The sequence below is a fragment of the Malaclemys terrapin genome, chromosome 11, assembly GCF_027887155.1.
Source record: "Malaclemys terrapin pileata isolate rMalTer1 chromosome 11, rMalTer1.hap1, whole genome shotgun sequence".
NCBI lineage: Eukaryota > Metazoa > Chordata > Testudines > Emydidae > Malaclemys > Malaclemys terrapin.
This window is the reverse complement of record NC_071515.1, coordinates 39,266,697-39,476,459: the sequence shown is the minus strand read 5'-3', so window position 1 is coordinate 39,476,459 and position 209,763 is coordinate 39,266,697. Positions and strand designations below refer to the sequence as shown.

General features: G+C 41.9%; 1 protein-coding gene across 2 annotated transcripts; it reads right to left on the bottom strand.

The window, feature by feature from the left end:
* Positions 1-1,571: 1,571 nt before the first annotated feature.
* Positions 1,572-190,263, bottom strand: OLA1 (Obg like ATPase 1). Of its 2 annotated transcripts, XM_054044103.1 has the most exons (11): positions 190,064-190,154; positions 189,189-189,292; positions 185,023-185,166; positions 154,510-154,637; positions 80,103-80,278; positions 67,639-67,719; positions 67,260-67,357; positions 9,393-9,533; positions 8,603-8,699; positions 6,369-6,491; positions 1,572-2,096 (listed from the first exon to the last, which is right to left on the bottom strand). In XM_054044103.1, the coding sequence occupies exons 2-11, from the start codon at positions 189,290-189,292 to the stop codon at positions 1,995-1,997; spliced, it is 1,194 nt and encodes a 397-aa protein (XP_053900078.1). In that variant the 5' UTR covers positions 190,064-190,154; the 3' UTR covers positions 1,572-1,994. The 2 variants fall into 2 exon arrangements, with proteins under 2 accessions (XP_053900078.1, XP_053900077.1); XM_054044102.1 differs by lacking the exon at positions 189,189-189,292 and having other exon boundaries at positions 190,064-190,263.
* Positions 190,264-209,763: the final 19,500 nt, after the last annotated feature.

Sequence of the window (209,763 nt, the reverse complement as noted above, 5' to 3'; positions counted from 1 at the left end):
TGGACTCCACTGCTCCCATAGAAACTTTACAGACAAGACTGGACCCTAATTTATTCTGCAGGCCTCAGGCTGGATTTCAGTTTGTACTATGGCAGGAAAGAGTTCATGAGTGGGCTACAAACTGGGGACTGACGTCTCTATACCAAAGTAAGACAGTGGCTCTCCTGGGACACTGGCTAGACCTCTCATCTCCTCACATCTTCTCAACTTTTTATTGTGGCTAAATCCCAGCATGACCCCTTACCCTCCCATGTCATTACCTTGTCTGACTTCCAAGAGAATCAGATTGGTTTAGTTTCATTCCGCTTCACAGATTGTACTTCCAGTGCAGAATTGTGGTCCTAATTTCTTTCAATTATATGGAAATCATCAAAATTATGGTAGTGAGAACAGTGCACTTAGGATGCCAATATAATTTCTGGGATTAATAAAAGTCCTAGGCTCCTGCAGCCTGCTTCAAAATAACCATTCTCACCTCTCTCCCTCAATGACAAAAATAAAGCTTTTTAAAAACAAAAGGTCAGCTGCATTCCTGTCCCCCCAGTGCCAATTGCAGTTTAGGGAGTGATGCCAATTGTTTTACAATAAGCCACCTTGTGTCACTGACTTTGATCTTTCTCCCACTCCTCCTGAGAACCTAATGTGGCTCAGGCAGCATTACAGGAGGAACCCAGTACTGTAGCATTACCAGTTCTCCCAATATCTTAAACAGGGAGGCTTGCCTGGATCAGTTGCTTTTCAAAGTTTTTAATAAAATAAATTGGTCGCAGGAAGGCTGGAGCTTTGCCATATCTATGAACCTTGGGAATTATCATTCTCTTCCCTAACACTGCCCACTGGAGCCCCTGCTGTGTCTAAAACCGAACTGAGTTAGGGTGCATTTTAGAAAACAAACAAGGTATCTTAAATTAATTGAATGCATTGTCAGAGCAATTCTAAGTGTTGAAGTGAGTTAATATTTTTGGTTGTATCCCCATTTTAACTCATTCGTCCACAATATCCAGAGAACTCTGCTCTTGTTCATGGTTAAAGGGGTAAGCAAGTAGCTGCTGCCCATGTCAGTGGAACTGTCTGACTGACAGAACAGCGTGACCTCTTTCTTCAAGACTATTACATACTCCTCCATTGCCCTAAAACCTTGAACAGAGGACATCTTACATCGGGCACCACTGGACCAGCCTCTGCAATTTAACAATTTCAAAGCAGGAATTAAATACTCTTTTCAGAATGATTTTAACAAAAAAGCTTCAGCCTCAAAGATATGATTTTCCTACATATATTTTGCTCTCTCTGGTCAAAATCACTTATGCTATATCTTTTTATTATCCTTACTATCATCTTTCAATGAATGTCCATCTACAAATTCATTAACTTGAGACAAATCATTGGCATCCTAATCTTCTGAGTCCCATGAAAGACTCACTTTTAAGATACAATTGCAGCTGCCCCACGCTGCCGGTTACTGTATCATACACATGTCTTTAAATTCTGTAATCAGCATCCACCAGGTGCCGTATCGCATTCAGCACACCACAGTCAGTCAATACAGACATCCCCAAACACACCAAGGCTGGTTTTGTCAAATGTTTTATTGAGTGTAGACATCTGGAGTACTGTAAAACATGCATTATCTGTAGATTCAAAAAGGAGCAAGCCACATTGTCCTCACTGTCAAACGTGTCAGGCTTGGCATACATGATGGAGATTAATGAAGTATCATGAGAGTAATATGGTTCCTGAAAAGCTTCTACAATTTGGAGTAGGGTCTTAATCATTTGAAATGCAAAGCTGTTCACATTTAGTGAACTTGTATGTTCACTGGGGGTGCCATATTTTAATTCAAAACAAACGAGTAATTTCATTGGGAAGGGGGGAGATTTTTCCCCTAGGTATATACTGTATGCTTTCTGTTTTTAGATATTCTGTCTAAATAAAAATTCATATGCTTTTTGAAGTAGCACAGTTTATTGTGAACAATGAGCAACATTTAATATTCATTTCTTCTTGGATTGCTGAGGTGTATTAAATTTAAAGAAGATAATATCGCCATCCTCAACTATGTAATTTCTGCCTTGTCGTCTGTATTTCCCAGCACTCTGTAAATGGAAAAGACAGGAGAAAAACAGGTTATTACTTTAAAATTAAGTTTTTACTAAAAAAACCCAGATTTAAAAACATTATTTTTGTTTAAAATAAAAACAGTACCATTATCTCAAATTCAGAGTTTGATTCTTGTAATGACTTCTTGATTTGGGCAGAACTGGATTTTACATACATAGATAACCATAATTTCCTCTCCATTAAACAGATAGCACATAAATATGATTAGACCGGTATCGTGAAGCTTTATTACATGATGTTAATGGTACATTTCTGATGTGTCTGTAAACACCAGCGACTCATTACAACAAAATGGATAAAACACCATTTTCTTTTAGTTCTTAGGCTTTTTATTCCCACCTCCAAAATGTCCTCAAGTGTAAATACTAATGATAGCAATCTAAGACTTTACTGCTAGAAAGACAATCAAAAATGATTTGTATCCTAACTACACAGCTCTCATACTGGTCTTGTTGACCACTTCCAGGTGGTCTGCTGAGCTGCCGCTATCAATGAAGAAGCACGCACAGTCAAAACAAAGATCATCCCACCATGTCAGAAAGTTATAATTGGGCGTGCAATACTCTTCAAGCAGAGCTTCCTTCTATGCTTCTGCACAGGACGAGAAGGGCTGAGAAACACAAAATAAAGTCTCAGTCTTTTTGTTAGGTATTTGTTTGGAGTAAATTTAACTAATCAAATTTATCGGTGACACAAAAGTTAGGACAGCAAGTCCACAAAAGGACAGAAGTGACCTGCAAGATGGGCTGCTGAGTTTAGAACAGGGCTGAACAAGCAGGCTGGAGGCAATTACAGGATATTTGGAACTTAAATGTGAAGTCCTACACTTTGGGAGAAAAAACAGAGCAGATACAAAATAGGTGTGGATGCTACTACACATTGGTACCTCCCTGCACTGAAGTGTGTGATAATTTTCTTTTCTCTTTGATGCTGACCTAAGTTGGTTTGTTTTTATTAAGGCAAGTACCGTAAGGGCTACAGGGATGGTGTGGGATCAACACTGTAAGGAGGGCTACATGAACATTTACTTTTAAGAAGTGATCTACAACATGGAAAAGTTGAGACCCACTCCTGTAGCTCAATACTCTTCCTGTTTTGAAGAGTTCTCCTGCAAGGGAAACTGCTTCCATGCATGACTTTGCTGTGCCAATTTTCTCAATGACCTACCATAGTGGTGGCATGCTAAGATACTACTGTAGAAAAGCTGTTAACTAATTACCTTAATTACAGCAGAACAGGTCAGATTAATGGTACATAATTACTTTAGGTACTTTTCTGCCACAAAACCCTCCTTTGCAAACCACCACATTTCCCACGTTGGTGTGTAGGAATCTAGAAGCTCAATGATCTTGTAGCTGTCATTCCCAATTTAAATGGGAGGACCAGTGACTTTCACCTCTGGTAAATCTCTCAGATGCAAGAGCCTATACAACAAAGACTTAATGCTACAGTAATTGACCCTATCCCATATGACATGTCTATTAATACCGAAATAAGACCTTAAAAATGTTGACTTCTTTTTCTGGAAATTTTCTTAGAATATACAAGGTTTGCTCTCAAGTAATATTAGTAGTTCTTCCCTTTGAAGATACTAATAATGCTCTAAGTCAAGAGTAATTAGACTAATTGGTAGCATAAACACTAATAAAACAGTCTGCTGCAAAGAATCATCAGGAAGTGTAAGCTGCATGCACATGTATGTAGACTTTTTACAGATAAAAACACATACTTTTCAACTGGAGAAAGGAGAGATGCATTATTCACAAATATTTACAGAATAACCTAGTTTACACAAAGCAGCACCAGTTCAGGTTTTCTAGGACACCGCTACATTCTGCCATAAAGTTGTCTAGTCTTCTTTCATTAAATACATTTTGACAGACTAATATACACTTATGTATTTCTGTTACCAGTTTACAATTAACAGTGACAGTGTTCCTTTAAATTCTCTAGAGACCATTTAATCCATTTCCATTGCTATCAGAAACACTGGTTGAAAAAATCAATACCCATTTGTGAATCTTGAGTATGTATTAAACAAGACACGTCTAACCAGTTCATTTGCACTTGAAAGCAGCCATCTGTAGAAGCCAGCTTTGCCTAAGCAGATATGATTGCTAATAATGTGATATCCCTGTAGACTACAAAGCCCACACAGAGCTATTCAGTATATAGTTCACAGCATTGGCATTAAATTAGTTATGCTGTACTGGTGTTACACACACACAAAATCAAACTTAAAAATCGATCAACTTGATAACATACAAAACAAGCAACTCCAAATACCAATGTTATTTTAACTGAATCCAAAAGCTCCCAAATTTAATTTTGAAATTTAAGAGCAATATAAAGTTAATTAATATGGTCTACAGCTTGAGACAGCGTTTTTCAATTTATATTTAAGAAGCCTATGTAATATCATAAATTTTTCTAAAAGCAAGGATTTCCTTTTACTAGGCTTTTAAAAAGTTTGTATAAGCAAATGTAAATATTTGTGCTCTATAAACATATTAAAATTTGTTCATAACAAAATCTATTTAATTATGATTTACAGTTGGAGCACAGAAAAAGTTGTAATTTCTGGATTCTTACATTGGGAGAAAACATCTAAATCAAAACTTACCAGAAAAATACTTACTGAAGATCACAATATCTAATAAGGTGACGTAGCTCTTATGCAGGATACTCATATGTGTATTTCAGCAATTACTGTTGGTATAATTTGAGTCCCAGCTACGTAAACAAGTTTTCTGACTAAGGAATATTTGATTTATTTACACTGTGGTTTAGTTGTACAACTATAAACTCTACTTCCCTTTTCACAAGATAGTTCACATGCTACAATGAACTAATTATACTGGGATTTCCCCTCCCCCCCCCACTTCCTGGGGTTCAAACAGACCTATAAAAGCCCTGCTGCTCAGTATCATCTTCCTTAGTGATACTACTGAGAATAAAAGGAATCTGAAATCAGTTTTGCATAGCTTTCAAACTATCAAATTGCAAAAAACGAGGCAGAGCCTTTTAAATTCTTTAACTCATTATAGTAGGAGCCTTCAAATATTGTGGTGGGTTAAACCTAACTAACCTTTTTAAAATGCAACACTCACCAAGTCTATGTGAAATAAAGAGAAATTCTACTTCCTTATAATAAAAACAAAAACTGCTAAGACTGAAATAGCATTACAAAGAAATACAGCTCTTCTTACTACATTTATTTGCCATGTATAATTTTACTCCATGTTTAATAACTGCAAATCAGATTTAATTTATCAGAAGTAATAAGGGCACAACTTTGGGCACCCAATCAGTCTCTGCCCTCTAGTGTTGAGAACGCAGATAAAATGCCTCATTTTCATGAACGTGTACAGCACAAGAAAAAAAATTATAAAGCGTCAGTACAAGAAAAAAGTTTTTCATTTAATTAGCTTATAACCTATTCTGTAAGTAATAGCCAGGAAACTATCTATTGTACAGAATTGTCTACATACAATTAATGTGGTCACTATAAAATCTTGATGTTACTGCATCACAGTATTTACTTTATGCATGGTATCTGCAGTTCGTCCTATACTTACGAGGAAGCCTGCACATTTTGTCATAAAATTAACTGCTGAACACGGCAAATGTTAAAATTTTAATCGTGCCTACTATAGTCTATGATAGGATACTACTAACAACAAAATTATTATATTTCAGTAATAAAATATTTCCTTAAACATTTGCATTAGAAATTTGATACATAGTTGTAATGTAATGCCTTCACTGCTGACTTTACAACAAACTTACTTCTTATTAATAGAAATAGATAGTGGGGGTGAAGGGGGCAGGAATGGGGAGGTTAAAGTAATCTGAAAGCTAGCCATCCCATTAAAAATATCCAAATTTCTAAAGAGTCAAAATATTTTTAAATGTTACAAAAATATCACCATGGTCTAAAATATTAAGATTAGATGGTTAATATTATAAACCTATGTGAAACTTTATTACAACTCTTGCTTGTAATGTTGACATTTGGTCTGTAAGCTGTCATATTTCAGTTACTAAAATTGTCACATCTCTGTTAGTTAAACTAGTGTATTTTAATTCTTTTCCAAGTATAAAACGACAGTACATCTGTGGTCTATTATTAGAGGTAACTGTCAGATTCACTTACCACCAGAGATTTCTTCCCAATGAAAGAAGAGTCTTGAAATGGGAAAATGGTGTGTATGGGGGAGGGGCACTGGAAAAGATGGGGAGCTCACCTTGACAGCTGTTTCCGAACCTTCTTCTTTAAAGTCTTCATATTTCATTACTTCAGCCATAATGAATCCCTTTTCAAAATCTGTGTGAATCTTTCCTGCTGCCTGAGGAGCCTTCGTCCCTTTCTGTCAAAGGAAAGACCAGAAGAAAATTAATTGCATTTAAGAAGATTGATTGCAGGAGAGAGGTTTCTCCTTTCTCATATGCTTTCAGGCTCTACTGAAACTTTGTTTCCTATCAGTTAATACGTTAGGCATACAACTGGAGAATTCTCAATATTGGGACATATAGATAGATGCCCTTAGCACAGATAAACCAACTGATATTAAAGAAGAGCAGCTTTGTTTTTTCCTAATGGGTATCAACAGCAGTATTGATTTTATAAGCTGTGGTTGTGTTTTGTTGTGAGATTCACTTTGATCTCCAGTTCTTTCCAGAGAAAATGAGGAAAATAAAGATTTTTAAGTAACTTTTAAAGCTGAATTATCAAAGACTTCAGTTGAGTCCAAATAAATGTTCACCATCTTTCAGATAGACTACTTCATCTATCCAATAAGTATATCTGGAACCATAAATACATTTTAAAAATCTCAATCCTGAATAATATATTACATCTCATTCAACAATTATTTTAATAAAGTGATAATACAGAACAAATATGTTTTTATAAATTGCCATCCAATGATATTCTAATCATAAATACAATAATGAAAATATATAACTACATATATTCATGCAACCTTCATAAAAAAGAATTTAAATTTATGTAGAAGAATGCATGCTACCTGTCTTGAATTACAAGGGCACACATTCTGTGCACACACAACCATGGAAAGAAATTTGAGAAATAATGGTGACCTAAAAGCTGCTTAATAAAGCATGTTAAAGTGCTAAGGAGTCTGACACTGTAAAGCACAGTTTTTACAATAAAAGATGTATTGGGTTAATATGGCTACTCACTGATGCTTACCTGACTAAATATCTTTGCACATTAAATCAAGGATACTTGCAATCAGTCTTAAGATAAACCAGCTTTCAAATTTTCTAGCAAAGGGCAAACATCTTTCCTACTGGAAATGCTAGAGTTTTGGAAGGTTGTTTTTCAAACAATGGCAAATAATGCAGACTAGCAATACATCCATGATTTAATGTTATTTTGTGAACCTATATAATGAACCTTGGCTAGGAGTCATCACTTCAAGGGGGATGGAGTGGAGAAAAGTTACAATTAAATTCCCATGAAAAACATATTTAACATCTAAGTTGAAATGCCTAAATATCTATAGTAATATTAAATCAAAATAAAAATGTAACAGAATAAATTACAGTGGTTATTGAAAACAGAAATTATTTTCTTTGAAATGAAATCAAAGCAGCACTGAAATTCATTACATAGCACTAAAATAAATGGAAGCAGCAGATTAAAACTCAATGACATTCACTACCTCTGAAAGTTGATATTTTTATAATCTGTAAAATGAAATTTGTAAGTATATGCATTTCAAAATATTTTTCAGTACTAATCTCTATATTATAATGTATTTACATTCAAAAGCAAACCATTACAGCTCCGCTCTTATTGTCCTCAGGGAATAAATTAGTCTATCTCTATGGTTGTAATCAGTCTACATGGATATTTAAACACATATAATATACTTTTTAGACATATGTAACTGGACAGAACATATAAAACTATCAAAATAAACTACTTCTAAATATTCAAATCAGTAAAAGACCTTAATTATTACACTGATTTTAGGTTTTTGAGCCCAATTGTGTATCCATGAGGAATATAATGATGTTATATTGCTTTTATTACTGAAAATGTAATCCGAGCAAAGCAAAGGAGGAAAGAACCACCCGCAACCCAAACAAACTTAGCGAATACAAAATGAAAAGCAACATCAATTTCACTGCAGACAAACCCAGTCACACAGATTAAGCAAGCACAATACTGGTACGTCTTATCTCTGACCACAGGAGGAGGGTAGACAGATTCTACAGGATGAAGAAATTCAGACTATGTAATAGGCAGAATCAATTGTTACCTGCCTCAATCAATGCAGCTCCACTTTCACTGTTCAGCAGCTCACAAATAATTAAAGTTATCCTGGACAAAAACCTCATCTGTAATGACTAGCTAACCGCCACCATGACAAACTTCAAAGTCAGTGATATCAATCTGAATTCAATAGTGTGGAACTGGATGTAGCTGATGAATAAGTATGAATCTTACCCTGATGGTCCATGCACGCACTTCATCTGGGCCTGCAGTGAAAAAGTATTCTAGTTGGAGTGCTGCATACCCAGCCTTAATGATCTTTGGTAAAGCACTGAAATAAAATCAAACCAATTCATTCAATATAAAGGCAAGAAACAGCTAAATGCCTCAAGTAATCAATTTACAAGGAAAAGCACACATTTGGAAGACACTGGATCTTTTTTCTTATTACTTTTAAACATGTTGGTAAGCCGAATAGTTTTTTTTTTTTTTTTAATAAACTCCCTATAGGAGAATTACTTTTTACTACACCAACACAGACAGTATTTTGGTTTGTTTATTCTGCAAAATGCAGAATGACAGGAGAAATTTAAATCATCCTATCACACAGTACTTTTGGTCTCATGCAAATTATTTCCAGGACCTTAGCTAATGAAAGAACAATTGTCTGACTGAAATTCAATATTCAAACAATTTATTACAGTTATTCAGAAAAATTATGGCAAATTTTTCTCACCATCCTAATTCCCCATAGATGACGAAAGAGTTTTGGTGATCATTCCTTCTCAAAAATATACATAAATACCTATGTTATAATTAAAACACTGTAGAGAGATGACAGATGACAGTTAAAAACTTAATTTAAAATAAATCTTTTCACTCTGTCTCATGGTAAAGAAAGGAGAAGATTCCCTCTTTATAATGGTAATTACTCTGTCATTTATTATTCTATCAGCACAAGCAATTAAATTACTGCAAGGAAATAGTTGATAATAAAGTGTAGGGAAAATGAATGCTAATTAACCTTTGTGTCATGTTCTCTTCCAGATACTTCTGTTTCTCCTCAGCACTCATTTCTTGCAACTTGAGTTCCAAGGCCCCACTAAAAGGAATGACCAAGGCACCTGGGTCATGCTTGTCCACCCACTTTATAATTTTTATCAACCTGTAGACAAAAAAGGGCACAACATTATCTTGTAGTGCATGCATGACTGTACCACATTCATTATTATCAAGTAGCACATACATATTCATAAGAATTGCACGGTTTTATGATGCCATCTTTTTGTGTATTGCTTTCCAAGGTCAAGGCATTAACAGGCAGCAATTGCTTCAGGTGTACTACATTAATATTTTACTATCATCTGATTTTACTTCAGAATATATTGTATAAGAAATAAGAATAGATTTTAGAAAATAACTAAATCTTTGGCTGACATTAAACATGTGTAAGTAAAGCTGCCTGTTTCAGTCAAACTTTGAGGTTCCATGGACATATTTTTTCTTAGACTTCCAAAAGTGATACTTCTTTCATTTGATAAGGTAAAAATAGGATCTTCAGTTTTTCCTTCATCTATCTCCTTTTATGAGCATGTCCTAGAGGCTACAGCAGCTGACATCGGCAGGTGGAAAGAACACAAGGCTCTATAGGCTTCTATATAGCAAGCAGCACCCCGGTTCTGTTGGCTATTGATTGTGGAGTGTATAATAGCTAATGAATACAAGATCACATGTTTCTTTTAGTTCCTCCCACCTTCCATTACTTCTACAGGATAAAGCCTCTGAATAGTAGTACTAGTTTTATTTTTTGAATGAAGAGTCAAAAAAATGTGCTACTATTTCTCTTCATTAACAATAACTCTAGCAATACTAGTAATACTTTGCTGTTTATAACCCGCACCTAATCCAATTTTCAGATAAGCAGAACTGCCAGATTACAACTACATAGATTTGCAGAACTAGTTTATTAAGGGTTTACCATCCTATCACAAAACAGTTATGTTTTTGTAAAAACTAGTGTGTAGGTTCATAAATTACTAGTATATTTAAATAAGTACAAGATCATTAAAATAATTTAACAAACTAAAAGTGTAAGCATATCTGTGATTACAAATACTATATATTAGGAGATTCAATGAAGACATTCACAAATTACTTGAAAAGGATTGTGTGTTTGTAATGTTATTTACATGGCAATATTTTAGACTAGGCTGTTATTTTTTCCATTAACTCCTGACATGCTCAGAAAGTCAACTTAACAGGTATGGTGTCTAGGAAATATTCTTGAGATCCAAGGTACAGAATTCAATAGAGTGCTATGGATGGCTCATACCGAAAGTACCCACATAACGTATGGTTTTTATGCTTGCTGAGTTCTTATTCTTAGTCCCACTAATCTCCCAGATTTAGACTAAGGTTTTAACAGCTATTATGGTAAAGCGCTTTGAAAGTGTGGCCTGCAATCCTTTAAATAATCAATGCAAATGTCACCTCAGAAAAAAAATGAACTAAACCACAAGTTCATCAACACACATTTGTCAGAGAAAATAGCAGGGGATCAGAGCTATTATGAGATTAAGTGTATGGCCCACTGAGTAGGGTTTTAGATGGGACAAAGAATATAAAAGTTCACTCAACAGTTTTCACACGTTTGTTATATAAGGCTGCTCTTCTATCATTTACTTATGTAAATACCCCACCAGTAGTTTTCAATGCTCATTATACAAATCTTTTTTCCTTCAGTTATCGAGTGAAAATAGTCTAGTAGTAAAGACTGATATTGGGACAGTGTTGCCTTCCTAAGTATCTAATCCAAAAATAACACCAACTAGTTCACATTTCTGAAACCTCATGGAACATTTAACCCCTGAACAGCAGCATTTCTCCAACTGACATTTTATGTAACACAAATTATTAAACTATGCGTATATCAAAAGTCACAATTTACCATTACTGGCCTTTTACTCAAAAGAATACCTAGAAATGCTGCTATTCACAGCTGTACTTCAAAGGGTGTACATTTATTTTGTTTAAAAAGTAAACACTTAATATTCTGGCTTTTATACTAATTAGATAATGTACTATGTGACCAAGTGAAAGAAAAGCATGAACCATACAAACAAAAGAAAGTGAAATCTGTGTAAAAATAATGTCTAAAATCAGATACAAATTTTGTTTGGTAAATAATGGTCATCATAACTCAAACTAAGAACTGTTGTGGAACAACAAGATAAGAAATAATTACTTTGGATAAAACACCAATTCAGAATAATAATAGTCCTACACTGTCATTTTAACAGCTTTTCTATTGAGTCCTTAGAGGGATTATTTGCATTCCTCAGGTATTCTATTGTACAATTCAGATGAATAAAGACTTACAAATCATTTCTCTACCGCCAGTGAGAGACTTTGATCCAGTGAATACACCATTGTACCTTAACTATAATTGGCAAAAATCCTGACAGTGTAGAGCATCACAAGCTTAATAACAAAGGGGAATATCTCAAAGTGTTGACAGATGATCTTCATAATGCAGAAGCCGAGCTGGTACGTTTTAGCAATAAATGAGCACTGAGGTCTAAAGGTCTCTGAAGTGACTGACATCAGACCTGCCACAGCCTCACGAAAAGAATAAGGTAACTGCATCACACTCTATATAGACAGTTAGCTTCTCTGTCTGTGTGTTTCACTTTTGTGACTTTCAATGTCACAGGAAATACTTAAAAAACACTGAGGTATTTCCCTAACACGGACCAAAACAGACTACCAAAATAAAGAGTACCATAAGCATAAAGCCTGGTGGAAAAAAACTCTGAACTCTTTTCAAACCATATATTGGTGACTGATAACTTAATGAATGCAAGAATCAAAATGTTAAATTTGGTTTCCTATGCTAAGTACCAAAGTTGCCAAAAAAGAACAAAATTCCTTTTAAAAACTGTTGTGGTAATAACAATTAATGCCAACTTCTACATTTCTTTGAGTGCATTATTATTACAGGAACATGCTGGAAATGTCTATAAAAAGATGAGACAATATTACACTTATTTGGAATTGTGCTAAGGTAAGCAAATCCTAGAGAATTCTTCCAACCGTTAATGTTATACTTGACAGAAAGGAAGAACAATGTTCTTCATAGTTTGTTTAGTTTACAGAAACACTATCAACTTAAGAATTGCAGTTGTCTGATTTTTTAAAAGAAAATACAATAACACCTGAAATAACTATAAGTGAAAGAGAAAACTTATTTCCTCCAACTTTGCTTACTTTGTGCATTTGCCAGCACTTAGTTAAACTAATTATGCAGTTTCCCCTGTAGAGTCAGTCTGTTTCTCTGTGGATCTCCCACAAGTAACTGGGGAGGTAAAAATATTTTAAAATAGGAAAATATAATGGTAAAACCACCACTGGTAGAAGAAAGATTCAGGGGTAGGTGTAGTGCCTAAAACTAATTTTAAGTCATTTTAAAAAAATGTATTTTCAAGTTGACAGTGTCCCTTTAAACACAATAACTGAAAACTATGTAATACTGAATACAGTATTTAACTATTCCACATATTTTTCATATGTGCCAAATGCTATATTATATACAAAATGAATCTCTCAAAGGTATCAACTTTGCAGGAATGCGAAAGTGGCATACTTTAAAAACCAGTGACAATTGTCTATACTACTAGAAATAATGAGAGGAGTAAGGAGGAGCTGAAACTGTGGAAAGACCTAGTATGTAGAACCTAGTGTAACTAAATACTTTCTGCTCTCCTTTGTAATTTATTACCAGAGTAATAGTTTATATGGTAACAATATCATGGGACAAAACCAAATTAAAATATTTTCTCCTAAAAAAAATGGAAAAAAAAAAGGAATTTTTTGGTACTACTTGTAAATTGCACTTCTTTTAAGTGTGCCAAAAACTGGAAGCTAGGCTGCTCCTTTGCTTAATCAGTGTCTCAGGTCCACAAATCAAATGACAGAAGATTTGGGGGCTTTTTTTTGCCTCAGATAGCAACTCATCTTCACTAATTTGTTGATAACTTCCTAAGCAGGACCCAAACTCTGAACCATAGTCTCCAGCAAACAGACTGACAGACAGTTCAACCAATCCACCTTCAAGTTAAAAGTTTCTGCCTGGTAATTGATCATGCCCCTGAACCAGAAAATAAGGCTAGTCTCATTGTTCTGAGATTGAAAAAGTTGAGGTTGCCTTCATTTCTGGTCTGGACCATGCCCTTTGGGCGTTTCTGGATAGGAGAATTTCACTAGTACCTGTCCATTAAGGCTTTTGAAAGGGCATGATAGTCAATAATTTTCTGGTAGTTCTAGCTAACAGAGAGATTTGACTGTCTGCCATATTGAGAATACATGGACACCTGAAACTAATCTGACTAGTGGTTCCATTGAGTCAAGAGCGCTCTTAATAGAGGACAAGGATGTGTCTTGGTCCAGGACAGCAGTTCTGCAAAAATGCTCATGATTCCCAGTATCTGAAATGTGTGACAGTTGATGGGGTCTGTATCTCCCTGAACGTCTCTGCAATATGAACTATTCCACTGTCTCCCTCATATTGGTGTCAAAGATGATGCTCAGATGAATATGGACTGAAATAAACTTTCTTGTCTTAGTTGATAAATGGTTAAAGGAAACAAAATAAGAAGAACAGACATTCCTGACAAGCTAAATGATTTCTCTGCATCAGTCTTTACTACAGAGGATGTTGGGGAGATACCTACACTGAATCTGCTTTTTTGGTCATTAAGAAGAGTTATTCTCAGATATTGCTAAAGGTGCTGGAGCAAATACATAACTTAAAAAGCAACACGCCATCAGGCCCATATGGTATACATCCATGAGTTCTGAAGGAGCTTAAGTGGTGGTGCTTATGGGGCTGAGCTGCGAACAAAATATGCAATCCGTCATTAAAACTAGACACTGTTCCAGATGATTGGAAATGTTGACTGTATATTTAAAAAAAAAAAGCTCTAGGCATGATCTGGGGAATCAGGCTGAGTTGACGGGGGAGCGGCAACAGTCAACTCACTGCGGTGAAGAAACCACGGTAAGTTGATCTAAGTACATCGACTTCAGCTACATTATTCACGTAGCTGAAGTTGCGTAACTTAGCTCGATTCTCCCCCAGTGTAGACCAGGGCTTAGCCTACATACAAAGTCCTGATTGTCCCAAATAAATGGGAAAGAGAAAAGAGAGAGATCCTGTTCTGTGCTGGCCTCTTGGAAGACCAGCTTTTAAAATTACATAAAAAGTGAACTGGACACGAATAGATGTTTAAACAGACGTTTTTATCAGAAACAAAACATTTAGAAAAACTAATTTTCAAAAATTTCCTAATACGGGGCACTTTTTGGTCTTGTCTTACTTTACATCCAACTGACTATTCAGACCATCCGTAATGGTCTTACCACTTTCTGAATTCTAAATCAGTTTTATTCAAGACAGTGCTTCTTTGTTAATGAATGACAAGGGGCATTATCTGAAAAGGGCTACCCTTTTCTTTTCTACTGCCCCACCTCTATTTTCCCTTCCACTTGTCTTTCTCCCTAGATATTTCGTCTCTTCTCTTCCTTCCTCTATCTAATGTTCTCTCTGTGTTATCCTCTCAATCCACCTATTGCTACTCTTCCTCTCTTCTTTTGCCCCTTCCTTTGCACGTCTAAAATTAGACCTTAGATCTACTCTCAGCATATTACAATAGGAAAGGCAACTCCTAACAATAAAAGATGCAGCATTGTCTAGTGGATTGGACAATGGACTGGGAGTAAGGAGACCTGGGCAGTCCCAGCTCTGCTACTGGCCTGATGTGTCATCTTGATGAAATTGTTTCACCTATGTGTTTCACTGTTTCCCCGCTTTCCCTTTGTCTATCTTGTCCATTTAAACTATAAGTTCTTCAGGGCAGTGACTGTCTCTTACTCTATATTTGTATAGTGGTTAAGCACTGGAATAAATTGCTTAGGGAGGTTGTGGAATCTCCATCACTGGGGATTTTAAAGAGTAGATTGGACAAACACCTGTCAGGATGGTCTAGATAATACTTAGTCCTGCCTTGAGTGCAGGGGACTGGACTAGATGACCTCTCGAGGTCCCTTCCAGGTCTATGATTCTATAGTTCTCCGGCATCTGATTAGGATCGACACACATACGCAACCTCACAGAATTAGATCTCTTCCAAGTCAGAAGAAAAATATTGGGGCACATGAAAATTAAGTTGCAATTTCAACTAGAAAGTCAGATGGAAGGACCATACATTGCCAAAACAGAAGAACTTTACTGATAAGACATCCAAGATGATAGAAGATTTTTAGTGGTATATGGCTTTCTGCTTCTGTGGTATGGTCATCTGCCTGGGGAAATTTTAGGGAGGGTATACTGGCTACTTGTATGATAAAAGAATCACGTAAACCCTAAAATACATGGAGATTTTACTAAAGATCCAACCCTTCCAAGTTTCTACTAACTGCAACTTTATATTGGGAATATTTATTTTATATTTCATACTAACCAATGGTATAGATTTGACTTATCAAGCCACGTTAAACTTGCTTAGCTGTTGCAATAGGTAAGAAGTCTGAAAGAAATGCTATAAGACTGCAGGAGGCTAACTGAAAAATTGATGACAGAGATAATGATTGATGGATATCACACTTTTCTAACTTAAAATACTGAAGACTGTAAAACAAAGAAATCAAACTGGTCGACCTGAAAAACAAGCTTAGACCAAGAAACATCAGAATGGTAGGGCTACCATAAAAGCATAGAGAGACTGAAGAATCCAGGATGTTTTTTCCCCCACAATAGTTTGTGAAGCTGCTGATAATGAAGGATTTTGAATTTGCTCTACAATGTCTCTCTCTCTAGCCCCTGAAAGGTCCATCAAGGTAACAATGTGATTTGTGACCAGTACCAAATTTAAAGGATCCAGAATAAACAAGTTAAATTTAGTTTAAAAGGGCCTGATTTTGATCTGATTTTTAGGAGTTCACAAATCTTTTTATCCAGATTATAGTTCTGTTTACAGCAAAAATATCTGTTACTCAAACAATAATGAAGACTGCAGTCTTTTCATTGCAGGTCAAATACATGCTCCCAGGCAGAAGGCCAGCAGTCTCATGCACCCTCTTTTAGGTGCCTCTGCAATTCTGAACATAAAACTTTACCTATACTAAGAAAATTCCACATTGCTGTCAATGGGTATCAGCAATGGGCACAACTGAACTATTGCTGAACACAGTTTAACTGCAAGTGTAATCCAGAGCAAATCATGTTCAACATGTTTCAGAAATCATGGTTAAAAACAGATTGGAGCAGATGTGTTGAGGATGGGAAAATATTTTACTGTACATTTATTTTTATTTGCTATTAGTTGGTATAGCTTTAAATGGGTGAACTTTGCATGAGTTCAAAAAAGATGATTTAATATTATATACCATTCTGTTAAGGACATTTTCTGAAAATAACATGACAAAAATATAGGCATAAAAGATGAAACATTAACAAAAAACTTTATATAATTTAAATTAATACAATACAAAAGGCAAGATCTTTGAGGCATACTCAATAGGACAGTAGTATGGATCCATATTCAATGTTCAGGAATACATTATGGTATTAAAATTTTTTAAATAATTATTTTTAGACAATCTTTGGAGGACATGGGGCTTTTCTAGTGCCATTTTGAAAATTTTGCTTCTTAGATTCTGGTAAAAAGGAGGCCTTGTATTAAAAAAAGAAGTTGGTTTATAAAATCAGTTACCGAAAAATGTCTCGAACTAAACAATCGTAACAAGGAACTGAAGATACATATACAGAGAGAATACTTGACAAGAATACAGTAACTCCTTATTTAACGTTGTTTCAATGTTATGTCCCTGTTCAATTAGGGAACATGCTCATTTAAAGTTGTTCAATGCTCCCTTATAACGTCGTTTGGCCAACTGCTTGTAAGATTCTGTGAAAGAGCAGCGATTTTACAAGGGAGCACTGCACAAGTTCCGCTTCTCCGTCTCCTCCCCCTCCCTCCCAGGGCTTCCCCGCTCCTGCCCCTCCCCTCCCAGAAAGTCCTAAGCACAAAGTGCTGGGAGGGAGGGGCAGGAACGGGGAAGTGCTGTATCTCTGCTCCTGCCCCTCCCTCCCAGAAAGTCCTAAGCGCCGCCAAACACCTGTTTAGCAGCACTTAGGATTTTGGAGGGGGAGGGATGTGGTGTGCTCCGGAGAGGAGGTGGAGTGGGAAGAGGTGGGCCTGGAGTGGAGCGGGGACAGGAAGAGGCGGGCCTCGAGCATTCCTGGCAAAATCCGAGCCTGTTCTCCGGGGAAGCTGTCGCTGCTGCCGCAAACGTGCTTCTTAGCGTCCTTGCCTGCAGTGGGCTGTGCCTGTGTGGGGTAAGCCAGGGGCACTTCCCAACCACAGTACAGTACTGTACAGTATACAGTATAATGCCTTTTGTCTGCCCCCAAAAAATTTCCTTGGAACCTAACCCCCTGCATTTACATTAAATCTTATGGGACAATTGGATTTGTTTAACATTGTTTCACTTAAAGTTGCATTTTTCAGGAACGTAACTACAACATTAAGTGAGGAGTTACTGTATTTAATTTCTTTACTGTGGAAATATCATATGAAATACTTTGTTGTATGCAGTATTGTTGTACCCATATCAGTCCCAGGATATTAGAGAGACAAGGTGGGTGAGATAATATCTTTTATTGGACCAGCTTCTATTGGTCAGAGACAAGCTTTTGAGCTTAATCAGAGCTCTTCTTTAGGAGGAGGAGGAGAGCTCTTAGTAAGCTCGAAAGCTTCTCTCTCTCTCTCTCACCAACTGAAGTTGGTCCAATAGAAGATACTATCTCACTATCTTGTCTCTCCAGCATGAAATATGACATAGAACTTCACCTTATGTTCACATCATGGGATCCAATTCCCCTCACCCTGTGCCCATTACCCATATACAAACCAATCTAGAAATAATGCCATGTTGCCTAATGCAAGATCTGGTCTACATAAAACTCCCATGTAATGAAATAAATATACACTGACAACACTAGAAACAAGACAATAGACTTAAAGAGCAATTGGGTATATATTGCCATTAGTGCTAATTAAAAACCTGCAATGAGTAACACAAATTCAGACTCTAATATGTGCTGTGTTTTATCTTAAGAGCAGTAGATTAATTTAATAAGAACATAAGAATGGCCATACTGGGTCAGACAAATGGTTCATCTAGCCCAGTATCCTGTCTTCCGACAGTGGCCAATGTTAGATGCTTCAAAAGGAATGAACAAAACAAGCCAATTATCAAGTGATCCGTCCCCTATTGTCCACTCCCAGCATCTTGCAGTCAGAGACTAAGGGTATGTGTCTTCACTACCGTCCAGATCGGCGGGCAGCGATCGATCCAGCGGGGATTGATTTATCGCGTCTAGTCTAGACGTGATAAATCGACCCCCGAGCACTCTCCCGTCGACTCCTGTACTCCAGCTTGGCGAGAGGCGCAGGCAGAGTCGACAGGGGAGCGGCAGCAGTCGACTCACTGCAGTGAAGGCACCATGGTAAGTTGATCTAAGTACGTCGACTTCAGCTACGTTATTCTCCCTCCCCCCAGTGTAGACCAGGCCTTAGGGATACCCAGAACAGCCTCCCTGACAATCATAGCTAATAACCACTGATGAACCTATCCTCCATGAACGTACCTAATTCTTTTTTTTTAACTGAGTTATACTTTTGGCCTTCACGACATGCCCTGGCAACAAGTAACACAAGTTGACTGGGGGGTCGTGTGAAGAAGTACTTTCTTTTGTTTGTTTTAAACCTGCTGCCTATTAATTATATTGGGTGACTCCCTGGTTCTCGTGTTAGGTGAAGGGAGTAAATAACACTTCCTTATTCACTTTCTCCACACCACTCATGATTTTATGGACCTCTATCATATCCTCCTTTAGTTGTGTCTCTTCCAATCTGACCAATCCCAGTCTCTAATCTCTCATCATATGGAAGCTGTGCACTACCCTTAATCATTTGTTGCCCTTCTCTGTACCTTTTCCATTTCTAATATATCTTTGTTGAGATGGGGCAACCAGAACTTCATGCAGTATTCAAGGTGTGGATATACCATGGATTTATATAGTGACATTACGCTATTTACTGTTTATCATTATCCCTTTCCTAATGGTTATTAACATTGTTAACTTTTTGGATGGTTGTGGCACAATGAGCAGATGTTTTCAAAGAACTACCTACCAATGACTTCAAGTTCTCTTTCTTGGATGGTAACAGCTAATTTAGCCTCCATCATTTTGTATTTATAGTTGGGATTATGTTTTCCAATGTGCATTACTCTGCATTTATCAGCATTGAACTTCATCTGCCATTTTGTTGCCCAGTCACCCAGTTTTGTGAAATCCAAACAAATGGGTCATATTTTCCATACTGGATTGGAGTAGAGACTCTATCCTGCTTGCACAGAATAGGGGTAGATGCTCTTGGAACAGCCTCTCCCTGGCCGTATTATCTTAAGTGTGGAGCTCCTCAACATCATGGAATACTGCATAAATCTTCCCCACTGCCATTGATGTCAGTCCTGCCAACTTTAACTAATTAACCTTAACTAATTAAAGATTATGAACAGACACTCTAAAATCTTAAGCTTGGATTGAAAATCATGATTTTTTAAAAAATAATAAAATGTGGGGGGGTCATATATACCTTCTGGTATTTAAGCTTGTTTTTCACCTGGGTCACATTTTCAAGCTTTTGTCCAAAGAAAGGTAGAAGAAAAGAAAGCTGAATAAAGTCAGATGATCCCAGAAGCTGGCGTTTTAAGAAAAATATCAAATATCATGCGACTTATGATAAAATCGTAGGAGTTGGCAACACTAAGTAATCTGATTCTTAGACAGAAAAACCCTACTTAGTTTAAAAAACAAAACAAAACACACCTTGGAAGTTTCATGTTAAATACTTGATCTCTGAATAACTGATACATGAGCCCACATGTACCAAAACTAGCTAGCTGCTTAAAATCGAGGTTACAACATTAATAACTCACTGCACTACCAAAATATTGTACAACTTTATGAAATGTAGCAACATGTATTGTTATGAGAGCTTTACAGAATTCACCTAAAGTGAATTAGGGATGTATGTAGCCTGAATAGTTAGCCACATCTCCGAGTTCCCTTGTTTTTTTGTAGTGTAAATAAGACTCTTATTAGCACAGTATCTTGTGACTTAATTAACAAAGGTATTAACATTTATGCAAGTCAGTAGAAAATAGGCCAACCCATCATATAATACACATTTAAATATTTTATAAGTGTGTACTACACCTTATGTAATAATAAACATATGCCTTATATGAAATAGACTTCATTAGTTTGCAAAGGAGACATGAAAATTTATCAGTCTAAGCACAAAAATCTACTTATCCACCTTTACCAGGATGAGGATAAAAAAATATTTGTCCCAGGGGAATAGTGAGTAGGATTTTTGCAAGAATGTGATATAGAAAGGTATTTAGACTATTATTTGAAAGTACATTGTTTGCTTCAGGGATAGTAATGCTTCTGCTAAATTTTAAAGAACTTTTTATGGCTAAAAATAGTGACGACATAACCTTTATTACTGTCAAAATTTAATACACACATGTACATAGTATTTTAAAATCCATTTTATAAATCAATTAAAATCCATTTTATAAATACAAAACTAAAGCTTGGCTTACCATAAAACGGGTTCCCAAAGTCAGTTCGCGGCTTATTCAGGGTAAGCCCCTGGCAGACCACAAGATGCTTTGTTTACTTGAGCGGCTGCAGGTACCGCCACTCGCAGCTCCCAGTGGCCGCGGTTCACCGTTCCCGGCCAACGGGAGTTGTGGGAAGCGGCATGGGCCGGGGCCACCACTTCCCGCAGCTCCCATTGGCTGGGAATGGTGAACCGCGGCCACTGGGAGCTGCGAGTGGCCATACCTGCAGCTGCTCAGGTAAACAAAGCATCTCGCGGTCTGCCAGGGGCTTACCCTGAATAAGTCGCGAACCAAGTTTGGGAACCCCGGCCATAAAACCATCTATTTTTATCTAATTGATGGCTGTATTATTAAACATTCTCTTTAACATTATATTAATGGCAAAGAATATTTGATTGAAAACAAATGCAATCTTTAGGCTGTGTTTCTTTTGATGTCTGTTTTACCATTTAACTTAAGATGCAGCCAAATGTAAAAAGACATGAATCTAAAATCATTCTAAAATGTAAGCTCCTTCAATAAGCTGCATGACATGGCCCTGAAACCATTTTTTATAGAAAATCAAGAATGTAAGCCTGAAAACACTAATTCACGTTCAACAACTCTCCTAATAAAGGAAAGGCTCCACATGTGGAAGCATGACAGTTGTCAACATAACTGAAAATGTTCATGAATAAAAAAACCCATCTGTACAAAGAGCTAATTATAATATTGCTATCAATTGCTAGCTTGCACTTACAAATTTTCCAGATCCTATAAACGCATTGTTTTTGACATTTCTCTGTAGATAAACATCACATCATTTCATTTTCTAAAAGCAGCTCAAATCTGACTATTATACGATATAGTTAATGGATATCAATTGCTTTAAAGTTCCAGTGGAACAGAAAGAGTCTACTACATGACGTATTTTCATATCGTATTAAAAACTAAGTTAAAAGAACATTATTTAGGTTGCCAAATCAAGCACTCAAAAGTTGGGAAGTGCCAAATTTATAGCTGCCTGTGCAAACTTAATTCTCCCCTCTTGCGCATCCATCCTGTGCACTTAATATGGCAGAGGTCTTGTTGAAAAAACTGTACTTGATCATGAAATCAAAAGATTATCAGAATGCATACTCACATGGTGGCAGAAAAGTTAGTTGTGCACAGTTTAACGTCCTTCCAGATGTTTGGCTACCATTAAAAATACTGCCAATTTGTTGAAAAACTATACTGCACAAGGAACATGTGAATCTCAAAGGCTCACAACAGCCAAATCAAAACCAATTTTCAACAGAACGCTCAAAGGCATGTCTCAGGGAAGACTATTTCCATGCCAAATTTAAACTCTCTCCCTCCTGCCCACCCCTGGATTTTAGCTTTGGAGCTGTTAAAAAAAAAGATTTCAATAATATTTTGTAATTAATGAGAAAAGTATTACTATTTTTACTCTCTCCACTCAAAAACAGCAAAATGTTTGTTCTGCTCAAACTTTAAAAAAAAAAGTCATCCTTAACCAGAGACCCAGGCTTGAAAAATGTCAGCCCAATAGGCTAAAACTTTAGAAAGATATACGTAGCTAAAAAAGAGATTATAATGGGAACAAAGCAACAGTTCTAATTCAGTAACTCCTCACTTAACGTTGTAGTCATGTTCCTGAAAAATGCAACTTTAAGTGAAACGATGTTAAACGGATTCAATTTTCCCATAAGATTTAATGTAAATGCAGGGCTTAGGTTCCAAGAAAATTTTTTTGGGGCAGACAAAAGGCATTATATACTTACAGTTCTGTGCTGTGGTGGGGAGGTGCCCCTGGCTTACCCCACACAGGCACAGCCCGCTGCAGACAATGAGGCAGGCAAAGACGCTAGGAAGCACCTTGCGGAGCACAGCTTCCCCCCAGAAGAACAGGTGCTGACTTTGCTGGGGGATGCTCCAGGCCTGCCTCTTCCCGTCCCCACTCCACTCCAGGCCTGCCTCTTCCCACCCCCACTCCACCTCCTCCCTGGAGCATGCCACATCCCCGCTCCTCCCCCTTCTTCCCAGTGCTTTCCTGCCGTCAAACAGCTGTTTGGCAGCACTTAGGACTTCCTGGGAGGAATGGGGAGGAGCGAAGACATGGTGCTTCCCCGCTCCTCCCCCTCCCACCAGTGGCAGATTTAGAGTTATTGGGGCCCTGTGCTCAGCTTTATTTCCCCCCCCCCCCCCCCCCCAGGGGGAGCATTCTCTCTTATCCCTCCCACCCCCATTTTTCATTCTTTTTTTCTCCATTCCTCTCCTGGGGCTCAGGGCTGGAGGTGCAGGGTCTGGGAGGGAGTTAGGGTGTGGGAGGGCTCTCAGGGTTGGGGTGCAGGAGGAGGCTCAGGGCTGGGGCAGGCAGGAGGTGCAGAGCACTTATCTGGGGCAGCTCCTGTTTGGTGCAGGGGGGGTGCAGGTGGCTCTGTGCAGCGCGGCACCGCCCCCATAGCCGTGATTCTGGGAGCCTCCCCCAGCAGGCAGGGCCACCCGGAACGCAGGGGCTTTAGGGGCTGCAGGGCCCTGGGCTAAGGGGGCGCCAGGGCCTGGGCCTGCAGCTGTAAAGCCCCTTTCGGAATGCGGCCCTGAGAGCACGGGCCGGAGGACTCAGGAGGAGCAGCAGGGGCAGCCAGCGGCCAGAGAGAAGCGGCGCTTTCCCCTTCAAACGGGGATGGATGGAGCCTGGTATATGCTAATGCTTCCACGGTTGCTACCACTGGTGGAGTTGCATCAGTGTTAAACAGCAGCATGAAAGATTCTAGCATAGACACAGCCTGTGGGTTGGGCAAGTCATTTACTTTTTCTGCTTCAGGATCCCTGACTGTATTGATGGAGCACTTTTCATCATTAAATATTAAAAAGCAGGTTCACAAAGTATACAAATGCACTATTTGTGTCAGATAACTACATATAAGTGTCCTAATTAATGAGAATGAATTAAATTACTTATGCTCTGACTTGATGTATGGGAATCTAGATGAAAAACATTTCTCTGACATCTTTACAAGAGCCTAGAAGAACAAAAAATGTAAATGGGTTTGTGACCTCTTCTGCTAAAGACTGCTTTGTTAGCAACAGAGCACAGCAAGAATGGAAGTCGATGTATGACAATATATTCATAAGTATCAGAGGGGTAGCCGTGTTAGTCTGAATCTGTAAAAAGCAACAGAGGGTCCTGTGGCACCTTTAAGACTAACAGAAGTATTGGAGCATAAGCTTTCGTGGGTGAATGCCCACTTCATCAGACGCAAGACATGCGTCTGATGAAGTGGGCATTCACTCATGAAAGCTTATGCTCCAATACTTCTGTTAGTCTTAAAGGTGCCACAGGACCCTCTGTTGCAATATATTCATAAGGGAAATGCAAATTTTATACTGGTTAGGGACTCTACTGAGCTGAGATAGCCTTTGGCAGGGCCAGGGAATCCTACTTACCAAGAGAACATAGTTTGATTAGTTCTGACAAAGATTGTTCACCACCTGTCATATTATAATGCTGGTTCAAATTTGATTTTATCAGTCGTTCAAAACAAGAGTGAATTTACATTAGCAGCATGATAGGCAGCAGTTACAGATTATCTGTAACCCACACTGCTGTGGAATTCTGCTAACTACCATGGTTACCAGAAACTCTCTTGCCAAAAATCCAGCATTTGTAGATTGCTGAACTTCAAATGAAACCACTGGAAATGTAAAACATATTTGTGTACCTCATAATAACAATCTAAAAATCGTGCCTCTTTTGATAAAAGAAAGTTTGATATCTTGTACAACATTGAATTGGAAGCTTGCAGCTGAAAGCAGATAATGAATTATATATTATTCATATATAAAAATATTTGCTGTGAAAGTTGGTTCCCTGATGTATACCTAACACAAAACCACAAAAGAAAGAAAGGACTACCACATCAGTTATACACCACCAACCATAAAACCTTGACTCTGCCAATGTAATGATGGCATCCTATGACCATCCTCTTTTTCACCGTTTCAGCTTGAGCAGCTTTGTTAGTGTGAGGTAGAGACCTGTTCCTCCATTTCTACTGATTGTGGGAGATACCACTGAGCTGCACAAGCCTGTACAATGAAGTGAGTTAGGCTTTACATTTTCGAATGCTCACCTGTAATTTTTATGAAACATTAGAATACCTCCTACTAATATTTCTCTTGGTGCCATTTATATTATCCTTCTCAACTTCATCAGGGATCTGTATGTTCTTTGATTAGGAGTTATTCAGAATCAGCATATTACCAAGCTATCTTATGACCAAGTTTAGGGATTAGATGAATTAAAACAGACCCTTTTACACATATACGTCAAGATGCTGATTCATATTTTTGTCATGTTAATACTTGACTACATCTTACTTCACCTTGCCTTGACAAATAAAGCTCTCAATGTGCCCAGTTTTTATTTGGTTTAAGTTGTCATAGTTCCAAATGAAGTTAATGGAGCTATGAAAATTTACATCAGCCAATGATCTACCCCATGTGTTATGCCTACTGTAAAAGACATTGGTTCAATGATGACAGAGTTAAGGCTGTAGTGGGTGGAGGCAAAGGTAAGGTGCATATATGTGAGTGGAGGAGTAGAAGGTACGAATTACTAGGTGGTTTAATTTTTCATTTCCTTGCTTTTATCCCAGGCATATTATGTGTATAGCAATATTAATATTTCTTTCCAGTTGTATCTATCTTCTAGGTGCTCTCCCCATAGTTAAGAAGGAGTTTTTGACATTCTGGACCAACACAGCCCACAATCTAAGGACACACAGGCAGACAAGTAGACAGAAATTAGAGGAAGATGGGAAACATGCTTTTTTCTTACTTTTTACTTAAAATACATGTCAACAAGATTGACTATAGGCAGCACGACAGAAGCGGGGATGGATGAGAGAGGGGACAGAATGGAAGAGGCTTGTGGGAGGAGTCCATGCCTTCCTCCCTTAAGTCTGCTCTGCGCCTCTCTCTACAGCCATAGAACTTCCCCACATTAGTCTCTAGCATTAGCTCAGTGCCCTCCCCTGCCTTCCTTGTCCTGTGTTTGTGGTGGCCATATAGGATGACCATCTGTGTGGTGGTACATGCAGGAAAGCAGCACTCAAGTTTATATTTTAAAAGTTTTCTTCACAACTATGGCTAAAAATATAGCAATTAAAAGCTTAGGCATTCACACAAAAGTTATATTAATTTCAAGTTAGAATCTGAGTTAGTTAAACTGGTGCTTCAGACAACAGAATGTAGCTCTGGATTGTATAAAGTTCTCAATCTTATCCAGGGACAAAGATGGTATTAATATGCCTCATGTACAGAACAGCAGACTACAGAAAGTTGTGGGGAAAGCGCAAGGAGGTTATGCTTGAGGGAGGTCAATACAAGCATTCTCTAAGTTGAAAGAATACTTTCTGTGGGATGAGAGAATATATGTGGAATTTGATTTTTGAGTATTTATAAATACTAACTATCTATATTCAGGCTGTTGATTTATACATACAACTTGCAGGAACGGTAAATTGTTTGAAACAAAAAGATAGAAAAAGACCCACTTTCACGTTCATTATAATATACAGTCTGAAATGAAAGGAGAGAAAACGGTTACTCACCTTTGTAACTGTTGTTCTTCGAGATGTGTTGCTCATATCCATTCCAATTAGGTGCACACGCGCCGCGTGCACAATCGGAGAAATTTTCTACCCTAGCAACACCCAGTGGGTCGGCTGTGGAGCCCCCTGGAGTGGCACCTTCATGACGCTGGATATATAATCCGCAGCCGACCCAGCGCCCCCTCAGTTCCTTCTTGCTGGCTACTCTGACAGAGGGGAAGGGGGGCGGGTTTGGAATGGATGAGAGCAACACATCTCGAAGAACAACAGTTACAAAGGTGAGTAACTGTTTTTTCTTCTTCGAGTGCTTGGTCATATCGATTCCAATTAGGTGACTACCAAGCCTTACCTAGGCGGTGGGGTCGGAGAGAGACATCGCTATGTGTAAAACCGCTGATCCGAATGCAGCGTCATCTCTGGACTGCTGTACTAGCACATAGTGAGCGGCGAAGGTGTGTGCCAATGACCAAACCGCTGCTCTACAAATATCCTGGATCGGGACATGAGCCAGGAAGGCAGTCGAGGAGGCTTGGGCCCTCGTGGAGTGGGCGGTGAGGCGCGGCATCGGGACACCGGCCAGGTCGTAGCAGGCACGAATGCAGGACGTAATCCAAGACGAGAGATGTTGTGAGGAGACCGGTAAGCCTTTCATCCGGTCGGCCACTGCAACGAAGAGTTGTGTCAACTTCCTAAACGGCTTTGTACGCTCAATATAGAAAGCCAGGGCTCTGCGTACGTCCAAGGAGTGCATACGCTGGTCTTGACGGGTAGAGCGCAGCTTAGGATGGAAGACCGGGAGAAATATATCCTGGTTCACATGAAAAGGTGAAACTACCTTGGGAAGAAAGGCAGGGTGGGGGAGAAGCTGCACCTTGTCTTTATGGAAAACTGTATATGGAGGCTCAGACGTAAGGGCCCTGATTTCAGAAACACGCCGTGCTGAAGTGATGGCTACAAGGAAGACTGTCTTCCAAGATAGGTACATGAGTGAGCAGGTAGCCAATGGCTCGAACGGGGGCCCTGGGAGCTTGGAGAGAACCAGGTTGAGATCCCACGCCGGAACAGGTTGGCGTTGCTGTGGGTACAGTCGCTCTAAGCCCTTAAGGAATCTAACGACCATTGGGTTAGAGAAGACCGAGGAAGCGGGTCCTCCTGGGTGGAACGCCGATATAGCGGCCAGGTGAACCCTGACTGAAGATATCGCCAAGCCCTGCTGTTTCAGGAATAGAAGATATTCGAGCCCAAAGGGGATAGACGCCTGCAAGGGGGGCGTGGCTCGCTGCCCGCACCAACAGGAGAAATGCTTCCATTTGGCTAAGTAGGTGGTCGGTGTAAAGGGCTTTCTACTTCCCAGCAGAATCTGTTGCACAGGATGCGAGCATTGCAGCTCTGTCCGATTCAGCCATGGAACATCCACGCCGTGAGGTGGAGCGACTGCAGGTTGGGGTGACAGAGTTGGCCGTGGTCCTGAGAGATCAGATCTGGGCACAGGGGAAGAATGATCAGTGTTTGAACCGATAGCACTGGTACACCATGCTTCTGGAGCTGTCTTGGCCAAGCTGGAGCGACTAGAATCACACGTGCCTGGTCTCTGCGTAGCTTGAGCAGTACCCTGTGGACCAGTGGGAATGGAAAAGTGTAGAACAGCTGGTCCTTCCACGTTAGAAGGAAAGTGTCCGACAGGGAGCCCGGAGATCGTCCTTGTAGGGAGCAGAACGTGTGGCACTTCCTGTTGGCTTGAGATGTGAACAGGTCCACCTGGGGAAATCCCCACCTCTGGAAGACGGAATAGATGATGTCTGGACGAATCGACCACTCGTGCATCTGGAAGGACCTGCTGAGACAGTCCGCTAGCGTGTTCTGGACTCCAGGGAGGAACGATGCAGTGAGATGTATCGAGTGGACAATGCAGAACTCCCACAGGCGGATAGCCTCTAGGTATAGGAGAGACGATCGGGTTCCTCCTTGCTTGTTGATATAGAACATGGCCGTGGTGTTGTCGGTGAGGACTGACACGCAACGGCCATGTAGGAGACCGAGAAATGCCTGACTGGCTAGGTGCACCGCCATCAGCTCTCGAACACTGATGTGCAGAGCTAGCTGGGATGCGGTCATCAAGCCCTGGATATGGTGTTCCCCGAGGTGAGTGCCCCAACCTAGAGATGAAGCGTCAGTGACCAGGTGCAGGGAGGGTTGTGGGGCGTGAAACGGCACTCCTGCGCAAACCGCCTTGTGATCCAACCACCAGGTGAGAGAGGTCAAGACCAAGTTTGGAACCGTGACCAGCATGTTCAAGTTGTCCCGATAAGGACGGTACACCGATGATACCCAGGCCTGAAGTGGGCGAAGCCGAAGTCTGGCATGCCTGGTTACGTAAGTACAAGAGGCCATGTGACCCAACAGGCCAAGGCACCTCCTTATTGTGGTAATCGGGAAGGCCTGGAGCCCTCGAATGATGCTTGTGATGGTGTGAAACCGATTGTCTGGTAGAAGAGCTCGGGCGAGTCTGGAGTTTAAGACTGCCCTGATAAACTCTATTCTCTGGGTTGGCTCCAGAGTGGACTTCTCCTTGTTGAGTAGGATGCTTAACTCGTGGAATGGTTGTAGTATTATCTGGACGTAGGCTTGAACTTGCTCCCTGGTGCGGCCGCACTGTCTAGATACAGGAACACCTGTATCCTTTGCCGACGAAGGTATGCTGCAACGACAGCCATACATTTTGTGAACACACTCGGAGCGGCAGACAAGCCGAAGGGAAGGACGGCAAATTGGTAGTGCACCTTGTTTACTACAAATCGAAGGAAGCACCTGTGTGGGGGGTAGATTGCTTTGTGAAAATATGCGTCCTTCATGTCGAGGGCAGCGAACCAGTCTCCAGGATCCAGGGAAGGGATGATGGTCCCCAAGGAGACCATGCGGAACTTCAACTTTACTATGAATTTGTTGAGTCCGCGTAAGTCTAAAATAGGTTGCAGACCCCCTTTTGACTTGGGGATCAGGAAGTAGCGGGAATAAACCCCCCTGCCCCTTAACTCTGGTGGCACCTCCTCTATGGCTCCCATAGAGAGGAGGCCAAAAAGCTCCTGTACAAGGAGATGCTCGTGAGAAGGGTCCCTGAAGAGGGATGGGGGGGACGAAGAAAACTGTAGAGCATATCCCCTCTCCACCGTGCGAAGGACCCAACGGTCTGATGTTATGAGGGACCAAGCACGGTGGAAACGGGAGAGGCGATCCCGAAAGGAAGGAGATGGATCCTGGGTAGTGGCTGGGGCGCCGTCCTCAAGCGCACCTTCAAAAGTTTTGTCTAGGACCTGAAGGTGGCCTAGGCGGGCCCTGGTTCTGACCGGGTTGAGGGGTGGTCGACCTTCACCTACCACCTCGTTCCCGCCTTCTGGCCAAGTCCTGTCTCGGACGAGGCAGGGGAGGGTAGAACCTTTGAGGCTGGGGCCTAAAGGGTCTGCGCTGGGGCCCTGGGACATGCACCCCCAGGGAGCGCATGATGGTTCTCAAGTCCTTGAGGCTCTGTAATCGAGAGTCCGTTTCCTCCGAGAACAACCCCTGATCCTCGAAAGGTAAATCCTGCAGGGTCTGCTGCAGTTCTGGCGGCAAGCCCGAAACCTGGAGCCAGGAGACGCGTCGCATGGCGATGCCCGATGCTAGCGTCCTGGCGGCCGAGTCCGCTATGTCCAAGGAGGCTTGTAAGGAGGTCCTAGCCACCTTCTTATCCTCCTCCACTAAGGCCCCGAACTCCTCCCTTGAGTCTTGGGGAACCAACTCTGAATTTACCCATGGAGTTCCATGAGTTGTAACTGTAGCGGCTCAAGAGCGCCTGTTGGTTCGCGGCTCTGAGCTGCAGACCCCCCGCCGAGTACACCTTATGCCCGAACAAATCGAAGCGCTTAGCGTCCTTCAATTTGGGCGCTGCCGCCTGCTGGCCATGACGCTCTCTTGCGTTCACCGAAGACACAACCAGTGAGCACAGTGGAGGATGGGTATTAAGTACTCAGTCCTTGGAGGGGATGAAGTACTTCCTCTCTACCCCTCTGGCTGTGGGTGGAATGGAGGCAGGGGTTTGCCATATGGTAGTGGCATTAGCCTGAATCGTCCGAATCAGTGGTAATGCCACCCGGGATGGGGCACCAGCCGACAGGATGCTCACCACTGGGTCCTGCACCTCTACTATCTCCTCCGCCTAGAGGACCATATTACGCGCCACCCTACGTAACAGGTCCTGGTGGGCACGAAGATCTATTGGGGCGGGCCCGAGGCTGTTGTGCCCGCCACCGCCTCATCCGGGGAAGATGAGGAGGATGCCTCCGGGGGCAAGGGGTCTAAAGGGGGGTCCTGTTCTAAGGGTCCCTGAAGTGGAGGATCCCCTGCCCCGGAGTCCATGGCCTGAGGTGGTGTAGGCACGGGAGCCTCCATGCCCCGGGGGGGGGGGGAGGGGGCTTGGGGTTTGGGAGGGGCGGGAGATGGTGGCCTCTGGGACTCTGGGTTCAGAGCATGCCGAGCGAGAGGCTGATGGTGGAGCCCCTTGTGCCTGGTGATTTGCCCAGGGGGTCCAGAAAGACCAATGCGTAGGGTCCTGCGCAGGGTCCTCTGTCCCCTCCTGCCAGTGACCCAAGTCAGCAGCAGCATGACCCTGAGGAGGGTATGCTGATCGTGAAGCCCCGTCGGAGTGAGACGCTGATCTCGAAGGTGAAGGCGGTGCCGAACGCAGCTGAATGGGCTCAGTGTGATACGGTGCCGATCGGTGCCCGTGCGTAGACGTGCGGTGCCAGTGAGCGGTACCGTGATCGGGATCGGTACTGCTGGCCATGTCGGTGCCGAGACCCGGATCTGGACCGAGATGAGGATGACTGCCTGTAGACGTGGTACCGGGAGCGGCCCCTCGAACTGGAGCGGCGCTCGTACCGATGCCGAGAACTATGTCGTGACTCTGATCGGTACCGATGATCCTGACAGTGCCGAGATGTAGATCGGTGCCGTGAAGAGGACGTAGGCCGCAAGTACGACCGGTGCCGGGATGAAAGTCGGCGCCGGGACTTGCAACAGTTACGAAAGGTTAGTAACTTTTTTCTTCGAGTGTTGCACATGTGCATTTCACTCTGGGTGACTCCCACGCAGTTAGGCGGAGGAATCAGAGGTCATGTACACACAGACTGTAGTACAGCTCAACCAAATTTGGTATCATCTTGTGAGTATTGGGTGATGGTGTAGTGAAAGGAGAAAGTGTGCACAGATAACCAGGCTGCCGCTTTACAAATGTTCAGGATAGGGATCTGTGCTAGGAATGTCGCTGAGGATGCTTGCAATTTTGTGGAGAGAGCAGTCAGCTTATCTGGTAATGAAATGCCTGCAAAATCATAATAAGTGTGAATACAAGAAGTAGTCAAAGATGAAATTCTCTTTTAGAAGACCCTTCATTCTGTCTGTTATAGCCACAACAGTTGGGTGGAACGCCAAAATGGTTTAGTCCTATCTATGTAGAGTGCCAGTGCTTGTCTGACGACCAATGTGTGATGCTCGTCCCTATTTGCATTTGGTCTTGGGTACAATACGCACGCAAATAAACTGATTTTTGTGAAAATATGAAATTACATAAAGAGAAAGCTCAGATAAGAGCATACATACACTATCTTTAAAGAAGACTGTGTACAGTGGATTGAATGTGAGGATGTGCAGCTCAGGGACCCTTTTGGCAGAAGTGATAACAATTAGAAAAAAGCATGTTGCTAAAGGCTCAAATGGAGGTCCCGTAAGCTTAGACAAAACCAAGTTAAAGTCCCAAGGGCGAACAGGCTCCCTTAACTGAATGTACACTTTTTCTAGGACTTCTGGAACATCTAATTGTCATGTCATTAGGAAAAATAAATAAATAAAAAAGAACAGGTACCATTGCAAGGGTGCAAAGAAGATATTGTTGCCAGGTGAACCTGAACAGAAGGAATTGCTAAGCCTTGCTGTTTCAGGTGAAGCAGATTGTCCAGCAAATACTGAACTGACGAATGCATCGACAAGACTAAGATTTGACCATCCCAGACACAGACCCACTTCCATTTTGACAGGTAGCTAGCTCTGGTAGAGTGCTTTCTGCTTCTTAATAAGACCTGGAAAACTTACCCCAGGCAAGCCTACTCTGAGATTTAACCATGGAGCTTCCAGTCCGTCAAATGAAGTAACTGCAGGATTGGGCGGAGCTGAGTGGTCCTGAGAGATCAAATCCAAATGTAATGGGAATGAGACTGGAGTTGCATCTGAGAGGTTCAGTAGAGTGGAGAACCAGTGTTGGGTGGGACCACACTGGGGTTATTAATATTACCCAGGAGTGATCCCGCTTGTTCTTTAGCAGCACTCTGTGTAGGAGTGAGACTGGAGAAAAAGCATAATATTTACTGTCCAAGGTTGTAGGAAGGGATCTGTGATGGAGCCTGGACTGTGGTCTTGCGAAGAGCAGAAGTGGTGACATTTTCTGTTGTACTTGTTTAAAAATAGGCTTATTTAGGGAGTGCCCCACTGTTGGAAAATGCATTTGGCTCCATACAGGTGAAGAGACCACTCATGTTGGCTGGAAAAAAACCCTACTTGTTCTGCACGCCTGGAAGGTAAGAGGCCTTGGGGTTAACTGAATAGGCTATGCAAAATTCCCACAGGTGAATTGCTTTCTGACACAGGAAGAATGAGCAAGCTCCTCCCTGCCTGTTGAGGTAAAACATTGCTGTGATGTGGTCTGTAAGAACAAACAGGTTTCTCTCCCAGATGTGAGACTGGAAAGCTTGACAGGCAAGCTGAATCACCCTGAGCTCTCTAAGGTTGATACTAAGAGCGAGCTCTGTTGAGGACCAAAGACCCTGAGTTCGAAGGGGCCCCAGGTGAGCTCCCTACCCCAGAGCCAACATGTCTGAGATCAGAGTAACTGATGGCTGAGGGCGAAGGAAGGGAACACCCACAGAAAACAGAGAATCCAACCACCAATTCAGCAAAATTGGCAATCATGAAGGTACCAAGAGCACAGTATCCCGATGAAGACTGCTTGGTGAGTACACTGAGACCAGCCACATCTGTAGGGATCTGAGGTACATTCTTGTGTGTTGTAGTACATATGTGCATTGGGCCATGTGCCCTAGGAGCCTCATACAGCTTCAGGCTGTTGCGATTGGATGATGGAGGTCTGTCAAGAGAGATCAAATAGACTGAAATCTTGACTCTGGGCATAATGCTCTGGCCTGGGTAGAGTCCAACACTGCCCCTATAAACTATCTTCTGTACCAGGCAAAAGATAAACTCATCTGCATTGATCAGTAGGCCTAATGCCCTGAAGACGAACTGAATGAGTTGAATGCTGTATATAACCAGAGCTTTGGACCGGGCATTGACTACCCAGTCGTCCAGGTAAAGGGTAGACCTACACTCCTAGTCTCCTGAGGAATGCTGCTACCACAACCATACATTTTGTGAACAACGAAGGAGCTGCAGATGGCCCGAATGGAAGCCTGAATGTGAACTGGTAATGCAAATGCTTCACTATGAATGTGAGGAACTTTCTGTGCTCTTGGTATCTCAATACATGAAAGTAGGTCTCTCCTAAACTGAAGGCGGCATACCAGTCTCCAAAGAGAGAATAATGGATGCCAGGGTGACCATGCCAAACTTTATTTTTTTTTTTTTTTGAGATAGCTGTTGAGCTGACACACATCTAAAATAGGTCTGAGACCTCCTTTGGCTTTTGGGATTAGGAAATAATGGGAGTATAAAAATTAATCGTGATTAATCCCACTATTAAACAATAATAGAATACCATTTATTTAAATATTTTTGGATGTTTTCTACATTTTCAAATATATTGAATTCAATTACAACACAAAATACAAAGTGTACAGTGCTCACTTTATATTTATTTTTGATTACAAATATTTCCACTGTAAAAAAACAACAGTATTTTTCAATTCACCTAATATAAGTACACCTCTACCCCGATATGACGCTGTCCTCGGGAGCGAAAAAATCTTACCGTGTTATAGGTGAAACCGTGTTATAATCAAACTTGCTTTGATCCGCCGGAGTGCGCAGCCCCGCTCCTCCAGAGCACTGCTTTACCGCGTTATATCGGGATAGAGGTGTACTGTAGTGCAATCTCTTTATCATGAAAGTTGAATTTACAAATGCAGAATTAGGTACTACTCCACCTATATGCACAGACTTAAGGCAACCCTAACAATTCTTGGTGTGCCTTATAGTCATCTGGGGGAGTCAACAAGCCCTCTCCTGAGACAGCCTCATCAGGAGAGGAAGCCAGCTCTTGCTGTGGATGGTCTTCCTCCACTTCTTGATCTGCAGGGTCCTGTTGAGCTGGCTCTTGATGTCTGGTACTGGGCTCGATACCCAGAATTAGAAACAGGTCAATCCATAAGCACAGGTTTTCTCCTGTCCTCTGCCACGCCAACTTAAATAGCGTTTCATGTGTTAATGCTAAAGCAACTGAAGTTTGTTTCAGACTTTCCTCTTGTATCTTTTCTCCTATTTCTTTTAAGTATATGAATTAACTGGCCCAAGTGAACAACAGTAATGCACAGCACTACTATGTAGGAAGTGGGGTTTAAGTCTCATATTTTTGTCTTTTGCTTGCATGGCCAGAAAACTGGGCAGTGGACAGAGCAGAATTAAAAGGATCTTAAGAGCTGTATCTAACCATCCTTAACTGGAGAGAGGGTTGATATGGGGCCCAAATATGGTGGCAGTAATAAATTAGGCCTCGGTCCAGTGACTTAAGTGGGACTATTCACATCCTTAAAGTTAGGCATGTACTTAAGGACCTTGCTAACTGGGGCCTTAAGGAATAAAATAGCCAAGTCCCATCCCCTGGAAAAACCATGAATAAACTAATTAGTTTAGCAAGAAACTACTCTACTATGAGTTTTTCCTCCCTGTATTTCAAAAACACACACACACACACACACACACACACACACACACACTCACAAGTCAACAAAATGCTGAAGTTTAAAAATGTCATGCACATGTGCAGTATATTTTCTTATTTAATTTTAACCAGGATTTTTACCATGAAGACCATAGGATAATTATGTAATAGTCTGAAATGGCCCAGGAACAAAATACAAACTAAAAAACTCCAACAATCCACTGTATGATTATTTAATTACTCAAGATACCAAAATGGCTCTAGAAAGACATTCCTGCTTATCAGGTACATACATACTGTAATCAGTTTAAAAACCATTCCATATAATGCAGTGAAGTCTACAAAATCAAAGAGATCATAAAAATACATCTGTTTTTCTTGTTCCTTCATTCATTACATTCAACCTGCTTAGAAGAACTTAATTTTAATGTGTTTTATTCAGTTGTAGTTAAACTGAAAGCAGACAGAAAAATTAAAGGTACAGTTGAAACTTTGCCCTTCAGTGTGTCTCCTTATCAGTATACTAGATCTTCAATATTTCATATCCTAGCAACACCTGTGTGGAACTGCAGGGAGAGGAGACAACTTAAGGTAATGTCTGGACCTTATCTGAACATTCCTGCCTTTATTAGTTTGTTGCAGAATGTTATTGTGACACAGGGAATAGGTTTTTGGATTATATAGCACTTAAACAGGCTTTTTATATTTTATTAATCTGTAAACATGCAGTGTTTCTAAATGTTTAATTAAAACAAGTTTAAACTCTGTATTAGTGAAAATTTTACTAGTTACAAAATACTGTGGAGTAAGCCTTTAGGTAAACTATTTATAAAATTTTTACTAAATTTTATTTGTCATTTTCATAAAGCATTAAATTACAAATGCTTTTCATCCATTTGAAAGTAAGTCAAATTCAGTACTATAGAAACTGAAGGTACAGTTCAATATAATGATTCATAGTTTCTCTAATAGAAAGATTCAGCAGTTTTCAATCAAGACCTTTATTCCTTCTCTGAATAAATGATGCCTGAAATTTTTATTCTTGTTCTAATGGAATTTCAATGGCCTTCACTGCAAATCTACTGGAAATTTTTGCATATTAAGTGGAAAAAATTAAATGATGTTAACCACATTTTAATGTGATTAAGGCTGACAGGGTCATTATTTCTGCTAATCACTCAGTTTAAAAAGCTCAAACAAAACTTTGTAACAGACAAGGTTTTTTTTAAAAAATTTTCAGTATATTTGCTGTTGTTGAGAATTCCAAACTACTACAGAATATAAACCACTATATTCCATGAAAAAACAAAAACAACAAAATAAAGAGCTATTAACCATTTTCTGCAACTTGCAGGTGGATTTTATTATACTTAACCTGGTGATACATGAACAAAAATGTAAAACCAAGTCTTATATTATGTATGCTTCTTTGCTCTCCCTCACCAAAGAAACAAGGACAAGAGAGTATATTTGGAATTTTCAGTTTTGTTAGCAAAATGTTTAAATAAAAGTAAGTGGAAAAAACCTTCCTGCTTCAGATCTATATTAGGAAACCAAAATCAGAAACAAATTCTATGTGATTATGCTTCAAACCATTTCTTCAGTGTGCAATTGTGCTATATTGATCATTGTAATATGAGATTATGGTTTTTACCAATTATGTCCACACAAGATGTAGAAAAAGCCATAAGAAAGGTAGAAATGGGGGACTAGTACATGAGAGTGATCGGGTTTTAAGTGGAAAATAGTATGCAGCTGTATGGCATTCAGTGTCTTGTAATTTTCTCTAGTGGTCAATCAATGGCAACGCACAAAATCAAAGCTGCTGTTGGCAGATGTCACTGGTCTGGTTTGATCGCCACAGCCTTGCAGCCAATCCCCACTCTCTCTCAGGCTCTCTAGCTGAATAAACTGACTCTTGATAGAGCAGCCTGACAAGCTGCAAAGGCATACAGGAGCCTAGTAGAAGGGAGTGGATTTAATCAGCAGAATAGTTGTCTGTCTTGTTAGCATCAATTTTCTGATAGAATCAATATTTTCTATAAAGCATTCCATTATTATAATTAAATGCTTGTCACCTGCTTAAACAACAAATGCTATTCAACAATTACTTCTATAGATATTTACTCTTGCAATGTATATGCCTCGAAGCAAGAAAAACACAGCTCGCTGGGGCCACTTATCTTTCTGCTCCCCCATCCTCCCACCGTAAGAACCAAATATACTAATTTATAGAAAGATTTTAGGTTACAAGCTCACCTTACTACACAAGAAGATGTGGTTACACCTAAATTAGTTTAGAAAAGGATTAAAATCTATATTTCTATCTGCAGTAATGGACAAACTTCCAGCTTATGGGTAAAAATGAAAAAGGTAAATAAATATCACTGAAACGATCATCTTTTAAATAGTAAAGGAAACCATTAACTTTTTATCTAAGCTACCGGTGCAGGAACTTTATCCAAGGACTATTTCTTTTCCCTCTGGTGAATTACTCAATTGCATATAAATAGATTTGTGTTATTCCTGATCACAATAAAGAATGCTAACACATGCATAGTATCTGGCCATAAATAAGACCTTTCAAATATAATTTACTGCTACATTTTTGAGAATTCGTTTCAAGCACAAATAATGCCTAACAAAACTGCTTTTAGTACAGTACTTCAGTCTGAATACTTTCTACAAGAAAAGGTGCACAAACTAAATTAAACCATCTAGAATCAATAAATTAACTATTTCAATATTAATGTCACATTATAATCCTTGATGTTCTTAACAACAGACATTGTTAGCATTGTTGGCCTTTCTTGTTCTAGTGTGATGCCATGCACTAGTGCAACAGCTAATAACCTAACAGAATTCTTGTGCTCTTCTAAAAAGGGTCCCTGCTGAATGTCCTAATGCATCTTATTGTGAATCTTCAGCAAATAAAACTTCATGTATGAGCTCATGATGTGCTTTGCTGCTGGAAAGTCACAGACTCTGTGGGAAGCTTTTTATCTTCCCAGCAGTCAGTTCTCTGAGAACATCAGTGCAGCTACTGTAGTTACCTGTAGATTACTTGTATTTTCTCACATCTGTGTCCAGCAATCTAAACCATGATGATAAAGGGTCATTAGGTTTTGAGTGAGGAAGGGGATGGACTAGACAATTTGCTCTGATAAGCTCCTTGTTGTGAGCTCCAGTTTAGAATGTGAAATGCTGGGTATGTGCACTCTAAACTGGAACAAAAAGATTATTTACCCAGAACACCAATTAAAAATCATGCTGATAATATATTTTAAATTACTCTATATACATCATATCTTAGTTTTGCAATTAATAATATTAAGGTAAAATAATTCTACCACAGTAAAAAGGACATCAAGGGTCTATTAGACACAAGAGAATTCAGGTACAATTACTAAGATAACTGCTGTTTGGAGCACAGCAAAGCAATTTTCCACAGTGGGACTTACAGTTCAATTTACCAGTTGGGCAAATATTTTGTGCTCTGTAGTGGTCTACAGAGTTAACAGTTATAGGTAACATTTGAGCGGTGTTATACTTGGAAAAAAGTTTCTTCAATCCAAATAGATAAATCTAAAACACCTATTTCCAAGCCTGCACATTTTCAAAGTAAACACATTTCTAAGTATTAAGTCTCAGCTTTTCATTAACATTAAATGCAAATTGTATGGAAAAGCCAATAGGTCTCTTTTTCATTGGAAGTTCTTCTGTACAGTTTTTTGGGTGACATTACCAAAACATGTCTGCCACAAAACAAGGCTAGTCTTCAATTACATCAGATGATTCAGCATGCTATTTTTCTCATAGGATATTTAACTGGATAATAAAATAATTCAAACTAATTACTTCATTTAAGACTTCTTGGTAACAATGGCAGGACCACAGACCTACAAATGGATGAAAGTTGGTGACCGTAATCCTTGCTATAGCAAAGCCAGGTTATGTCATGGATACAATAAACACTGATAGTGCTACACTGACAAGCTCAAGGGTAGGGCTACAGCAATTTTTATAAATATTTATAGTACAGCAGTACCTACAGGCCCCAATTAGGATCAAGCCATTACATGATATACAAGCACGTACAAATGTAAGACATGGCCTGTACTCCAAAGAGCCTGTGGGAAACCTTTTTCCATTGGTCGGGTCAGTGGGCTAAGTGCATCAAAAGAAATTCAGAGAATCATGGCTCAAAGAATACAACTACATATACTCCCCTCTCAAGATTAAAAATAAAAATAAAGACATGAGTGTTCAAACATTAAGTCATCAATCTAGGTAGCTCAAACGGATGTTTTTTCCATTGCAATTTTAGAAATAATAAATCTTGCTTTTAGGTTTTCATGGGATCTTGATGGAGAGAAATAAAAATCTGATTTTTTTATAATAGGTCCATTTACAAACTAGGTTGATATTAATACTGCACACTTGTAAGGGGTTTTCCCATAAAATATGAGTTAAAGATAATGTGAGCATTTGAAAGAGCTTCTAATATTATCCATGTTTCTTCTGCGTACATGCATCTGCTAGTTTCCTCTACTGCAACAGCACCAGACGTGTTAATGTTACCGTTAGGTATCCGTTAGTTAAAAGCCATGTACAAATAAAATGCAACATTTAGGCAACTAACATTAACAGTCTGAAATATCTGAGAAAATGAATCCATAATAATTATTCATACACCAGCAACTGTAAACCTAAATCATTTCAAAAGACCTGAATATGTCAAGAACTTTGACAATTATGACTGGAGCCAGGAAACTGTAGCACTGCAGAATTTCTTATGAATTTCTCCAGTTACTTTTTATAAATGCTGTCTTAGATGACAGCTTAATGTGTACCACATGCAATATTTATTCTTCTTCAGTGTCAGACTGTCTAGCCATCCAAGGGAATACAAAGAATGTCACTTATTAGGATAAAAGCACAAGGAAGGTAATCAAGGACATATGTAACATCAGCCAATCATGCCCTATTTCAACATCCTATTCCATTCATAACAGTTCAACAATTATTTGCTTACTGATAACTTGCTTTCAGGCTGTTTGTGTTCCCCATAATGGTGGTTTGCATTTATTTTGCTCTTTTGAATTGGACACTTGCTGTGCCATGCATGTTTGTCAAAACTTTATATCTTCTGTCAGAAATAGCTTAGCATATCAAATCATTTCTATTTGTCGGAAACCACTAATAGAACAATCTAGTTACCCCCTATGTCAAAAGGGCATTGAAATAACTAGAAATCAGAAACATAAAAGCTACCATATAACTATATTAAATACACTGCTGCAAAACAGGAAACTAAAATCATGCCTCTAATACAACATTTTCAGCACTTACATACTATTGTGATGGCAGCCCTAAAAATACTTAATAAAGTAGACAGATTTTGATTGGGGTAAAATAATGAAAAATGATTCAGAAAGGTATTGTAATACATATTATTTTTACCTTGTTTAGCTTGAATAAATATATTCCCTTTCAGTGTCTTATATGGTTTACTCTAGTACTTTAAATTTTATTTATTTATTTATTTAACAGAGCAGAAATATGGACTGTCTGTAGACACTTGATCAACTGATTTTGATGGGTGAGAGTTGTGGAAAATCAGTAATTCAAAAAGACAAATAGAAACAGGCTGATAGAGGGAGCCAAAGACAAACATTTACCACCCAGAAAAGATATTTTATATAAAAAATGGAACACTAATGGAAGCTGAACAACAGTCCATTAACCTTTGTGTGTCCTGGGATGTTAATATTTTACTAAATAAAAATGGGTATGATCCTATGGACATACACAGAGAGCCATTGATATTGAACACAAGCTAAAGGAATACAGTCATGTGGTTTAGCCCCCAAAAGTAGGGTTTTTAAAAAAAAACAACAACAACCCAACAGTTAGAAATATTTTTTAAAATGAAAACAGTTTGTTTGGGTTTAAATGTACCCTTTTTTAACCCCAAAATTGCAACACTTTGCCAGTGGATGAGAACCAGAATGGGAAACTGACTACAAACAAAAGAAGTGCAACTGATTAATCCCTTTTCATTGTCCAAGATGAGTGACAGGCAAAAGATAAACAATGAATAAACATGTGTATACTTGGAAAAGGACATCTAAATAAATACCTGTTTGGGTTGAAGAAAATATTGTCAAAGCACAAAAAAAACCAAACATTAGCGTGTAACTGTTGAAAAATAAACTAGATATTTAAACTGCCATTTTTAATAATCTAAGATGTTAATATCGGTAAGAAGATACACACAATTCGTAATCTGACACCAGATGTTTATAAGGGCACAGCTTTAAGAGTGCCTTCTCCAATTTAGATGGTAGGAAATATCTCCTCTATTCATTAAAAAAAAAAAAAATCTGTACCAATATAAAATTTACACCAGTGGCTCCAAAGTTTTAAGTGTTTGGGAATTGATGTTTACATGGAAATAGTTTGAAATTATTTAAATTGTGCATTATAAACAAAATCAAACGAGAGCCTTATGTTCCTTTATAAACAAAGGTAAATTATCCTAGTTGGAAAAAACAGTTAAAAGAAAGCATTGATATCTTCTCTGTACAAGAAAACGTAACTGTAAAGATCTGTAAAATAAAAAGTGGAATTTAATAGAATTGTATCAAATGCACAAGCTTCGAAAACTACGGGCAATGAAAGATGTAGTTGTCAACAGGAAAACTAAGAATTTACTTCAGTGCAAAGATAAACCTGAGAATTTTGTGCCAAGGTCACAGCAGTTTACTTTCCCATTTGAAAAAAGGAGTTTCCCTGCCTTTAAATTACTTTTATATTCATAAAGATAAAACATTCTGGATTGACTGATGTTTCCTTTTGGTTCTGATGTGTAGCAAACAGAACAATAATCCTGAAGCTTTTCTCCGTAAGAGTGGAGATGCTGTAATAGGAAACCTTCCAGCTGAGTAGTCCCCAGACCACCATAAAATTTTCAAATATCAACTGTAATGAGTAAAAGTACTGTACATAAAAACTATTTAACTTTAAACAACAGAACTCAATGGGATTAACAGAACAGTTGAATATTTGGTAGCAAGAAATGCATCAAGATGTGTTCAAAACGATCTTCTTTAATTAGCAGAAATTTACATGTACAGAAATTCAGTTTTCTGCTAATCAGGAATGCCAATGTGGAGTCAGTGGTTATAAAGGAAAAATTACTCGCTAATCTGAACCATCTAGACCACTGACATCACAGCAATAGTGCTAGCAGTGCTGGTACAAGACTCTGGAAGCAATGCACACGTCTCGTCATGTCACACTGGTTAACAATACCAGAGCTTCTTCAGGTAAGGGAAACTACCAAACCAGGATTGGTCTTTCTAATTAATTACAGTAGAACCTCAGAGTTAGGAACACCCAAAGTTACAAACTGACCAGTCAACCACACACACCTCATTTAGAACTGGAAGTACACAATCAGACAGCAGCAGAGACACATACAAAAGCTGTGTTAAACAAACTACTAAAAATAAAGAACAGGAGTACTTGTGGCACCTTAGAGACTAACAAATTTATTAGAGCATAAGCTTTCGTGGACTACAGCCCAGCTGCTACTCTGAAACCTAAAAATAAAGGGAAAGTTATAAAAAAAGATTTGACAAGTAAGGAAACTGTTTCTGTGCTTGTTTCATTTAAATTAAGATGGCTAAAAGCGGCTTTTTTTCTTCTGCATAGTAAAGTTTCAAAGCTGTATTAAGTCAATGTTCAGCTGTAAACTTTTGAAAGAACAACCATAATGTTTTGTTCAGAGTTACGAACATTTCAGAGTTACAATCAACCTCCATTCCGGAGGTGTTATTAACTCTGAGGTTCTACTGTAGCAAAGAGTTGTATTGATTACTGATGTGTCTACCCTGGGACACAAAAATCTCTCTGAGTGACTTGGTGTCTCAAAGTGCATTAACTACATACTGATAACAGGAGTATAGGTGCAGCTCTGAATGTTTTAAGGAGATTAAGAAAACTGGACTCCCACAGGGTGATCCCGATTAAAACACAGGCCCTTTTTTTGCCTTTTGGAATCATTTTCTCTTTCATTTACACACACAAATTTCATACACCAAAAATTGCACAACTGTTAAGGTTGCTGCACACATAACATACATGACAAAACTAAAAAACCAAGAAAATGAACAATATGTGACATTTACTCTTCTAAAGACATGCAACTTGTCACCACCACAAATACTACATTACCAAAAGCCAGACAGCATAACCCTAGCTCTGCCCCCACAAAGATCCTAGCCAACTACATACTTCACCTAACTACACCCTCCCCAAACCATTAATTATGGATGTTTGGTATTGTAAAGAGGAAATGAAGCTCTAGAGCAGGATGAATAAATGTAAAAAATATTCAATGGATGAATGAATTCACTTTACAAATCTGTAATCATGTTCACGTTCCATGGCATTTCAGTGATGCAGTTTACTGACACAAGTGTGTAGAAAGCAAATTTTAACAAAGCATTCTTGCTATAAATGACTAAGGGCAGCCTGGCTGTAGTCCAGTGGGCAACAGTGGAAGGTAGTGGCCATCTTTTTTAAGAACAGCCTGCACTTTCACCTGTAGGCTGCCAAGAAGTGGTACCCATCTTATTTGAGGTGATAGCTACTTTGAAAAAGGGAAATCCCTCTGAAGAATATTCTTTTCACCAGCCTCTGCTGACAAAAGTTTTGTTATGAAGAAACCAGGTAAATAACGTTTTAGTAAAACACGTTTAAAATTTGAAAAAGTGGCCTATACCCAAGAGTGAGTATTAAGTTCAGTGGGGCACTATGGAGTTTTTGTTTTCAAACAGTCCAAACTTTAAGTTTTTTTTTTAAAATAGGTATCAAAATGAGACTCAAGGAGACTAGTTTATTAATGGGTATATTTTTATTAATCTTAATTCAGATTTAACAGATTAACTTGAATATCATCAGAACATTCAAACTTTATTCACAGATTATGTGGCATAGATTTGGGAAGTTTCACTTCATTCTTTATAAGAAAGACTGAATACTTGAGTTAAGATAACTCAGCACAACCTAAATTAGGGAGTTGTGACCGGCACCTCAGTAATTACAGGAGCACAGGTAACACTGTCTATAGTTAAGGCTGCCCAACACCCAACATGTTCCATTTTATAACCCTGTTTTCAGTTGTTTTTAACCTGTGCAGAGATTAAACAAATTGGGGTGTAATTTTCAATACTGGTTGTCTTCCCCGGGTGAATTTTTTCAGCAACGGAGCTCCTCTCTCCTGTGGCACCAGGATTGATAGAAGGGTGGCTGCCTCTCCTGTGTGCTCAGTCTTCCCTTTATGACACTCAAGCAGTATGGAGGAGGAGGGAGCAACCTGACTCAAATTCAGAGGGTGAAAATCGGGACAGGGAGAAAGAGTGGAAGAGTTGCAAGGCTGGGGTATGAGAGATAAGGAGCGTAGGGGGAAAAGCATGTCATGGTCAGGAGCAGAGGGGGTAGAAGATGGGGGTGGGGGGAAGACTAGCAAGAGCTGGGAGATGGCAGGTGGTGAGGTGGATAAGAGCAGAAGGAGACAGGGAGAGGCTGGGGAGACAGAATGGTCTGTAAACCCTAGACCACACTCCCCTAAAGAACCTGGAATTGACCCCATTATTTCTGAATGTCTACATTCCTTTGCTGTCTTACAAAAAGCTGTGAAACCCACTGGCAAAGTATTAGTATCACCTTGGTCTAGTGACATGTCCACACAGAAAATAAAATACCTTACCATTCCCACGGCCGTTATACAACATAGATCGTGCACTGCAACCTTAACTCTGACCCCTTAGCCTAATTAGGTAAAGAAAGGGTTAAGCCTATTAGTTGTGGAAGTTTGATGCAGTAGTGCATGGGGGGTGGTTATGGTAATGAATGGATAGCATTAAACATGGGGTGGGGGACATAGTTAAGGTTGTGGTATGTGGTCCGTGGTGTATGGTAACAATAGGATGTGTGTGGATGAAAGAGTAGAGGATATTATTTGTGTCTTAACCTTGCTTTTGTGAGTCATTTACAATTATGTTTGCAGCAATCCTAACTACTTCACAACCATGTTTTTTGTATATTAATTTCCCAGGTATTTTTTAATGATTTAATGTTGGCACTCAGGATGGGTGGACAGCCCAGTGGGGTGAATGTAAGTGCAGCTGCTAACCAGATACTATGAGCTGCAGCACTTACATGGCTTATGTGCCAGTAGCTGCACATAAAAGACTTTTTTGCACATGAACAGCACAGAGTTTATGAGAATGCACATCAGTGGTTCCATTCACAACACAGAATATCTCTCCAAGCATAAACTTTTGCCTGTGACAAACAACTGCCAAAAATTACATGAAATACAATTAAAGCCATAACGTTGCACCAGATATACTAAAGATATACCTATCAAATTTTGTGTAGATAAACAATAGCTGCTAGCTGAATAGACAAATGTGTTCAAAGTCCTGAGGCCCAGAATTGGTCTCGGCCCCCTCTTTTTTTTTTGGGACCAGGAAGTACCAGAAATAGAATTCTTTTATGACAAACTCTGGTGGGACAGGTTCAATACTCCCAGTCTTAGGAGGGACTGTACCTCCTGCCTCAAAAGACTCATGAGAAGGGTCCCTGAAGAGTGATGGGGAGGATGAGTAGGGGAGTGAAAAGGTGATGAAGTGGATGGAGTAACCTCTAGAAATCACCTCCAGATCCACTTGTCTAAGGTGATGAGCTCCCAGGAAGGTAGGTAATGGAAGAGACTATTTCCATGAGGGTGAAGGGGGGACGAGGGAAGATACAGTGAAGGATCTCGAGTGAAAGGGTTTGTGACCCTCAACTAATGGGTCAAAATGGTCATTTCGAGCATGTCACTGACTAGGTGGCCACTGTAGAGGACGGTCCGTTCTTAGTAAACCTGGGCTTCTTCCTGGGGGGGGCTAAGTCTTTCCCATGGGATGATAGTGGACTGGGTGAGACCATTGAGCCATCTGCAATATACTGTACTTTCTCTTTGCCAGATGTGTATAGATACCCAGAGATTGTAGTGTTGCCTGAAAGTTTTTAGGAGAATGAAGAGACCCATCCATGCCATCACTGAACAAATTGAGCCCAATACTGTAGCAGAGCCAGAACACACTGGGAATGCCATTCTGGCACTTATAGAGGAACAAAAATGCATCTTCCACACATCAGGACCTCACCTGCACCATAGGTGTGAGGTCACTCCACCAGGGGCAAGGTACCGGTATTTTAAAAAAAAATTAGGACTGTACTGCTGCTGGGGCCCCCTGACGGGAAGGTCCTCAACAATGTTCTGTGCTCAGTGCATGACAACTGCTGTAGCCATAGAATGTGCAGCTGTGTTGGTGGCATCCAGTGAGGCCTGGAGAAATATACTGGTGATTGTGCTGACTTCTGTTAGGAGGGTTTGCAACTGTTCCCTCTGATCCTGTGGCAGGTTTTCAATAAAAGAGGAAATCTTGGAACAGTTTGTAAAATTGTATTTTGCAATGAGGGCTTGGTAATTAGGTACTCTGAACTGCAACAAGGCAAAGGAGTAGCTCTTGTGGCCTAGAAGATCCAGTCTTTTTTGCTTTCTGTTGGATGGTGTTGAACAAAAAAAACCAAACAGTTACTAACCTTGTATAAATGTTGTTCTTTGAGATGTGTTGCTCATGTTGATTCCATGCTAGGTGTGCGCACACCCCCGTGCAAAATTTCCTGAGATTTTTCCTTTAGTTGTATCCGTAAGTTGGTACCATAACTGGGTTCCCATGCTCGGTGGGAAAGCATTGCGATCTGCCTCTCTGACGCCACCAAACACGATCAGTGTGATGAGGGTTCTGGTACAGGTGACAATGCTCAGGGTTCCAATATTGCCACTGCATAGGCCAGGCCAGTGGCCAAGCTGAGGCTGCGGAGCCAGCTCCGAAGTCTAGTGCGTAGGCCGGTACCTGGTGCCTCCTCTGCTCCACCTCTGAGTCCAATGAAGACTTTTCACCCTGAGACCAAGGCAAGACCATGCCTGGTTCCACTACCAAGTTGTGCCAGGGGGCTGGAGACCAATGCCAGACCGGTGACTGTTCTGGGGCAATGCAGGGCTTCTTCCTGGAGGGTGCCGCTACTGCTGTTGCCGAATTGTCCGATCTGAGCCCCCATCCCATGCTGGGATAGGACCATAGAGAGTGCGTGGCACTGGGAGGGACAATAAGTCCTTCACTGTCTTGGAGGCCTCCTGTGTCGAAGGGCCTGCAGGGACGAGGGACCGCGACCACTCCTAGGAGTCGGCGGTGGATCCCAAATAGGGCTTGGTGCCCTTGGTGGGGACGCTGGAGCCGACCGCAGCTCTGAGGAGAATGAGTGGCCCAGCATGGGTCTCAACACATCACCTGTTCTCCTTGACTCTCTTTTCAGCACTGGCAAGAGCCCTTTCCACACTCTGTTCCTTGTGCCGCCTCGTTGGTGCCAGAGATGGTGAGTGGTGCCGGATGGCGCACTTTGCACCGAGGGTGAAGTGACAAATCTGAGGAACTGTCCCAGATTGAGGTGTCATTAGAGGTGGATTTGGAACAAATTGATAAACTAAACAGTAATAAGTCACCAGGACCAGAAGGTATTCAACCAAGAGTTCTGAACGAACTCAAATGTGAAATTGCAAAACTACTAACTGTGGTATATAACCAATCATTTAAATCAGCTTCTGTACCAGATTACTGGAGGACAGCTAATGTGACACCAATTTTTTTTTTAAAGAGGCTCTAGAGGCAATCCCAGCAATTACAGGCCAGTAAGCCTAACTTCAGTAGTGGGCAAACTCGCTGAAACAATAGTAAAGAACAGAATTATCAGACACACAGATGGACACGATATGTTGGGGAAGAGCCAACATGGTATTTGTAAAGGGAAATCATGCCTCACCAAACTAGCAGAATTCTTTGAGGGGGTCAACAAGTATGTGGACAAGGGTGATCCAGTGGGTAGTGTACTTTCAGAAAGCCTTTGACAAAGTCCCTCACCAAGGGCTCTTAAGCAAAGTAAGCAGTCATGGAATAAGAGTGAAGGTCCTCTCATGGATCAGTTACTGGTTAAAAGATAGGAAACAAAGGGTAAGAATAAATGGTCAGTTTTCAAAATGGAGAAAGGTAAATAGTGGTGTCCTCCAGGGGTCTGTACTGGGACCAGTACTGTTCAATATATTCATAAATGATGTGGAAAAGGGGGGCAAACACTGAAGTGGCAAAATTTGCCAATGATACAAAACTACTCAAGATTGTTAAGTCCAAAGCAGACTGTGAAGAGTTACAAAAGGATCTCACAAAACTGGGCAACAAAATGGCAGATGAAATTCAATGTTGATAAATGCAAAGTAATGCACATTGGAAAACATAATCCCAACTATACATACAAAATAATGGGTTCTAAATTAGCTGTAACTGTTCAAGAAAGAGTCATTGTGGATAGTTCTCTGAAAACATCCACTCAATGTACAGAGGCAGTTAAAAAAAAAAAAAAAAAGCTAACAATGTTGGGAATCATTAGGAAAGGGATAGATAATAAGACCGAAAATATCATATTGCTCTATATAAATCCATGCTACATCCAGCAATGTTCCCTCTACTTTTTTCCATCCACGTGCAGAATAAATTTTGGTATGTGCACTGAGGTATATGCGGATGTATGCCACCGGTAGAAACAAAAAACCTAGATATACTATATATTTTTAAAAAGTTACCATAGGGATAGTTACTTCAGCCAGGACAGGTTAGGCATTTTAGAACTCACTACTCAAAGAATGAAATTTAAGTGTAAGAGAAAAATAAAAATTATGAAATGCATAGACCAATCAAAAAAATAAACAACACACTTTGAAAGTATAAAATTACAGAGAATATATGTGCATTGCAGGAAGTACCAAGAAGTAACAACAACAATAATACAAGTATGTGTTGGGAGATGAGTGTGTGAGAGAGCGTGCATGAGTGAGTGAGAACAGACACAGTATGTGTGCTGGGCGTTGGGGAAGTCTCAGAGACCCTGCGCTGTCTCTTTAAGGCACGCACTCACTCAGTGGGAAGGGAAGGCTGGTTCAGACCTCAGTCTGCAGTAGCTCTCTCCCGCTCAGAGTCCTGAGCCAGGCTGTCCCCTCTCCCCTTCTCTGTGAAGATGGGGTTCAGGGGTGGGGGAAGGGGGACACCCTGACATCAGCATCCCCCTTCCGCCCCGCTCTGCACAGCCAGCAAGAGGGTCCCAGGAGCAGCTGCAGAAACAACATGGCTCCAAGCCGGGGGGGGGGGGGGGGCAGGGGCGGGGGGAGAGAAGAGGGGGCACACTGCGGATGTGTGCGGCTCTGCTAATCAAGTGCGGGCACTTGAATCAATCCTGGGCGGCCACCCAACTGCACAGCTTAGAGGGAACATAGACGCCCACATCTTGAATACCGTGTGCAGATATGGTCACCCCATCTCAAAAAAGATATATTGGAATTGTAGAAGGTTCAGAAAAGGGCAACAAAAATGATTAAGGGTATGGAACGGCTTCCACATGAGGAGAGATTAATAAGACTGGGGCTTTTCAGCTTGGAAAAGAGGTGGAATATGATTGAGGTCTATAAAATCATGACTGGTATGGAGAAAGTAAATAAGGAAGTGTTATTTACTCCTTCTCATAACACAAGAACTAGGAATCACCAAATGAAATTAATAGGCAACAGATTTAAAACAAACAAAAGGAAGTTTTTTTTCACAGAATGCACAGCCATCCTGTGGAACTCCTTGCCAGAGGATGTTGTGAAGACCAAGACTATAACAGGGTTCAAAAAAGAACTAGATAAGTTCATGGAGAATAAGTCAATCAATGGCTATTAGCCAGGATGGCCAGGGATGGTGTCCTAGCCTCTGCTTGCCGAAAGCTGGGAATGGGCAACGGGGGATGGATCACTTGATGATTATCTGTTCTGTTCATTCCCTCTGAAGCACCTGACAATGCCCGATCCCACAAGACAGGATACTGGGTTAGATGGACCTTTGGTTTGACCCAGTATGGCCATTCTTATGGTTAAGTACTTCGCACTGATTTGGAGCAAGATGGCTCTGAAGATGGTCTAAGAACCGCCATTAGTAGAGCCCTAAGGCAAAAGCCTCTATCTTTCTGAGTCCTTGGCCTGAAGCCCCTACAGATCTTGCACATGATATGAGTGTCCCATAGGCACCTCAGGCAAGCTGAAAGCAGGTTGCTCATCGGTCTGGGTTTGCCACAGGTGGAGGAAGACTTGAAACCCAGAGACCCCTGGGGCATGCCCAGTCCCAAGGACGAAGTCCCACACACCACTGGGACAACTATCTACACTGTAACACTAAGTACTTTTACTAGCTAACAAGAGAAAACCATATACAATTGAGGAAGTCCAAAACACTAGAATAAGAAAGCCTTGCAAGAGCAAGAGACCATTTCAGCAACCGTCACAGGCGATAAGAAGGAACTGAGAGGGCATGGAACCGGCGGCGACCCTTATACCAGCACAAGAGCATGGGGCTCCAGGGGGCACTAGGGCCAGACCTTCAGATACCACTAAGGGAAAAATCTCCAGCAACTGTGCACATGGGCATGCCCATGCCTATCATGGAATCAACAGGAGCAAGCACTCGAAGAAGAACTGCTGTTGTCTGTCCTGTTCTCTAACAGCCTCTACAACGAGAGATGGATGCACGGCGGGAGAAAAAAAATACGCTGGGTGGAACGTAGTATTTTTTGTCATTCTGCTTAGGCGTCGCTGGTACAGTAGCTGGAGTTTGCCATACAGTACATGGTGGGGCCAACAAACTATCATGGATAGGCAAAGTGATTTTAAACTTTATTCTTACATCTCAGGGTAACAGGGAACTTTGGGATTCCTGTATCTCCTCTAATTCATAGATTCCAAGGCCACAAGGGACCATTTTGACCATGTAATCTGACTTTCTGTATAACATACGCTATAGAACTCCCTCAAAATAATTCCTAAAGCATATCTTTAGAAAAACATCCATTCTTGAATTAAAAATTGGCAGTGATGGAGAATCCTCCACAACCCTTGGTAAACTGTTGTAATGGTTAATTACTCTGTTAAAAATGTATGGCTTCTTTCCAGTCTTAATTTGTCTAGCTTCAACTTCCAGCCATTGGATTGTGTTATACCGTTTTCTAGACTGCAAAGCCCATTATTAAGTATTTGTTCCCCATATAGGTACTTACACACTAATCTTCTCTTTAAGCTATATAGATTCATCTCCTTGAGTCTATCGCTATAAGGCATGTTTTTTAACCATTTAACCTTTCTCATGGCTCTTTTCTGAACCCTCTCCAATTTATCATCAGCCTTCTTAAATTGTCAGCACTGGAACAGGGAACAATTTTCCAGCAGCAGTCACACCAGTGCCAATTACAGAGGTAAAATAACCTCTCTACTCTTACTCTAAATTGCTCTGTTTAGGTATCCCAGGATCACATTAGTTCTTTTGGCCACAGCATCACATTGGAAGCTCATGTTCAGATTATCCACCATGAGCCCAAAATCTTTTTCAAAGTCATTGTTTCACAGGATAGAATCCCCCATTCCATAAATAAGTATGGCATACATTCTTTGTCGCTAGATGCAGACATTTACATTTAACCTACTAAAACACAGTTTGCTTGCAGCTTATTTATCAAGCAATCCAGATCACTCTGAATCAGTAACCAGTCCTCTTCATTATTTACCACTTGCTCAATTTTTGTAAACTTTTGCAAACTTTATCAATGATGATTTTAGGTTTTCTTCCAGGTCATTGATAAAAATATTACATAGCGTAGGGGGCAAGAACCGATCCCTGCAGGACCTCTTGGAAACACACCCTCTTGATAGCTCCCCATTTCCAATTATATTTTGAGACTTATCAGTTAGCCAGTTTTTAATTCATTTAATTTGTGCCATGTTAATTTTGTATCACTCTAATTTTCTTAATCAAAATGTCATGTTGTACCAAGTCAAATCCCTTACAGGAATCTATGTCAACACTACTACTTTATCAACCAAACTTGTAATCTCATCAAAAAAGATATCAAGTTAGTTTGACAGGATCTATTTTCCATAAACCCATGTTAATTGGCATTAATTATATTACATTCAAATCTTTATCAATCAAATCCTGTAACAGCCACTCCATTATCTTGCCCAGAATTGATGTCAGGCTGACATACCTATAAATACCCAGGTCATCCCACTTACCCTTTTTAAAAACTGGCATAACATTAGTTTTCTTCCAGTCTTCTGGAACTTCACCAGTGCTCCGAGACTTGTTGAAAACCAACATGAATGTTTCACAGCGAGCCCCTCAGCCAGCTCTTTTAAAACTCTTGGTTACAAATTATCTGGACCTACTGATTTTAAAATGTCTAACTTCCTTCAGAGATACTAGTGGAACATCATATGATGAGACTACATCTGTTTTTTCCCCACATACAGAATATTTATTGAACACTTCTGCCTTTTCTGCATTATTATTGATAATTTTCCCATTTCCATTTAGTAATAGGCCAATCTTATTGTCAGAATTCTTTTTTGCAGAGTCTCTGATATATGTTTCATAAAGGCCTTGAAATCGACAGAATAAAATGGTTCTGAGATACTATGTCCAGGCAAGAAGGAAGGTGTATGGGAGGCTGGCTGGACATCTGAAGTAAGTGTGACATCAAAAACTGTCTTGGCCAATATGGAGCTATCAAAACCTTAAGAGCATCAAAGGAAAAATGTGTCAGTCAGGAAGCAGGGGCTCATGCCTCCCCTGGAACATAAGGTCTTGCATTTGATATTCTCTGTCACCGCTAATAAGTCTTTGGTCGGGGTTCCCCAATGCCTGAATATTGGGTCTCAGATGGATTCCCACAGCGACTACTTATGGTTGGTCACCACGTGTTCCTGCTGACTCCAGGGACGAGACAAGCTGGAGTTGGGAGGGGGTCACCCTGTGTTGCTGGTACCATTCCCAAAGTTTGATGGCTTCCAGACACATTGGGGACAACTGGGCTCGGCCTTTTTTGCTGATACACTACTTCACCAACGTATTGTCCATCAGAATCTGCACCAAGTTCTCTGGAGAACAGGAAGAAATGCTATACAATCCAACCTGATGACTGAGCTCTAGGGCATTAAAAAAGTGTAACTTTAGGTCATTAGGGGACCATGAGCCTTGCATCCAAAGATGGTTCAGGAAGGCACCCGAACGTGTACCTAATGCACATGTAATGAGTTTCATTGCTGGGAAGGGGATGCGGTCACTCCTTTCCTTGCATTTAGGAGATCTAGCCACCAAGTGAGTTCTTACAGAACTTGGGTCAGAACTGTTACTAGTCTGTTCATATGGTGTTTAGCTGGGGAGTACAAGTCTGTTGTAACCAGTGCTATAGTGGCTGCAGGTGGCAGGTGAAGTCTGGCAAGTGGTGTCATGTACGCACACATGGTCGTGTGTCACAGCAGAATTAGGCACCTGCGAACAGATTTAGTCTTATATCATGTGTGTGACTTAAGAGACTTTAATCAGTCCTCCAGAACAGAGGGTTCTGTTGACTGATAAAATTCATAGGAGCCCTACTGGAGCCAATCTGGAATGGTAAACAACAATTTCTCCTAGTTCATCAAGACGTTAACTGAAAAAAAAACATGGAATGAAGAGGTTACTTAGCTTACAATAACCTGAGTTCAAGATGTTTTGTCCCGTAGGTGCTCCACCATAGAATGTACATGCATCTGTATACTCTTGACTGGAGAATGCAAAGCAATGTCTGCAGGCCCACACCTGCACAGAGCAGCTGCTCATACCTCCAAACAAGAACCAATAAGATACATGGACCCAACACACCCACAGGGACAAAACATCTTGAAAAACTCAAGTTACTATTGCGTAAATAACCTCTCCACCATTAAGTGTATGTTCCTATGGATGCTCCACCATATGAGACTCCGAAGCAGTAACATAATGAGGAGGTGGGTGCCTAGAAGGCAAATTCAGGACAGTTTGGAGGACCATCTCGCCAAAGGTAGTATTTATGGACGCAGGTAAGATGGTGTAATACTTGGCAAAAGTATGGATGGAAGACCAAGTTGCAGTCCTACAAATTTTGATACAAATATGTTCTTGAATACTGCTATAGATATGGACTGAGCCTGAGTGGAAATAGCAGTAACTCTGCAAAGAGGCTGCATGCCTGCAGATTCATAGCACCCCAAAACCCACTTTGACAGTCACTGTGTGGAAATAAGTTATCCCTTCATCCTCTTCAAATGACACAAATAACCAACAAGAGGTCCAGAATGTCTTAGCTCTGCCAAGGTAGAAGGCAAGGACCCTTCAGATATTCAGTGTGCATACACTGGTTTCCTCTGTTGAAGCATGAGATTTTAGATAGACCACTGCGAGGCAAATATCCTGATTAATATGGTATTCCAAAGAAACCTTAGGGAGAAAGTGAGGATGAGGATGCAACATGGCCTTGTCTTTATAAAAAGGTGGTATACGGTGGGTAAGCGATCAGGGCACCAAACTCTCCCATTTATTTAGATGAAGTGATGGCTACGAGGAATCAAGGCAGAAAGTTTGACCATGGTTCAATCCATCAAGGAATGGAGGAGATGCTGCAGTGGGTGTTACTGGAGGCCACAACCCCAGAGATACATACATTAAAGCTTGTGGGAAGCAGCTGTGGAGAACAAAATGCCAACTGATATTCAGACTATGCCACAGTAACGATAAGGAATTGGTGCCAATGGAGCCATGAAAGTACATGGTGCTACTGCAGATGAAGCCCCTGCTATCAGTCCCAGATAGCATAGTTATAGATAATCAGGCAAAAAAGGCATAATAGGTCTTTTGCCTCAAAGAATGCATGAGGATTGGCACTACCTATATCAGAGGTAAGTGCTCATCATAAAGAACAAGTGCTAAAGGACCCAATGGTGTAGACATCATCTTCCACCTCTCCTCCATCTACTCCACACACTCTTAAAAAATGAGTCAGGTAAATTTGTGATGTCTCCCAAAACTCTCTCCTGAAAATCTTTGAGCTAGCTTTATATTTTTAAGATGATCGTGATGGACCAAAATAAGTTTTCCTCCTCTCCAAAGGGTAAGGGAAGGAGGAGTATTTGAAGGCCTACCCTCCAAAAATGAAGGCCTGCTCTACTTGTTAACATTTTTTGGCCCTCTTTGAGGTATTTACTGAATCAGCTGCTGCTCACTGAGGCAGCTAACAAGCTGTTGATTTTGCCAACTATCGGCACAGCAGCTGCATCCCACTCTCTGCTTGGAGCCCATAAGATGAAGATGAAGGCACAATGGCTCCGCCTCAGACAGTACTGGTGAATACTGATGTTTATGACCAGACCTTGACTTGGTACTCGAGCACATTTTAAGAGGGTGCCCCCCTTTTTTGGGACCAACTATGAGACCTAGACAGTCAGCTGTCTCCATTGATCTGTGCCTTACACGCCTCATGTTTGCACCAAGGATACAATGGGGTGTGGACTGTGAACATCAGGAAGGATCTCACGCAGAGGGGAAGGAGGCTGGGTAGTGAACTACAGACAGGGACAACACATCAAAGAACTCACCTTATTGTAACTAGAGTTCTTTCCTTTCTTCGAGTGCTGGTCGCTATGTATATTCCACTGTGGGTGACTGACAAGCAGTACTCAGAGAGGAGACAGACAAGTGCGAGGATGCAGGCTATATGGATGTAGGACTGCTGCTCTAAAGGATGCATCAGCTGTGGAGGCTTGAACTAAGGCATAAAGCTTTGTGAAGGTATGAACAGAACTTCACACAGCTGCTCTGCAAATGTCAAGTAGGAGCACTCCTCGACAAAATGCTACTGAAGCCACTTGTGCTCTAGTGGAATAAATCTTCACTTCTTGTGTGGGATGGAGATGTGCCAACTAACAGTAGAACGCAGCCAGCAATCCACTTAGAGTCAGAGAATAAAAGCATTCATTCTCCTAGAGCCATAATCTAGGTGACTTTCTAATAGATATTGTTCTTTCCAAGTAAAAGCCTAAAGCACGTCTTATGTCGAGGTAATGAAGTCTCTTTCACTGGTGACATGAAGCTTTGGGAAAAGACAGTAAATGTATTGTCTGGTTTATGTTAAAATCCCAAATCAACTTTACAGTGATTTCAGAGAGAAGTCTGAGCAAGACTCTGTCCTTGTGGAATACTGTATACGGTGAATGGGCCATAGAAGCTCCAAGTTCGCCAACCCTGTGGGTGAAGTGATGGCAACACATAAGTGACAAATGAGACATTGAGCATGTAAGCCATCAGTTTGAATGGTAGCTTAGTTAACATCAAAGAGTAGTAAGTTAAGATCCCATTGTGGAGGTGGTTTGGTTACTGGTGGGAGGGTTCTAATCCAGGGGTTGGCAACCTTTCAGAGGTGGTGTGCTGAGTCTTCATTTATTCACTCTAATTTAAGGTTTTGCGTGCCAGTAATACATTTGAACGTTTTTAGAAGGTCTCTTTCTAGAAGTCTATAATATATAACCAAACTATTGTTGTATGTAAAGTAAATAAGGTTTTTAAAATGTTTAGGAAGCTTCACTTAAAATTAAATTAAAATGCAGAGCCCCCCCATCCAGTGGCCAGGGCAGTGTGAGTGCCACTGAAAATCAGCTCATGTGCCACCTTCGACACCTGTGCCATAGGTTGCCTACCCCAGTTCTAATCAAACCCTTCAGAAACCAGATCATCACTGGGTGAGTGAAGACACAGTGGTCATCAATGGCTGGGTGGTATGCACCGATCACCACCAGGTAAACATATAGGGAACTAATAGAGACCCACAGCCTTAAGATTGAGCAATAATCCAGAACAGAGTGAATGTTAGCTACGTCTTGGGAGAGATGGTGTTGCTGGGCCCAGAATCATTTCTACTTGGATAAATACTACTTTTTGGTGGAATCTCTTCTGCTATTAAGAATTTCTTCAACTGCTTCCGAGCATAATGGTTCCAGGTCTGATGCCCATCCAAATACCGTAGCATAAAATGAAGAAATTCTGGATTAGGATGTTGACATTGTCTTGGGTCAAGAATTCCAGGAAGGTTTGGATGGTGATGGGTGGATGGGTTGACATTTTCAGAAGAACAGGAAACCAGAACTACTTGGGTCTCTGGGGGCGATGAGAATGACTAGTGTTCTATCCTGTCAGATCGTTCAGAGGGCTCGAGGTAACAGTGGGATGGGAAGAAAGGCATTTCTTGAGTGACCTATCCACAAAAGCAATAGGACATTGCCTTTAGATCTGTGTCCTTGAGCACCAGTGGAGCAGAATGTGTTGCATTTCCTGTTCTTGTGGGATTCAAAAAGGTCCCATGTAGGGGTTCCCCACTGAGCGAAGCTCTGGTTAGTATGGTATTGTGTAGTTCCCATTAATGGTCAGTGGTGAAATGCCTGTGAGGTCATCCCCCAGTGAATTGTGAACACCTGGGAGGTATACTGCTGACAGAGTAACGATGTCGGATGCATCATTCCATAAGTTGACTACTTCAACACAAAGGGGATAGATTTCACTCCTCTCTGTTCCTGATATAGAGCATAGTCGTTATGTTGTCTGAAATTAGGAGGATATATTGGAATATGAGTGGGAAGAACACTTTATGGCTTCCCAGGCTGCTCTCTTTAGGAGATTTATATATGCATTCTAGTCTCAAGGCATCCAGATGCCTTGCACTGTGGGTTCATCCATGTGGGCTTCCCAGCCCAGAAGCAAGGCATCTCTAACTAGGGTTTTCTCAGGTGTGGGAGGGAGGAAGGGAACTCCCACATGTACATTCCCGGGGTCTTTCCACCACATCAGTGAGGCCTTAACCTTGAAGGGAGGGGAGATAGCCACCATAATGTTCATGTTGTGTTAGCAAAGCATACACACTGTTCAAGCCAACCCTGAAGGCAATAGAGGTGGAGCCTTGCAAACGTCACATAAGGACAACATCATGTGACCCAAAAATACGAGGTATACCTGTATTGATCTATGAGGACAGTATTACCTGATTGATTAGGTTGCTCGTGAATTGGAAACTGTCCACACTGAGGTAAGCTCTTGCCCTGACTGAGTCTAGAGTCGCGCCTATGAATTCCATAGCTTACATCAGATTCGGGTTAGACTGTTCTGTTTACACACACATTCCCAGGGATGTTTGGAGATGGAGCAGCAATGATGTTGATGTCAGAACTTCTAGTCAGCACCTGTGTGACAGCCTGTAACCTTATGTTCACCACTTTTACAAGACTATGATGAATTTTGTACAAAGTATGCCTTGTGAGGTTTGAAAACTTTATCTACTGAACATTATTGTCCTGGTAAAAATGTGTAGCAACATTTTACGTAAAGTTATAAGATTTTACTGTATGACATTCCTGAGACGTGCTCCAAGTTTACAAAAGTAGCCCAAACCAGTTCCTCATAGACAAAAGGCTAACAAGCACCTCAGCCAGGTGTCAACATAATCAAGTGGACTATTATCAGGTTGAGCAGCCATTCTCTGGCAGGAAGAAGGGTTTGAGCAAGAAATGTACATCTTGGCAGACAGACTTGCTGTTGCCTGAATCCGAGCTGGAGAGGATTCTCAAAGAACAGAAATGCTGTAAGAAGGAAGAACAGAGGACACAAATCCACTCATCTCTAGTCATGGCATCAACAACGTTTGAAAGACAAAGGAAGCATTAGTGAAAAGAGAGAGAGAGAGAGAGAGAGAGAGAGAGAGATCCTGACTGAAAGAGTTCAACCAGTAAAAGCATGTGGTGGAAAAAACCTTTGCTTTGAATTCATTTAACTTACTAAGTTAGGTATCAGTTTGTGTTTCACTTTTTATTTCTTTGTAACCAATTCTGACTTTTAGGCCCCCATTACTTGTAATAACTTAACATTTATCTTTCTGTAGTTAATAAACTTGTTTTATTATTTTATCTCAACCAGTGTGTGTCTGGATTGAAGTATCTGGAACCTCTATTTGAGATAACATGGTTTGTACATACCATTTTCTATTAATGAAATGACTATCTTCTATGAACTGCACAGAAGGAAAGAGGTAGGCAACACGACGCACATTTCTAGGGACAAATCTGGGACTGGAAATTTGCAGGTGTCACTCTGGAATATAATTCAGGAGTGGATGGCTGGAAGCACTCATGATTCAGCTGGGAGCAATTTTGCATCCTAGAGACTCCATGCAAATATACCAGGAGTGGTGGTTCTCACAGCTAAGCAGTGTAAAAGGCACCCCAATTGGAGAGCTGGGGGGACACATCTGTCCAACAGTCCAGCTTGTATCCTGGGGAATGTCACAACCTGCCTGTCAGGAGCCAGTCTACTAGGTATGAGAAGACAGCCATTATGACAGGCCTCTGCTGCTACCACTGTGAATGCCTTTGTAAATACTCTGAGTGCTGAACAGAAACATCCTGTATTATTAGTGGTTGGGACCTGCCAGGAACTTGAGAAACCTTCTGTGAAAAGGCTGGACATCCACATGGAATTATGCATCTTTCATGTTGAGAGCTGTGCACACACGGTCTCTGTCCAGTGTAACCAAATGGATTTTCCGTTTGTGAATAAATACATTGATACACAAGAGGTCAAGAATGAGTTTCCATCCTCCTTTTTCTTGGGAATCAGGAAATATTTTGCATAAAATTATTTCCCCTAACATTGTGGTGGTACTCATTCTACTGCACCCAGAAGAAGAGATTCTATTTCTTGCAGGATTCCTGGAAGGAATTTTCCTCCAGGGTAGATTGGCTGAGCCTCTGGAGGTTTTTCGCCTTCCTCCGCAGCATGGGGCAGGGATCACTAGCAGGAGGGTCTCAGCCGATTGAAGTCACTAAAACACAGGATTGGGGACTTCAACGGCAGAGTCCAGGGAAGGGTCTTGCGGCCTGCATCATGCAGGGGGTCAGACCAGATGATCATAATGGTCCCTTCTGACCTTAAAGTCTATGAGTCTATGAGATCTCCTTGTGCAAGCAGTCCCTGAAAAGGGACAGGGAAGGGGGTTTTGAAGGGAGTGAGGAGATTAACTTGACAGTATAGCTGGAATGGATGATATCCAGCACCCAACTGGCCACTGTTGTCACCCTTCAATTGTGAGAAAATTGTGTCAGGCAGCCACCAAAATAGGTGGAGGTGGCATCAATTGTAATTTGCGGCTCCTCTGGAACAATGAACATCTCTACACCTTTTGGGGGATATGGAATTTTGTCTAGTTGTACCACTGAAGCAACTGTGGGGAGGTTCTTAGTTATCAGTGATTCGTGGCAGGGTTGAGGCAGTACCAACAATGCATGGGGGTTCCCACCAATTGTCCTTATCCAGAACTAATGGTTCCCAATGCTTTGGGCCTCTTGTTTACTGTGGCTCGGCACTAAAGTCAGTGCCACCGACAACATGGAGGCTGGTACCAAGGTAGTCTTAGTATTATGCACCTTCTGGTCAACCATGAGGCTTAGGGGACTGAGTCCTTGAGACATGGTCATAACAACATGCTCAACTCTGATGGAGCAGGGAAGGATTCTTCCTCTTAGAGGTGGACAGAGAGGGAGATCTGCAGTTATGCTTACGAGTGTCTCCTGCCGTCATGGGAAGGTCAAGAAGGGACCTTCTCCATGCTTCTGTGCTTCTCCATTCCTGAGCCAGACAATATGGTGCTAAGAGGCATTCTCCTGGATATCTCTGGACAATGCACAGATACAAGTTTAACGTGGCCTTCTTGTGTGTATACATTTGATTACTAGGTCAAATCGACTTGCTCTCAGGATGAATCAGGGCTGTGTAATAAAGGAGACAGTGTGGAACCCCTGCCTCAATTTCTGGAGCAGCTGGAAGATATGTAGCAAATGAGACATGGGATTTAAGGAAGGACAGTCCCATAGTTAAGACAGGTGAATGCTGCCCTGGAAAACTGGATTTTATCCCTGCTTCTGTCACAGATTTCCTAGATGATGCTAGGCTAGTCACCTAAACCACATTTTTCAAAGGTTGTCACTAAGGGTATGTCTACACTAGAAACTTAAGACGACCTATATTAGGTTGACTTACAGCCACGGAAGTAATTACTGCAGTTCTGCACGTCCTCACCAGGAGCACTTCCCCGACCTAAGAGGGGCACTGTGGGGAGCTGAGAGTCCGGTCTCTCAGTTCCGCTGGTAGCTCCCTGCAGGGACCCCGGCTGCCCCACAGGCTCCCAGTGGGCTGTGCCCTCCCTGCAGCTCCCCGTTCCCCGCTGGGAGCGGGAGAAGCCACCTGGGGTTTCTCACTTCCTCATTCCCCACCTGTTCATGGCTGCAGCTATGAAACTGACAAGACAGCCAATGTTCTCTGTTGGGAGCGGGGTCCAGCCCTCTGGGCTTCTCACCCCAGCTCCCAGCCGGGAGCGGGGTCCAGCCATCCAGCTCTCCAGGAAAGCTGGGGTGGGGAGAGGGGGGGGAGCTGGGCTCTAGCTGCCTAGCTTTCTTGGCAATTTCACGGCTCCTGACAAGACAGCCAACAACCGATGTAAGTAATGCAGCGTCTACATAGACACTGTGTCGCCCTAACTACACTGACAGAAGCCCTATGCCTCTCATGAAGATGGAATTATTACGTCAGAGTAGTAGGGCACTTACATTGGCAAGAGCAAGGCTGTAGGGTGCAGACACTGACATAATTAGCTCAACATAAACTGCCTTATAGTGACCTAACTGTGTAGTGTAGACAAGGCCTAACTACGGACTCATTTTCTGGGTGCCCAAGTTGAGACTCTTGAGTCTCATTTATAGAAGTGCTGAGCACTCACAACTGCAACTGAAGTCAATGAGAGTTGTGCTTTTAAAATATGAAGTGATATGCAAAGCTAAGCACTTTGCAAAATCAGGCCGTTGACGTCTCAAATTGGGCACTCAAAATTAGCAGATACTTTCAACCTCAATCTCTCTGTGTCTCAGTCCTCCATTTTTAAAATGAGGGTAATATCACCCCCCCATATATATATACCAATCCTCTCATAGGGACATTGTGAAGATAAATTAACGGACATATGTGAAGCACTCATATACTGTAGTAATAAGCACTCTAGACAAGCCCATTATAAAATTAATAATTCTGACTTCAGAACAGGGTTTAAATGGGAACTAGACTGAGATTCACCAATTCCTAAATAACCATCAGATAGTAACAACTTTCTTTTCCTACTGACCTAGGCTGAATTTGAACAGTTGACCTATAGGTTAAAGACCATTCCCTATTTGCTGAATCACCCACTCTCTGCCTCACATTTCTCTCCTGGTACTTTGTAATTATTTGTCTCTATTTTTGAGTCATAACATTTGAGACAATATGGAATAATGAAATAGACTAAACTATTGAAATTATATGGCCTGATATGGAGAAGGCCAGACTAGATCATCATAATGGTCCCTTTCTGCCCTTAAAAATGTATTAATATGAATATTACATAAATTTACATAATATAGTATATACATAATTTTTATTATTGGTTTGTGTGTGTATATATCTATATATATATATATATATATACACACACACACACACACACACACACACACACGCTATATGAAAACAGTAATTTGTTATTTCACTAATTAACTTCTCACAAGCTAGGATTAATCAAATAAGACAATGACAAGACTCCTTGCAATTATCCAACAAAAAGTTTTGATGGTGGCAGGAATGGTGTGAGGGGCTTGAAAGCTGACTTGCATGGTATGAAATATTATGACAACGCAGGAAAATTTGGTATAATGTAACAGAGCGCTTATGACAAGTATTCTTAAGTCTTTTCTATTTTTATGGCCTGGGAATTTCAAAGGGGCCTAAGGGAGTTAGGCACCTATTCCCCATTGACTTTCAATGTCTGTTCAACAGCTAGTTCTCATAGATCACGGAAATTCCTAGCAGTGAATTTTTGAAATATAGTTCTGAAATTATGATCCTGCATATATATTTGGGCACTCTAGAAGTTTTTGAAATCTGAGTTATATCACAAAAGATTAGCACTCAGAAATCAATTTTGAGGAATTCTTGCAAACTGTTTATCCCAAATATAAAGTGTTACCTGAAGTAGGAAAATAAATATTAGAAAGTACTCTCAATTTACAGTCTTCAATGCTTTAAAACATCATTAAAGGATTAGTACAAGAAAATTTTACTTGGCAGAAAATGAAGTTCAGGTCCAAAGTTCAATTTTTACAATTTTGATATATATATACACACTTTATCAATGTTAAGTTGGGGGAAAAAAAACATTTTAACATATCAAAACCAACAGATATATTGAAGCAAAGTAAATTCTCATATTACACTGAAAAAAGTATCTCGTAAATGGATAATATGTTCTGACCCTCTTGAAGCACCAAATATGCCAAGACTGAAATTTACACCCTTAATTAAGTGAAGGTTTGACAATTCTAATGTCCTGTGTTTGCTTGTAGGCATTTTTAACTGAAAATTAATATGCTGTATGTAGTGTTCTTTGATCTGAGTAAAACTAGATGTTTAGAAAGTGTTAAGTTTATAGGTCCCCATAAAATTATTAGGAATTTTAAAAGGTTTTGGATTACTTTAATTATTCATTTAAAGAATAGCAATATGTAATAAAAATGGTTTCAGTGGATTCCTCTATACAACTTCATCCTAACGGTCATCTGATCATAATACAAGTTCAACTAACACAGCTGTCATAGCAGTTTCTCTTCAAGGGCTAGGTCTTAATCATAAATCAACTGAATGACTAATTCAACACTGTTAAAACCAGCAAGTAGCTGCTTGGAGCAATTCCAGTTTTTACATCTTTCAAAAGGTCAATACACCTACTCACACAGACAACAGTCTTATCTTTCACAGTGTTTTCTTCTTCTCTAAGATTGAAAAATAACATTACCACTTACATTTAAATGTGTTTTAAATTAGCAATTAAAATGCTCTTTAATTTTGAAAGGGTGACCCACTAAAACAAAGACAATTTTAGTTTTCACTTGTATCCACAATCAAAATCCTCTCCCTCCTCTTTGCTAATGCTTTAAATACTTTTCTAGTTGTTGAAAAAACTACGAAAATATTACTGATTTCCTACATTAACCTTAACTCTGTTATATTACAAATTACATTAAAAAAACTTTTTTTTTTGCTAGTTGAGCAACTTATCCAAATGTAGCTCAGATTAAGAACATGAACACATACACACACAAAAATCACAAATTAAAAGGCATCTCACAATAAAATATATACTAATCATTTGCATCTGTTTGCACTGCCATAAATGACAAAAGCCTACCGTTAGCATCCTACACAGTAAAAATTTATTCTGTACTTTAATACAAAAGCTATGTTGCACAAACTGTGGATTTAAAGCTATAAGAATGCTTCAGTGAAGGAAAATGGCAATCTTTCTGGCTCCAGTAGATGCCATTCCCTATCACACAATGTTTCCCACTCATAAATACATGACAAATACTTCCTCAATCATTTTTTACGAGCAGGGATGCACAGGGGGTAGTCAATGGCTAGCTTGAGGGAAAATAGGAACAGCAGGCGGCAGAAACTGTACTGAAAATGGCTATGTGGTAAATTCTCTTCTGGAACATCACTCAGCTACCCAGGCTTTGATCTTTCAGCTACAATTACACTAACATTCATGAGAGCTGGAATTTTTTTTTTTTAAACTTAAATCATTAGTTGTGCATAAAAATGGTTAAATCATTTCATTATTTGACTTCCCAATTCAAACGTCTAGATTTTTACAAATTAAAAATTGTAATTTATACAAAGGTTTTCTTTCAATTGGCTATAACCATATCTCCACCACAACTGGTCTCACAAAAAACAGGGGATGTCTGGCAACAGCTAAATCACAGACTGGCATCTCACAAGGAGTCTGTTTACTATTAGGGTCTGGGAAATGGTATTTACTGTACAATTAGAGCCACTGAACTCTACCTGTAATCATCCAAATACAGGTGTGAAAATCCCTTTTGGAAACTGACTCACCCAGTTTCAAATAAACATTGTACTGTCATAGTGAGCCTCAAAAGCTTCAAACATTTGCACTTAAATTAGGACAGTTAAGATTTACTGCACTGTCAGGTGATACATTTTTAAAAATTCTATTCCTGACCGAATATGGAGAAATTTAGGACTAGCTATCACAGTTTCTACTAAGTTTCAATTTTAAATCTGTATTTTCAAAAATATAAACTTTCAGAAAGGTTAAATTCAGTTCCTTATCATAAATACAAGTGTCTTATAGTAGTATCAACAAGACAGTTTTAGTTGCAGTAATTTCAGAAAATTTATTCTAATGATTTATTGGAGTTAACCATCTGACATTAATTATTGTTTTGGCTTCCAGTCTATGAATGTTTATTTTTCAGTTTAAAGCCTTCTCGCTCTTTGATATCATATGGAAATGAGAATTTTTAATGGAAAATTGAAACCATGTGCATCTAAGTACTTAATGAAGTACAGGGAGAAACAGGAGGTGTATTTTAGGAGGATTCAGATATTTTGCTTTAGATACTTTTCATTTGTTTGGATGACTTAAAGCATCTCTCTGTTCAGAAACATACATTTATATCCCAAAACTTTAAAGATCTCACAATTAAAGTGTTTTAAAGATTTGTAAACTATATAATTTGTTGTGAATTTTAGAACAAGTATGTTGTCATTAATTCTTCCTTATAGTGTAATATTTAATCAGTCTCTCCTCTCCAATCCAATTGTCTATCTCAACTGCTATTTTTTATGACAAGCTAACACACTGTGCTTTTCAACAATGGAAACCCAAAGTATTTTCACCATGTTGGAACTGGATCTTCATCCAGTTCACTATGTGTCTGATATAGAGCCTTACTGTAAACATTATCCACCCAAGTCATCTTGACATCAACAAGAATATTTGTTTGAGTAAAAACCGTGCATGAAGGTAAAAATACTACTTACATGAAGTATCTGAGAGTAGGCCTAAATAGTACAAGGCAATTGTAAAATGTCTTCCTTTGTGTGTTACACACAACTGTTAACAATGCCAAGCACTGTTGGCACTCAAACGTAAATGGAAGTGTATTGTTGAAATGTTCAATATTAAATTAATGCCACAGTACAAAAAATTCTGTCACATTACAAATTAAATAGTTTTATTCTTTCAGCACATAACAAATGAAAAGCAATTATATGAATAATCAGTGTTAAATAATGTTTAAAAAGCCAGTTTTATTGGAAAGTAATGGTTTCTAACCAGATTGAGTCCGTTTCTGAAATGGATTTATTTTCTTCACAGTTAAGTTTATGTAAAAACTGAAGGAGGGGAAAGGATTTGCTTCTGTTTTGTAAATTCATTAGGGGCATTTTTATCACCACTGCACTCAGACAGAATGTTTACGGAGATAGAATAAGTATAAAAGATATCAATTTATATTAACTAAAACAACAAGAATAATCCTTATGTCCTTTTAAAGAATAGTTAAGTATGTGCCATTGAGAAATATGAAAGACAAGTGTGAATTCTATATATTAAAACTAAGCAAACTCACCATTTGTTTTTACATCGAAGGTAATCTTTTTCCGAGAGGTTAATCAAGTAAATCATTGGTTTTGAAGTCAAAAACAAGTATTTGTTCAACACATCAATCTAAAAATGAGAATATAAAGATAGAATCTTAAAAACAGAATGAAGTTAGTGTAATACAACATTTTCAAACTCAGTTTCTTTTTTATTAATTGTATTTCTGAAAGGGCAAATAACTGCTTCAAGTAATCTATCCAGTATACTTTGATAAACAAAATCTACTGATAAATTGAACTTTCAATTCAATACCTTATAAATCTCATGGATTCTTTTCTATTTAAATATTTTTACCAAGTGAAAACAGGTAGAAATATTAAGAGTCTATGCATGGGATAATAGCCTACCTCTTTGTCATTCCAATCATGATAGAAGCGCACAGGTTTCTTTTCATCTATTACCCAGGTTTTGATTTTACACATTATGTCCTATGCAGGATTAAGAAGAAACAAAGTAATTAAAGTAGATGAAGAACAAACTCAGCTGGATACCAGACAATTATTTTCTATATGCAAAAAGTACCAAAATACACAATACATACTCAAATTAAAAATTAGGTAACATCCCTTAAAAAGACAAGAAAATGAATTCAAATTATATCTCAAAAGCTAAAACAATATATTACCATTTTAAACAAGTCACTAAAAAGCAATGGTGAATGTTAATATAACACACCTATACTTAGAAAGTTAAATACACAGTATTTTAGTAGCAGCCCTCCCCAAATTAATAGAGATCATAAAACAGATGTAAAAATCCAAGGGCATTTTAGATTGCTTTTCAAACTCAGTAAGATGTAACATTTCAGCATCCAGTGGGTGAGACCACATACAATATAAACACACTATTTAGAAAGGGGAATGGGTGGAGGAGGAAAAAACAGAGTGAATATATTTTTTTAAATTGTTAGCAAAAGAAATTGAGCCTACTATTGATGATCCACCCTTCAAGAAATTAATTCAAATATCCCAAACCTTATTTATTCTGCATTAATTTTTTTGCCAACACCTTCTCCCTCCCCTAAAAAATGAAACCTGCCAAAGCCTCCATTACACAATGGCAAGAGCCTTGCACTGGTGACCTCCAACCAGCTGCATTCACTTTCAGAACATCTCTCTCTGCAGGAAATCTAAAGGCCTTTTAGTTAGCAAGCTAGTGTGCATTCAGAAGGAGTAACTACAGGAAGAGCCCAATGTGCTTTGTTTCTCTGGCCTTTCTTCACAGAAAGATTAATCATCTGTGAAATGGAAACGGCAAACAGCAAGTGACACAAACTGAACCCTTCAAGCCTTTCCTCATCAGTTTTGTGGTTCTGAATCTGAAAGCTGCGTGTGGCAAGGTTCTCCTTACAGGCAGGTGTTAATAAAAGGCTCTTGGGTCTGAAAGGTCAAACTTGGCTCTTCTAGGAGTAGTGCATTTTAGAGTCATCTATTTTTTGTTGTAGATAATTTATGGTCATGCTTTAAACAATGCATTTATTAAAAGTTATAACTGGTGTGATATACAATTAGATATTTACATACAAAATTCTATTCCCAAAATTTTTCTTCAGTGCACAAAATATTTACAGTTACTGATACGTATGTAGGTTAAACAGATTTATAAAATAGCTATAAATAGCTCTGCTATTTAGTATAACTTCTTTTCCCAGTTTTGCAGTTGCTTTAGGGAAAAACAAGGAAAAGACTCTTCTAAATGCTTAGATCCTGATTTGAAACCCTCCAGGAATAGGACTCCCCACAGATTTTAACAAGGAAGGGGCAAGCAGAAAACTTTTAATGAAATCTAACATGTTCTGACTAAGAATAATCACTTTTACTCTCCTATAACTGAATTTCACTCATAAATGTTTAAAAGTGGCTAATGTAACACCATTTCCTACAAGGAGAAGATCAAAGTGCTATATTACAAATGCATTATGATTAAAAAAGCACTGTGCCTTGCTATTAACTGTTCTTTAAACCCTAAAAGGCTTCCCATAGATCTCACTTGGCACTGCATATACAACCTTTGACAAGTAATGTAGACCATTTTTATTCATTGCCTAAAATTGTAGGCAATTATGTGTGTCACACTGGCCACCTGCAAATTCTGAATGCCTGCTCCAGTTGTCAGAGCAAAAAACTAATGTCGGAGGGGATTAATCTAGGGGGAGAGAGTCCTCTTTAATGGCTCCAGCAGGTGAAATGGCCCAGCTGGTTACTATGATGAGTGGCCAGAACAGCTTATGTAGAGACATGCAACAAGATTATACAAAAGAAGAAAACAGTAGTACCATCTTATCTTATCCTAAGTGTTTTTCATTTTTTTAATTAATCAACAAAAATAGATAAGGAAAGATTCTACTTTATGTAAACTGTAAGGCTAAAATGCTATTTCTCAGCTTTTGCTTCATCAAAAATCATTAGCTCCTCAACCAATCCTGTTAACTAGTGAAGGAACCTTTTGCTTGCATAATTTTTCTGATTTTAAAAATATTTTGGATATACTTATAAACCCCATCACAAAGGCTTTTGACATTACAATTTTCCCCAGTAGCAACATATTACACCAAAATTGAGATAAAGAATTGAAAGGAATTAAATTCTAATTGGAGTTATCTGGAGGTAGTATTTTCCGTACAGCCATACTCAAGTCTTTTGGGACCAATTAGCTAAGTTTTTGAACTTGCCTGCACATGAGTGAGGGTGTGTATATCAAAATTTGTATACTCAGTTTATTTCTGACCTAGCCCCTGATTATCCCAGCAAAAGACACAAAGGTCAAGGGCAGGTAAGTGGATTAGAACCTCCAGATAACTTTAAACACAGGTGAAGCAAGTAGCTTTGCCCTCTCTGAAAGATAAGCATATTCTACAGATCCCTCTCAAATCTACAAAAAAGTAAGAGAGAAAACATACAGAAGGAAGTCACTATATCACTTTTAAAAAAAAACTTGGCTGCCTAAATTACATGTCTAAATCCATTTTGATTTTTGTGAGATTTTTCAGAGGGGCTCAGATTATGTGCCGAACTTTAAACTCTCTTAACGTAAGTTAAAGACTGACAATTCTCAATAAGAGTTCCCTACAGTATATATAGTTATGTAAATTGGAAGCCTATTTATTTTACACACAAATTAATGGAGCAACAGAAAACAATATAAAAATAAATAAAACAAACATGACATTCTTCTATGTCTGATCTCAGAAAAATTTACAGAAGAAGAAAAAAGGATAAAGTATCTCTGTCATACCAGGCAAATTTATATTTGAAATTATACTGAGTGTAAAGTAAAGCAGGTAGTCCGCAAATTTAGGAAAGGCCTAGCTAAATTAAATTAAGGTTCACTAGCATGCATGCCAGAGCTCAGGTTAAATTATATATAATCCTTGAATGAGAAGTGTGGCAAGGTTGTGTGGTGAGATATGAACAAAGACAACTATTTTCACATATTTCTCGCTCACCTGCTGACCCAGTGTTCTAGGGTCAAATAATAATAATAATTTTTTTAAAAGCTAGCTAGAGCTTTTCAGGTTATATTTAATCTTTTACATAATTTGTTGTTTAGTTTAGTTTAATTAATTGCCTTTATTTAGGCCTAAAAATTTTAATCTAGCAATTATCTTAGTTGGTTAAAATATTAACATTCATTTACAAATATTTAATCATCCTCCTAGTTAACTTAGCACTATTCTAAACTGAAATACAGACAGATGACCTAGTTTGTTTGATCAGGTCTGGTCTATCCAGTTCCTACTTTGATGTACTCTTTCACTGGAGGAATGACCTCTTTCTCCCTGCTCAATGATACGTGTATAGTTATTTCTTATTTGGGACAATGATGCAACAGTGGGTACCACAATAAAACAAACACACACACTTACTGCCCACAATAGTTAAATTTACAGGAAATACAAATATTATGAAAAAGTCAAATATCACATGATTTTTTAAAAATGGCACTTTATCTTTGACAATAGATATTTTTAGCATCTCTTTGGAAATATATATAGCCTGCCATATCTGAAGTGCCAAAAACTGTACATTAATTTATCTTCATGTCCTCCAGGATTGAGCTTTGGAGTTCCTTGCCTTGCCTAAGAACGCAAAGATTTTTAACCATGAGTTGAATGCTGTACCCAATAAATCTCAGCAGTTTATAATATTGTGAATTAATATACCCACACCTACTAGTTCACAGAATGTCTTGATAAACTTAATCAGATCCATCAGGTGAGGGGAAAAAAAGCATGTGTGAATGTGCATACATTGCTAAATCCTTTGGGTGGCTGAAAGTAGTAATCTCTCTCAGTGCCAAATACTTTGTACAGCATCAAGGACTAAACCCTAGCTTGAAAAATTCACTTGTCTACTTGGCACCGGAGAATGGGAAGCTTTCCTTTGGAAATTGAAAGGGCATGTAATTAATTTCTGCAGAATTTATGCTATCGTGGGGGTTGGGGGAAGGGAATAAGTTTGCAGTTGTGAAGATTACAGGTCACATTTGAAAGTCTCAGTGAAGCAATGTCTTCCTGACTCCATAGACAGACAGCTCTAGTGACTTTGATGCTACTGTATCACAAAAAATAATGTACACTTCAGTGCAAATATGGTATATTTGAGTAATGCTACATTTTACACAACTGTTTGGAGGGCCCATATTTGCACTCCTCTCTCTCTAGGCTTGGAATTCTGATACAGGTCAGTAACAGCCCATCCTAGTGAGCAGGGTGTGGTCTCATCAAGGTTTCAGCTCCTTGCAAATCTTTTGCAATGAGGATATCAGATTCTTACAAAGGCTTTAAAACCTCAATGTATAAACATCATCCTGCTACTCAGATTTCCCAAGCAGCAGCAAAATGAAATTGATGACACTTGCTCAATTTCATTGCTGCTGTTCAGAATTATGTGTACAGCAGTGAAACTGACAAGAATCATGTCAGCTTCTCTCTGCTTCTACTCGGGAAACTACAAGGAGTAGCTGAAGCCTTAGAATTGTTGCTCTTGGACCCCATATTTCATATTGGATTCTGGATGGCAGGTGTCTTGATAAGTGGATAAAAATAGTAGTATACATGAATTTCTGTAAGACATCTGATTTGGTGCCACTTGACATTTTGAAACAGTCATCAAGCAGGTGTGTTTCTAATGGGATCTGAAAGAGACTGATTCTTGGCCCCAAATGCTATTTAGCATTTTCATCAATGACCTGGAAGAAAACAGAATCATTACTGATAAACTTCGCAGATAACACAAAGACTGGAGAACGGTAAATAATGAAGAGGACTTAGGACCTAGGAACAAAAAATGTAGGTCATATTTACAAGATGAGGGACACTATCTTGGGAAGCAGTGACTGATTAAAACTTGAGGTCACTGTGAATAATTAGCTGAACATGAGCTCTACTAAAAAGGACGAATGCAGTCCTTGTATGTGTAAACAGGGGAATATCAAATCAGAGTGGGGAGGTTAAATTACCATTTGGCATTGACGTGACCTCTACTGGAATACTGAGTCCAGTTCTTGTGTCCACAGTTCAAGAAAGATGTTTTCCCTCCTACCCTAACAAACTGAACTGGAGCAAAGAATTATCTGTTCTAAGACTTACTCAGAGCTACAGCAGTTGTAACAATACCGAGAATGTTTGTGAAACATCACAGGAATTTGTGTGTGCAGATATGAAGCATTTTACAAACATCCCAGGTGACAACTTGTGTTAACAACCCTAAAATGCTCTACTATAGATCAGCCTTGCGAATCCTGGGGGTTTTCAGTTACAGGAATCAGGAGCTATGCTTGTGGATTTTCAAAACAAAAAAGGCAAATAAATTATATGAATGGGGAAAGCTGTATTTCAAGGATGAATACTTGTAGTAGTTTCATGTTCCTTGAACTTTAGATAGCCAAACTTCACTTAAAAGAAACACTGCATTTCTCTTCTGAACAAATCTACTTCTCACTCTTACAGAAATTCCTTGCAAAATCTTAAAAATCCACTGGATATTAGGTCAGATATCATCATCATAAAACAAGTTTACATTGAAAAGACTGGTTTTGTCACAGGCGTTCAGGCACTAACTTCTCTATGGGCACTGGTAATATCAAAAAGTCACAATATGTAATGTGCCCTCGACTCTAACACCACGACATCTGTCAAGAATATTTTTGATGCATTCAAAACACTCCTTATAAAGAATTTTAATTTCCTCTAAATACCCCATTAAGCATGGTAAACAGTCCACTAAAGACTTTAGGCGTAATCACATATATCAACAATAGAAATATTTTCTTGAAGCCTAGTAACTTATTGCTTAAGTTACTCATTACAACAGAAAAGCTACTGGCAAGAGCTTTGTTAATAAAGTATGTACAAGACTTTCCCTTTCTCTCTCTCTTCCCCCCTGTGTTGAGTGGGAGGAACTGAGCTCATAAATGAGTAAAAAGCACTTTATAAAAATTATGACGCAACATTTTATATATTCACAGCTAGGATGGAGACAAGGTTGAAGCTTTTGACAATTCTCAACTGGCTACTTAAGTCACAGACAGGACAAGATCTAATTATCAATAACAACCATGAAGAATACTTGTCCTTAAAGATCAGCAACATCCTATTTATCAGAGTATAGAGGCATGTGTGTATTCTTCCTTCTATTCTGATCCAGTTGATCTGGTAAAGAGATAAAGACAAGTACCTATTCATTATTTTGTGCTACCATTTATAAATCACCTCCCACATAATAAGGATAGTATATTTTAATCATATGAAAGCAACTAGGGCTTTTAGATAGGTACCTTATAACAACTAAAATAAATAAATCAAAGAGTGGACAAAAAGGTGTCTGTTAAAGCCCCTGGAAACATTATAAACATTAGAATTGGTAGCGGATAGTCCAAATTTGCTGACATCCACACATTTACCCTCTAACCACATTTAACATGTCCATTACTTATTCACAGTCCACTAGGCAAAAACATCAGGACAGATTTCTTCTAATCTAGATATGCACTACATTGTTATTATGCTACTAAATGTAAAGGATCTTCAATGTTTTTTTTTTAAACATTCCAATTAATTTTATTTATTTTAGAAGTTGCATTTTGTTTGAAGTATTCATTTATTTTAAAGAAAGATGGCTCGGGAGATTGGTTTCAACTCTAAATTTATGCAAACTAAACTGGTGATCGCGTTCTCATATACATCACAAAGCTACTACCACTAGAAATTTATTTTCCACTTTTATTGGCAGTCTCAACAGAAACACCAAGGATTAAATGAATATAGACACTGGTCCTTTAAGGTGAGATTGGCACAATAGTGTGGATGAATTTTGCAATACAGTAACTCCTCACTTAAAGTCGTCCCAGTTAACGTTGTTTTGTTGTTACATTGCTGATCAATTAGGGAACATGCTCATTTAAAGTTGTGCAATGCTCCCTTCTAACATCCTTTGGCAGCCGCTTGCTTTGTCCACTGCTTGCAGGAAGAGCAGCCCGTTGCAGCTAGCTAGTGGGGGCTTGGAACCAGGGTTGCCTGGCAGCCCCCACATCAGCTCCCCGCTCCCCTAAGTTCCCTTTGCTGCAGTCGCCCAGCAGGCTAGCAATTGCAGCTATCCCTCCCCCGACTAGGGTGACCAGATGAGAGGAAGAAAATATCAGGACACGGGGGCGGGGGAGGGAGTTGGGGGGGGGGGGGGGGAAGCCGAGTGCTGCCAGCGGAGCAAAAAAAAAAAGAAAGAAAAAAATGCTGGCGGAGCCAAATATCGGGACTAATTGCGCCCAATTGAGTTCCGGGACAAACACCTAAAAATCGGGACGTCTGGTCACCCTACCCCCCACTGCCATGTGCTACTCCTGCCCTCTGCCTGGGATCTGCTCCCCGAGCCTCCTGGTTACTGTGCGGGGGGAGAGGGGGATGGCTAATGTGAGGGTGTCCCCCTCTCCCCTGCTCCTACACCCCGCTTACCCCTTCTTCATATAGAGCAGGTGGAGAGAGACAGAGAGAGCCTGGGGCAGCAGCTGCTGTCTCAACTTCCTGATCCACTTAAAAAGACAATGCACTTAAGAGTGGGTCAGCTTACTTAAAGGGGCAGTGTGCATTTCTCTCTCTCTCACACACACAAGTTGTGTGTCTGTCTCTGTCTGCTATGCTCCCTCCCTCCATGCCTGCTGCCTTGTAGAGTGAGAGGCTACATTAACAACGTGTTAACCCTTGAGGGCTCAGCCAAGTGCTAGTTCATCATTTTAGCAGCAAGGCATTCCCTGGGAAATATCCCACCCTCTTCCACCCTCTAACTTCACCACCTCAGCCAAGCTTCACAATCAACATAGCTGTGAACAGTATTAAGTTGTTTGTTTAAAACTTATACTGTGTGTATATTTTTGTAATATATAGTTTTTTGTCTGGTGAAAAAGAATTCCCTGGAACCTAACCCCCCCCCCCACCATTTACATTAAGTCTTATGGGGAAATTGGATTCGCTTAACATCATTTCGCTTAAAGTTGCATTTTTAAGGAACATAACTACAACGTTAAGTGAGGAGTTACTGTACTGCAAACTGTGATGTATCTGTTCTATGAATAAACAGGAACTTTCTGTATCCAGGGCTGACAATCCAATACATTCATACCCTTTATGTTTAAAAAAGCTAAGTCTTAAAACTGAAGTAAAGGAACTTGATGCACTTAGTAAATAGTTTAATTCTAGGTTCTCTCCTCACAGTAAAGATGATAGACTATGGGCTTGTCTACATGTTGCTGGCAAGACTCCAGCAAACTCAGAGAATTGGTAGGTAAGATCCCATCGGAAGCAAGCCTAAGAGGGGGGAAGAATAATTCAAAAGAGCTGGCAGTTTTTTAAAGAGGCATTATTAAGGTCACAAGAGCAAACTATCCCAATACATAGGAAAGATAAGAAGTATGGTAAGAGACCACTCTGGCTTAACCAGGAGATCTTCAATGACTTGAAACTCAAACAAAACCCAAAAAAACAAAGAAAAAAAAGTGTCATACACAAAGTGGAAACTAGATCAAATTATGAAGGATGAATATAAAAACCAACACAAGCATACATGGACAAAATTAGACAGGCCAAGGCACAAAATGAGATTATACTAGCAAGAGACAAAGGGTAACAAGAAAACTCTCTACAAATACATTAGAAGCAAGAGAAAGACCAAGGATTAAGTAGGCCCATTGCTCAATGAGGAGGAAAAGACAATAACAGAAAACATGGCAATGGCTGAAGTGATAAATGCCTTTTTTGTTTACGTTCTCCATTACAAAGGTTAGCAGTGATTGGAGGACTAACATAGTGAACATCAGTATAAATGTAAGTGTGCTGTTACGATGGATACTCCTGGGGGAATTCTGAGCCAAAAATTAAAAATTCTGCTTATTTTATTTGTCAAAATAACACTACATAATCACGCCAGTTTCAATTACCTGGTAATTTATTTCAAAATACCTGTCAGCAACTATGTCTGTAACAATACATACACAAAAAAAATTCTCCCAGAACGCCCCGTTTCTCTGCCTCCTCCCCCCTCAGAGCCCAGCGGGAGGGCTGACACCCGCACCCATTGGTCTCCAGAGCCCAACTGCCAGGTGCCCCCCAGCCCATACACCCACACCCCCTACTCCCTAGAGCCCAGCTGGAGAGACACCCCCACATCCCCCACCAAGACACTCGCATTCACCCCCTCCCCACCAGAGTCCAGCCCAGAATCCCGCACCCCCTGCCTCCCAGAGCCCAGGGATCCACGGGGAGAAACAGCCTAATGCTGGGTCCCAGGTTTGTATGGTGTTTCTTGCACACCACTTCCTTCCTTCAGCGTGTGCTGAGAACAGCAGTGGCCAGGAACCCTAATGAAATACATCCTAGATACTTAAGGAACTGGCTACCGAGAGCCAACCCTTTAACAGTTATCTTTGAGAACTCATGGAGGCCGGAAGAGATCCCACATGATGCAGGTTGGGTTGGAATTCCAATCAAAATGTCATCCAGGAAGGGACACAGGTGAATGCCCTGAGACACGAGTCTAGCTGTTATCATCCACATCTTCACCAGCACTGTGGTGAAGACACCGGGGGGCGGGAGAACAAAGAGGCTGAATGAAAGTTTTTGGTGCAAATAGTGAGCTGTGCAAATTTTAGCAGCCTGAGGTGGTACAGTCACATGGGACTATAAAGATATGCATCTGCTAGATCCAGAGTGAAAGATAGTTCCCTTGGGACAGGGATGCTACCACTAAAGCTAGGGTCTCCATCCAAAATTTCACTTATTTCATCCATTTGTTGAAATGCTTGAGGTCCAGGATGGCTCTGACCCCATTGGTACATTTTTAGACAATGAACAAAAGGGAGTAAAAATCTAAGAAACTTTCTTCTGAGGGAACTCTTTCTATTGCTCCTATGTCCAGTAGAAGCGAGATTTAATTTAACACCAGCTCACACGACAGGGTTGCTCAAGATGCGGGACTGGCTGGAGAAGGTACAGGATGGAGCTCTTAGTTCAAGGGAGTATCTGCAACTTACTCTCTCTCTTGCCCATCTCTCTGTCTGATCAATATGGACCATTCTTCTGAGAAACTGGAAATTCTGCCTTCCAGATTCCCAACTGGGAGAAGGCACATTTGTTCACTGTCATAGCAGGCTCGTACAGTCAATGGAACCACCTCTGGATTTTCCACCCATTCCCCAGTTATGGGGCTTACCCAGATATATCTGTTATCTTTCCTCTAGTATTTTTGTGAGAAAATTGGACAAAAGGAACATTTCTGTCTGGTGCTGGGTTTATAGTCCCTCCTTAGAGCACTGAGTGAGGAGGGAAGAGGAAGGACTATTTTGGTTTGGTAGAATTTTCTGCAAATATTTAGTCTAGTTTTTCCCAAAAGAGGAGAGAATCTGTGAATTTAGATGAGCATCGTATTTGTTTGGAGTGAGTACTGACCTCTTCCAGGGGTGAAGCTACATGTGGTCCCTGGCTTGCTCAGCAGGATACCATGGCCCTGGCCAAAAAAAAAAATCTCATTGCATGCACTGAAGCATTTGCCAACAAAGGTTGTTGCTAAGGAAATTTTCTTAAGTGTAGATTGGAAGTCAGATGTTCATGGCCTTAAGGTCATCCAGCCAGGACACTGTGGTTCTTGTCTTGCGATGCAGGTATTTGCCTTGTCCTATTTCAAACATTTCATGGGGAACACTGTTGCATTTTTTACATGCCCTGCTCAGAACATGAACGGTAGCCTTCTTGGCCTGCTTTGCAACAGTGCCAACCAGCTGTGGCTAGAGCATGGTCTTTTGTGGTTTGCTTTATGCAACACCTCGAGGTGTCTGGAAAGGTCTCCCTCAGTGTCCCCCCACTTGGGGTCCCATTCCTCCTATCCCGGGGACGAAGTCCCATTGCCGGAATTCCCTGTTTGAGCTGGCAAGAAAGGGAATTGAGTATGAGCCCTGCAGCTCTCCCCAAGATTGGCTGGCTGGAGTCCTCCTCATCCCTGCTCTGCAACTCCATATCAGGTTTTCTATGCTGGAGTCTCAGCTTCTTGGGGCACGGAGAAGGGAACCCAACATACCTATTCTACTCAAAGCCCTGTACCTTAGCAGTGCAAGGGTCAGCTAACTGAGAAAAGGCAGGGCACAATTCACCCTCCAAAAAGCCTGTAAAAGCTGCCTCACAAATACAACACTTTCTGTATTTGTGAGGATCTACCTTGGTGTCTGAACAACAGCTCTGCCATGTTTGGGGAGTGGCTTGGGGGAGGGGAGCAGGGAGGCACTATAGTACCAACTCCAGGTGGCTGTGACCACTGCACTGCTCAATACAGATCCAGGCGAGAGGGAGGAAGAATAAAGAAAGGCTGCTTACTACTGCCCCCAAAAATGAATAAAATAGGCTATTACAGAAAAGTCAGGAGCAAAACAAACTACCACTTGACTTCAGTCATGGTAGCACAAAATCTGGCAGCAGGCCAGAGAAAGGGGCATGGCTAGCACAGGCTGCGCTGCAGCTGGAAACTGCAGGCAAGAGTGAAATAGTCCATTATCAGAATTGTGGGAGTTGCTGGGCTACAAAAAAGGGGCTTCTCCTTCCCTAGCATAGGATGGACATGATGTGGGACCCTCACAATGCTTTGCACATGTTCATGTTAGCATGCTCATCAAGAATGCTCCAACTATGGGCCCTCTCTCAGTGAGCTCAAGAGGAGCCAAGCAAACAAATGATCCTAGACACCACTCACTGGGAATAGCACAGCATCAGAATTTGTACACTGGTTTTGGGAGCAAATCCCAATTTCAAACTCTGGAGGACTTTTTAGGCCTTTGGTGCTTAGCTGAAGATCACGTGCTGAGCTCTGCAATGATCAAGTCTGACAAGGTTATAGCGATCTCTATTACTGATTTATAAATGGGAATATCATCCTACTTATAGGTGACAGGATATCTGGATGCAAGTTGAGATTTTGTAGGGTCATGCACACAGAGGCAGGAGCTGGGATATCCATCTAGGCAGGTATGAGCTTTCACAATACACTAAGGTCAGTATCATCTCCCATTTTGAGCAAGACTGGACTGAGTTATGTCAAAGTACTTTAAATGGTGTGCATCTAGCTCCCTCAGTGTAACCCTAGGTTATCAACAGAAAATGAAGCTCATTTTAATGATTTTAACCCAACAGACCTTGCAGCAGTGATAATTTTAAAATAAATACAGAAATAATGGTCTATGTATAATTTTACATTATACTGATTTTAAAAAGTGTGAACACAAATGAAAACATACTGGTACAAGAAATAATTATACATTTAATAGCACACTTTTTACTTACATATTCAGGTTTTAATTTCTTGTCCCCTCCTCTCACAGCTACTTTTTCTAATTTGTCTATAATTGGAATGATCATTTCCTCATCCTTAAGTCTAAGTTCTTCATGTATTATTTCAATGTCACGAACAGGATCTACACTTCCTTCAACATGAGTGATATCATCATTCTCAAACGATCCTAGAATAAAAGAACACTTAAAGTAAGTATTAAACCTAAATAGACAAAGCACAACATTAACAGCAGTGTAATAATCAGACATAGAAAGTCAGAGATGAAAAAAATAGACCATTCCTCTTCCAGTGCAGAACAGTTGCCTACAATATTCTACACAATATTTAATATGTTCACTATAGTACTTCAAGTGCTTCGCAATTAATTCTTAACAAATGTTGTTACCCCATTATTTCAAGCTTTACAGGGACATGTACAGAACAGTAGTCATACCAGCTCCAATTCAGAAAAGCACTTAAGCACTTAAGTTTATACACATGCTCAAGTGCTTTCCTGAATGAGGATGGATTTAAGCATTTTCCTGAAAGTTGGGGCCATTTTACTTAAAAATGTCTTGGCTATCAGCAGCAAAACATGGTAGTCCAATTCAAAACACCTTTGTATTAATTAAAATATTTAATAGTGGTTTGAAGAATGAAAGAGACTATCTAAAGAGTCATCCTAACACCATCATTAGCCACAAGTTTTGTACATAAAATATACATAGGAAGTTCTAGTCAAAGAATTTTGAAGTTCTGAACCACATTGTCTAGGGTTTCCAAGGGAAACAGAATTTAGAAAAAGGCCTGAAATCATCTGGCAGACCTCTTCCCTGCTTCAATCTACTTTATCACTGTGGTTCTGACGGTGATTAGATAATGAACCACTCAGACACACAATTTACACAGCAGCTAATTTCATCGCCCTGATTTGAGGGTATGGTTTTTCGGAGGCCATCAAAGAAGCGGATGAAGGTGCATTTGTCATATATGAGTGACAACCATTCACAGCATCTGAACAAAATGGTGCTGGCCCTTATTAGAAACACATCTATTATCACATATTTAAAGTGCAGCTGAAGCCATAATTTCAAATTGCCAACTGGAAACATAAGGGTAAAAAAAACATATTACTGAAGCATGTGTACTGACTTTATGCCCTTTTGAAGACATAATGTGGCAACATAATTCAACTGGGATTTACTCTTAAATTATCAGATAAGGAATAGCATCACAAAACCTGTACAAAACCTAAGAAAGGTTTTAAATGGGACCGGGGGGGCGGGAGGGAGTCTGAAGTATTCATGGATCAATTTCATCCTAATGACCCACTATACAGATTCCTTAGCACAAGAACATACTTAGAAATTAACAAAGAGACTGAAAAACAAAACTAATATACTTCTGAATATTACTGAATTCATGGAACGTAGCTCACCAAATGTGACTATCTTGTGAAGGAATAAATGAATGGACTTCACTCTTATTGCACCAAATTTAGGGCAAGATATTTTCTACTCTAAATTAAAGACAATACTTCACAATTGCTAGATTGTATAAAAAACTAACATTCTATCACATTTCAACCATTTTCACTTTTAAATTAATTACTGAAAAGAGTGGTTTTATAATAAAAAGACTACATTTAAACATTTACAAAAAAGTCATAGTAAACATGGTAAGAATGTCTAAGCTATTTCGGTACAACAGCAGGTGTGTAGCTTACAGATGGAATAAATGATTTTGACATTGTGTATCTTCATTTTCACATTGTAGAAAATGCTAACAGCAGCTTGCGAACCCTTTCTTCTCAAATTCTCTAAAGCATATCAATTAGCTCCCTAAAACTAAAAGACTTCCAACCAAAAATCACTTAGAACATACACCAAGCTTAGCGATATAACATCTGGATATGAACAGAAATGTCATTAACAAGGAATAACTTGCCTTGTAATAACTTCTGTTCTTCAAGATGTGTTATCCCTATGTGTATATGCTTCAAGTTGTGCACGTGCGCCATATGCCCAGGACCAGAGAATTTTCTTTAGCAGTGTCCGTGTGGTTCCATATATGCACCCCCAGCTCTCCTCATGCTCTGCATCAAGAGAATAAAGGGGACTGCTGGACTACTGCCGTTTTAGTCCCTTCTCTATCTCAAGTTCCCAATAGTGGAAAGCAGGCAGCAAGGACAGAGAGCTGCAGTGCACTACATATAGGGACAACAAATCTTGAAAAACTCAAGCTACTACTAGATGAGTACCTCTCTTTCGAGTGACTGTCTCTATGTGTCTTTGATGTGGTAGGTGCCTGGAGTCCAGTAATACAACAGATTCCAAAACTGCCCTGCCTATAGAGGCATCAGAAGCAGCTGCTTGCACCAGTGCATAGTGTTTTAGCAAGAGTGAACAGAATTCAAAGTTGCTAATCTGCACATGTCAGTAACAGGAACATCTCTAAAGAAGGTATCAAAGCTGCACGAATTCTAGTCCAGTGAGCTCTAATGCTGCCCTCAAGGGTGATGTTCATCTCATAGCATTTTGACAGCCTCTGGGATGAGACAGCCTCTTCTTTTTGAAGGTCTTTGAATGAAATGAAGTGTTTCTAGGGGATTTTCAGACAGGTAGAAGCCAAGAACCCTACACACATTCAGTGACTGCCATACCATCTCTTCACTGCCTGAGTAGGGTTTAGGGTAAAAACACAGGCAGATGGATATTTTGGTTAATGTGAAAGTACACCACCACCTGAGACACAAAATTAGGATGCGGCCTATTAGAAACCTTATCCTTTGGGGAGAAGGGGGGGGGGGGGGGGAAGAGGCAGGTGGTGAGGGACTGTTATCAGCCATGAGTCTCCCTAGTTCCCAACTCTTCTATCCAGAAATGCTACTTTAATAGAAAGATGTAGAGGAAAGCAGGACACCAGGGACTCAAAAGGAGACTTAGTGAGAGTTTATCAAGTTTCAAGTCCCAGGGTAGTACCAGTTTCACCACCAGAGGGGAGATGCAAATCAATCCCTTCATGAACTGGACAGGAAAATACAGAGTTGGTGTATACTGGTGCTGATGGCCGCAGGTGTACTCTGATGGAGCTAACAGATAATCCCGAGTATTTTAATGACAAGTAGTAATTCACATGTCTGGGATTTTAGCCTGTAAAGAGTAAATTCCTCATTGGTTACACAAAACTGAAATCTTCTCTACATCATTACTCCTAGGGAATTCTGCGCTAAAAAATTAAAAATTCTGTACACAGTATTTTAAAATTCTGCAAAATTCTGCATATTTTATATGTCAAAATAACACTACATAATCATGCCAGTTTCAATTATTTTGGTAATTTATTTCGAAATCCCTGTCCACAAGTGTGTCTGTAACAATACAGACAACAAAAAAGATTAAGGAGGATTTTTTATTTGACAAATAGATTCCCGACTAGGCATATTAATACAGAACTGAGTAATAATTCACTTAAATTACAATACAGAAATATATTTTCCACACCTTGCAGAACCAGTACAAAGGCTTGGGAGAACTAGGGGTAACAGAGGAGCTGAGGGAGAGGGAAGTAATTGCCAGGAAGGAGCCTGGGAGTGAACCTGGAGGGCTGTTGTGTGTGGTTGGGAGAAGTATGGAATAAGATTTTTGGGGGGGAGGAATTGTTAGGGAGTTGGGAAACCTCCCCCATGCAAACATTGGCTGACCCCTAGCCTCTCCCATTCAGTCAGGCACAACTGCCCCTATCCCCACATGGCCCTCCACTCCCTATTCCCCCATCCCCAAGTGGCACTGCACCCCCATTCCCATTCAGCTCCTGCCCCAGTCTGTCCCCCCCACTAGTCCTTCTGAATCCCAGTCTATGTGACCCCCCCCAGCAGCCCCATGTACCCCACTGTCTGTCCTCCCTCCCTCATATCCCATGCCTCCTAATCTGGCCCCGTGAGTAGGGCGCTGTGAAGAACACAGCCGGCTGATGGCTGCTACTGTCGGTGAGCTAGCTGCTCTCTGTTCTGGCACCACAGCAGCCCCTGGAAGGTGAAAGGTGTAATTGCAGTGCCTCTCCAGGTGAATGTATTTTCTGCGGAGAAAAAAAAAAAAAAACTGTGGGAGACATGAACTCTGTATGTGCGCAGTGGCACAGAATTCTCCCAGGAGTAACGTTTATAGAACATTTTCTGGTGAAGTCCTTCCTACTGCTGCTCTCAGCATTGCCTGGACATCAGACAAACAGGCCCTCTCTAACACTGAAATGCATCCAAATACCATGCCCTCAGGTGAAGCATGGCTGAGTACCAGAACAGTCAGGCCCAACCCAGTGCTACAAGAATGACTTGTGCCTTGACTGGTCTGGTTTTCCTCAACACAAGGAAAGAGGAGAAATCGGGAGAAATGCATACTGCAAGAGTCCCAACCATTGTATGAGAAATGCCTCTCCCTGAAAGTCTGGGCCACAACCCCATCTGGAGCACAATTTCTGGCACTTGCTGTTCACATGGTACATGAAGAGATCTCTGGATGGGAGATCCCATGCCACCCAGAGAATCGGGTCATGGAAAAGTGTCTGCTCAGAAAATCTGCCAGTGCAGTGTTGAGAATCCCTGGCAGTTGGAGTAATCAGCATTGGAATGCACCAGTTCCAGAGGGCAATAGCCTCCAAACAGAGCTGTGAAGCGCATCCTCTGCCATACTTGTTGAGATAAAAGACCACAATCATAATGTCCCATAACACCTGGATTGACTGACTGCAGATGTGTGGGAAGAATTGTTTGCAGTCTAATCTGACTGCTCTCAGCTCCAACAAATTGATGTGAAGGGTAGAGCTATGAGGGGACCATACCTCTGGACAACCTGGCCCTCCATGTATGCACCTCAACCTAAGAGGGATGCATCTGTGGTCAAAGATGTGGTTAGAAGAATGGAGATGGAATGGTACCCAAACACATACTTTATTTCTGTCCTCCCAGCAAAAAGGAGTTAAGATTCTTTGGGGAAGCATGACTTGCAGGTAAACGCTGCGCTTACCTGGCACATAGATGATGCTTGTAGACATCTGAGGTGAAGTCTCACTAACGGGGTCACATAAGTGTATACAGCCATATGGCCCAACAATGCCAGGCAAGATCTGGACGATCCGGGGCTCAAACAGATTCCCTAAATGAGCCCAATGATGGAGAGGACTAGCAGTCCTTTAGTAAGTAGAGCCCTGTGTGGATACAAAATTTATATCTGCATCCGCAGATATAAATCTGTATCCACGGAGCTGCAGGGTTCTACTGGGAATCGCAGTGGCAAAAGCAGCAGCCTGTCAGGCCGCTGCTCTCTGGAGCCAGTGCCCCATGCCGGCAGCTTCTCCAGTGTGATTGTACCAGTCCAGCCCCACCCAATGGGGTGGGCACCAGGCATACCAGCAGGTTTGCCAGGTTGTGCTAGTGTGTGTGCAAGCAGCTTGCAAGCTCCTGGACAGGAGAGACAGACCGCTGAGTGGAAGGGACTCCTGTCCAGGCATGTAAGCCACTTGCACACATTAGTGCGACCAGGGACAGCTGCTGGTGAGTCTGGTGCCTGCCCCAGAGGGTGGGGCTGGGGGCAATATGCTGGCTCCTGGGAGCAGCAGCTGGACATGCTTCTGCTTTTACCACTGCTGTTCCTACTAGAGTCCTGCAGCTCTGCGGATACCAATTTATATTCATGGATATACATTTTGTATCTGCACAGGGCTCTACCAGTAAGCAAGCCCTGGCTGTAACAGCAGCCAACCTTGCCCCAGTGAATTCTATGGATTGCGAGGGTTTCAGGGTGGACTTTTCCAGGTTTCACCTTGATGCCCAAATTCTTGAATAGATGAGAAGTAACCAGTATGTTTCTACATGTTTCCTGGTAAGTTGGTCCCTTCAGCAACCAGTTGGTTAAATAAGGGGAAAATATCGTCCCTTGCCGACAAAAGCGAGCTGCTACCACTGACAATACCTTGGTAAACACTCTAAGTGCCATCAAGAGCTCAAAAGGGATGAAATTCTGTATTGCTAGTGCTGTTGACTGGCCACAAATCTCAGGAATACACGATTGAATGTCTATATTAAAGTAGGTATCTTTGAGATCAAGGGTCATGAACTAATAGTATGGATCTAGTAATGGGATAGAGGACAACAGGGTCACCATTCTGAACTTTAGATGAATTTGTTCGGTTCCCTGAGGTCCAGAATGGGCCTCCATCCCCTATCTTCTTGGGGACGACAAGGACCCTCAAATAGATTGCTTTCCCCTTACTGTTGGAGATATTAGTTCTATCATCCATTGAGAGATGGATCCCAAACGAGGATGGGGAAGAGGAATGGGGGTTGTGTAGGGAAGAGAACTGGATCGTGTACCTCAAGGAAATCTAGTATGCATCTGTCAATTACGATTTCTGTCCAGGCAGACAGGTAGTGAGAAAGTCAGGCTTCAAAGGGAAGAGAAAAACCAGAAAGGTTGTGCAGATCCAGAAGGACAGTTGGTGAGCAGCTCTTGAGGGTCGCATCAAAACGCTGGTCTCAAGTATGGTGATGGTTGAGAGGTGGAAGATGGTTGACCTTGGACACCCTTCCTTTGCTTCTTCTGATGTTTACGCAGTGGTTCATACTGCCACTGGTGATAAAAGGTAGGTGTGGCTGTCATCTACACTGTGGCTCACTGGGTTCTCTTTTGATTGCAGGTGTGTAAATACCCAGTGATACAACATGAAGGGACTTCTTCATGGAGTGGAAACCTCATTCCTCATGGCTCTGAATAAAGCATTGCACTCAAATGTATCCTGTCCATTTTTTACCTGAGCCTGGCCCCCTGCCCCCCCTCCCTTCCCCCCCCGGCCTGGCCGGAAACTGGAGCTCAGCCCATGGTAAGAGTGGCCCGGGCACCTGTAGGGAGACACGGACCCTCCACCAGCTTGGGATGGGAGGGCCCAAAAGCAACCCCCCAGCCCATGTCCCTGTTCCTCGGGCTCCCTGCCCAGAGCTGATGAAGGATCTGCCGCTACCTGGGCAGCTCTTACCATGGCCCAGCTGTGGCTCTTCAGCCCTGCCCCCATGCCAGGCTGGAAGCCAGAGCCGAGTCTGGGTAAAAGCCATGTGGGCAGCTGTGGGGAGCCACAGACCCTCCGCCTGTCCTGGGCAGAAGGTCCGGGGGGCAGGGACAGTGGAAGGTTCTGGCTTCCGGCTTGGCTGGGGACTGGGCCTTGGGAAAGAGAAGCTAGATAAGTTTATGGAGGGAATGGGATAACGTGATTTTAGTCAAATCAACAGCGTGCCATCGCTGGTAAATAGTATCAATGGCCAATGAGGGTCTGGCTGGAGAATCTTGCCTACATGCTCGGGGTTCTACTGATCGCCATATTTGGGGTCGGGAAGGAATTTTCCTCCAGGGTAGATTGGCAAAGGCCCTGGAGGTTTTTCGCCTTCCTCCGCAGCATGGGGCGGGGGTCGCTAGCTGGAGGATTCTCTGCAACTTGAAGTCTTTAAATCACAGAATTTGGGGACTTCAACAACAGAATCAAGGGAAAGGGGTTGGGTCAGCTTTTGTGGCCTGCATCATGCGGGAGGTCAGACTAGATGATCATAATGGTCCCTTCTGACCTTAAAGTCTATGAGTCTATGTATGGTCCTCCACTCTCGTTTGAACCTCCTTCTGATTTCTGAGGAGGAGAGCCACAATGAGCATCCCATCAGTGGCCATGAATCTTGCCACTGTGTCCGTTTCTCGAGCAGTCTCAAGCACCCGTCTCATTACCAGTTTTCCTTCATCAATCAGAGCCCAGAACTGATCTCTAGCATCCTGAAGCATCTTACTGACAAAGCCAGCTTGTGGTAGACAGTAAAATCATATTTGGCCATCAGAGTTTGGCAGTTTTGAGAGTAGGAACTGCAGAGATGCCTTGGAATGCACTTTCCTGACAAAGGGGTAAAGTCTGTTCGCTTCCTTCTCATGAGGCCTAGATCAGGGTTGTCTTTGTTGGCTATACTTGGTGGCCACAGATACCACTGAGTTTGGAGGCAGGTGAAAAAATATGTTGTCTGACCCTTTTGCAAATACAAAATACCTCTTCGCAGCCCACTTGGATACTGGTGGGATTGTAGTTGGTGTTTGCCAGAGAGCCCTGGCAGGTTTGAGGATGGCCTCATTACCAGGAAGCAACACTCTACTCAAACCCAAGCTATGCAAAATGTCCAGCAGTTTTTGTGGTGCTTTCTGGCACTCTTCCAGGGGAATGCCAAGTGATTCTGCCATTCTTACGCAAGTCCTGAAAAGCTTTAGGATCATCAGGGAATTGTGGGACAACTGGAATCACTGCCTTGCTCAATGAAGAAGAGGACAATTTCACAGGCAAAGACTCCTGCTCAGTTGCTCTTCATCATCATTTTTTCTGGACTTGTGTTTCCTGAAAAGGCTGAGAAAGCCCCTCTTCTATCCTGGGAACACTAGGTCTGCTTGGGTCTCTTGTACCACAAGATGAGTGTGCTGGGTATTAAGCCCACACATCGTCTGGGACTCAACACTGCCACAATGGGATCTCATAATTCCTTTGTACAGGATTCCAGAGAGTGTAGGGGTGATATTCTCTCATACTGGAGTGGTAAGAAACCCTGGAGTGTCCTGTTTGGGCTCTATCCCCTTGAGGGATTTCTGAGGGCAGAGTTTAGAACTGGGTGTCTGCTGTAGTCCTCTTCCAATTCAGAGGATGAGTCCTAGTATCAGAGAAGAAAGTGGTGACCTGCCTCTCTTAGTTGATGGTACTGGAGACAGTCTGGCTCAACCCCTACCTGTGGGCAGGGATGGAGATAGGTACCATAGCAATATCAGTATCAGCAGAAGTCCCAGTGCTGGGCCCTGAGCTCTGGAGAGGAGAGGTGACTCTGGTTCTGGTAACAGTGGAACATCCAGTCAAGTAGTGACCTGGAGTAAGTGGAGTTGTTTCTGTAACTTGGGTCACTGACGTAAAGGGTGCCAGATCTGGCAGCACTGATGAGTGTTTTGGTGCCAACGGAGAAGGCCTAGTACTAGAGGATGATGCAGTTTTCCATTTTGAAGTCCTTCCTGGGATTAAATGATTCTGCTCTGGAACATGAGTCTCCTGATGACTTGGTTTGGGATGAGAACTTCTAAAAAGACTTAAGAGGACTTGGACAGGGAACCTTCCTTCTTGTCCTTATGTCCCCTCTTTCCCTGTTTTCTCTGGCTCTGTTCTCCAGAGTCTCTTGGAGCCAGAGGGGGAAAATGGAGGTTTTAGAGCCGCCAGGACCAAAGAAGAGTCATTCCTACCTTCTTCAGGTTGACACACTTAGAGACTTTTCCCACCTTCATGGCTTCCTCCATGAGGAACTTACAGAGCCAAAAGAGCCTGGACTGATTAATCACATTCAGGAACAAAATGCAGACACTGCACCTGGAAGGACATACTCTTGCCCCAGGCAGTATAGACAAGTGTTGTAGTCCCCGATAAGACAGGTTCATGGCTAAGGCTGTGAGTTTGTCGTGGTGCTCACGGATTCCGCGACTTTCTGGGACCTCTGTGACTTCTGCAGCGGCTGGTGCAATTGGCTTGGGGGCCACCTGAGCAGCTCAGACAGCCCAAGGGCCAGCTGCCCCTGCCACTGTTGGGGCAGTCTCCGGCCACTACGCCCCCTTCCCCCAGCAGCAGCAGAAGTTTGGGTGTGAGAGGGGTCTCAGGGCTGGGGCGCAGGAGGGGGGTGACGGCTCTGGGTGTCACTTACCTTGGGGGGCTCCACAGAAGCGGCGACTTGTCCCTCCCTCAGCTCTTTGGCGGAGGCGCAGCCAGACAGTTCCGCGCACTGCCTTTGCCCCCAGGCACCACCCCTGCGGCCCCCTTTGTCTGTGGTTCCTGGACAATTGGAGCTGCAAAGCCGGTACTTGGGGGGGGGGGGAGGGAAGAGCGCGCAGAGCTACCTGGCCGCACCTCTGCCTAGGAACTGAGGGAAGGACATGTCACCGCATGGAGCCAGCTAGGGAGCCTGCCAACCCCACCAACCACCCTCCACGCCAGAGGGGGTCCAGAGGTGCCTCCCCCAGAGCACCCATGGGGGGGAAGAGGGGGCGGGGGACAGCCCGGGGGTAGCCAAGATTTAGTCGGGGTATATAGTACAAATCATGGGGCGGGGTGGTGGCAACAGATTCCTGCCCCAGAGGGTTGCCCAAGATAAGAATCCAGACTGTGTTAGACTAACTGTACTAAGAACTAAGCAACTATAACCACTTTTTAAAACTACTAACACCAATGAATTGAAGTCAGAATGAACACTGAAGCTCTAACCTAGACCACGAGCAGTAGGAGGAACCAAGATGGTTGCAATCCAGCAGACCCTTTTATTCTGTAGGTCTGGAGCATGAGGAGAGCAGAGAGGCACACGCGGACCACACAGACACTGCTAAAGAAAATTATTTGGTCCTGGGTGCATGCACAACCAGAAGTGCACTACACATACGGACAATCATGCAAAGAAATAGGTTTCTGTAGATCAATGATGACATTATAAAAATGAGTTGGACAGAGAACATTTTTCTTCACCTAAGCAAAGAAAGTGGATAATTGTTTTTAAAATATCATTTCTTTCTTAGAAAAATTACTTTGAATGTGCAAAAAGTGATGGACCTTTTCACAACTTTGGTTTTTGTTAGGTTTTTCGCTTAATAAGAACTAGCATCATTCTAGGGTAACTGGAAAAACAATTCTGAAAAAAGAATTTCAGAAGCTTTGACCAGTCTAGTCTTCCCTGAAAACAATTAATACTGAGTTTGTTTTTGAACCTTTCATCTAAATGAATTAGAAATAATATAGTAATTAGAGTAGCATCTCAACTTGATGAGGATGTCAATGAAAAACACAGCACATTGTTGTTAATATAGACAGTCAGATTTGGGATTTCTGATCCTGAGAAAAAGAAAAGCTATTCCAAGGACCAGATGTTGTAGGTGAATAGGCCAATAAGTACAGAACACATTTAATGTGGTACATACAAAACTAGTGCTGTGCTGCCAAATTCTAAAGGGGCTCTCATTTAAACTCTATCTCAATAGACAACACACAATATTCCCTGGATAAAACACTCTTCTGACCTTCACAAAAATAAATGCCTCCATCAATTCCATATTCTTTCCATTCCTTCCCTTCAAAAACCACATCAATTCTATATTCTTCAAAACCCACATCTCTCACACATAAGAAAAAGTGAATTCCATGCCATTCCATACTCCCGCATCTCCCCAAAATCTCTGAATTTCACTCTTCGCCCATTCAATCCTTCTAACCCAACCTTGTCCCAGTACTCCTTCCAGGCTCACCATGCTTCCCCATCCCCAGTATTTCATGAACGTTTCTTCAGTTTTCACCTCCATGCCAGTTCTTCCTCACAGCTGCAGCAATAGCTGTTCTATAGTTTCCACTGGCAGCTCTGGTGACAAATGAGCTGTCTTGGAGCCTCTGAAGTGCCCTTCTGACAGACTGAGGACTCCCATTCAAAGCAGCCGAAGATTGTCCCTGCCTCTCTCATTGCCTTAGGGGACAAAGTTGTGGGTGGTGAAGAACATACATGATGTGCACCTTATGGGCTCCAAGCAGAGAGTGGGATGCAGCTGCTATGCAGATAGTTGGCAAAACCAACAGCTTGTTAGCTGCCTCAGTGAGCAACAGCTGATTCAGTAAATATCTCAAGTAGAGCATGCCTTCATTTCTGGACAGTAGGCCTTCAAATACTCCTCCTTCCCTTACCCTTTGGAGAGGAGGAAAACTAATTTTGGTCCATCACTATCATCTCAAAAGCATAACGCTAGCTCAAAGATTTTCAGGAGAGAGTTTTGGGAGATATCACAAACTTACCTGACTCATTTTACATTTTTTAAGAGTGTCTGGAGTAGATGGAGGAGAGGTGGAAAGGGACACAGGGAACGGAGGAAGGAGAAATCCTTCTGAGCCTCCTTCTACAGAAGTGAAAACCAGTTACTTGTTCCTTTAAACCTTTGTATTTGGTTTAAAACAGTTTACTTTTTCAAGATTAGTTTCAGAAGGAAAGAGGCTATAAACTTTATTTAAATGAAAAAAAAGACTATTCATCATGGAACCAAAAGACTACTTTGTTAAAGGACTCGTACAAATCCTCTCCAGCTAATTAGCAAAATAAACCGAAGTGAGGGAGAAAAACTGCAAGGAATACAGTGTTTACTTTAAATGAACTGGCCAAGAAATATTTCTGGAACCATTGTGGAAAAATCCCTATAGTCATTAATCCAGTTTATTACTGCAATAAGGCAGGTAAACAAAATATTTCATTGTTAAGAAAAAATACAAACAGTAGGAAATATTTCCTACTCAGATGCCATCTAAAACTATACAAAAATTATATTATTGTCACAACGACGAGTGTGTATATTGCACGGCAAACAATACGATCCACATTTTAATAATCTCTCTGTTAGAACTCATTAAAGAACTAAAGCTTATTTTCCTTCAGAGAGGATTCTCGGATCCTCATCTGAAATATTAAAAATTACCAGGGTGTCTAGACAAATTGAACCAAAAAACTATTCCCACTGAGATGAACTAAAGGGCACAATCTAAAAATAAGAAAATTAAAAATAATTGTAACTGTAAGATTGCCATACACAAAGGCCCAGATTCACTGAACTGGCTGAGTGCTTGTCACAAATTGAGGGAGTGAGGTGGCATGACATTAAGCCACCTTTGTGACTCCCTGTTCCAGAGGCTGGAAAGCATCAGCTCTTGTTACCAACACGAAACAGATCAGCCTCAGGGCTGCAAATGGGTCCCAGGTGCTAGTCCAATAGGCAGGCGGATGAAGGGGTGGGGAGTACAGGGCCAGAAGTGGGACAATAAAGGAGCCACTACTATTCCCCTTGCCTTTTCCCACCTGGGTACTCTCCTGTGAAGGGGAATCCTTAAGCAGCTGGTAAAGACAGCTTCAAGTCTGCTCTGCACTGATAAAACTGGTGCAAACCAGACTTAACATTCTGGTAAATCTGGCCTACAGTACTAAATACTTAATAAATGACCAAGTGATGCCAATGAAGCAAAAAGTGTTAGTGACCATAGGCAACTAGACTACTATTATTTTTAATTAAAAAAGAGGGGAAATATCTCTGAAAGCGAGACTGCGAGAAACCATACTGGAGCAGACTTCTTAAAATAACTATTTCCTATCCAATCATTTAAAATGTTCTTGTAAAAGGAAAACACTAGTTCGTAAGGAAGTTTCGTACCAAAAAAACCCCAAACGCATTAACAGAACATTAAGCAGCATTCAGAAATTATAACAAAGTTAAAGTTGGATGCTCGAGTATGCAGTATTCTCTACAGAGCCAGCATACCATACACAGCACAAAGTAATAGTAAAAGTGTGCTGTCATTTGATGGAATTTAAATTTTAATTACAAACTTCAGTACTACAATACCCTTGTTTCATTAATATATCTTACTGTAATCACAATATTATACTTAATACAATTCAGCTATTATTTATATTGTGTTAGTGTCTAAGAGCCCCAGTCATGGACCAGGACCCCACTATGCTAGGCACTAAACACACACAGAGGTCCTTGCCCCAAAAGAGCTTACAATTTAAGTGTAAGACAGGTGGATATACACAGACAGGTGGGGGAGCTCATGGAAACATTGAGAATTTTTGTCTGCATGACAGGCGATGGTATCAACACACCAGCAGCTTTGGTTGTTGTAAGCTTGTTGTTGTTAATAGCAGGGCTGAAGAGGAAGAGGGGTGTTTTCTGATCAACAAAACAAAACAAACAGGTAATCAACCAGAGCCCACCTACAGAGCTATCTTTGTGCCAGCCTTTTTCCTGAAGAGAATTCATCATCACCTTTGCAATGACTTTGTATAAAAGAAGCAGGCTGGAAACCAGACTATTTGGTGCCAAATATGGGTTTCTTCAAAACTGGACATACTATTACATTCTTGAGATTGCCTACTCTAAAGCTATCACAAGGTCAATTATTCTTCACTAGCCTTCACCAACTGCATCTGTTTTACAGGTGGCAAACTGGACATCCTTCAGCCATTGTCACAAACTTTAGTCACTGTAGATGGTAGATAAATCAGTCTCTTTGTGCAAAGATCAACTGGCTCTATTCCGGAATTATGACATGTATTTAATCCAAAAGCTAATAGACATAGCAAAAAAGTATGAAAACAAAAATGTTATTGATATTCTTTTCATAATTTTTTTCCACAAAGTTTCTAGGAAAAATTTGATTAAAAATAATAAAAAAAAAAAAATCGGAAAATCTGGACCTACCATATAAACAAGTATTCAGTTGAAACTGAGCACAAGGTGTATGATCCTGGAACTTTTGGCAAGAACTATTTCCTTAAAATGTTCTCTTTGGGTAGAGGTCTGCAGCGCCTTTAATAAAACAAAATGACAGCACCGCTGTTCTCCCTACTCTCCAATTCTTCTAGCTCTTTGGGGATGGGAGACTTCCTTATGAGTGGAGATCCTTACAAATGGGTAACACCCAATGAAGAGCATTGGAAGAATCAATCTGACATCTGTGATTTGTCCCCACTGCTTTGCAAAGTGGTGGATTCTGAATCCTAGAGAAAGCAAGTTTAATGGAAAAGTTAAAAAAAAAAAAAAAAAAAAAAAAAAAAAGATCTTTAGTAGTGGCTCACTATGTACTGTTGAGTCCATGAAAACTCAACCCACCACAAAGGTGAAAACTTTATGTACACGGTCGTAGAGAGGCTAATCTGGGAGGGAGCTAACCCAATCATCCTGGTTTTCTCTGTCTAATTTATAATGATTAATTATGGAATTGGTATGGGCCACTCACATTGTTTCTCCATACAAACATTAAATATATTTTTACTGAAATAAGAAATTAACAAGGATTCCTCAAAAAAGGGGGGAGGTAGGGGCTTTAGGATGGTATTCACTTCCTTTTTCACTAGTTGTATTATATGTGTCTTAGCCATGTTCTTAATATGGAGACTCCCACTCCCCCAAACCGCCCTTTCAAACAGTTCTTCTGGAAAACTCTAGAGGGACTCAATCAGGCTAGGAGGATATATCTTTGTCTTCTGCTAATGTAAGAGAAAGAGGGGATAGAAATGGGAGGCAGGAATCTTAGGCTTGCTGGAAACAAGTCTGGTGACAAATCCCCACAATCACTTAGTAGTTTGTAGATAAGGCTATCAAAGCAGAAAGTCAAAGGATCTTCAGGGGTAGGACATGAGTAAAACACATTGAGTTTTATGGAACCATCTGACTGAGTCACAAAATTATCACAGGGCAATTTTTTTTTTTTAAACATCATCTTAATAAAATTAAGTGAACAGTACAGAGTTTAAGCATAGAAGTTTCTGGTTATCAGGGAATAACATACAGATTATCGAGGGTGCAAAGTTTGGTTTAAGATCGGGTGCCATAAGGAATACGTAATCTGCAATATCCCTGATTGGGGATAAAAGTTGATGCGTCGAAGTACAGACATTGAGATATGAGGGTATGAAGTTCATAAAGTGTCTATGTTCAGGTGTGGAGTATAATAAGTGGATATGATGATGAGGATGGATTGACCCTCGTTTGGTGAGATTTAATGTTCAGGGAGTTTATGGTTCCAGTTCATATGATCCAACGGAGAAAGTCTCTTGGTCCCTACTTAACTAACCTGAAGCTGATGGAAAGGGAGGGGTCTGGAAATTAATCACTGTTAAATCCAGTTTCTTCTCCTGTTGCCAGTGGGCTTAAATCTCAAGGTTCTATTTCAAGGACAGATTTGTCTTGGGCTCTCTGCATTTCTTAAACTATGCAGACTAGCAGGGAAGGAGTCTTGATCCTTCATATGCAGCCAAAAGCAGTGCAGAAGAAGGAACCCTTCCATGCACCTGCAAGTCCTTAGGGAAATCCACCTTACAAATGTCAGAGGGGTAGCTGTGTTAGTCTGGATCTGTAAAAAGCAACAGAGAGTTCTGTGGCACCTTTAAGACTAACAGATGTATTGGAGCATAAGCTTTCGTGGGTGAATGCCCACTTCGTCGGATGCATGCACCCACAAAAGCTTATGCTCCAATACATCTGTTAGTCTTAAAGGTGCCACAGGACTCTCTGTTGCACCTTACAAAGGTACTCATTTTTCAAGAGTTGAAATATAATTCTGGGAGGAAGTAAATCTTTAAAAATCTGTACTGTAAAGTCAGTGTGTGATGTCTGGTTCTGTTGCTTTGCTCTTCAAGTGAGGCTGGAGAAACTGGGGCAACAAAAGACAGGGAAATGGCCTGTCTGCTCAGAAGGACACAAAACTGAACATTTTCACTAGCTGCTGACCTGCCAGTTAAAAAAAAAGAAGGAGGAGCTACCCATTTGCCAACTACTGATAGCAATGAGGGCACAGGAACCTCAACATTTTATTAATGTAAATTTCTTATCTACGCAGACACAAATGTGTAAAGTAACAGAAGATAAATATGCACATAATATGGTAGTAAAAGGAGACATCTGTTAAATAGCACCCGAATGCACACATTTTTCTTCCACTTCTTTCAAGAATCTGCTTCAAAATTCCTTGAGACAAAATTTACCTCTAAACCTCCAGAGATTTTTGCAATGCTTATGTTATACCTGTCAAGATCTGATGACGGTATGTTATGTATTCATCTGAACAGAACCACTACACTTCGTTACAGGCTATCATCAACCAATTCATTCTCTTGCTAAAATCAAGTCATCCAATTACTCCTTGACTAATCAAGGCTGTTTTGGCTTTTTCTTTTTTCAAAAGGTACTCAACAGCATAAACAGTTCACTTACAAGAAATGGAAAGGGGCTAATCAGCAGAATTATTGTTTTGCTGCTACAATTTGCAGTATTTAAATGTAGTTGCTGATTGGACTGAAAGTTTTATGATATAGCATATGAAACTAGTTTGATACAAATCTGAAGCTGCCTATAGCATAAGCTTTATTGTCTCTACCACAGACCACTTTGCACAGATAGATGTAAAAATAAAAATATATTTGCAATTATTCATTTTTTCAATATTTTGATTCTGAATGCAATTAGGTACAATTAATAAGTCTTCAAGATTAATTCACAGGAATTTTTTACACTATCTGCTGCTTCACGTTTTTCTTGTTATTATCCTTGTTTTTAATTAAAAAAGGTGAATACGTTACTATTTGACATGAGGTTAAATTTACAATAAAGTTAATACAATGTAAAATATTTTAGTATCCGTATTTACTAACAGGAAAAGTATTTAAAGAAGTGCATAGACTATACAATGAGTAATGAAAAAGATTATTCCTACTGATCAGAATCTGAAATGGATCACACATTATCTTTATAAATTTAGGGTTTCTATCAGTATTTTTCTTAGGGAAAAAGTTAACCCACTTAAGCTTGTAAAGAAATGGTAAGAGAAAGTTTGATACTTCTGACTCTTAAGACCACCAGTAAGGAAATGTAGTTGATACTTGCTCCTCTCCAGCAAATATTCAACAAATGTTATTAAAACAGTTCCCATTTAGAGTTGTGTGTGTGTAAAAACATGCGCACCCGATGTACATTGATATGGACCCTGAAGTAACAGTCATATAATGTTTGCCTCTCCATTCACCAAATAAAACAGTGCTGTGACTTGTCACATTTTTTTTAAAAGTAAAAATTGGATGTTCCAGTGAGCAACAGAAAGAAATGCACAAAACAAAACTTCTGATTCATATATCAATTAAAAATATGTATAAAGGCCACCTATCCAGACTGAAGATCTTGCATGCCATTATCTTGAGAATTAAAGGGATCTGTAATGGAAACTGACACCCTTAACTATTGTGGTGATATTACACTAAGCATTAGAAAAAGTGTTAAACTTTGAAGATGAACTTTACTACATCGACTTTATATACAAAATATACTTTATGGGCAAAAACCCCACGCTACTGGATAAACATACCATAAAATGTCTTAAAATGTTGCATATATGTTAAAAAATACCTACAAATGCAAGGGGCAGATATACTAAACCTTCTTTAAGAGGAAGTTAGTTTATAATAAACATCCATCAATTGTAACTCGAGATCTAATATTCTTTAAGGAAGAATATTTTTCAGTTAAAGAAGGCATACCTAATCTCAAACATAAGTAAAATCAAGTAAAAAAAAGTCAATAAAACACCCTGATAGACTTGGCTTCTGGAGAAAATTTTTCAGATGTCTTTTGCGGCTTTGTTTAATGCGATGGTCCTTTAAGTTTTGTCTTCATAAGACCCTAACTAGTTGTAATCATTTGCAGTTTAATTGTGGACATTTATCTGCTTTTCTTATGCATAGAACATAGCTATTAAAGCTGAATGGTGATGGTGTGAAGTATAGGTTAAATTGGGTGAAATTAAAGCAAATTACTCTGGGATGTGGAACTCTGAAAATAGAAACTGCCAATGATTTGCAACCCTCTTGATGATCAGCTTCACAGAACCCTAAATGACAAGAAAACTTACATATTTTAAAGTTAACTAGATTTTTTTTTAAATAATATGTATAAATTTATTTTAAATGCAAGCACTCAGTGACTCTGGCAATAATTATTTTGTTTTACTCAGACTGTAGTAACGTAAGAGAAGATTTTAATTCCCATTCAAAACACTTGTTTTTATTAAGTTTAGCCTTGATTTTAAATAACTAAAAAGAAGTTCAGAATCTGAACTGGATTGTTAATTACTCTGCACCTAATATACTTTGTTCAAGCAATCCGATACACATACACCCAGGGAGCCTGTGGAAAGTAGATGCTTATCTCTTATGAGGCAAGTCATGAACTGGATATCTAGTAGCCCTGCAGCAGCAGTTAGGGTAAAGAGAAACTAGTTCTAACACCAAAGAGGAAATTGCATACTTCCACACAAAATCAATCTTTTGACAACTGTTTTATAGAAGGGACAAAATCTATTTGTATATTAACTAATGTACAGGGAGAGTACATGCATGATAAAAACAAGATAGCAGCAGCAGTACCTGATTCATAAGTAGTAATAAAATAATATAGCATCTAGTTCCTGAATGTATGAGCCAATCCATATAAAAACACCTTTTCATTTACATAAAAGGAACTTTTATCCAACACTCTTAATGCACTTCACAAAGATGAGTGATTATAACCTCCATTTTATATATGGAGAAACTGAGGCAGTGATGTTCATTTAAGGTCATATGGGAATTCAGTGGAAGAGAACACAATTCTGCTCCTAATAAATCTATTTTAGCAGAGGGAAAGACTTAACCAAGAAAGCAGTCCCAGGAAACAAAGAACATACCTACAAATACTGCTTCAGGGGATGGACACTTGTATCTATATGACAAGCATCGGTGATTGATTCCTGTTGCAACATATTTCTAGAATGCGCTATCGTTCTACCTTGCTACACCCACAATTGGAATTAGTCATCACTCCACTGGCAGAATCTTCTACCTGCTGAGACTGTTTATCATATTGCTCTTGCCAGTTATAGGTAATTATCTGAAGATAGACTAAATGAATCTTAGAGCCCTCTGTGCCTCCAAACCCACAGGCCCATTAGCATCTCCATTAAACAATCAACAGGAGTTGTATCACTGCACTGTCCACCAAATCTTGTTCGGGAGGGACTTCTGGTCACTCTCTTTTCTAGAGATATTTATGTTAAGATGTGACACTGACCTTATCAAGTGCCACAGAATAGTGGTGATGAGGAGGGGTGACCCAGCACAATATATCATGAGTATTGCCCATTCTGTAATAATGTTACTTTTCTGAGACGGCAAAAATCCCACAACCACCACTTCAGAGAAATGTACAATTCCCTAGGAAAGCAAACCATGTCCGCAAAAAGAACAGGAGTACTTGTGGCACCTTAAAGACTAACAAATTTATTAGAGCACAAGCTTTCGTGGACTACAGCCCACTTCTTCGGATGCATACAACCATGTCCAAATTCTTTGAAAACACAGACCACTCCCCTGGAGCAACAAGAAAACTCTAGAAAGTAACCAGGCCCATGGCACAATTTCCAAGCAGGAAAAAAAAAAAAAAAAATCAGAAGACCAAGGAGCTCTAGTCTCAGAGGTAAGTATTCTTGTCCATCTCTTGATTTATTTTGCTTACTTCTTCTACAGACAGAAAGACCTTCCTTTTGTCACTACAGAAATGCATCTCAGGTGATTCATCTCCTGACTGAGTTAAGGAGTTATTGTGTTTGATCACTCAATAGCCCTAGGTCCTGGAATAAATTTCAGGCAGCTCTTACTGCTGTTATTGATGATGAAAGAGATGAATTTCATATTAGCCACACATTCCAATAGTGAATTACTGATATCCTTTTTTCCTGATGGCGACTATTAACACCAACCTAATTTTGGTTAACTTCCTTCGGTATGTGGCAAGATTAAAGAGCGCAATGTAATACTGAAAACACTGGGATTCTGGTACAAACCTTAGGTATTTATGAATGACAGTTTGCAGAAGGAAGCATTTTGATGATCCATCAGTGTATATCACAACCTGTTTTAGAGACAGATCATGAATTTTGATCTGTTCTTGTTTGCAAACTGATTCCATGTTTTTAAAACCATTAACGGTCAAGTCCTCTCCTGACTTACTCTGGGCAATAAAATAAATTAGATACAATTCTCACGCTCTCTCTGATTTCAAGACTATCAGTGCTATCCGCAGGAAAAAACTATTTGGACTTTTGAGCCTTGTATCTATGTCACAAGAGCAAGAAGTTATAATTTTCCTAGATATGAGGGAAAGCTGTGTATGCAGTATCCCCTCTGACACCTTAGAGACTAACAAATTTATTTGAGCATAAGTTTTCGTGGGCTACAGCCCACTTCATCGGATGCATAGAATGGAACATATAGTAAGAAGATATATAGACACATACAGAGAACATGAAAAGGTGGGAGTTGCCCTACCAACTCTAAGAGGCTTTTTTTTTTTTTTTTTTTTTGGCAGATACAGACTAACACGGCTGCTACTCTGAAACCTATCCCCTCTGAATTATTGCTAGCCTCTATCTTCCCATCTTAATTTTCACACAGGGATAGATGTCTCCTCTCTGGGAGGACGTAGAAAGGCTAGTATTGACAATCTGAAGAATGCTTCCTTAGGAAATTTGCTAGTAGCAGAAAGAAAAAGATTTGAGATTCTTCCCCTTAAACCCCAGAAAGAAGGGGAAATAGGGGGACGGGGGAAGAGGCGGGACCTATGGTGTTCATTCCATTCTGATAATTAATGCTTTGTTATTGTTAGAAACAGAGGCATTATTTTCAGTCCTTCCCAAAAGTCCTTTGGTATCGGATGTATTGTTTTTAGTTATGTATATGAAGCCTAGATACTACAGCAAAGGGCACATAAATATGTACCAGATAGGCCATAATTTGCAATCTTATATGCCTGAAATGAGGCATTTCTTAATTAGGAACGTAAATAAGCAGCATGATTTTCAGATGCGTTGAGCATCTTCTGCAGTAATTGACTGAATGTTTACTGACTGCTTGTTTTATAGCCTTCTCTGTTCAAAAGCAGTATACTGTCACCCATTATTATTATTTGTATTGTGATAGCCTCAACACTGCAGAAACACAACAAAAAGATGGTCTCTGACCCAAAGAGTTTATAAACTAATTTCAAGACAAATAAGAGGGCACAAAATTAGGCATTTCCCATAGGACCTCTACCATATAGGGCTCTAGAAATGACCACATCTGGGAAGGAACAGGAAGGCAGATCTAGTCTATGGATCTCTTGTATAAAGAGCTGCTGAGGTTAATCCCTCTAACCAGACTGTCTACCGTGCTATGAATCAGCTGAAGTGTCCAAGTGATTTCCAAAGAAAGGTCCAATCTGGAAGTGACAAAGACAGACAACAGTGACAAGTCCCAGATCCAAGAGCAATCATCACAGGAATTCCATGAAACACAGATATAAGAAGTATTGTGCCAGTGAAGATGTCTGAGATATGAAACTGTGTCATCTACATACTAGTGACAAAGAAATCCAAATAAATTAATTATCCCCAGCAGTCCCATGATAAGCAGCTGTTGTGATTCACATTCATTTGTTTAAAAACAAAAACTATGAAGACGTCAAACTGTACAACTTTGGGTTCTTATTACTTTCACCTTTGTTGTCCTCCTCCTCCTTCATCCCTTTATTTTCTACATCCTCCTGTTGTCTGTCCCTATTTAGGCTGCAAGCTCTCTTATTTCAATTTTAGACTGCCAAGCACAATGGGGAAAGATCCTGATTGGGACCTCTGTTGATACTGTAATAAAAATAAGTACTAATAAAAATTACATGTTTAATAAGACAGGGACTACAGAATTCTCTAGAATACTAAAAGTGAAACTCCTCAGATTGGATAAATAATTGTCCAACACCCACCCACCTGGATTTCTGTGAGGAAAGAATAAAATCATTGGCTAACAATCCTTGTCCATCCACTCCCTACATTGGGCCAGCATCAAGTCAAAAAAAATTTGTGGTCAATAGTATTGAAGGCTGCTGACTGATCTGAAAGGAAGCATGTACAACTGACCATCTATTGCTGGATCATCAATTAGTGACAACAGTGCAGTCTGCGTATTACAACTAGGGCAGAAAATATTTAAAGATATTTGACAAAACTCCTTGTTTGCTGAAGCATATAATGTAAACAATATGCATAAGCCAACAAAAGAGAAAATTAACTGCAATCTTGAATGACTGAACTGAGGCCGCCCTCATTGCAAAATTTAAGAAATTTGAAAAGTTTTCAGCTTCCAAAAGGTTATTTTAATTTTTTAAATTTTAAAATATTTTGAGAAATATCTTTGTTCTGTTAATGGTAGCATACTATATATATAACCACTTGTAAATCTCAACAGGATTAATAAATAGTTAATTACTGTAACCAAAATGTTGCAGAGTAGCCTTTGCCAAATATCCCCTCAAATGGCCTGATGATAATTTGTAAGGTATATTTTACATAGAGTAATTGACATTAAATTACATTACTTGCTGATATCTTATGGAAGTCTGAACAAGAATACATAGAAGAGTTCTGCTTCTTTTTTATTACTGAATACATTTATAAAGAAGAGAGATGAGAGTTAAGTAATTGTTTGCTCCTGCTATTTATTCATCACATATAATTACCACCACTCAATTAACTGTGATGTCATTTCTTAGACCCTCAGATGAGGAACAAACACCAGAAACAGGTGAAATCTTGAGCCGTAAGAATTCTGTTTTCAGGCAATATCCTTAGTAATCAAAATAAAGGGTAAGAACTCCATAAAATGAGAGTTATCTTTACAGAGAGTTTTTTTGGTCTTTTCTATTAGACATCTACATGTATTTATGTAACTATGAACCAATGCAAATCAGTGCTTACATGATATTTTGAATGTTAGCCCCTTCCCTTATAAAAAAAACAGGTTATTCTTTCAAGATTGGTTGACTGCCTAGTACACAGGCAGTAATTACTCCTCCAGCATATTCTTCGAATGAGGTAAAATCTCGATCTCAATTGTGCTGATTTTTAAATAGTATTTAATTTGAAGAATAACTATGTTCTGAAATGATGTTCAGTTGCATTCTGTAACTATCTGGCACCATCTAGTAGTCACAAGTGTCCTCTTTGCCTGATCCTATTAATAGCACCTTGGTCAGCAATAATATTATATACTCCACTATCATATTCAAGAGTTTTTACATAAACTACATTATGTGGTTCTTAAACAGTCATACATCTGAACATTTTCTGAAAACGTAGGGGTAGCTGCTCACTACACCCAGCAATACCTATTTGTGCAGGGAACAATGCATTTTACTCTCCTTGAAAGAGCACACATTGGTCACACTGGTCAATTACATAAATAATTTCAAAGTAAATTATTAAGCACTTTTGGGGAAATTCCTGGCAGTAGTTTATAAAATATATTAATTATGTACATCTGTGTAAACAATTTCAGTACTCTATTTCATTTTCTCCCAAACACATAATATACTGTAAGTTATCAAAGAAAAAACATCCTTTGATTTTACTTGAGTCCTGGATGTCCAGGACATTTGTCAGAACTGCGTAAGCACAGCTTCTGATAGGCGCAAAAATCCTCTGAGGGCCAAAATAAGTAAAATATATTGAGGCTACTTGCAGTGTTCCTGAGCGCTGATGCAATAGGAATCTTCAACTTCGAACAGTGCTAGTCCTTTAAGCTTCACAAACAAACATGAATACACAACAATCCCCATCCTCCTACTCTTTGCAAAAATAAAAAAGTTAAAAGAATATAATACTTTTGCAGTACCTAACCACAGCTTTTTAAACTAAAATGATTTTTCTCCTTTTACTTTAGATGTCAAATCCATCATGGAGCAAAATTTTGTTTTTAAAAGACTTCCTCAACGAATCAGTTCATTTCTCTACATTTAGTTCACTGTATTTTTACAAGCACCAGACTGAGCAAACTATGATTGAGAGAAGCCATTTTATGCACATTGCTGTTGTCCCACATCATTCAGAACAAACCTTTTTAGATCGTTAACTACCACAGGAGTGCTGATTACACAGGCACCAGCAATTTCCTAACCAATGACCACCTGAACAATGATGTGTTCAGCTTCTCAGACCCTGAAGCCTTTCAAAGGTGAATCATTTCACAGTTTGGAACTAGATCTCCATAGCAACTTCCCTTTGAGGGTTTTAGAATCACCATCCAGTAATTCTATGATCATCAAGCTCAACCATTCCCAATGGTTCTTTTCACAGCAGATGGAAAAGGAAGCCTTGAAATTTTACAGTCTATTTCAAGCAATTCATCTGGCAGCCTATTAGAATTCAAAATATTTCGACCTTCAATCACAAAGCATGTTATCTGAAGCTGTGGTGATCTCAAGTCAAGACAAGCAGACGTTTTAGTCTAATCATCCATGATGAGAAGAGACTGACAAAAACTCTTAATTCAACCACCATCAAAATGCTTATTTTAACTGCATGAAAGTCTTTCAACAGGCAATGAAAACACACCACATGTACCATTTTTTATCACAACCATCCATTCAAGGGAAATATGAATTCTGAATATTGACATGGATCTTTGCACTCCCACTTTGCTTTTCAACAAATATCTGCTTCTTAAAAATCAGTATAAATCCAGTTTTGCTCTGTTATTCTCTGCAACGGCTCGAGAAACTATGGAAGTAAATTGCAATTAACTTCTTCATAAGTCAGTTTTGTAACACTAAATAAGTGAAACTGGATCGATCAGTCATTTTTCAGGCATGTTCTAATAAATTCAATCAGCAAGAACATAACTGCCAGTTAAATTATAAACTATAGCACTGGCTAAGATCTTGAAGAAAATCTCTATTTGAATGATTCTATGGATTTTGTTGCTGTTAATGATGTAACCTATTTCCCTAACAGTTTGGGAGTTACAGTAAGATTTTTCTTCTCTTAAATGTTGCAGTCAACCATTGAAATAATTATGAAGACTATCATGTGCAGAAAAGCTTTAACTTGAAAGTCTTTTAGTCTAATATCCCAGTTCGATTAATTCTACATACACATTTAACTGCAAGCTTGATTCAACTTTCTTATTTACAGTAGGCAGTTTAAGTATTTGGCAAAATTCATATTTTAAGGCTTTTTCAAGCTAACATAACAAATGTTTGTTTTTTTCCTAAATACCTGTTAATACTAAGAGAACTTAATACTTAATTCTTATTGCTTCCAACCCAGAATATACAGAAGCAAAATGCATTTACTGAAAAACCTTTAACTGAAACTTATCAGCACTCAGATGATTTTAAAGTTCAGAAGACAAGACATTTACAATAGTTATAAACTCATCTCTAGTAATTAACAAGATCAACAGTAACACAAGTAAAATGTTTAGTCACTTGAAAATGCCCAGAGGCCTTCATACTAGGGTGACCAGACAGCAAGTGTGAAAAATCGGGATAGGGGGTGGAGGGTAATAGGAGCCTAGATAAGAAAAAGACCCAAAATTGGGACATCTGGTCACCCTACTTCATACTAAAACCATGATCAACTGCAGTAAGTTTGATCACTTCATGAAAAAAACCTCAGTCCCAAAACAAAATACTAATTGGCAAATTAAGGTAATTTTACCAAATGTAAGGTATTTTTTATACTTACACTAGCAAGAAATATTTTAAGTTAATATTTTACTTTTTTGGAAGATAGTATTTTCATAGAGAAAAAGTGTTTGTTCAGCGCTTGTAATATGCAGTTCTCAAATCAACTGCATCTATTACCCCCAATTTAGGCCCTACAACAGAACAGCATTTGAAATACCAATTTTTTATTAGGCCAATGAAAACAAACCTAAAATGGCTTTTTCTTTTTAGAATCTATATTGAATATATTTCTGTTGAGCTTTATCATTTTCCTTTGTTAAAGTGTTTATAAAACATGTTAAAGAGAAGTTTAAAAACAAATCTAAAGACCTTGAATAACCACTGATTCAATGATTTATTCAATGGTATTACACTGATAGCTAATAATTATAATGACCATATTTTAACATCTGTTTTTAAAACTTTCCTGTAAAAGAAAGAACGATCAAGGTCTTCAGGGAAAAAGCTTTCATAATACAGAAATGTTTGTCTCCATATATTTTCCATGTCTTTCAAAGTCAGTTCATGATCAGAGCTACACAGCTTCTTATATTAAACTTGTCTGAGATCTAAGGAGAAAAAGTATGTAAATATGACCACAAAATTTAACTAGGGATCAAGCTAGCAAATGAAAAAGTTATGCATCAACTGAAAATGTAAGCTGTTTGTTTATGGCCACATCTGATTGCTAAAATGAAACCACTAGAATCTCAGAAAAAGACATCAAGGAAAATCTCTTGGGTAGTTAAAGTACCATCTCCTGCAAAGACCAGAGTTGAAAACAATTATATGAAAATAATATTAAAACTGCTAGTGGTTTCCAATGTTAGTTACCTCAACAGCCAGTATAAAGTCTTTAAAATATTCTCATAAAAGGAGCCAAAGAAATTATAGATAGTATTTCACATTATAAAAAAAATGTTTGGTTCACAATATGATTCCAATTTTTTCATTTCAATGTGAAGGATATTCAAATCCATGTATTAACCGCTGTTTTATCTCACGCACATGAAACTTATCTTGAATTTTTAATAATTAAAAGGCCAGGCAGCTACACAAACATTAACCACAACTTTCTGTTCAGCATTGCTGGTCAAATATTTAATACAAGATATAAAACAATGAATAATAGATTAAAAATCCTTGAGACATGTCTCAATTATATTGTATGATGCAGAATTGAACTGTCAAATGTAAATGTAAAGTTTACACTTAAAATTATTTGAAAGTCACAATTTTCATTAGCTATTATGTGGTTATATGTAAATATGGTTAAAAATATGTGCTCAGTATTTTATTTTATTAGTATTGGTTATAAATGGAAACTTTAAAATTCAGTCTAATTCTTAGTGTTCACGCATCACATCAGATTTCTTCCTTAATTTAACCATTTTGTTTCTTGAGCTTCCTTCTACCATATCCCCAAAAGCCTGATCCTAAACAGTGAGCGAATACATAACTACTCTGTTTAACAATCTAGAATAACCTTAAGTTTATTTCATAACATATAATCAAGCAACATACAGTAATTAAAGCACACTGAAAACAGCAGTTACTAGCTAATTAACATTACAGAAACACTTTTCTTAATGATGCAAAAGACAAAGATGTTATAAAGTATAGTATATATTTTGTTTTAAACTCCCCTTGTTTAGAGTCCTAGAAACTTGGCTTGAGAATTTTAAATTACATTATTGTAGAAGTCAAAATAATGTTGTAAAAATTTTACACACAAAAATAAGCATTTTAGGGGATTATCCTCGTCTAATTATTTTTGCAGAAGATGTGGGCAACAACCAACATAAAAACACCAACAAACTGGAGGTGTTCTTCGGCTTCACATCTGAAGTCAGGCTCAGTCTTTGCAGAGTCTTTACTTAAGCGTAGTAGCTCCAACACCTCTGCAGTTACTATGCTGTATCATCACAGCACTTGACCTCTGACTGGGATAGCAAGCAGAGGACAGCTCCAATAGCAGCCGTGCTGATCTACAGATCAGTTAGCAGTGAGAAGTAAGCCCACCAGCACCTTTTTCATTAAAGTGATACTTCAATGAGGCACTAAGCCTACAACACTGGCCTGCAGTTTTAGATCACCAACACATTGTCTTTATCAGACAAGATTTTTTTTTAATTAAACCCCCATTTTTAAAAAGACCAAACATACATTGCAAATGAATTAACTTCCATGCTATTATTACACAATGTGTCCTGTGTCTTATATTTATCATTATTTATATTCTAGTAGCCCCCTCGCAGGAAGACAGTCCCCACCTCAAAAAGAAGTCTCGCTTTATGTTGTTAGTTTCATCTGGAAGCAACTTCTGTTTCTTTTTACCACTTGAATCCTGCCATCATCCATTACATATATGTTTATTTTGATTTTAAGTTAACCCTCTTCTCCACTTATCAGTCATTATTTCCCATTAAAATAAATGTACTAATAACTGAATCTCCACTGTAGAAATGTGTACAAAAACAGACTTTTTCTGCAGTCTGTTATTTTATGAAAGAGAGAGACAACACAACAGCCCTCTTTGTATAAATGTCACTATGCACATTCACACATACTAACATGCAGCAAAAGTCTAGAGCAGGGCAACAGGAATTATTTCTTGCTCTCAAATGCTCAGAATTCATGTTCATATTTACTACGAAGAGCGAACAAGAAACATCTTAAGGAAAACAAAAGGTTCATGGAGGAGAAAACCTAACAGTGGCATGTTCTTGTCCTTCTCATTACAGTAGAACCTCAGACTTAACACAACAGACTTACAAACGGATCACCTCATTTGAAAAATGCACAATCAGGCAGCAGCAGCAACGATCAAAACACAAATACAGTACAGTACTATGTTAAACATAAACTACTAAAAAAAGGAAAAGCATTTTTCTTCTGCTTAGTAAAGTTTCAAAGCTGTATTAAGTCAATGTTCAGTTGGTACTTTATTTTTAAAAGGACTGGATGTGTACAAGCACTATAACTTAAAAAGTCAGTATTTTCAAGAAGGACCCAGAAAAGATTCTCCTCCTTCATCCTCATTCTTTCAAATTTCTTTTGCCATCAGGCCCCCATTTCAGTCACTGGTTCCCATTAGTGGCATTCTTTGATTGAATTTCAGTTTGTTTTTTTCCACATAATCAGTCAATCCATCCATTTGCCATGGTTTGTCCTTCCTCCCTGGAAAAATGGAGGTTCTGTCCCCCCCTCAAAATCCAATCATTCTCGGAGTATGCCAGAGAGCACATGCTTGCTTCTCTCTCTACTGGCAGATTTTGGCAATTACTGGGTGAAATTCTGGCTTCACTGAAGTCTACGTAATATTTTCACTGACTTCAATGGAACCAGAATTTCATCCAACTAGTTTCAACAAACCTCCTGGCAATTTTCACTAAAAGCTTTCACATACTGTACCCATACTATTGTAAAGACGCAATAGTTTAATAAAAAACATGTTCCACTATTTAACAATTTGCCATCTTAGCCAATTTCATAAACAGAGAAAACAGAATCCATTGTGCTTTCCAACATATTTTCAAAACAGAAAGTATAGTATGTTGTTGAAAGAGGTCAAGTTTTGGGGATGCTCAAAACCTGTGCAACTTGGAAGAATTTACCCATATGTGTCTAATACTATCCTTCAAAAAGTAGATTCAATAGAAGGTATTTTGGCAGCACAGAATAAACCTGTAAAAGTGACGTTCTGTTTCTTTTTAAGTTTATTTTTCCACACCAATTTGGCTCACCTCAAATGCCACTGTTTATAGTTCAAATCTTTCCATTTTGTTAACACTCACTTCCTGTCCACAGCACCATAATTACCTATTACATACAGAAGTGTTCTATCCTAAATGACCGTGAAACAAAAGGATCATAGACGTTTAAAGACAGAAACAATTCTGTTCACCTCAGTTTATCTCCCTGCCATTTTGCAGGAAAGTTCCACTGTTCAGCAGTTAGAATAAAAGTACATTTTGATCAACAAGAGACCACCCTTAAATAAAGAGATAAATAAATACCAATAATTTTTGAAAGATTTGCTGTCATGGAATTATTTCCTGCAGACGGAAATGGTATTATTCTGAAAGGGGAAGTTCTGACACACATAATGTTGCTAATTCCCATTCAGTCATGCAAATTAATGGTACATATTTTCCTTTTTGAAAACCTATATGCAATAAAGCTAAAAAAATTGCAGGGTGAAGAAAAGATGGATTACCTTTGACTAGATTGTAGCGCCTAGTGAAAAAAATCAGAACTCTGATCACAAGATCATTTTGTTTTGTGGTTTGCTGATTACGAACATTCAAAAAATGTTTTTCATGTCATTAAAATAATCTGTTCCCTACAATGTGCTTTTAGTTACCAGTTTCCAACTTTCAACACAATATTGCTGATATTATTACAATATCCCCCACCAGCAGTAGCTTACAGTGCCATCTTGTATTCCCACAAAGTATCCTGTCTCAATTCTGCTGAGAGATCCAACTTCCATCTGGATTCCACCCCCACTGTAACAAACATTTACAAAGCCAGCTTCTTTACTAGAAATATAAAGACTTAATTTTAAGTTGTACCTGTGCTGCTGATTTAATAATTCAATCCAGCAATCATTCAAATATTCTTCTTCTGCATGCACCCAAAAAAATTATAAATGCCTTTTCTTGCTAACATATTGGCTTCTTCATTTGTGTGTTACTGGGTGATTGTTTTTGTTCTATGTTTGCATATACTAAAAGAGCCAGTCCACATAATTATGCTGTTCCAAAGCAGAAGAAACTTTTTAAAGCAAAAATTTAAAACTCAACCTCACTACCATTGAGGAAGCTTTCCGGATGATTTGGGGCTTAGTCCATCAATTTAGGCCAAATTTAAAAATTTTCTTTTTAAAAACAGTTTGTGTACAGCCACTACTGGTTGCAAATATAACCATCTAGATCTGAACTGATGCTGTGCAGTCTTCCTGAGTTGCCGACAGACTACTGTTTCTCATGATTACCTAAGAAGTAGCAGAATGAAATTAAGAAAAGAATGGTAAATTACAAAACCCTGTTAAGAAGCACGTCAGCATTACTCTGCTAATGCAAGCAAAAGCTGCAAGCAGCAACACAAGCATGCACCAACAATATTCACAGAGGAACAGCCAAAAAATCCAAGTGTAGGACAAAAGGGATAAAATAGAGACAACTTAACCCTGACTCTCCTTATCCAGCAGCTAGGTTTCAGAAAGAACCCTCTCTTCCAACAGCAAGAGGACTTTCCTGTTGTCTGGTACTTACAAGCCTGAGCAAAATGTGAAAAATGGATCCCTACACCAGCGTACATTGACAGCTTCATCGTAGGAATGTCAACACCCTCCCACCTCATAGAACAGGGCCTCTGGTTAGCAGTACTGTCTCCATGGATCTCACTTGTCCCCTTACTAGACACGTTTATTAGCCAGTAACTCATGCATTTACTCCTTCAGCTAGACAGTGTCTGGAAAATTTATCAAGCCTTTCCATTTGGATAGCTATGCTGATTAGTGACATCAGAAAGCAAATGTTGTGCCTCATTAGGGGTGACAGATTCTGCCTAAAGTGGCGAAGGGCGGGGCCCCACCCTTCCTCTTTCATAGACTCATAGACTTTAAGGTCAGAAGGGACCATTATGATCATCTAGTCTGACCTCCCGCATGATGCAGGCCACAAAAGCTGACCCAACCCCTTTCCCTTGACTCTGTTGTTGAAGTCCCCAAATTCTGTGATTTAAAGACTTCAAGTCGCAGAGAATCCTCCAGCTAGCGACCCCCGCCCCATGCTGCGGAGGAAGGCGAAAAACCTCCAGGGCCTTTGCCAATCTACCCTGGAGGAAAATTCCTTCCCGACCCCAAATATGGCGATCAGTAGAACCCCGAGCATGTAGGCAAGATTCTCCAGCCAGACCCTCATTGGCCATTGATACTATTTACCAGCGATGGCACGCTGTTGATTTGACTAAAATCACGTTATCCCATTCCCTCCATAAACTTACCTAGCTTCTCTTTCCCGAGGCCCAGTCCCCAGCCAAGCCGGAAGCCAGAACCTTCCACTGTCCCTGCCCCCCGGACCTTCTGCCCAGGACAGGCGGAGGGTCTGTGGCTCCCCACAGCTGCCCACATGGCTCTTACCCAGACTCGGCTCTGGCTTCCGGCCTGGCATGGGGGCAGGGCTGAAGAGCCACAGCTGGGCCATGGTAAGAGCTGCCCAGGTAGCGGCAGATCCTTCATCAGCTCTGGGCAGGGAGCCCGAGGAACAGGGACATGGGCTGGGGGCTGCTTTTGGGCCCTCCCATCCCAAGCTGGTGGAGGGTCCGTGTCTCCCTACAGGTGCCCGGCCACTCTTACCATGGGCCGAGCTCCAGTTTCCGGCCAGGCCGGGGGGGGGGGGGGGGGGGGGGGGGGCGGGGGAGGCAGGGGGCCAGGCTCAGGTGAAAAATTGACAGGACAGGCCCTTCCACTTTCAAAAGGGGGAGGGCCATGCCCCCCCCCCCCCCCATTCAGCACCCTGTGCCTCATGATTCATAACACTTGGCAACTTGCTCAAATAATGCAGTCATAATACATTAGTACCTACCATAACATCACACTAAACATAAAGCAGGGAAGAGAATATGAATGCCTAAAGCTTTTTTGGACAAGATGGGTGATGTAATATCTTTTATTAGCCCAACTTCTGGTAAAAGAGACAAACTTTGAAGCTACACAGATATCTTCAGTTCTTCGATAAAGGTTACATTGGCATTTTAAAAAAAGTAATCTTATTTGTATGTTCTCTTCTACTAATCACTGAAACCCTGTTGATTTTCAGCAACCATGACACTGTGTGAGGGTTGACTGGCCTATTCAGCTTGAGGGGGTACCTCTACCTTGGTGAAATGTACTCTTACTGTACTTTAGATTTTTAACAATAGCTAAAAGCAAATCTAACAGTGATACTTCAAAAGATTTCTATTAAAAAAACCCACACAATTTACTTTCAGGGAGCAATTCCATTCTATTACCACTCAAAGTCATTTATTGCTAAAAAATAAGTGAAAAAACTTTTCATTTTAAATAATATCAATATATTAATGCTGTTTACTTGATTAAACAACATGGGAGAAATTAGCCATCAGAAATTTGAGTTTGATTTATTCTTTATTTCCAGATACATACAAGTTTACCTATGTAGATAATCCATTATCCTATTACTTGAAATTATGCACTGTAAATAATGCATAATTATTATGAAAAGCGACAAAGAGTCCTGTGGCTCCTTACAGACTAACAGACGTTTTAGAGCATAAGCTTTTGCATCTGATGAAGTGAGTATTCACCCATGAAAGCTTATGCTCCAAAACGTCTGTTAGTCTGTAAGGGGTCACAGGACTCTATTGCTTTTTACAGATCCGGGCTAACATGGCTACCCCTCTGATAATTATTATGAAGGCATTCTTCAAATACAGTCAAAAAGACTTTCTTTAAACACGATTAAGTTTAGGGCTAGACTCAGCCACCTTTATTTCTGCTGAGTAGTATCTGACTGCAAATAATTTCACTGAAATAGTTAATACCGGATGAGTAAAAATGGCAGAATCAGGCTCTTAAGAACGTAAAAGTACATAAAATTAGATTCTAAGTATTTTCTGGATATCTGTTTTTATACATATTTCAGAACAAAAAAAACTGTTAAAATGTAGTTAAGGTTGAAAGTATGCTTTGACAATTTGCAGGTAAAAGTTACAGGGATGTTGCATTATCCCAAAATCAAGAGTTATAAAAACAACTGTCTTTTAAAGATATATCAGTTTAATCTACTCTTAGAACACAAACACTAAAATATACTAATAATCATATCATGCATACATAACACTACAGGAGAGGTAAGATTGTTTGGGTGCCATAAGTGTGCATTTTCATATTTGAACATCTTTGGATTTCTTTTAAGTGTATCTTTAACTTTGAATTTCCTGGGTTTATACCTTTTGTGAAATAACTGCAACATCCCTTAAACTATTTTTTACCTGTAAATTACTCTCAATCGTAACTCCATGTTGCCTTTGAATTTCCTTGGAGTGGTTTTTCTCCCCCCATCCCCATTAAAAATGTCTCACATGAACACTCAACAAGAAACCCCAAGAGAAAGATACTATATATGTTTAATGATTTTAAGATGTGCAATATCAACCTTGATTTTTTAATTTTAATAGTAGATTCATTGGTACACCAAAGCACCACAAAGTGGTCATATCACACTGTCCGATTAAGCTAGGTTTACATCTGCTTTAGTTCACTAGTGCAGCATAATGCAGATTAAATTCACTGGTGCATCTGGCCCTTAATTTGCAATCTGCTTATTTGTCTAGAGGGATAGGTTAGTGAGACCAGCGCTGAGAAAGGACGTGAACAGCACTCTATATGCGTTTCAATGTCTCTGCACTTCAAGTGGTCCTGACTGTTTCTCCAGCATTAGGAGCAGACACAGCAGAGCCAAGAGCCTTTAAAACACAGATCTCCAAGGTAGTATGCAGCCACAGAACCTTTAAAGCTGGGCCAACCAATTTACCAATGAAAGTTTGACGTGTCTCCAGTTCCCTTATACCACGGACTCATCAGAATCAATATAATTGTTGCATGCAAGTTAGTTGTTGAAATTTAGGGCCTGTCTTCACTTACGGGGGGATCGACACGCAGCAATCAATCCACCGGGGGTCGATGAAGACCTGCTAAATTGACCACTGATCGCTCTCCCATTGGCTCTGGTAATCCACCGGAACGAGAAGCATAAGGTAAGTTGGCAGAAGAGTTTCTCCCATCAACCCAGCACGGTGTAGACACCGCAATAAATCGACCTAAGATACGTCAACTCCAGCTACGTGAGTTGCGTAACTTAGGTCGACTTAGCCCCGTAGCGTAGACATGCCCTTACCTGAGCTATTGAGTTGGCTTTGTCTGTATCCTATGTTGCCATAACAATCTGATACAATTAGTAATAATCTGCCTTAATTACAACCTAATTTCTTCAAATACAGCCTATGCTTAAACAACAAGGAATCCTTGTGGCACCTTAGAGACTAACAAATGTATTTGGGCATAAGCTTTTGTGGGCTAGAGGCCACTTCATCAGATGCATGAAGTGAAAAATACAGGAGCAGGTATAAATACATGAAAGGATGGGGGCTGCTTTACCAAGTGTGAGTTGAGTCTAATGAGATAAATCAATTAACAGCAGGATACCAAGGGAGGAAAAATAACTTTTGAAGTGGTAAGAGTGGTAAGAAGTGGCCCATTACAGACAGTTGACAAGAAGGTGTGAGTAACAGTAGGGAGAAATTAGTAATGGGGAAATTAAGTTTAGGTTTTCTAATGACCCAACCACGCCCAGTCTTTATTCAGGCCTAATCTGATGGTATCCAATTTGCAAATTAATTTCAGTACTGCAGTTTCACATTGGAGTCTGTTTTTGAAGGGTTTTTTTGTTGAACAATTGCCACTTTTAGATCTATTATTGAGTGATCAGAGAGAGACTGAAGTGTTCTCCTACTGGTTTTTGAATGTTATGATTTCTGATGTCAGATTTGTGTCCATTTATTCTTTTGCATAGAGACTGTCCGGTTTGGCCAATGTACATGGCAGAGGGGCATTACTGGTACATAATGGCATATATCACATTGGTAGATGTGCAGGTGAACGAGCCCCGGATGCTGTGGCTGATGTGGTTAGTTCCTATGACGGTGTCCCTTGAACAGATATGTGAACAGAGTTGGCACGGGGTTTGTAGCAGGGTTTGGTTCCTGGGTCGGTGTTTTTGTTGTGTGGTGTGTAGTTGCTGGTATTTGTTTCAGTTGGGGGGCTGTCTGTAGGCAAAGACTGGCCTGTCTCCCAAGGTCTGAGAGAGTGAGGGATCGTCCTTCAGGATAGGTTGTAGATTCTTGATGATGTGCTGGAGAGGTTTTAGTTGGGGACTCTAGGTGACAGCTAGTGGTGTTCTGTTACTTTCTTTGTTGGGCCTGTCTTGTAGGAGGTGACTTCTCAGTACCCTTCTGGCTCTGTCAATCTGTTTCTTCACTTCACCAGGTGGGTACTGCAGTTTTAAGAACGCTTGATAGAGATTCTGTAGGTGTTTGTCTCTGTCTGAGGGATCGGAGCAAATGAGGTTGTATCTTAGAGCTTGGCTGTAGACAATGGATCGTGTGATGTGGTCTGGATGAAAGCTGGAGGCCTGTAGGTAAGTATAGCGGTCAGTAGGTTTCTGGTATAGCGTAGTGTTTATGTGATCATCGCTTATTAGCACTGTAGTGTCTAGGAAGTGGACCTCTTGTGTTGACTGGTCCAGGCTGAGGTTGATGGTAGGGTGGAAATCATTGAAATCTTGGTGGAATTCCTCAAGGGCCTCCTTCCCATGGGTCCAGATGATGATGTCATCAACGTAGCGCAAGTAGAGTAGGGGTGTAAGGGTTCGAGAGCTGAGGAAGCTTTGTTCTAAGTCAGCCATAAAAATGTTGGCATACTGAGGGGCCATGCAGGTACCCATAGCAGTCCCACTGACTTGAAGGTATAAATTGTCCCCAAATCTGAAATAGTTGTGGGTGAGGACAAAGTGACAAAGTTCAGGTTTGCCGTGATGGTATCGGGGATGCTATTCCTGATGGCTTGTAGTCCATCTTTGTGTGGAATGTTGGCGTAGAGGGATTCTACATCCATAATGGCTAGGATGGTGTTTTCTGGAAGATCACCAAAGGATTGTAGTTTCCTCAGGAAGTCAGTGGTGTCTCGAAGATAGCTGGGAGTGCTGGTAGCGTAGGGCCTGAGGAGAGAGCCTACATAGCCAAATAATCCTGCTGTCAGGGTGCCAATGCCTGAGATGATGGGGCATCCAGGATTCCCAGGTTTATGGATTTTGGGTAGCAGGTAGAATACCCCTGGTCGGGGCTCTAGGGGTGTGTCAGTGTAGATTTGTTCCTGTGCTTCTTTAGGGAGTTTCTTGAGCAGATGATGTTTCTTTTGGTAATTCTCAGTGGGGTCAGAGGGTAATGGCCTGTATAATGGGGTGTCAGAAACCTCTTGTTCATACTCCGACCTATTCATGACGACTACAGCACCACCTTTGTCAGCCTTTTTTATTATGATGTCAGAGTTGTTTCTGAGAATGTGGATGGCATTGTGTTCTGCATGGCTGAGGTTATGGGGCAAGTGATGCTGCTTTTCCACAATTTCAGCTCCTGCATGTCGACAGAAGCACTCTATGTAGAAGTGCAGTCTGTTGTTTCGACCTTCAGGAGGAGTCCACGCAGAATCCTCCTTTTGTAGTGTTGGTAGGAAGCTTTCTGTGTGTTAGTGTGCTGTTCACACTAGTGTGTTAGTGTGCTGGGGGGGGAGGGATAGCTCAGTGGTTTGAGCATTGGCCTGCTAAACCCAGGGTTGTGAGTTCAATCCTTGAGGGGGCCATTCAGGGATCTGGGGCAAAAATCTATCAGGGACGGTACTTGGTCCTGCTGTGAAGGCAGGGGACTGGACTCGATGACCTTTCAAGGTCCCTTCCAGCTCTATGAGATAAACCTATCTCCATATAATCAGTGGTGTGTTGGAAATATTCCTTGAGTCAGAGACATTGAAAATAGGATTCTAGGTTGCCACAAAACTGTATCATGTTTGTGGGGGCAGTGGGGCCCTTGTGGCATGTATGAGTTTAGATAGTTTAGTGTCCTTTTTCCTCTGTAGAAAGGAAAAGTGTGTGTTGTGAATGGTTTGTCTAGTTTTTGTAAAATCCAGACACGAGGGAGTTTGTGTGGAAGGTTGTTTTTTTAAGAGAGTTTCTAGTTTTGAGAGTTAATTCTTAATCTTCTCTTGTTTGCTGTATAGGATGTTGATCAGGTGGTTCCACAATTTCTTTGAGAGTGTATGGCACAATCTCTCACTATAGTGTGTGGTATGTTGATTGTAATGGATTTTTTACCTTCAGTCCTTTTGGTATTATGTCCATTTGTTTGCATTTGGAAAGGAAGATGTCTGTCGGTATCCGCACGAGTTTTTTCATGAAGTTGATGGATTTCCACTTCATACAGCTAAATTCAGTGCCTTGCATGGTGACACGGCTACCACTCTGAAGCCTATGCTTAAGATTTCAACTAATTTTAACTGTATGGGAAATTTGAGGAGTCTGTTAGCCCATTACTAAGATCATATGGGACAAAAAAAAAAAAAAGCCTTGACAGACACCACATTTCTTAAGCAGTTTAATTAATTTAACTCAAACAAAACAATGGGTTTTCTTGTAAATACTCTGAAAATTCAAAGAGTGAATTCTGTAATTTTGGGGAGGATACCTTATTATTCATACATATCTTTGAAATTCATTATCTCTGCCTTAACATAAGCAAAACTGAAATCAATCTAACTACAGAATCATATAGATATCACATATGTACACAAATATTCACTGGCATTATCTATTAATTTTAAATGCAAAGACCTGTACACAATGGGATTAGAAAAAATGCAGAGATAAGGTAAGATCTTTGAGACAGTGATAGTCATTTACTATATGTTTGTACATCCCCTACCACAACAGTGCCCTGACCTGTTTGGTCTCCAGGTGCTACCACAATATAACAGTTTAACAACAGTGGAGTATATAACTATGCATAGTTCATGTCATAATGTGTTCATATGGAACTGTCTCCTGAGGTCTGGATCTCTTCAATGTAAGATTTTCTCCTCTTGCGAGCCAATTATGTGCCTTTAATTCGCTATTTTTAAAAATGTAGGAACTTTTTAACAAGCATCCAATAGTAGAAAAAAAAACCCACCATCCTCACACACGCACCCTCTTCTCAAGACTACTCAAGGCAAAAGGGATTTGTCACATTAAACAGTAGTCAATAGGTGCACACAATCAGTAAACAAATTCAGCTTTGGGGGAGAGGGGGGAGAACTACATCACCATTTAGTGGTTGCAATTTAGATTATTCTAGCGTGTAATACTTTAATTGTATAAAACAAAGCTGATGTCACAAACACAAAAGAACTTCTTGCAAAGCAAGCACCACAAGTAATTTTTATGCTGCCACTGATGGCTGACAAGTGATGAGCACTTAGTTGAATTTACACACTTATGCATCTAAGGCAACAGGTGGCTTGTAAAAAGAACACACTGAAAAGAGCTTTTTAACTCTTCATGATCAACATTTTTATAATATGCTTTGTCAGAAGGACCAGCTTCAGTCTTTTTACAGCTAAAAAACCTCAACATAACTAAAAAGATACACAATACAGTAAAGTAAATTCACTTGTATTGCAGTAGGCACCTAAAGGCCCCAATCATGATCAAGGCCTCACCAAGGAGTTGTACAAACATGTAGGAAGGCACAATTACCCCAGAATACTGAAATACAATAGATTAAGACAATTTAGACTACAGTATCACATGTTCTGTACAACTGAACTTCAGTTCCATAATTCAACCTATAATGTTAGATCATTTCTGTTGATTTTTCTTTTTTCTGAAGTTATTTTAAATATGACAACTGAATATTACAGTATATTATGGAGGAAATACTTAACTACAAGTGAAACTTGTTTCACTGTTTGATACAAAGATGTCAAAGATATGACCGTCATGTAGAAAAAATACTGCAATCCAAAAAACAGTCTTGTTAGTTTAAACATAACACATTGTAAGATAACAGAATTTGTCAAAGGACAACATTGCACAGGACTCAAAATAATGCTTTTCTGAATTTCCGTTTAATTGCAGAATATTCCAGGACAAAAACTGAAGTTAAAATAGAGTTAAGATTGGCTGTATGTATCTGTAATTCAGGTTATAAAATTACAGGGGTGTTAAAATTATCACAAAACCTAGCATTATAAATGCATGAAATTCAGAATTGAAGTTAAATTTAAAAGAAATCTAACCATATAAAAGGTACAGAAATGCACAGTTTGGGTGCCATAACAACCTTAACTCTGCCCTTTAATGACACCATGATAATATTATAATTAAGGTATTTTACTGTTTGTGGTATTAGATTACACTGTTTAAAGATATTAGATTTTTTTTCCCCTTTCATCTCCACCTCACTGCGTCATTTCTAATGATTTGAAGCTATAGAATATCAACTTCAATTTTTTTTTTTAATTTAACTTTTATGGCCATATTCGCTGGTATGTTCTAACTCAATGATACTCAGATTGAGGCTCAGGAGCCGCACGTGGCTCTTTAATGTGCCTCCTGCAGCTCTTTGCAGCACATGATATTAAAACATTGTGTGATTTAATTAAGAACTAATCTAAGTTATTAACCAATCAGGATGCTTTTACTATGTTATTAAGCAACTACAGAATACTTGGTCGGTCATTTTGCTGTGAGAATAATACAGAGTAAAGGAAAAAACAGTTACCCACTTTTCTGTAACTTGTTTGAGATGTGTGGCTCATGTCCATTCCATTCTAGGTGTGCGCATGCCCACATGTGTGGTTATCAGAGATTTTTCCCTTTGTGGTATCCATAGGGCTGGCTCGTGGCACCCCCTTGAGTGCTGCACCCATGCGCTAGTGTATCAGGAACCGCTAGCCCTACGCCCTCTCAGTTCCTTATTGACGACAACTCAGAGGGGCAAGAGGGCAGGTAATGGAGTGGACATGAGTAACACATCTCGAAGAACAACAGTTACGAAAAGGTGGGTAACCATTTTTCCTTCGTGCCTGCTTGTCGATTCCATTCTAAGTGACTGACAAGCAGTATCAACGGAGGTGGGCTTGCAGTTCAGTCTTGCAGCTTGCAGCACTGCTCTGCCAAAGCCAGCGTCATCTATAATACATTACACCAGTATTGTCCGTCAGGACCTGCACCACCTTGCCTTTCAGGTGGGGCAAGAAAGCCCGGCAGGCCAGGCGAACTGTCCTGAGCTCCCTGACATTGATATGGAGGGCGAGATTGTCCCGCAGCCAGCGGCCCTGGGTGCTCAGAACCCAGGTGGGCTCCTCAGCCCAGATCCAAAGTGTCGAAGACCAGGGTCAGTGATGGGGACGGAGTCGCGAAGGGAACTCCCTGCAGCACCAACTTGGGGTCCAACCACCAATGCAGTGACGATAGGACATGGTTCAGCACCCTGACCATCCGGTGCCTGTTGGGGATATAAACCAAGGCCAGCCACGCTTGCAGAGGCCATAGATGGAGCCGAGCATGAGTGACCAAATACATGCCTGCGGCCACGTGGCCCATCAGACATAGGCAGGTATAGGCTGTAGTGAGTGGGTGGTTCTTTAAATGGGAGATCAAGTCCGACATAGCCTTAAAACACGCTTCAGGGAGGAAGGCTCTGGCTCACGTGAAGTCGAGGACTGCCCTGATGAATTCTATGCATAGGACTGGCGTTAATGTAGACTTTTAAATGTTTATTAACAGGCCCAGATTGTAGTAGGTGGAATGGACCAGATCGAGGCTCCTCTATACCTGCTCCCAAGACTTACCAGTTGTCAAGATATGGGAAAATCTGGACCCCTGAACGTCCCAGGTAAGCCACCACACATTTCATGAACCCCCTTAGGGCCGAAGACAGGCCAAAGGGCAGCACTGTGAAAGGGCGCCTGCCCACTATGAAACAGAGGAAACGTCTGTGACCCGAGAATAGGGAAATAAGTGTTCCATAAGTCGAAAGCAGCGTACCAGTCTCCCGGATTCAGGGAGGTGGTGATGAAGGCCAGAGAAACCATGCGAAACATCAACTTCTTGACAGACTTGTGAGGCGATGCAGGTCCAGGATGGGTCTGAGGCCTCCTTTTGCTGTTGGAATTAGGAAGTACCAGGAATAGAACCCCTTTCCTTTCATGTCCTGAGGGAACTCCTCTACCGCCCTCAGGTGCAGAAGTTGCTCGACCTCGTGAACGAGTAGTTCCTCGTGAGAAGGGTCTCCGAAGAGGGAGAGAGGCAGCTGGAAATTGCAGGGTATAACCCCGATATACTATGTCCAGTACCCAGCGGTCCATGGTGACCCGCGACCAGCCTGAATGGGAGGGGTGAATGCAGTTGAGGAAAAGGAACAGCAGATTCAGGGAACTGGCTGGGGCACTGCTCTCGAGCACCATCAAAACGAGCGCTTCTGGCCTCTGGCCTGCTCTGCTGGACCAAGCTGCGCAGGTGAGCAGGAGGTAGAAGGGCGGAATGACTAAACCCAGTGCCTCTGTCCCTTCTCCAAGCAGACCCTGGACGAGACTGCCATTGCTTACGCGCCATGTGCATGCCCAGCGAGTGAAGGGTGGCTATGGTGTCTTTCAGCTCATGCAGCCTCGAATCCGTTTGGTTGGAGAACAGACCGTTCCCATCGAATGCAAGGTCTTTGATGGAGGTCTGCATCTCCTGGGAGAGTCCAGCGGTTTGAATCCAGGAGCTGCACCTCATCACCACCATGGACACTATCACCCTGGCTGCCGAGTCCACCGCATCCCACATCATTTGCAAGGAGCTGCCATGGTGACTTCCTGCACCATAGTATCAAACTCCTGGGCCAAATCCTGCGGGAGGGACTCAAACTTACAACTTTTACTTATGGAACTCCCTCTGTAACGGTCCAAGAGGGCCTGATGATTAGCTACTGTAACTGGCAGTGGAATAAATCTTTCTCCCAAACAAGTCCAATCATTTGGCCTCTCTATTTTTTGGGGTCGAGCTGGAATGTCCCTGTTTCTCTTTCTCATTGGCCGCTGAGCCCGCCAGCGAGCTGGAGGGAGGGTTGATATACAAATATTCAAAACTTTTGGCTGGTACAAAGTATTTCTTTTTAGCCTATTTTGAGGTGGGAGGGATGGAGGAAGGGGTTTGCCAGATGGACTTGGCAAATTTTGAGGACCCCATCATGCATCGGTACTGTGACACGAGTCAAGGTAGAGGCTGAATGGACACTTAATAGTGTGTCCGTTGGCACCGCCATCTCCTCTACTTCCAGGCCACCCGACGAAGTAGGGCCTGGTGGTCCTTAAAGTCATCCGGTGGACTGGCCCTGGAGGGGCCTGCAACTGCCTCGTCTGGGGACGAAGCTGAGAACTGTATCGCAGGTGTGGGGGCCCTGATCCTCCTCCTTCACAGGGAAGAGCAGTTTAGGAGAGGGCACAACCCCCTCAGCCTCCGGGCGTGCCTCCCACACCGAACCCGGTGCCGGCGGTGTCGGCAGCTATTGTTCCGAAGCAGCGGCTGACGAGGGGAACGACTGGGACTCCCCATGCGTTCCAGTAAGGCCACTGCATGGGCCACTAACCTGGCTGCCACTGCACTGATGCTGTCACTATGGTCTTGGTCGCCCAGTCGCACTGTTGGGGTCTAGATGAGAGGCTAACCTGTCCTTCAGTACCAGAGGAACTGCATCCGGAGATCATGGAGGGGCCGTGGATGCTTGGGTCTGCTTAGAGACTACAGATAACGGTGACCGGTGCCCAGTACGAGCAACTGGTACCTGTGGCGTGCAGACCGGTGTCAGTGCCGGGGGACCAGAGGCGGGACGGAGAACACTCCCACTGCATGGGTGACTTGAATTGGCATCAAGACGGTGGGAAGGCAATCGGTACAGATAGTAAGGGTACCCGTGCCTATCTCTTGGTAATCCATGTCAACACAACGGGGACCGCTATCGCCATGCGCGTGACCAATGGCGAGCACCAAACAATCTCAGCGGTGGCTCTGGTGACCAGCAGCGTGGAGGTGAAGAGCAGGTCATTGTCTCAGGGATCGGCGACACTCCACTGCTCCAAGGAGCTTTATCGGCTGGTTTGCCCTCTTGGGGAGCCTTTGCTGAAACCTGCAGATCCCTGCTGCGTCTGTGGCCTTTGCTCCCTCGATGCCAGAGGAGCACGTGAGGGCATCGGTGCCAGCAGGGGAGTTGGTACGATACCACTCACAGGAGTCAGAGGAGGACCTTTCACAGGGCTAATGGCCCCAACGGGAGAAGGTCAACTGCGTGGCTCCAGGGTAGACCGACGGCCCGAGGCTGCCACGTGGCTCTTTTTCCCAGCGCTGGGGGGACATGTTTCTTGGCCTTCTTTTTCAATACCGGTGACGGAAAACGGTGCTGAGCAGACCTCAGTGCTGGGGGTGCACTTCGCACTGATGCCGAGATGCTCAGCAAATCATGCAAGATGGCTCGGAGGCAGGATGGAAGTCAGGAGAGCCCAAAGTTTAATGTCCCACTCTTTCTGCATGCAAGGCCAAAAGTTTTTGCAGATACGGCACTTGTCTTTTCTGTGTGCATCCCCCAAGCACTTGTCTCAAGTGCCGTGGGGGTCACTAACAGGCATAGGCCTGTTACAGTCTGCATAGGGCTTGAACCCTGGACATTGGGGCATGCCCCGCCAGGGGCAAAGTCCCCGCTGGGACTCTAACTACTAACAACTAAACACTTAACAAGTAATTAATACTAACTATTGAAGAATCAACTATATACAAGGATTTAAGGTACAAAGTCCAAAGGGCAGCTAGCCCTTGCTAAGCAAGGAAAGGCGCTCTGACTAGCCACCACAGGCGGTGAGAATGAACTGAGAGGGCATAGGGCCCCAGCAGTGCCTGATATACCAGCGATGGGCACCGTACTCCAGAGGGTGCCAGGGTCGGCCCTACAGACACCACAAAGGCAAAAATCTCCGACAACTGTGCATGTAGACGCACACACACCTAGAATGGAATAAACATGAGTAAGTACTCGAAGAACAATGAATTCATACTACTGTGGCTCTTTTGGGTAATGCTGATTGCTAATTTGGCTCCTGAACCACTGAGGTCTGAGTATCATTGTTATAACTGCTTTATGTCACACTGGCGCATAAGCTACTAGAGAACACTGGCCATAGGTGCCTAAAGCAGCCAGAGTATATGCAACCAGAATCCCTCTACCTCCTGTCCTTCTAGTTTCCCCTCCTCTTGCACTTACACTGCCCTGTACACTCCCACCATCCTATTCCCCACATTCCCCTATATGCATGCATACATGCACACACATTTTCCCCTCACTCTCCTGTCCCACACTCCCACCCACACTCCTAGTTCCCCCTCCTACTCCCTCTGTTAAAGTTGGTTGCAAAAGATAATTTTTTTAAAGAAATGTTTAGGATTAATGGTAATTAGTGTTAATAATTTTCATAACTGAAAGGCTGGTGCCTAAAAATCTTCAGAAACACTTATGAAGCGTTACCCTCTATCAAAATGGCCACCACCTTTCATTGTTTGAGGATGAAGAAAGCAACCATCTTTGATAAGAGCAGCCTACAGCTTCAATTCTATTGAACAACAAAGATAGACAAGAGTACTTCTTAAAATAGCCACCTAGTTGAACAAATTATGATATCAGTGCCACTGACAATGGGAAAGGGCCACTATTTAGAGAAAGGGCAGTTATACATGGAATCTCTAGCCTAACAGAACATTCATAAGCGCTTGAAAAAAAACCTTTTAATTATGAAGGAAAATGAAAAAAAACACATTAATTCCCCCCCCCAAATTTAGCCTATTCAACAAAAAAAACAAAAACAAAACAAAAAAAGTGAATTTTAACCATAATGACAGTTTGAGGTATATATATATTAATTTGTTACTAAGATTACGGGGATAAAGAACTATGACACAGGGTGCTAAAATTCCAAAGAATCCATTTTTAATCATTTGAATTCAAACAAATTTGTGAATTGCCAGGAAATTCATTTGGTACTCTAAAAGTAAGTGCTGAAAATTTGAGTTGAATCCATGATTTAAGTGCAAATCCAAGGCACTTCCATAATGTACTTTGGGGAAGGGGAAGAGAGGGAGACAATAAGAGCACCTGAAAGGTTACTTACTAGTAAGTTCTGTTTACTGAAAGCCAGTTCTGTGCATTGACACTTGTGGGTTGGGACCCCCTACATCAACTCCACGGAACCTCTACCAAAGCCATGTCTATCAGAACTGCGCTTGCACTTATTGACATCAGCAGTCCACACTGGAACGTGCGTAAAGAAGAGCAGCCCCAATCACCTCAGTTCCTTTTCCTGAACCACAGAATCTCATTATTCAGAGAAAACTGAGGTACAGTGGAAAGAGGGTGAGAAGTACCAATGCATAAAAAAAAAAAAAGGTGACTCTCAAAGAACAACAGCTACCAGTAAGTAGCCTTTCTTCTTTGAAGGACTCCGTGCATTCCCACCTGGGGAAAAAGCATCACCACCTACAATGGACGACGGTCCAAGAAGCTCTTTTATAAAACAACTGAAACACTGCTTCCCCAATTCTTGCATCTGAGCAGGAGGCTAGGTCTAATGCACAGCGCTTCGTAAACAGTGTGAAGTGAATTGCATGTGACTGCTCTACATCTCTCTCCTAGAAGCATTTGTCTTAAAATGCTACCAAGGCAGCAGCAGGTCATGTGGAATGGGACTTAATTTCTGCTGGGAAGGGAACCTTACCCTTAGGTCTGGTCTATACTACCCGCCTCAATCGGCGGGTAGAAATCGACCTCTCGGGGATCGATTTATCGCGTCCCGTCGGGACGCGACAATCGATCCCCAAATCGGCGCTCTAACTCCACCAGCGGAGGTGGTAGTAAGCGCCGCCGACAAAAAGCGGCAGAAGTCGATTTTGCCGCCGTCCTCACAACGGGATAAGTCGGCTGCGATACGTCGAATTCAGCTACGCTATTCATGTAGCTGAATTTGCGTATCTTAAATCGACTCCCCGCTGTAGTGTAGATGTACCCTTAGACTAGCAAATGTGCATGCATGAGGCGATCCTCTAGACAGCCTCCAAACAGAAATAGTTCTTTGCATCTCTTCTCATCTAATGTTATTTTAATAATGTTAGATTTATGGAAAATTTTAATCTTTCTAAGTAGAAAGAGAAAGCTCTCCTCACACCACGTCTGTGAAGGTGGGCTTCAAAGTGGGAGCAAGTTTTTGGGAAGAAGACTGAGAAAGACATTGACTGGTTGAAATGGAAGTCCATCATCACTTCAGGATGAAATTTTGGTCAAGGATAAAGGGTCACCTTATCATTGTGTATAATGATATAAGTTGTGTCTGCCATCAAAGCCAGCAATTCTCTAATCTTTCTAGCTGAGGTAACAGCTTTAAGGAATTCGGTCTTATACGAGATAGTCCAGCCTAACAAGCTCAACTGGAGTCTCCATGAGCTTCATTAATGCTAACAATATGCATTTCAATATGGCTAAATGTAAAGTTATACATTGGAGAACAAAATTTAGGCCATGCTTACAGGATGGGGAACTTTATCCTGAGAAGCAGTGACTCCAAAGACGCCCTGATGGATAATCAGCTGAACAGGAGTTCTCAGTTCAACACTGGGACTATAAGGGCTCACTCATGCAATCCTTAGATACGTCAATAGGGAAATCTTGAACAAGAGTAGGAGACATAGTTACCACTGCATCTAACAATGGTCTGACAGCTGCTGGAATACGTCGAGTTCTGGTGCCCACAATTCAAGAAGGATGTTGATAAACTGGCGAAGGTTCATAGAAGAGCCACAACAATGATTAAAGAATTTAAAAGGATTCCTAATGAGATATGAGAAAAATCAATCTAACAACTTAACAAAGAGAAGGTTAAGGGAGGTGCCATAATCACGCTAGTCTATAAGAAACTACCTGGGGATCAAATATTTGATAATGGGCTCTTAAACATAGCAAAAGATATAACAAGAACTGATGGCTAGAAGTTGAAGCTAGACAAATTCAGACAGCAAATATGATGTAATCCTGTCAATCAGTGGAACAATTTACTACGGTTTTGGTAAATTCTCTATCACTGGCAATTTTTAATCAAGACTGTATGCTTTTCTGAAAAGATATACTCTAGTTCAAACTGGAATTATTTCAGAGAAGTTCCATAGTCTGTATTATGCCAGAGATCAAACTAGATATGGGGTTCTAAAACTGGGGGTCGTGAGCTGACAGCCCTGAGCTCCCACCATGAGCAGGGCTGATAGCCTCCAGCCCAGCTCCACTCCCAATCCTGCTCAGCCTCCTAAATAAATAAAATAAAATAAAATACAATACAATAAAATAAAATAAAAAAAAAAGGTGCCAAAATAGAAGTTCGCCCAGGGCATTTTCCCAAAAGCCAGCCTGAGAATGCGATAACATTAGAAGACTTGGTTGTTCAGCAGCTGAAGAGATGCATTATATGCAGACCAATCAGAACACTCAGATTGGCCAAAGAAAAATGTATAATTTAACAGTCAGACACACAGGCAGAGACAGCACTAGGGAGCTTGCTGGGGCTATATCCACCACAAACTTTGCCTTAGTTCCCCCCCATAGCCACCCTCCAAAGGCAAAGGTCAAATGTTAAACAGAAGTAAGGGTGGCACTCTCTGGCCGCCCAGCGCTGAAGGCAGCACCTGCTGCCAGCAGCGCAGAAGTAAGGGTGACAAGGGGCACTAGTAAGTCTGATATGAGAAATGATATTGACAAAGTTTCTTTGCACCTCTGCCCCAGCATTTAAACAGTAACTATTTTAAAAATAGCTTTTCTGTTTATAATAATAATTCAATAAAAATATGTTTTAGACTTAATTTAAAAGCAGAGGGGGAAAAAGGTAAATTCATTTTAAACAATAGGGTTATAAATTTAGCATTTAAAATAGTGGTAAATGTAAAAAAATTGTTTTGATTTATAAGGAGGGGGTAACACTCCAAGGGCTTGCTGTGTGAAAGGGGTCGCCAATACAAAAAGTTTGAGAACCACTGGACTAGATGATCAGAGTAGTCCCTTCTGGCCTTAGAATCTACAAAAAGTCCAAATCCCACAGTCAGAAGAATTCTGACATGGTCTTTCAGAAATCAGGTAACTATGGTATAGGAAAACACACTGGATTCATTAATGGATTACTGGCATGCTGCAATTGCAGCTAAATGAACTTTTAGGGATGAAATGCACAAGCCTTTAAAGTATAGCGTATGACCTAGGACTACAGGTACAGGGATGGGCCCTGGAATAGGCCATCTATCCCACAAGCTTCCACTTCTACCTATAAGATTTTCTAGTTTCAGGTGTCATGGACTACAAGACAACCTCTTTTACTCTTGCAGAGAAAAGTTAGGGCCTCTTAGAAGTCTAACAACCAAGCCACCAGGTACGTTGAGAGTCAATTTGGGTGGAGCATCTTGACTACTGCCTGGAACAAAAGGTCCAATAATAGAAGCAAATGGTACAATGTGGCTTTGTGAGTTGCAATGGGTCAACAGTGATGTCTGCTTCTCACTGGTGCTATCAGAAAAATCTTGGCCCTGCCTATTTTAATCTGTGTATGACTCTAGGTAACACTGCTCTACAGCCAAAATGCTTCTGAAATAAATGTAGTCAAACTTTACTAATTCTGGGTCACTGAGGACGAAAATGATGCTTAAAATTGTTGATTGGCTCTAGTTTTCAAGATATGCTATTGGGTCAGTATATACAACCCTTTACTTGGGAATGGTGGAGGATAAGTGAGTTATAAAGGGAAGGGATCTCAATTTAAACCAGAAATGACTAAAATACATCTTTGACTGGATCTATGAATAAATCTATGGCTGGGTTTGGACAGTACTTGCTTTTTAGGCAAAACAAAGAATGATGCAATCTGAAGCTGGTATTGCGTCATACACGATATGAATTTCATCATGTTATTCCTAGAAGTCATGGATGATGCAATCATAACTAAGCTTACAAATTACCCTATATCAGCTCTAGAAATCATACAGTGTCATGCTCTCTTATTTGTCAGTGTTTGATTTTGCAAAGGGACACATTTCTGTTTAGCCAAAGTGAGCAGAGATGCCTCGTACTTGTGTGAACAGTGCAGATAACTTCTGCTATGTTTGTGGTGAAGTGACTTTTGCATCACAAAAGCGCAGTATAACCACTATGGTTAAGAAAGCCTATCACCTTTATTTTGGCTGCAAAATTGGAGATCAGGACAAGAGGTAGGCCCCACACATATGCTGCAACACTTGTGCAACAAATCTTCGCCAGTGGTTGAACAGGAAATCTATGCCTTTTGCAGTGCCAATGATTTGGAGAGATCCAACAGATCATACCAGCAATTGTTACTTCTGCATGGTGCCTCCAGTTGCGAAAGGTGTGTTAAAGAAGAAAAAGTGGACTGTGCATTATCCAAACATTCCATCAGCTATACGCCCAGTACCCCACTGAGAAGGACTGCCGGTTCCTGATGCACCAGAATCATTCTCACTTGAGTCAGACGAGGAAGAGGAAGAGAATGAAACTGCTGGTCTGAACCATCAATGTCACAGGACCCACATTTTCTCCCATCGTCCTCCTCTGAACCACACCTCATAAACACAAGGTGAACTGAACGACCTTGTCAGGGATTTGGAACTACCCAAGAGTAAGGCAGAGCTGTTGGGCTCCAGATTACAGCAGTGGAATCTCCTGGCAGGTGATGTTAGGGTTTCCATGTTCCGTGACCGTCAAAAGGAACTTGTCCCATTCTTCTTCATGGAAGGTGATCTTGTAGCCTGCAACAACATCGATGGTGTGATGGCAGCCCTCAACATTGTTCACTATCCAGATGAGTGTAGACTGTTCATTGATTCATCGAATACGAGTCTTAAAGCTGTTTTACTGCATAATGGCAATGGTTGCCATCAATTCCAGTTGGTCATGCAGTCCATATGAAGGAAACATATGACAACATGAAACAACTTTCGAGGTGCATAAACTATGACCAACATCAGTGGCAGCTTTGTGGCGATCTGAAGGTTGTTGCTCTCTTGCTTGGTCTGCAGACTGGATACACAAAGTACTGCTGTTTTCTCTGCGAATCGGATAGTCGTGCAAGAGATTCCCACTACATCAAGAAAGATTGGCCACTCCGACAGTCATTGGAGCCTGGGAGGAAAAGTGTTCAGCATCCACCACTTGTTGAATCAAGGAAGATTTTGTTACCACCCTTACACATCAAGCTGGGTCTGATGAAGAACTTTGTCAAGGCCATTGACAAAACACAAGCAGCTTTCAAGTCCCTCCGTGGAAAATTTCCAAGGTTAAGTGAAGCTAAGATAAAGGAAGGTGTCTTTGCTGGTCCTCAGATTCGTGAACTTCTTCGAGATGATGCATTTGACCATGCACTGCGTGGCAAGGAAAAGACGGCATGGAAAGCCTTCCAGTTAGTGGCAATAAATTTTCTCGGAAACAACAAGGCAGACAACTACAGGTTGTTGGTGGAAAACCTCCTCAAGGCATACAAAAGCCTTGGTTGCAACATGTCACTAAAGATACATTTTTTGCACTCTCATCTAGATTTTTTTCCAACGAACTGTGGAGCAGTGAGCGACGAGCACAGCGAGCGATTTCACCAGGACATTGCAACAATGGAGAAACGCTATCAGGGCAAATGGAGCCCATCAATGCTTGCAGACTATTGCTGGGCAGTGACAAGAGATGCTCCATTTAATGAATACAAGAGACAAGCCAAGAAGCGCCGAGTAGACACTGAATAGGACTAAACTATGTACATAATAGTTTTTTGCCTTTTGTTTCATAATAAATTTTATTTATAACACCCTTCTGCTGATTTTTAAAGTGTTACATAAACAGGACAGGTGAAATATTATCATGTAAAGCAACCATAAACACATGAAAAGACCTAGGTTTACAATTTATGATTAAAACTCTATCTACACAATATACATAGACATAAAATGTAAAAACTTAAATATCTTAGAAACAGTAGCCACTCAGTTGTTTTAATTGTCATATTTGAATTCAGCACATCAAAATACATAATAAATAGCACATTTTATCTCTGAAGCAGACGACTTCTCAAAAATTGTAGACCAGTGTAACAGTGGTATTGGTGGGAATGCCTACAGAAATATCTTTCTCCAATGCAAAAGGAAGGCACCACATCCAAAACTTCATAGCTTCCTGACACACCATGTGGAATGAGACATGACTAAGGCTAAGATTATGTCATGGAGGTCGCGGAAGTCAAGGAATACGTGACTTCCAATGACCTCCATGATATTGGGGGGCCCCGTAGCAGCCCAGCCTCCACAAGCGGCAGGGGACCCTCCCACAGCTGCGGGAAAAGGATCCCATGTAACTGATTGGCTGCCACCATCAGCGGTGAACCCTGAGCTGCCCAGCCACCGCTTCTGGCAGGGGTCCCCCGTGCAGCGGCTCAGCCACTGCAAGCAGCCGCAGCTCCCAGCGTCCGGTGGCAGCAGAGGGACCCCAGAACTGCTCAGCAGCCGTGGGCAGAAGGCCTCCTCCCCCCCCAGAGGGACCCCAGAGCTGCTCAGGGGCTGCAGGCTTCCCAGCCGCTGCTGCTGGCAGGGCCCCCCACAGTTGTTTAGCCGCTGGGAGCAGCTTCCCCCTCCGCCCCCTCCTCTCCCCCCCCCCCCCAGGTCAGCCCTGCTGGCAGCTGAGGGACCCTGGAGCTGCTCAGCGGCCATGGGCAGGGGGAGCCCCCCACAGCTCCCAGCCTACAGCAGCAGAACTGCTCAGTGCTAATGTCTACCTGTTTCAGCATTGAATCCATCATTTACTAAATAGGTGAAATCTTGAATTCCATCCTCAGTTCTGTACCACCCTTATCCAATCATCCAAAACAAGCTCAAATGACAGTCCTTCAAAATTAGTGACTCAGTGGACAGTGGCTGCTACTCCTCTACATTGCCAGTTCCCTTTTGGTGCTCTGTTACTTCAACTCCTTTGGTGCAGGCCTCACATTCCATTAATGAGGACGTGTGAACCCCCTTGCTCTCTCTGCCATGAATCAGGGTACCACTTCTATCAGAGCTTAGCTTTCATGCAGAAAAGTAGGAAGAGGAAGCATAGCTCAGAACTCTGGCGCCCTTGAAACCCCAGCACCATCTCAGAAGGTCTCAAACTTTCAGACTTCTGTAGCACCCCATAACCTACAGATTTCACCAGTCCACACTGTATAAAAACAATCAGCTTTACTCAGACAGAGTAACCATCCTTCAAAATTTTGGCTTCCCCATTGCAAGTTTCATTGGAGAAATATTCCCCCGAAACACCAACAGATTATACATACAGGGATTTTCAGGAATTCCTTCCAGCTGCTTTTGATCCTCCACAAGACCAGACCAATCAATCCTCCTTCACCCTTGCTGCTCCAAGGGATACTCCATTGTCAGTTCTTTTGGAACCGAGGAATGCCCATCAGGGTCCTTAAAATTACTGCTGTAGGCCTTGCTGCAAGAAATGCTGAATGCTAATTGACTTCAATCACTGGGCCTATAGTCTCTGGCATTGGTCTTAACTCTGTTATTGGGCATTTCTAGCTTCATTACAAGGTCCTCATGGCCTCTTCTTGGCACTGTTTATGGAACATCTGGTGCTGCCCTTTCCATCACAGAGATTAGGGAACTGAGGGTGGGTGAAGACCATCCTGCTCACCCAGATGTTGGGGGTACCAGGAATAAGTCAGGGCTTAGGTAAGACAATATGCACGCAGGCCTTTTAGTGTTAACACATTTCTCTCTGATTGCTACATTCATACATTGAATAAATACTGCCATATCTTGGAGAAGTTACTTGGTGTCACTACATTTTCCTATTGATCACAGCTCCTGAAAAAGTATAGCCAGGGCCAAACCCAGTTGGACCTGTTGAGGAAACTAGTTGGTAAACAGGGGTGAGGTAATTAGAGACCCAGTTTAGAGGGGAAGGAAAATGTAGGCTCTGGCTCTTTTTCTGAACAGGGGTGTCTACAGATGGTCCACTGACTGAGGGGTCGAAAGTTACCCTAAACCATGACAACAGTCATGCACTTTCCACAGACAACCAGAAGGGGAGTGAGACTTCCTTCAACCAACTGTCAAGTATATTTATTTTTAAAAGCTATAAAGTATGCAACTTTCCTTTTCAATTATTAAAAAAGTCCTTGTTTCAGGACAGATGTAAACACAAATATCAATAAAAATATTCCTTCTAACTCCAATGATGGACTTACAAGTATGGGAAGGTGGCAGAATAATAATGGATTGTCAGTGGAACTGCACTAAGAGAAAACTTCTCCAGTTACAAATGTTTTTACTGCAAATAAAGAAATGTCATTTTGATCTTCAATTACAGAAACCATTTTCAGATTGAAGTTATGCACTGGAAATGGAGGGGGAAAAAAAAAACCCTCTTGCTCCAGCTTATATTGATACTAGCTATATATTGGGGGAAACTACCTCAACATGGAATGTGAACCAACATAGTGCTCTCTGAGTCTGCAGACTCACTAATCTGGTAGACTTCAGCAACAGGTGCCAAGTGATACTAACAAATCTTTGGTCAGTTACAGTGCTTGTTTCCTTGCCCCCCCCCCCCCCTTCCCGGGGGGGGGGGGTAGCAGTGACATGTGTCAATTTCACTTTTTAAGAAAGTTCTTCATACTTTTTCCAGCCATATGGCAACCAGGGTTTCAAATTTATCAGACACCAACTTATAACAAGTTGCTAAGGAAAAAGCTGAAGTATTTCCCTCAAGCTTCCAATAAAATCCAAGCAAAACACAAAAAATTTCTATGTTAAAAAAAAATTAACCAAGAAAAGTGGTCAATGTGTGAAAATAAAAAAATAAAGTGGGCAGACACTAAAGATAGAGAGAGATCTGCCTCTCATTCATGAAAATGAATGTTAATATTTGGAACCTTCCCATCTGAGTGAGGGTTTTGTGGGAGAAATGTGTATTTCTATTTTGTACAACCTCAAGTTAGTTACTTTTGCCATATCCATTTAAAAATGTTTAATCCACCAAGCCAGTGTCTCTGCTCATGGCAGACCCATTTAGACAGTTCCCCTAAGGACTCTCAATACTGCCTCCAGGTGGTATATGAGGTGGCAAGAAAATGCTTCAAATTTGTGTCAGTGTTGCCTATATAACCACCATTCACTGTCTCATGAATGAAACAAACAAAACTATAACAAAAAATAGCTGCACATAAGTCAGATGCTGGTGATTCAAAAGAATAACCTGCCTGATCTTTATTCTCAAGGGAAAATGTTACTTGTCAAGAACTTTGTGACTCACAGTACAGTATATTAGAAATTTCTCTATATAGTCTGTAGAACTGAAAGAGAGATTGCCCCTGTAGCTCAGTAGGCAGCTCTCTTGTTTCTGGCCTACAAGGTCATAGTTTTAAGTTCCTACTGAGGAAACTTAAGTTCCATCTATAAATAGTATGGCACTAGATGCTGTTACACTGCCAAAGGTGCTGTCCCTTAGATATAATTTTTTTTGTTTTATCGGTCCTGTAAATAAATAAATAAACAAACAAGATGCTACTCACAGTCTATTAAACTAAAGTAGAATGAGTTTGCTGGCTTCCTAAATCTGTAGTGGGTCCTGGCTTGGTTACTATGGTAAGACATCAACAATTTGACACAAATAGTGGGTTACAATGAAGGCCAGAGATAAGAAAAATAAGACTGAAACCCTTCTTTCTGCAACCGCAAGTAATTAATGGGGGTTGACTCAATGCCCACCTGAAAGCTGGGATCGGAGAGCTGCCTCCATAAAGATAATTTTTTGGCCAAGCTCTCTGTCCTTACGGGATCTTGGCTGGAATGCAGGGAACACATTCATTGGCTATGGTCCTCACCGAGGCAACGGATGCACTGGGAGTGCTTGTCCGCAACCAAGATCACCTTACTGCAAGTGCAGCACTTCTTGAAGCCGGGAGAACTGAGGCTTACTCTTGTCCAGGAGTTGACAAAGAACAAGTTGTTTTTTTTTGTTGTTGTTGGGTTTTTTTGGTTTGTTTTTTGTTTGTTTGTTTTAAGGCAATGGTAAAATAAACAGTAGAACGAGTTAAAGACCCAAAAGAGGCTTCAAAGGAAGCTAAAAAATAGCAATTGTAAAAGAGTTAACGACATGTGAATGGACAACTAAAGTGCCATCTCTAGCCGGGGTAGTTGAGAAGGAACTGAGGACTGTTAACCCATGTGCAATGAGGCTAGCCTCATGGCGCAGCATGAGGAAACACACCGCATGTGCGGGCCAAATGGACAGTGCTACCGAAGTTCTCCAATCAGCAGCGCAGGGACACAGACACACCTACAGTGGATCACCCATAGGGACACCACGCAAAGAAGAATCAATTTTTCCTTTAAATTTGTTACTTGGAACTACATAATCTGAAACTTTCAAAAATTCTTAGCTTCTTATTGACTACAATTATTTATGTTCATCACCAGCACTTTGGCCAATTTTGTATTAACCATCCATACTAGAGTGGTTTATGCTATATTTTGTTTTTCTTTCATTCAACTATTTCTTGAAAAAGTAGGTTATATCATCTGAAACAATTTGTCTGCAGCACCAGCCTTCATCACAGTACTTCTTTCCATACCACTATATAGAAGAATAGGCATGAGTAAAGGGATAATAATGGTTGTCACACAATGGGATATCTGGTCTTGCCCCTAATCTACTCCCAATTTCACTTATGTTCACCATCTACTCTGCTGCATGCTGTGCAAATGCTTATCCCAATCCTGCATGCTTATTTCTCAAGTGGCTTATTTGAACAGTTATCTCTATTAATATTTCTTCTCTCTACCAGAACCTTTTCTACACAAAAAACAGACTGCTGTGCTGCTGTCCTCTGGATTTAGCTAGAAAAATCCAATGGCGCTAGTACTGGCTGATGCTAGTACATGATACTCTTGAATGTGTGTGTGTCACTCCACATTCTTCCATCATAGCTAGCACTTCTTGCACGTTATTCTCTCAAGGACTCAGGATCATTGCCTTCTGTGATCCTTACTTTTACCAAGCATTCTGTACTTTACTTTGATCTGAACTGACTTCCTTGTCCTAGAAACACAGGTGGAATCCTAAACCTTATTCTTTAGGTTCCAAATACAGGTTTCCTTTCCTGGCTGCTTTAACCTATTAGTAAGAGAATGGGAAATCTATATGCACAATTTTTTATTAATGCAAGTTGTTACCCTTGCTGCACCTCTCTATGCACCATTGCTCATCTTGCTACATAAGAGATTTTTAACCAAAAAAAAAAAAAAAGTAAACAAAATTTAGTAAAATTCCAGTTATCTTTTAGAAACCTGCTTGATACTCCATACACCTCTATTCAAGGTATATTGATGCTAAGGTGCAGAGACCCATCATGGATGGGACTCAGAAGATATGAGTTCTGTTAATGATCTTCAACAGACTTCCTGTGTGATGCTGAGCAAGTCATTTAAATCTTTATGCCCCAAAACTCCATCTGGGAAGTGGGGATAATACCACCACTCTGCCTCACAAGGATGTTGGGACGATAAAACCTTACAGTCTGTGAAGTGCTCAGAAGGGACTGCAGATCACGTTTAAAGGGACAAAAGTACAGCTTCCTTCCAGATACACTAACAAAGATCCCTGTGATGGCCTACTATCAATTAAAGTTACATCTGTCTTCTATTCTCAACAATAACCATATGCTCTATCCCTCTATAGCCCATAATGAAATTAGGAATTATAATTCAAATGTGGTTGACCGCCCACCCAACCTTTTGTCCTGCAACCAAATTCCACACTCTCCTCCCCAGCATCTCATTCCTCTGCCCACATACATGCATGCTGATTCAGTGCACACAAACTTCTAAATACAAACCCCTGCTTCATTCGAGGTCCTGCCCTCATTTAACAACCAACCTCCCTCCAGAAAACTCAAAACTATCTTGCTGCTTGCAGACACCAACTTCAGCAGATGTTCAAGAAGTTGTGTTTTCTTAGGATAAAGCTCTCCAGTTTGCTCACATTTACATAAGCAGAAGTCCTAGATGCAGAAGCAACTGATTCTTCTTTTGTGAAATTATTTTCTTCATTTGCACAATCTCACTTTAGCCCACATACAACTCCTCCAGCCATCACCCATCTTTAAGTGAAAAATAAACAATTTTTGGTAATAAAATAAAAAATCATAATGGACAATTTATCTATCTCTGACCATTTATTTCATTTCAGTATTGTTCTTGCAATCCATATTCAAGCTGTTTCTGCTATATAAGGGAATATTGATAGGTAATATTCAAAGAGATCATATGGTGAACCAGGATGAAACTAAAAAGCAACAGAGGGTTCTGTGGCACCTTTGAGACTAACAGAAGTACTGGGAGCATAAGCTTTCGTGGGTCAGAACCTCACTTCTTCACATGCAAGTAATGGAAATCTCCAGAGGCAGGTATATATCAGTGTGGAGATAACGAGGTTAATTCAATCAGGGAGGGTGAGGTGCTCTGCTAGCAGTTGAGGTGTGAACACCAAGGGAGGAGAAACTGTTTCTGTAGTTGGATAGCCATTCACAGTCTTTGTTTAATCCTGATCTGATGGTGTCAAATTTGCAGATGAACTGAAGCTCAGCAGTTTCTCTTTGGAGTCTGGTCCTGAAGTTTTTTTGCTGTAAGATGGCTACCTTAACATCTGCTATTGTGTGGCCAGGGAGGTTGAAGTGTTCTCCTACAGGTTTTTGTATATTGCCATTCCTGATATCTGACTTGTGTCCATTTATCCTCTTGCGTAGTGACTGTCCAGTTTGGCCAATGTACATAGCAGAGGGGCATTGCTGGCATATGATGGCATATATAACATTGGTGGACGTGCAGGTGAATGAGCCGGTGATGTTGTAGTTGATCTGGTTAGGTCCAGTGATGGTGTTGCTGGTGTAGATATGTGGGCAGAGTTGGCATCGAGGTTTGTTGCATGGGTTGGTTCCTGAGTTAGAGTTGTTATGGTGCGATGCGTGGTTGCTGGTGAGAATATGCTTAAGGTTGGCAGGTTGTCTGTGGGCGAGGACTGGGTTGTAGATCACTGATGATGCGTTGGAGAGGTTTAAGCTGAGGACTGTAGGTGATGGCCAGTGGAGTTCTGTTGGTTTCTCTTCTGGGCCTGTCTTGTAGCAGGAGGCTTCTGGGTACACGTCTGGCTCTGTTGATTTGTTTCTTTATTTCCTTGTGTGGGTATCGTAGTTTTGAGAATGCTTGGTGAAGATCTTGTAGGTGTTGGTCTCTGTCTGAGGGGTTGGAGCAGATGCGATTGTACCTCAGTGCTTGGCTGTAGACGATGGATCGTGTGGTGTGACCGGGGTGGAAGCTGGAGACATGAAGGTAGGCGTAGCGGTCGGTGGGTTTTCGGTATAGGGTGGTGTTAATGTGGCCATCGCTTATTTGTACGGTGGTGTCCAAATCCTGGTCCAAAAGACACTAACTCTGCTATTGCAGGGGTGGACATACTTTATGGCCTGAGGGCCACATCTTGGTATGCAAACTGTATGGAGGACTGGCTGGGGCAGGGGATTGGGGTGCACGGGGGTAGGAGGGCTCCGGCTGGGGGTGCAGACTCTGGGGTGGGACTGGGGATGAAAGGTTTGGGGTGCAGGAGGGTGCTCCAGGCTGGGATCAAAGGGTTTGGAGGGCGATCAGGGCAGGGGGTTGAGGGGAAGGGGCGCAGGGGGGCCCTCAGGGGTCCAGGATCCCGGCGGCACTTACCTGAAGTGGCTCCTGGAAACAGCAGCCCATCCTCCGTCCAGAGGTGGGGCCACACTGCTCTGCAGGCTGCCCCGTCCGCAGGCACCACCCCTGCAACTCCCATTGGCCACTTCCAACCAATGGGAGCTGCAGAGCCGGCACTTGGGGCAGGGGCAGCATGCGGAGCCCCCTGGCTCCTCCTACTTCTGTGAGCTGCACGGAGTGGAGCAAGGCAAGCCCCCGATCCCGCTCCTCGACTGGAGCGGGGAAAGCTCCTAACGCTGCTCTCCAGCAGGAGCTAGAGGGCCGGATTAAAAGGTCCCACGGGCCGGATGTGGCCCACGTAGTTTGCCCAATAGTAGTTCGCTATTGAGATGGAGCTCAACTGCACTTTGGTGCTGTACAGGAGCTTCTACTGCCACATCCAGATGACTGGAGAACCACCAATAATATGACCATGTCAGGGCAACCGAAATATTTCTCTCATATATCTTGGTCAAGGCACTAAATGAATCCGTGAAAATTCACACACAGAGAAGGTCTTGATCTCATTTGAGTAAGAACGCATCTGTCATACAACTTATAAAGAGAAGAATGAAGGGGGATTTGATAGCTGCTTTCAACTACCTGAAAGGGGTTTCCAAAGAGGATGGCTCTAGGCTGTTCTCAGTGGTGGCAGACCACCAAAGAAAGAGCAATGGTCTCAAGTTGCAGTGGGGGAGGTTTAGGTTGGATATTAGGAAAAACTTTTTCACCAGGAGGGTGGTGAAGCACTGGAATGGGTTACCTAAGGAGGTGGTGGAATCTCCTTCCCGAGAGGTTTTTATGGTCAGGCTTGACAAAGCCCTGGTTGGGATGATTTAGTTGGGGATTGGTCCTGCTTTGAGCAGGGGGTTGGACTAGATAACCTTCTAAGGGCCCTTCCAACCCTGATATTCTATGATTTTATGTCTCTGCTTGTGCTGGCATAATAATGGAAATTCTTCATTTTGTATTTTGTACCTAATAGTCTCATTTCTGGAATAGAAGGTTTATCAGACCCCTGACATAGTACCCAGAAAGCTCCTTTCTTTGAGGCTTCAGAAAATGCATTGCGGCAATATTGTCTGTTTGCACTTGGGCCAGCTGTAGTTCTTCCCCAGAAAGCAAGTTTCTATGAACTTGAAGATCTGCTTGAGGCTTCAGCACAAGATTGCAAGATTCTCTCCCCAAACTTGTTTTTCATTGCAGTGGATGCTCATTCATGACTAGCTACCATTATTCTAGTACAGACTGAGTGTCCCAAATCCCACATACTTCATTACGCAAAAATATGCGCTCTTAATTGAAGCAAATTTATCAGCAACAGAAGCACTTGCAACCACTTGGAAAGGCTATCCACATTTGGGGCCAGTGCAGAATTTTGTAGTGCCTTCAGTACAGCGGCACTGATTTGCACCAGCTGCACATATGACCTTTGGTTTGTAATGTGCCCTGAACCAGCAATGAAGAGGTTTCATTCATAATCTGGCATAGGGGAATCACATAAATATGCAAACAGCCACCAGACCCAGCATCTTCAGTGTTTGTATAACAACCTGAAAGTCTCAAGTAATTATATCTTTTTGCACCTGAATGTACAGAAGCCTATCTAGAATAAGATATGTTCTTGCATGACTCTAGAACTGCTCATAAGAAAGTAAACTTTGGTGTTGGAATCAATGCTGACTTCTTCTTGTTTACTCTGAGGCCCAGTTACCAGAAGAGAGAGCAACCTGCTTTCAGAAAGGAGATTTCCTTGAGGCACCTGAACTTTTAATGATAATCATCCAAGCATACCAAGAATACCCAATATCTCAAGTGTGCCACCATTTCTGCCGTAGTTTTGGGAAAACTAAGGGACCTGCTGAAAACCTACAGAATAAGAGTTGGCTTGGAAAATATTTTTCTCCTACCAAAATATATTTAATAAAAAAAAAGATGTATGTCCTGTGACATGACTGGACAGATGTGGAAATAAGCATCCCTCAGGCCTGAACAAATTCTGTGAACATAAAGAAGGAATGATCACTGCAAACAGCTCCACAAGAAACAAACCTCATAAATTAATTTATTTAAATATCTCAATCCAATATGGGATGCAGTTTTCTTTTGAGGAATAAAATATTTTCCCACAACGAGAAACAATGACTTTTGTTGGTAACTCAAAACAGCAATAATCCTTCAGTACATTCACATGAAAAGGAATACAGAAGGAATGGAGCAGGAAGTCAGCATACAGAGGACTTTGAAAGAACGTTTTCTATTATTTTCAAAACTCATTTGCCCAAGGTAATTCTATGCAGCTAAGAAAAGGAGAAAAGATTGCCCAAGGAGAAAAGTGAATAATTCTTCCATCAAACCTGGCTCCAGGCTCTCTGGGAACACAAACATGCTGTCTTGAGACTATGGGAAGAAGCCACAGAAACTTGGCCAGAAAACTGTTTTTGTTTTGAGTTAAAACAATTGTTGCTGCTTCTCTTGATGTCTAAATGAACCTTTCTCATAGGGTTAGAGATGTGAAAGAATGAAACTAACGTAAGAATAGTTTAAAAAGAAAAAATAGCTTCACAATCTGGGACTTCAAAATTCTGTAGGACTGGAAAAAGTGCATGTAAATGCTGTAATCTGGCAGAAATAATGCAGATTGGGGCTGGGTCACGGTTCACAGGCTTCTGTGGGCATCAAGAATTCCACCAACGGATGCTTCTCTGACAACTATCAACAAGGTAACCCAACACTCAGCTATGCGAAACAGAGTATTCTCTGTAGAAAACCCACTTGCCATTATAAAAGCTGTTAGTGATTACATTTAAAACAAAACTGTAGTGCTTCAGCTGTTCCAGAAGAAACCTGTAATGTGACATGGAGACACTCCCTTGAGTTCAACATATGCACTCTGTTGATATTTTAAAAGACTTGATTGGATTGAGTTATTAGGTTTAAAATTATTCTGCATGATCTGACTTTTTTAAAAAATAAGGGTCATGGGTATTTTTTACAGTAATGGTTTCCCCACGTTCAATCTGCACTCCCCTAAATAAATGGAATGAGACTGCATCGTGTAAATAAATGGAGATTCTGTCTTGGCTAAAAATGACTAATGTATCAACTAACAATTATGCATTTTTGTTGAGATTAAAAACTGACTATTAATTGAATTTTTCAAAGTATAGTTTGCCTGTGTTTTCACATTCAGACTCTGTTTTGTGTAACTTGCAGATCTTTGCCCACACACATACACAAGTGCTTTTTTTTGGTTAACATATCTAAAGAGTTCACACAATTTCAGGTATTGTGTGTCTAGAGTCCTCTTTTAATCCTTAAATACTTATATTCACATTTTCATACTAAGTGGTGAGAACAAAGATTTTGTATTCTCGTAACACTGCAGTAAAAAAGTGCTGTGGGACAGATTCCTTCAGCAATAATTAAAACTAATTTTTATTCTTCCTTATATTTACTGAATTAGATTTTAAAAAGGGAGCTTAAATTTATGTTTATAAGATACACTACTAGAACCATTTACTTTCAAGCCACGGTTTTAATTCTTCCCCTACTGCAAGTCAAATGGTTGGCATGCTTGTGTTCTAAATGATAGGTTCAGGTAATTAAAAATTCACTTTTCTATAAAAACTGATAAGTTTTCATCTAGCCACTGTGATGGTTCAGATGTATTAACACTATTAACTGAAACAAGTTTAAAAAAATATGCCCTTTTGGAAACATTGTATATTTTGTTGAGATGACCAAAGATATATTTGAGTACAAACACTGTGAGTACCTAGTACTGAAACCAATTTCACATATATGACATGTATGTAAAATATTCTTGCCAATTAACCCCAAATTTGTTGCAACAAAATTATAGGAAAAAGAATAGGAAAAATGCAGTCTCTCTCTCTCCAGCTACTAGTACCACATCACTTTTTCCCTACAGCATTATGGGAAAAGTACCAAAAAAAAATAATATGTAGCTTATATTAGGAAAAAAACTTGATGTCTCATATCCAAACTAATTTGCATTACTATAGTCTAATTTTTCAAATTAGAAATAAATATACCCCTAGATATTACTTGAGAAGTTCTTCATGTCTACAGAGCAATCAGCACACCTTAAAGTCTAACAGACTTCAATTCTGGTTAAAAAAGAATCATATAACCCAGCTTCATTCATTTTTGTTGCTAGAAGGGCTAGAAAAAGTGAGATGATATCATCTAAAAGGCACCAGCACTACCTTATTTTCTCCCTGGGAGTGAACAAGACATAAAGCAACAATCATTTCATAACTGCTGCAATACCTCAGAATATCTTGCCAACAAACAAAAGTGCATTAAGGATACCTGTAAAACAAGATTTCAAAAATCTTGAGCATGATTACAACTATAGTTGACTACATGGTTTAAAAAAAGATTGTATAAAGCAGTGAGGCAATATACTTACCTTGAAGAAAAGTAGTTTCACATATGTATTTTGTTTGCTAATGATAACAAATGCATCTCAAGCAATATTCAAGCAGTTTATGAATATTTACACATCAGTTCACATATCAGTAAGGCCTCCAGATTCTGAGCCAGGACCTCAGCTGAAGTAAGTCAGCTTCAATGAACCTACACCAATTTACCCAAGTGAGGATCTGGCCCTCTACCTTCATGTGATATGTTCCATCATTAAAAGACCAGTTACTTACCGTAAATTAACTGGTTCTTCAAGATGTTGTAGTCAGTGTGGATTCCACTGCAGAGGCACATGTGCCTCTGGCGTGTGAGCTCAGAATCTTTTAAATACACCTCTACCCCGATAGAACGCGACCCGATATAACACGAATTTGGATATAACGCGGTAAAGCAGCGGGAAGCCTGGGCCCTTTAAAGGGCCACCCGAGCGCCGCTGCTTTACCATGTTACATCCGAATTTGTGTGGCGCCCCGGGCCCTTTAAATCACCGCCCGAGCCCGGCTGCCAGAGCCCCGGGTGGTGATTTAAAGGGCCAGAGTCTCTGGCCGCTGCAGGGAGCCCCAGGCCCTTTAAATCACTGCTGGAGCTCTGGCAGCGGGGCTCGGGTGGGGATTTAAAGGGCCTGGGGCTCCCTGCAGCAGCTGAAGCACCGGGCCCTTTAAATCACCGCCGGGGAAGCCGGTCCAGTCCGGCACAGCATACCGGCACTTTCCGGTACGCCGTACCAGACCGAACCCGATACAACGCGGTCTCACCTATAAGGAGATTTTTTGGCTCCCAAGGACTGCATTATATCAGAGTAGAAGTTTAGCATTGTCTGTTGGGGCCATGCATGTGCCCTGTGCCACCTTGTGCTCCCGTATGCCGGCATAAAAGACAGAGTGGGGATGGACAGTGGGAGCCATACTGACTACAACATCCCAAAGGAACATCCCAAAGGAACAGTTACTGTAGGGTAAGTAACTGTTCTTTCTTTGAGTATGTGTAATTGTGGATCACATTATAGGTGACCAGCAAAGCAAGCAGTATCTTCTTCAAGATAGCGAGAATGAGGAGCATGAGCTGACAGCCTGATCTATGGCTGCATGGACATCTGCAGTAAGTCTGTCAGCCAGAACTGCCTTGCCCAATAGGGAACTAAGAATGAGTTTGGCCCAGACTTCTCTGGGTTTAGCAATCAGGCTGGGGATGAACAGAATCAATGGTAAGGAACAAAACAAAACAAAACAAACAAGCAGCACCTGGAAAGGATCCTGGATTCATGCCTCCCCCAGAACAGAAGTTAGGGCACTTGGCACTGTCCTTGATGGCAAACAGGTCTATCACCAGATTCATACACCTGTAGAATATTGAACTGCTCATGGATTTCAGCAGTGAGACAGAATTCTATCAGAGTTAAGAGGGTACCGGTTTCATAGCTTGCTTGCTTCTTTGAGAGGGAAGAGAGAATCCTTGTTTACATACTTCATTGTGGATATATTACCAGGCTCCTTGGGATTTTTATTGTATTCTTGACACCACAAAGAGGAAGCTTGCAAGAAGTGGAAATTTGGACAGATGACTAGGGAGGAGTATAAAAATATTGCTAGAGCATGCAGGGGTGTAATCAGGAAGGCCAAGGCACAATTGGAGTTGCAGCTAGCAAGGGATGTGAAGGGTAATAAGAAGGGTTTCTACAGGTATGTTAGCAACACGAAGGTGGTCAGGGCAAGTGTGGGACTGTCAAGGCTGTATCCCCACTTTGAACTTTAGGGTACAAATGTAGGGGCCTGCATGAAAACTTCTAAGCTTAACTACCAGCTTAGCTCTGGTCCGCTGCCACCATCCCAAGGCTAATTTCCTTCCCTGGGTAGCCTTGAGAGACCTTCACCAATTCCCTGGTGAATACAGATCCAAACCCCTTGGATCTTAAACCAAGGAGAAATTAACCATTCCCCTCCTTCCTCCCACTAACTCCTGGTGAATACCGATCCAAACCCCTTGGATTTTAAAACAAGGAAAAATTAATCAGGTTCTTAAAAAGAAGGCTTTTAATTAAAGAAAAAGGTAAAAATCATCTCTGTAAAATTAGTATGGAAATTAACCTTACAGGGTAATTAAACTTAAAGAGCTCAGAGGACTCCCCTCTAGTCTTAGGTTCAAAGTACAGCAAACAAAGATAAACACTTTAGTAAAAGGTACATTTACAAGTTGAGAAAACAAAGGAAAACTAAGACGCCTTGCCTGGCTATTTACTTACAAGTTTGAAATAGGAGAGACTTGTTTAGAAAGATGTGGAGAACCTGGATTGATGTCTGGTCCCTCTCAGTCCCGAGAGCGAACCCCCTCCCAAACAAAGAACACAAACAACAGCCTTCCCCACCCCCAAAGATTTGAAAGTATCTTGTCCCCTTATTGGTCCTTTAGGTCAGATGCCAGCGAGGTTACCTGAGCTTCTTAACCCTTTGCAGGGAAAAGGATTTTGGAGTCTCTGGCCAGGAGGGATTTTATAGTACTGTACACAGGACAGCTGTTACCCTTCCCTTTATAGTTATGACAGGGACCCTTACTGAATGGGGGAGGCAACCTAGTGAAAGATGATGTGGAAAAAGCTGAAGTACTCAATTTTTTTTTTGCCTTAGTCTTCACAAACAAGGTCAGCTCCCAGACTGCTGCACTGGGCAACACAGTATGGGGAGGAGGTGAGCAGCAGTCAGTGGTGAAAGAACAGGTTAAGGACTATTTAGAAAAGCTGGACATGCACAAGTCCATGGGTCCAGATCTAATGCATCCAAGGGTGCTGAGGGAGCTGGCCCATGTGATTGCAGAGCCATTGGCCATTATCTCTGAAAATTCGTGGTGATAGGGGGAGGTCCTGGACGATTGGAAAAAGGCAAATATAGTACCCATATTTAAAAAAGGGAAGAAAGAGAACCCGTGGAACTACAGACCGGTCAGCCTCACTTCAGTCCCCAGCAAAATCATGCAGCAGGTCCTCAAGGAATCCATTTTGAAACACTTGGAGGAGAGGAAGGTGATCAGGAACAGTCAACATGGATTCACCAAAGGCAAGTCATGCCTCACCAACCTGATTGACTTCTATGATGAGATAACTGGCTCTGTGGATTATGGGGAAAGCAGTGGATGTAATATATCTTGACTTTAGCAAAGCTTTTGATATGGTCTCCCACAGTATGCTTGCCAGCAAGTTAAAGAAGTATGGATTGGATGAATGTACTATGAGCTGGATAGAAAGACGCTAGATTGTCGGGCTCAACGAGTAGTGATCAACGGCTCGATATCTAGTTGGCAGCCGGTATCAAGCGGAGTGCCCCAGGTGCCGGTCCTGGGGCCAGTTTTGTTCAACATCTTTAGTAATGATCTGGATGATGGAATGAATTGCACCCTCAGCAAGTTTGCAGAGGACACTAAGCTGGGGGGAGAGGTAGATACGTTGGAGGGTAGGGATAGGGTCCAGAATGACCTGGACAAATTGGAGGATTGGGCCAAAAGAAATCTGGTGAGGTTCAACAAGGACTAGTGCAGAGTCCTGCACTTAGGACGGAAGAATCCCATGCACCGCTACAGGTTGGGGACCGACTGGCTAAGCAGCAGCTCTGCAGAAAAGGACCTAGGAATTACAGTGGACGAGAAGCTCGATACGAGTCAGCAGTGTGCCCTTGTTGCCAAGAAGGCCAACAACATATTGCGCTGTATTAGTAGGAGCACTGCCAGCAGATCGAGGTAAGTGATTATTCCCCTCTATTTGGCACTGGTGAGGCCACACCTGGAGTACTGCGTCCAGTTTTGGTCCCCCCATTACAGAAGGGATGTGGACAAATTGGAGAGAGTCCAGCAGAAGGCAACGAAAATTATTAGTGGGCAGGGGCACATGACTTACAAGGAGAGGCTGAGGGAACTGGGGTTATTTAGTCTGCAGAAGAGAAGAGTGAGGGGGGATTTAAAGGGTTCCAAAGAGGATGGAGCTGTTCTCAGTGATGGCAGAAGACAGAACAAGAAGCAATGGTCTCAAGCTGCAGTGGGAGAGGTCTAGGTTGGATATTGGGAAACATTATTTCACTGGGAGGGTGGTGAAGCACTGGAATGGGTTAACTAGGGAGGTTGTGGAATCTCCACCCTTAGAGGTTTTTAAGGCCCAGCTTGACAAAGCCCTGGCTGGGATGATTTAGTTGGTGTTGATCCTGCTTTGAGCAGGGTATTGGACTAGATGACCTCCTGAGGTCTCTTCCAACCCTAATATTCTATGACGTAGCAGGCCTTTAGTGTGCAAGTTCTCCTGAAGGAGAAGAGAGTCTGATCACTTTGGAGGATAGATCAAATGCAGCTAACACTTCCCTCTTAATAGCCAGACTGTCAGACAATCTGGGTCAGGACAGAGAAAGGGCCTTGGTAAAGGATGTCTGGTCTCAATGGTAATTCTAATTTCAATTCTATCAGATCAGAGAGCCATGGTCTCTTTGGCCAATGCAGAGCTAGTACTATCACTTTGCTTCTTCATGCCTTATACTCTGGACCCCCCTTTTCTAAAAGTGGAAAGGGAGGGAATGCATAAAGGAAGGCTTGTGGCCATCTGTGTGAAAAAGCATCAGTCTCCAGAGCCCTGGGATCTGCATCCCTGAAGTACTTTAACCGCTTTGTGTTCTTGTGACTGGCAAACAGGTCAACTACCAAGAGGCTGAATGCCTGTGAGATCAGAGTGAAGACTTCCTGATTTAGGCACCACTCTGAGTTGTCTGTGCATCTGCTGAGCCAGACTGCCTTTTCAGTTCTTTTATACCTATTCCATTACTTCCATTGCTTTTGCACGTAGAGTTACTCTCCCTGTTCCCCCGTATTTGTTCATACAGGCCACAGTGATTGAGTTGTCCAACTGCTCCAGAACATAATCCCCCTCTAGGTAACTGGAACCTTAGTATGAGCTCAGAGCTGTCAGTCGAGGCCAGCGGCAGGCATACTTTTTGGCATGAGGGCCCTATCCCGGTATGGAAATTGTATGGAGGTCTGGCTTGGGCAGGGGATTGGGGTGCCCAGGGGATGAGGGCTCCTGCTGGGGGTGCAGACTAGGGTGGGGCTAGAGATGAGGGTTTGGGATGCCGGAGGGTGCTCCAGGGTGGAATGGAAGGGGTTGGAGGGTGGGAGGGGGCTCTCAGCTGGGGCAGGGGATTGGGGTGCATGGGGGGTAAGGCTGGGGATGAGGAGTTTGGGATGCAGGACGGTGCTCTGGGCTGGGATCAAAAGAATTGAAGGGCAATCAGGGCTGGGGCGGGAGGGGGGGCTCAGGGGTGCAGGATATGGGCGGCACTTACCTGAAGCGGCTCCTGGAAACAGTGGCCCATCCCCCCTCCAGAGGCGAGGCCACACTGCTCTGTGCGCTGCCCCATCCACAGGCACCGCCCCCGCAGCTCCCATTGGCCACGATTTCTGGTGCAGAGCTGGCACTTGGAGCAGGGGCAGCATGCGGAGCCCTCTGGCTGCTCCTGCTTACTGGAGCCACATGGAGTAGAGCAAGGCAAGCCCCTGACCCCGCTCCTTAGCTGGAACACCAGAGCGGAGAAAGCTCCCAACCCCACTCCCCAGCGGGAGCTCAAGAGCTGGATTAAATGGTCCGACGGGCTGAACTTTGCTCACCTCTGGTCTAGACCAACAGGTTGATATTCTGGTTCCTTTCCCTGGAGTTCCAGATACCTTGCATTCTCTTGTGCCCCAGATGCACCCCCCTCTCCCACAGACTGGCATCAATTGTGAGTACCCATGGGCCTGGAAGGCATATGGAAAAACCCCTGTGAATGATCTCTGGAATTGTCCACCATTTTAGAGGGTTCGGCACTGGTATGGAATCAGTACCTGATCTTGCATGCCTTGCAGTGAATGTTTCCACACTTTTAAGAGAAAGGCTTAGAGACACCTGATATGAGGCCTTGCCATGGGATGATTCCTATACAAAAAAACAGGAAGCCCAGTAGCTGTAGACACAGAGTGGCCTTGTAAACCTTACCAACCTGGACATCAGGTTCTCATGGAATCTGTCCAGTGACAGTTAGACCTTTGCCACAGAAATAGCAATTTCCACTCCCAGGTGAATTATCCTTACCAAGGGAAACCAATAAACTTTTATTGGTGTTCATTATGAAGACATGCACTTGAATGTGTTTTGTCTGTATGCTTCTTATCTGTAAACAAACATATTCTGGTCTGGAAAATCTGTGTGGTCACTAGTAAACACTAGCATTGTCATTAGAGAGAAACTAAGGACCAGAGGCTGGACTTTTATCAGACCTGCTTGGGATAATCACAGTGACGTGCGGAGGGACTGCAGCATAAAACTCCCAGTCAGAAGGGGTAGGATGCAAGTCCTTGCCCAGAAAGAGGTGAAAGCTAGAGGTCTGAGAAGTGAGCAGGCATTCCTCAAAAAGGACCACAGAGGGAGATTAGAGGTGCAGTTACCCTGAAACTGTAAAAGCGTGGTCTTTTTCAGCAGATATTCTGGTTGGAAACCAGAGTGTTCTTGGTCTTTGAGGTAGCAGATACCAGAAGGTGCTAGGGTATGGCACTGGAGCATAAAATTCCCTGAGATCTCAGTGTCATCCTCAAATCCTTAAGGGAATATAGAGTGCCTCATCCATTCAGGCACTTTACCCTCATAGAGTAGATCCTCAATTGTTGCTTGGACCTCTTTTGGCTGTGTGTAATCAGGAGGCCCAGCACATTGTGATCACTATCGCCTTGGATTGCGCAGCTGTGTCAGACATGTCCATTGCAACTTGTCGCACTGTTCTGGCTACCATCTGCCTTACCTTGAGGTGTCTCAGATTCTCCCTGCATGCCTGCAGAAGTCAAGAGTGAAAGGGAGTCATCCTTTCCCACATTAGGAAATTGTACTTCATGAAAGGGCCTAGTAGTTTGTGATGCAGAACTGGAAACCCTGCCAAAGAAGCCCATCTTCTTGGTGTTCTTGTCCTTTTGGTGGCTCTGGCCTTTTCTTGGACCACAGATATGACAAGGGACCCGGCTGTCAGATGCACAGAGAACTGCTCAAAAGCCTTTAGGTGAGACTTGGTAACACTTTTCCACTCACTTCAAAGCCGGAGGTGGTAAGGCCAGGATGCACCATAGACCCTTTGCAGGGTCCAGTGTCTCCTCATTGATTGGGCAATTATTGAGAAGCTGAGGAGATCTTACAGCTTGTGCATATTTTCTAGGATCACCTTTGTCCAAAGTTTCAACTACCCCCAAGAGCAGTTATTGATATGCCCCAAAATCACTCATGGCCGATATTGGGGATAAGGAGGATTCTTTAGGCAGGGAGGGAAGTTGATGCGTCTCCCAAGCTATGACTGTTCCTTCACAAGGGAGCTCCTCTGGTTCCAATATAAGCTCGCCAGGTGCCTCCTCTTTGTTGAAAGACGTAATGGGGCTCTGCTCTGGAACCTTTGAGAAGGCAAGCGCCAGTAAGGCCAGTATAGCCATGTAGACAAATTATATTGGTATTGGCCAGTCATGAATAGGAGCTTAATACAGGGTGTTTTCAGAATATTTTTCAGGTATGTCTCCTGTCTCTCGTGAGACAGTTCCTGCTCGAAGTAAGGGAGAAGTGGCCCAGCAACAGCTAGAAGAAATACATCTCTAGAAATGATAGTGCCATTGGATGCGGTTCTGGCACTGATACTGCTGTAGCTGGTTCCAGTTACAAAAGGAGTGAAGGTGGCTCCTCAGTTGATTCCATCAGCACCAGTGCCACAAGCTCTCTTATCTTTTTCACTGCTGGTGCCTTGCTGTCACCCCTTGAGACTCTCTGATATAAGCTCTCTTAAGTCCTCAATGATATCAAGTCCTTCTTGCAGGAGAGTAGTATGGACCACTCCAAGCTGTTTGCACTTTGTGTGAGAGTATCATTTGACACCCAAAGAGAATGACACCTGGTCTCGCTGCCCAGGAGTTGGTGCCAAAGCAATTTTTGCCAAGGTCTTCAGTACCTTTGTTGACACAGTCAGCACAGACAATGCTGGTGCAGAGAGTATTGGCACTCTTTGTTTTCTTCTCCTTGCTGGAGCCAGAGGTATGCTGCCTCACAACTAGGATACTTGCTAATGACAGTCTCCTTGGCTCCAGTTTGGAGGATGTCTGCTTCTCTGGGATCAAATGCTACCTTTGTGGATTGCTCCAAAAGAAGTAGTTTGAGTGTCAACTCTTGACATTTTCGGGTACAAGACAAGAGTGAACACCAGATGGAACACCTGTCAGGGATATTTCCTTCCCTGAGGCAGAAAAGACATCTGCCTTGTCCATCGATTAAGGGCATGAGACCAGCACAGGAAAGGCAGGGTTTAAACCCACTGGGTTTAGAGTCTGACATTAGTAATGACTGGCACTTTACCCCACCGTACAAGGAAGTGTATACGGGTCTCCCCATGACTGTCCATTTCCTTTTGGGTGATGGGGAAGCACTCAACTAAAAAGTTTTTAACAAAAATGATATTAAAGAGGGCGTGAAGAGAAGTTTCTTCACAGGTTAGAGATCTGAAGCTCAGAATTAAAAGCAAGTTGAATACAGTCCAGGTTCCATCTCAATGTCCTGGATCATAAGAGGAAACAGAGAGGCTCATACCAATTCTACCTTTTTCTCCCCCCACACTGGAGCATAAGGCAGCAGAAGGCACACGTGTGGCTCTGACAGACAGTGCTATTCAAAATATTCCGAGATTGCACACAAGACACATGTGCTTCTATGGTGAGAGTCACAGTGACATTCACAAAGCTACAATTACTAGCCCATTGTTTTCTACCTGCTTAGAAAAAGTCTGTCAAAAATGCCTTAATTGAAAATGGCTTTATTTTATTTACAAAGTTTCAATTTTCCATAAACCAAGAATTTAACTTACCACATTGATACATGCCTGAGTGTCCATGTTTGCCAGAATATTTTAGTGACTGATCTCCCTGAAATATATAGTTACTGTATGTGCATCTATCTACTATATGGAATCCTGTTCGCTAACAGGTCCTATCTCCAACAGCTGAGTGTCCAGATTCAAAGCATTCTATTGAATCGTGGACTTGACTTGGGTTTTGAACCTGAAATTATCTCCTTCCCAAAGTCACTGGCAATGGATTCATAATACTCTGTAAAGTCTATGTGAAGGAGAGGAGCTGCCCTGCAAATTTATGAATACTGAACACTGGTCTGACTATTTGGATGGTATTGACCGTATGTATATACTAGTTTTAACTCAATAGGGACCCATCTCAAATACAGGCAGGAAGAAGAATGGCTCCAGGCAATCACCTCTCAGCAAGTGCTTAAGAGTTAAGGGACAAAATAAGAACTACTAGCTTTGATGATTCTGCCTCCATCTCCGGATAACCCACAAATCTCCTTTTGGCCAGGAATGACCAGGAACCACCAAACACAGGAAAACAAAGAAACCATACCAGGGTTAAAAGAGAAAGAGAGACATGCACAGGAGAGCAACAGGGGAAAACAAGACTCACTCAGACACACGAGCCTGCTGGAAGTGAGGGGGGCGGGTCTAGAGAAGCTAAGCCTGCCTAGGTCACATGATGGTATGGCAGACTAAGTAAAACAGACATGTAGGTAGACTGTTTTAAAATCCTTTTCTGTAACAAATTTGTTCCTGCTACAAAATAAACAATACTTTTTCTTTAAGAAGGCTGTTTTGTCACCATATCCCACTGGCCACAGACTCCCAAAGAGAAAAACTGCAGGTGCCCAAACTCAGTCAGAGTAAAAACAGCTAATACACTAGCTACTGTAGCCATGGTCCCTAGCTAAGAGTGGGAGAACAGTGAAATTCCATCCCTGTGCCAGGTAAAATGAATGAGAGAGTCCCAAGAGCGGAGGAGATGCACTCAGAGATCAGAAAGAACAGATATGGAAGTAGTCCTGTTACAGTTTATATACCACCACAAAGTTCCCCTCACACTGTTCAGCCTTCCATTAACACTTTTCATTCCTCGTTTGTGAAATTAAAGATATCCCTCCATTCTCAGCCTCCCCCAGAAAAACAGAAAGTTACTGCAAACCCAAAAAATCAGTTCATGGTTACATTTGTTGGAACACCAAACAATGCCACCAAGAGTAAATAAGTCACGACATATCTGAGAATGGGAGAATTCTCAAAATCATGTATGAAAAAAAATCCCAATAAGCATCAGCTGTATAACTGAAGCAATTTGTTCCCATTTAAATGGACATTTTCTACTTGATTGTATAGTTTTTGTCCAACAAAACGTTACAATATTATTCTTAAGCTAAATAGTTCACATAAATTAACAAATTTACATACGCATCAGATGAAAGATTCCATCACAGGCGCTAATATGAGACAAAAAGGCATTTCCTAGGCCCTGGCCAGCATGGGCTCCTTTCACAAGACCAGCAATATCCACTACGTTCAGAAAGGCTGGGATCTTGCTGAAAGATAAAAGTTAAAGGTTTCATTACTAAACAATATCAACTAAAACTATTTAGCACAAAAAGAAATCCAAAATACTACGAAGTACTGAGGTTAATATGGGCTCTATTTCTTTTTTAAAAATAGGTCTGTAAAAGAAACAGTTGTCTTTTGTCCTCTTTTGCTTGTTTTTGATGTATAAAGGTGGCCTGATTTGTATATTTTTATAGATCATATAGATATAAAATGAGACACAAATTTCTGAATGCACTTTAAATACAAGTCTTGTCTACTATTTTTCCTGATAAACTCTATAGATAACTAGTAGGTTTAACCTCAGAAAAATCTTGCATTTGATTAAGAGAAGCAATTTTTATTCAAACTTTTTTAAATAGTCCGGCTTGTTTTTTAAATATTAAAACCTTCAATTTTTAAATACAGTAACTCCCCTCTCGCTTAACGTTGTTTCGCTCTTACGTCCCTGCTCAATTACAGAACATGTTCCATTTAAAGTTGTGCAATGCTTCGCTATAACATCGTTTTGCTGCCTGCTTTGTCCACAGCTGGCAGCCCCCATTTAGCTCCCCTATGCCCCCCCAGCACCTCCCGCTCGCCGGCAGACCCCGCGGATCAGTGCCTTCCACCTTCTGCCTGCAGCAATCAGCTGGCTTGCAGCGTTCAAGAGGGAGCAGGAGCGAGGACTCAGTGCGCGGGCTCCGCTTCCCTCCCTTGCCTCCCAAATGCCGCAAACCAGCTGATTGCTGTGGGCAAGAGGCAGGGAAAGGAGGGGGGAGCCTGCATGCCAAGTTCTCGCTCCTCCCCCTGCCTCCTGAACACTGCAAGCCAGCTGATTGCCGCGGGCAGGAGGGAGGAGCGAGTACATGGCGTGCAAAGTAAAGGGGGAGGGAGGCAGAAGAGGCAGGTTAAGGGTGGGGGCTGGGGGGGAAGGGGTGGCATGGGCGGGCCGAGGGTTGAGCCCCCTCCCCTGATGCTTGCAGAGTAGCGGAAGCTTCCTCTGCTGCTGCACAACGTGTTTCTCCTAGCCTACAGCACCTTCAGCCTCCTTGCCTGCCTCATTGCCTCCAGTGCCAGTGGACTGTGCCTGTGTGGGGTGGGGGCATACCTCCCAACTATAGTACTGTACTGCACGGCAAAAAAAAAAAAAAAAAATTTCCCTGGAACCTAATCTCCCCCCATTTACATTCATTCTTATGGGGAAATTGGATTTGCTTAACATCGTTTCACTTAAAGTCGCATTTTTCAGGAACATAAGTACAATGTTAAGTGAGGAGTAACTGTACTGAAACACCTAAAACTGTAAGGACAAAAAATATTTTGTTAGGGATTCAGCATTCACACCCTTTCAACTAAGGGTGGAAAGCCCTCCTAATTCATATCTTACTCCCCAAATCCTTTCGCAAACCAGGGAAGAGAAAACTTTACATTCCTGATATTTCTAAGGTAAACACAAGCATTTTAAGCTTTTCAAACTTTTTTATACACACAAAGAAAAATGTACAAATCTGTTTTTTCCACTCTTCTGGTCACCTTTCATGAACATAATGTTACAAGAATTTGAATCCTTGACTGTCTAAAGAGATACACTCTTGATCTAAAGACAGGGAAGGGCATTATCATAGAATATCAGGGTTAGAAGGGACCTCAGGAGGTCATCTAGTCTAACCCCCTGATCAAAGCAGGACCAATCCCCAGACAGATTTTTGCCCCAGATCCCTAAATGGCCCCCTCAAGGATTGAGTTCACAATTCTGGGTTTAGCAGGCCAATGCTCAAACCACTGAGCTATCCCTCCCCCCAGGGTTATATAACCCAAAGTTTATATAACCTTTCAGATTTTTTTTCCATGAAAAACAAACTCATACAAACCTTATTACTCAGACATAATATATATAAGGTCAGGCATTTAAGACCAGATCCTTTGTCCCACGTAAGTCTGCTTTGTAGGGTTCGAGCAGCATGAAAAGTTAAAACATATTTAAGCAACCAGATTAGGATTCCCATACGCAAAAGGGAATTCTCTAGTACACTAACAGCATAATCAGACCTAGAGGTCCATATCATGGACAAAAAAACCCAAACAATGTTAAAAGAATCTAAAGTTTCAAAGTCAAACAAAATTTAGAAAATGCTAGAATTAAGGCTGGTTGAGCAATATTAATTCGGGACCCTTCTGCATATGCATTACTAAGCACTCTCTAATTACATGCTCACATACTCTCTTTCCTCCAACAGGACCCCATTTTTAGGGAGCAAACTGAAAAAAACGTTACATTACAAGCAAGGCTACGTTTATGTCACGGAGGTCATGGAAGACAGGGAAACTGACTTCGAGAGGCCTGCGTGACATTCTGCTTCATTCCCAGGGGCTGCGGGACTCTGGAGCTGGCAGCCAGCGGGCCCCTAGCAGGGTTCCAGTGACAGGCAACAGCAGCAACAGGGGGCTCCCTGCATGGTTCCAGTGATGGGCGACAGCCTTGCGACGGGGGAGGGGGACGCCTCGGGGTGTCCTGTTTTCTCTTTGGGAAATATGGTCACCCTGCAGCTCCCAGACGCCATGGGGGGAGGGGCCCTCCCCTGCAGCTTCCAGCTACCACAGACAGGTGATCCGGGGAACTACAGGCCAGTCAGACTCACCTCAGTCCCTGGAAAAATCATGGAGCAGGTCCTCAAGGAATCAATTATGAAACACTTAGAGGAGAGGAAAGTGATCAGGAACAGTCAGCATGGATTCACCAAGGGGAAGTCGTGCCTGACTAACCTAATTGCCTTCTATGATGAGATAACTGGCTCTGTGGATCAGGGGAAAGCAGTGGATGTGTTATTCCTTGACTTTAGCAAAGCTTTTGATATGGTCTCCCACAGCATTCTTGCCGCCAAGTTAAAGAAGTATGGGCTGGATGAATGGACTTTAAGGTGGACAGAAAGCTGGCTAGATCGTCAGGCTCAACGGGTAGTGAGCAATGGCTCCATGTCTAGTTGGCAGCCGGTTTCAAGCGGAGTGCCCCAAGGGTCGGTCCTGGGGCCAGTTTCGTTTAATATCTTTATTAATGATCTGAAGGATGGTGTGGACTGCACTCTCAGCAAGTTTGCAGATGACACTAAACTAGGAGGCGTGGTAGATACACTAGAGGGTAGAGATCGGATACAGAGGGACCTAGACAAATTAGAGGATTGGGCCAAAAAAACACCTGATGAAGTTCAACAATGACAAGTGCAGAGTCCTGCATTTAGGACGGAAGAATCCCATGCACTGCTACAGACTAGGGACCGAATGGCTAGGTAGCAGTTCTGCAGAAAAGGACCTAGGGGTCACAGTGGACGAGAAGCTGGATATGAGTCAACAGTGTGCTCTTGTTGCCAAGAAGGCTAACGGCATTTTGGGCTGTATAAGTAGGGGCATTGCCAGCAGATCGAGGAACGGGATCATTCCCCTTTGACATTGGTGAGGCCTCATCTGGAATACCGTGTCCAGTTTTGGGCCCCACACTACAAGGAGAATGTAGAAAAATTGGAAAGAGTCCAGCGGAGGGCAACAAAAATGATTAGGGGTCTGCAGCACATGACTTATGAGGAGAGGCTGAGGGAACTGGGATTGTTTAGTCTCCAGAAGAGAAGAATGAGGCGGGATTGATAGCAGCCTTCAACTACCTGAAGGCGGGTTCCAAAGAGGATGGAGCTCGGCTGTTCTCAGTGGTAGCAGATGGCAGAACAAGGAGCAATGGTCTCAAGTTGCAGTGGGGGAGGGCCAGGCTGAATATTAGGAAACACTATTTCACTAGGAGGATGGTGAAGCACTGGAATGCGTTACCTAGGGAAGTGGTGGAGTCTCCTTCCTTGGAGGTTTTTAAGGCCCGGCTTGACAAAGCCCTGGTTGGGATGATTTAGTTGGGAATTGGTCCTGCTTTCAGCAGGGGGTAGGACTAGATTACCTCTTGAGGTCCCTTCCAACCCCGATAGTCTATGATTCTATGACAGAGGGGGAACCACACAGCTCCCAGCCACCACGGTGGCAGGGGGAACCACAGAGCCATAGCAGCAAAAGTCACAGACATGTCACGGGCTTGTGAATTTTTGTTTATTGCCCTTGACTTTTACTAAAAATAACCATGACAAAATCTTAACATAAATTATAAGGAATTATGCTAACATCCATATGGATCACAAGCAAATTCCCAGCATAGGCTTCTGCCACCTGACCTAATGAAGTAACTGATAGCAGCAGGCTGTCATCTTCAACTTGGTACAACAGTGGGATAAGACACACTTTGCCACTGGGTTTCAAAGATTGTTGAGAATAGACAAATGTTAGGATTCAGAAACACAAACTTCCACAAAAGGAGTGTGTTCTAGTGGTCTCAGATCCTTCTCCTGCTCCCCACAAACCCAATCCTTTCTCCTTCTGTCCCCTCTAGCCTGTCCCTGCCCCAGTCTTATCTCAATTCTCTCCCACCCCCCATCACTTTGCGGCTCCTCCTCTCAGTCCCACTCTCCTCGCATACTCTAATCTATTCTTTCATTCCAGGCTCCCTGTACAAGTCCCAGTCTTTTTCACCCCCACTCCAACTCCTTGTCCAATCTCAGTCATCCCCCTACTGGCTCTCTTTTCCCCATCTCTTTGCCTACCTAGTATCAGGGCATGCCTATAATATAGCCATTACAGGGGCACAGCTGCAGCACTGCGTCTATGCTGCTGGAATGCCATTGGGCAGACTGTGCTTCCTACATTCGACAGAAGGATTTTTTTCCCCATCAATGTACCATGTCTCATGCCTTGCATTCACCTGATGTTCCACAAATGAGTATTGCATTAATGTCAACAGCCTCCTTGAGTGGTGGTAACTAGGTCAACAGAAGAACTCTTCAGTCAACCTAGCCACTTCTACACCAGCAGTTAGGTCATCTTAACTACAGCATTCAGTGGTATGAAAAATTCCTGAGCCCCGTAGCTAGGTCGATTTCAGTAAGTGTTTGGTGGTGGCAGCAATCCCTCAATACAAGGAGAATGTCTGCCAGGGGAAAAGTCATGGATGATGGAGGAGTCGTTGAATCTGTGCTCTACAGGTTTTTGACATGGTGATTGCTTAAGAGAGCACTACTGCTGGATAGGATGCTGTACAATTTCCTTCTTCCTCTGCCATTTCTCAGCCTCACTCCTGAGCAAGGTGATTCTCTTCAAAACGGGCTGAAGCTTGATGTATGATGAAACGCCATTGAAGTCTATTGCCAGCCAGCTCTTTCCAATTCGTGGGATCAATGTCCCACTTCTTAAGATATACTTTCAGGGAATCCTTGTAGCATTTCCTCTGTCCCCCGCAGGTCCTCTTACCATGATTAAGAAAAAAGAACTTGCTTCGGAAGACAAGGATCAGACACACAATGACCAGCTCAGCTAAACTGAGGTTTCATAATCTTCACCTCAACACTGGTGATGTTAGCTGCAGAGAGAAAGCTGGCATTGGTGCAATGGTCTTCCTATCTGATATGGAGAATCTTCCTAAGGCAGCGCTACTATCACTCCAGGCGTTTAAAATCACTTCGCTATGTCACCCATGTCCCAAACCCATAAAGGAGAGTGGGGATGACTACTGCACTGTAGACCAGGATCTTAGTTTCCATTCCCAAATCTCTAGCAATAAAGCTAGAACAACGCAACTTTCTGAAGGACGCACAGGCACAACAGATCCTATGTTCAATCTCCACATCCAGATTGGCTGTCTGGGAGAGCTGGCTACCAAGGTAAGGGAAATAAATGCTCAAGGTTTTCCAGGGGCTCACCACCGATGACAATTTGTGGGAGAACGGAAGCTACTTGTGCTGGGGCAGGCTGATGGAGCATCTTAGTTTTCCCAACGTTGAAGGAAAGTCCCAGGCTATGACAGGCACCTGAAAAAAGATCTACGGTGGATTGCAAGTCAGCCTTTGTGTGCGCAAGGATAGCACAGTCATCAGCATACTGAAGATCAGTAATAACCATCCTGGTGACCTGAACAGATGCAGTGCTATAGCTGTGCCCCTGTAGTGGGAAAGGAAGCCAGCAGGTGGAAGACAGATTGGACAAGGAATTGGAGTGGGGTTGGGAAAGACTGGGACTTGTACAAAGAACATGGAATTGAAGACTACGTTGTGGTATTCAAGGAGTCTGAGACTGAGGGAAGGAGCCATGAAGTGCTTGGGGGAGGGTTGAGATAAGACATGGGCAGGAACAGTGTAGAGAACACCACCAGCCATAGTTTATAGCATTAATTGATCTAAGGCTTTTGATTCCATCGATCGTGAAGGGTTATGGAAGGTCATGTCTAAGTTCGGTTGGCCACTGAAGTTCATTGTGTTCTCAGGCTACTTCATGATGGGATGACCACCAACATCCTCTGTAATGAGTTGGAGACGAACCTGTTCACCATCTGTAATGGTGTCAAGCAGGGATGTTATTGCTCTAACCCTTTTTCTATCTATCTTGCCATGATCTTCATTCTTATTCATGAACAACCTTTCTTCTGAAATTGGGATTATTGCATCAAATGGACAGCCAGTTCTTCAACCTCTGGCATCTTCATTCTCAGTAAATACAGAACAGGGCTCAATCTCCCTCTCGTTCCCCTCCAACTCTCTTTCTAACTGATACACTTCTTTCAGTTCTAGCAATAGCCATTTTAAGGAATAAGACAAAATCCAAATTTCCAGTGCTGTTGGAAGGAAATGCCACTCCACCCTGACAAGGGCCTTATCATCTAGAAGTCAAATAGCTGGGGGGGGGTTGTTTTGTTTTTTTTACGGGTTCACTGATTGAGTTTTCAAATTGTGTTTGTTGCTCTATAAATATTATTGAATATATTCCTTACAGTTGCATAGTATCTCTGAACTGAAAATATAAATGTAGTTATTTTATCAAGCCTTGTGCACGTTTTATAATACCAATTCAATAAAGGAGAAAAGTCTATCTTCTGTGGAATCTTTGGTTAAAAAATAAAAAAACCCAATTACAACTAAACTGAACTTATGAGAAGAAAGTTCTCTTTTTCTCAATTATGCAGCTGCAGGATTTTGAAGGAGAGGGATGGTTTTTGATATGAAATATCCTCTGGTCCTGGGCTGGCTTCCTGAAGCTTTGGGAACTTCTGATGTTCTCCTTTTACTAAGTTTATCTTAGCTAAGTAGTCTTCTATATTTGTTATAAATAATAGGATTCATATGTGGATATAGTAAAGTGTTCCAAATCTTATTTGCAGATGTAGTTCATTTCCCCGATTCATCCAAAAATATTAATTCCATTTTGAGTTTCTTCCTTTTAAAAAGCCAAGTAAGAAGCCTTCCTGTTTTATTTCCTCATATACTTGCTCTTGCTTTAGTAAATTTTAATATTTCTACCTTATCTAAGGACAAACTACTAGACAAAATATCAACAAAGTGAAGAGAATTCTTTTTTTGTATTTTTAAGTTTGATAATTGGCAAATACAGTAATATGCGAGCTACTTTTATTTTTTCTACTTGGCTTTATATAACTATTTGACACTAACTAATGGGAGTACCAATAAGTTAGGAGTCATATTAGCCTCTTCCAAAAGCTTAATTTTGCTTTTTATTATTTTAATTGTGTCTTTTGAGAAATATGCATTATGAGGAGTCCATATTCTCTGAGAGTTCATCCCTTTACCTATTCTCCACTGTGCTGTAACTGGAACATTAACTGACAGATGAATATCCAAGATCTCACCCATGCATCTTCCAAAGCAATGATTTAGAAAACAAGAACTGAATCAAACCTACAGAAATATATATGATGAAGGGAATAATATTTACATAGTTGTCTCTCTCTAGATAGATAGGGTTAGTGGCTTTGCAACTTCTTGGACTTATTCTTTAAAGAAATTGGGCCCCAAATGTGGATCCACCTAATATTAACCACTGTCAATTACTATTTTACCTTAATATGTACAATCAGATTTTAGCTTCAGTTTTTAATACATAGATTCCCCTTGCATTAGTTGATATTTCTGCTGGAAAAAATATATTTCAGCATCATGTTTAGTGTCAACCAGTTCTTTTTTTAAGGTGCATTTCCTGTAGGAAGGTACCATCTTCATAAAAGTGATTTAACATAGCTTTTTTCCCCACTGGTTTCTTTATTCCTTATGTTTCACAAACAAGTTGCCAAACTCCCCACACAGCATTTCACTAGTATTATTCTTTAAAAAAATATTAATGGAATTTAGGTTATTGTTGCTTTTTCTGTTTGATACACACATAACATATTTAATGTAATTGAAAAATAGGTATGTGTGTATTTACCATGTCCCATTCCCTTCTTTGTTCCTCTTATTGCTAGAAAGATTTCACTTACTCTCTCAATGCTATTCTTCCTAACTGTATTGTTTCACAATGCAGTCTCTCTCCCTGCATCACAAAAACTAAATTATATTTATTGCATCATATAGGTAACTTCAGTCTTAAGATGGAAAGATAAAACATTTATAGGAGATTTTTAAATCATCATCCTGCTACATATTTTGCCCTCTTGTTGTAAGTTAGTCCAATATCTTTCCTGAAGTAAATTGTTGTGAATGATGTATTCCAGAAGAATAAAGATAGGTGTTTAAGTCAGTGCTCTCTTCTTTTTCCCAAACCAAGAGGGACAGAGAAGTATTTAACTCTTCAAGCATTTTAACAACAAATACTCAGGATGCCCAAAGAGCTTATCAAGTTCTTCCATACATTTTTATTTATTTTGTTAAAGGATCCATTATCCAGTGGACACAATCTTCACTCAGCCTCTTCCTCAACTCAAAAGAAAAACTGTTTTGATGTTACGGTGAAGTCTGCGCTTCGCTAAAAAATAAAAAATAATTTAGGCTTCTTTCCTTTTCCTGATAATTAGTTCTTTGGAGACCTAATTCAAAGTCTACTGCAATCCATGGAAAGACTCCCACTCATGTCAGTGGACTTTTGATCAGGCCCCAAATTCCCTTCTTCACTTTACTGTTTTCAAAACTTGTGTCTGGTAAGATATAGGACTTCCAATGCTAGGTAAACTTTCCATAGACCCTAACATGCTATTTCCTTATCCTGAAATCTTAGCATTAATTATGGCATGTCTGCCCCTTTTTGGGGGTTTCAACTGAAGGGATCTATGCACTTTTCCCATTTTCAGAGGGAGTGTGAATTTATTTTCCCCTCACTCTGTTAGTCTTCAGTTTGGCTACAAATTCAGTCACAGTTTGGCCTTCAAGTTCCTCTGCAGTATTACTATTCTTAAATTTGGTATCTGGTTTTTAGGTCTTTTTGTTATGCATTTCACTAGTATTATTCTTTAAAAAAATATTAATGGAATTTAGGTTATTGTTACTTTTTCTGTTTGATACACACATAACATTTAATGTAATTGAAAAATAGGTATGTGTGTATTTACCATGTCCCATTCCCTTCTTTGTTCCTCTTATTGCTAGAAAGATTTCACTTACTCTCTCAATGCTATTCTTCCTAACTGTATTGTTTCACATTGCAGCCTCTCTCCCTGCATCACAAAATACTGACCTGCTGGGGCTCACAGCTGGAATACCCACCCACCCCATTTCCAAACAGGGGCCCTATCAGCAGTGAAATTGATAACCTTGTCAATTTCACTGCTCCAGCTGTCAGCCACCCTGACAGCCAACAGACAATGCATGTAACGCAGCGTGTATACACTGCGTCACCCAAACTACATCAGTCTAAGCCTTACACCTCTCGTCAAGGTGGATTTACTAGGGTGGTGTGGTGGGCGAATTAAAGCAGCAGGAGGAACACTGTAGTGTGTAGGCTTACATAGTTAGGTCCACGTAAGCTGCCTTATGTGAACTTAACTTTGTAGTCTAAAGATGCCCTTAGATACAGTTTTTCCTTTTCCTTTCTTCCTTTTTTGGTAAGTGGTCTTGTCTTCCTTACTGTCAATTCACCTATACTCTAAAGCAGAACAAAAATGTTGGTTGCTTTCTAAGATGCAAGTAGCTCCGCTAACCCCAGTTCTAAGAATTTCTCCGCATTGCTTATATTAGTGAAGCTGAAGTGATTGTACCAACATTGGGGCTAAAAGCAGCCAAGGGAGGCTGATTGGGTAGGCTGCCACAAGTGTGGCCACACCCAATCAGGGTCCAGCTGACCCTGATAAAAGGGCTGGGAGCTAGGCAGAGGGAGTCCGCCATCAAGGCCCCCAATTATCCCAACCTTGTGGGCTGGTGTAATGCTACTAGAAAGGCTATCTTCACAGATAAGCGAAGCAAGGAGCAGGTTGCCATAGCTTCAAATGGAAGGTCCCATGTGGTATTTAAGTACCAGTTTGAGATCCCAAGTAAAAGTAGGATCCTTAACCTGGGGACAGATGTTCCCTAAACCCTCAATAAATCTTGAGGGCATAAGGTGTGCAAATCTGGAAAACCCTTTTAGTGAGGGATGAAATGCTGACCTCACAACTAGATGAACTTTAACAGAGCTAACTGACAACCCTGATTTCTTCCAGTTCAGCAGGTAATCCAAGACTGCTAAAAGTGAAGAGGATTCAACCACAAGATGGTGATGGTGACACTAGTGGTTGAATCTTTTCTGTTTCTGAATGTAAGTAATTCCAGTTGATTCCCTTCTACTGGGAATAGTAATATCTGTGGTACTCCTGTCCAGCAGGTGGCTTCTAATGCCATGAACCATCTAAGAGCCAAGCTCAGTGCCCTTGGTTGGCATGAAGCATGGGACCTGCATCCAGGGAGAGAAGATGTAGGATGGTTGGAAGTTTAAATGGCCATTGGAGACACAGGTGAAGCAGGTTAGGACACCGACCCTGTCTCAGCCAGGTCAGTACTAGAAGGATAACCCTAGCCTTGTCCTGTCTGATCTTGTTTAACACTCTTAGTATTAGCAGTGTTGGAGGCAATGCACAGAAGACCTTTGTTCAGGAAAGGAGAAAGGCATCCTCCAAAGAATGGTGACGTAGGCCGCCTCTTGAGCCAAACAGGGATGCTTCTTGTTGCTGAATGTGGAGAATAGGTCCACCTCTGGAAGTCCCCACCTTTGAAATATCCTGTGAAATAATTTAGAGTCCAACTCCCATCTGTAGCCCTCGAAGAAGCATCTGCTAAGCATATTGCTATGATATTCTGGACTTGTCTGTTGTAATATGCTGTCAAGCCTGTTGGAAATGGGAAAGTCTGCCTTCAAAAGTGGGAGGTGGGTAAAAGGTTGGCAGGATGAGGTGAGGAAGGAACTGAACCCCCAACCTCTCAGTCAAACCAGGCATGCTCAGTCAGGCAAAACAGGCTCCCTGGAAGATATTTTAAAAAAAAGGGGGGGGCGAGAAAAGGTGGGGGAGGAGAACCTTTCTAATTCTGTACTAACCACCACCAACTAGAAACACTAAACCAATTAAAAGAATTGTAGAATGCCCAGAGGAACACACAAGGTGGACACACTAGTGTTCCATCTGAGGCTAAGGCAGTAGAAGGAACTGTGAGCAGTTCACACACAAAAGTCCCAAATGCCCTCGGTGTGCAGCACAAGGTTGCACAGAGCACATGCATGGGCTGAACAGACACTGCTAAAGGAAAAATCTCTGAGCAAAGATGTCCAGAATTGTGAAGGGAAAAATGCTATTTCCAGATTATAGGCCTGAAGGTCAACATTTACTATCAGTCCCACTAAATCCAACTGTAGTATTATCAGAAACAGGAGGTGCAACTGTGATGCTGGCAAACGAGATGCCAGCTCTTGCCAAGGCTTTAGGCCTCAACCAAGCACTGACAAATTCATTGTTGCAAACCAGCAACGTGCCTTAGTATGATTAAGATGGGTACTGAATTTTTAAACAACGTGTTTAGACTTTATGAAATGCTTGTAAATTGCTGCATGTATTAATCTCATTTAAATATTACCATACAGCATGTGATAAAGACGCACGTTTTTGCTTTATAACTGTAAAAAATGTTTGCCCTGAAACTGTCAACCTGTCAGATGGAATCATCTCTTGCCATCAGGAAGGAGTATCAAAACTAAATGGCCAACTGTAGGACATCACGATACAAAGACTTTGCTAATTGACCCTCCACAGGCTACATGCAAAAGGGTTATCCCATTAGTTTGAATTCTGGAAGAAGGAAATAAAGACAGTGAACAAGAATTTTTCTCTCTCTTTTACTGTTTGGACTCTGACAGGGTTGGAGCTATGAAACAGAAGCAGAGATCCCCAGGGTCAACCTGGGTGCTGACAGATTACTACAACTCTGTCACCTTTTTGAACCATAGACTGTAACTCATTTGTTTATATGTGTTTACCTGCTTTAATCTGTAAATAAATTCTCATTTCTTTGTCCTAGTTAATAAAGCCTTAGTTTACTATAGGATTTGCTACAAGCATTGTCTTTAATATGACATCTGAGGTACAAATTGACCTAGGATAAGTGATTGGTCTGTTGGGACTGGAAGCAACCTGAATCTTTTGTCATCTTTGGTGTATGGCAACCAACTATCACTAAGTCCAGCTTACCTGGGTGGCAGGAGTGCCCAAGGGAACTGTCTGACTCCAAACAGTGTCATACTGTTTCAGGAGTTTACATTTGTTACTGGGTTAGTAAAATCTAATTAAAGAAAATACAAACAGTTTGGGGTGTGTCTCCTGCTTTTTGACAGTCTGCCTTAAGGTTGGCATTCATGGTCGTGAACTACTCCAGACAGCATGACAGCCACCTGATTGAGGGAGGTGATAGACTGGGGTGTATCATTGCAACACTGATATACAAAGTCACTGTCATTCACAGATTAAATGCAAAATAATATTAATAAGATATTCAGGTTGCAGTTAGGCATGCACGTCAGGAATGCCAATGTTAATACTGAATATGCAACCTTCTCTGTTCCCTTGTTTTTATTGTTATTGAATGATGACATACGGTCTCAAAAAACACTGATTTTACATTTCTCTCACAAATTTAACTAACTTAAATTTTCATAATTGCCCAGTATCTGAGTCATGAGAAGTTGCCTTCTTTATGGTGCATACAGGCAGGGCTGGCTCCAGGTACCAGCGAAGGAAGCAGGTGCTTGGTGCAGCCAAAGGAAAGAAGGGACGGCATGTTCAGGTCTTCGGTGGCAAGTCCCTCAGTCCCTCTCGGAGGGAAGGCCCTTCCGCCGAATTGCCGAACGAAGCGGCGGTGGTAGAGCTGCCGCCAAAGTGCCGCCAATTGTGGCTTTTTTTTCTCCTCTCACCGCTTGGGGCGGCAAAAATGCTGGAGCCAGCCCTGCATATAGGCATCTCACAGTTTCTTCCATTTTTAAGATTAGTATCAGTTAAAATGGGGAAATACCATTGGAAGTATAAAGGAATTACAAATCAGCAAAATCTTTCAAAACTGAAAAAACTAAGGATGGCCCATGTATTTTAAAACTGTCAGCAGTTCACATATTATACATTTAGCCGGATGGTTTTGGTTTGCCTTTGGAGAGAGGCACCTCAGAACAGTAGTTATGCCATCTCAACCTATAACTGAAAGATCACCTTTCTAGACTAGTATTAGCAAATTAACAAATTTTTGTTTTATTTTCATATCTTAAGTAGCACTGTATACAATTTGTGTTTTTCATATAACCCAATCTAAAATTATATTAGCAAAATTCATTCTTCCTTTGAGTATCTGTTGTACTTTAATATTAAGCTATTTTATGCACAATTTTGCTTACAATATTCACATGCATGCGCTACTGATTTGAAAGTTAGAAATAACTTGATAAATTGAAGAATGAGTTCTATGAGTATAAGCGATATATTATTTTCAGATGCTAAGTACCAAGTGATAGCAGGTTTACAGTAATATACATCATTAAAGCACAACTGACACTGAAATCTCATCTTTGAAAGCATTGAATTGGCATGATGGCATGTACTGGCACCTCCGCCAAGCTGCTTTTTAGTTCTCTAGAATTTCAACTTTCATTTAAAAAAAGGGGTTCTAGTTTGCTATGGTTGTGAAGACAATCTTCAAAGAGTGTACAGAGCGTAACTGATACAATGTCTGCTGAATTTGCAGAGAGACTAAAATTACAGCTTAAAGAACTGCCTCATTCACCTCAATGGATCTTAACTCAGATGATAGTAATGATAATTAACAATATTGACATTTAAAGTATTTCACTGCTCAAAGCATGGAAGAAAGAAGAGGAAAGAATACTATGAAGATCTGCACGAGCTACTCTGAATGAGAGCACATTTTTAGATCAAGAACAGGTGGTCTTGGGAGAATATCACAATTTATTCCCCTTGCCCCAACAAAGTAGACAACCCTGAAGGATGCAGTGGAACCAAGCAATCATGCATGATCATACTCTGAACAGCCACACATACAACTCAGAGCAGCATCTCTTTTTAGCATTTCAAGTGTACATATCTAGTCTTGGGAAGAGAGTTTGGACAAGTACTACCTTACACTTCCCCTTCCCCCTGAAAACTCTTAATCTGACCCCTCTTGGAAGAAGAGATTATCTACAAGTAACAATTTCTCTGAAAGCAACGCCTCTATGAATTCACACTTGTGACTTAAATCCCTACATACAGCCACACAATACTTTCATCTGTTTCATGTTGCTTGAGCATGTTTGACAACGTATTTCTCAAGTTGTTTTCATAGATGGCCTATGCAGTACTACAAGATGCTACACATTTGTAGCAAAGTCTTTAGAAAAGAGATTGCATAATATATTTGGATTTAGCTCAAATACAAGACAGAAATTATACTAGTGGGTTTGGTGGGTGCTATATTTGTTTCCTCTTTTGAGAGAGCTTGCACACACCCCACAATTTGAAACAGAAGTTTGCATCCCAATGGTCCCTTACAAGTGTTTCTGGCGTCTCAGGTTGCAGAAATAGCCAAAAGCATATTTTTACACCTGATCTTAGTTCGGTGATTGCAACCTTTTTTCTTGGAGATGCACCAGGTCACAGCAATATGCCCTTTTATCAAATGTATTTAGGATTATGCATGCCAATCTACATAAAGCTATCCCTGAAGACCACTTGCAGTTTAGACTATTTGAAGCTTCCAGTAGTCTACCTGCTTCACTTTATAAAGCTGATTAATGTAGATTCCTTAATGCCTTGGCTTTGCACTTATTTCCTATCTGCTTACTAGTGCAATTAAAGGCATTGTTTTTTAGCCTACTAAATGATACTTGATCCAAGGTCCTGCAAACATGAGGTTAATTCTCTATATATGAGCCATCACAGTAGTTGATATCCGGCGCATTTGCTGAAAAATCCTCGGATTTTAATTCTGGAGGAAGTCTCCAATCTTCCTGCATCTGTCTGGCAGAGCTCAAATTAGTTATTTATCTTCAGGTCACAGTGCCAGGTTCATCTGTTCATACAAGTTTCTGTCTGAGGTAGAGAAGATGAAGGAAGCCCCTCTTTAAATAGTAGATAGCCATGGGTTGCCTACTAATGCTCTCATTGGAGGGCAGTAAGTAAAGCAAATATTCAAGTTAATAAATGGCATGATTTTCCTTACACCAATATATAAACACAGTCCCTGTCAGATATAGGAAAGAATTATACTTATCAGGCATAGCACTCATGTTCTTCTGGTAGCTGTGCAAGTTTTCTTAAGCAATGATCAATAAACAACACTTCAGCTTTGTTATACTGATCCAAATTTAAAGTTAGTCTGTCTTTCATCTGTACCTCTTAAAGGCTGCCCTCTCTCAGAACTTACATGGTTTGTTTTCTTTGCGTTAAGGTCAGTCACAAAAGTATTAGCTGATCTGCTCCTGTAGCAATTTTGGAGTGTTTTAAGCACCTGCCAAAGGCTTGAAAATATAATGCAGTCCACTTGGCTTTTTCCTGACTTAGTTTTCAGATACATGAGTGCCTGCACTTCTGTTCTGATTAAGCCAAACAAACTGGCACCAACAGACTTCACTGACTTGACAGCTGCTGCCTTTATATCTTTGACATTTCAACACTTTTCTTCTTAACCAAGCTTAGTTAGTTTGTGTTTGAGTGGAAACTTTAAAATAATGACCACTGAAAAGCTAGAGCAGATTTTGGACATCGCAAGGACCTCAAAAATTTGTCATGTAAATGTATTTGTTGGGCTCAGTTTTGTAGGTGAAGTATACTGTATCCATATAATGAGCAAATTAAAAGCTCTTCACATCTGGGAGGGATAGCTCAGTGGTTTGAGCACTGGCCTGCTAAACCCAGTGAGCTCAATCCTTGAGGGGGCCATTTAGGGAACTGGGGTGTGTTAAAAACAAAACAAAAACAAAACAAAGAACAAAAAACACCCACCACACACTTGTCTGGGGATTTGTCCTGCTTTGAGCAGGGGGTTGGATTAGATGATCTCCGGAGGTCCCTTCCAACCCTGATATTCTATGATTTTATGATCTGCCTTCTGTGACTCAAAATGGAAGCTTTAAAAAGCTAAGCTTCTCCCTATGAGAATTTAGCATCAGCCAAGTGCCCACCACAACTAGGTTTGGCAAAACCATAGAGAACTATAAATAAAGATATTTGGTGCTGTTACTGACTCAGCCTTAAAAACGAGACCTTGCTAAAAGATTTATTTTTAAATAATAGTTACTCTTTGGACAGTAATGCTACAAACAGATTTCTGAATCATCAATAAAGATTTTTTCCAAACAAAATGTTTCCTACACTGCATTTCTGGCCTTATGCCATGCTTCCTATCAGCAGTCCACCTGGAGAGAGGATGAGTAGCAGCCAACAATGGAATAGGTAGCAGCAGCTGCATGCCGTATTTAGCACATAACAACCAGAAGCACTTTATACCAAGACAGCTCCCAAGAATGACTGTGAAGACTGCAGAACTCTATTTAGTTGTCTTCCCAGTTATTTTAATGTATTTGGGCTTGCTTCCACAAAGAAAAAGAGACTGCACTTTCCCTCCTCCACCCTGCAACCACATCAGGACAGCACCCTCTACGGATTCTCACAAGAAATTTTTTCATGGCCGCTCTGACAATTTTTCCTAAAATACTTAAGCTATATCTACACTGTGCACTTTGCAACGGTGCGGCTGTGCCACTGCAACCACACCATTTTAAGGTGCACAGCACAGCCGCTCTTTTTTGCTGGGGGAGAGCTCTCCCAGTGAAAATAAAATCACCCCCAACGAGAGGCATTAGCTTAAGTCACTGGGAGAGCGTCTCCAGCCAACAAAGCGCTGTCCACACCGGTGCTTTTCGTTGTTAAAACTTTTGTCGTTCCAAAGCAGGAGGAGGGGTGTTTACGCCTCTGAGCAACAAAAGTTGTAACTATGAAAGTGCAGCGTAGACCTGGCCTTAATTAACTTTAGGAAAAACAAATAAAAATGCACATCTACATGTCCAAATCACTGTAATTTATTTATGTAGGTCTTTATTGCAGACTCAATAATAAAGTAAAATAAAATAATAAATAATAATAATAATAATAATAATGTACACTTGTCTCTATTCTTTACTGGACCTAAACAGAATAGAAACAAATAATGTGCTTTTCATGTTCTTGTCTTTTTTTGTTGTCATTTCTCCTGCTTTTTCGGTTGCCTTTTTTCAATTATTAATTATGATTATTAAAGACTTGCCAGCTAGTAAGTTTGTTTCTGTGGAAAAAAAGGTATTTGTTTGTTTGTTAACACTGCTTTGCCCCCCAGTCACTGCCCAAAGGGCTGTGACCGCATGAAAAAGCCCCCGGGGTGGCTGCATTACTCAAGGGGGGGGGGGGAAGGAAAGAGAATAACAGAAAAAGTGAAAGTGGCAGAGGTGCTTAATGACTTTGTTTGTTTCAGTTTCCAACAGGAAGGTTGGTGGTGATTGGACATCTAACAATAGTGAATGCCAGTGAAAATGAGGTAGGATCAGAGGCTAAAATAGGAAAAGAACAAGTTAAAAATTACTTGGACAAATTAGATGTCTTCAAGTCACCAGGGCCCGACGAAATGCATCCTAGAATACTCAAGGAGCTGACTGAGGAGATATCTGAGCCATTAGCAACTATCTTTGAAAAGTCATGGAAGATGGGAGAAATTTCAGAAGACTGGAAAAGGGCAAACAGTGCCAATCTATAAAACAGGAAATAAGGACAACCCGGGAAATTACAGACCAGTCAGTTTAACTTCTCTACCCAGAAAGATAATGGAACAAATAATTAAGCAATCAATTTGCAACTATCTAGAAGATAATAAGGTGATAAGTAACAGTCAGCATGGATTTGTCAAGAACGAATTGTGTCAAGCCAACCTGATAGCTTTCTTTGACAGGGTAACAAGCATTATGTATAGGAGGGAAGCGGAAGATGTGATATATCTTGACTTTAGTAAAGCTTTTGATACTGTCTCGCATGACCTTCTCATAAACAAACTAGGGAAATGCAACCTAGATGTAGCTACTATAAAGGGACTACAAAACTGGTTGGAAAACCATTCCCAGAGAGTAGTTATCAGTGGTTCAGTCATGCTGGAAGGACAAAACAAGTGGGGTGCCGCAGGGATCAGTTCTGACTCTGGTTCTGTTCAATATATATTCATCAATGATTTAGATAATGGCATAGAGCGTACACTTATAAAGTTTGTGGACGATGTCAAGCTGGGAGGGGTTGCAAGTGCTTTGGAGGAAAACATTAAAACTCAAAATGACCTGGACTGGAGAAATGGTCTGAAGTAAATAGGATGAGGATAAATGCAAAGTACTTCATTTAGGAAGGAACAATCACTTGCACACATAAAAAATGGGAAATGACTGCCTAAGAAGGAGTACTACAGAAAGGCCTCAACTGGAGTATTGTGTCCAGTTCTGGGTGCCACATTTCAGGAAAGATGTGGACAAATTGGAGAGAGTCCAGAGAAGAGCAACAAAAATGATTAAAGGTCTAGAAAACATGACCTATGAGGGAAGATTGAAAAAAATTGGGTTTGTTTAGTCTGGAGAAGAGAAGATTAAGAGGGGATATAACAGTTTTCAAGTACATAAAAGGTTGTTACAAGGAGGAGGGAGAAGAATTTTTCTTTTTAACCTCCAAGGATACGACAAGAAGAAATGGGCTTAAATTGCAGCAAAGGTAGTTTAGGTTGGACATTAGGAAAAACTTCCTAACTGTCAGAGTGGTTAAGCACTGGAATAAATTACCTAAGGAGGTTGGGGAATCTCCATCATGGAGATTTTTAAAAGCAGGTTAGATAAACACCTGTGAGGGATGGTCTAGATCAGTGGTTCCCAAACTTTAACAACCTGTGAACCCCTTTCACTAAAATGTCAAGTCTCGCGAACCCCCTCCTAAAAATGAATATTTCCAGGGATTGACTCCTTTACCTGAGTATAAATTATAAAAGCAGCAATCTTGGAAATATAACATTTGTTTATAATGACATAATTATTATTTATCATTAGTATGTAATAAGCAATAATACAGTATCTTTATTACATTATGAAAACGGCACCACTCTTCCAAGATCTCACTTTTGTAGCTTGTATCACTTTGAATAAGCCTGTTATAAGACAAGGCTCCTATGTTTCATCAAGGAGTATCAGATGTGAAACAGCATGAAGGTATTAAAGAAGCCAACTCGAAGAGTTCCTCCTACACAAGCATTCAGGTCTTGAGCAGTCCAGGCAAACAACGCAAGTTACAACAAAGCTTAAACTTGTTCTTCATAATTTTGAAAACAATACTAGCTGCCTATTTTAAAAACAGCAAAAACTATCCATCTCCCTTTCCAATTCTTATAAGGAGTCTTGAAGTTTAAATCTCCTCAGTGTGATAGATATGTTTGCTTTGATCTGCTTAGCTCTTGGAAGTCCAGGGGCTCCAGGCTGCTGGCCCCGTGCTGCTCGGGGTTCCTAGGGACAGCTCTGTCCGCCATTAGGGAATTTTTCCCCCCCAAGAACCCCGTAACATTTTGCAAACCCCCAGGGGTTCACGAACCCGTTTGGGAACCACTGGTCTAGATAATATTTAGTCCTGCCATGAGTGCAGGGGACTGGACTAGATGACCTCTCGAGGTCCCTTCCAGTCCTATAATTTGAGAAATGTTGCAAGGTTTGGCTTGAAACCAATTTAGAAAAGCTGTTACAAGTACCTTCTATAGCTATGAGAAGCACGTAAAGGCAGATTCAAAGGAATTAGGTGCTAAGGCTGAGTTCCTGTCAGAGTTCTACAGAGAAGTTTCCTGACAGCTATTTTCTACATTGCATTGATGGATAACAGAAGATTTTTGCTTGAGTTTGCCTTATAGCAAGTGAATTATGAAACTGGGAAACTCAATAGACTAGGTACATGTAAATGAGTTACTCATGACAAAAAGATAATTTACCTTTTCCGTAACTGGTGTTCTTCGAGATGTGTTGCTCATATCTGTTCAACTTAGGTGTGTGCACTGGTGCTGGAAGTTTTTCATTCAGTAGTATCTGTAGGGGACCGGCTCCAATGCCCCCTGGAATGGCACGCACATGTCACTGTTTTTAGGGTGCCGCCGGTTCCCCCCACCCTCAGTTCCTTCTTGCCAGAAACTCCGACAGCGAGGAAGGAGGGCGGGCTGTGGAATGGACATGAGCAACACATCTCGAACACCAGTTACAGAAAAAGTAACTGCCTTTTCTTCTTCGCGTGCTTGCTCATGTCCATTCAACTTAGGTGACTCCCAAGCAATACCCTTAGAGGTGGGTAGGAGTTCACAGACGTGTAGATTACACCACAGCTCTGCCGAACCCAGTATCATCCCTGGTCTGCTGAGTGATGGCATAGTGAGCTGTGAACATGTGCACCAAGGACCACATCGCAGCTCGACAGATGTCATAGAATCATAGAATACCAGGGTTGGAAGGGACCTCAGGAGATCTAGTCCAACCCCCTGCTCAAAGCAGGACCAAGCCCCGGACAGATTTTTGTCCCAGATCCCTAAATTGCCCCCTCAAGGATTGAACACTCAATCCTGGGTTTAGCAGGCCACTGAGCTATCCCTCCCCTCCTGAATCAGGAAGTGTGCCAGGAAGACTGCCGAATATGCCTGCACTCTGACGATTGGCAGCGGCAGGACTCCCACCAACGCATAGCAGGTCTGAATGCAAGAGGTGATCCAGTTAAAAATCCTCTGTGAGGACACTAGGAGGCCCTTCATCCTATCAGCTTAGACATGAAAAGCTGAGTCCACTTACGGAAAGGCTTTGTCTGATATAGGTAGAAAGCCAGGGCCCTTCTTACGTCCAAAAGTGTGAAGGCGCCTCTCTTCACTAGTCTCATGGGGCTTAGGGTAGAAGACCAGAAGGAAGATGTCCTGGCTCATGTGGAAGTAGACACCACCTTGGGAAGGAAGGCCAGGTGGAACTGGTGTAGGACCTTGTCCTTACAGAAGACCGTGTACGGCAGTTCTGAGGTCAGCACTCGCAGCTTGGAGACTTGCCTCCCTAACGTCACCGCCACCAGGAAAGCTACCTTCCATGATAGGTGAGTCAGGGAGCACAAGGCCAAAGACTCAAAGGGCAGGCCTGTGAGGCTGGACAGAACCAAGTTGAGATTCTACTGAGGGGCTGGGGACCAAACTTGATGAAGAAGTCTCTCAAGGCCTCTGAGGAACCTGACTGTCATGTCATGGGAGAACACCGTCTGCCCCTGGATTGGTGGATGAAAGGCAGAAATGGCTGCCAGATGCACCCAGATAGAGAAGTGTGCCTGGCCCTAGTTCCTCAAATGAAGCAGGTAGTCTAAGATCAACTGCATGGAAGAACGCCAAGGGGAGATGCCCCGTTTGGCCACCCAACAGGAGAACCTCATCTACTTTGCCAGATAAGTCTGTCTAGTTGAGGGCTTTCTACTCTCGAGGAGGCCCGTTCCTCAGGGTTCAGCTACACAACATCAACGCATGAGGTGGAGGGACGCGAGGTTGGGGTTCAAGAGTCGACCATGATCCTGTGACAGCAGATCCGGTCAGAAGGCAGGGGCCATGGAGGAAAAACTAACAAGCTCGATAGCATCCTGAATCAAGGCTGGAGAAGCTGTGCTGCGGCGATCATGACAACCTGAGCCTGGTCTCTCTTGATTTTCACTAGGACCTTGCTGATGAGCAGAATTGGAGGGCATGCATACATCAGGCTTCCTGATCCACGGCAAGAGTAAGGCGTCAGAGAGGGAGCCCTTGTCCTTGCCGACCCCATCTGGAGCAAAACCTGTGGCACCACCTGTTCTGCCTGGTGGTGAACAAATCCACTTGGGGAGTTCTCCACTTCTGGAAGGTTGTGCCAGCTACCTCTGGATGGAGCACCCACTCGTGGTGAGAGGAAAAGTCCCTGCTTAGCTGATCTGCTAGTGTGTTCTTGGCACCTAGAAGGGGACATGCTTCTAGGTGGATTACGTGGCCGATGCAGAAGTCCCAGAGATAGAGTGCCTCTAGACAGAGGGCCGAGGATCGCGCTCCCCCTTGTCTGTTGATATAGAACATTGAGGCTGTATTGTCCGTCAGGACTCTGACCACTCTGCCCGAAAGGTGAGGAAGAAAGACAGTGCAGACTTTGCGTGCTGCCCTGAGCTCTTTGATGTTTATGTGTAGCATTGTTTCCTCGGGGGACGACTAGCTTGGGTCTGGAGGGTGCTGAGGTGCGCCCCCTCAGCCGAGGTCAGGGGTGTCCAAAACCAAGTTGACTGAGTGCGGAGTGCTGACAAAGGGAATTCCTTCCAGGACTTTCCGGGGTCAGTCCGCCATCGCAGTGAGGCAAATATCATCGCAGGGATAGTAATGACCTTTTCCAGATGGTCCCTGGACTAGGAGTAGATCGTCACCAGCCAATACTGCAGGGGTCACATCTGGAGCCTGGCGTGGTGCACCACATATGTGCACGCTGCCATGTGACCTAGAGGCACAGGAACACCCTGGGCATGGTCAAAGGAAACGTGGGGACGTCCACGATGAGGTCCGTCAGTGCCCTAAATCTCTCCTAAATCTAAATGGCAGGAACGCCCTGGCACAGGTCGAGTCGAGCACCGCTCTGATTAACTCTATCCTCTGTACCAGAACTAACATGGATTTTTTGCTGTTTAATCAACAGGCCACTTGCGATGGCAAGTGGTTAACAGCATTGCGACATCCCTTTGGACCTGGAGCTGCCCTTGACTAGCCAGTTGTCGAGGTCTGGGTAGATCTGGACACCCCGACACCTGAGGTAAGCAGCCACCACCGACATGCACTTGGTAAATACCCGTGGTGCTGTTGCTAGGCCAAACGGGAGGACCACAAGCTGATAGTGGTTGGGACCTACCGTAAACCAGTGTCTGGAAGTGTCTGGTTCCCTCAAAGATGGCAATGTGAAAGTACACATCTTTCAGATCGAGGGCGGTGTACGAGTCTCTCGGATCCAAGGAGGGGATAAGAGAGGCCATGCGGAACTTCACCTTTGCTAGGAAGCAGTTCAAGTCTCGCAGGTCCAGGATACGTTGCAGACCCCGGTGGCCTTTGGGATTTAAAAGTAGCGGGAATAGAACCCCTTGTTCCTGGTACTCTGGAGGAACAACCTCCACCACACCTAGCTGCAGTAACCCCAATGCCTCCTGCGCAAGGAAACTCTTGTGAGAAGGGTCCCTGAAGAGGGACGGGGAGGAGGATTGGAAGGAGTAAAAAGTAACTGAAGGGTATAACCCCGCGCCACCGTACTGAAGGAGCCATCCGATGTTATAGGTGCCCATGCAAGGAGGAAAGGAGAAAGGCAGCTGGCAAAAATAGGGGAGGGAGGATCCTGGGAACAGTCCGGTAGATCGCCCTCAGGCGTACCCTCAAAATAAGCGCTTGCCTGCCTGCTTATTGCAGGCCAAGCTCAACTGAGAGGCCTGCAAAGGCGGGCAAGGATGGGAACGCACAGGCCTAGAGTTTTAAGGGTCGTGCGGGAGTCCTTTAGGCGATGGAGCTTACTGTCAGTCTGTTCCGCAAACAGGGCTTGCCCATCAAAGGGAAGGTCTTGCATCAACCGCTGAGCCTCCGTGGACAAGCCAGAGAGGAGCAGCCAGGATGCCCGGTGCGTGGCAATGGCCAAGGCCATGGTAAGGGCGGCAGTGTCCGCCGCATCAGACGCTGCTTGGAGAGTCGCCCTGGCCGCAGTCGTGCCCTCCTCCATAATTGCCTGGAACCCCTTCCTAGAAGCTTCAGGAAGAGAGCCCTCGAACTTGGCCATGTCTGCCACATGTTAAAATCATAGCGTCCCAGGAGGGCTTGATGGTTGGCCACCCTCAACTTGAGACTAGAGAACAAATAAACCTTACACCCAAACAAGTCTAGTCTCTTGGAGTCTTTGTTCTTAGGAGCCCAGCGACCTACGTCTCGCACTTGATGAGCAGTACTGGGATGAGGAGTGGGACCAGGAGTCAGGACAGGCCCAGTGCCAGGAAGCACCCACACGTGGAGATCCCTCAAACAGGGGGTTGTGAGGTTATTATGTGGGGGGTCGCGAGCTGTCAGCCTCCACCCTAAACTCTGCTTTGCCTCCAGCATTTATAATGATGTTAAATATATAAAGAAGTGTTTTTAATTTATAAGGGGGGGGCACACTCAGAGGCTTCCTGTGTGAAAGGGGTCACCAGTACAAAAGTTTGAGAATCACTGTCCTAGAGGATCTGTGAGGGTCCGAGGAACGGTAACGTCACTCCCTCGACGGGTCCCTGGAGCAGTACCGCGGTCTCGGAGATACCAGGTGCCAGGACCGGTACTCCTGCCGGGAGCCGCGTGCCTCCAAAGGTCTGCACCTGGTAGCCGCTGAGCTGCGCCTCAAGCCTCTCTGCCTGTGCCCAAGATCTGGGGACCAAATGGGGCTGCACTGCACTGCCTTTCGCGATCACATGCGTGGCAGCTACAGGAGGGCGAGTGCTGGCGGGACATTCCCCACGATGGGGAATGGTGCCACTGAGGTGGGGACCGAAGCAGTCTGAACGCAGGTTTACCCTGTGACCGGGGAACCATAGGAGCCGGTGTGGGTGGCACATGATCTCCTGCGCCGCCTGCAGAGCCTCTGGCATGGACGGTACCCAGAGCTGATGGAGACCTCTGCCACTATCTGGGGTAGCCAGCAGGGAGCGGGTTAGTCTACATTGCTACACTGGATCTTGGACCAGAGATCCCAACGGGGGTGAAGAGTTGCCCGACATGGGACCTTGCTCGCACCCAGTCTTATCCTTTCCCTTGCAGGAATTTGGAGACCAGCCTCGCACCGTCTTCTTGGGTTTCTTGGTTGGAGCCATGGATGGGGACTGTGGGGCACTGTATACCAAGGTCACAGTGCCCAGCACCGAGTCAGAGTCTTGCTCCAGTGCCGGGGTGAGGGCAGACTCCATAAGGAGAGCTCTTATAGGAATATCACGCTCCTTCTTAGTCCTTGGCTTGAGGGACTTGCAAATTTTGCACTTTTCACTAATGTGCCCTTCGCCCAAGCAACACAGACTACTGCTATGTGGATCATTAATGGGCATGGGCCTCTTGCTGTGATCACAGGGCTTAAAGCCTGGGAACTGGGGCATGCCCCGTCCTGAGGCAAAGTCCCATTCAGGACTTACAGCTACCCCTAGAAGTCTCTAACTATAGCTAAGAGATTTATAAACACTAACAGAAAACTATACACACTATAATACAAGAAATAGCTACACCTCTACCCCGATATAACGCTGTCCTCGGGAGCCAAAAAAGTCTTACCGCATTATAAGTGAAACCACGTTATATCGAACTTGCTTTGATCCACTGGAGTGTGAAGCCCTGCCCCGCCCCCCCGGAGCGCTGTTTTACCGCATTATATCCGAATTCGTGTTATATCGGGTCACGTTATATCGGGGTAGAGGTGTAGTTCATACGAATGAGCAGCAACAGTTCCAGCACAGTCACTGATGGCAAGAAGGAACTGAGGGTAGGGGGAAACCGGCAGCGCCCTATATATTGCGGCATGTGCATGCCACTCCAGGGGATGCTCCCGGAGCCGGTCCCCTACGGATACTGTGAGGGAAAAACTTCTAGCACCAGTCCAGGTGGCAAGCACACATACCTCAGTTGAATGGACATGAGCAAGGACTTGAAGTAAAAATGAAAGGTTCAAGATTGTCTGCACCATCTTATTAAGAAAGACCTCTTGTTAATAAGAAAATAAGAGACGTAAGGGAATCAGGATGAATCTACTGTAGATACCTGGTTTTTAGAGATTAAATGCAAGGTTACCAAAGCAACAAAATACACTACTGGAACTAAAATTTGCTCTCTCCTGCCAGGCAAAAAAAAAAAAATACAGTCCAAATTGTGGTCTGTGAATTCTCTTTCACTGCTGGCACATGATGTATTTTTAAACACCAGACTATAGGTGTCACACATAAGCTGACTTTATTTGGCCACATTTTGTTTATCTTGCACTTCAACTTGCTTTTGGGCCAATGTAAGATGATTTTATGTAATCATATATACGTTTCCAGATCCACATAAATTTACAGGCCAAAGTTTCTCTACAAGATGGATTATCCTATACGGTTGCCGAAATGGCAGTGCTTTATCCAGGTAAATTGTGTATATTCCTATGTAGAGTTAAATGCCCCTTTTTTAAAAAACACACACATACACAAACAGTATTGTATATATGAGATCACAGGTAAGATTTTCAAAAGGGCTCAGAGATGGCCTAATTCTGTTCCCATTGAAATCTCATCCCAAATATCTGACAATCCAGTAAATAAAGAGATTCAGGACAGTCTTTATTATAAGTTGCTTTTGTTCTTTATTGCTAATTTTTATTTGAAAGCTACTTCAAATTATTGGTTTGCAATATTATCTAAAGTTTCAAGAGAAAAAAACAACTTGCATTTAATATTACTGAAATATATTTACTATACACAAACAATAAAAGCAGCCACCACTTCATTAATCACTACCCTACAATCTTCTCTCAAATTCACAAAACATACAGACTTAACTCTGACCTTATTGAATAAGTGGATTTATAATGATTTACAGTGTAATAAGAGGCACGGAACTGTTTAGGCAATAGAGTAAACACAAAGTCTGGAGGTGCTGAACTAAGTTTATTGAAGTAAGTAAAGTGTAAAATGCTAGAGTAGAGACAAACTCCAAACATTCATTGTGTATCCTTCTTTCAAGAGAAATAGTATGCAGAACTACATTTAAATTGTTAAGTTTGGAGAGGATATTACTGTATTCAGGCTGTAGGAGAAGAAACAAATGTTTGTTGTAAAGGAATGTGACTGTGTTTGTGGCTGCAGATTTAAAAGAGTGTAAGTTGCAAAATAAGTGGGGCCCTACCAAATTCAAGTCCCATTTTGGTCAATTTCACCGTCACAGGATTTTAAAAATTGTAAATTTCACGATTTCAGATACACTGACATTTCAGATTTAAGTAACTGTGGAGGTCTCAACCCAAAAGGGGGCCATGGAGGGGTTGCAATACTGCTACCCTTACTTCTGCGCTGTTTCTGGCACTGCCTTCAGAGCTAGGCAGCTGGAGAGCAGCAGCTGCTGGCTGGACACCCACCGCTGAAGGCAGCACCGCTGTCAGCAGCAGCACAGAAGTGAGGGTGGCATGGTCTGGATGGGGGCCCTCACTTTTGGTGGGGGCAGAGCCAGCTTCATGGGTGGGCAATGTGGGTGACCGCCCAGGGCGCTGTGGTTGGGAAGGGGGGCTCTGTGGTCAACCCCAGACACAGCCAGCCCAAGGTCCATTAACTCTCGAGTGTCAGGGCACTGGGCCTGCAGCCAGGGAAGGCCAACGTTGGGGGCACCATGGCCGAGGGCTCCTACAACTTGTCCTGGCCAAGCTGGTGAGGGACAGGACTTCTTCTTCCCCTACAGGGACCACTCCCAGGACTGGGTCAGACCCACCTCCAGGAACCTCCCCCTACTGCAGGAAGTTCTGCGGCTGCTAGCTAGGAACTCAATTCTAAAGGTAGCACCACTGCCAGCAGCAATGCAGAAATAAGGGTGTCATGGCAGGGTATTGCCATCTTTACTTCTGCGTTGCTGCTGGCTGCTTTCAGAGTGGGGCGGGCGGCCAGCCAGCATCTGCCGTTCTCCAGCTGCCCAGCTCTGAAGGCACTGCAGAAGTAAAGGTAGCAATACCTACTCCTGTGGGAATTCGCTGCCAAAATAAAATATGCAGAATTTTAATTTTTTGTCAAAACAACAGTATAATCGCTCCAGTTTCAATTATTTGGGTAATTTTTTTTCAAGATGCTTGTCAACAATACACACAATGAAAGATTCCTCCCAGGGGTAGAGAGTTAAAGAAACCTCTACAACAATCCAGTTCGGGGGTGCTGGATGGGGCCCCCAGACACCTGAAGTCCCCTCCCCCACAGCCCAGCTGTGGGGACACTCGCACCCTCCTACCCTCAGAGCTCAGCCGCAGGGCAGCCACCAGCACCCCCAGAGCCTTTACTCCCTTCAGCTTCTTTACTATCCCACCGGGTAGTGTGGTGTGACCCTGCCCTCTCTCACCCTTTGCCAGAGCTGGGTTTCCCAGGCACTCTCCCATCCCCTTGAGATGGAGGCTGAAGCAGCCAGAGCATGCAGAGCCTCTATCCCCGCCAAGCTGGGTACTCCCCTCACTGCAAGCTGGGCTCTGCAGAGTCCAGTGGCCCACAGTAGTGGCTGCAGGGGAAACAGTCTAATTCCCATAACCTTTGAGTATCTATAAAGTCAAGCAAGCTTGTAAAAATGAATCAGAGTGCTGTTCAAACCATGACTTTCATATAATTTTTACTATTTATGCCTAAAGGGTTTACCAAATGACAATATTCAGTAATATTAAGACGTGGGAAAGAGTACTAACTGGCTACTTTACAGTGTTAATACTGCTTCTATAAAAAGAACAGAAATTGAATTAAGCAGAAGTAAACTGCAATAAAACCAAAAAAAATTATCCCTTTGATTTTTTCACCCAAGTCACCACCTTCACTTTAGAACATAGACCCCAGGAGGATTTCAACCCCCTACTTTCTCCTCCTCAAAACACCATTCTTCCGTAAGGCCCATCAGTGTTAATACACCACTGTGTCTTGGAGTAGGATTCAAGAAAACAACAACATTTAAACTGAGCCATTATGCTTTGCAACCACTATGTCTGGTCTACAATAAACTATTTTGTAGTTTTGTCTTCTTAGATTGCAAGCTCATTGGGGCAAGAATTAAAACTTTACTCTATATCCTGCATAGCACTACTTATGCTATCAGTGATCATATTAGAAGAAATCTATAACAAAGATCTCTATACTCATTTATTTTCCAGTACTAGAAAAACTATTTGAAAAGTATTAGAAATATGTACCTATCCATTATAGATAGCAACAGGTTTGCAAGTTTTAAGAAATTAATACTTGGCCAACAATTTCATTATCCCTTTTAGTTTTTAGTACCACATCAGCAGCAGAGCTGAGCTGTAACAAACCGGGACTGTGCAAAATATACAGAAATGCAGAGATACACCACATTTATTGTCCGATTATTTTACATTGATTATGATCTGGCTATATCAGCAACCTCGAAACTAGAATTTCAAAGCGATAAAAAAAGGTGTTTATACAGTTTGACTTCCAAAAACAAATAAAAAGGGATCATCTTAAAATTAAGATTTTTGGCTTTTTAAGTATGTATACTCCAAGTCTGATGCTGAACATATTAGATATAACTTTAATATGTCTTATAACAGAAACAAGAGTCCAGAGACAGGCAATAAAATTGATTAAAGAAACAGAAAGTCATGCATATAAAAGGTTCCAACTGTTTATAGGAGACAAATGAAAGAATATGATAGAAGCATATAAAATAATAGTAGAAAGAGGTTAAAGACTTTTCTCCTCATCTAAAAAAGTTGACTTTTAATGAAATTCAAAAGCAAACTTACAACCACAAAAATTTAAATAGTGGGCCAGTTAGAGAAAAAAAAAACCTGTGCAACTCACCAATACCTCATCGAGGCCCTGAACTCAGTAAAGTTTTTAAAAAAGGATTAGAATATTTTTAGGGACAATTAGAGCACACACATTTACTTTAAAATAGGATAAAAAATAAGATGTAAACCCATCATAGCATAAACCAGCTCTAACTGATAAAGATCCTCAATGGGCAGCTTAAATCATAATTGTTCACTCTGGGGAGACAGGATACTGGACGACATAGTCTGATCAGGAATGGCAATTCCTACGTTCCTAATTGTTCTATCACAGATGTCACATGGAAGGAGTTAGATTCCAATTACTTGTACATTTCAAGTGGTCTTAATTCTAAACTAAAAATCACACACACTGAAGCGCTCTTTAGAAGAAAGTGATTAAAGAAAAAAGCCAGCACTGAACTGACATTAATCTTTTACAATAATTTAGGACAGTTTTTGTTAGTTGGAAAAAATAAGATTTAGAGTTACCTTGGAGGTTTATGGTACTGGCATAGGAAGTCGAACCTATCATCTGGCACAGGTACCCGACTCTCATTTGGATCAATAGTGCAGAAAGGGAAGTTTTCTGCTGCTGCTTGACTTTTTGTTAACACATTGAAGAATGTGGATTTCCTAAAAACAAAATGAAGACCCTCTTAATCCAGTTTCATTTAGAGATATTAAGAGCAAGATAAAAATTTCTCTCATTCTATTCTGAGATCCAAAATACAAAGACCGGATCCCACAAAATAATTAATATTATGAACAAAGATCATACCACCGTGAATTAGTACAGACCACAAGAGGAGTTAAAAATTAAACATTATCAACTGTCCCTCTTCTAGTACAAGATGCTTTCAAAAGGTACAAAGGGGAAAATGGAAACCCAACCCCCATTTGGGTCTTTAAAAATTTCTCACTAAATGTTATCAAAACAAAAGAAAGGTACAGTAAACCAAAAGCAGAACACTAAAATGTTGTGTTCTCCTCATGGCAAAAACTACACTTATTCCTACAATGCAAAAGAAGATAAAATGGCCAGGCATGAAACAACTATTTTCTTATCCAACTGAAGTAATTCCACACTGACAAATGAGTTTGAAACTCTTTCCCGGTTTCTACAAACTCTTGTTCTTTAAATACTTAGGGCATTATTTAGATCCATACCATCTATACTACTTGTGCTGAGCAGAACATTTAGACTTAAATAGGCAAGAGAAAAGAGATGAGAGGAAAATCTAAAGAGAAGTCTGAAAAGGACATATTAAACAATTCTGAAAAATTCTGTATTGATACTGTATTCTTCTAGTTAAAAGAGACAGAACTATCTTAAACTTTCCTTACCATGTGAGCTAGCCACCAATAGTAGAGCATTTTCACTCAGACCATGTTACAGACTTCTTATATCGCTCAGTCTGCCATTTATTTTTAACTTTACCTGACTCCTCAGTCCTCTCTGAATGCTTAATACATAAGTCTATTGAAGAGAACACAAAGGCTCCCATTACATTCAATATTCTTTGGATCAGATCCTGAGTTATAAGTCTACTATTCTATTTTTTCCTGTGTTGCTATTATTGCCCTTTTAATTTCAGACAGACTCTTGGTGGCTTATAGAAAGCTATGAAAAATCCCATTATTAAAATCAGAATTTTGAAAGTTGAATTAGTTGAAATATACACTACAACAATCAGTTAACTTATTTTGTTGTTACATGCATCGTACCTAAAATCATTTGTCTCAGAGATGTCATCCACTTAAAAATTACATTTTCATCTGAGAATTATGAACCTACTAGTGTGACAAAACTCCAGTTTTTTTACTTGGTTATCTGACAATACTCATTTCTGGTACACACTTTCACCAGGTTCTGCAAAAGGGTGTGAACAAGCAGGTGTGAGCAGAGAAAGCAATGGAAAGCACAAGGAGGGTACAGAAATATAGGCCCACATTAGAAGATTTGGGTAAACAGTGGCTTTAAATCGAGTTGAATATTAGCATAAGCAATAAGACCAAAGTACATGATCAAAAAGAGTGAGATCATGAGAAAAAGTTGTATTTTGAAGGGTCACTTCAACACAACCAGTGTTCATATTTAATGTTTGTGCTGAAGTAATAGAAATAAAACACTTAATTGGATACTGGGTGCAATAAGTAATTGGTTCTAAGTTTGTTTTATGTATTATTTTAAAAATGGCTTCATCTGGCATTAGCGAAATTGTTGGTTAAAGAGTATAAAAAAAAAAGTAAACTCTTCAAGGGATGGTAACATCTGCCTGACCAAGCTGGAGATGATCAATATGGCTAAGCATCCCTGGGTTTAACCTGTTTGTAAATATCTTGATCAAATGCTTATAAATGTTTTGTTGCTATTTGGATATAGTAAATTGCTTATTATTTAGGCTTATTAGGCATGTTTAGATCAATTTTATAAATATCATCTAGCCTTTAGATTTAATAAAGGAATTTATGGTTAAGTTAGCATCGTGGTAATACCCTGTATAAATAATAATTCCAACAGAGTATTTTTGCTGCTGTCCTCAGAAAGTTTTTTAAAGGAACTTCTGGGCTAACAGGAAAGCAGCATATCCTTTTTCTTAACTTACACAACTTAAATGGTACTCTTATCAGAATGTACTGTCAATTAAAAAAAATTGATTAACAGTGTCTGTTGTAGTTTATTTTCATATTTGCATAAAGTATTTAAAAAAAACAGTGAAAAAGAAAACACTGCAATCATTTAACTAAAAGTTTTATTCCTGTGAGGAGGAAGGGTTTTTTTGTTTTGTTTTGTTTTTTAAAGTAAAGTACAACTACCAATCTTGTCACCTATTGAGATCTGGGAGTATCCAGAGGTCCCACCCCTAGTCTAAGGGAGGGAACAACTGAACCCGGGGCTCAAATAATTCCAGGGGACAACTAATACTGGTCAGAGGGCAATCGTCAGTAATGAGAGTCACTGTCTATCTTTGGACACAGCAGCATGTAGGATCCCTCATTGGATCCAGGCATGATGGCTTGCTGCACACTGACCCTGACCCGTTGAAAAACGGTTCAGAAGGTCCATGAGCAGCATGGCAAATCAAAGCTGAGTAAACGCACGGTCAGGTCATTATAAGACACTGGTTTCTGACGTCCACTGCAGACCATTATTCACACCACATTGACGTCACAGAGAAATCTGGGCAGGAGAAGTTGCCTATAACGGATGTCTCGACAAGAAGCAGATTCTTGGGTGGTCAAAGGGGTCTGTGTATAATGGCAAGCTCAGGTCTGCCCTGATGTTCTCAACCATTCTGTCTGTAGCATCCTCATGGCAGACATGCAGAAGAGTGATGTTTAACATGGGGAGCCACAGCACTGATGCGGGTCAAATCGTGCCAGCTACGATACGCATGATGGAATACAGATGAACATTAACCAACTTGATGCGAGACAAATGGAGTCAGATTAGAGCACAACATTCTGCTACAGAGTAACAGAGGCCTAAACTGAACCATCGGCGAGTTTGAACCCCATTCGCTGGCCTATTTACTTATGTTGTTATGCAACCTCACCTTAGCATCAGTTTTCCAAATGCAGCATAATCACCAATGACTATTAATAATCTACCAAAAACTTCATGCATTTCAGTTATTCCGACATCTTCAATTAAAGAGAAGTCTTACATTTAACCTCTTTGATAGAAGTTTTGAGCTCTACAGATGAAAAGAGCTATTATCACACTTCCTATCAAATTTCTCTCACACAAACAATGTAGCATTAAACTTTTATATAAACTCATTTCATTCACAGATCTCAGCAAACTTTACCAAGGAAGGAAAATATAAAGTTATTCTTAGTGCTTATGACTGTGGGGCATCCTCAACCCATCCCTGTCTACAGTCTTCCCTCTTAAACTTACCCATTACTAGTAGTAGTACACACAGCCCACAGAAGCATGAAAGTTAGGAATGGTAACAACAGATTACTAGCATTATCTCCCTGGCAAAAAAAGGATTGTTTCTTTCAGTATATTCTCTCTCCACTATCTTTTTTTTTCAGCCCTTTATATACTGTTCTAGAATAACAGTATAGTATTTTTCATGTTCTCAACTAAAAAAAAAAAAAAAAAAATTAGATTCTTTCATTTTAGATGTTTCCACAAAAAATAACCAATTGTCAAATGAGAGCGACTTTCAAAAATGTTCTGATTTAAGCCAACACCCCCAAACATAGCTTCTTTTTTTAAATGATCAAAATTCACTACCTGTTTCACAAATGAATTGGCGTCAATTCCTCAAACACTTTATACAGATTTAGTTATTCACCTGCTTTTTATTTGAAGAGGATAGGCTTCAATGTGCATATTAGCATATATGACTAGAATGCATTTTAGACCTCTGATTGTTGTTTCTTCACAAACAAATAATAAAATTGACAAGCCAGATCATGACTGGGTAGCATTCATGAGACATCTGATTCAAACAAATTCAACAACCAATGGCGCCTAATCAGATCGTTTCATCTAACTAATAAATACATAAATAAAATAAAGCTTAGAGTTTTGTTCCATGCTGTATGTATTCAGCACTTAACTGATAAAATGCATACTAAACACAACGACCTACAGTCTGGAGCATGGATAAGCAAAGCTTCTCCTCTCAGTTACCTACCCAACATTTGGCAGCCCAACAATGCCGATTTTCAGGGACGTCCCAAACCTTCCAATGATTGGATGGGGCTTAACCCCATCATCACCTCCCTTTTTGGGGGGCATCTGAAATGACAACATAGAAAACGCTTAATGTTTGGAGCCCGGGTCCCCACCCTCCCGGTTCCTTTTGAGTCCCTCAAAGCCTACAACAGGCAGCCTACGAACGCCCCACACACGTTTCCCTTCCCAGAGAGATTACAGGTACCTTTCTGGGAGCCATAATAGCAAGGCACCACAGGCAGAAGCAGCAGCCGGCGACCGCGCACAGAGCAGCGCATGGCCCCCTCACGCAGCACAGAGACCGCGCGTGGCTCAGTAGGTGGATCGGGCTGCTGCAGCTTCTGCAAATCCCCTGCAAAGGCTGAGCTAAAAATAACCGGCTCAGAGCCCAAGAGGGGAGCGAAATTTAACACACACCCCCCGGCCTGCCCGAGGCAGCTGCCGCCCCCTGCTCCGCTTCCCAGCCTGACGCGTGCGGATGTGAGGGGCATGGCGCAGCGGCGCGGACTGCCGGGCGGGCACTCGGCCAGCTGGGCACCGACTCGTGCGCCTGGGCATGGCGAGGCCGAAGCGCCCCACCCGAGAGCCGGGCGCCGCTCCCTTGCCTCTGCCCGGGGAGGCTGCCGGACAGGCCCGGCCTGCCCCCGAAGACGCGCTGCTGCCCCTTGCCCCGGCCCACTCCGGGGCAGCTGACAGAGGGGTGCAGCGCTGCACGAGGCCTGCTCCGCGGCCCCTGGTTCCTGTCGGGCCGCAAAGAGACCGGCGCGGCAGTGACAGCACCCAGCCCCCCCGCGGCAGATGCCCCCCGGGCGGGCGTGGAGCGGGCGGGTTCACCTTGCTGAGACGAGGGGGGTTATGATTACACTGTCCCCGCCGGCCTCAACCACGAGAGCGCGAACACCACGGCCACGCACGCTCGCACCCCAGCAGCAGGCGGAACAGGCGGGGCCCACGCTGCCTCCCATTGGGCGGGGACGCCCAGAGAGGAAAGGTCACGCCGAAGGAGGGGGAGCCTCGTGCTCGCACGGGCGTTGGGGGAGGCTCTAGCGGCGGTTGAGGGAGTGGGGAGTCACGCGCTGGCTCGCCCTCGCCCTCGCCCTCGCCCTCCTCCAGCCTGTGTGTGTGGCGCGCGCGCACACGGTACGGCTCTCCCCCTGGCGTCCCGCCCTGCAGCCCGCTGGGCCTGTCACAAATCCGGCAGGAGCGACTCTCCCCCGCCCCTCTCTAACGTTAATTATTAAGCGTTTCTATAGCCCTGGGCGGGGCCCTTCCCCTCAGCCCGCCAGCCGAGCTGTCACGGCAATAAGGAACTACTTCCGTATGGTGACGGCAGCTGGCCTCGGAGAGCGATCACCGAGGGAAGGGGAAATTACTCCAGATGTACAATGTCGCAGAGATCAGGCTCCTCGGGTTCTTTGTGTTCAAAATTAGTGCTTGGTAAACTGGCTGTCACCCTCACCGGCCGCAACAAACTCTTGCTGCTGCTTTCATGCCAGGGTGGTCCCGCGGCTCTGCCGTGCGGGGGTGCAAGGGGGGGGGTGTTGCCAAATCAGACCGTAGAAACCAGGTCCTGGCTATTCTGCAGCTCCCATGGCATTGTTCTTAAACAAACAGCCTTGAATCCTTGTATAATATCCCTTTCCTTCCCCAGCCCACCCCTGTCACCCAACATTAGCATAGTGCTGCTTGCCACACTTCTATGCTATGCAATTGAATGGTATTGTTCCTATGTAATTGGTAAAATGCTTTAGGATCCTTGGGGATGAAAGACACTGTACATATGCTATAAAACACTGGATTATGGGTACTATGTAAATAAATAGTATTAAATATTTTTACTCTCACTCACTCCTCATTTCTACTTGGGATGGTTGTGGTTCAGTACACATTTTCACTCACTGGACTTGACTTCCTGTTCAGATGCCCTGGTACAGTTGTTTTATAGTCTCTTTTCAACTCAGAACTCCTTGGCTCAGCTTCTATTTAAGCATTTCTTACAGACAATCACCCAAGCAGTGGGCATGATTTAAAAGTACTACAGAAAGAAGGCTGTATGGTGCTAATGCTGCGCAGAATCCATTTTATAATGCTTGCTGAGTTTCACTTATTAGGAGAAAGACACACTTTTACATGACGTGTGTTTATCAGGGCATGCACTTTACCATAGTTCATTTGTGATGACGGATTTTGTTCTCTGTGTTTTAATGAAATTTAAAATCTCACTTTTTAAAAAATTTCTCCTATACAGACCCCTACTGCTCAAGCATTTTCCACAGAAAATTCCTACTGAAGCCAATTTGTGCTCTCAGATTGTCCCAGCTTCTGGTGATCAGCCTAAACCTTAAGGGTATGTCTACACTGCCATGTAAGAACAGAGTTAGTGGAACTCAAGTCCATGGACCCAGGACTTGAATGTATACACTGCGCATGAACTCTCAGTTTAGAATTTCAGGACTCGGGCCCAATACGCCAATGTCTACACTGCAGTATGCAGATCTGAGTCAAACCAGCATATCCCAGGCTTCCTAGTGCTCTCCCGAGCTATGACCGCTCTGGTTTGTGATGGAGTGTGGGAAAACTGACTGCCCACCCCATGCGTTACAGGAAATTGTCACAGCTCACCAACACTTCTTGTTGAGACATCTTTTAGATCTGCATGCTCCCAGCAACAAGAGCCAACTACATGAAGGAGTCACCATTTCAAGATCTTCTGTTGCTTGCTTGCTTTCACTTCTGTTTCTGCTAACAGATAGAGCATCCATAAGAAGCCGGTGGACATTCTGACAGTGTTTTCTGAGCTATCAAGGGTGCCTACTGGAAAAGGGGGACAACGCGGACATGAAAAAATTGAACTGGCTGACGCTGCTTGTGACTCTTGGTGTAGCCGCTGATGCCCTAGACCAGCACTTCTGGAGCAGGGCCACAAGCACAGACTGGGGGGATTCCATCACCAGGGCTGATTAGCAATGAATCCAGCACTTTCACATGAAGAAAACTACATTTCTGGAGCTTCTGAGCAGCTTGCCCCAAACCTTCAGTGTCAAGACAGACAAATGAGGGCAGCCGTTCTGGTTCAGAAACAGATTGCTATAACCACGTGGAAACTGGCTATCCCAAACTACTACACGTCTGTTGCTAACCATTCAACGTTGGAAAGTCAACCATGGGTAAAGTGGGCGCAGAGATTTTTGAGGCAATCAGGCATGTGAGTTATCCAAAGGTAGTGGGCATAAACAAGATCCCTGAAGTAATTGCTAGTTTTAAGAAAATGGGATTTCCAAAATGCATAGGGGCCATATATGCAAATTATATGGCCATAGTTCACCCTCCCCAAAAAGCATGAGCATGTAAATCGCAATAGGTACCACTCTATTATTATGCAGGCCCTTGTACGTGCCACTGGAAAGGCTTGCCAGGATTTTCCAATGATCAGGAATCTGCATTAATGGACAGGCTGGGACACTATTCCCACTGGATGGCATTGTCATAAATGGAGTAACAGTCCCCATTGTTATCCTGGGGGACCCCACATACCCCCTTTTGCCTTGGCTTATGAAACTATATCCTGATCTCAGACAGCCTTTTAAAAATGTTTAATTACATCTCAGCAGGTTCAGAATAGTGATTGAATGTGCATTTGGCAGACTTTAATCTGGCTGGTGCTATTTATAGAAACATTTGGATTCCAGTGTCATCAAGACTGTTCGAATTATTGTGGCTTACCGTGCTCTACACAATCTTTGTGAAGCCAAAGGTAAGCCATTTGCTCCTGAATGAAACTGTGACAGTAATGGATTGCTGAATCAACACACTCAACTATAAAGTGCAGCTATCACAGCTGGGGCAGGACAGAGCCATCACGTCCATAAAATTGACTAAAAAGCAACAGAGGGTCCTGTGGCACCTTTGAGACTAACAGAAGTACTGGGAGCATAAGCTTTCGTGGGTAAGAACCTCACTTCTTCAGATGCAAGTAATGGAAATCTCCAGAAGCAGGTATATATCAGTGTGGAGATAACGAGGTTAGTTCAATCAGGGAGGGTGAGGTGCTCTGCTAGCAGTTGAGGTGTGAACACCAAGGGAGGAGAAACTGTTTCTGTAGTTGGATAGCCATTCACAGTCTACAGCCAAGCACTGAGGTACAATTGCATCTGCTCCAACCCCTCAGACAGAGACCAACACCTACAAGTTCTTCACCAAGCATTCTCAAAACTACGATACCCACACAAGGAAATAAAGAAACAAATCAACAGAGCCAGACGTGTACCCAGAAGCCTCCTGCTACAAGACAGGCCCAGAAGAGAAACCAACAGAACTCCACTGGCCATCACCTACAGTCCTCAGCTTAAACCTCTCCAACACATCATCAGTGATCTACAACCCATCCTGGACAATGATCCCTCACTTTCACAGACCTTGGGAGGCAGGCCAGTCCTCACCCACAGACAACCTGCCAACCTTAAGCATATTCTCACCAGCAACCACGCATCGCACCATAACAACTCTAACTCAGGAACCAACCCATGCAACAAACCTCGATGCCAACTCTGCCCACATATCTACACCAGCAACACCATCACTGGACCTAACCAGATCAGCTACAACATCACCGGCTCATTCACCTGCACGTCCACCAATGTTATATATGCCATCATATGCCAGCAATGCCCCTCTGCTATGTACATTGGCCAAACTGGACAGTCACTACGCAAGAGGATAAATGGACACAAGTCAGATATCAGGAATGGCAATATACAAAAACCTGTAGGAGAACACTTCAACCTCCCTGGCCACACAATAGCAGATGTAAAGGTAGCCATCTTACAGCAAAAAAACTTCAGGACCAGACTCCAAAGAGAAACTGCTGAGCTCCAGTTCATTTGCAAATTTGCAGGATTAAACAAAGACTGTGAATGGCTATCCAACTACAGAAACAGTTTCTCCTCCCTTGGTGTTCACACCTCAACTGCTAGCAGAGCACCTCACCCTCCCTGATTGAACTAACCTCGTTATCTCCACACTGATATATACCTGCTTCTGGAGATTTCCATTACTTGCATCTGAAGAAGTGAGGTTCTGACCCACGAAAGCTTATGCTCCCAGTACTTCTGTTAGTCTCAAAGGTGCCACAGGACCCTCTGTTGCTTTTTACAGATTCAGACTAACACGGCTACCCCTCTGATACATAAAATTGACTGGGGCAACCGCCCCGGGCCCCACACTTTGGGGGCCCTGCACTTCGGGATGCAGGGTCCAAGGCAGCCTGGGAGGTTAGCAGGGGGGCTGGCGTCAGCAGCAGCGAGCGACCTGGCCTCAGCCCACCCCACCTGCTCCTGGTGTCGATCAGGGAAGGAAACCGAAGAGAGGTGGGGTGGGGGTTTGGGTGAAGGGTTGGAGTGGGGGTGGGGGTGGGGGTGGAGCAGGGTTGGGAAGAGGCAAGGCAGGGATTAGGGGAAGAGGTGGAGTCGGGGCAGGGTCTGGGGGGTTATCCCATGCCCTGCACACACCCCTGGAATAGCCGTGGGGCAGGATGTACCTGGGCAACACCAAGCAGGGATGCTCTGTTCTCTCACATTACAGATTTGCATGGGCCCATGAAAAAAGGGATAATAGTACATTTATGAATGTGCAATGTTTACAGTAAATGAAGTACTGTCATTCCCCCCCCCATTTAATTATGTATTGTGAATGGGAGGGTTGATTGCCATGCATTGGTCCATTAATGACAGGACTGTTTATGAACTGGGGCTGAGGGGAATTGATTGCCATTCATAAGTACAGTGCATGGCATGCCTTCTTATGAAATGGAGAGGGGGCATGTGGCAACAACTGAGGATTTATAGTATGGCTTGATGTAGAGAAATGCATTAAGAAATACTGTTTGTATACAACTTTCCAGTTGTCCCTTATCACGTGTTTACCTTTTATAATGTGTATAGCAAATAGTATGATGTGATGCAGTGACAGCAATAACATTTCTTAATAAAATAAAAACAAACATTTATTTTTGAACATGTGTTAGAAAACCACAATATTAAATCATTGCCAGGCAGACCAGCTGCAATTACAACACCACTAAGAAACCAGCACCAAAACCTTTAAACAAAAACACAGTGCATGAACAGTGCAAACAGTGAAACCATTTCCAAAAAATGAATGCCCTACTGTTGCATGTCCCTTGCCACTCCCTCATTCTGTTTTTGCTTCCTTTCATGTTTAGCACATACTTGGCATCTCTTAATGGAAGCATTTACAGAGGCAAGGGTCTGCACCACAGTGGAAGCGTGAAGTGGGGAGGGAGACTGCACGGGGTGGATAACTACATGGTGTAGATTTGCCGTGCCCAGCTGCTAAGTTCCAACTGCACTGTCCACTCAACCATGGAATTGTCCAAACATGGTACTGTGGAAGGGACTCAAAACCTGATGTGGGTGCAACAGGAGCCTATACCCAGTCAGCCATAAGCATAAGCAACCCATTGAACAGTTCTTTCTGCTGGAATCTGTCTTCTTCCCTCAGGTGACATTCCTGCTCTAGAAACTGTGCTGCAAGCCTCTCCCCTCACGCTGAAATTCTATCCTCTTACTTTGCAGCCTGTCTGTGTCTTTCCATCTGTCATGAATCCTTCTCCCTCTGATAATGGACCTATTTATTGGCCCTCTCTAGAATGTCAGCCATCAGTTCATCACAGAAACACTGTTGTTCGGACCAATCCATGACAGTTCTGCATTCCAGGGACCTGCAGCCATGGGACTGCACTGCCAATGTGGAAGGACCAGCAGAGGTTGAAGGACCTAAATGCAGGTATCTAACAGTGCATTATTGTTTCAGTGCTTCACAAATAGGTTCAACACATCAGCAGATAAAAGTGCCTTGTGGAACCTCAAGCTCAAAAAAATGATACTGAGAATATACTGAAGCTCATTTTTACAGAAATAAATGTCTCTGTTCCCAAAAGCCCCTTGGACACAACTGAGTTAATCATGGAAAAAAAGAGTCCAGAAACAGTGGTCAGTTAAAATTTACAATTGCTTTTGGTTTAAAAATTGCAGACCAACTTGGCCTGTTGGGGTTGGGGAGAGCCAAAAATTTACTACGCTCAGGGTCTACTTCTCCGTCTTATGTTTTTATTGCTGATTCCATGGTAGGACACTCTTCCGGGGTTGGGAGGGGGTATCGTGAAACTTCTCCAAGTAGGGACCCAGAATGTGCTGCAGCTGCTCCAGTGAGAAAGCCTCGTCAGACTGGTTTGAGCACAAGAGTCACTTCAGCAGCAGCATCCAGCTCTTGCTGGCTCTCTTCCAGTCCTATATTGGATTCAGGGGTAAGAAGGTCTCCATCCTGGCTGACGAGGCTGTTGTGAAGCACTGGTGGCTCAGTGCAGTAGCCAGCACTCAAATAAACTCCTCATAAAAGGGGCATGATGATGGTGAGTTTCCAGAGGTTTGGTTCTCATCCATGGCTTTCAGATTGTCAGTTTTGAACTACTTAATCTGCTCCCTGCACTGGTCACTCGTCTGGTGAATCCGCAATGCTGACAGCTTGTTTGCTAGTACAGATGGTCATCCTGGAACTTTGCTAATATCAACCTAGCACCAGAGATTAAGCAAATCTGTCTGTGCTCCTGTGACCAGCTAGCAGTGTGCTTGGCAAAGGACTTCTTCGTATTGGTGACCATCACAAATGCAGAACAAGGTTCACTCTGCTTGCAGCTCAGTGATCAGAACAAAATGGAAGGGTTAAACACCAAACAGCTATACTTGAACCAGGGAGAGTTGCTTCTATTTCCTGGGAATCAATTGACCAGTCTTGACATAGAAAGGACAAAGGACATAATCCCATGTGGGATAGTGTGGCACACTCTAAGGACCCAAGTGTGAGGGAAAGGGCCTGAGCTGCATCCATACTGCAAAACAATGGAATTTGGGCCCAAGCCTCTATGGGACTCAGGCTCGAACCCTCCATCCTGTGGAGCCTGGACATATGTCAGACAGAATTATGGGTAGATTGAAGGGAGGGTTGTGCTTGAGCCTGAAACTGAGCTTGGACTTTCATTGCAGGGTAGACATACCCTGTGTGTCTTCAAATGACTCCACTTATGTAAGAAGATATAATGCAGCTCACAGATGCATATTCCTCATCCTACACATAAACACAGAGATGAGGTAAAACATGTAGGCCTTTGCTCATCTGCACTCTTGTAGCAAACTTCTACAAATATCAAAACCCCAGAGCTGGTTAGAGGCAACTTGACACATAGGAATGGAGGCTAAAGTTCTCAAGGGTGCTAGTGTCACTTTTGAGGAAGCATCAAGAATTTTAAGTAGTCCAGCAGGCGCAAAAAGCTTGCTGAATCATATGGGTTGACAAGAACTTCCGGTGGGTCACATCCAGTTCATCCTTCTTTATCATGACACAATTGATTAATGATCTTGAAACCATCCTTAGTAATAATCTAATCCAGCACAGAGTATCTCTAATGATGGTGATATGAAAGTGAATTCCATGAGCAAGTATATTACAATACAGTATAACAGCAATTACTGAATGCAAAAATATAACAAACTCACCAACTGTAAATCAACAAAGTTGCAACCAGAAAACTACATACAGCAGTTTCAGGATTACATTAAAAACAATAAGACATACACACATCTCAGTCACTTAGGGGAAAGAAAAAAAGTTGTATTCCTTAGCTGAAATATTTTTTAAGTTCACTTTGTTATAGAAAAGCAAATGGTTTGCAACATGACGTATACAAATGCTTTCCCTTGCTTCAAATTTAGACATAAATATCAATGTAGAAAGTTTCTTTTCAGCCACTGAAAATATATATATATATAGAGAGAGAGAGAGAGAGAGAGAGAACTTTTTGCTAAAGGTAATTTTACATCCGTCTCAATACCAACATGCAAAGACAGGAGTGATAGGAACTGATTTTAATCTGTTATGCCTGTATCAATGCAGAACAACTGCAAACTGACAGATTAGAATGTGGCCCATAGGAAAAGACTATCAACTGCTATTTAAACAGACAGCAAAAACTACTATTAATCTCAAAAGATTCAATCCAAATACGACAGTTCCCCCTTCAAGCTTAAGTACATTGGAGTGATTGAGCTTATTGACTGCTCCCTGATCAGACAGACTTTGGGTGCTATTTTTTTAACACAGAAGATTTGGAATGTTGGAATCCAAAAGGTTCCATGGCAGTTGGTCAGAGGAAGAAAGCTCTGAGGAAGGTGCAAGTGACAGCAGCAGGACCCACCCTGAGAAGGCGGGAACAGGCAGTAAGGGAAAGTTAATCGGAAAGCGACAGAGGTGAAATGAAGCAGAGAAATGGGATAGAGCAGGAGAAGCAGCCAGGGACAGTGGGGCTGAGGAGGCTAAACAGAGTGGCAACCCCACCTAGAAAGATAAGCATCCTCTCAGGGTTAACACTTCCTGCGCTGTGTGAGCAAAGGGCTACAACTTTTGACTACAGGTAACCAAAGCTGTGAGGTTATTCTTTTTCACCCATTCTTCTCTCTGCCAGGGCAAATCCTGCTTCCTCCTTGCACAGGTCTCTAGAAGCACATCGGGGATAGGCGGCGGAGGGGACACCCCAGTGACTCAGCAACCTTGAGCTCATGGAGCATTGCTTCATGGTGTTTTTCCACAGCAAATAATAGTTGCTTAGAATCTATACTGCAGCTTTACATCCATAAATCCCAAAGCACTTTACAGAGGCAAAATATGTTTATCCTCATAGGAGGAAATTGAGGCATAGACTAGTGAAATGAGTACAAGAACTTGAACAGAACAGAATAGAATCCTAACTCCCATTGTGGTGCCCTATCCGCTGGAATATGCTAAATCAGGCTAGGCCAAGGCAGGGGCATGTGTGATGTGTCTTCAGAGGTCATAGACCCACCAGGAAAATAACTCCAGAGGGGGCTTGTAGAGGATTGTGCTATGTACTGAGGCACTAAGTTAAATTGTAGGCAGCTATGGGGTTGCAGCCACAGCTACTGGAATAGGGAATTCTGTCATCAATCCCTAGAAACAGTCCTCACTGTTTATGTTTAGCATGTAAACAGACTGAAGAGAGCTAACTGGTGATAAGTGTCACCCAGACTGCCAGCTCTCCTGAACTATATTAAATAAAAAAGTTGTTATATTAGTTCTATACTGAAAAAGATGTTAAGTAAATATGATTACCATAAGAAGGGCAACTCCTCCCAGAGCATCCTCTACCATTAAGCCATGGCATGACAGGCACACCTGCCTCAGTTTTCCCTCTAATGTAACCCAATAATTCCATGCAAGGCTTATCCTCTGGTCCATAAACATGGTTTATTACTAAAGCATAGTTCAAATAATCCTTAATAACAGTCCCAAATATATAATTAATTTCTCATCCCAGTGCAAAGAGTTCTTAAGATCACCCGACATCTCATCCCACAGTGCACTACATATCACACACCAGCATCTTTGACCATGTTTGGACTCTGTCAGTCCTTCCCTGTCCTTGTACCAGGCCACCCTAGCCCTTCCAACTGGAATGTAACCCTACTTCTTCCCAGCAGGAACCCTCACAGCCATTCTGCTGGGAGCATCCTTGCTAGGGGAGCATCCTTCACTTCCCCTGGCCCTCTCATGTTTCCTCTGGGTCCAGCTCTCCAGTCCTGGAGATGTCAGCAGGTAAGCTCTGCTGCTGCTCCTCCTGCCTTCAGCCTCCTCCAGCCCTTGGCTCTGGCTCTCCATCTTGGGGACACCAGCCAGCAAACCCATCTTGCTTCTCTCCTGCCTTCAGTGTTCTCCCAGGAACCACCTTCTGCTTCCTTCCAGCAGACTCCACTAGTCCCCTGGAGTCTGGCAGCTATCACCTGCTCTTCCTGACTGAACCACTCTGCTCTGATTCACTGAGAGACTCCCTCTTACTGGGTCTCTCACTGATTCTTTCTAGTCTACAAGTGCTAACCTCCTATCTTTTTCACACAAAAACACCTGCCTCTCTCTCACGCAGATTGTGTTTGACCTTCAAGGAACCTACTGGGCTACTCTCATCCCAAACCAAAACACCTTCCCCAAAGACATATTATTCAAACATTCCATAAAACATTTCACAGTACACATCATATACACGCAAGAAGTTCCCCAAGTTTTTCACCAAAAACTTTAAAACAGTCCACAAAGGACCAACCACCTAATCCATACATAGGCGCCAACTCGGTGGGTACTCCAGGGCTGGGCTCCTCCCCTTCCCTCCTCACCTCTCCCCCCTCCGCCGCGATCAGCTGTTCAGCGGCATGCAGCAGGTGCTGGGGGGGAGAGGAGGAACGGGGCGGGAAGAGACTGGGTGGGGCTTGGCGGAAGGGGTGGATTGGGGGTCAAGCACCCCCTGGAAACTCTCAAAGTTGGCACCTGTAAATCCATACCATTACAGGTCCTCTGTAGGGCAGCAAGCCTCCACTCCCTAAAATCTCTGCTGAGCCACACCCCTCTTGCCAGGGACTGATTGAAATTCAAGCATTCTCCTAAGACCCTTGGCCTTCTGCAGCCACTCCTATTGCTGGAAGTGCGCTTCTTGCCATCATTGCTGAGACGCAAATTGTAACTCTTGTTGCTTTTGCAAGCTCTCCATCAACTGCTGGAGCATTACCCAAGTCTTTTGCTGCTGTTTCTGCTGCCACTGTAACAGTCATCTGTGGCTGCTGCGCCATCACCCCTACGAATATCACCTCTATCTTTCTTAATCACTGAACTAGGTTGGACCAGTCGCTGTCAAGACCTTCAATTCCCACCTTTCTTTTCCACTTTGTACTAAGGATCTTCCTTACTCTCCCCTTGTATAAGGAGCTGATCAAGGTGTTCAGATTCTCCATCACATGTCATGAAATGGGGCTTCTCCACAGCTTGTCAAGGACTCACTACCGCACCCACAGTCTTTATGAGGCAGGTTTTTATTATCCAAACTTAAACCAACAACCAAAAACAATTCCTCAGCACAACCTTTCCATCTGAGTCTTTTACTACTTCCCCTCCCAGAAAACTCTGGCAGTCTTGCTTCCTGCATCTCCCTAACTTGCTCTCCCTCACCCAATTTCTTCTCACAGACATTCCTTTGCTAGGAACTCCCACCAATCCTTTATGGCTCCAGGTGCAGCCCCACCCCCTTAATTGGCCCACCTGGAAGTACATGGTCTGTTACAGGGGAGCAGTTACCGGGACCAGACAATGACTACTTTTTGACTCGTTGGTGTCCCTGAAATACTTTTTTGTTAAAATTGCATATGGCCTTGTATACCATTATCCTCAGAGATCCCAGAAATGTAAATAATGACTGAGTTATTCTAGTTCTGTGTATAATTTTATTTATTGTGCCTTTACAAATATTTTCTTTATTGAAAATTAGTTCCCTTATTTCTCAGTTCATTTGTTGCCATTTCCTTAAAAAAAAAAAAAAAAAAAAAAAAAAAAGCCTTCAGCAAGAAAACAACAGTTCTTTCAGCCTAAATTATTCTTGTCAAAATATGTGACTCTATTATTTAGGACACTCTCGTATCTAGGCTCTTTTAGTGAATATGATCTCCAAAAGCTTTCTGAGATGATTATGGCTTATAGGAAGCTGCAAACAGGAACCTGGACTCTTCTCAAAACAATAAATTGAATGAAAAAGAAACATTAGAGCCCGCTTTATAGCCTAGAGAGAAATGCTATTCACTACCAAGTAGAGATCTGGGTTCAAGTTCTTTGGTCTTCTGTTTTCTGACTCAGCAATCCTGGGAATACTGCGAAGGTAGCAATCCCAGCTCCTATGAAGACAGGCTGAACAGCAACAGTGCTCCTTTGGCTCAGCCAGGAAGTGATCACATTTTGAAAAGAGAAAAACCTATTCAGGTTCTTGTACCACACTCATCACTGTGGCACATTAGGACTCTCAGAATAAGAGACAGTTGTGCATATACACGTCTTTTGCATTTATTTATACAGGATGTCATGCACTCGACCAGAGGCCATTCTATATTCTGGCCACATTTACAACAACCAAAAATCCCAGCATCCCAAAACCTCTTATAGCAAAGGAGCTCCAGCTCAAGTAGCTCCACTGACCTCAACTGTAGCAAAATGTCACGTATATATAGTTGCCAACTTTCTAATCACACAAAACCGAACTCCACTGCCCTGCTCCTTCCCTTCCCCAAGGTTCCGTCTCGCCCCACCCCTGCTCATTCCATCCCCCCTTCCATCACTTGCTCTCCCCCACCATCACTCACTTTCACCAGACTAAGGCAGGGGTTAGGGTGCGGGAGAGGGGGAGCGCTTTGTCTGGGCATGCAGGCTCTAGGGTGGGACCAGAAATGAGGGGTTCAGAGTGTGGGAGGGGGCTGGGGTAGGGGTGCAGCTGGGGGTGCGGGCTCTGGGGTGGGTCTGGGGATGAGGGGTTTGGGGTGCAGGAGGGGGCTCCGGGCTGCAGCCAAGGGGTTCGGAATGCAGGAGGGGGCTCTGGGCTGTGGCAGAGTGTTGGGGTGTGGGAGGGGGTGTGGGCTCTAGCTGGGGGTGTGGGCTTTAGGGTAGGTCTGGGGATGAGGCGTTTGGGGTGCAAAAGGGGGCTCAGGACTAGGGGCAGGGGTTGGGGTGCAGAAGGGGACTCAGGGTGTAGGCTTTGGCTGGGCAGCACTTACCTCAGGTGACTCCCAGAAGCAATTGGCATGTCCAGCTCCTATGCGGAGGGGCCATGGGGCTCTGCGTACTGCCCGCGCCCCCAGACGCCACCTCCACAGCTCCCATTGGCCGTGGTTCCCAGCCAATGGGAGCTGCGAGCTGGCACTCAGGGCGGGGGCAGTGCGTGGAGCCCCCATGGCCGCCCCTGCTTCTTGGAGCTGGACATGCCAACCGCTTCTGGGAGCCGCAGGGAGCCTGCCTTAGCCTCGCTGCGCTGCTGACCAGACTTTTAGCAGCCTGGTCAACAGTGCTGACTGGAGCTGTCATGGTTGCTTTTTGACCAGGCATTCCAGTCGAAAACCAGATGCCTGGCTATCCTACATGCATACAGGAAGGGGAAGCTATAGAAGGGACAAAACAAGGCTTTCATAAATGTACAGATATGACCCAGCCCTTCTTTTGTGCATACTTCTGAATTTTGTGACGTAAGCAACTTCTTCCAGCCTCAGAAGGACTCCAGTCTGTAGTAGCATCATGGGGTTTGAGGATATTGTATCACAAGTTATAATGTCAATTAGTGGCTGAGCTGGATCAGGGAAAACCATGTACTGGAAAAGGTGGCAAAAACAGGAAATTGTGAATGACAGAGAAACCTGAAAAGTGTGGTTTCAAAATATCTGAAATGTGAAGTTAGGTATTGATATTAGGGTCTGTGTCTGACCTGATGCTCTCAGAGGAGTTCTGAAGAAAAAGCTGAACTTTTACAATCTATTAAAACAAATTATAGATAAAGAATATTAAAAATGTGAGACTAAGAATCTAAGATTTTCAAAAGAAATACTCAGTAACAGGCTGTGAGTTTTTCTGAACCATTAAAGATAGACTCCATCAAGTGTTGCCTGCTAAGAAAATTGAAGGACAGAGAGCAGTAAAAACTGTTCTTAAAGCATGTCCTACTTTAAGTCTATAAAATAAAATTCTCAGAGTTTGAGAATCACTAGAGATGTTCTTTGCTGAGGAGTCAAGGTTAGACTATAACTGGTTTATATACCAGCTCTACCAAAATAAAAGGAATATAATCTTGGACGTGAAGAAACATGTTTTCATTTTGTGACAGGAAGGCCCAGAGTGTTTAGAGACAGAAGCAGTTTTACATATATCTAGGACCCAAACTATATGTCCATATAACAAGTAATAGCAGAACTTTGAGTTATGCCTGGAAGTAAATATGGAATGAGTTCAGTCCTTAGAGCATGGATGTAATATGCTCCTTTTGACTAAAAGCACTAAGGAAGCAGACTACCATATTGTGCACCAGTTTCCAAGTTGTCTTCAGGGTAGCCTCATGTAGCTTTCATTTCAATAAACCTACCTGGAGGTCAGAAATACAAGGAAAACTGTATTAAGCTCTATATCAAGCATGCTTAAATACCACGTAGATCAGGGGTTCTCAAATTGGGAGTCAGGACCTCTCAGGGGGTCGTGAGGTTATTACATGGGGGGGTTGTGAGCTGTCAGCCTCCACCCCGAACCCAGCTTTGCATCCAGCATTTATAGTGGTGTGAAATATATAAAAAAGTGTTTTTAATGTATAAGTGGGGGTCGCACTTAGAGGCTTGCTATTTGAAAGGGGTTACCAGTATAAAAGTTTGAGAACCACCGATGTAGATAATAGGTGCCCAAGAAATTCCAAAGATCACAGAGAAATTATCGCAATTGTTGAATTAAACACAAATGAAAAACCCACACTAACTTGGTCTCCACAAATAATCTGAGACCCGGAAGTACCCCTTGTTACAGTTACAGGGCTAGCTGCACCTCTGACCCTGCTCTGGTTTCTCTGAATACACTCCCTCAGGTGTTAGGCTTTATGCCTTTATCCCTCCTGGAGTGAAATCCAGTGATCATTCCTTTCAGACTGGGTCTTGGGTTACAGTATCCTTATTCATGCATACCCAAGCAGGTCCAATCTCCCCTTTTGAGAGCCTGTTACCAGCAGTGAATGCAGGGGTTCTCAAACTTCTTTTGCTGGGACCCCATCTGAAAATATTTCAGGCTGTGACAACTCCCCCGCAAAAAGTGATGACCCCCCCATACCATACCACCCTTACTTCTGTGCTGCTGCTGGCGGCGGCCCTGCCTTTAGAGCTGGGGGCCCAACCAGCAGCCATAGCTCTCTAGCCATCCAGCTCTGAAAACTGCACAGAAGTAAGGGTGGTAATACTGTGACACCCCTACAATAGGCTTGCACCCCTTTTGGGTCGGGACCCCCTGTTTGAGAAACAATGGAATGAAGTGAGCAGACAGCCTTCTCAAACTCAAGGATTGTTTAATCTTACCAGTATGAACAAAGCATAACATAAGAGAAAGGAGATTTAAAAAACAACAAAAGGTTTGTCCCCTCATGCTTATCTTACCTGGAATTTTAGGCATGCCTATGTTACCCCAGATCTTTGACCTCTGGGGTTGTGGGTCTCAGACTGTTCACCTGAACAGCAATTCTCTAGCCTCCAGATGGAGAGTCCTTTTCAACTATTTATAGTGATTTTGATCTGTTCGTTCCTGGCACTGGCAAAATAAGCTGTGTAACTTAGCTGGAGCCTGCAAGTGAAGCTCTTCAGTTAATAGCTCAGGCTTTTCCTCTTTATCCTCCCACCTCCAAGTGTTTACCAGGATGTGTCTTATCTCAGGTCATTATTTCATTTCCTGCTTGTGTTTTCAACAGCCTGCTATTAAATTAACCCAACATATTCATACATTAATCATTCCAATAACCAGGTCAAGATACAATATTTATTAATTTTACAACAGTACAGGCGCTTATCCTTCACCCCCCTAAATTATTAACTTAAACTACAAAGGATGTACACTCCCTTTTAGTCATGCAGGCAGACACTTTCCTTGCTGTACTTTCTAGATGCTACCTCTAATCAACCAGCATCACTTCCTTTTTATCTTCCGCCATCTTATTGAGCCTAAGACAGCCTACTAACATCCAAGCTGCTACTGTGGCCAGGCATTGAGAAAGCAGCATTCATATCAGGCTCCATTCTTACACTTGTTAACACTCCTATGAGCACTGTGGACTATCATTATCATTTCTGATCTCATGCTATGTGTTATTGTGGCAATCCTATCATATGCAATAATTTTGTCTATACAGTCCCAAAGAGGTTTTATGACTGGAGGTGTTTTTTTCTGTTGGCTATAATCTATGATCACTCGCTCCCATTATGGTAGGGTAATTTTTAATTTCTCATTTGAATTTGTCAAATTTTGTTTTGAAAACAGAGAGTACCTGAGTCATATCTACTTCATATGCTCCCAGAAGCACTTTGCTTGTTCTATAGCAGTGTTTCCCAAATGGTGGGTTGTCGGGTGGTTCTAGATGGGTTGTAGGCACAATGTGGAAGGGAGACCGCGGATGTCAAAGTCATGGAATTTAAGGCCAGAAGGGACCACCACATACTTTGACCTCCTGTGTCTCATACGCCACCAACACCAGCACGCTAAGCCCAACAACTGACATTGACTAGACTGGACAGGAGACTAGACCAGAGGTGGACAAACTACGGCCCACGAGCCACATCCGGCCCGCGGTACCCTCCTGCCTGGCCCCTGTGCTCCTGGCCCGGGAGGCTCGCCCCCGGCCCTTCCCCTGCTGTTCCCCCTCCCCCACGACCTCAGCTTGCTCCACCGCCGGCGCAATGCTCTGGGCAGCGGGGCGACGAGTTCCTGGGGCAGCGCAGCTGCAGAGCCCGGCCTGACCCGGTACTCTCTGCTGCGTGGTGGCGTGGCTGGCTCCAGCCGGACGGTGTGGCTGTAGTGCTGCCAGACACCGGTTCTCCAGGCAGTGCGGTAAGGGAGCAGGGAGCGGGGGGGTTGGATAGAAAGCAGGGGAGTTCGGGGTGGTGGTCGGGGGTGTGGATAGGGGTTGGGGCAGTCAGAGGGCAGGGAACAGGGGGGTTGAATGGGGGCAGTCAGGAAGGGAGACAGGTTGGATGGGGCAGCAAGGGGCAGTCAGGGGCAGAGGTTACGGGGGCGGTCAGGGAGAAGGGGTGGTTGGATGGGGCAGGGGTCTCCGGGGGACAGTCAGGAATGAGAGGAGGAGTTGGATGGGGTGGTGGGGGGCAGTCAGGGGCAGGGGTTCCGGGGGCTGTCAGGGGACAGGGAATGGGGGGGGGGTTGGATGGGACAGGAGTCCTGGGGGGGGCCATCAGGGGGCAAGAAGCAGGAGGGGGCGGATAGGAGATGGGGACAGGCCGCACCTGGCTGTTTGGGGAAGAACAGCCTCCACTAACTGGCCCTCCATACAATTTTGGAAAACCGATGCAACCCTCAGGCCAAAAAGTTTGCCCGCCCCTGGACTAGACTGTTATGTGCCATATGCAGAGAATAGGCGAGACCAGGGTACACCAGTGCCTGAAGCCCTACAATAGAAGAGAAATGATTAAGGGTGATATACCTAGATAACTCTGCCAAGTGACCTTCATCCACATGCTGCAGAGGAAGGTGAAAAATCCCAAAGGTCACTGGCAGTCTGACATGGGGGAAAATTCCTTCCCAACCCCACATGTGGTGATTAGTTAGCCCCTGAGCATGTGTGCAAGAATCAGCCAGCCAAACACCTGAGAGAGAGAAAGCTTGGTGCACCCTCAGAGCCCTAGCCCTCTCTGTCCTATGTCCCATCTCATCCCAGCCGTGGCCATCCCTGATGCCTCTGAGGAAGGAGATTTAAAAAACGCAACAACAACAACAACAAAAAGCACGTCTCAGAAGGAAATCCTTTCCTGACCCCATGCTGGTGGCAGGCTGGATCACAAAAAAAGATAAAATGCAGTTGGCAGGTCACCTTAGTAAAAAGATTTGGAACCACTGACCAATGGGCATGCTTTCAAGAGAACCTAATATAAAAAGCTTCTTACTGGGTCTATATTTCTCATGTAATGAGTATTTTTGAAATTTAATTATTATTTTATTAAATCTAGGAGGTTCTTTGCAATGGTTTCTGTAATATAGTTTCCAAAGATTTATGGTCTGTTTCTACCCTATAGCATTTCTGCCCTAAACATACTAATAAAATCATTTGCAACAAAAAACAATTGCTAGCATTTTTTTTTTCAATCTGAGCATAGTACTGTTGTGTTTTAATCAGTGCTTTGGAAACATATGTTGTTGGATGATCATCTTGCAGAGACACAACCTCCTAACCCATAAAAGCTTGCCCTGACTGAGAGCTGAAGCTCTTTGTTAATCTCAATATATTTCAGTACCAATGTTTCAATTTTTTAATTCCAGAAAGTTTTTCTCTTGCCAGTCTGCTTAGTGGTATTCTGTAATGTCCTCAAACAACAGTCTGATGGGAATATTTCATTGTAACAAATTAGGGATGAATTGCTTAGATGTTAACAAGTCCATGAATCTCTCTATAGAAACATCTTTTTTCACTGCATTTCCATTTGTACATTTGCCTCCACCTTTCTTGGGTTCAGTCAGACTCCTTTGTCACTTGCATTTTAAAGACGAGGCATGACCTTCTCAGCTTCTCTCAGGGGATAGCACTTGTGTTTGATAGCCTTATTCAAACCTCTTCAATCTATAAAAATCCTTAACTTGTTTGATTTTACACTGATGACCAGACAGCTGGTGCCCTAATTCAGCTCAGTAACATTTAATGTTACCTTCTAGTCAAGTTAAACATTTATTTGATTTCGTAGAAGTTCTCATCTTGCAGGTTGCAAACTCCACCTGGGGTCAGGGCCCTCTACAGCCTGGCTGAATGGGAGAGGGCTATTGGGATGGTCCTAATATGGAAAAGGGGGCTGCAGTATGGAAAAGGTTGAGATTCACTCCTTTATGTGGTGCATGTATTTTTCTTAACATGGGGATTTATAGCATTAATACATCCCCGGCTTTTAAACACCTCATCAAATTCTTTAAGAATATTTTTTGTATCCTGTTCAGTGGATAAGTTATACACTCGAAGACTATTCAACACAAGCACACCTGTTTCCATTAGTTAAAATTGTCCCAAGTGATACATTCCCGTACGTCATTTTATGGCCACTATATGAACATGTTTAGTTTTCTGTTTTAACATTGGCTGGTCTTTAAGTTTTTTTGTATACGCTTGCTGTTGTTACATTGTACTCAGTTATTTTTGTTGATTTATGTTATAAACTTCATATTTGTACTTCATCAGTCATGTACGTGTGTGACAGGGGACCTGAAATTCTCTATTCCAGAGAACTCTTCAATAGCAGGGTTTGTTTTTCCCTTTGCTTTTTAAAATTTTCTTCTTACTTTAAGGAGGGCAGTTTGGAAAGTGCTCATATCTCTCTCCTTTTTCTCTTTCTTTGACTTAAATTTTCCTATTTCTGGATGCTTGTCTATGCCAGGAGCTGTGTTTTGTAGCAAAGGCATTCAAAAATTAGAAGAGTCTATTTATAAACCAAATCCCTCCCACAGGCTGCATTACATCAGCGAACATTTATAGGGATCCTACAATACATACAACACTAGTCCTGATAGCTGGGAGTATAGATGAACTGAGAGAGCAAGACAGATCTTTGTCACTGCTGCTATTTCAGTGGGGCTACTTATGGTAGAAAAGTTAAATAGTTAAGTGTTTGAAGGGTTAGGGTCTATCATTGCAATATAACATTCACACCTATTTTTAAGGTTAATCTTAAACTATTTCTATTTTCAAGTGATTTTTTTAAAGTGTGTTGAGTACTTTTCTGTACAGCTCTTTGATATTGATGAAAGCTGCAGTATAAACTGACAAATGTATTTTAAATTAATTCATAATAATATATATCTAATTTGTTGTAAAAGTGGAGAAAAACAGTATCTAGATAAAGATGACCTCAAAGACAACTTCACTC

Coding starts and splice junctions, on each gene's coding strand:
- OLA1 (XM_054044102.1), bottom strand. CDS start 190,194: ATGGGAGGCAGCGTGGGCCCCGCCTGTTCCGCCTGCTGCTGGGGTGCG. Junction 154,638..185,022: donor CAGTACCATAAACCTCCAAG/GTAACTCTAAAT, acceptor TTTATCTTTCAG/CAAGATCCCAGCCTTTCTGA. Junction 67,720..80,102: donor AGAAATTAAAACCTGAATAT/GTAAGTAAAAAG, acceptor AATCCTGCATAG/GACATAATGTGTAAAATCAA.